This window comes from Gymnoscopelus braueri (assembly GCF_963280865.1).
Source record: "Gymnoscopelus braueri genome assembly, chromosome: 21".
Classification (NCBI taxonomy): domain Eukaryota; kingdom Metazoa; phylum Chordata; class Actinopteri; order Myctophiformes; family Myctophidae; genus Gymnoscopelus; species Gymnoscopelus braueri.
Genome location: NC_137623.1, coordinates 20,100,180 through 20,388,537, shown reverse-complemented (window position 1 = coordinate 20,388,537; position 288,358 = coordinate 20,100,180). Strand labels below are relative to the sequence as shown.

At 41.3% G+C, this 288,358-nt stretch overlaps 12 protein-coding genes across 28 annotated transcripts in view; 4 read left to right on the top strand and 8 right to left on the bottom strand.

Moving 5' to 3' along the window:
* The window catches only part of LOC308077544 (histo-blood group ABO system transferase 2-like), a gene marked incomplete at its 5' end in the record, with an annotated part of 1,277 nt that extends 25 nt beyond the window's left edge, over positions 1 to 1,252 (bottom strand). Inside the window, one exon of the mRNA XM_080418293.1 lies at positions 1 to 1,252. This exon is cut by the window's left edge and continues 25 nt beyond it. Coding sequence (XP_080274419.1) covers positions 140 to 1,252 — 1,113 coding nt within the window. The 3' untranslated portion in view covers positions 1 to 139.
* LOC308077664 (collectin-12-like) overlaps positions 1 to 41,060 on the bottom strand; it is a gene marked incomplete at its 5' end in the record, with an annotated part of 253,537 nt that extends 212,477 nt beyond the window's left edge. The window contains one exon of the mRNA XM_080418504.1: positions 41,051 to 41,060. The remainder of the gene's footprint in view (positions 1 to 41,050) is intronic.
* Positions 1 to 93,880, bottom strand: part of mettl4 (methyltransferase 4, N6-adenosine) — a 133,919-nt gene extending 40,039 nt beyond the window's left edge. The window contains exons 1-9 of one of the 2 annotated variants that reach the window (XM_080418505.1): positions 93,394 to 93,880; positions 92,158 to 92,223; positions 91,825 to 91,894; positions 90,519 to 90,812; positions 89,668 to 89,737; positions 89,197 to 89,371; positions 87,588 to 87,694; positions 87,346 to 87,437; positions 80,286 to 81,069 (exon numbers count right to left, since the gene is read on the bottom strand). In XM_080418505.1, coding sequence (XP_080274631.1) covers positions 80,696 to 81,069; positions 87,346 to 87,437; positions 87,588 to 87,694; positions 89,197 to 89,371; positions 89,668 to 89,737; positions 90,519 to 90,812; positions 91,825 to 91,894; positions 92,158 to 92,223; positions 93,394 to 93,645 — 1,500 coding nt within the window. In that variant the 5' untranslated portion in view covers positions 93,646 to 93,880 and the 3' untranslated portion in view covers positions 80,286 to 80,695. Of the gene's footprint in view, positions 1 to 80,285; positions 81,070 to 87,345; positions 87,438 to 87,587; positions 87,695 to 89,196; positions 89,372 to 89,667; positions 89,738 to 90,518; positions 90,813 to 91,824; positions 91,895 to 92,157; positions 92,224 to 93,393 lie in introns of those variants that run through there. The other variant, XM_080418506.1, reaches the window with a different exon arrangement.
* LOC308077248 (beta-1,3-galactosyltransferase 2-like) lies at positions 9,304 to 11,175 on the bottom strand. The gene is made up of 2 exons (XM_080417868.1): positions 9,606 to 11,175; positions 9,304 to 9,557 (listed from the first exon to the last, which is right to left on the bottom strand). The coding sequence occupies exon 1, from the start codon at positions 11,006 to 11,008 to the stop codon at positions 9,926 to 9,928; it is 1,083 nt and encodes a 360-aa protein (XP_080273994.1). The 5' UTR covers positions 11,009 to 11,175; the 3' UTR covers positions 9,304 to 9,557; positions 9,606 to 9,925.
* Positions 13,365 to 14,641, bottom strand: LOC308077543 (histo-blood group ABO system transferase 2-like; the record flags this gene model as incomplete). The annotated part of the gene is made up of 1 exon (XM_080418292.1): positions 13,365 to 14,641. One exon carries the CDS (start codon positions 14,639 to 14,641, stop codon positions 13,529 to 13,531), a length of 1,113 nt encoding a protein of 370 aa, XP_080274418.1. The 3' UTR covers positions 13,365 to 13,528.
* On the top strand, positions 92,153 to 152,867 carry smchd1 (structural maintenance of chromosomes flexible hinge domain containing 1). 3 transcript variants are annotated; one of them, XM_080418500.1, is made up of 49 exons: positions 92,153 to 92,241; positions 94,489 to 94,701; positions 97,201 to 97,276; positions 97,905 to 98,063; positions 99,426 to 99,508; positions 99,716 to 99,849; positions 100,959 to 101,073; positions 101,484 to 101,603; positions 112,711 to 112,877; positions 112,995 to 113,088; positions 114,438 to 114,651; positions 115,230 to 115,341; positions 116,263 to 116,446; positions 116,966 to 117,013; positions 118,162 to 118,359; positions 118,452 to 118,565; positions 118,699 to 118,808; positions 120,877 to 120,959; positions 121,668 to 121,787; positions 122,086 to 122,163; positions 122,262 to 122,381; positions 123,631 to 123,775; positions 125,119 to 125,218; positions 125,410 to 125,485; positions 127,426 to 127,565; positions 129,032 to 129,163; positions 130,213 to 130,440; positions 132,892 to 133,046; positions 133,157 to 133,245; positions 133,544 to 133,662; positions 134,397 to 134,558; positions 135,179 to 135,307; positions 136,441 to 136,520; positions 137,251 to 137,408; positions 138,481 to 138,602; positions 139,721 to 139,782; positions 139,941 to 140,028; positions 140,289 to 140,420; positions 140,582 to 140,737; positions 140,862 to 140,988; positions 141,221 to 141,340; positions 141,443 to 141,525; positions 142,370 to 142,492; positions 145,293 to 145,471; positions 147,332 to 147,441; positions 149,966 to 150,036; positions 150,394 to 150,568; positions 150,664 to 150,822; positions 151,707 to 152,867. In XM_080418500.1, exons 2-49 carry the CDS (start codon positions 94,519 to 94,521, stop codon positions 151,787 to 151,789), a joined length of 6,015 nt encoding a protein of 2,004 aa, XP_080274626.1. In that variant the 5' UTR covers positions 92,153 to 92,241; positions 94,489 to 94,518; the 3' UTR covers positions 151,790 to 152,867. The 3 variants fall into 3 exon arrangements, with proteins under 3 accessions (XP_080274626.1, XP_080274625.1, XP_080274627.1); XM_080418499.1 differs by lacking the exon at positions 92,153 to 92,241 and having other exon boundaries at positions 94,211 to 94,701; XM_080418501.1 differs by lacking the exons at positions 92,153 to 92,241; positions 116,966 to 117,013 and having other exon boundaries at positions 94,211 to 94,701.
* A 2,844-nt stretch (positions 152,868 to 155,711) lies between these two features.
* On the top strand, positions 155,712 to 174,733 carry emilin2b (elastin microfibril interfacer 2b). The gene is made up of 9 exons (XM_080417867.1): positions 155,712 to 156,010; positions 156,310 to 156,435; positions 159,041 to 159,219; positions 159,901 to 161,733; positions 171,557 to 171,787; positions 172,188 to 172,241; positions 172,332 to 172,382; positions 172,482 to 172,598; positions 173,637 to 174,733. Exons 1-9 carry the CDS (start codon positions 155,880 to 155,882, stop codon positions 173,960 to 173,962), a joined length of 3,048 nt encoding a protein of 1,015 aa, XP_080273993.1. The 5' UTR covers positions 155,712 to 155,879; the 3' UTR covers positions 173,963 to 174,733.
* A 2,943-nt stretch (positions 174,734 to 177,676) lies between these two features.
* LOC308076693 (phosphatidate phosphatase LPIN2-like) lies at positions 177,677 to 207,571 on the bottom strand. Of its 3 annotated transcripts, none has more exons than XM_080417105.1 (20): positions 207,458 to 207,571; positions 196,342 to 196,542; positions 194,353 to 194,448; positions 193,299 to 193,612; positions 191,667 to 191,789; positions 190,724 to 190,853; positions 189,827 to 190,382; positions 188,581 to 188,680; positions 187,383 to 187,570; positions 186,429 to 186,522; positions 186,209 to 186,278; positions 185,989 to 186,072; positions 185,257 to 185,333; positions 184,379 to 184,535; positions 183,322 to 183,470; positions 182,296 to 182,382; positions 181,594 to 181,746; positions 179,949 to 180,063; positions 179,609 to 179,712; positions 177,677 to 179,026 (listed from the first exon to the last, which is right to left on the bottom strand). In XM_080417105.1, exons 2-20 carry the CDS (start codon positions 196,531 to 196,533, stop codon positions 178,882 to 178,884), a joined length of 2,934 nt encoding a protein of 977 aa, XP_080273231.1. In that variant the 5' UTR covers positions 196,534 to 196,542; positions 207,458 to 207,571; the 3' UTR covers positions 177,677 to 178,881. The 3 variants fall into 3 exon arrangements, with proteins under 3 accessions (XP_080273231.1, XP_080273232.1, XP_080273230.1); XM_080417106.1 differs by lacking the exon at positions 207,458 to 207,571 and adding an exon at positions 206,933 to 207,031; XM_080417104.1 differs by lacking the exon at positions 207,458 to 207,571 and adding an exon at positions 203,537 to 203,793.
* Positions 207,572 to 209,122: 1,551 nt separating this feature from the next.
* myom1b (myomesin 1b) lies at positions 209,123 to 258,136 on the bottom strand. Of its 12 annotated transcripts, XM_080418422.1 has the most exons (43): positions 257,989 to 258,136; positions 257,223 to 257,470; positions 253,349 to 253,481; positions 252,833 to 253,009; positions 251,398 to 251,555; positions 251,089 to 251,181; positions 248,885 to 248,973; positions 247,544 to 247,585; positions 246,185 to 246,199; positions 245,197 to 245,358; positions 243,123 to 243,284; positions 240,922 to 241,063; positions 240,083 to 240,282; positions 239,507 to 239,560; positions 239,267 to 239,391; positions 238,338 to 238,521; positions 237,523 to 237,697; positions 236,586 to 236,707; positions 233,330 to 233,839; positions 230,957 to 231,153; positions 230,240 to 230,366; positions 229,372 to 229,556; positions 228,907 to 229,021; positions 228,058 to 228,214; positions 226,559 to 226,665; positions 225,651 to 225,695; positions 225,094 to 225,230; positions 224,452 to 224,596; positions 223,607 to 223,666; positions 223,436 to 223,503; positions 223,054 to 223,167; positions 222,088 to 222,150; positions 221,726 to 221,813; positions 221,587 to 221,625; positions 221,379 to 221,484; positions 220,030 to 220,193; positions 219,398 to 219,434; positions 219,204 to 219,226; positions 218,458 to 218,513; positions 217,710 to 217,925; positions 213,247 to 213,388; positions 212,812 to 213,003; positions 209,123 to 210,876 (listed from the first exon to the last, which is right to left on the bottom strand). In XM_080418422.1, the coding sequence occupies exons 2-43, from the start codon at positions 257,378 to 257,380 to the stop codon at positions 210,857 to 210,859; spliced, it is 5,304 nt and encodes a 1,767-aa protein (XP_080274548.1). In that variant the 5' UTR covers positions 257,381 to 257,470; positions 257,989 to 258,136; the 3' UTR covers positions 209,123 to 210,856. The 12 variants fall into 12 exon arrangements, with proteins under 12 accessions (XP_080274548.1, XP_080274541.1, XP_080274545.1 ...); XM_080418415.1 differs by lacking the exon at positions 209,123 to 210,876 and having other exon boundaries at positions 212,590 to 213,003; XM_080418419.1 differs by lacking the exon at positions 209,123 to 210,876 and having other exon boundaries at positions 212,590 to 213,003; positions 257,223 to 257,467; positions 257,989 to 258,119.
* An 8,413-nt stretch (positions 258,137 to 266,549) lies between these two features.
* myl12.1 (myosin, light chain 12-1) lies at positions 266,550 to 271,633 on the top strand. The gene is made up of 4 exons (XM_080417963.1): positions 266,550 to 266,646; positions 269,080 to 269,280; positions 269,931 to 270,092; positions 271,106 to 271,633. The coding sequence occupies exons 2-4, from the start codon at positions 269,097 to 269,099 to the stop codon at positions 271,276 to 271,278; spliced, it is 519 nt and encodes a 172-aa protein (XP_080274089.1). The 5' UTR covers positions 266,550 to 266,646; positions 269,080 to 269,096; the 3' UTR covers positions 271,279 to 271,633.
* A 1,863-nt stretch (positions 271,634 to 273,496) lies between these two features.
* Positions 273,497 to 280,073, top strand: fastkd3 (FAST kinase domains 3). The gene is made up of 7 exons (XM_080417823.1): positions 273,497 to 273,548; positions 274,570 to 276,050; positions 276,655 to 276,740; positions 276,947 to 277,121; positions 277,394 to 277,463; positions 278,754 to 278,868; positions 279,799 to 280,073. The coding sequence occupies exons 2-7, from the start codon at positions 274,607 to 274,609 to the stop codon at positions 279,895 to 279,897; spliced, it is 1,989 nt and encodes a 662-aa protein (XP_080273949.1). The 5' UTR covers positions 273,497 to 273,548; positions 274,570 to 274,606; the 3' UTR covers positions 279,898 to 280,073.
* Positions 280,074 to 280,080: 7 nt separating this feature from the next.
* chmp5b (charged multivesicular body protein 5b) lies at positions 280,081 to 285,338 on the bottom strand. Its single transcript, XM_080417824.1, has 8 exons — positions 285,175 to 285,338; positions 283,460 to 283,564; positions 282,799 to 282,845; positions 282,318 to 282,411; positions 282,144 to 282,215; positions 281,482 to 281,590; positions 281,278 to 281,393; positions 280,081 to 280,484 (listed from the first exon to the last, which is right to left on the bottom strand). The coding sequence occupies exons 1-8, from the start codon at positions 285,241 to 285,243 to the stop codon at positions 280,434 to 280,436; spliced, it is 663 nt and encodes a 220-aa protein (XP_080273950.1). The 5' UTR covers positions 285,244 to 285,338; the 3' UTR covers positions 280,081 to 280,433.
* Between the last annotated feature and the right edge of the window lie 3,020 nt (positions 285,339 to 288,358).

The window sequence follows — 288,358 nt, the reverse complement described above, 5'->3', positions numbered from 1 at the left end:
GAACGTTTTTTCAACGTCTAGGCTAAGCTTAGACGTGGTTTCAACGTCATTTGAACGGCTATATATTTATATCTAGCCGTTCAAATGACGTTGAATAGCCTGGGATTTTTTATTTTTTTCATCAGTGATGACTCTCTTCCTACCAATCCGCGTTGCCGCTCCATCCTGGCCGTACCTTACGGTAGTCCTTGATGACTCCAGAGAACCTGATTATTTTGATCTGTGGCTTTTTGGCGTGGAAGTCATGCCACTGATACTCTGGAGACAGAATCTTGGTGGGTTTGTGGAGCCAAAGGTAGACGTTCATATGACTCTCTTCCTGCCACGCTGCCTCGATGCCCCGCTGGGCGTCCAGCTCAAAGTTGTCGCTGCACGTCGACAGCATGTGACGGACGGACTCCGGCTCCCCTCCGTACGCGCCCGCGGGGTAGTAGAAGTCGCCCTCGTCGGCGGACATGAACGCTTTAGACACCGGCCTGCGTTCGTAGATGAACTGGCTGCGCTCTTGGGCGAAGAAATTATGGTGCAACACGGCGACCAGCTTACCTAGAGCTTCAGTTCCCCAGCGGTCATGGAACTTCGAATCAACGTCAAAACAGTAGATGTAGTCGGTGCAATCGCGCAGATCCGTTTCGATAAAATTGGCAATGATTTTGAACCTGCCGGCTCCGATGTCCTGCCAGCGTTTTGAGTTTGCCGCCGGCCTGACAAACAACTCCCGTCCTGCAGCCATCGTAACGGAGGGGACTTGCTCTGGCCTATCCGTGAAGACGTAATAATGGACTTTAAATCCCACGAAGAAGTGGCTCTCTGCGGTTTCCAGGAAATCCTTGAGGAATTGGATGTATTCACCAACGGCAAAAACGGTGACTGCTACGGTGATGTTGTAGGGTTTGTAGATGGCGTCCAACAGCGTGGGTTCGAATGTGGATTGCCATACTATGGGAGCTAACCAGAGCGTCATCGCGACAACGTCGGTGCGTCCAGTCAAGGCATTGGGTTTGTCGTAGCGAAGATTTGTCCTAGCGAATTCTGGCACAATTGCTCCTCTCGGACACGGCCGGGCCAACGGGACTGTCGGAGCCGGAGGCGGGTCCTCATTCTTCGTAGACAGGTGGATTTGGTCCTCATTCCTCCAATTCGAAGACAGGTGGATTAGGATAACCGTGGCGGCCAACATTCCCGTGACTATTAGACAAAAGGCCGTTCTTTTGACTGTTGGCCGGAACCAGATAGTTTGAGCCATGACCATCCTGGATCTCTAGTCAAAGCTTGAGGGCGAATAGTCTTGAGAAGCCCTATTAGAGATAGTCGAAAAGTTAATTACTTACTAAATTATTAGAGTTGAATAATTCTGCTTCTCCGACGCGGCTCATATTGTGTTCACCATTTATATACAGTGGTAGCCAGTTGGTTTCTTCACCTTTTTTGGCCACACCCCCAGATTCTCAGACACGCCCCCCAGATTCTCAGACATGCCCCCTAGATGTATTGTATCTTATTTCAACATGTAGTGTGGCCATTCAGCCACAGGGTGGCGCGTTCACAGTGAGCAGCATCACAGTGACTGTATCTCCTTCCACATTTAGCTGATCTACAAACTCACTGTGAGCTTGTAGATCTGCTATTTTCAATCGGCTGAAATATATTTAGGGCTGAAGTGGTTTGTGTGTTTTGTAATTGTAATCAAAATCTACAAAGTAACTAGTAGTAACCAAAAGTTTTCATTTAATTGTAGTGGAGTAAAAGTACAATATTTTCCTCTGAGATGTAGTGGAGTAGAAGTAAAAGTATTAAATACTCCAGTAAAGTAAAAGTACCTCAAAATAACTATTGTACTTAAGCACAGTACTTGCGTAAATGTACAAGCTCACAATGCGTTGCGATGCGACACATAGTGAGCTTGTAGATCTGCTAGTTTCGGCCTACTTTCTACTTTTGGTACATTTTACAAGTACATTTTGATACCAATACTTTTGTACTTTAACTCAAGTATTTATTTTTATTTCCTGATTTTTACTTGTAACAGAGTATTTCTACTTTGCAAAAGCTAAAGAAGGCTAAATTACAATCGTTGTCTTACGCTGGAAAATCTAGCCTTCCCTGGAAAATAAAGTAAAAGACTGAAAAACAGGCAGTGAAAAAAATCTAAAGAGAATAGTGGCCGTCGGACGAGCGTCTGCTAAATGCCCAACTGGTAGATGCTTACAGTACATTGTAGAGAGATTAGGCAACAGGCTCCTATAATTAACATAACCTGTTTGGCTACGACACCCACCTCACAGTCAAACAGACTCAATATATCTTGTTCCAGGGACCCCCAAAAGCAAAGATTTGATTTTATAATGTGTATATAGATTAAAAGATTTGCATACATTCTTTTTCAAAAAGTCATAGTGTGGCACGCTATGAGCTTGTAGTTTGAGTTGCTATTTTTGAATAGCCAAAGAAATCTAAAATGACAGAGACATTAAATTGCACAAATGCTAAATTGCAAATGTTGCTTCATCCTGGAATCGAACTCGGATCTCAATATCAATGGCCTACAGCCTTAAAGGACAACTTTGGTTTTTTACAACCAAGGTTTATGTTTTAGATTGTAATTAAAGTAAATACAAGATGAGTGTTAAACATTTTAAATGTACTGCTTTCTATAGTTTTAGTAATTTTCGCGATATTTTTTTACAGTGGGCGGGGGCATTCTGTCCGGTGGCTAAATATGTATTTTTTTACACAATAACCCGGTGTTTTCTTTATTATTATTTACAGTAGCTCTTCTAGCCTCCAATAACTCACATCTGGCCATCAAAGACCACAGGACCTTTTTTATTGTGTAAAAAAGGCATATTTAGCCACTGGACAGAATGCCCCCGCCCACTGTAAAAAATATCGCGAAAATTGCAAAAACAGTAAGCAGTAAATGAAAATAATAATAACACTCATCTTTTATTTACTTTAATTACAAGCTAAAATATAAACCTTGGTTGTAAAAAAACAAAATTGTCTTTTAACCACCAGGCCACTGGCTGAATGGAAACGAACTGCAATTGAATGTAGTCAAAACAAAAATACAAGTGTGTGTGTGTGTGTGTGTGTGTGTGTGTGTGTGTGTGTGTGTGTGTGTGTGTGTGTGTGTGTGTGTGTGTGTGTGTGTGTGTGTGTGTGTGTGTGTGTATAGGGCTGAAGTGGTTAATGTATGTTTTGTGATAATAATCAAAATCTACAAACTAACTAGTAACCAAAGTTTTCAAATAATTGTAGTGGACTAAAAGTACAGTATTATTTTTATTTTTTGTAAACATGGAAAATAATGCTGAGTCCTTAGGATGAATTCAAAAGCAATTGTTTCTTTAAACATAACTGTGTTTCATGGAACATGGTGGAAGAAGTACTCAGACATTTTACTTAAGTAGCCTAAAAGTAGCAATACCACAATATAAAAACACTCTGTTACAACTAAAAGGCCTGTCTTCAAAATGTTACTTGAGTAAAAGTACAAAAGTATTGGCATCAAAATAAACTTAAAGTACCAAAAGTAAAAGTACAAAAATGTTTGAAAATAGCCAATCTACAAGCTCAAAACGCGTCACGATGTGACGTTGTGACGTGTGTGTGTGTGTGTGTGTGTGTGTGTGTGTGTGTGTGTGTGTGTGTGTGTGTGTTTGGGGGTGGGGTGGGGGGTCCATTGTGATGGCCTAAGTTTGTGTGAGACAAACAAAGCCCATGGCCAAGGTGCTAAAATTAATTTGCATGTCATTGTCTGAAACCTTGACTTTATTTAGAAGTTTGCAGACAAAAAGCACATGAAAGTACAGTTCAAATACAAGGTCGACTAAATAGGATTAAAAAACCCAAGCAAGCCATATGGCTTGTTTAAATTGGGGTCCTTAGTTAGTTACGTAGTACATTATAATCTCCTGTGTTCATTTAACTCTGTTTCACATTCCAAAACAATATAATTGTGCCGGAAAGTAGTTTATAATGCATTTTATTGAAATGTTACTTTTAGTTGACTAGTATCTCAGAAAGTAGCAGCTTTGGGAGCTGCCATTTTTTTTTACCTCTGACTTTCCAAGGAGTAGTAGGACCCCCCATCTCAATATATCTTGTTCCAGGGACCCCCAAAAGCAAAGATTTAATTTTATAATGTGTATATAGATTAAAAGATTTGCATACATTTTCAGATTCTTTTTCAAAAAGTCATAGTGTGGCACGCTATGACCTTGTAGTTTGAGTTTGAGCCAAAGAAATCTAAAATGACAGAGTCATTAAATTGCACTAATGCTAAATTTCAAATGCTGCTTCATCCTGGAATCGAACTCAGATCCCAATAACATTGGCCTACAGCCTTAACCACCAGGCCACTGACTGACTGCTAATTTGCCCCCCAGTGTTGGAAACTAACTATAAGTACATTTACTAAGTACTGTTCTTAAGTATAACTTTGAGGTACTTTTACTTTACTGGAGTATTTTCAATATTCAATACTTTTACTTCTACTCCACTACATCTCAGAGGAAAATATTGTACTTTTACTCCACTACAATGACATTTGGTTACTAGTTACTTTGTAGATCTTGATTACAATTACAGAACACACTGTTAGGGTCTAATAGGCGGTTGCTAGGGTCTAATAGGCGGTTGCTAGGGTGTAATAGGTGGTTGCTAGGGTAAAACAGGTGGTTGCTAGGGTCTAATAAGCGGTTGCTTGGGTCTAATAATCCGATATATCCTATAAGTAGGCCGAACGTTGTAGAGTTGGAACGGAGTTTGTAGCTAAAAGTATGAAGGACTAGATAGGGGCCAAAAAACGGGGGGAAGTATGGTATAGAATAAATAGTGGCAATAACATTAGTGTGATCGCTTTAGCGATCCCACAAATAGTGAAGATAACAACATTAGTGTGATCGCTTTAGCAATCCCACAAATAGTGAAGATAACATTAGTGTGATCGCTTTAGCGATCCCACAAATAGTGGCAATAACATTAGTGTGATCCTGTGATGGAGGAACAATCTTTACCTGTCCTTGACATGAAACGGGAACTTATAATCAAAAGAATCTATTCAGTCAGATGAAACATTTTTTTGGATTAAATAAAATTAAGGTAGCCTACATGAGAAATGTGACAAGTAGTATAGGCTAGCCTAAGTTTTACTGTGTCTGGTACCAATACAAAAAAAGAAACTTGTAGATCTGCTACTTTCGCATTAAAACGGCGATAACAAAGGAACGCAGGCTTGCACTGCATACAACGCTGCCTGGCCAGGAGTCGGTGCATTGCTTCCCGGCCTGCCTACGACCGACAGACCTCCGCCGCGGAGGCACAAGGGGGCTATTGCCTCCTCCCATGCCCACCAGGGTCCAGGGGAAGCTCCGCCCCGGGTAGTGGAGCCGGGCGGCCCCTGGTCCATGCCCGGGCGTAGGCGGGAACCACTTTGTGCATGTCAAAAGTTATATTCCGAATGAATGCTTTGGGTCATGTAAACGAGGAATACTTTTATTCAGGTTCCATGTAAACAGGTGAGTGGAACAGATTATGAATCTCTATTCGGAATGAGTTCATTCTGAATGAATACATGATGTCCATGTAACCGCAGCCATTGTAGATCAGCGCAAGTGAGTCCCTCACACGATTAAACATTTATAAAGTAAATAGCCAACTCTCACGCGTAATGAAGAGAATAAGAAGTTTGTTTACAGTTTAACCTCACGACCAAAGGCTAATAACACTTGGAATGGATATTATATTGTTACGTCCCCGTCTAGGGCCTCCATAAGATGAATCTGAGGGCGGAACACATTATTATATACATGCATATATGCATATATATATATATATATATATATATATATATATGCGTTTGTAGAGTATAAATATTTCTGGGCCTAAAACAATAACAGAATGTCTTTAATAAAATACATATTTAGGGCTTATTTTTCACAAATGACTATAACCACTTTAAACCCTCTAATCATGGTGAAACAGACCTGAGTTGCAACTGTTGGACCGCTTTTTCCATCTACACCAAATCTCTTTGCCAAAAATAGGAGATCTAAAACTCTGCCTTAAGATGGGTAACTGGTGACAGTTTTGGTACCCATCACTGTACACTTTATGGGAACGCTAGCTTATCCTCTCTCTCTGAGAGGCGTTATAAGCACTGGTATCTCTTAATTTTTAAAGCCATCTCAGGTATGCTCCCGCCTTATATTTGTGGTATGTTGGAGCAGAACCCTAGCTCCTACCAGACCCGCTCAAGTGATTTCCTAACGCTCAAGGTTCCATTTGCTCATACAGAGCTAGGCAAAGCAGCATTTTCTGTTAGTGCTATTATTATTTCTTGGAATGAGCTCCAGAAGTCCCTAAAAATTAGATCACTGCCTTCCTTGGGTCAATTTAGGGCAATGGTTTCCAACACTTTTATTCCAGACTGTAACTGCTTTAATTAATTTTTTAATGTATCGGTTTTAGTTCTTGAAAACATTTTGAGTATTCTTTGTCTTCTGATTATTTAATATATAATATTGAATTGTATGATGTCCTGGTGATGACGTCCTGGAAATGACGTAAAGATCATCCCCATATGGGCTGTGATCTGGCCTAGTCCTGAACGTCACCGGGGGACGTCATCATAACGTCATTATGACGTCATTGTGCTTGCTGGGTGGGTTTAGGCATAGTTTTACTGAGGTTACGTTTAGGAATACCAGGTGAATACCATCGGATTTGCCCCGGGGCGACTGTGTTTTGAGGCGAGCGTTTTGGTATTCCCCAGAAGTAGTCGAATCAGTTTGTTTTGGGAGGTCTGAAGCTTAGTTTTTAGTGACATTGAGATGTTGGAGAACCAAGAGGTGCAAACATAGTAAAAGTGGCATTGAATGAGGGCTCCGACAAAAGATAAATTCTGCTTGATCACTTTTATGCAATTATTGTCTCCGCCGAAGGTGGAGAATATGTTTTCGCTTTGTGTGAGCAAACATTGTTAGCCAAGCTAACATTGGGCAAGCTCCACGTGACACGTGTCAATTTGTTGACACCAATGCCTCTGATTGGCTAGAGGGACGCGTGACGAAATACAATTCTATAAATAGGTGTGTCACTTCAAAAAGCCCTTACTTTTTGAAGTGAGGTAAAACAGGATCAATCAGACTTGATTGGAACAGTACCTTCAGTAAGTCCAAGTCACCCGTCTGTGCGTGTGTGTTTCCCTCTGAGAACACCTAACATTGGTCAAGCAAAGGCGCAGAAGGCCAAAGCTAAGAAAGCATACTCATCTACAATTGTAACGTAGAAGAGGACTAGAGCTGAAATGATCCCACAACAAAGCCGAACTCTTAATACGTGTCAATATGTTGACATCAATGTCTCTGATTGGCTAGAGGGACGCATGACGAAATACAATCCTATAATAAAAAGGTGTGTCACTTCAAAAAGCCGTTTTGGTGGACACTCAATTACAATAATGAAACAACATTACAGACGACTGTTATTAAGATATTACCAGAAAACCATTCAGAAGATGCGTCATAGTATATATATATTTTTGTAATATAGTAATACATTTCTGACAATTAATATTATTGTCTGTTCTATTTTAAGGAATACGTAAATATTACGTAAATATATTAATCTTTTTTTAATCTCTTTTTTCATCTTATTTTATTTTTAACATTGGAAGACAAGTATTAGAACTTTTTGTTTAACTAAAAGATATATATTTTACCCTACTGTATCTCATTAGTTATTGCTATTATAATATAATTGATATATATCAGATGCGTCATAGTATATACATTTTTGTAAGAAATACATAAATAAATAATTTTTTGGATCTCTTTTTTTCATCCTATCTTTTTTTAAACATTTTTTTAAACATTTTTTTAAACATTTTTTTAAACATTTTTTTAAACATTTTTTTAAACATATTTTTAAACATTAGAAGACAAAATATGATTTTTAAATCATTTTTTTTTAAATAAATATTTCTTTAACATACACCTTTTTATTTAACTACAGTATATATATTTTACTCTACTGTATCTCATTAGTTATTGCTATGATAATATAATTGCTATAGTCTGCTGGCGGAGACTTGTGCTCCGAGGAGCACATTTTCTAGTTAATTGCGAACGCGTCCGACCAAGTGGAGCTTACTATGTAACCCTGCTTGGGTTGTGTCTCTGTGTGCATATCTCTCTGTGTCTCTGTGTGCAGTATGTGTGGTGCAGTATGTGTGGCTCCAATCCTCAGCCCTGTGTGCAGCCAAGTAAATGTCCAATATAGACGTACCATACATCAAATGAAAGGTCTTTGAAAACTGAACACACCTGTCAAGGTTGCGTTTAAGCCCGCCCCTTCCCCCGGAAGCCACGCCCCGGAGAAGGCTCCTAAAAACTCCCCATTGAAACCCCATGTTAAATGAAAAGTGCCCGAATCGCTCCCAAACTTTTTCTACCCCCCCTAAGTGGGGGTCTACGAACAAATACTTCGGCCTCGGATTTTGGCTCCGCCCCCCGGAAGTGGGTGAAACAGGCACTTCAAACACTTTGTTGAATTGTTCAAAAACATTCAAAGTTTTTTTTTTGTGAATTTGTATTTTTCTAAGATGCTCCTTTTAACGCAGAATTTTTTTCTATTTTTAATATATTTTTTTATTGGTTACTTTTTTTTAAATATTTTTTTTTCATTCTTTTTTTTCTTTTTTTGCGTTCGCTTACCGCGTTCGCGCGTCTTACTTGTGTTCTATTTACTTTTGATCCTATAAGTTTGTTGTCAAGAATAATGTCCAGCCCAAACAGGTAACCTCTTCTTTGCTTGAGATTACTATATTGTCAACTCTGACCTTGAAATCATTTGCATTTACATTACTAAGGGAATGTTTGGACCCAAAAATAATGGATTCTGTCTTACCAAGGTGTAATTGACAGTTTGTTATCAGAAAGCCAAGTACGGATCTGACTGGGTTCAGATCTGAGAGCTTCCACAACTTGTATTTTGTCCTCGCCCGAGACCAGGATTGCTGAGTCATTTTTAGATAGATAGATAGATAATTGTATTTCCGTGTCCTGCACACAATAAGACCATCTTGGGTTTATAAGACACCATTTTAAGCTTACAGCATGTTTACAATATATTCACATAATACATTCAATTACATCTCAGAATTACACAGAGTGTTTTGTCTTTTCTCCCAAGCTTGACAAATAAAATCTGACACAACAAAAGCTCCTTTAACAAAACATATAACACAGTCTTTCATTATCATCTAACTCAAGGAAATCACCACATAATACCTCTCTTATATCATCATATTTAGAGCAATAAAAAGTGAACCACATTTTCACAAAACAAACAGTTTCATCAGCAAACAAGAACTTGCAGGTACAGGCTGCTTTCATTCACTGCTTTAATATCACTAGGCCAGCCCTAGTGATATTAAAGCCTCACTGGGTACATTTTTTTTAATGAATACATTTTAATTTTGTCCAATCTGTATGGTTTAGTATGTTAATACAACATAACTTATATAATTGGGGTGGTTGTATTTTGTCTCCCTGCTCTTCTATTGAGACATTTAGATTGTGTCAAAGGTTATGTCTTACCTAAACACAAGATCTGACACGAATTTTGACCTGATGGTCAAGATTCAATGTATACCCTGAGCAAGCAGGCCGGCTCTTTTAGCTCAATCAATGGTAAAAAAAATCCAGCACTTGCGAATGAAACCAGTTGAAATCCAGGGTAGAAGAGGAAAGTTACACAGTGCTGCTTTAACTAAACAACTATTGTGTATATGGTGAGCTCACCATATCCGCTCCTGCAACTTACCAGCAAAAAATCATAATCTTAATCAAATCTAATTTTAATAATTGCGCCCACGGTACACATCATAACCGCGGTGAAGCAGTTATTGTCCCCAGTCCTAGGCGTTGATACAGATGTTGTTCTGCAGGTCGTGCCAGTACTTGAGCAGCTCACTGGGTTGAAACCCGTGGGACGTGATGAGGTTGCTGTATTTGCAGCTGGAGTATTGCACTCGCCGGCGGTTGAACAGGAACTCGTTGGGCGGCGGTGTGGGCTCGATCCGTAGCACGGCCAGGCAGATCCCCACATACACATCTTCCAAATGCAGGCGGCGAATGCTCAGAGAGGCTCGGTAGATTTTCGCCGCCATGTCTCCGGAGAACACGGAACCCGAACCGGAGCCGAAGGCGGGGTACTCATCACCCGGGTACAGCTCTGGGGAAATGTAATTCTTATCGTTTTTGTTTCGGATCGGTGAGTCGCCTCTCAAGATACATCCTGTGTAGTAGTTCTTAGGATTAGGATTCAGTTCGGGTCTGAGCAGCTTGTGGATGAGGTAATTGGTGTTGACAAACATGTCACCGTCAGTTTTCATTACAAATCTGGCCCGTGGACAATGCATGGCCACCCAGTTCATCCCCATCAGTGTCTTTATAGTCAGGTTGTAGTAGGTATCGAAGAACTCCTGCTGAATGATATCGTGGTGCCTCTGGCTCTCGGACTCCAAGTTCATCTGATGTAGGCGCCCCAGCTCGCCTTTCATCTTCCCCAGCAGGAACAGCCGGATGATTCCTAGGCCTGGAGCAAGGCTCTCATTGCCCCACGTCTGCCGTATGGCGTCCCGTGCCTCTACCTCAGAGACACGGGTGCTTATCAGCAACACCAGGAATGGTTGTGCTTTCCCCTCTGGACATTTGTTTGCCTCGTTAATGATGTAGGAGTACGGCCCGGGGGACAGCATGCCACTTGGGCCGCCCTCTTTACTTTGGATGGCTTTAGCTAACAGAGAGTTCTCCAGACCTGCCTCCCCCCAAGGAGAGGAGTCATCCGCATCTTGCCAGAATCCGATGTTATTATAATGTTCCACGGGAAGCTCTCTCCACCACGGCCGATGGATCAGAAAGACCATGACCCCCAGGAGCAAGAGGAGATACAGGAGTCCAGCGATATGCGGACGGCAGTGGGGTGTCCTCCACTGCATGCTGTCCAGCGGCTCTGTGGGACCTTTAATCCACTTGGACCTCAGTCACATTGGTCAGGGAAGTCGCAAGCAGCTTCTCACAGCTGCATAAAGCGTGGAGGTAATGTGACGGCAGTTCTCTAGTCTAGAGATCTATCTAATTCTGCTAGTTGTGAATGTACCCTCCTATGATAGGTATGGGTATGGGGAGGTGAGTTATACACGCTATACAAGAATTACATTCCTTTACGACTGTTGGCAGGGCGTTCCACATTTTTGAGAGTGGCTCTTTCACCACTCTATTCAGCCTGGGCTGATTGAGCTGATTGTAACACCAATCATGGCGCCGGCCCCGTCCTTCTCTACACCGGCAGCCAGAGCTTTCTTGCCCGCAGCTAGAGACGCACCGCTCGGTTCTTTGGAGGCGGACATGGTCTTGACGACAAGCTCAGCGCTGCTAGGGCTGGTCTTCTTAGGTCGTGCAGCTGCTGCCTTCTTCTTGGCGGCCTTGGCCTGCCGAGCCTGCTCCTCCTGCGTCCTCCTCAGAGACTCATTGTAAAAGTCAACGGGGTAACTTTGAGCATAGAACCACCTGTCCATTTCATTAATAAAAGCATCAAAACTCAGCATTTTAGCTTTGTACCATATTTGATGAGCATCTTTGGCTTCATCATAAACACTAAATAAAAGTCAATGTTCGTGTTCAAACAGTCAAACAAAGTCTTATCCAAACAAAACGCCTTAACGCGCAAAGTCTCTTTTAAGGTGTTTGTTACCAAATTAATTGGATTTTAGTTCAGTGTGCACACAATTACACGATGGTCATTGTTTGGGTCGGCGCCGCTGAAACATACCGCACCAGACCCTCCTAACCTACTAGAGGAGTGCCAGCACTGCAGAGGAGAGACAGGTGACCAACAATCAATTACACAGTTCACTTACAACAAACAAACATGATATATATATATATATATATATATATATATATATATATATATATATATATATACATATATATTATATTCAATGGTATTTGGGCTTTGTGCTCTAAAGAAATTGAGAAAAAAAAACACCATGAGAAACACCATGAGGCCAAGTGGCCTTGACCCTATAAAATGACGAAATTCCCCCCCCCCCACACACACACACACTGTATTGTATTGTTAAATATGTTATAAACCGCCCACATGTTACACCTGTACAAGCTACTATTATTATTTATAGAAAGGGGATTACCATCTTTGGCATTCCAATTTAAATCTGAAACCTGTTTACAGTCTAATCACAGTGGTTAAACATGGGTGTATGGAAAATGTGCTAAGTGCCCATTGAATGTGGATCAAAGGCCAATTTCAATAACGACCTGTTAGGGCGTAGGCTAATTCCTATAAATACATCCATCAATGCAGTGGTGGAAAAAGTACTAAAATGTTTTACTTAAGTAAAAGTATCAATACTGCAATGTAGAAATACTCAGCAAAAGTAAAAGTCCTGAATTCTAAATGTAATTGAGTAAAAGTACTGGTATCAAAATGTAATTAAATATAAAAATCTTTTGCTTGTAGATCGGCTATTTTCAAATTGCCAAAGTTTAAATAGGGCTGAAGTGGTCTTGTATAAATATAAAAATCTTTTGCTTGTAGATCGGCTATTTTCAAATTGCCAAAGTTTAAATAGAGCTGAAGTGGTCTTGTATAAATATAAAAATCTTTTGCTTGTAGATCGGCTATTTTCAAATTTCCAAAGTTTAAATAGGGCTGAAGTGGTCTTGTAATAATAATCAAAAATATACAAAGTAACAAGTAACTAGTTCTCAAATAATTGTAGTGGAGTAAAAGTATAATATCTGCCTCTGAAATGTAGTGGAGTAGTACTTAGTTACTTTCCACCACTGTATAAATGTATTTTTCAAAATGCATAGTACAGTAATTGATTACATGTACTTAGTTACTTTCCACCACTGTATAAATGTCTTTTTCGAAATGCATGTATCAGAATCAGAATCAGAATCAGAATCAGAATCAGAATCAGTTTTATTGTCACATCACAGGTTTACAAGGTAAAAAAGTGGGTGAAATTCGTTTTTGTACATCGTTCCCATCGCAACGTTAATTTCCATAAATATGTATTTTATTAAATACATTCTGTTATTGTTTTAGGCCCAGAAAAATGTATACTCTCTACATATATATATATATATATATATATATATATATATATATATATATATATATATATAATATATGCATATATACATATATATATATATATATTCTCAGATTTGACCACCAGGCTTGGCCGCTTCAATGTTCTAACATAGTTCTGGGGGCTTGGGTTTAAACCACTGAGCATTTTTCGGGTTAAAGAACGTGCTAAAACTGGTTTATGACAGGTCTAAAAATGAACGTTTTTTCAACGTCTAGGCTAAGCTTAGACGTGGTTTCAACGTCATTTGAACGGCTATATATTTATATCTAGCCGTTCAAATGACGTTGAATAGCCTGGGATTTTTTATTTTTTTCATCAGTGATGACTCTCTTCCTACCAATCCGCGTTGCCGCTCCATCCTGGCCGTACCTTACGGTAGTCCTTGATGACTCCAGAGAACCTGATTATTTTGATCTGTGGCTTTTTGGCGTGGAAGTCATGCCACTGATACTCTGGAGACAGAATCTTGGTGGGTTTGTGGAGCCAAAGGTAGACGTTCATATGACTCTCTTCCTGCCACGCTGCCTCGATGCCCCGCTGGGCGTCCAGCTCAAAGTTGTCGCTGCACGTCGACAGCATGTGACGGACGGACTCCGGCTCCCCTCCGTACGCGCCCGCGGGGTAGTAGAAGTCGCCCTCGTCGGCGGACATGAACGCTTTAGACACCGGCCTGCGTTCGTAGATGAACTGGCTGCGCTCTTGGGCGAAGAAATTATGGTGCAACACGGCGACCAGCTTACCTAGAGCTTCAGTTCCCCAGCGGTCATGGAACTTCGAATCAACGTCAAAACAGTAGATGTAGTCGGTGCAATCGCGCAGATCCGTTTCGATAAAATTGGCAATGATTTTGAACCTGCCGGCTCCGATGTCCTGCCAGCGTTTTGAGTTTGCCGCCGGCCTGACAAACAACTCCCGTCCTGCAGCCATCGTAACGGAGGGGACTTGCTCTGGCCTATCCGTGAAGACGTAATAATGGACTTTAAATCCCACGAAGAAGTGGCTCTCTGCGGTTTCCAGGAAATCCTTGAGGAATTGGATGTATTCACCAACGGCAAAAACGGTGACTGCTACGGTGATGTTGTAGGGTTTGTAGATGGCGTCCAACAGCGTGGGTTCGAACGTGGATTGCCATACTATGGGAGCTAACCAGGGCGTCATCGCGACAACGTCGGTGCGTCCAGTCAAGGCACTGGGTTTGTCGTAGCGAAGATTTGTCCTAGCGAATTCTGGCACAATTGCTCCTCTCGGACACGGCCGGGCCAACGGGACTGTCGGAGCCGGAGGCGGGTCCTCATTCTTCGTAGACAGGTGGATTTGGTCCTCATTCCTCCAATTCGAAGACAGGTGGATTAGGATAACCGTGGCGGCCAACATTCCCGTGACTATTAGACAAAAGGCCGTTCTTTTGACTGTTGGCCGGAACCAGATAGTTTGAGCCATGACCATCCTGGATCTCTAGTCAAAGCTTGAGGGCGAATAGTCTTGAGAAGCCCTATTAGAGATAGTCGAAAAGTTAATTACTTACTAAATTATTAGAGTTGAATAATTCTGCTTCTCCGACGCGGCTCATATTGTGTTCACCATTTATATACAGTGTAGTCCGGGAGTCATGGGGCTTAACGTGGTTTCGTCGGTTAAAGTTTTTTTCTCAACTGATTCTTGCTGCTGGGGGTCCCCTCTTAAGGATTCAAGAGGGTGCCCAGTGAAATCCCTTGAGCATTTTTTATTATTAACCCCTTAATGCCCAAAACACAAAAAATGCACCCAAAATAGACTTCTATGGTATTTCATGCAAAATACTTCATCTAATTGCTTAAAATTTGCTTTCTACAGTGTGTATCCATGTAAGTGGATGTGTACAGTGCATTAGATTTAATATTTGTAAACTTTTAAATATTAACCCCTTCATTCCCAGAACAACTTAATCTTTAAACTGTGATATTGTGAAATAGAACATGCACAGAAATCAAATCAAATGCATCAGATCTGCTTTCTACTAAGTCTAATAGTGGAACTGGTCATGTTTCCTTTTGGATGAATGCATATTAACCCTTTGAGGCCAACCATCTTTTAGTCATTAACCCTTAAATGCCCAAAACAAAAAACGTTTTTTATGGCATTTTATGCAAAAATATTGATTTAGCGCATCAAATTGGAATATGTGTTTGTATGGGCCACGGTCCGTGGCCCATCGCTGCCCCAGGAAGAGGCCTCTTCCTGGGCATGGTCCCTACCTACTAGATGGCACCAGTCGGCCCTTCTCCCTGGCTCTCCCCTTCACACAGGGCAAGGGCCAGGGAGCCCAGTGCCTCACGGCACAGTGCCGGGTGCACACTCGCCCGCTCTACCCGCCCCGGGAGCCACCGTCCCTGGGTAGGAGGTGGTCCATGGACCCCCGATGGGGACCAGGGACCGGGGACGGCGCCGCCTTGTGGACTCCGGCGGTATTGCGCCCCGCGGCCACCACAGGCCTATCCAGGCTTGTGGATCTGCTCTTTTTCGACCGCAGGACTTTGTCCTTTTTCCAGACCCACGGCTGGGGACCCCCAGGGAACCCCGGGGAGGCCTCGACCCGGCCCAGGGAGCCCCCAAGCTGGGTGCTCGCTCCAGTCCGGGGACCCCCGGGGGTCCCCGGCTCCAGAGGCTCGAGCCTGGCCACTCGGCCGGTCGGCTCGGGCCTCTCCGGCCAGGGACCCCCGGGGAGGCTTCGACCCGGCCCAGGGAGCCTCGAAGCTGGGTACTCGCTCCAGTCCGGGGGACCCACGCCTCCGGGGGACACCCGGCTCTCCAGGCGGTCCCGTGGACCCACTCTTAAGAACCCCTCGGCGGGCGTTAAGTGAAGTGGCAGGCCGCGGCCAAAGCACCGCGTGGACCTGGTGGTACAAACGGCGACGAGCGCCCATGGGACTATTATGGACTTAGCGCGTTGGACCCGGCACACCGGCCGGTCCCGCGGACCCACTCTTAAGCACCCCTCGGCGGGCGTTAAGTGGAGTGGCAGGCCGCGGCCAAAGCACCACGTGGACCTGGTGGTACAAACGGCCTGGCGCGCCCATGGGACTATCATGGACTTAGCGCCTTGGACGCTAAGTCGGGCGGGGAGAAGCCTCCGTCCCCGGGCCGGGGACAAGCCTGCTCCTCAACAGAGTCAAGCTCAACAGGGTGTTCTTTCCCCGCTGAATCTGCCCCGTTCCCGGGAGGCGCCGTCACCCCTGGGAGTGCGGCGCGCTCTGAAAAAGGTTGCTAGTTTAACGTCAGGTACGCCGGGGGGCCACGTGCCGGCCCCGGCGTCCCGGACAAAAGGTTGGATCGAGGGTTGACTCTCAATAGATCGCGGTCATACAGCCGCTCTGCTACTTACGAGACCCTGACCCAGAATCAGGTCGTTTACGAGTCATTTGGCGCCAAGTTGTTCACAAACATGAAGTGCGCGTCCGGAGGGGGGCCGCCATCTTTTGGCGACCCCCCGTAAAGCTCAGGCGCGCGAACAACCTGAGCCACCTTCGCCGCGAGCCCTTCCAGGCCGACCCAGAGCCGGTCGCGCCGCAGCGCCGCGGAGAAAGTGCGCCCGGCGAGGGCACGGCAGCGCCCGGGGCGGGGTCCCCCTGAAAGGGAGATCCCCGGCCGGGTTGAGTCCTCCGGGCAGACTGCGCGGACCCCACTAGTTTACCTCTTAACGGTTTCTCTTCAAAGTTCTTTTCAACTTTCCCTCACGGTACTTGTCCGCTATCGGTCTCATGCCGGTATTTAGCCTTAGATGGAGTTTACCACCAGCTTTGGGCTGCATTCGCAAACAACCCGACTCAGAGGAGACGTTGCCCCGGGGCGACGAGGGCCGCTACCAGCCTCACACCGTCCACAGGCTGAGCCTCTATCAGAAGAACTCAGGCCCCCGATCGACACCCGGGCGACAGCCGTCTCCTGTACGCCACATTTCACGCGCCCACCGCGGGCGGGGATTCGGCGCTGGGCTCTTCCCTCTTCGCTCGCCGCTACTGGGGGAATCCTTGTTAGTTTCTTTTCCTCCGCTTAGTAATATGCTTAAATTCAGCGGGTCGTCTCGTCTGATCTGAGGTCGTAAAGCAACGGGTTGCTGGTGGCGGCTCCCCCCGTGAGCGAGGAGGCTCCCCAGGAACCGCCTCGCCCCGGGCTTCGCGACGGCCAAGCTCCATAGGTGCGTTCTGGAACAAGTCGGCGCCTCGCCCGGGAGACTTTTTCACAGGAGGGAGGCAGGGACGAGCCATACGCCTCCCGGGCCACGGGGAGGGGACAGGGAGGTACGACGCGGAGATCCAGGAGGAGGGGGCCCGCGCCGCCACCCGAGACGGAGCCTCGCGCTGGGCATCGCGACGGCCAAGCTCCATAGGTACGGTCTGGAGCGAGTCGGCGTCTCGCCCGGGAGACTTTTTCAAAGGAGGGAGGCAGGCACGAGCCAGACGCCTCCTGGGCTACGGGCAGGTGACAGGGAGGTACGACGCGGAGATCCAGGACAAGGGACCACTCGCGGCGCCGACACTGCCCCAGGACCATGCCCCGGTTCCGGGCATGGTCCATAGCTACCCGCTGGCACTAGTGGCCACTTTCCCCCCACGCGAAATTTCACGCAGGGGAGAGGCCGTGAGCCCACAGCTTCCTGGGAGCTCTGGACTCTGAAGAAATCCTGGCTTTTTTCCGAATCCTCCAGGATTTGGGGCCTCTCGCGGCGCCGACACTGCCCCAGGACCATTCCCCGGTTCCGGGCATGGTCCATACCCGCTGGCACCAGTGGCCACTTTCCCCCCAAGCGAAATTTCATGCAGGGGAGAGGCCAGAGCCCCAGACACCCGGGGACCCGGGGGGGGCACCGACGCGTGCGCACCCCCGGCCCGGATCCAACGAGCCCTCCGCCGGCGCCGGGCGACCCAGGGAGAGGGAGGTACCGCCCGTTTTGGCCCGAAAAAGAGCAGATCGACAAGCCGAAAAAAAGTTGAGATTTTCGGCCGGAGGTCCGCCAGGGGGTCCCCGCGGACCTCTGGAGGCCATACAAACACTATGGGAAAGCTATGGGAAACACCAAATTGGGAATATGTTCTGTAGATATTTTTGTGCAGGATGCTCAAGATGGAAGGCCTGAAAGGGTTAATGTGCATTCATCCAAAAGGAAAAAAGTTCCACTAGTGTAGAAAGCAGATCTAATGTATTTGATTTAATTTGATTTCTGTGCATGTACAATATCACAGTTTAAAGATTATGTTGTTCTGGGCAGGAAGGGGTTAATATTAAAAAATGCATAAATATTAAATCTAATGCACTGTACACATCCACTTACATGGATACACACTGTAGAAACCAAATTTAAGCATTTAGATCAAGTATTTTGCATGAAATACCATAGAAGTCTATTTTGGGTGAATTATAGTGTTTTGGGCATTAAGGGGTTAATAATTAAAAATGCTCAAGGGATTTCACTGGGCACCCTCTTGAATCCTTAAGAGGGGACCCCCAGCAGCAAGAATCAGTTGAGAAAAAAACTTTAACCGACAAAACCACGTTCAGCCAAAAATCCCCCTTTGACTCCCGGACTAGTGGTAGCCAGTTGGTTTCTTCACCTTTTTTGGCCACACCCCCAGATTCTCAGACACGCCCCCCAGATTCTCAGACATGCCCCCTAGATGTATTGTATCTTATTTCAACATGTAGTGTGGCCATTCAGCCACAGGGTGGCGCGTTCACAGTGAGCAGCATCACAGTGACTGTATCTCCTTCCACATTTAGCTGATCTACAAACTCACTGTGAGCTTGTAGATCTGCTATTTTCAATCGGCTGAAATATATTTAGGGCTGAAGTGGTTTGTGTGTTTTGTAATTGTAATCAAAATCTACAAAGTAACTAGTAGTAACCAAAAGTTTTCATTTAATTGTAGTGGAGTAAAAGTACAATATTTTCCTCTGAGATGTAGTGGAGTAGAAGTAAAAGTATTAAATACTCCAGTAAAGTAAAAGTACCTCAAAATAACTATTGTACTTAAGCACAGTACTTGCGTAAATGTACAAGCTCACAATGCGTTGCGATGCGACACATAGTGAGCTTGTAGATCTGCTAGTTTCGGCCTACTTTCTACTTTTGGTACATTTTACAAGTACATTTTGATACCAATACTTTTGTACTTTAAGTATTTATTTTTATTTCCTGATTTTTACTTGTAACAGAGTATTTCTACTTTGCAAAAGCTAAAGAAGGCTAAATTACAATCGTTGTCTTACGCTGGAAAATCTAGCCTTCCCTGGAAAATAAAGTAAAAGACTGAAAAACAGGCAGTGAAAAAAATCAAAAGAGAATAGTGGCCGTCGGACGAGCGTCTGCTAAATGCCCAACTGGTAGATGCTTACAGTACATTGTAGAGAGATTAGGCAACAGGCTCCTATAATTAACATAACCTGTTTGGCTACGACACCCACCTCACAGTCAAACAGACTCAATATATCTTGTTCCAGGGACCCCCAAAAGCAAAGATTTGATTTTATAATGTGTATATAGATTAAAAGATTTGCATACATTCTTTTTCAAAAAGTCATAGTGTGGCACGCTATGAGCTTGTAGTTTGAGTTGCTGTTTTTGAATAGCCAAAGAAATCTAAAATGACAGAGACATTAAATTGCACAAATGCTAAATTGCAAATGTTGCTTCATCCTGGAATCGAACTCGGATCTCAATATCAATGGCCTACAGCCTTAAAGGACAACTTTGGTTTTTTACAACCAAGGTTTATGTTTTAGATTGTAATTAAAGTAAATACAAGATGAGTGTTAAACATTTTAAATGTACTGCTTTCTATAGTTTTAGTAATTTTCGCGATATTTTTTTACAGTGGGCGGGGGCATTCTGTCCGGTGGCTAAATATGTATTTTTTTACACAATAACCCGGTGTTTTCTTTATTATTATTTACAGTAGCTCTTCTAGCCTCCAATAACTCACATCTGGCCATCAAAGACCACAGGACCTTTTTTATTGTGTAAAAAAGGCATATTTAGCCACTGGACAGAATGCCCCCGCCCACTGTAAAAAATATCGCGAAAATTGCAAAAACAGTAAGCAGTAAATGAAAATAATAATAACACTCATCTTTTATTTACTTTAATTACAAGCTAAAATATAAACCTTGGTTGTAAAAAAACAAAATTGTCTTTTAACCACCAGGCCACTGGCTGAATGGAAACGAACTGCAATTGAATGTAGTCAAAACAAAAATACAAGTGTGTGTGTGTGTGTGTGTGTGTGTGTGTGTGTGTGTGTGTGTGTGTGTGTGTGTGTGTGTGTGTGTGTGTGTGTGTGTGTGTGTGTGTGTGTGTATAGGGCTGAAGTGGTTAATGTATGTTTTGTGATAATAATCAAAATCTACAAACTAACTAGTAACCAAAGTTTTCAAATAATTGTAGTGGACTAAAAGTACAGTATTATTTTTATTTTTTGTAAACATGGAAAATAATGCTGAGTCCTTAGGATGAATTCAAAAGCAATTGTTTCTTTAAACATAACTGTGTTTCATGGAACATGGTGGAAGAAGTACTCAGACATTTTACTTAAGTAGCCTAAAAGTAGCAATACCACAATATAAAAACACTCTGTTACAACTAAAAGGCCTGTCTTCAAAATGTTACTTGAGTAAAAGTACAAAAGTATTGGCATCAAAATAAACTTAAAGTACCAAAAGTAAAAGTACAAAAATGTTTGAAAATAGCCAATCTACAAGCTCAAAACGCGTCACGATGTGACGTACTTGTGTGTGTGTGTGTGTGTGTGTGTGTGTGTGTGTGTGTGTGTGTGTGTGTGTGTGTGTGTGTGTGTGTGTGTGTGTGTGTGTGTGTGTGTGTGTGTGTTTGGGGGTGGGGTGGGGGGTCCATTGTGATGGCCTAAGTTTGTGTGAGACAAACAAAGCCCATGGCCAAGGTGCTAAAATTAATTTGCATGTCATTGTCTGAAACCTTGACTTTATTTAGAAGTTTGCAGACAAAAAGCACATGAAAGTACAGTTCAAATACAAGGTCGACTAAATAGGATTAAAAAACCCAAGCAAGCCATATGGCTTGTTTAAATTGGGGTCCTTAGTTAGTTACGTAGTACATTATAATCTCCTGTGTTCATTTAACTCTGTTTCACATTCCAAAACAATATAATTGTGCCGGAAAGTAGTTTATAATGCATTTTATTGAAATGTTACTTTTAGTTGACTAGTATCTCAGAAAGTAGCAGCTTTGGGAGCTGCCATTTTTTTTACCTCTGACTTTCCAAGGAGTAGTAGGACCCCCCATCTCAATATATCTTGTTCCAGGGACCCCCAAAAGCAAAGATTTGATTTTATAATGTGTATATAGATTAAAAGATTTGCATACATTTTCAGATTCTTTTTCAAAAAGTCATAGTGTGGCACGCTATGAGCTTGTAGTTTGAGTTTGAGCCAAAGAAATCTAAAATGACAGAGTCATTAAATTGCACTAATGCTAAATTTCAAATGCTGCTTCATCCTGGAATCGAACTCAGATCCCAATAACATTGGCCTACAGCCTTAACCACCAGGCCACTGACTGACTGCTAATTTGCCCCCCAGTGTTGGAAACTAACTATAAGTACATTTACTAAGTACTGTTCTTAAGTATAACTTTGAGGTACTTTTACTTTACTGGAGTATTTTCAATATTCCATACTTTTACTTCTACTCCACTACATCTCAGAGGAAAATATTGTACTTTTACTCCACTACAATGACATTTGGTTACTAGTTACTTTGTAGATCTTGATTACAATTACAGAACACACTGTTAGGGTCTAATAGGCGGTTGCTAGGGTCTAATAGGCGGTTGCTAGGGTGTAATAGGTGGTTGCTAGGGTAAAACAGGTGGTTGCTAGGGTCTAATAAGCGGTTGCTTGGGTCTAATAATCCGATATATCCTATAAGTAGGCCGAACGTTGTAGAGTTGGAACGGAGTTTGTAGCTAAAAGTATGAAGGACTAGATAGGGGCCAAAAAACGGGGGGAAGTATGGTATAGAATAAATAGTGGCAATAACATTAGTGTGATCGCTTTAGCGATCCCACAAATAGTGAAGATAACAACATTAGTGTGATCGCTTTAGCAATCCCACAAATAGTGAAGATAACATTAGTGTGATCGCTTTAGCGATCCCACAAATAGTGGCAATAACATTAGTGTGATCCTGTGATGGAGGAACAATCTTTACCTGTCCTTGACATGAAACGGGAACTTATAATCAAAAGAATCTATTCAGTCAGATGAAACATTTTTTTGGATTAAATAAAATTAAGGTAGCCTACATGAGAAATGTGACAAGTAGTATAGGCTAGCCTAAGTTTTACTGTGTCTGGTACCAATACAAAAAAAGAAACTTGTAGATCTGCTACTTTCGCATTAAAACGGCGATAACAAAGGAACGCAGGCTTGCACTGCATACAACGCTGCCTGGCCAGGAGTCGGTGCATTGCTTCCCGGCCTGCCTACGACCGACAGACCTCCGCCGCGGAGGCACAAGGGGGCTATTGCCTCCTCCCATGCCCACCAGGGTCCAGGGGAAGCGGGTAGTGGAGCCGGGCGGCCCCTGGTCCATGCCCGGGCGTAGGCGGGAACCACTTTGTGCATGTCAAAAGTTATATTCCGAATGAATGCTTTGGGTCATGTAAACGAGGAATACTTTTATTCAGGTTCCATGTAAACAGGTGAGTGGAACAGATTATGAATCTCTATTCGGAATGAGTTCATTCTGAATGAATACATGATGTCCATGTAACCGCAGCCATTGTAGATCAGCGCAAGTGAGTCCCTCACACGATTAAACATTTATAAAGTAAATAGCCAACTCTCACGCGTAATGAAGAGAATAAGAAGTTTGTTTACAGTTTAACCTCACGACCAAAGGCTAATAACACTTGGAATGGATATTATATTGTTACGTCCCCGTCTAGGGCCTCCATAAGATGAATCTGAGGGCGGAACACATTATTATATACATGCATATATGCATATATATATATATATATATATATATATATATATATATATATATGCGTTTGTAGAGTATAAATATTTCTGGGCCTAAAACAATAACAGAATGTCTTTAATAAAATACATATTTAGGGCTTATTTTTCACAAATGACTATAACCACTTTAAACCCTCTAATCATGGTGAAACAGACCTGAGTTGCAACTGTTGGACCGCTTTTTCCATCTACACCAAATCTCTTTGCCAAAAATAGGAGATCTAAAACTCTGCCTTAAGATGGGTAACTGGTGACAGTTTTGGTACCCATCACTGTACACTTTATGGGAACGCTAGCTTATCCTCTCTCTCTGAGAGGCGTTATAAGCACTGGTATCTCTAAATTTTTAAAGCCATCTCAGGTATGCTCCCGCCTTATATTTGTGGTATGTTGGAGCAGAACCCTAGCTCCTACCAGACCCGCTCAAGTGATTTCCTAACGCTCAAGGTTCCATTTGCTCATACAGAGCTAGGCAAAGCAGCATTTTCTGTTAGTGCTATTATTATTTCTTGGAATGAGCTCCAGAAGTCCCTAAAAATTAGATCACTGCCTTCCTTGGGTCAATTTAGGGCAATGGTTTCCAACACTTTTATTCCAGACTGTAACTGCTTTAATTAATTTTTTAATGTATCGGTTTTAGTTCTTGAAAACATTTTGAGTATTCTTTGTCTTCTGATTATTTAATATATAATATTGAATTGTATATATGTATCTCTGTTGATATTATTGTTGTATCTCGGCTATATTGAAAATGAGGGCCTGTCCCTCAACTGTATTCCGAGTTGAAATAAGGTTATGATGAAAAACTCACAACACGTTGCATGTCGTGTGGGCTTATAGATCAAGGCATCCTTGACGTTTCCGTGAGAAGCATTTCACAATGCATAATAACAGTAATTATCATGTCTAATAAAAAATAAAAAATCAAGTGTAGCTTGTAGGGTGTGTTCTTTTTTCATTGTTACGTGTGCTTGCCTTGGACTTTCTCATCAACAGATAATACCTCACCTTAATGGAATCCACTAGCTAAAGTACCATGACAAACCAAATGGTTTAGCTGGTAGAACTTGATCTCCTTCTGTCCTCAAGTACTGTCTTTTGAAAAGCCAGCAATCTCTATATTAGCCATATGATGTATAATACGCACCCACTCACCTTTGCAACTAAGTGGCCCTTTTGAGGTTGAAGCACTGTCTGTACTTATGAGACTCAACTATTATTATCCAAAATAATTAGGATTTAATTTGTTGGTGGTTAAGTAGCTCAGTAGTTAATGCAGACATAGGCTACTATTGTTTTAAAATGTGCAGCACATTAGAATAGATCCTATGACACTGACACATTACGTCCATTAGTATACATTAGGGCTAGGCCAATGTGTTTTTGGTAAGATGATTATTTTGCATGTCCGTGGCAAAAATGAAATATTAATGAAAATGTCCGTCACAAGCTGCCATGGTGATGACCCCTGCTCCCACCTCATTATCCTTGCAGCTGCAAACAACTTGAGACCTTAACTGAGATGTGTTCATTTCATAAGCTTTTGTTAGCTTATTGTACAGAGTCGAGGTTAATTGTTTACCCGTATTTCCAAATATATGTGATAATTAAGTAAACTGGCTCCCCATGGCTGTAGCTGCAGAATTATTTCACCCTGATCTGCTACTGCTGAAGCATGCATGTTACTGCATTAGCTGTTTCTCACCTCAAATGTTTTCAGGTACATATTTTAGTATATTCTGATCTTCACCTGCCTTATCTGTTTTATTTGATCATTAGTATTGAAGAATGAAAATACTAATAATAATTGAGCATGTGGTTTGGCTATTTTCACAATATTGTGAAGTGTTTGTCAAGGTGGGGGGTTCCCAGTTCAATTATGATTATTTTGGGGGCTCCCCAGTTCAAATATGATTATTTTGGGGGCTCCCAAGTTCAAATATGATTATTCTGGGGGTCCCCAGTTCAATATGATTAATATAAGGGGTCACAGCCTGAAATATTTTAAAGTACTGAAGCAACAAGTGTAGAGGCTATCATGGGAAACAAGGAGGCACAGTAAGATGCTTTGATTTCATATCTGAGTGAGTAAGGCTTAATTCCCAACTGGTTTTAATTTTCTGTTTTGCTACTCAAAGGTATGCACACACACACACACACACACACACACACACACACACACACACACACACACACACACACACACACACACACACACACACACACACACACACACACACACACACACACACACACACACACACACACACACACACACACACACAGAGAGAGCAGCATCATCCATACATCGGCACTTGATTTGGGTTCATATCTTTGCACAGCTATTCCCCACACTCTCTTAGCAGCCTCTCCAATGTCCTCTCTTAAGACAGACCATCTAAAAAGGTGGTAATCCCACGTTTTGCATGTATGAGCACGTCCTCCTCAGCCAGGCAAGAGAGTGTCAGTGCTTTGCCAGATCTCATTGCAATTTCTCAAAAGCAATTTAGCGGCACTTCTCTCTTTCCAGTAGAGAGCGGTGTTTTCATCACTTGATAACATGATGAATGAAGTGGTTTATGAGAAATGAGAAGAAAAAAAGATTTGAGGGGAGTGCCGCCCGTGGAGATTCATAATGGAGTCTCAGTGCACATAGTAAGAATCAAAATAACAAATTACCGTGAGCCATGGAGTGCTTTTGTGATCATAATTTGTTTTGCAGTAATGAAATGAATTGCATTATAGTTTCCGTATTTCACTCAATTGTAGCTTCATAGTAAGTAAGTAGCCTTGGGAACCAATGGTCCCCGAGCCATGTGGCCCATAGGTCAGGAGCCTACAGTATCTCCTGTTTCTGTAGCGCGAGGCGGCCTTGATGTACATCATGTACATCCCCCCGCAATGGTGTGCAAGTACACCCCCTGGACATGACGCTATAGTATGTAGCTAGCCTGGCATGGCCAGGCTAATATCACTGCATAGATATTAGTCTGGAATCTCTTGTGTGGAACCTGCATTTCCAAGGGGGCGGATAAAAAAAATGGCTCTGGTGATAAACCCGAGGCATTTTTGCATACTGGGTCCTGATTGGTGCCCCACAACTTCGCTTTTTTTTTTTTTTTCACTGGCAGATTTGTCTGGTTTCCAAGCTAGTATGCCGGGGGACTTACCGCCTAACCCAGTGGTTCTCAACCTTTTCAGGCCACGACCCTCTCAAAAAATTATATTTGGACTGGGCCCCCCCACCCTGACAAGCACTTGGACTTATAGGGGTTGAGGCATTACATTTTGTTTGACTCTGTTCCACAGATATATGTTTTTTTTTTTTTTTTATAGCTTACTTAGATCTGCTATTTTCAAAAATGTTGCCTCTTTCTCTGGTAATATTTATAGAGAGATGACCCCTCAACCAGCTGGTTCTGGTGCTCTTTGCACAAACACAAGCTGAACCAGACAGAAACCGCACTGGACAAAGCCAAACAAACAGAAAGCTATCTGACACATTAGAAAGAATCAACCCAAAACCAGAACAAATTGGAATGCAATGTATTTGGCCCTAAACAGAGAATACACAGTGACAGAAACGCAGAATATCTGAACACTTTGGCTGATCTAAAACTAAGGATGTAAATTAGTGAGCACAGTCTGGCGATTGAGAAAGGCAGCCACAGGCAGACCTGGCTCCCAAGAGAAGACACACTGTGCACCCGCTGCACACAAAATGTGTTGGAAAATGAGCAACATTTTCTAACAATGTTTAACAGCAAACAAACCGTTTTTTCAGTTTAGTTTTTTTACATATTTAATTGTAAACTTTTATTCCAGACTTCCTTTGGTGACCTAAACATATGTTTCCCATGCCCCTTTTAATTGAATTGAATTGAATTGAATTGAATTGAATTGAATTGAATTGAATTGAATTGAATTGAATTGAACTCCAGATGCCAGGAAAAGAGTGGAGGGGCTTACATGCTGTGTAGGCTACATGGTGTGAACATGCAGATTACACCATTATCCATTCCCAATGCAGTCACGATTCACTAATTTTCCTGGGTTTAACAACATCTTTTGGGACATCTTCTTTCAAGATAATTCCAACACACACTTCATCTTTCTTCTCGCCTCGGTCAGCTATGTGCTTCATCCGCATCATTTGAGCATTCATAATCTTGTCATCAATTTTCCTTGTGTGAGCAACTAAATTCAGTGTTAATTAAACAAGTTCTCACTCCAGCTCCTACTGTTCCTGCAGTTTGATCTGTTTAGTCAAGTGTATCTAGCTTTGCCACCTCATGCTTCCTCTACTGTTTCCCAAACAGTGCATTTTTATGGGTCGCGAGTAAATTTCCTTTTTTGTTTCCTACATAAAAAATAAAAAAGATCTTTCAAAAGCTAAAACATAAATAAAGTTCAAACGAAAAAACAAATCACAACTTTTCATCAATTAAAAACAACATTTTTCAAAAGTATTTCAGAAATTAAATAGAAAAATCTAATAATTTATAGAATATAGCAGATCCACAAGCTCACAACGCGATGTGAGCTTGTAGATCTGCTATTTTCACTGTAGGAGATGATCAGCAGCTAACAGAACGTTTTTTTTAGCTTTGATTTAAAAGAGCTTTCTGTTCCAGATATGTGGTGCATAAAAACTGAATGCAAAATAAATTTGCTCACATACTTGGACCTTGACAGCATCTGTTTGTGATGGAGTTTAGGGCTCCTATACTCATGCCCCCCAGCCCCGTAACAACATGCTCTCCAATTGAAGCTAAATTACATTCATTTGAATTCAACAAGCAGTTTGTTTACTTTTCTTTTTTTCCCTTTTGCACCATGGCATGCTCAGGGTGTTTGATTAATGGTTGCTTAGCAACAGGGTATCATGGCCATCTGCTGTCTCGCCAGTCAGCAGTGGTGGTGGAAGAAGTACTCATATGTTTACTTAAGTAAAAGTAGCAACACCACAATATAAAAACACTCAGTTAGGGACAGGTCGATTTTTAAAGAATGGTACCCCTGGAGAAAATGTATGTGCCCTGATCTAAAATGGCATGACCCTCCCTTTGACAAAAAAAAAAATCAATGACCCTCCCCAAGTGATTAAAAAAAAAAGATGAACCCTCCCCGCCTAGGAGTGTCACGATATTTTGTCCCACGATATAGCCTATCATGGTTTTAAAATGTGACGATAGGTATTGTCATGATGTCATACTGTATCGTAATATTTTTTTTGTTATTAAAACACTTTCCTTTTTTTTTGCAGATGAAAGTTATAGGAGTACTGTATGGTGTATGATATGAAATGTAAAGCTTATCATAATCACAGTAATTATTAATCATGTCTTCCATCATATTCAAGGTATTTTGGAGAAACGGACTCCAGTCACTTTCAGTTTAAAGCACTGCAGAGAGGAGGTGTTGTGTGTCAGCTGATGCTTGTTGACGCTCGTTAATCAAAGCAATTATGCCTCTGCACTCTCAAGTAGGCCTACATCTAAGATGGTTTACATGGTATTATACTGTATCTGGTATTATAGATTTTTTTTGAGCTGTTAGAAATAACTAGGCTGCACTTGGTTGGTAAAGTCCAGATGACAAGAATATGAGGTTTGTGGAATTTATAGTCATGCAGTGTTATATTATATTATATTTGTTATATTAGTGTCTATCTGTCCTCTGAAACAATGGGTTTATAGTTAGTGAGAACTTCACTTCTCCCTTAAGCTTGCACAAATGTATTTATTTGTGTGTTAACAAAGCACTTTGTAATTGTTTTTTAAAGTGCTTTATAAAGTTAGTTTAAACTAAAGATGATGGCCAATGTTGATGATACATGAGAAAAGAACATTAAAGGAGCATTACACCCCTGGAAGAACTTGCAGTCACTCAATGTTAATCATATATATATTAATGATCTATTATAATATAGTAGATAACAGTAGCAAAATTTCAAATTTGCACCCTATGGCCAGAAAAATAAAGAAGTCTTGACTTTGACTGGATGACTGGGGTTTGGCTGCATTACTACAATGACCACAATGCTTTGGGGCACTGCACTTCCTTGTGGGGAGGAGGCTGCGTGGGGGCGTGGTCTACGTTGTAACTTTCCCCTCCCAGTTCTCACTACAACAACATCAACAAACACATACAGCACATTGCATTGGCCAGTGTTGCCATGTCTGCTTATTATAAGCGGCTGGTTTCTAAAATGTAGTTGATATTTGGGCTCGTTTCCAAATGTTTTGATTGTTGTTTAAACCAGTGGTTCTCAAACATGTTCATGTACTTTTCCACGGACCCTCATCTGTGCACTGCGCGCCAACACATTTGCCAGGGAGACCCTACCAAAAATGTGTTGTTAAAATGTTTAAAAAATATTCCACATTTTGCACTTTTTTCCCCTCAAGATTTTTTGGAAAATAGCAGATCTACAAGCTCACACTGCGTCACATCGTTACGCGTTGTGAGCTTGTAGATCGGCAATTTTCAAATAACCCATGTCTAGGTTTCAAGTGCTCTTGGCACAGGTATTTTCTTTTGGGCTTGTTTTCATATACCTGGTTGCTTATTTCTCTCACAAGATCTGGCAACACTGAATGTTACGTTCCAACTTTTCCGACTTTTTTGTCTACCTTTGGATCACAAAACACGACATCGAAGCCATGTTCTTTCTTGGATCACGTGAAATACCCATTGCAAGTTTGCTATATCTATACCAGGATGTCAGTCCCATCATCACTGTGTCTTTGTTGCGCCAGCAAGCCAAGGTGAAACTATTAGTCTTGGCTGCTGTTGTATTGTGTTCTGTATTGATTTGATTGTATCTTATAGTAAACTAAATATATCATGTATAAATTAGCATAGTAACACTAAACGTGTGTGTCTGTGTGCGCGCGCGCACGTGCATCAATTTTTTTTCTACATTCCATCCCACCATGTAGACAGTCCGGTGCTGGTGACGTGACGTCCATCTTCTACTTGGGAGTCGGGACATCCATGGAAATGCAGCATAGTAGTCAACAATATAATAATAAAACAAAACGTTTCATACTCATGTCATGTGTGACTCCTTATTTCTGAGAGCATAATGTTTCACTGTCATTTCCAGTTATATTCTTTGGACTAAACTTATAGAAAACATGGGCATTACTTTAGAATGACATGCTAATGTTCAAATACTCTTGTCATACACACAGCCTAATCGTTTTTTTCCTCTTTTTTCAAATGAGACCGTTTCATGCTTTCAATTGGTGTATATGGATAATATTAGGTTTTACTATAGCCTATTGTATCTAAGACCAGTAAAGTTGAATCCAATGCTGGGGTCCCCAGAAAAATTATGATTACATGTAGAAGTAAATACTAACAGAATGTACAAGAGTTTTTCACTATTATATCTGTAATGCAATTATGTACCATTCTGCCAAATGAAAGACCATCTCCTATCATGAAACAGTTCAAAAGAACCCTTATAGAATTGGGGTTCACATTTTGTCATTATGAATGCTTATACAATGTAGAATGTACCGTGATCAATGAGTAGAGCAAGCAGGGTGTAAATGTAATCGTTTTATTTAGAAAAAGAATATGGTTGTATCTCAAAAGGCGAGTCCCAGGGGTCTTCATCAGCCGAACGTTACTCCATTTCCGCAGGCAGGCGAAACAACATTCTGTCCTGTTGAAAAGAACACATTAGATTACACTTGTAGATTAAATAGATATCATCCCACGTGAAGCCTAATCTATACTAATATTGCATGCAAGCCGCAAATAGCAGACCTACAAGCTCACAAAGTGTCGAGTCTGACGCGTTGTGAGCTTGTAGATCTGCTATTTTCGGGACCCGGCGACGTAGCCCTGAAACATGACTGTCATGGGGGAACTTCAACCTGGTGTTTGCACTTTCTACATGTACAATCCGTACATCTACATAAACGTTCGGATTTCAAATAAAAAGTGCTTATCCCATGACCACGGATGTTACAATTTGAATCGGGTGGGTCTAAGTACCAGTATCTTCCGTATTGTTTAATAAAAAAGCATTTTAATCCGATCAGTGGCCATTTATTATGCAACCCTTATGCGATCGGTTGGGAGGTTTATGAGAAAATGACCACCGATCAGATTAAAATGCTTTTATTTAAACAATACGGAAGATACGGGTACTTGCACCCAGCCGATTCAAATTGTAACATCCGTGGCCATGGCATAAGCACTTTATATTTGAAATCTGACAAGAGACAAAGCATAAATTTGGCTTGTCACACAAGTGGTTTAGCTTTGCATTTGGCTAGCTATGGAACGACAATGTAAACAACACTGCTCTGCGTGCATGCGTCTATCAGAAGTCAACTACACATTGTATACTACTACCCTAACTTTATTAATCTCTAACATTAAAGCAATCAAGTACAATTACACTTGGATTATTATGTCAAATTGGCATAACGTTTACAGCAATCATTACTTACTCTATAAAGTAATTAATCCAAGCTGTGTCCAGCATGATTTCAGCATACAGCCTGTTGAATTCCTCTGCGGTGGAGCTGCTCTTCTGTGTTTTATGGTTCAAATAAATATCTGTTGTGTTAGTATTCCTCCCACGGAGTGTTTACCGACGCGAGCAGGGAGAAAGAAGGCTGATCCCACTCTTTGGGAGACACCCCTTGGGGTGTGTGTGGGGTTGGTCTCACTGAGACACCATGTAGTGCGGACATAGGTGAGAACCCGCGGAAAACGTCATTTGACGCTATGGGCAGCAAAATCGGCGAAGTTCCCCTTTAATAATGTATCATATCGATATCATATGCCCAACATCATGTATTGTATCGTGAAATCTTGACACCCCTAACCCTCCCCATCATCCCCGTCCGATGTTTTGCTTATTGGGTGTTATCTGAGTAGATAGAAAGGTGTTTAGAGAGAGAGAGAGAGAGAGAGAGAGAGAGAGAGAGAGAGAGAGAGAGAGAGAGAACCTCTGAAAGTCTTATTAAAGAAATGTAACTTAACGTGCTTTACGATGCCGTTGCATGTGCATTTTGCACGCATATTGACGTCATGTACTTTCTGTACCATGAAATTATAAACCGGTCTCTGCACATACCTAGGGATGTATGCTGCGCAGCAAAGTGCTTTATAAAGTTAGTTTAAACTAAAGATGATGGCCAATGTTGATGATACATGAGAAAAGAACATTAATAATGTATCATATCGATATCATATGCCCAACATCATGTATTGTATCGTGAAATTAGTGTATCTTGACACCCCTAACCCTCCCCATCATCCCCGTCCGATGTTTTGCTTTCCACATTGATTAGAACATTACTGTAGTCAGTCTTGCTAAATGCACAGTGTAGTATCTGTAGTAGTGGTAGCAGAATGGATAGTGTTCTCAACTTAGATGTGGGAAACTCATTGAATCCTGTTCAGATTGAAGAAAGTTGAGTATTTGGTAACCAGTAGTCAGAGCTGGCCCTGAGGAATTTGATGCCTATAGGCAGCATTTTACCTGGTGCCCCCCCCCCCCCCCCCCCATAGCCTATTATTTATTAATAAATATGGCTATTTCACAAACACAAATAACTAGGACACCGTGTAAATTACAAAAGCTAAATTACAATTCACAATTTTGGCATTTAGCAGATGTGATGAAGATAAACTCAGTAATCTAGGATCATAGATAAACCAATAACCTATCATCAGTCTAAACATTATAATAATATCAAAAAATAAATAAATAATGTACAAAATAAAATGCTATCTAAATTACATTTTAACGTTTGCATAAGACTGCATGGTCGTCAAGGCTCGAACATTTAAAACAAAACTATTATATATTAATATTAATGAATGTGTATTGGGTGTTATTGAGTAGATAGAAAGGTGTTTAGAGAGAGAGAGAGAGAGAGAGAGAGAGAGAGAGAGAACCTCTGAAAGTCTTATTAAAGAAATGTAACTTAACGTGCTTTACGACACGTCAATGCCATTCACGTGGCCGTTGCATGTGCATTTTGCACGCATATTCACGTCATGTACTTTCTGTACCATGAAATGATAAACCGGTCTCTGCACATACCTAGGGATGTATGCAGCACTCCTTAAATGATCTGGAATGAACTTCATCATGCAACACGTGTGTGTTCCGCCCTCAAATTCATCTTATGGAGGCCATCACCCCTGCCCGCACACACACGTTACAGTTTTTCACAATTGTTAACACACAAAAAGCGAAAATTCGGCACAATTTTCACAACCTTAACTTCATGTACTAATCGCTCGACCCAATTTGGCACTACTTCACACTCCCTTAGACTCTGACTTTCCTTCTTTACACTCATCACTATCATTACATTATCACCTTGTTGTCCAAACACTACACACAATGTTCAGTTGTTGCACACTCTTCTCACGTAAAATCTCAAAGCAACAATCTACAACACACCTTGTTGTCCAAACACTACACACAATGTTCAGCTGTTGCACACACTTCTCACGCAAAATCTCAAAGCATCAATCTATAACACCTAAATAGTCAAATCTCTAAACATTCAGGTCTGGTGAGCAATTTGCACCACCGGGCTGCTCCAGTGCGTGAGTGGTTCCAGGACCACCCACATTTTTCCGTTCTGTACCTTCGACCTTATTCTCCTTTCCTGAATCCCATTGAGGAGTTCTTTTGAGCTTGGAGGTGGAAGGTAAATGAACGGAACCCACAGAGCCAAGTCCCACTGCTCCAGGCCATGGAGGAGGCTTGTGGCGACGTCACTGTTAGGGTGTGAATCTTCTGCTATCTCACGATTCGATTCGATTCCGATTCTTGGGGTCACGATTCTGATTCTTTTCCGATTTTTTCAAAACAAACGATTCTCGATTAGTTCAAAATCGAAAAATGTCAATTTACAAAAATCGTAAAAATCGATTGCAGCCCTAGCCACTGTTGAGGTCTGTCAGGGCTTCATGCGCCACTCGAGGCGTTTCTTCCAACGCTGCTTGGACAGGGAGAACATTGCCTATGATGTGGATGAGGCCCTCTGGCCAGACATGAACCGGAGGCATGATGCCTAAATCATGTTGAGAAATAAAACATTTTTGGCTGCATATTTGTTTTGTTTTATGTTTGAAAAAAGTAGGCCTACACTGAGTCATTTTACAAAAGGAGAAATGGCTCATTCTCCAGTCATTGTCATTCATATGGTGTGTTCCATTTATATGATTGTGTTTTCAATTTTGCCCTGCAGTGTGCTGTAAATGTTTGGTAGTGTGCATCACATGCTTATTGTGTGTACTGTAATGAATGGTATGCGTGTGTCATTTGAAAATATGGCTGTGTGTACCAAATGAAAACACGAGTTCCATTTTGTGAACAGTTAAGAGATTTGATGGCAAAGAGTCATCTTGCAAAGGCAGTGTGGGGTTTAGCATTTTGTGTGTGAGGTTTTCAGTTTTGTGTGTGCAGTTTTGAGAAAGCCGTTATTGTTTTGAGAAACGTGTGTTAACAATTGTGAAAAACTGTAAAGTCTATTTAAGTTAATGTAAATATATATGAAGTTCTAAATAAAAATGGGTTTCACTCCCACTTTATGTTGCATCTTTTTTTCCCCGTAACAATATAATATCTATTCCAAGTTTTCTAAGCCTTTGGTCGTGAGGTTAAACTGTAAACAAAATTCTTATTCTCTTCATTACACGTGAGAGTCGGCTATTTACTTTATAAACGTTTAATCGTGTGAGGGACTCGCTTGCGCTGATCTTCAATTTGTAGATCAGCGCAAGGCTACTTTTACTTTTAGTACTTTTTTTTTTAAAAGCTTTGTCAGCTTGTAGATCTGTCCCTTTTGAAGAATGTTGATATATTCTGTCAGTTTCCGGTTACCTTTTATGGTCTTAAATGGGACATGGAGCAATGCAAATGATTCTCCACGTGAACACGCCTCTGACTGTCACACAAAAATGAGGCGATACACACATATAAGAGATTTACACACCGGTTGGCACGCACCGACGCACGTCCGTTTGTGCTTATCGAAAATACGCACCCCTTTAGTCACTTTATTCAGGCACTATTTTCGAACATCTCTATGAATTAGGCACAAATATGTATATTTTTCTATTATTAAAAAAAGAATTGACTGGGTCGTTCACACTCGCTGTGCGTTGATGGCTTGTTAACAACCGTCATTGATTCTAAATAGAGTAGACCAAGGTGTTACTTGATTTGAATCCTTTGTATCCTTTGAAATAGAGAGGGGTCATTGACCACTGTTCTGCTGTACTAAAAAGGTATATAAAAACGGACTATTTCATCAATTCAAAATTGCATGACCCTCCCTTGGATTTAAAGTAAAATTAGCTGACCCTCCCTTGGACTAAAATTAGAAAGGCATGACCCTCCCCTGTTTTCCTCCAGGGACCCCCTTCTATAAATTTCGACTGGTCCCTTACAAGTAAAAATCCTGTATATGAACGCTCGTCCCAAAATACGCTCGCCCCTGGGTCAAATCCGACGACCTCGGAACGGTCGCCACTACGTAACCTCAGTAAAACTATGCCTGAACCTAACCTTATTCCTAAACGTAACCTCAGTAAAACTATGCCTAAACCCAACCTTATTCCTAAACATAACCTCAGTAAAACTATGCCTAAACCTAACCTTATTCCTAAACATAATCTCAGTAAAACTATGCCTAAACCTAACCTTATTCCTAAACATAACCTCAGTAAAACTATGCCTATAACCCTAAACATAATCCTAAACGTAACCTCAGTAAAACTATGCCTATTTAACCCTAAACTTATTCCTAACCTTAACCTCAGTAAAACGAATACAAGAATACCAGAACCGCAAGGGGCGAGCGGTCCGAGAAAAATATGTATATTTGGGGCGAGCGTTCCGGTTACCGTGATAATTTGACTTCAGTAGAAAAGTATTGGCATCAAAATATACTTACAGTACCAACGTGAAAGTACCAAAAATTCAAAAATAGCTGATATACAATAAGCTCACAACGTGTCACAGCGCGTTGTGACATTTTTTTGATTGTGATGGGGGGCCACGGTCGAAAATGTATATTGGGGTCCTTGACATGAAAATGTTTGAGAACCACTGGTCTAAAGTGGCCTGTGCCAGTGTTAGTCCCACAGGCCGCCTCTGGCCCCAGAAAGTGGTTAAGATCAAGCTGCCTCAAGAGATTGATCACTATCATGTCTATGAAATAGATCTCACGTGGGCAAAAAATAAACATAAATATGTTTAGCTCTATAATGTCTGCCTGACAGATAGTGATGAGAAAAGGTTTAGGCAACATGAAGGAAGGAAAACCTTTAAATAGTAAAAAACAAAAGGAAGATTTAAAAAATAAAAAAAATAAAAAAATGATAATTTTGTTCCAGGACACTAGTTTCAAAGATGTTCTATTTTCATTCATGGACAAAACATGTTTTGTTTCCATTTGTTGATCTTGTTCCGTGAACCAGTAAGGCAAGATAGGGCAACACTGTCCATAGTATAAATACTGAACAATAAAAATTGACTGAAGGGGATAAATTCACTGACATGATCACTGGCATCATGACATTAACTGTCATACTATGACCATATGTTTTACTAATCCACTTAATGTATAGGATTCTCTCTGGATGTGTTGTATTATTCTCATTGATGTCTACACTCAAGTCTCAGCAGTATGTGAACTTACAGGGGTGAGAAATGTGCTTTATCATTATTTAATCCCCACTTCCTAGGCCTGTCTCAATTATTACATAATCGTCTAATCGCAATTATTTAAGATAATTGCAATTATTTTGCAGAATCGTTTCCATATTGAAAAACTTTCATACATTTTCAAACATTTTCCAAAAATTGTGGAAATAGTAGATCTACTAGCTTTCAACGTGTCACTTTGTGCACGTTGCGATATAAGCTTGTAGATCTGCTTTTTGTCAGTAATTTCTTTTTTATATTTGAGTCACTTCTCATATCTGACCTGTGCAATTTTTGATTACAAGGCGTAAAAGGCAAACAGAATTTTTATTTGTATTCATGTGTTCCAGTGATCAATGCCAAAAACACAATTGAATCGTTAATCGCCTCCGTACGCGCCCGCGGGGTAGTAGAAGTCGCCCTCGACGGCGACCAGCTTACCTAGAGCTTCCGTTCCCCAGCGGTCATGGAACCTCGAATCAACGTCAAAACAGTAGATGTAGTCGGTGCCATCGCGCAGATCCGTTTCGATAAAATTGGCAATGATTTTGAACCTGCCGGCTCCGATGTCCTGCCAGCGTTTTGAGTTTGCCACCGGCCTGCCAAACAACTCCCGTCCTGCAGCCATCGTAACGGAGGGGACTTGCTCTGGCCTATCCGTGAAGACGTAATAATGGACTTTAAATCCCACGAAGAAGTGTCTCTCTGCGGTTTCCAGGAAATCCTTGAGGAATTGGATGTATTCACAAACGGCAAAAACGGTGACTGCTACGGTGATGTTGTAGGGTTTGTAGATGGAGTCCAACAGCGTGGGTTCGAATGTGGATTGCCATACTATGGGAGCTAACCAGGGCGTCATCGCGACAACGTCGGTGCGTCCAGTCAAGGCACTGGGTTTGTCGTAGCAAAGATTTGTCCTAGCGAATTCTGGCACAATTGCTCCTCTCGGACACGGCCGGGCCAACGGGACTGTCGGAGCCGGAGGCGGGTCCTCATTCTTCGTAGACAGGTGGATTTGGTCCTCATTCCTCCAATTCGAAGACAGGTGGATTAGGATAACCGTGGCGGCCAACATTCCCGTGACTATTAGACAAAAGGCCGTTCTTTTGACTGGTGGCCGGAACCAGCTAGTTTGAGCCATGACCATCCTGGATCTTTAGTCAAAGCTTGAGGGCGAATAGTCTTGAGAAGTCCTATTAGAGATAGTCGAAAAGTTAATTACTTACTAAATTATTAGAGTTGAATAATTCTGCTTCTCCGACGCGGCTCATATTGTGTTCACCATTTATATAGTGCTTGGCTGGATGCTTGTGACATTTCACTGATGCCCTACCAAGAAGTTAATAAACCGGTTTCTGCACATACCGGTTTATTGTGGTAAAATTGTGGTAAACGCTGGCTTCGACTGGCGTCGACTGTTCGCCGCTCCAGTTTCACTGTTTCATCCAGCCCTGTGCATGAACTCTGCAGCCGCACTGAGGCCCCTGCTGGAAAGCATCCCAGCCCAAACATTAACGTAACTAAGAATTGGGCCGCGCAACCCAGAAATGACCGTAATAATCCTAAAACGGGAGCGAAAATATATTTAAAAAAAAAAAGGTTATCTCCTTCTCTAAAACCCCTATAACTCCGAACTTTTTGGCCCAGCGGCCCACCGGGCATTTGCCCGGTACGCCAAATGGCCAGTCCGCCGCTGCTCCCAATGTCCCCCACCTGTATGATTGAATGAACCATTGTAAAGCGCTTTGAGCACTTGGAAAAGCGCTATAAAAATGCCATTCAATTCATTATTATGTGTGTGTGTGTTCCGCCCTCAGATTCATCTTATGGAGGCCCTAGACAGGGACGTAACAATATAATATCCATTCCAAGTGTTATTAGCCTTTGGTCGTGAGGTTAAACTGTAAACAAACTTCTTATTCTCTTCATTACGCGTGAGAGTTGGCTATTTACTTTATAAATGTTTAATCGTGTGAGGGACTCACTTGCGCTGATCTACAATGGCTGCGGTTACATGGACATCATGTAATCATTCAGAATGAACTCATTCCGAATAGAGATTCATAATCTGTTCCACTCACCTGTTTACATGGAACCTGAATAAAAGTATTCCTCGTTTACATGACCCAAAGCATTCATTCGGAATATAACTTTTGACATGCACAAAGTGGTTCCCGCCTACGCCCGGGCATGGACCAGGGGCCGCCCGGCTCCACTACCCGGGGCGGAGCTTCCCCTGGACCCTGGTGGGCATGGGAGGAGGCAATAGCCCCCTTGTGCCTCCGCGGCGGAGTTCTGTCGGGGCCAAAAAATGGGGGGAAGTATAGTATAGAAATAGTGAAGATAACATTAGTGTGATCGCTTTAGCGATCCCACAATTATTTGTATGACAATTAATCGTCAACTTAAATTTGGTAATCGTGACACTTCCCTCTCCCAGGAGGTGGGAAGTTGGATAATATCTGTGCATGTTTTGGCAGCATCTGCTCCATTCCTGCCTGGTTTATTGGTTGAAGGACAAACAAGGAGACAGACAGCCTAGCTGTGCAATAGTGACAAATCTGCCAAGCCTTAAAGCCATTTTTTCTATCGATTAGTCACCCCATGGAGACTTGAATTCATGGATATTTATTTGTTTTTGTCGCATTCCTAAGCCAATGATTTGATGACCAGCGGACCGGTAGGCAGCGGTTCCAGTAGGAGACACAAAGGAGACGCTTTGTGTCTCCTACCGGAACCGCTGCCGGTCATCAAATTATTGGCTTAGGAATGCGACAAAACAAAAAAATGCCCATCAATTCAAGTCTCCATGGGGTGACTAATTGATCGAAAAAAAGTCATTTTGGGGGTGAACATCTCTTTAAGAAGCTTAATATCATAACCTGCACTAATCAGTAACTGTCTTTGGGATGGGACTGAAAGCTGTTTTTAAAGTTAATTACAGCACTCATGGGAAGCAATCACAAGGAGCCATCGTTTTGGAAATTAATTAAAATAGACTTAATTGGTGATGAGGTCAATTGACAGCATAGTTTAGGACCTGACAAAAAATAGAATACAAACAACACTACCTGCCATTAGTTTTTTGTGCCTTTGCTATATAATATAGGGTATGCTAGTTTACTGATTGTGTTTTTACTCAAGCCCATTTTACATGAGGGTTTACAACCTCTCAAACGTATTTGAGAAAAGGCGCTTATAAATATTTCATATCTTTACAGTGAAACCACAGATGCAAGTTTCAATATTATTGAAATACATATTTCAAAATGCAGGTTGGTGTTAAAACTACAAATTATATATATTTTTAAAAGGTTGCAAGAGATCAAGTTGATGTGAAATTGATTATGATGACTAGTACATAGCAACGCACCTCCCATAATAGCCTTAAAGTCTTTAGGCCGTCTGGTCAAGGCCCTTTTCGTTCAGTTTAGTTTCCATCAGGTGGATCTAAATAATCTCTGCTTCTTAAAAAAGATCTATTGGTAGTAAGTAAGAAACAAAAACACACACTTTTGCCATATGTCAAAATGACCGGCTTTATCGGGAATCGTGTGCGTGTATTTTGCTAAGAGAGAGAAGTTGTATAATTTAATTGATATTCATTTATTAGTGAATTCATTTTCCCCATTGACTTGCATGAGAAAATGTAAGGGCTACAGTTACAAGACTTGGAGGGGAGGTTAAGAGTCCAGTGCCAAATTATTTTAAAAATAAAGTTGACCTCATGATGGCGCTATAACAGCCCACTTTACGTTTCGGCCTATAACTCTTGAACCGTAGGTCGTAGAATTAAAAAACCTGGATTCCTTGGGTCATGACGCAACTCCCTATATAGGCCACGCCCATTTGCATCTGGATAGATTTTCAGATTTTTAGATCTTCAAAACACAGTTTTTGCACCTTCTCCTACAGATTTTGTCCAAATCTCACAAAAATTGGTACACATAATCGCTGAACCCATGCGATAAACATATCAAAGCGGAAACCATACCGTTCGTCCGTAATAGGCTTCCAAAGGGGAGGGGCTTGTTTTACAAATGATGCCAAAAATCATGAACAAAACTTCCAGTCAACCCCAAATTTGAATCACATGTCAACGGTGGTTTACTCAACAACTCCCCAAAAGCATTTTCACTTTGATACATGGGGTGCCACAAATGCGCAAAATGTAGCCGTTTGATGCAAAAACATGATTTTTCAATCCTCTCAAAATGAAATGTAAGTGATCTCAGGAGTGACGTGACAATATAATTGGCTTACAACATTTGTGGGAGGGGCCATTTTCTATAGTGGGAGAGGCCTACTTCTTAAAATCAAAACGCCATGTATCAGGAACGCATGATCCGATCTGCACCGAATTCGGATCGCACGTGTACGGCCTCCAATGGTATTCCTCCCGGCGTATTCCTCGTGTCCCAGCGACCGCAACCCGCGACTCGCGTCGGCGCAACCACATTTGCATTTTCCCAGAATTGCGAATATTCTAGTTTCAATAGGGGTGGTGCGGTTTTCGGTCACATGCATGTTGTCGGCCAATAGGATGGCCGCAAAAAATAAACGCTTCAACTCTGACCAAAACAAAGCAAAAATATTTTGTATAATTCTACCGGCGTTTTATTGACATTAATGTGAGAGGAAAACAGCAGAAGGATCAACTCCCTCAAGCAGAAACGTCAGCAGGTAAGCCACACACACACACACACACACACACACACACACACACACACACACACACACACACACACACACACACATATATATATATACTGTATATATATATATATATATATATATATATATATATATATATATATATATATATATATATATATATATATATATATATATATATATATATATATATATATAACACATATATATATATATATACTATATATATATAACACATATATATATATATATATATATATATATATATATATATATATATATATATATATATATATATATATATATATATGTGTTATATATATATAGTATATTATACAGGAAGTTCCAGCTAAACTAGTTTTTTGTTCGTCTACGTAGCTTCAATAGGTGTGGTTTCCATTAAAGTGAACAGGTACAGTAGACCTAATAAATGTTGATGAGAAAGCATGCCGATGGGACAAAGGAAAAAGACTTGAGTGTCAAAACAGATAATTATAGAGTAATTCATGAAGGGCACGGCATGATCTAAAGGAATGCAATGTCACAATAGTTTGATTCAATGGTGCCTAACTTTGATGAGAGTTGAGGAGGAGGTCTCATGGTGAGGCTGTGGATCAAGGGTTTCCATGGATTATGCTTGTTGAGTGTTATTATAATTGAGTTGTTATTGTTATTATTGGACACTTTGAAACACTTTCTCTCAAAAAAAAGAATTATAGAAAAAAAAGAAAAAGAAAAAAGTGCCACGGACATAGTTTCATACATGTCCTTCCTAGGTATTTTAGGAAAAAGGTTTGGTGATGCAGGGCTGCAAGACAAACTCATTGAGTCTGAAGTTGGTGCCCCAGAATCCATCAATGGTGTGATCAGTGTCATCCACAGGAGATGCAGTCTGCACTTTCATATTTTGTCATATTTGTATACTATTTTGCTGCTGTTGCACTGTCTGACAATGTCACACCAACATTTCTCTGTTCATACCTGTGAGTGACACAGAAGGCCTGATCTGGGGGGTGGGTGGGGGGTTGATGTACAAATGACACATGCTGTGACACACTGTGGTATTGTAATACACATTTTATACCATATTGTGTAATAATGTGCAGCTTTAGTGTATTTATTTTAGTCTAGTCTATTTTTGGCATTATTCCAATCTAGGGGGGCGTGGTAGCATTTTGATTGATTTTCAGCCATTTTGGGCCAAGGTGTGCTGCTTTTTTTTTCTACCTTTCATTACACAGTAGGTTGTGATTTTTTTTATGTATGAAACATAAGCTTTTAGCTAAATGTACTATGTGTATGTTTCATTGTGCTGGGTGCCAATCACTTCCGTAGAAGTGTTTTCTTTAACAAATTTGCTACATTTCATGATCTAAATTCAAATATGAGTATACTAAGGCACCAATACTTGTTTCAGATGTTAAGTATATGTATTTATGACATTTGAGAAAGATTTTGTTGCCAAAATCAATGTAACACATTTTATAAGCAAAAACAGTAGCACAAGATTTTCGTTTTTTTATTATTCACTTTTATATACATTTCTGGCTTGTGAAAAAATACTGCGCGATATTGTGCGGAGACCTTTTAACCCAAAGTACACAAGGGTATTGTCTATGCAAAAATGCATTGAAAAAGTAGATCCAAGACGTGGGAACGAAATTCATTTTCTAGGCACTTTTTGGTGGGTCACCACACGGCCTACTTATTTCTTCATCTCTAACATGTTCATCTTCTCACATTCCCTCTTAATAGTCAATAGAGCAGGGGCCGTACCACGCCAACAACGTTGTCCTGTTAATAACTCTTCATTAAAATGCAATCACTCTGTTTTGAAGTGATGTTTTTCTTTTCTTTCCTTTTCAGCGTCTAACAAACACAAGTTACAATGTAGTCAGAGAATCAGATGGCAACGACGTCTCCATGGACCTCTGAAGGGTTTTGGCCAAAAAATACTAATTAGTGTCAGTTTCCCATCACGGATTAATCCACTGTTCTCTAACAAGAGCTGCCTATGTCTGGGGGAGGAAAGAGGAGAGGGGAAACAGGTGACATCTCACTAATGATGTCCCCGGTGGACAACTCCTTTTCCCAGGTACCCCGGGCCTCTGACAGGTGGGTGGGTGGGTGGGAGACGGCCCAACACTGAAATGAATGACAACTTTAACCCAATGAGACCTGAGGCCCGATTCTACAAAATGTCTTTTAAATCCTAACGGTTTTCTGGAAGAAAAAAAAAATGTTTCTATGTCAGTGGTTCTCAAACATTTTCATGTCAAGGACTCCCAAAATGATATGTATTTTGCTGTGGACCTCCATCTCAAAATATTCTGTTCCATGGACCCCCAAAAGCAAAGAATGTTCGCTTTAAAAATATATATTCAAAGATTTTCACAAATTTACACGATTAAAAACAAATAGCAGATCTATAAGCTCATAGCGCAACACTTTGTGCCGCGCTATGAGCTTGTAGATCTGCTATTTTTGAATAGCCAAAGTATAAGATTATGGTTAAAGTGGTTAAATCTAAAATGACATCACAGATGCTTACCCGGTTCTAATGTGTTAATGAATCACTTCCTGAGTTAATCCATCAGGGATTGGGCACACAATATTTTTTCACTGCTAATTACGGGTACACAGTCCACCACGGTGTATACTGATCAGGTGGATATACTGCTCTTATCCCAGCCCTAATGCTGCTATTTCTGTCGGACTGGAACTGTGAGGAAGACGTGTGCGAAGGTTCCTTAATTTGTTTGTTTGCGGTCTCCGGCTACCTGTGCCTTATTGATTTATACTGAAAAGGCCAGGATGCCTTTCAAAGGGTGTTTGTTTTGACACAATCGGTCCATTGTTCCTTTGCTAACCTTAGCTCACCTTGCCCTGCCTCATGACTGTTCTGTTCTGCAGCAGTGGTCGATTGTAACTAAGTGCATACTCAAGTACTGCTAAGTAAAACATTTTGGTGCTTTTACTTTACTGTAGTATTTTTAATTTTCAATACTTTTACTTCTACTCCACTGCATCTCAGACGCAAATATTGTACTTTTACTCCACTACAATTAATAGTTACTAGTTACTTTGTAGATTTGAATTATTATTACAAAACATACATTAACCACTTCAGCCCTATTTAAACTTCTCTCCAAGCTCACAACGCGTCGCGATGAGCTTGTAGATCTGCTATTTTCAAAAGATTTTAATATATTGTATACATATGATACCTTGTGAAACATGACATTCTGCATAATGAGCACTTTTACTTTTGGTACTTTAAGTATATTTTGATGCCAATACTTTTGTACTTTTACTCTATTCAATTTTGATTACCGGACTTTAACTTGTAACAGAGTGTTTCCACTTTGCAGTATTGATACTTTTACTTAATTAAACAAATGTAGTACTTTTTCCACCACTGTTCTGCAGTGCAAAGGGACATGGTAGACTCTGCGTCATCTGCGGAGCGGATCCGCTGTACAGTACACCATGTCCTTTCCGACACTTCATGAATTATAATACCTCCATCTCCCATCCATTCCCTATCCGTCAACTCTCTCTCCTTGTTGAGTAAACAAACAGTGTCATCTCCAAACGGTCAGGGGAGCAGTGGGGAACCTTCATTGGCAGTGATTTGTGTGGAGGAAACGGGGCCCCATCTGTTCCCCCCGTCCCTTGGGAGCGTTGGGTTAGTCCAGCCGTCCTCCATCCACCTATACCAGCTCCACACTCCCTCCCTCTCCACTTCCCGTTAACACCCAGGGAGAGGATAATGAGTATAGGGATAGGGTGCCCCACACATCGCCAGGCATCTTGTGAGCCTGAGCTCCCATCTCTCTCGGCTCTCCCTCTCAACCACTGTTAGGTTAGGGAGTTCAGCTGGTTGTATGTGATCAAAGAAAACTATTCTTCAAAGCCAGAAAAAAGACAAAATATATATCATAAAGGTCCATTGGCTATATGCTGCTGGCCGCTATGGGTACGAACAAAGGACCCTTTGTCGGTCACAGCTGAAATCCCCATTATTCAATCACAGAGCAGCTGGGAGGTCAGTACATGAATCTGGGATAGCTTTCCATATACCTTGGTTGGTGCTATCTGCTTTCAAGCTCTCGCTGAAGTCCCATGCATACCTGCTCTGGTATCCCTGCCCTGAGAAATCAAAGATGGCCACAGTGGGGATTACAGCTTGAGAGCCGAGAGAAACAATTTTCAGTAACACTTTATATTAAGGTCTGGTCTATAATGCATTATAACCACATATATAATTCATTATGATATAATATATAATACTGGTTATAATTTTTTTAGATATGCATAACAACTTATAACAAGGTTTATGAAGTATTATAACTTAACATAATATAATTTACAAGTGCTGGTCATAATGCATTATAAACTCAGTGAAACAGCACATTATAACTACCAGGTAACACAACACTTAAAGGTCGGGTCTATAATGCATTATAATGCATTATAATGCACATAACACTATACATTTTTATAATTATACATAACAACTTATAACAAACACACTTTATAACTATAAGTTGTTGGTGTTATAATGTGCTGTTTCACTGAGCTTATAATGCATTATGACCAGCACTTTTTTTTTTTTTTTTTTTTTTAATTTTTATCCCGCGATTTTGTAACCCTATTTTTCACACCCAGTGCCAATTATCTATGTAATCCTGGGCACTACCTTCCCTCTGCCAACCTAGGGAGGCCAGGGCCGAGCTCATGCCTCCTTCAATGCATGAGAGCCAACTGACCTTCTTGTCACCTGACAGGGGAGAGTTTCCCTGGTTGGACGTAGCGCGTGGAAGGAACACGTTATTCCAACCAGTTCCCTTCCCCTCCATCAGGCGCCCCGGCTGGCCAGGGGGAGGCAGTATAGTGACCAGGATTACTGCATGTTTTTGTGAGGGTACCTACCCTAGGAGACACGGGGAGAACATGCAAACTCCACACAGAAAGGCCCTTTCACCAACCCCACCTAGGGTATGGGCACTGATGACGCGGAGGAGAGAACACGCCCCCAGCGCCCACAGCGTCCCCTGCGGGAATCGAACCCAGGACCTTCTAGCTGTGAGGCGACAGCACTACCGACTGTGCCACCGTGCCCATGACCAGCATTATGATACGTTATAAACATTGTTATAAGTTGTCACGCATGTTTATAAACATTTATAATAATGCATTATAAATATGATTATAATGCATTATAGACCCGAACTTTAAGTAAAGTGTTACCCAATTTTCCTTGCATATATGAGTGCACGCTTAACTGACGTGGATTCTGTTCTCCTTCCTTCAGCATTTAATGGTTTACCAGGCTGACCGGCCCGGGATGCAGCTTGAAATAACCCACATTTCCCAATTCATTATTTTCATCTCCATAGGGGCCAGATGCGGCCAGTGCATTATGGAGCATAATGTCAACTTCACTTCTCTGTAAAATGACATCTTTTGTATTTTTGCTCCGTAATAGAGAATCAATCAAAGGTTTCTCCTCTTGAGAACCACTTGGATCAAATGTCTGTGTAAACACTGTCTGGGGGATGACTAAGTCCCATCTGTGATTTGTGTCTGGTGCCCTTTGGATGACGTTTTCCATTACCTCTCTGCAGTAGTGGGCAAAGTACTCAACCCCAGCAGTACTTGAGTCATAGATACTCCCAGTGGTGGAAAAATAACTCAATTTCTTTTACTCAAGTAAGAGTATCAATACCGCAATATAATTTAAAAAAAATGTACAAGTAAAAGTCCGGTATAACATATGTACTTGAGTAAAAGTGAAAAAGTATTGGCATCAGAATATACTTAATGTACTAAAAGTAAAAGTACTCATTATGCAGAATGTCCCATTTCAGTTCAATATGTATAAAAAATCTTCAAATAACCAAAGTACTGTATATAGTGGGCTGGTTAATGCAGTTCTGCTTAATGTAAGTTCCCGCGCTATGAGCTTGTAGATCTGCATTTTTTATTTTTTTATCGTGAAAAATGTGTGCAAATCTTTGAATATATATATTTTTAATATACATTTTTAACGTTTTCGATGCTACTGCATCTTCCTCAGTGTCAACCAGTCTTGAAGGCTTTGCGCCTTCATAAAAGAGTGGTGGTCCGTCCATACAGGATAGTGTAAAATGAGCAGAGGTGTCACACATGACTGGCTGCACTACAGGCCACCAAATGTCACTCAATTCAACCAAAATGACCAGATGTTCCACTGAGCCAATCACTCTCACAGTCAAGTGGATGACTGACAGATCTGGCATCACACTCTCTGCTTGTGCGTGCGTGTGTGGCGTGCGTCTCTGCGCGCACTGTGGCACGCACACACGCACTCACACACACACACACACACACACACACACACAGACTCTGCCCTCTTACTGCACAAACATACTGTACCCCACATGGGGTGGCAAACAAAGAGCCAGTCTCTCTCTCTCTCTCTCTCTCTCTCTCTCTCTCTCTCTCTCTCTCTCTCGCTCTCTCTCTCTCTCTCTCTCTCTCGCTCTCTTCCTCTGTAAATGAGTTTTCCCCGCCCCGCCTGCTGAACACAATCTGTTGAGAATTTCACGTGTGAATGAATAATAACGTGTATTTCTGTCACCTCCTCCCCTCTGACACGCACGCACGGACGCACACACGCACTCACTCACACACACACACACACACACGCACACGCGCACACACACACACACACACACACACACACACACACACACACACACACACACACACACACACACACACACAATGAGATAAAAACAGGTTAAACTAGAAAAAGTGCTCCTCGGAGCACAGGTCTCCGCCAGGTCAGGTAGGTTATTGTGGCCTCCTGGTGGCGCTATAATAGGCCAATGTTTAAAGGGTACCATTTGTTCTTAGGCCTTGCACGGCAATCGGACACTGCATTCATGGTTTGAGGCATTTTGTGCAACATTTTTTTTTGCTAAATTAGACCTGCTGGTGGCGCTATAACAGGCCAATGTTAAAAGGGTGGCATTTGTTCCTCAACATAGTGTGAATGTACGTGCAAAGTTTGACCGCAATCGGACGGTGCGTTCATGATTTGCGGAATTTTGTTCAAAACAAGCCACTACTGCAAACTTTAGATGTCAATCTTAGCCAATGAGGATGGAATATGAAAAATCAAACACATCCGTCTTGATCACATGACTATGGAGATCATGTGTACCGATTTGCGTGAAATTTTGATACAATCGGAAGGAGTAATATAAAGAAATGTGTTTTACATAAGTCGGCCTCCTGGTGGCGCTATAAAAGGCAGATGGGAAAAATGCAGGGCAAAGGTTTTTCCTTGACCTCTAGGGAGTGCGCATACAAAGTTTTACACAGATCGGTGCAGTTATAGGTAAAAACATGAATCGGCCTGTTATAGCGCCACCATGAGGCTGATTTGAAAATTTTCAAGTGGTATTTCTTCCTCGGCATAGTGGAAATATGTGTGCAAAATTTCACCAAAATTGCATGCTGTGTTCATGATTTGAGGCATTTTGTTGAAAATGGAGCACTCCTGCAAACTTTGGAAGCCATTTTTAGCCAATCAGGATGGAATATGAAAAATCTGAAAGACTGGTTTTGTTTAATGACTATAGAGATACTGTGTACCGATTTGCGAGATTTTTGGACACAATCTGTAGGAGTACTGTCAAAAAATATGTTTTGCACAAATCGGCCTCCTGGTGGCGCTATAAAAGGCCCATGTGAAAAATTTGGGGTAGAAGTTCGGAATTGGCATCCAGGGAGTGTGTGTGCACAGTTTCGCTGCGATCAAGCCAACGGTGGCGGAGATTAGCTGGTGACAGACGGACACACGGACACACGGACACACGGACACACGGACGGACGGACGGAGGGTAAAACATACTCTCTCGCCATGCCTTTCGGCCTGGCGGAGACAATAAAAACAATATAGATCTATATATACATACTGTATGTACCGGTAACGTATGGATTAGCAGGTATATACATGATGTTTAGAACATTGGCATCATATGCAGGTGTGTACCGTACATGTTATCTATAGACATTGTCAACCAGCCAGAAGGTGTCCTATACCTGACACCAGGGTCTACATTTCTCAAAGGAGGAGTGGGGAGACCAACCTCTGCAGATGTGTTACTTATATTGTATTAACACTCTACCATACATCCCTAATGCCCTATTTTGGGCATGTCATTATAGGTGAAAATGTATCTTTTAAATACCTCAACAAAAAAAGATGCAAATACTGCATCAAAATTAATCAACAAACTATACTATAAAAACTGGTCAAACATTGGCCAAATTGTTGAATAATATAAGAAAGAGGCAAACATTTTTATCTGTAGAACCGAGTCAAACAAATGCTTATCAGGGTGGGTTTGACATTAATGTCTCAGCGATTTTGCCATTCCTGGCGACGTACACAGTGGACAAAGTGTGTGCCATCTCATTCTGTTAATTAATTGCCATCTGGTTGTGTTTGCAATCACTCAGACAGGGATTATAGAGCTTTGTTATTTCTTAACCTCCTCAGACAACCTTTCGTCAAAACTGTCCATGGTAAGCCTACATGCTATTTTGCGACAAATCAAGAGACGCAATCTTCGTGAGATTGTGAAGTTGATCAAGGTGTTCAAATTTACAGTTGGTCATTTAAGAGCAGCACATCCTCACCGCCCTACCTAACCTCAAGGAGTTGTTTTAGCACAAACGTGTCAAAACACTTCATACTGAGGTTAGGGCAACAGGTCATAGGTCATTTATCTTTTTGGGCACAGCAGGTACAATTAAAGACCCTTTCCACAGGTCAGGGATTGCCCATGCGTCCAGTGAATGCTTAAACAGCCTTTGGAAAGGAGCTACGAGTGAATCAGCGCATGACCGCAGGACCTCAGAGCGAATGCCATCTGTACTATGGGATTAGACACTGATAAGATGTAAAAACTTAACCTCATCCTAGGGGTGTGCCGATACACTAATTTCACCAAACGATACGATACGATATTTGGCTCACAACTTCGATACGATTTCGATACGATACGATACGCACTTTTTTTATTATGAAAAATATATGGGGGAGAAAAAAAGCAAATGCAAACAAATAATTCTGTTTTTGCATTATTCAGATATGCGAACTTGTAGCTTTTCAGCTACAATAGCCGTTTTGAATCCAAATAGGGCAATAGTGTGACACCTGACCCGAAAGAAAAACAACATGTTGTCACCCTTTTCACCTTTTTTTTAAACGATTTTTTTTCTTTCAAAACGATACATATCGTCACGAAAACGTATCGCGATATATCGCGGGACGATATATCGGCACACCCCTACGTCATCCAGGCTAATCCTGATATCACTAGTAAACTTGTGACTTTATCAACTGCCTCAGCTGGCTGTGATGCATAATGAACAGTGTCAAAGCTACAATAACAGTTTAAGTCATTGGTAAAGACAGAATCATTAGCAACATTCATTCATTTTAGGTTTATAACCGGTAATGATTTGTAGACCCTGCCAGGCTTTCTTAGCAATATGGGTATAAAAGAAAGACAGAGTTTTATCTCTATGGCAGCTTTGCACTGTTACTTTCTTCTTAATTCTATTCTGCACAGCTTTCTTTTCCTTTGTACTTCCCCCTGATTTAAATAACTTATTTTCTGGTTAAGCAGTTTTGGAGCTCAGTTCTGGGGTGACCCAATGTTTGTTATTTGGTTACAGTTCTATTGACATTTTGGGGATACTCCTCATAGAAACAAATGTATCCTGTTTTTCGCGTGTTCTGCATCATTAGTATCTTGAAACAAGTCCAATACGATTAAAAACAGTCACTCAAAGCAGCTGGTTCCTCACTACCGTAATAGAAAATTATACTTCCATTTTCCATGCCTTTTCCAGACGCAGCTGTGGCTGATATCCTCCTATAATTCTACAAACCTCTGGTGGTGGTGAGGCCAAAACTGTCTGTCCGGTTCTCCTCAGTGGCTGGAGCGATTGATCTGAATTTGCACACGGCCATTGACCATTACCATGCCCACGGAACTGCGAAGCCCGTCTTTCGATTTCACCAAACGTCAGCTGTTTATTAGCGTTTTTATGTAAAAGACTGTCGCCATGGTTACGGGTGCCCAGCTGTGGGATGGCCCCGCGAGCGATGGGATGAATGATCAAACTGCGCATGCGTCGAATCCATAAACCCACTGTCTGCCACAAGCACACACAGAGAGTGTGACACGACGGGGGGGGGGGGGGGCGGATGTGCGACGGGACGGGACGCGCAATAACCCCACGTTTGCAACTACTTTCGCCTGTGCACTTCACCGGGTATGGACTAGTATACTGTAAATGGCGCATTTACACACACACACACACACACACACACACACACACACACACACACACACACACAATCTGGCCAGCATTACCAATGTAGAGCCGTCCTGAAGATTTCTCTGTTCATTTTCTTTTTTCTTTTTTTTTCATTTACACTTTCATTTTTCACCTCCAATTATCTCTCTCTCACACACACCTACCCACACACACACACACACACACACACACACACACACACACACACACACACACACACACACACACACACACACACACACACACACACACACACACACACACACACACACACGCGTGTGTGTGTGTGTGTGTGTGTGTGTGTGTGTGTGTGTGTGTGTGTGTGTGTGTGTGTGTGTGTGTGTGTGTGTGTGTGTGCGTGTGCCGTAACTGAAGCCAGAGGTCATACAGGGCAGCAGAGACACAAACAAGACAATGGGGGTGTGTTCTGCATGCTTTGAGTCACTATACTCACCTCTAGCCTCTCTACCTGTTCCCGTCCCCCGCTGGCCCCTGGTTACCTGATGATGACGACACCTGGCTGTTTGATGTGTGTGACAGCGTGGTGCACCACACAGAACACCACAGAAAACACCACACCCTGCAGCTCTTTGCTGCTCAAATCACAGACCCACTGATACGCTCTCCCACTGACCCACATCCTGTCTCATCCTGTCACCTGTGGGGTGGGGAGGGGGGGGGGTCAACCCGGCAGTGCTGTAAAGTAATTAAGTACATTTACGCAAGTACTGTACTTAAGTACAATTTACTAATACTTTTTCCACCGCTGCAACCCGGTAATACAACCCTGTAAACTCTAAAAGTAGAGTTTAACCAGAACCAGCTAGGATGCAGTCATCATTAGAGCAGTGATCAAACGCATTCATGATATGCACGCCAGTGGTTCTCAAAGTGGGGTCCAGGGACCCCCAGTGGTCATTGAGAGTGTTCCAGAGGGTCTCTAGTAGAGTACGTTAATAAGATAACAATAATAACAAATAACTTTAACCGCTTTGAGCTTATTTTATACTTCGGCTACTCGAGAATAGACAAACTACAAGCTCACAATGTGTCACGTTGTGACGCATTGGCAAGCCACGTTTTATGCTTGTCTACCACAATATAGTATTTGAGGTTGTGGCGGGCAGCCGGATTATGCCCAAATACGGAAAATCAGACATAATGGAAATCCCTGAAGTAGCATAAAATGTGCCCAAAATATGGACATTTACGTCGACATTGACATAGGCGTTAGGCACCGGTCTGGAGACTGGAGAGACAGACAGACAGAGAGAGAAGGATGGGAGAAAGGGGGAGGGAGGGAGAGTGAAAGTGAAAGGGAGGGAGAGAGGGAGGAACGGGAGAAGGGGAGAAGGGGAGAGAGAGAGAGAGAGACTATTTCACCCATGCAATCACCCTGCCAATGAGATATTTTGGTCTAATACCCAATATCTCAGAGGAGGCAGGTGTGAACTCACCTCATTGACTAGAAGAATAGGAAACCTTGTCACAGGCATCGTGGGCCACATGGTGGTGGTGGTGGTGGGTGAGGTGACACTCCTAGATAGCTGACACTAGGTGAGATGGGTTCACAGTAATCTGAGTTCCCAGAAGTTCTCGACAGCTCAAACGTGAGGGGCGAGAAACAGGTTCACAGTGGCCAACTGGCCAATGCCATCTTTTTGCAGATCAACACATCAAATAGCAAGATAAGTTCAATTCACAGTGGGCCTCTCAGGATGGAGCAGGTTTCAGGGTGGAAGACACAGAAGCACCACAAAACCTCTAATGCATCTGGACTCGCAGGTCAGATGGGTAGAGGTAGGCTACGGTATGTATTCTCATATATATGTAGTGATTTAGACCCGAGCTGGGATTGAACCCCAGTCTCCCACTCGGCAAACCGACGCACAACCTACCGTGCCACTAGAGCTGGGCACGATTGAGCCGTTATGGCCGGGTTTTGTCTGGGGCACTGCATCTACCCCCTCAGTTTTTGGGAGGGCGTCCTCGCGCTTCACACTTCACGCCGCTCACAAAGTGCACAACGATGCACGTCGCGTCCTTCATGTCCCTCACCCGAGAACCTCCTCCATGTCCTGCCGACTACGCCAGATGTAGCGATTTAGACCCGAGCTGGGATTGAACCCCAGTCTCCCACTTGACAAACCAAAACACCCATGGGACTGTTGGACTGATCGGCGTGAAACTTTGAACGGAGACCTGTGCTCCAAGGAGCGCACTTTTTTAGTTGTAATAGGCTCTATTCACAGCAGCCATATTGGAAAGCAATTGGGACTTCACAGTTGTTACCAATGGTACTAATGAAGGCTCTGTTCCATTTAGTGTAGCAGCACAATGGTTCTCAAACCTTTTTTATTTATTTCAAGGATCCCCGGAACTCTGAGTGTACAAATGTACACTCTCAGAGTTACACACCCGTAACCGTAAGGGGCCAATTAGAACCCCCCCAAGGATTCATGAGGGTACCTGGACCACACTTTGAGACCCACTGGTGTAGCAGTGTTTTCAGTGAGCCAACATGCACAATATCAGCACCCTGACTCTGTTTGACCAGAATGGAACAGAGCCTTCATTAGCGTAATTGGTAAGATTGGTAAATAAGGAAGAGGCCCAATTTTCTGCCAATATGGCTGCTGTGTATAGAGACTATTGCGACCAGTTCAGTTCCCCACTCAAACCTTTGAGCTCTCTTTAAGAAGCTCTCTTTCACAGTTACTGATTACCATCCTAAAGGCGGTTACACACCGGCGAATATGCGAATATACGCAAAATTCGGACTTGTTCCGAATAATTAAAAGACGCTTTTTTCGCTCCGCGAAACTGGTGTGGAAGCTTGCATTGACTTTATAAGGTTTAAAAAAAAAACGTATTATTCGCATGAAAAAAATCGTCCCGGTGTGTAAGGACCTTTATGCTTAATTTATACTGTCATAGAAATGTATATACAGGGGTGCACATAACTGGTGCGCAGGTGCGCATGCGCACCCAAAATAAATAATGCGCGGCACATCAGACGACGCGAGGCGCTTTTGCGTACCAACAGCTGGGACAGGAATTTCCAAGCTTTTATTTTTTAGCAAAACTAAAAAATAAAAGCCTGGAGATCGAGGCTAGGAATTTACTTCCTGAAGCCACTCGCATCTCAGCCACTCGTGTCTCGCATCGCCTCGCATTGCCTCGCTGCGTGCACGCAGCCAGCAGCGGCTTTTAGAGGCACTCGTCACCGATGATGAACGCACCGTAATGGTGCAAAAATATGCCGTGAACGTCGCAATCTGACGGATAAAAACAGCGCAGCACAGGGCACCAACCTTGGGGGCTTCACCAAACGGCGTGAGAGAAAAAGAAAACGGCGAAAATCGGTGAAAACGGCGAAAATCTCCCCCCACCCCCCCCCCCGTTGACAAAACTGTCCGGTGGGCAGCGTGCTGAATTCCCCACCCCCGACAAAATGGTACGGGACCATTTATTTTGTGCGCACCAAGTCACATCTCCAGGTGCTCTTCTGAGTACTAGACCTAAAAAGTTATGTGCACCCCTGTGTATAAAGTAAACATTCTAAGAACAAACCAATGTATAATTGTACTGCTTTCTAAATTTCCCGCAGTCTGTGTGACCCCACCCTGCTTCTATGAGACAAGCTGGCACCTATGCAATATTTAAATTATTTTGTTTTGTCATCATGCTTGTTGACTAAATTAACATCATATGTGAAAAACTGTCTGTGTTTGGTGTTGAGGGGGTGTGTCTGAAACAGGCCTATTTAACCAGAGGTAGAACATGACCTCAGTGAGCCAAACTGGATGTTCCATTGCATGATGTTGTGGTGTAAGTTTGCTCCTTTTACTCGAGTAAAATCTCTCATACTTGGAATTCTGAATTGTTGTCTTTGCCTCATTATGTAATTATGTTTTTGAGCACCCAGTACAGATTCCCCTTTGACAATACTCTGTCATAAGATGGTGCCAAAACAATACATTTATACAGACTCAACCTACAAGGTCAAAATGTGTCGCATCCGAATTGTGAATTTGTAGAGTTGCTATGTTCGGCGCACAACACCGTTGGCACAACAAAATATAAATCAGAGTGAGTCAACAAGTCTCATGGAAAGAGTTCACACCTGTTAAAGGCTTTGTTTAAGAATGGAAACAAGTAATTAAATTGTATTTAAATGAATCAACTTGTCACTTCACTGTCACGGTCATAAAATGCGGTCTAATGATCTGATGTCCTTTTTATTGGCATCGTAACAGACAGGCTTATTGTCTCTCCACTGTGACACTCATCACGGCAACGAGGCAACGCCTATCAAGATGCAATTAAATTGTCAAAAGGTTATTGGTCTGTCAGGGCTCTCTGGGGATTTAATAAAGATGTGATCGTTTGATGAGACCGCGTGTTGGCGGTGAGCCGGTGATAAGCCAGCTTTTATTGACTGCCTCCTTTTACATATTGCCTGCTCACCTTTCAGGACTTTCAGTAAATTGATACCAGTATTGAGAATGCTTGGGAGACGGATAACCTTTCCTGCCTTGTTGCCTCTTCCTCCTGAACTCAGGAAGGAAGAGGGTGTTCACTCCATCCTCTCTATCACTTATACTCACACAGTGGTGTAAAGTAACTAAGTACATTTACTCAAGTACAATTTTTAGGTACTTTTACTTTACTGGAGTATTTCCAATTTTCAATACATCTCAGAGGCAAATATTGTACTTTTTACTCCACTACAATTATTTGGAAACTTTAGTTACTAGTTACATTAACCTCTTCAGCCGTATTTAAACTTTGACTATTTGAAAATAGCCGATCGACAAGCTCACAACGCATCGCGATGCGTTGTGAGCTTGTAGATCTGCTATTTTCAAAAGATTTCTATGAATTTTAGACATAATGACAACTTGTGAAACGGGACATTCTACATAATGAGTACTTTCTACTTTTGATACTTTAATTATATTTTTATACCAATACTTTTGTACTTTTACTCAAGTGAATTTTGATTTCCGGACTTTTACTTGTAACAGAGTATTTCTACATTGCAGTATTGATACTATTAATTAAGTAAAGAAATGTGAGTACTTTTTCCACTCACGTTTGGATGAGGGAGGTGGGTGGTGGCCCCCTACTCACAACTAGGTCCAACACACACACCCTGGTGTGTGTACGCTATCTCTGTCAGAGTGATGTTCTGCCATAACATCCATTTCAATTCAATTAAAAGGAGCTTTATGGGCATGAGAAAACATACGTTTACATTGCCAAAGCAAGTGTCAAAATATAATAAAAACAGTTTAATAAAATGGGGAAAGTATATACAGTTGGAGGGGATACAGCATTGTGTTAAACAGAGCTATGTCACATTGTGTCGTTATATACATGTTATATATACACGGTATGAAGCTTTTTTGAAACAAATAGCAGCAATCTTTTGCAGTCACTTTGGTACAATTAGCAGCATTTTTTTCTCAAAACTATTTAAATTGTATACAAAAAAGCCTCAGATTTAAAATGTGTTTAAAGGCAGCAGCTCTGTTTATATGTGCAGTAGGTCTAGAGGTCTACTCGGTACAGATAGTGTTTATATGTGCAGTAGGTCTAGAGGTCTACTCGGTACAGATAGTGTTTATAGGTCTAGAAGTCTACTCGGTACAGATAGTGTTTATAGGTCTAGAAGTCTACTCGGTACAGATAGTGTTTATATGTGCAGTAGGTCTATGTCAGAGGTCCACTCGGTACAGATAGTGTTTATATGTGCAGTAGGTCTAGAGGTCTACTCGGTACAGATAGTGTTTATATGTGCAGTAGCTAGAGGTCTACTCGGTACAGATAGTGTCTATATGTGCAGTAGGTCTAGAGGTCTACTCGGTACAGATAGTGTTTATATGTGCAGTAGCTAGAGGTCTACTCGGTACAGATAGTGTTTATATGTGCAGTAGCTAGAGGTCTACTCGGTACAGATAGTGTGGGACACTCAATAGTTAGTAGTCCTTAGGGTGGTTGTATTCCATTGGCTAACCTTCTTTTATCGCAACAGTTCACAAATCTTGCTGCTGTGTTCGCACATTGTTTTATTTCTCCCAGTAGGTATGGGAGTTTTTTTTTGTCGTTGGTGATGTTTTCAAACTCACTTTGGGTGTATGTAATCTGTGGGAAGTATGTGTCTCTGATGTCTTGGTATAGTGGGCAGGTGGTTTGAAAGTGACATCCACCGCTCCATCAAAGCAATGCATCTGGACCCTCCTGCGGTGCTATAGTCAAATGTCAGTAATAACCCCCTGCCAAGCCCTGTCACCCCGATGTTGTGTTATACACTTACAGTGAAGTGTCTCTGAGAGAGTCCGTTGGTTTATAGCTGCATACACGGTAAAATCCACAGTAAAACGTTTGTTTAAAGGTAGGGCATAAACTCTATAGTATAGAGTGTATGCTCAGCAACAGAGGTCCCCCGTCTCTCCACCTCTTTAATAAACAGAAAATAGATTTTCAGGGGAGTTGCAATTTTTCAGCCAATCAACAGAGATTACCCATTTATCAGCTTACAGTTTATAGTGTTCCATTTCCATTTTGTCTGCTCATTTCTTTGTGTCGTCACTTCCAATTTTGAAAATGTTCAAAAAGATGTTAAAATAAAAAAATAGATCTGCTATATATTCCAAAATAATTGTAAAAATGTCAATGATCTTTGAAGACACACAGGCCTCAGACTCACATTATTGCATATATCAGTTTGGACTTTTTCTTTTAACCCATTAAAACTGGGAAAGCATCTTCTGGGTCATTTTAGATTTTAGTGTTGGCTATTCAAAAATAGCAGATATACAAGCTGCCAGCGCGTCACTTCGTGCCACGCTGCAATCTTGTACATCTGCTATTTTAGAAACCTGTTAAAAAATCTCGAATCGACATCTTTGAATAATTTAGATATTTTTTTGAACACAAATCTTCTCTTCTGGGGGTCCCTGACACAAAACATTTTCAGTTGGCGGTCCGCGGCCAAATACATATCAATTTGGGGGTCTTTGACATGAAAATGTTTGAGAACCACTGCTTTGAAGAGAATCCATCCATTCTACAGTTTACCCTTGGCAGCTAATTAGCAGTAGGATGCTGGAAGCACGTCATGTCTAATGATTCCAATGGCTTTCAGATTGGCTTTTGCAGAACACCATCATCTTTACTTCCTCAGTAATGTACTATCCTCTGCCTCCACCACTATCACCACCTCACCCATCTTTGGCAAAAAATAACATTATGTTACCAGAGATTCTCTATCGTTGCTGTCAGGCAGAAACCTCTTATGTCCATATTTATGTTTTTTCATAAATGAATGCCCTAGTTGATCATACTGTATACTACAGCGTCACACAAAAGTATCAAAAGTAGCAGATCCACAAGCTTAAAACGCGGTGCGAAGCGACGCGTTTTGAGCTTGTGGATCTGCTACTTTTGCTGCTTTTGAATTTGAATCCTGAAAAGAAACAGTTTGGAGATATGAGGTTTCCACCCGACAGAGACGCGATGCAGAATGTGGAATTTCTGGCTAGCACTCATTTAAGATGGACATGTTTACCCCCTGATGATGATACAGCTTTTAGAGGCATCCTTGCCCGTCAAAGGGATACCCTCGACATATATAAATAAGCCGTCTATAAATAAATGCTTATAACTGCATCCAGGCACAAACATCACCCCACGTCAGGTCCCGCAAGAGCAGCTATTCTGAGAAGATTCTCTTTCCACTCGCCCCCCCCCTCTGAGTGTCCCACAATAGTGTTGTGCATTTAACATCAAATCTATCCTATACTCCAGGAGGCTGATGGAAGATGGGGGTTGTGTGTGTGTGTGTGTGTGTGTGTGTGTGTGTGTGTGTGTGTGTGTGTGTGTGTGTGTGTGTGTGTGTGTGTGTGTGTGTGTGTGTGTGTGTGTGGTGTGTGTGTGTGTGAGAGAGAGAGGGTTTTGGGTGCGGGCAAGGGGGCTGTGGTTCAGTGTTGCCAGATTTTGCGTGAGAAATAAACAACCAGGTGAAAACAAGCCCAAAATAGTTCCTTGACATGAAAATGTTTGAGAACCACTGGTTTAAACAACATTAAGAAGCAAGCCCCAAAATAAACTACACTTTAGAAACAAGCCCCAAAAAATAACAACCCGCAACAACCAATATTCAAAAGCTACTTTACAGAAAAACAAGCCCAAGGTCGCCTATAATAAGCAGACCTGGCAACACTGCTCTGGTCCAGTGCAGCTTATTTCCCCACATGTGAAGAAGAAATGGCCTATTTTTGAGAGCTTCTCGCCACGACGGACGCGTGTTTCAAAAGAGTACAAGGTAAATCAGGCCTCAGGATAAAAATACACACCCAGCCCTTTGAACCCCCCCCCGCCCTCCATGTTTCATTCACCCTTGCACACTTTTTCTTTGTTTTGTTGCATTGCACCGTACTGGCAGAGGCTTGATTGAGTAGTTCTCAGAATGGCCCTGACACGATAAGTAGGGCACAAGACACAGCTTCTCTCCACAGGCCTCTCAGCCATGCTGCTAACACACATTACTGCATACATCCGTTTGAAGACTTCTTTCTTTAACCCGTCTAGACCCGGAAAGCCTACACGTTGTTATACCTTTCAATCCGGGAAAGCATCTGTGTAATTTTCAGTTGTTACTATATGTCGTCACTGTCGGGCAGAAACCTTGTATCTCCAAGTTTCAAATGTGTATGTTTTTTTGTAATTTAAAGCTCTACTTCATCATACAAGAGTGTCGCACAAAAGTAGTGAAAATAGCAGATCTACAAGCACACGCGCTTGTAGGTCGGCTATTTTTACAATTTTAAATAGTTTCTAGAATAATAATAATCAAAAAGAACGGTTTTGGACATACAAGGTTTCCACCAGACAACAACAATATAAAGCAACATGATAAAAAGAAAAAAAGTTTAATTTTTTTTTTGAAAAATTGAAGTTTTTCCAAAACTTTGGGTTAGAAGGAATTTGTAGAATCGGCCTCAGGTCTAAATGAGTTAAAGGCCGATAAGTCATGTTGTCATGGGGAATTCATACCTACCTGGTGGCATCTCATTGACATTAAGGGTCATGCTGAACATTTGGGTTCGACACTGGCCTTCGTGAATGACTTTTTGGGGCAAAGCTGTTCTCTGATCAGATTAAATGCGACACATTCTACTGAATGCCACATTTGAGATTTATTATGTTTTTGACTCCATTTTATTAAATCCCACGCATGGCCACAATGTTTTCCTCTCTAGGCTCTCTAATAATTTGATGATGTAGGGTAGCCCTAGCCTGGGACCAGACGAATCTGCCAGTGCAAAAAAAGAAAAATGCCCTCGGCGCGAGGCTAGGGTAGCCCTTGCCTTGTTTGGACATCTATTGGATAAGAGGAAATGCAATTTTGAGGGGAAACAAACCGATATGAAAATGAAGTGTTTTGGAATGCTTCTGTCTGCTCAATTTTAACATTATCATCAAAGAGTTCCTGCAGCCAGAGGCATAAAACTTCTATTGGCCACATTCATTCCAATCTAATTATAAGGCACCAAATATTTATATTTAAAACTAACATTTGGAAACTGGTTTCATCAGAGTTAATGTTTTCTTTTCATACTCTCCAGGCAGTGGCGGAACAACTGAAAGCCGGGCCGGGAGGCACAGCACAGTGATCCCCCCCTGCGCACCCACGCACGCGCGCGCACATCCCGCGCGCGTGCGCGAAGCGATTTTTTTTGCGGGTTTTCGCCGGATTCGGTCACTTTTTGGGGGGCTTTTTGTCACTTTATTTCGGTTCTAGGGTTAGGGTAGGGTTAGGTTAGGATTATGTTGTTTAATTCTTATTTTTGCCTGATTTTACCGATTTATTATCTGACGGCACGGGCCCGCAAGGGTCGCGGGCCGGGAGGCGGCCGCCTCCCTGGCCTCCCCGGACGCTCCGCCACTGTCTCCAGGACTAAGCTATAGTCCCGAGTAGCCATACGGTCAGAGATCTCCACCTACTGATAGGCTTGGTGAAATCTAAATTCAATGAATGGGCTAAAACAATCGTTAATCCTCAGAGACAAAGAAAACATAGATGCCTTCTTGTGTGCTATTAACGTTTTTTGGATTTATAATGATTTGACTACAGATTTCTGCTTTCATTAGCCTCCAGGAATGAATACTGCTGTGCATAGATTTTAACTACTTTAACCATTATTTTATACTTTGGCTATTCAACAATAGCAGATCTACAAGCTCATAGTATGTCGCTTTGTGCTATGAGCTTGTAGATCTGCTATTTTTGAAAACAATTTATCATTTGTGCAAATCTTTGAATATATATATATTTTTAAAGCGAACATTTTTAACTCAAATCTTTGCTTCTGGGGGTCCCTGGAACAAAACCTTTTTAGATGGGGGTCTAGATTATATAAGATATGATTATATTATTCACATGTTTTTGTCAAGATGTCAGCTGCAAAGACCCAGCTGTGGCAAACGTGTGGTAATGATGACCAGCCTTGGGGTCACAGGCAAAAAGCAGAAAGCCACTGATGGATGGACCAATTAGGTAGGCATTAATGCATGGCCACTGCACCCAGTGTAGGAAGAAGGACATTTCAGGACAGTAACTGGTAACCAGTGGTGGGAAAAGTACTCACATTTTTTACTTAAGTAAAAGTATCAACGCTGCAATTTTACGAAATACTCTGTTGCAAGTAAAAGTCCGGTAATCAAAATGTACTTGAGTAAAAGTACAAAAGTATTGGTATGAAAAGTGGAAAGTACTCATTATACATAATGTCCCATTTCACAAGTTTTCAAATGTATAAAAATATTTTGAAAATAGCAGATCTACAAGCTTGTAGATCAGTTATTTTCAAATGGCCGAAATGTATATAGGGCTGAAGTGGTTACTGTATGTTTTGTGATAATGATCAAAATCTACAAAGTAACTAAAAACGAAGGTTTTAAAATAATTGTAGTGTAGTAAAAAGTACAATATTTGCCTCTGAGATATAACGGAGTAAAAGCAAAAGTACTGAAAACTGGAAATACTCCAGTAAAGTAAAGATTCCTCAAATTTGTACTTAAGTACAGTACTTGAGTAAATGTACTTAGTTACTTTGCACCGCTGCTGGTAACTCTGGGGCATGAGGGGTTTAGGCCTTATTGTCTGCAGCTCTGGAGTATAAAGAGATGACAAGTCTGAAAATATGAAAAGAAAAGAAAGGAAGTTGGACCTTTCATGACAAGATTAAGGTGTTGGCGTGTCTGGCACATGGCCCCCTCCCAATTAAGCCATCCACTGGGCTGTGATTAGGTAATAGTGTTCATTTAATTATATACCAGCATCAGTATGACATCCCCCTACCCTTTCCTTAGTGATGGGGCAGGTCTGTAGTCATTAAGGAACACTTACGGATGAGTCCCTTGGGTATTCCTCTACGTTAAGCTCAGCATTGACTGAATTTGTTAAAACAGAAAGAAAGGGGAGGAGACCACAGCATGTGTGATGAGGAATATCAAAGCTTTTTAGCCCAAAGCAGCATGCCTCCCTCTGACAAACGTTTACAACATTGGCCTTCAGTCCCATGTCATTCCTGTCATTTTCTTTCCCGCGCTAATTGAAATACCTGAGGACAGAAAAGGTTAGCACGCAGGATTGAGGGGGGGGGGGGGGGGGTAATTGCAAAAGGACAGTTTGCAAATCTGATCTGGGATCACAGTTTACCTCCAAGCTGCACTTACAACAATGGGTAACACTTGCTCATAAGGTGCCAATTAATACATCCTTCATAATTAAAAAAATTACTTAAAAACAAGATGATAGATAATTATTAAAAAAACATAAAAGGAATGTGCCTTCTGTATGATAACTTGATTATTATAGCATATACATATATGTATATGGGTTAGGGTTAGTATATATGTGTATATATAGTACATGTATATATGTACATATGTATATATATATATATATATATATATATATACACTTATACTGTATATTAATTACAGTACGCTTACTGACTTAATGAAGACATGTTGCAGAGCAAAACGTTGGACCCTGTGTGATATGTATTACATTGCACGTGTTGACTATACTCTCAGGCCAGAAAGATTAAAGTTATCAAAGGATACTGAACAAGAAAGAAAAGTGTCAACCATTGTATTTACTCTGTTTGTATATGAAGATATTGTAATGAAAAAACAACAAAAAACATAATGATAGTGACACAAGGTATTCCTCGTGCTTCTGGAAACGCTGGTGGCAGTGTTTATGTTTTTAACTGATCTGGGCTATCTCTGTGTTGTTAATGTCTGTTTTGTATCTCTTTATATGGACCTATTGTGTCTGAATACTCTGAAATAAAGTGTATCTATCCATCTAATGTGATTAATTTGTATATCCAGGCATCTGTCATAGAGTGTCTCCCTTGGGCACACGTGCACTTATTCCTATGGGCATACACGTACGTACAGTATGTGTGCATAGGGGTGTGCCGATACACTAATTTCACCAAACGATACGATACGATATTTGGCTCACAACTTCGATACGATTTCGATACGATACGATACGCACTTTTTTTATTATGAAAAATATATGGGGGAGAAAAAAAGCAAATGCAAACAAATAATTCTGTTTTTGCATTATTCAGATATGCGAACTTGTAGCTTTTCAGCTACAATAGCCGTTTTGAATCCAAATAGGGCAATAGTGTGACACCTGACCCGAAAAAAACAACATGTTGTCACCCTTTTCACCTCGGGGCTGTTTGCATGCCTGATTATTATTATTGTAAAAAAAAATAAAATAAAAGAAAATTAAAACTATATTTTTTCTTCTTCAAAACGATACATATCGTCACGAAAACGTATCGCGATATATCGCGGGACGATATATCGGCACACCCCTAAATGTGTACTCCTATGTATTCCGCACTGTAGGTAGCCTGGCTCCACCCCTGAATCGTTTGCCTCGCATTCAGGGTCTGGTGACGCTGTCGAAGGCTTGTGTTTCTTGGTTGAAAATATGTACGACGAATCGGGATCGGGATAATCCAGTATGAACCAATCGCCAAAGAGTCTTTGAAAAAAAAACTTTGGCCACGCCCCCATCTCAGAAATCGGCTGCATTGACAGGGCTTTCAGACTGAATAATGGAGTGAAACGAAATGAAATTTCAGGCTGAGTGTCAGGCTACACTGTAGGTGCATGCAGATTGAGCCAAACATTATATTCTCCATTCACCTGTATGCCAATCTTCATTGGCACCCTGGGAGTTTCTATTGCGTAGCAGAGGTGCAATTTCTTTGTAAAGACTAATGAGTTTCACCTTTAAAAGTATAGACCAATTATCTGTAAATAAACAATGCGGCAGCGCGCGCTCCAGGGCTGCGGGAAGACCGGCGGCAGTAATTCACTCACAATAGAGTTGGACCGAGTTGGACTGCGTTTTACACTCGGTTTGGGAAGAATTGATATCAGTTGAACATGGAAATGTTGGAGAGCGACGCTGCTCGGGTGGTGCAGTGTACCTGTCCCCCACCGTGGAGTCTAGGGGTTCGAATCCACTGCGGCGCATCCGGCTTTGTCGGGCATCTGTCCATACGAACACAACTGACCCTGTGTTCTGGGGAGGGAAGCCGGGCGGGGAGGGTGATATTCAAAATTTGTCACCACACATAACTCCCCCTACGGGCTGGTTTTTCTGCAGATTATCCTGCCACATTGAAGCTTAACAGCTCACTTTCTCAAAAACAAGCCCTAAGGCATGCAAAGTGGAAGTCTTACATTTCCCCAGACTAAATCATTAGATCAGCAACACAAATTGCAGCCACAGCCTCCTCCTTTTATTAACACACATATTACACTTAAGACACTTTTTTTTTTGTTGCTTTCCTCCCACCGAACAGTAAAATCCTAAGTGTTAATTTGACTCTGAGAGTGTACAAATGTACCCGTAAGGGAATTTAGCTGTTTACCATTGGTGGCTGTGTACCCTGTGGCTGCTGTCATGGCACATAAAGCTTTTTCTTTGTTTGGTCAGACTTATATTTCTCGGTCTATATCACCCACCCCATCCACCCCCTCCCCTCTCTTTGCTCCTGACAGCTCGCAAATCTGGCACTAACCGCGTCTAGAAGGGAATCTTTTCCTTTAGCGATACAACATAGTATTTCAGGCAGTTGAAGCAAATCCGTTTCTCACACATCTGTAATTACTCTGCCCTTGGGCACAGGCCAGAGGATTTGGCCTATAAACCAAACCAACCACTGGCCTAAATCACTCCTGTCTGCCAGTATACGTGAACCATAAAGATTATACCTTTTTGTTGAAGTTCCAGGCTGAGAGATTGACTTTTTTAGTTTTTTTCTTTTAACATCAATTTATGACTGATGTCACATGCCGTAATGTTAAATAAGAGATTCTGAAGAACTACCTTTGCGTGATGATAAAGTGTGAGTTATTGTAATGGCATGAAAAAAGAAGAAAATATAGGGTTATACTCAGAGATGTGTCTGTCTGGCACAACGGTTCACGGGGTGAAATAGGAATTCTGAAGTCGGGTGTTAATGACACACCAGGGGGGTGGGTGAGATATCGTCTCTGTCGGGTGGAAACCTCATATGTCCAAAACTGTTACTTTTCAAGGATTCAAACAACAAAAACAGCAAAAGTAGCAGATCGACAAGCTCAAAACGCGTCGCTTCGCACCGCATTTTGAGCTTGCGCATCAGCTACTTTTGATGCCTTTGTGTAAGGGCGCTAATTTACGAAAAAAAAACACAAAAAGTTAGAATATGGAGATAAGAGGTTTCTGCGCGACAGCAGCGATATGCCTGCTGCCAAGAAGCCCATGAAGCCAGAGAGAGAGTGACAGCCCAGTGACAGGCTGGGACACAGGGACACACAGGGCTCAGTGAGTCATACGGGACAGTGTTGACATGCCATCATTTCAGCTATAGTCTCTGAGGACTCTGGGGGGCTCTTAGTTTAGAGAGAGTTCACTCATAAAGACACTGACTGACTGACTGCTGCAGAAGACTGGGTCTGAGCAACAGTGGGATACAGGAAAGTACACAGTGAAATCCTCCTGAGTGCAACTTTTAAAGTTTAAAAAGTAACCCCTTAGGATTTGACTGAGACTGAGTGAATACTTAGTCAACAGCCAGTGATGCCCAACCTGTGGGCTGGGTCACACTGGTGGGCTGTGAGGTTATTGCAAGTGGGCCCCCAAATATAAATATATGGCCATGCCCATACATGGGAATAACGGTCTCCATAATATGACTATGGCGGGCATATCGGTCGGATCCGCGGTTCTGGACAACCGCCTATCCAAACGACTCGCCACCGGGCATAAATGTCCCTCGGGTCGTCGGCGACGCACGCGTCGAGTTTGAAGGCGGTCGGTCGGACGGTTCTGACCGTGCATCTATTAGTTGGGGTGAGTTTTAGGTCAGTATAGACAGAAGACTCACAGAGAGTCTGAGTGGTCTGCTGGCACGCTGGAACACCACTGACCTTTTGCTTGCCATGAGAGAATGGAAGATTGTTATTCTACAACCCACCCCAGGGAACTTCTGAAGGTGTCACTACTGACAGTGATTCACATTTCAAGAAGGTATGAAGATTTCTCTCCAACCAAACTCTGGCCCATTGTTGTGCAAGGCCACTGCACGGTGCACCTGACACATTTTAAAGCACACTACGGCATGAGCAGCTTGTGTGCTTTTGTGTTTCCGTGGATAAAGCCCGCCACACTCCAGTGTGAAAACCTATTCATAAATATAAATGAGGAGGAAGTGTTATAGGACAATGATGACACATTAAATCTACAAATTGAGTCATGGTGAAATGACAAGCAATAGTTTTGCGAAAGATTCATATTTCAGTTGAGAGCAAATCCTATTTCGTTGAGTAATAAAATTATTCCTTAATGTGCTTAATGTGTTAGTACCTCAGCCTGTGAAAAAGGAGGACACACACACTGAAGCTTGACCTTTTCATTCGAACATTTAATTGGAGAACAGAAGAAGAAAAAGAAGGAGAGAGAGCGAGGGAGAGAGATTCATCTACCTGAAAGCGTCCACCTTAAAGGTTTAATGACATTCACTTTTACACCACATTCAAAGTCTTTGTCCTGGTCCTTCAAAAGTGTACAAAAAGTTTTAAGTGAAAATTCCATTCCAGTGATCCATGGCAGGTGTTTTTCTCTCACATTTCTAAAGCCTTTTCAACTGCAATGAAAAAAGAAATCTTTGCCTGCGGGTGTCGCTGGTGAGGGATTTTGCCTGTCAATCATCGCCTCTGCTCCGCCCCCCCCAAAGGAAAGGATAGGGGAGGGGAGGGGCGAGGAGGAGAGTGGGCGGGATTAATCGACTGTGACCTCACTGTCGAAGGGCCAAGCTCAGATTACTTTTCAGCCTAATTATTCAGAAAACCCCAGACCACAGAAAATCCACTGAATGTTCTAAGTTCAGGTTTTTTGGGTGTAATTGAGGTCATAAAACCCCAAATAAAACATTGAAAATAAAAAAAGTGAAAATGAATGTCATGATACCTTTAAGAAAAGTACCATTTTACATCTCAATCACATCATGCCAATACGTGTGTGGCTCTGCTCTGTGGAACGATTTATTTGTGATAATCAAACTTGAATGAAGTTTAATCATCTCATCTTAACCAAAGGTCATAGATATCACTTCACAATGGGATTCTTGAAAGCCATCTTTATTAAACAGGAGTCCTTGGCTTTTATATATTATGCATGGATTAATTTTCCTCCCACGGACAAAAAAAAGAAGAACCTTGCGAGATTTCATTTATTCCTCTCACAGTGGAATAATACCCATCAACAACAGCGCATCAATTGTGGTGCAATATGACCCAACGCTGATGTGGAATTAATTTCAAATACTTCATGAGCAAAATAATGATGTGCTGCCAGTGCTTACGCATGCCAAGCGTCAGTAAACACAAACACAACGTTTTGCGCGTGTGTGTGTGTGTGTGTGTGTGTGTGTGTGTGTGTGTACACGGCTTTGCCTTGTTCGTTTACCGAGGTGCGAAACAAACAATGGATCTGTTGATGTCTTTGCCACACTCTGCCACATGGAGTCACACAACTTTTCATCTGCTGCCAATTCAGAGAAAGCTTTTAGAGGAATAACAGGCACCTTGTTGTTCTACTCTCCAAAAACAACAGCGAAGGAGTTGATGAGAGAGAGAGAGCGAGATGCCATGAATCTGTCCATTTCAACAAAGATAATCCTTTGGCAAATCCAACCCAGAGGCATTTCCTGCCCACTGCCGCAACCTGGACACACCTGTCAGTGGGTCTGACACCTTAGCACTGGAATTGCCTCTTTCTACAGCTATTTTGGGCCTCATTTTCAGACATTCCAAACAGCGCGCATTTTCCCTCCTTCCTGACGCACTCTCATTGACATGATACATGCTGCTCACTCACAGATCTGTAAATCTGAGAAACATAAGGCTGTCCGGCAGATGAATATGGAAATTGCCTCAATAGCCCTCCATCAGACCATTAAGGCTCCCATAACAGCTAGGGTGCTGACAGCGCTCCGCAAATACATTGAACTGAATCTCAATATAACCCTGACGTGAATATGGATCAAGCATCCGGCATTGTCCAGGGTGGAAACGCTTGTCATTCTCAAGGAATTATTTCAACCCTTCCCCCTAAAAAAAATATGCATTCATTCACCTAACGCTTAAAGTCGAGAGCTGGGGAAAATGTGTGTGGATTTTTGAATGAGAAATTTCCCATAAAGCCCATGGCCTCGATTTGGCGCCTGCTTACCAATATGTCTGCCTTTACTGCTCTGTAATCTGGGGAGCAAATATCAGCATCCTCCTCTGTCAGACCTACGGAGCGTGACTGTCAGAGCCAACAGATGATGGTGAAGACTGCTGGTGCACATGGTGTGTTCTGGTCGTGTTTGTGTGCACATTGGAGAGAGACAGAGAGAGACAGACAGAGAGAGAGAGAGACAGAGAGAGACAGAGAGACAGAGACAGACAGAGTGAGTGAGATAGAAAGTGAGAAAGACTGACAGAATATCTTGAACAGGCACAAATTTACACTTAAGTTTCCATTAATAAAATGGCAATATGGATTTGATATAAAATGTATATCTCTGACCCCATCAATTACTTTCTATCTGCATTAATAGAGACTTCATTAAAACATATTGGTTATTATAAGCTTACGTTATACTGTGTATCCATGTTTCTTTAAAACAATGTGATATTTCCCTCCAAGGTCCCTACAAGAGTAAAGAGTTGGTCCGTTGCTACACCACTACGATGGAATCTGCATCAACTCCTGCCTTTGAGGTTCCACTATTGGCCAGACCCTCCGTTCCAGCACCTTAGTGTAGTAGTTCTCAAACTTTTTCATGTCAAGGACCACCAAAATGATACATATTAGCCTACGGACCCCCCAGATTGAAAAGATAAGCCAGGGATTCCCAAAAGAGACGATTTTTGTATCTAGTAGTGATTTTCAACCATTTTAATTTGAAAGAACCCAATTTGATATGCATTAGGCCATGGATCCCGATTTGATGGCATTTGTATCTCTGTAAAATCATCAACGTCAATCTAACTGTGAGAGTATACAAATGGAACCAAATGGACCCTTACAGGTCAATTGGTTCCATTGTACACTCTTAGAGTTACAGACCCATAAGGGTCCATTTGGTTCTATTTGTACACTCAAGAGTTACAGACCTGTAAGGGTCCATTTGGTTCCTGTTCCTGACTATCAATCATTTGACTGGGGACCCCCTGGACCCTCCAAGTACCCCTGGGCGTCCCGAGACCCCACTTTGAGAACCACTGTCTTAGCGTACTTCCCCAGTAAAGCTGAGTATTGTGATGCCTCTATAACTGGCAAACACTCTCTCGGCTCTCGGACCCCTTTTTGAAAAGACCCCGGTCTTCCACTCCTTTGGTAGTGAGTGTTCCAGACTTCCCACACAATGCTGAAGAGACGTGTCAACATCCACAACAGCCTCTCGACAACCCAAAGCCTTCAGTATTTCTGGATGGATCTCCTCAATCCCTGCAGGCTTTTCTCTGAGGAGCTGTTTGACTACCTCAGTAACTTCTTCCAGGGTAAATGATGTTGATCCCCCATCATCCCTCTGGCTCAGCTATACTGCCTCTATCCCAGAGGAAAGAGGCAGTATAGCTGAGTTCAGGAGTTCCTCAAAGTGCTCCTTTCATTGGAAATAGTCTCCAGACTGTCAAAAATTAAAGAACAATCTCACAAAATAAATGTAAGAGCTTTTACTCCCAGGTCATTTTAACCTTGTAATAACTGTGTTAGCTATTTTACACCCTCATACTGGTAAAAACTTAAAAATAAAAGTAATCTTTGTATTTTAAAATGTCCTTGTGGTATTTGTTATGTTGGCGAAACTAAGACTCGAGAGAACTAAAGATCACAATCTCTGAACATAAAAGCAGCATTAGAAATCACGATTAAAGGTTCCCTGTAGCCAGGCATTTCAAGATGTAGATTGCAGGATATTGAACTAGTGAATCCTTTAAAGGAGGTGGTGATGATAGAGACCATCTACTCTTACAGAGAGTAGTATATAGGTCTCAGCTCTATTGGCAAGGTAGAAGGTGCGTTGGTTTACCGAGTCCGAGACTGGGGTTCGATCCCAGCTCGGCACGAATCACTACATATACAGTAGTTACAGGAGTTGATATGGTGTGTGATGTGAAATACATTTCAAACTAGAAAATGTGCTCCTCGGAGCACAAGTCTCCGCCAGCGGACCCGTGCTATTTTAATCAAATGAAATCACCTACCTTATCTCTAACCATAGTTCTTTAGGAATGTTCTAATTTACGTAAAATAGAACATGTTACTATATTATAGCAATTATATCATCATAACAATAAGTAATGAGATACAATAAGTAATGAGATACAACCTCCGTCAGGGGAACAGACAATAATACTAATTTACTCGGAGGAAGAGGAAGAGGAGGAGGAAGAGGAGGATTCCTCCTCCTCGTCTTCATCCACCTCATCAGTAGTGGAGAACTTACGGGAGGACACGGGACGGACAGAGCGCTGCTTGGGACGACAGCTTGGACAGAACCAGTCTCCTTCCAAGACAGACAATGCTCTGTTTACATTGAAGCAATCTATCATATGGGAGTCGTCATAATTGACTGGTTTGTTCAAATACTTGTCTGTCTTCTTCATCTTCATTGTCTTGAACAGTTTCAGCAGTTGATTGGTGTGTTTGATCAGCTTTGGCCTTCTGCGCCTTTGTTTGACCAATGTTAGGTGTTCTCAGAGGGACACACACACGCACGGACGGGTGATTTGGACTAGAAGATACTGTTCCAATCAAGACTGATTGATCCCGTCTTACCTCGCTTCAAAAACGTAAACGGTTTTTTGAAGTGACACACCTATTTATAGAATTGTATTTCGTCATGCATTCCTCTAGCCAATCAAAGGCATTGGTGTCAACATATTAATACGTATTAAGATTTCGGTCTTGTTGTGGGATCAATTCAACTCTAGTCCTCTTCTGTGTTACTGTTGTAGATGAGTATGCTTTCTTAGCTTTGGCCTTCTGCGCCTTTTCTTGACCAATGTCAGGTGTTCTCAAAGGGACACACACACGCACGGACGGGTGATTTGGACTAGAAGATACTGTTCCAATCAAGACTGATTGATCCTGTCTTACCTCGCTTCAAAAACGTAAACGGCTTTTTGAAGTGACACACCTTTTTATTATAGGATTGTATTTCGTCATGCGTCCCTCTAGCCAATCAGAGACATTGATGTCAACATATTGACACGTATTAAGAGTTCGGCTTTGTTGTGGGATCATTTCAACTCTAGTCCTCTTCTACGTTACAATTGTAGATGAGTATGCTTTCTTAGCTTTGGCCTTCTGCACCTTTGCTTGACCAATGTTAGGTGTTCTCAGAGGGAAACACACACGCACAGACGGGTGACTTGGACTTACTGAAGGTACTGTTCCAATCAAGTCTGATTGATCCTGTTTTACCTCACTTCAAAAAGTAAAAGCTTTTTGAAGTGACACACCTATTTATAGAATTGTATTTCGTCACGCGTCCCTCTAGCCAATCAGAGGCATTGGTGTCAACAAATTGACACGTGTCACGTGGAGCTTGCCCAATGTTAGCTTGGCTAACAATGTTTGCTCACACAAAGCGAAAACATATTCTCCACCTTCGAAGTGACACACCTTTTTATTATAGGATTGTATTTCGTCATGCGTCCCTCTAGCCAATCAGAGACATTGATGTCAACATATTGACACGTATTAAGAGTTCGGCTTTGTTGTGGGATCATTTCAACTCTAGTCCTCTTCTACGTTACAATTGTAGATGAGTATGCTTTCTTAGCTTTGGCCTTCTGCGCCTTTGCTTGACCAATGTTAGGTGTTCTCAGAGGGAAACACACACGCACAGACGGGTGACTTGGACTTACTGAAGGTACTGTTCCAATCAAGTCTGATTGATCCTGTTTCACCTCACTTCAAAAAGTAAGGGCTTTTTGAAGTGACACACCTATTTATAGAATTTTATTTCGTCACGCGTCCCTCTAGCCAATCAGAGGCATTGGTGTCAACAAATTGACACGTGTCACGTGGAGCTTGCCCAATGTTAGCTTGGCTAACAATGTTTGCTCACACAAAGCGAAAACATATTCTCCACCTTCGGCGGAGACAATAAAGTGTATTATATGTATCATTAACTCAGATTCCACCACAGCAAACTGAAGATGATGGGCAATGTTGATGATAAAGAAAAAAGTAAAATATCGTATCGTATTGTATTTGTGAGCCCAATATCGTGTATCATATCGTGAATATTGATGACATTGTATCCATTATGCTCTGTGAGCTTTACGACAAGATCAAGTACATCTGTCTGCTACTTAAATGCAATAGTTGTCTTTAGTAGTTATACAGAATGGTTTCATACTGTATGATTTTATGTCACCACATTTTGGCGATGACTTGGTAGAACCAAATGTGACATGACATCCTACAGTATCCTTCATGCCCTAAGTTTAAGGGTCAATTATCTTAGAAGAACAAGAAAAAGTACAAACTACATACTAAGAATGTAATGACATTGTGTAATGTTAAGAGCATAACCCACTTCATCAGGAATGAAAAGGATACTGCCAAAAACACCACAGGGGCATAATTTAAGCATATAGCACATTTAATATGTTCTCTGTTGATGCCAAGCAGTAGAGCTAAGGGATCTCTAAGCATAGTGATAGAAACAGGGTCTTGGGAACTAGAAAGAGACAGAAATAATTACCCTCTCATCCTCAAGCAAAACCCTCTGGGAAATCATACTCTGCTGTCTGTCTGTCTGACAGTCTGTCTCCAAACCAAAGACGGCGTGGCTCCTAGAGTGCCGTGAGCCGTCTAGAAAGAGCATTTGTGTGTCTGTCCGTCCCTTCGTCCGTCCCTCCGTCCATCCGTCCGTCCATCCGTGGGTAATCTTGCAAACCACCATTTTTGGGCAAGACTGACATCATCAACATGATGTCATCAACAGTGATGGAAGAAGTAGTCACATTTTTTTTCGGTACTTGAGTAAAAGTACAAAAGTATTGGCATCAAAATGTATTTAAGGTGCCAAAAGTAAAAGAAGCAGAATGTCCCATTTCACAAGTTTCCAAATGTATAAAAATCCTTTGAAAATAGCAGATCTACAAGCTCACAACGGGTCACTTTGCGACGCGTTGTGAGCTTGTAGATCGGCTATTTTCAAATTACCAAAGTATATATATATATGTCTGAGGTGGTTTTATTTCAAAAGTAACTAGTAACTAAAGCTTGTTTCACTAGATTAGTCCCAAAAAATATTATTATTACTATTGGCAGTGTTTTACTTCCAAGTTAATCGTGTCTCGTCTGTCATTGGTTCTGAGAAATCACCCATTACAGAGTGCTGCCTAGCCATCTATAAGAGGGTCAGGTCTGTGTGTCTGTGTGTTCGGAGCTTTGGAAACAAACCACTGGACCGATCAGCACTAATCATGTCGTGCACGTGGCCAGTAGACTAACTTTATAACTCTAAAACAACACACTAAAGCCCCATTTATATTTGTTACAAAGGATATGACATCTAGCATGCATGAGATCACCACCTAATCTGGCACAACGGCAGCGTGGCGTCACATCTTTATTTACAGAATACTGTACATACTGAACAGATAGAACTAGTCTCACACAGCCAGACAACTATTCCACAATCTCCGAATGCTATATAGTCTGGAACTACATCTCCCGAAATCCGAGCTGTCATCTGTTCGTCATTTCCGTTCACGAAAATATGTTTTAAATTGTCTTTACATTTAATTTTTAAATTTCCATTTATGCTAAGCAGCAAGCTATATAATGCTTCGACGATTGTGATTTATATTAGGATACATTTGCGCGACTGTAAAGACGCAACAGAAGTGGGGAGGAGGCTTCAGCTTCACCTCCGCTTTATCGCTTGATCATTTTCAGAGCTTCCGTTGCTCCAGACTGTATGACGGAAGCATTTGAAAATTGTGGGAGGTAACAGTCTGGCTCACGAGACTAGTAAGAACTAGATACAACCAGAGAAATAGCTTGAGTAGCTATAAGATTATCCTCTTATATCACAGAGAAGCTCCTCAGACCACTGGGATACTGACATTTAGCACAGTCAGTCATATCTCCACTGCTAGAGGACAACGTCCTACTATTCACGGAATCTTATACTTCTATCATTATTTAGAATATTCTGCATGCAATCTTTTGTTAACCGTCTGACATTGAGGATTTAAGTGACAATTCACAACCCCAAACCAGTGCCTAAGTGCATCCTTCATTACACTTGTGTTGTGAGCTTGTAATGTAGATCTGCCATTTCTGGCATGTAACACTGTCGTACGCACGATGGAGCATAAATTAAGCGTAAAGGTGGTTACACACCGGCGAATATGCGAATATACGCAAAATTCGGACTCGTTCGGAATAATTAAAAGACGCTTTTTTCGCTCCTCGAAACTGGTGTGGAAGCTTGCATTGACTTTATAAGGTTTAAAAATACGTAATATTCGCATGAAAGAAATCGCCCCGGTGTGTAAGGACCTTTACCGTTGTTTTATACTTTTTCCCCCCTATTTTAGAGCATCAGTGTTAATTTAAAATAGAATATTTTAGGCATCTTTAAAACGGCCTAATTTTTTTCCATTTGACTGATGCACTCTAATAAAGGCAGGAGGATTATAGGTCCTAGGGTCGAGGAACTTCATCTTGAATGGGACAGGACACTTCCTGATCGCCTCATCTGGCGCCTGGAGAAAGGGGCCTTAATGACCTTACGGTGACATCATAGCACAGTGTGGATTGAATGCTTTAGAGCTGCGGCGTAGATGGAAGTGTGAGACCCTACGGTGGAGACTATGGGGCATGAAATGCAGTGATGATCGGGAGGTTAAAGTGAAGGCATGGGGGGGGGGGGGGCAGAGCAGGAAAGTGTGAAGAGGAAGAGATAGCAGGTAATCAAGAGTGCGAAGGAGAAGACGCTCTCGGTAAGTTAGCCGTCAAGCGGAGACAATCAGGAATCAAGAGGAGGGCAGGATGGAGCCTCTTATTCTTATTACTCAGTGATGGAAGAAGTACTCATATTTTTTACTTAAGTAAAAGTATCAATGTAGAAATAGTCTGTTACAAGCACAAGGTCGGTATTCAAAATCTACTTGCGCGACGCATTGTGAGCTTGTAGATCTGCTATTCTCAAATTGCCAGTGTATATATATATAAGTCTGAAGTGGTTTTGTAATAATAATCAAAATCTACAAAGTAACTAAAGTTTTCAGATAATTATAGTGGAGTAAAAGTACAATATTTGCCTTAGAGATGTAGTGGAGTAGAAGTAAAAGTATTGCAAATTGGAAGTACTAAAAATCACGTGGCTTGTTGTGTGTATAATGGGAGCTGAGCAGGGCAGAGACGTTTAAAAGAAAAGCAATGTAATGACCTCACTAAAATGCTGTTTAATTGAGGCTTTATGAGACCCGCAAGGACACCTACACAACCAACCAACAGCTCATTCATTCATTTTTACAAAATGGAAGATTTCTGAGCCAAGGATGAGTGCAGGATCGTTTCTCTGGTTTGCTAACCTTTTCCGTGGGAGGGCAAACAATACGCTAACCTTGGTCACTCTCGAGTCAGCCTTTGTGTCGAGACTGTCTTTGTTGTGAGTTAGCATCGTAATTCCATGTGCTACTTTAATACCAATCAATGTTTCATAATGACAAAACCAATCCGTGTTGCTGAAGCTGTGCTGGAAAAAAAGTTTATTCCAGTGATGTCACTGGAATAAAAGCCATGAATGGGGAAAACTACAACTGTTACACACAGTTTTTTAGCACTATCCTTGGTGGCTGTGTCCTTGTTCACTGACTTTATGGCAAAATTGATATTTAGACTTCAGAAACCATGAGTCGTCAGGTTGATGTAATGGCAGCCATAGACCATATGGGCGTGCCAGGCAGATGCTACCCACACAATGCAGTAAATGCAGCAAATGACGGTTCCACAGAAAGAAAGGGAGCTACCACTGCAAAAGGCTTGTTTACCTTTAGTATTGAGTCTAGTTTTTTTGGACAGTCAGAAGGACTTGGTTCAAATGCATACTTGAGGTCTCACATTGTCAAGGGGATGCAGTAATTCAGATATGTAATGTGGGGCCAGCCTGTATAGTATTTTATAGGTGATTGATTATAGAGTACCGAAGTCCTGACGTCACTGCCTCTACCCCTGGGTCAGGGCGTTATTTATTGTATTGGAAATCCCAAAGGCAAATCGTGTCATTCATTCATTTTATGAATTACACATTCATTGGGTAACCCGTGTCGAGTCTGGCGGACACATTTTGGACTAACAGGAGGTGAGACGGAGGAGCGACTCAGAGCGGTAGTAGTGCATTGCAGTAATCAAGACGGGATGAAACAAAAAAAACATGAAGAACTAGAAACGTCCCGCCAGGCCAGGTTGCCTACCCAGGGCAAGCACAGTTTGGAAGGCAGTGATAGCCCATTGGAATGGAACCTGTGAACTCTGACTGATACATCTTTATCACAAGGCTCCACAGATAATACTGTATGTACCCAACATAAGTGTCAATGGCCATGCAGTCCCCAAGGTCAGGGGAGCAGCTAGAGCAAGGTCAGTCAGGAAACTCTGTGCAGTCGCTTGCGGCTGGCCTCAGCTCCACGCTTCTATTGTCAACAATACACATTTAAATAATAGAGCACTCCATTTAAATGGGGAAGTTTGCATAGCTCATTTGCTGCTCGTCACTAGGTCCCGAGAACATCTCTGAAAACGTATACGGTGTATTGGTCCCTTAGCAGCTCATTTAAAACTAGCCTAAAAAAACCTGGATGGGACCTTCTTTGACCAACACCAAATTTGAAATGCCCTCCTAGAAACTGCTGCTCAACCTTCACCACCCCCGTTACCACCTGTTGTATTGGATCTGCTTTAATGTAGCCTACTAGCGGGGAATAGAAGTCTGCTATTTGGTGAGGGGAGATGTTGTGTGCTCCCCTTGAGTACCTAAAAGCAGATGCATCATCGCCGCCAAACCTTGCTCATTTTATATTCATAAAACAATATTTGAATTCAATTAATGAGTTGTCCCGACTGAAATGTTCAACCGGGCATTTGCCTTTGCACCAAGTTGGTTACTGAGGAGCTATGATGGATGCCCAGGCAATAATGAGTTTAACACATACCGTACCTACAGCCTTATTTATTCACAAAGAGGAGAACTTTTTTTTTCTCTCTTCTTGATCAATGCAGCCACTTATATACCTTCCTCTGCAAGGTCGCTAACAGTGACAGCTCAGTGAGTGGTGCAATTAACCCATTTAAACCGGGAAAGCATCCGTTTCATTTTAGATTTTAGCTATATACAGTAGCAACATACTGTACGTTTTTCAAAAAAACATTTAGAACAGTGTTTTAGAACAGTGGTTCCCAAAAAAATAGACAAGCTCACCGCGCATCACTTCCTGCCAGGCTGCAAGCTTGTACATCCGTCGTTGAACATTTGTTTTATCGGCCTCAGGTCTTAATGGCTTAAAACATAATAAACATTGGCAAGTGAAGGGTCACAAGATCAAGGATTTTTCATTCCTCCATAATGCCTTTAGAAAAAGGAAACAAACACTTCGGCTATCCAGCCTTCGTCAGTGCAATTAGAGGGAAATGAAATCCAAGGCTTATTTTGTTTTCCTGTACAGGTTAAAAACACAGTGAGCAACACAGCAGCAACTAATAAACCTTATGAGATTTAGGTGTGCCAGAGACATGGGTGTGCTAATGTGCAAGCGTAAATAAGTAAGCACACCTAAATCTATAACACACCCATTATTTTTATTATCTGCATCTGTGTTGCTTACATCACAGTGTAGTACTCCTATAAAGTCAGCCTTATGCAGCCTGCTGTGTTTTTATCCTGTCGTTTTATTTTTATCTGAACCGGAACAAATACTATGAAATCAGTCTAGGGTTTTATGCCCATTTTAGCTTGTGCTGGTTGGTCAGCTACTACTGCCCTATAGTACTCCTTCCTTCCACCCAGGGGAAATGTGACGTAAACGTATGCCTGATTTATACTGGGCTGCACATGGCGTCATCACACACAAAACGTAGCTGATCTACAGGCTCACACCGTGTCCCAGCTTGACGCAATGTGAGCTTATAGATCGTCTGTTTTTGGGTGCGTGACACGGCATGCAACCACGTATGACTCTGGCCTTATTATTTCACTGAAATATCCACAATTTACCACTGTGTGGGTCAACTCTCATAGTCACACCGTGCTGGCGATTGGAACGCTCACGATGTGCCAGTGGTCATCATTACCAGCAGTTACCAGTGTTGCCAGATTTTGCGAAAGAAATAAGCAACCAGGTCTATGAAAACAAGCCCATAAGTAGCGACTATAGGCTACATGAGCACTTTAAAGTGGTTAGTACGATGGAATAAAACCATAGTAAATTAGTATAGTCTAGTTCTACAAATAACTGGGCATTGTAAACTGCTCAAAGACAGGTTAAAGCAGAACACAATGGACACTTTGATTAAAGACATGACATTGTACAATACAGTATACACACTTGTAAAGAGTTTCAAATATGTAGAAAACGGTAATCATTAGACGGTGCAATCATGATGGAAAGATATTCTCTACTCCTTTTAATAGTCCACATTCTAAAATACATTTAAAAAAAGCATTTAAAACGTGTAAAAACAGCAATATTTGGACCATCTAAATAGATGGTAAAATATGTTTTTTTTCCCCTCACATAGTTGGAAAAACAAAAATAGTGTTCAACTTATGAGTTGAAACTGTGGCACTTAGTTAAAAACCCAAAAAACCTTGATCTGTACTTCAGAGAGACACGCACTTTCATCTTCAGCCCTGGGATTCACCACCTCCAATGCACCACCAAGAACCTCCAAATGAATGAAAAGTACAGATCAAAGGGCACAGAGGGGAAAGCTATTTCAGGGGCATCGTGATCTTTACAAAAACAAATTAATACGGTGACGTGACAAGTTCTTGGAGAGGAGCCGCCACGTAGCGGTCATTAGCTCACGGGGGGAGGAGGGGAAGGTGCGAGGGAAGAAACGAGGGAAGAATTGACTTGTAATTCTGTGGACACGTTTGTGGAGTTTGCTGGCATTTCCGTGGGTCTGTCGTCGGAATTTACAGGTTCTTCTACGGGCTTGTTGTCTGAGGACTTCACTGGCGTGTTTGTGGTGGGCGCGTCTGTATGTCTGTCTCTTTTACTTTCTTCCGTCTGTCTGGCCGTGACGTCGTCCACCATGGGTGTCACGGTGAAATAACTGGTGTGCTGGAACTTGATCACTTCGTTACCCCAGCTGGTCCACCCGGGGTGAAGGCTTCGGGCAAACAGCTCCAGACACTGGGCTTCGGCACCTACATATGGTCTCAGTACCTCTATTAAATGATGTATAGGAGACCAGAAAGGTATAAGAGGATGAAAGATAGCAAACTCAGAATGTAAAAAAAAATATATATATATATATCTTCAAAGATCTCTGCAATCATTTCTCTACAGCAGGGGTCTTCAACAGGTGGTCCGGGACCCCTAGGGGGTCCTTAGAGTTACTACAGGGAAAGCCAAAGACCAAATGTGTGATAGAACTTTTTTTTTTACATCAACCACTTGAACCCTAGAATTCCTTTTCTGAGGGGAACATTAGCCGGAAATAGCAGATATACACGCTCACAATGCCTCGGCTATTTTCGGCAAAGAGGTTTGGTGCAGGGGAAAAAAGAGAAGATCAAGTACAAGTTTTCAAAGTATTGAGGGTTTAAGTGGTTAACTGTCTGAAAATACACATTAACATGAATCCAACACTGATGATAGTTCTGTCAAACAAGTCTATATGAAATCTATGAAAAAGGTTTAATCTGCAACATAATGTTATACAATATGTAGTGGGGGGTCCCTGCTTCATCTCTCGCTCAGCTAAGGGGGTCCTTGGCCTGAAAAACGTTGAAGACCCCTGCTCTAGCTAGGAAGCACTGTGTTTGTTGGTCTACACTAGACTGTGCACTGGGAGGGTTTGTGAAGGTGGAGGCTGGCGCTGACCTTGAATATGTGAATAATGCTGTTCCAGGCGCTGCACACATTTGACAGATACGTTTCACTTCCCCACCGCCTCCTCTGTGTGCTGGTCTGTCTGTTCAGTGTTCACATGCACACATGTGCCACCACCATCACGCTCAAACTTGGCCAACACTCAGGAAGGTAATGAGCTCAAAAGCCCCAGAGTCACAGCCTCTCTCCACATCGAGCCTACATCTAAGTCTCTACCATCCCATTCTCCCTCCCTCCCTATGTCTCTCTCTTCACGTCAGAGAGACAAACGTCAGGGAAAGGTAAAGGCCAAACCTGCACCTCTCGACTCGACAGGCTCAACCGGTGACTCAGCTCTCAAAGTTGGAGAGGGAATAAGAGCTCTAATTACCCTATTAAGCCTCTGAGAGGGGACAGTGCATCAGACTGAAAGAAATTGCTGAAGAAAAATAGTTATATTACTTTCACACTTACAGCCATCTTTCGGGCGACGCATGGTGCCTGACATTTTCCTGAAATTCACATTAAACTGATCTTGCAGTGATCAGGTGAGAAATCCGATTATGCTGTGGAGGGCTCTATTCATACAGTTATAACAATCACTTACAGTAATTACACTGAGTACCTTCATTAAAGCAGCATTATGTTAACTTTCCTCTTCTACCCCGGATTTGAACCTGGTTTCTGAAATTTTTACCATTGAGCCAATAGAGCCAGACTGCTTGCTCGGAGGATAAATTGAATCTTGACCATCAGCTCAAAATTCGTGTCAGATGTGTCTAGGTGAGACATGACCTTGCTTTGACACAATCTAAATGTTTCAATAGAAGAGCAGGGAGACTAAATACAACCACCCCAATTGTATAAGTTATATTGTATTAACAAAATTACATGTTATGAATTAATAAAAAGTTACATAGTGAGGCTTTAACTACCCAGTTAGCTCCCATACTTATGGCCACAGGTAAAACACAAGGAAACAAGGAAGTTCAACATGCACACACCAATTAAAATGAATTGTATACTAATGACTCACTTCAACAGTCCGTGGCAGATGCACAAGGCAGTCAAAAGGCAGGCACAGCCAATAAAGTACTCAACTTGGTTTTATTGTAACAAAGGGTAATGTTACTTCTAGGGATATGCATGGCAGGCTAAAGTTTTCAGATATTCTACTGCTCTTAGGGACGAATATTGAAACACAAAGCGTATTAAACATAAATATACACCAGAAAATCCAGAAAATTTGATCGGCTCAGCTGATAAATTAGCCTCGATCTCCAGGCTTTTATTGTTTAGTTTTGCTAAAAAATAAAAGCCTAGCCCAGCGCGTCGGTGTACTCGGTATGAGGAAGTGTTTCACTTCCCAACCAACCAGAGTACAGTGGGCGTCGCTCGTAATGTTGTGTTAACCGGGCGGGCAGATCGGTGAACCAATGGGATCAGGCGCAATCTCTTGCCGGCTCTATACACCCGCCCCTCTATACACGAAATCAGGAGCGTTGGGGCAGTCTACTGATAAATCAAAAGACAATAAATCAAAATCACACCATTCACCCATAGCCGCATTGCTTTGGCCTAGCAACTGGTTTTCATAATCAACAGAAACAAAAACGGTATATGTTTAAGACTCACATGAAAATCGAATGCGGAGACTGGCATGATTATTCAAATATTTGAACTCATCCCTAGTTACTTCAACCTTCACAAATATGAAAATGTTAAGGAACCCCTAATTAACAAAACAAAATTCAGATCATTCACATTCAAAGTGTAAACAGCATTCCCCCTCCACCAAATGTAATATGGAGAGATCAGGAACGCGCATCCACGTTTATTAACATGGAGGCATGTTCCCCATCGCGTTGAGCCGTCTGCTCCAGAAAGAATCATTTCAAGGTATGTTGTTGTTGAGACATGACTCCTATATCTACAACTTATCATATGAAGCAAAAAAGTTATGCAAAAAGTTACTAATATAATGCAATAACTAGCAAAGTAACACCGTTACTTTTTAGAGCAGTAACTAGTAAAGTAACCAATTTAGGGTGAGTACACACTGTAGGATATTTGGTCCGATTATTATTATGCTCGCCGACAAAACCTCCCGACTTATTTTAAAGGCCTACAGAGAGACACTGGGTCAGGGGCCCGACTGTGAGTGCTACAGAGAGACACTGGGTCAGAGACTCCATGAGCCCTTGGCTCCCTGGTTATGGCGTATTGGCCACTGAGGTCACAGCTTAAGTCTGAAGTCAGTATATTCATCATTTATCACTTCATCATTTACAATTACAAGTGAGATTACAGGAAGAAGACTTTTCATGTTATCGATTTTACTTCCTTGAAGTCATTTTATTTTATCTGTGTCTTACAGTAGCAGTGGCAGTACATCTTTTGCACTTCCATATTGCTTGCAGTTTGCAACTTTGCACACAGGTTTATTAACAAATCAGTCTGATTGCATACTTAATTTCTGTACGCTATACTGCAAACAGGGTATTTGTGCGTTTCTAAGTATACTTACTGTCTGTTCTTGAGTGTACTCCCAGTACAGTGAATCTCCTAACTATCTTGCTTGACATTTTGATATTATTATTGATATTATATTGAGTCTTGACAATTGAACATCCATTTTGCAGCTCTTTGAGGTACAATAAAAAGGCATCACAAGTGATCGCCTCAGATTTATTTTCATTTGTTTTTCATACTTCTAGTGCTCATTTTCCCGCTTAGATAGAAACACATCTAACTAATAGCAGAGTATAGTAAGTATTATGTAGAACAGTGGTTCTCAAAGTGGGGCCCAGGGACCCTCAGGGGTTCCTTGAGTGGGTTCCAAATGGACCATTACAGGTCTCTATAACTCTGAGAGTGTGCAAATGGAACCAAACAGTTCCATTTCCCTTACAGGTCCATTTGGTCCTATTTGTGCACTGTCAAGAGTTGTGGGGGTCATTGAAATGAAAAAAGGTTTGAGAACCACTGATGTAGAGCAGTGGTTCTCAACCTTTTGAGGCCTCGTCCCCCAAAATAATCATATTTGAACTGGGGACCCCCCACCCTGACAAGCACTTGGAAATGTAGGAGTTGAGAGGCATTACATATACTGTAGTTTGACTCGGTTCGGTTCTACAGATACATATTGTGAAAATAACCAATCTTCAAGGCAAGCTGTGGATTCAAACACTCAGGCAGACTTCGTCATAATCATTGTGACACACACACGCGTCAGTGTCAGTAAACAATAACCTGCTATTTTCACAAAGAAAGTATTGTCTATTTCTATGGAGCTAAAAGGACACTGAGCAACACCTTGCTGTTCTGTTTTGCCCTCCATAGACAGCACAATAAATCGCTTTCCCCTGAGGGAGGGAAATGACGTCAAGGCTCTCTTATTCATAGGCTCCCTACATATTCATTGTCAAGGTCTCACATTGCTGTCTTCACAGCACACAACTTACTGAAGACAAGGGGGGCGGGGTTGCATATCTAAGCGACAAAAGTTTTATAGTCAGTCAGTTTGGATCTGCCATATCAGTTATTGTAAATTAATAGTGCATAATAGCGCCTAATATCATAAGCATAATATCCAGGCGCTTTACAATGTGCATTCACCCATTCACACACCGACGGCGGAAGAAACCATGCAAGGCACCAACCTGCTCATCGGGAGCAATTAGGGGTTCAGTGTTTTGCTCAAGGACACTTCGTCACTAACTCTGGGGGAGCCCGGGATCGAACTGGGAACCTTCTGTTTCCCAAGCGGCCGCTCGTACCTCCTGAGCTATTGCCGCCATAAACACATTTCTCAATGTAACAATCGTTTAAAACTGCAAACATAACTGATGTGAGAAGTACTCCGAAATGCTTTTACCCTCCGTGAAAAAAACACTATGATGGAACCAGTGTTGTGCAGTAACGAATTAAAAATAATATATTACTGTAATATTATTACTTTTCCCAGTAACGAGTAAAGTAAGGTATTATTCTGCCAGAACAGTAATATAATACCATATTACTCGGTCAAAAAAGGGCTCGCTACTCGTTACTGATGACGAGCGTCTTTTTTTTTTGCTCATTCATTCATTTAATATGTACTCTCTCTCCGTCTCTCGTAGAGGCAAGTTCTCGCATCGTGCAAAAATAGAGCAGATCTACAAGCTATCAACCTACGTCAACAGAGATGCTTTTTAGCTTGCAGATCAGTTCTTTTTTAGCACGCAGCCTGCGCACAGTTATGACGTAGTGCATGACCCGTATGCGACTTCTGCGTCGTGTATTTCTCCGACGTTTTATAACTTCAAAAAGCTCTCAAACTTCTATTTTGAGGCACGGAATTTACTTAAAAGATATCGTTCGGATAGAATGTAGTTGTTTAACTTCATATATGTGGTCAATTAATCATGACAGAGCCCATTTAAAAAAAATTCAGAGAACCGGCAGGGGCGGACAGTGACACGCATTGTATCCGAATAAAGTAACCTATTTTCGGCATGGCCCTTTCAGAAGTCCCCCTGCGTCACTTGTCTGGTGGTCGGGGAAACGAACTGCTGATGAGGAGAGGAAACGGTGTTCCTCTCCTCTCCTCTATATCATTGGTTCTCAAAGTGGGGTCCGGGGACCCCCAGGGGTCCTTGAGGGAGTTCCAGGGGGTCCCCAGCTAAATGATAGATTAGGCACCAAATGGACCCTTATGGGTCTCTAACTCTGAGAGTGTACAAATGGAACCAAATGGACCCTAACAACGGGTCCATTTGGTTCCATTTGTACACTCTCAGAGTTAAATTGACATAGATTTTACAATTTAAATTGCGGTCCAAGTGATAGAAATGCCATTAAATGGGGGTCTGTACGTAGCCCTAATGCATGTCAAACTGGGGGTCCTTGAAATTAAAATGGTTGAGAATCACTGCTAGAGCCGTAACAAATCTTCTCTTATGGGGGTCCCTGGCATATCTTTTGAAATGGGGGTCCGGGGGCTAATAAGTGTCAATTTGGGGGTCCTTGACATGAAAAAGTTTGAGAACCACTGCTCTATATCTCCTCTCCTCTCTCCTCCCCCCTTGCACTTTGGCTAATTAATATTGACTGGTGTAAGTTATGTTGAAAAGGTTAAGAAATGTTCAGGCAGTCAGCCAGTGTGTGCAGTTCAGATTGATGTTGTTCCTGTAAGGATAATTATTGTTCCAATTCCAAATATGGAATTTGCAGCAGCAAAATACTTAAAAGGATAAAGACTGTTGACTGTTTTCTATTGTTCCATTAAATTGGATTCAGTTCTAAAAGGCTAAAAACTGTACACGTCTTTTCTTTTGCGAGGGGGCGCGGGGAAAGTAATATAAAGTAATATGTAATATATTACCCTTGATTCCAAGTAATAAGTAATATAATATTATTACTTTTCAAAGGAGTAATAAGTAATAAGTAACATATTACTCTCCTAAGTAATATAAACCAACACTGGATGGAACTCTTTCTTCATATTTGGATCATGTCACAGGACAGTGCCCAGCAGGATCGCAATCATACATGCTGTAGCATTGCCCTCTAGTGGTTATATTTTACTAGTACATCAGCCAATAGTGACACCCAGTAGTAGTAACCAGACAAATGGTGGGAATATTTACCAGAAAGTGAGGGCTTCTGGGAGTGAAGAGCTGATGGGACACTGACGATCAGACGCTGGTCCTCCACAGGGACTTCTGACTTCATTGAGGAGCTGAAAAAAGACAAGTAGGTCAGGGAAACAAAGATTACTACACTTTATTACATTCATAGAATTACAGTAAAAAAATTTATAAAGGATGAAAGATTAAAAACAATTTAGCTCATTTGCATAGAATAACACTTATAAAGCCTATATTCAGACCTTGGGGAGATCTTTCCAGCCTCACGGTATCGTCCGAGCACCAACACTTCATAAGGCTTCTTGTGCTGTGAGTCCAGTGGAAAGACAAACTCACCGGACCTGGTGACCTGAGGGAAAATAGCACACCCTCAATGCATCTTAAAAAAGCCAAACAAGGCATGATTAATTGTCAAACAAATAATTGCGATTAACCATTTAATTGTGTTTTTGGCATTGAACATTGAAACATACGTACACATATAATTTATATTTCTGGTTGCATATTTGCCAAAATAAAAAAAATGCACAGGGCAGATATGACAAATACCTTAAGTATAAAATACAAAGAAATGACTGACAATGGCCGGTGCCAATAATCAAAATAAATAAAAACTTTGTCCAAAATAGGACAAAGTTATACTTAATAAAAACCGATAACTAAACTTTTTGTTATCACCGACTCCTCTGGTGCATTGTCCTCTTAAAACATTTGGTAAGAGAGAATGGTCGCACGAGTGACAAGAGCCTTCCCACACTGACAAAGGCTGGATAGCCGAAACGTTTGTTTTCCTGCAAGGCATAATGGAGAAATAAAGAACTGACTTATCTTGTCAGTGTGTCACTCTTGAGTCTCGTCTCTCTTACCAAATGTTCATACTTTAAAAAAAAACACACACATCTAAATAGTGGAAATAGTCTATCTTTTTTTTTTGTATGAACATTTTTGAACAGATGAATTTATAATGACTGGAAACGATTCTGAATAGTACGCAAAATAATTGCCATTATGGGGCACGGTGGCGCAGTCGGTAGCGCTGTCGCCTCACAGCTAGAAGGTCCTGGGTTCGAATCCCGCCGGGGACGCTGTGGGCGCTGGGGGGCGTGTCTTCTCCTCCACGTCATCAGCGCCCATACCCTAGGTGGGGTTGGCGAAAGGGCCTACTCTGTGTGGAGTTTGCATGTTCTCCCCGTGTAGGTGGGGTTGGCGAAAGGGCCTACTCTGTGTGGAGTTTGCATGTTCTCCCCGTGTCTCCTAGGGTAGTTAATACCCTCACAAAAACATGTAGTAATCCTGGTCGCTATACCGCCTCCCCCATGACAGCCGGGGCGCCTGATGGAGGGGAAGGGAACTGGTTGGAATAACGTGTTCCTTCCACGCGCTACGTCCAACCAGGGAAACTCTCCCCTATCAGGTGACAAGAAGGTCAGTTGGCTCTCATGCATTGAAGGAAGCATGAGCTCGGCCCTGGCCTCCCTGGCTGTGGGGGACTGGTGTAGCGCTGGTGTAGGGCTGGTGTAGCGCCCAGGATCACTTAGGAAATTGGCACCGGGTGAAAAAAATGGGTTACAAAAATCGCGGGATAAAAAACATTTAAAAAAAAGAAAAATAAATTGCCATTATCTGGAGTAATTGCGATCAGGCGATTATGTGCTAATAGTGACAGGCCTAACAAGGCGATAGCCACGCTCCAGTGCTTCAGCAGCCCAAGGCCAGGGACTCCTTACCTTGACCCAGAACTATTCCGCCAGTACTTCTACGTTTCTACGCCCCAGTGTGGGTACCGCTCTTACCTTGACCCAGAACCATTCAGCCAGTACTTCTACGCTCCAGTGTGGGTACAGCTCTTACCTTGACCCAGAACCATTCAGCCAGTACTTCTACGCCCCAGTGTGGGTACAGCTCTTCACGGACATATCGCAGGTGGCTGGGCCTGTTCGTAACCCAGGTGACCACTAAGCAGCCCGGGGAGGCCAACAGTTGAATGGGGAGAAACTTCAGCTTGGATGCGGGCAGAAATCTGTACCTGCATGAATATAAATACAGCTTTTCTGTTATTGATTGAAAATTGCATATTCATAAAACGACAATAATGCTTAAAGAGCTTATTCCACTGTGGTCCTTTGAGTGTAAGTGCACGTGTGTGTGTGTGTGTGTGTGTGTGTGTGTGTGTGTGTGTGTGTGTGTGTGTGTGTGTGTGTGTCACGTGTAAGGGGGTTTAGGGCACAGATATTTAGTACAGAAGAATAAAATCAAGAATACATTATTAAACAGTTTAGTTGGATGAATGTCACCAATATGATGTTGTGTTTAACTGCATACCTGCCACTCCTTTTCAGGGACTTGTTCTCCCATGGTGGATCCATAACTATTAGGTCAAATCTCCTTCCGTCTGTATCGGAAAACAAACAGCAACCGTTAGGCTCAAAATGCATGTGAATATTAACAAGAAATTAAATCAGGACGGACTGTGACTTTCTAGTTGGAGTTAGCTGATATTACCTCAAACCAGTGTTAATTTCGTCAACTAAAACTATGCCAACGACTACCTTTTTTCACAGAAGAAAACTAAATAAAAACGAAAATAAAAATTAAGCTATGATGACTAAATATATTGACAATTTCATAAACAAACAAAAACTAGACTAAAATGTTAAGGAGGGACTACTGGGGAAGAGATCCAGTAGAACTGAGAGAAGTCATTTTATGCTGGCTGCGCATGGGTGGCACGCTCCGAAAATTGCCAATCTACAAGCTCACAACGCGTCGCAGATTCGCTGTGAGGCTGTGAGCTTGTAGATTGGCTATATTTGGCACACACCCAAGTATAAATCAGGCATTACGACGCCATCAAGGCCTGCCAAAAATACATTTTAGTTTAGTGTACAAAATCAACTGTAGATTAAGTTGACTGAAACTAGACTAAAACTAAAACCTTTCAAATGACTAAAATGTGACAAAAACTAAATGGAATAAAACTAAATTAACACAAACCAGAAATTATGACAGTTTAGAAAAATGGTCCCAAATGTATACTCCATTTGGTTCAATTCCTGACCCCGTAAAGGTACATTTTTACACCTTCAGAGTCCGAACACTGAGGATGTTAGTGTGTGTACCATTCTCACTCAACACATTGTACCATTACAGCAGGCTGATACATCTCCACTCACAATCGACTAGCGGTTGCATGGCCGAGAAGTCAGAGAGCAAGAAGGTTGTCTGTGGAGGTATTACATATTTCTCGCCCATCAGTGTAACCTCCACAGCCCAGTCCGAGCTGTTCTTCGTTATTCGAGAAAACAAATCAAGGTTTGTCGCACAGCCGTCCTCCGTGGCAATAAACTGAACGAGGTTGTTGTCCTGGTCACCAGCATCCACTAGAGGGAGCTCTTTGGCCATGTCACAAAGGGCTGCTAGGTTACAGTCCTGGTTGGGAAGGGGCTCTTCCATGGAAGCTGAAACACCTGTAAGGTCATATTGGTTAACTTGGTCTTTCATCCATATCTTTGGAGATAAGAGGTCTTTCACCTCTTATCTCCATATTTTAACTTTTATTTATTTTTTGGTAAATGAATGCAAAAGTAGTCGATCTACAAGCTCGAAAAGCGGTGCAAAATGATGTGTTTTGAGCTTGTCGATCTGCTATTTTTTTATTTGAATCCTGAAAAGTTACAGTTTTGGGCATCAGGTTTCCACCCGACAGATGATGAGTAATATGAATGTTGACAATTTTCAGAAGTATAAAATAAGGCTTAAGTTATTAAAACCAGTCAAAACAACACTTATGTCTTATCATTAACAATATGCAAAATCCGAGACTAGCCTTATATCACGATAACGATATAATATTGATACACTGCCCAGAACTAATTGCTGCAAACATACACCTGATTTCCCTTATTATCCCCTTATTACATGGAAAAATAGTGCCAAAATGATTTGTATGTTTGTGGGTCTACAATCATGTTTTGTGTTGCACAGTAAATGCCGTAGTTGTGAAAAACAGGTAAATAATATTGGCACAAATTCACTCAATAGAGGGCGAGGACCATTTTGTTGATATAAGGTTGATGTAGTCGTCAAATGGTAATTAATAAGGATGTAAAAAAACAAACTGTGCAGTAGAGGAGGAGGAAGCAATGGGATTATTTGTTAATGAGTGTGCATTTGTAGTACATCTATGTGAGTGGAATACAAGAACGCTCGCCCCAAAACACGCTTGCCCCAGGTCAAATCCAGCGACCTCGGAACAGTTGCCACCAGGTATTCCTAAACGTAACCTCAGTAAACTGTGCCTGCTCTACACCTAACCTTATTCAGAAACGTAACCTCAGTAAAACTATGCCTAAAATGGGGGGCGAGTGTGTTTTAGGATGAGTGTTCCGGTTACCTGTGAGTGTGCATGTGTACAGTATGTCTATGTGAGTGTGCCTGACTGCCTGCCAGTCACACTGTTGATAAAGTCATTACACACACCATCCAGATATCCATGAGATTTTGCACCATTCACCAAGGATTTAGTTCCTTCCAGAATGACAGCCCTGATCTGTATCAGTATCAGAATAAATTGTATTAGCCAAATACATTTGCACTTTGGTTGTCTGCCACAGACACAATACAGTACGAAAAATAATTAAGAAAGACAGATCTAGAATACAAATGCAAACATAAAAATACAACAAAAAAAAAACACATCTTGACACATTGTGGAAATCATTGGCGAAATGCCAGTTGCCAAACCAGACTGGATAGCAATTAATGTGATGATAATTTAAGACTAGGAGGTAAGTAAATGAAAGTACAACTTACCTTGTCATGGTAGACTTGAGAATCAATTTCCCCTTGGTTTAGATCACTGTGTCTCCGTTTCCTTTTCTGGTGATAGAAATATGAGTATAATAACCAAAAGGGAAATATGAATAACAGCAGTGGTGGAAGAAGTACTAAATTGTTTTACTTTAGAAAAAGTATCAATACCACAATGTAGAGATACTGTACTCCGTTACAAATAAAGGTCTGGTATTCAGAATTAAAGTACTAAAGTATTGGCATCAGAATATACTTAGTACCAAAAGTAAAAGTACTCATTATGCAGAATGCCCCATTTCAACTTTTCAAAAATGTATGCAAATCTTTAGAAAATAGCCATTTCATGTCTGTGTCCTGTCATGTCCAGTGAAATGTCCATATCACAGGATTCATGCCAGGATTAGAGCACACATACCTTATGCACAAACCTAGAAGACAGTGTGCACGTGCATACACACTGGGTATATGTCAGCCCAAATCTCTGGGCTTGGGGCTTTTTGCTGGTGCTCTTTGTCTGGAGCTGTACCATGAAAAGTCCTATTGGTGTAACTATGTAATCCCCTTCTTTCCTTAATAAATTAACTAAGGCGAAGGAATGCCTGGACTCTCATTCCTTTATCAATAGGGGCAAAATAGTCCCACAGATGTGCACTTTACTACACGAGTAAACGAGTGGTGGAAAGTAACTAAGTACATTTATTTAAGGACTGTACTTAAGTACAATTTTTAGGTATATGTACTTTACTTTAGTATTTCCAATACTTTTACTTCTACTCCACTAAATGGCAGAGGCAAATATTGTACTTTTACTCCACAACATTTATTTGAAAACTTTAGTTAGTTACTTTGTTTGTAGATTTAGATTATTATAAAACATACATTAACCACTTCAGTCCTATATACATACATTTCAGCCATTTGAAAATAGCCAAGCTACAAGTTCACAATGCTTGTAGATCTGCTATTTTCAAAGATCTGTATACAATTTAAAACTTGTGAAACGGCACACTCTGCTTAATGAGTACTTTCTTTATAAAGTACATTTTGATACCAATACGTTTGTACTTTTACTCAAGTAAATTTTTTGAATTCTGGACTTTTACTTGATTCAGAGTATTTCTACATTGTAGTATTGAAAATCAATCAAACTTTTATTAATAAGGGCACACATGGCCATAGAAAATACTTTTACTAAAGTAAAATGAGTTCTTCTTCCACCACTGCCAGTAAACTTACTTTTGCTGGTTTAGTCGTGTGGATTTGCTCTGGGTTTTCTCTATCCACAACACCAGTAACGTTAACGATACTTGTTGAAGTGACTGTAGTAAAACGACTGTGTAAAATGTCAAAACACTGCCTTTTGAAGCGACATCTGAAGTGCTGCTTGTGGCCTGATCCTCTCCATCGAACGCATCGTGAGTGTCCCTGATCAATGAGTGAACAGGCGTCCACAACCTGTCCGCTCACATTCTGATACTCCACAGACATTATTTTTGAATGAAGCCGTCGTGAAGCAAGCAGAGACTGTCAGTCAGTCCAAAAATAATCACATCATCACACACGCTGCCATGTTTTGGTCAAACGCACGTGAGTGATTGCTGGCGCACAGGGATTATGTCACTTTGTAGTCCTTGAGGCTAACCCGGAAGTAAGTAGTAAAACAGGATCGAATACTACTGTTTCCCAAACAGTGGGTCAGTGGGACATTTTTATGGGTCACGAGTAAATAATATCCCTTTATTTTTTGTTCCCTACATTTGATTTTGATAATCATTTCAAAAGATTTTTTTTAAATCCCCCAAAATGCCCCTCCCCTAAAAAGATCATTAAAAACAAATTCAATGATTTAAAAAAATAAAATCATGAACAAAATAAAATCATGAAAAAAATATAAAATAAAAAAATCCATAAATTAGAAAACAAATGTTTAAGAAGAAGTGATAGTTAGATAGATAGATAGTTTTATACACTATTTAGGACTACAAACTGTAGCGCTCTACTGCGCAGGCTCGCTCAGCAACAGCAAAGCTCCAAATCATGTGAACCGAAACGTCGCAGGCGTTTCAACGTATGATTGATGACTCATGAGGGTTTGGAAATCACTGGAAAGTCCCAGAAGGAAAGTCCCTGGGTGGGAGGGAGCGTATTGGCGCATGCGCAGGTCACACACCACCACTGCCCAAATTAAGTTACTTTTCCCCGCAGCTGCGTAGATGAGGGAAAACTCCAAGTGAGGAAGAACAACAAACAAAATGTGGTCACAGATGCGAGCTAATTAAAAAAGTAACAAGTAAAGTCGGTTGCCGTTACGTTAGCTTACTCGTTTTGAAGTAAAGTTTAGAAGACGACACACGGGGCAGGATGTCGGGGCAGTTGGACGCCGTGGAGCGTCTCTCCGCGTCCTTCCACGGCATCGACCCGGGAGCTCGTAAAAGAATTGTCGTGTTCGACTGCCGCTTCGAACGCAAAGAGGCCACGGGGGAGATGGTCGAGATGGAGGTGACCACCCTGGACTTCAACGACTTCCTTCAAGAAGTGAAGAAGGTAAAGTTACAGCTCCTGTGTGGAATACAAGAACGCTCGCCCCAAAACACGCTTGCCCCGAGTCAAATCCGGTGAACGGTCGTCAGTTACGCCACCAGGTGTTCCTAAATGTAGCCTCAGTAAAACTGTCTAAACCGATGCAGAACATAATAAAAAACAGTTTAGAAATACGAAAAACAAAAAAAATGTACAGTATACAGTCGGGGGGGGGGGGGGGGCAGGCTTTGTAAAACTATGCCTTTACCAAACCTTATTCCTAAACTTATCCTCAGTAAAACTATGCCTAAACCTAACTTCATAACTAAACGTCACCTCAGTCAAATTAGGCCTGTGCTTAAGGGGGATTTCACATTGACACACTGGGTTCGGTGTAACGACTTGGGCTTTTGTGTGCAGTTTTTAAGTTGCATCATGATACTATATTCAGACATGATATTCATTTATCAGACATGCCCCCCCCCTCTTCACGCCCACTCCACCTAAAACTACACATTAACTCATTGAAAACAGCTGCCCCTGCTTCTGGTGACACCTGTAATGCGTGAGGTGACCTAAAACTCCTCATTAACTCATTGAAGACACACTGCCCCTGCTTCTGGTAAATGACACCTGTAATGCGTGAGGTGACTGAAATTTTTCAATTTTTATTTCTTAAGTGGTGTCTGGTTGCTACACAAAGCTGCAACTAATTACACAAATTTAACACCAATCTGGGAACCCATTCCATAAAAAAAATAAACATTGTTTTTGCCTCTGGGGGCAAGACCTCATTTTTCCTTGCCATTTATTTGAACAATGAAGGTTTGGCTCCGCCCCTTTTCAGTCCTCTCCATCCTTCTACACGTCATTTTTGCTACACTGCCTGTCTTGTATGGCATAATAGCACACTGAAGTATAAGAGCCATACTATAGACCAATTATTTGTTTACCAACATTGAGACTGGACGCACAGGTGATTGTTTCACGCAATCAATTCTCAACCTGTTGGAAGCTAGTCCTCAGTGTTGCCAGATTCTGTGAGAGAAACCAGCAACCAGCTCCATGTCGTTCTGCAGCTCATAAGGGACATTCAGTGCATGTTTGAGTGTCAGGACACTGCATAATGAAAAAAACGAACTTTGGAGCTGCTAAAATAGGCGATTTTTGTTTATACACATTACTCCATTATGCCAGTGGAAGGGGTCTCCACAATGGACAACAGGGGCTTCTATGAAAAAAGTCAACTGCCCCTGGTATGTTGGTGAGTGATTAGTGACACATCAAAGCAAACACCTAAAATGACTGGATTTCTCGGGAACCCTGCAAACAGGACCACTGTGCCACATACAAAGAAAAGGCAGTATGGAGTCCGTAATAAGGCTAAATAAGGCTGTAGGGAGTCGGCAGTAAGTGAGCATAAAGCAGTAGGGAGTTAGTAATAGGGAGCCTAAAGCAGTAGAGAGTCAATAATGGGGAGGTAACCGGAACACTCGCCCCAAAATACACTCTCCCCCATTTCTTTCGGTGGAGTGCTTGCCCCCAGCGGTTCTTGTATTCGTTTTACTGAGGTTAGGAATAGGGTTAGGCATTTTTGTACATTTTTGCTGAGGTTTTGTTTAGGAATACCTGGTGGCGACCATTCCGAATTTCCGAGGTCACCGGATTTGACCCTGGGCAAGTGTTCTTGAATTCATAAGGGAGCATAAGGCAGTAGGTAGTCAGTAATAAGGGAGCATAAGGCATTAGGTAGGCAGTAGGGAGCATAAGGCAGTAGGGAGTCAGTAATAAGGCAGTAGCGAGTAGGGATGGGAAGACATGAAAATGACATGTCACGATTGTTGTGGCAGAAATTATTGAGATTAACAATACCTCGATAATCTAAATATGCGTAAAACTTAAAATGCCACTTTTGTTTACCACCTTAACCCCCAGCATCCCTATTCTGTGTGCCAAAAATAGCCGATCTACAAGCTCACAACGTTTTGCAACGCGTTGTCAGCTTGTAGATCTGCTATTTTTGGCAATTTGATTTGTGTAGAGTGAAATAAGAGCGCTCTTTACAAAATAAAGTGCACTTTTTACAGGTCTGTTTTACCAAGTATTATAGATGGTTTAAGTGGTACTGAAATTGCAGCTCAACAAAAGCCAATTCATCCTAGTGTATGATGGAGGACAATTTCACGATAATTTGAAATCTCAGCGATAACTATTATTTTGAGCGTTATTTTTTATCCCGATAAACGATAACGATTATCGTCCCGTTCCTAGTAGGGAGTCAGTAATAATGGAGCTTAAGGCAGTAGAGAGTCAGTAATAAGGGAACTGCCTAATGACTGCCTATTTGTGCCTAATGACTTGTTGATTGTCTCTAAAGCCTAATTTGTGTCACTTTTCTATTGTACAGTAGTGGAAATGATCGTACAATGAATACATTAGGCTTAATTGTGTTGTTGTTTTTTCCCAAGTGTCACACAAAGTTACAGGCCAAGACTGACATGTTTTCATGTTTATTTTCTGCAGGCATTTTCTATACATGAAAATGAAACATTTGTCTTGACCACGACCGACAGAGCAGTATTGGATTTTGACAGATTTGGTGAGTGAGCAACACTGTTGCCAGATAAAACACAAAAAAGGAGATGATACTACAAAGAAACATCTCACAATTGAAATGTCAAAACGATTTTTTTTTTTACATCTTTACATTTTACAGGTTAATCAGATGAACAAGTTTGTTAGATATTTGCAGATTATGGCAACAGTAGTCCTTACTACCTTGAATTGTCAGGAATTATGTCTCTTTTTAGATAATTGCAATTATTTTGTAAAATTGTCTTAATCCCCATGTTGAAACATTTTAATTAAAAAATAAAAATAGTGGAATTAGCCGACCTACAAGTTTAAAACGCACAGCGACGCGTTGTAAGCTTTAGAACGGCTATATCCACAATTTTTTTTAAACATTTGAAAGCATAATGTTATTAAATGTGAGTCTTTTTCTTTCGTATATTAAAGTTATTTGTCATAACTGCTCTCTAAAAGGTTTGTTTACAAAGCCTAAAAGCCAAACAGAAAAGTAATTTTTACATATGTTTTGATGTTTAATGCCACAATCACAATTAAATGGTTAATTGCAATTATTTGTGTGACAATTAATCGTCAAGTAAAATGTCACGATCGTGATGACAGCCCTACTTATTGTTTGTTTTCACATGTCATTGCAGACGCGCTTCAAGATGGCAACACAGTGCATGTATTGCAGAAGGAGGACCAAGTCCTAGGTGTGGCAACAAAAGAAGTGGTTACTTTTGTCCCTCATTTCTTTACTCTGGTCCGAAGTGGCAGGTATGAGTACTATGCCAGTGCGGGACAAAAGGCTTTACGTAAGTACTTAAGTTTCTTAATTATTCAGTCAAAAAGGTGCAATGTCATGCTGCTATATTTGAGATTGAATTATATCTTGGGCAATTAGAAACTTCCAATCCAACTTTATTAAATGCTTGATTCCCCCCTATGCTTAAAGGTATCATGACATTCATTTTCACTTTTTTTATTTTCAATGTTTTATTTGGGGTTTTATGACCTCAATTGCACCCAAAAAAACTGAACTTAAAACATTCAGTGGATTTTCTGTGGTCTGGGGTTTTCTGAATAATTAGGCTGAAAAGTAATCTGAGCTTGGCCCTTCGACAGTGAGGTCACTGTCGAATAATCCCGCCCACTCTCCTCCTTGCCCCTCCCCTCCCCTATCCTTTCCTTTGGGGGGGGAGGAGCAGAGGCGATGATTGACAGGCAAAATCCCTCACCAGCGACACCCGCAGGCAAAGATTTCTTTTTTCATTGCAGTTGAAAAGGCTTTAGAAATGTGAGAGAAAAACACCTGCCATTGATCACTGGAATGGAATTTTCACTTAAAACTTTTTGTACACTTTTGAAGGACCAGGACAAAGACTTTGAATGTGGTGTAAAAGTGAATGTCATTAAACCTTTAAGGGGATAGTTCACCCAAAAATAATCTATTAGTCACCCCATGGAGACTTGAATTCATGGTTACCTGAGCTAGCAACGCTCTGGGTCATCATTGTGGCCAAATCCAATATGGCCACCACCTGAAAAAGGTTTTGGCTAAAACTTTTGAACCAGATGAGCTATAAATGCAAACTTGGTGTCTAAATCATGTTTTTTGACAATTAGAAACATGTTGGAATGCTTATCTTTATGACTGGGTGTGGCTGGACCTCTATTTTACATATTTCAAATAAATATTAGTTTTGAAAATGTATTTTACTTACCTTAATCTTTTTCATTAGTAGTGCACCGGTTATGGTCATTTTATTGGTTCATTTTCGGGTATTTCGTCCCGGATAGAGAATTAGTCACAGTTCCTAAGTTGTTCCCTGGGGTCATACTAGCCAAGAACAGTTGAGATATTCTCTCCTAAATGAAGTGCATACATATCTTAGCCAGGTCCTCTACTAGTTCAAGACACTTACCCCCCATATTATGTTCCCTCGTGTGCTCACTTATTTAATCTAGAGAAATGATTTCTCCATGGGGATCACTACAAATTGTGAAAATCTGCAAATGTCACTTGTTTTGTTAAATGTGCATTGTTCAATATTTCATTGTCAGTTGTCACATACGATTGGAAAAATCTTAAAATATGTCCAGGTGATTAGTCAGAGGAAGGATGTCTGTGATGCTATGGCATAATTGACTAATAACATGTTTTACATTTTCCTCAGCCTATGCCCTTGCGGAACTGATTGACAACTCACTGTCAGCAACGTCACAAAACACTGGCTCCCGGACAATAGAGATCAGACTGGTTAGTCGTGGATTTGTTGTACCTTTTTATTATGAATGTTTATTGTATTTAATATTCTCTCTTTATTTATATTTGTTTATGACTGAAGCGTTTTAAAGTGAACTTTAAAGTATTGAAGTCAGAAGATTGAGCGTTTTAGTGATGAATAAAAGCTATAGTTGAATGGTCGCTAACTGTCAGCTGCATGTGTGCCCTTTCACGGTCTAGTTATTTGATGAGACTTTGGGGAAGCCTGCAGTGGTTGTCTTGGACAATGGACAAGGCATGTCGTCGAAGCAGCTCAGTAACTGGGCAGTGTACAGGCTGTCTAAGTTCAACAGAAAAAAAGGCCTACATGAAAGGTTGGTTCATCCTCCAACTACACAAAGTACTTGATGTAAAGGCATAGCGTCACGTACTCTTAAAGGGATAGTTCACCCAAAACAATCTTATCGATTAGTCACCCCATGGAGACTTGAATTCATGGATATTATTTAGTTTTTGTTGCATTCCTAAGCCACTAATTTGATGACCAAAGGACCGGTAGGCAGCGGTTCCGGTAGGAGACTCTTTGTGTCGCCTACCGGAACTGCTGCTAGTCATCAAATTATTAGCTTAGGAATGCGACTAAAACAAAAATATTCATGAATTCAACTATCCATGGGGTGACTAATCGATAGGAAAAAAAGTCATTTTGGGGTGAATTATCCCCTTAAAGGGCAAGACCACTTTGGTAGAGGTCTGGGTTGTGTAGTTACCTTGCCATGATGTAACTCCAAAGGTGGGCAAGAAATAAAAAATAATTGCTCCATTGATTAGAAATTGATAATTCAAAATATGCTCCTCATTGACTTACATTGTATGGTAAAACAGCTCTCAAAGTCACTATTTTAGCACGTAAACGAACGCAAACAAAGTTGATTCAGACAATATAGAACATCACCAAACCCAGTACTGTTTGTTTTTTTAATAAAAATGTCAACTTCCTGTTGATTTTGCCATTTTTAATAAGTAGAAAACCTGGACTGGATCCGCGGATCCGGATCCAGATCTTCAAATAGCAAAATCAACAGGAAGTTGACATTTTTATTAAAAAAACAAACAGTACTGGGTTTGGTGATGCTCTATATTGTCTGAATCAGCTTTGTTTGTGTTCATTTATGTGCTAAAAGAGTGACTTTGAGAGCTGTTTTACCGTACAATGTAAGTCAATGAGGAGCATATTTTTGAATTATCAATTTCTAATCAATGGAGCAATTATTTTTGATTTCTTGCCCACCTTTGGAGTTACATCATGGCAAGGTAACTACACAACCCAGACCTCTCCCAAAGTGGTCTTACCCTTTAACCCTTGAAGGGCATGATTATATAAGTATTATAGAAGCTATGCAATTGTGTATTTTGTTCACATTTTAGAAGTAGAAACTGTCATTAAGTTCTGTCTGTGACCTAAAGTCATTCTCTTCTACAGTGATAATCAAGGATATACCCGTCCTGATCCGGTCTATCGCAGTATTAACAGTGATATATCCTACTTTGGTGTGGGAGGAAAACAAGCTGTGTTCTACATTGGAGACTCTACTAGGGTAAATGCTGGAAATGTATATTGATATAGGATGAAAAGTGGTTTCATACTGAATGTTTTCGATAGAAAATATAAAATGTAGTAGTTCACCTAATAAATTACTTTCTATCAATTACACAGTAGGCTGCCCAGATGTCCATGAGCTGATTATCTCCAAAGAGCAGTTTGAGAAAATTGATAGAAAGTAATTTATTAGGTGAACTCCATCCATTGAAGATGGATGGAGTTCACCTAATAAATTACTTTCTATCAATTGCACACCCCATGAAGCCTTGAATTCATGGAGATTGTTTTTTTGTCTCATTCCTGAGCCAATAATTCGATGACCGGGTGGCTGGTCAGTAGGAGACTTAAACGATCATGCGACAAATTATTGGCTCAGGAATGCAACAATGTGTTTTGTCTTTGTAGATGATTACCAGACCAGTAGGCTGCCCAGATGTCCATGAGCTGATTATCTCCAAAGAGCAGTTTGAGAAAAAAGAGAAGAACAATGAGGACATCTACAGTGGTGTTATCAGAAACCGGAAGGTGAGTGTCTCACTTTAAACAGCCCTGTTCAAATAAATAAAAAGTGATGGATGAGGGGAGTCTGCATGGCATGTACTGTACCAGTGGTTCTTCAAACTGTTTCATGTCAAGGAACCCCAAATTAAATTTATTTGGCCGCGGACCCAGCCACATCTGAAAATATTTTGTGCCAGGGCAGGAACCCCCATACAAGATTTGTGTGGTTAAAATGTTCACAATGTTGTGAGCTGTTGTCTTCTAATGCAATTACAAAGATTTAATGGGAGGTCTGTTAGACCTTCCAGATTCCTAAGATTGAAAGATAAGGGTAGGGTTGTTATTCCCATTAATCCTTTTGATTGCATTTGAACATTCTTTCAGTATGTTGGGGCCCTCGTTTTGTCTTTTCCTACACTGTCGCCTTTCTAGTAGAGGACCTGGCTAAGATATGTATGCACTTAATTTAGGAGACCCCAGGGAACAACTTTTGAACTGTGACTAATGGACCCTTCGCTAAGCCCCACCCACTCCACTCAGTGACTGGTGGTGCAAGTTAGTCACACCCAGGCCTGGCAAACTTTGCTTCTCACCCATTGACTTGCATGTTAAATGATGTCTTTTCCCCTTAAAAATAATCGATCATTTCAGCAGCAAGAGCTTCAAAATCTCTTCTAAATCTAGTCAACAAGGCCTGCAGTATAGGCTATGCACTGGAAAAATGTGCATGACATTATCTCAATAAACTAAAAACATGGGAAATGTTAGAAGGAGTAATAGCCATGGATACATGACGGTCGTCTGTCTCGACCGTCATGGATGAACTTCAACCTGGTGTTTGCACTTTCTCCATTTACGGCCCGTACATCTACAGAAACGTTCATATTTCAAATATAAAGTGCTTATCGCATGGCCACGGCTGTTACATTTATGTACGGCCTCTCAAAAGTACCCGTATCATCTGTATTGTTCAATAAAAAGCATTTTAATTTGATCGGTGGTCATTTTCTCCATGCTTTCAACTAAGCGACCCTATTGGTTGGTGCACTCTGATACATTATAACTCTATGAGAAAATGGCCACCGATCGGATTAAAATGCTTTTTATTGAACAATACAGAATATACGGGTACTTTTGATAGTCCCGTGCATAATTTTAACATCCGATGTACGAACCGTAAATGGAGAAAGTTTGCAAACACCAGGTTGAAGTTGATCCATGACTGTAACAGGAGTTTTCATGTACCGCAGGGTAAGACTACAGTAGCAGTTAATAAATAGGCGAACAAATGAATGAATATACTTTAACGTGCGGAATCCGAAACAGGCGGTGCTGTGATTCTGTATTTTGTTACGATTACGGTGATTACTATTATTGACACCACCTGGGCAAGTGAGTCGTGGTGTAACTTTCCCGACGTTAAGCTGTGTTTTGTTGCATTGCTTCTCTCGTTGTTCACTATGGGAAACAGCGCCCTCCGGCGATGATACAGAAGCTTCACATTCACTCCCTCAGGGCCGAAACCCTTTTTGGCCCGATGGGCCTTTCGTCGCTTCCCAGCATCCTCCTCGCCCGAGGGCATATGAGGAGCAGGAACGCGGAAGTCATCCTCTTTGTTCCTTCTGCCAAGCGTGTGAAGGAGCTCCACACTCTAAGAATCGAGGTTGCGGGTTTCTACAAGCTCAATAGCGACGGGTTGGATCCCAGTCCACTGAGTTCCCCAACCTTTCTTCTCCCTCTAACTACTATTTTCCCGGCGTGGAAAACTCCGCTAACATTGTTAGCTCTTCAATCTCCATGGATCGACGGGACCGCCAGCCGTCGCCGATCGCCGACAGCTGGAGACCAGCATGGACCTTCCCCCGCGGCGTTGCGGCTCCCGTTCTTGCTCCCAGCCTCTCGAGGAATGGGACCAGCATGACCACTGCGTTAGCTGCCTGGGGCTCGCACACGCTGAGGACGCCGTCTACGGCGACCCGAGATGCTACGAGTGTGCAGGCTTGCACACCTCCGAGCTTAGGGAAAGGTTCAACAGGGCCCAGAGGCTCTTCCTACCACCACGAGCCATGTTCGAGAGCTGCGAGGACGAGTACGACGGAGACCGCCGCTACTATTCCTCTCGACGATCGGCGGACCGCGGGCCAGCTAGCCTAGCCTCCGTATGGGAAGAACGTCGGCGGCCCGAGCGTCAGCAGCAGCCGGCTCTGCACGAGCTCTGGAACCTCCGAGGTCTACTCTGCACCCCCGCTCACGCTCTCCTACATCCAGGGCACCCTACGAGGGCAGCGAGCCCCACGTGGATCCCCCTCTCTCCCCACATGATGGCCGCTGCAGCAGCGCAGAGCATCGAGCGGCTCTCCGCTACTACTCCCCGCCGGTGAGTGTTGATGGCGATGCCGATAACGGGGCCATCACCTCTTACCATGACGATATTGACGAATTCCAAGTCGTCGATGAAGTCCAGGGGGACGGGGAGGTCGTCCTCCACGACGCTGACGCCACGGATGACCGTGGCCCCCCAGTTCTCGGCCCACCTGAAGCGAGGACCCTTCTCCCTGTTACGATGCCTGCGGTGGCGGCTGCGGCTCAGCCTGGCAGCATTCTCCCACCAGCCGAAAAAGGTGAGACCACTTTACTGGAGCTCTACAAAACAGCTACCATTAGATGCGGTCTTAAATGGCCGGCTGACGACACCGAGGAGCCCCCCGCCAACCCGTCGGAGTTTCAGGGTCTCGACTCGGTGGAAGAAAAGGTTGCCAAGAAATCAAAGCTTCCCCTGGCTATGGGTTTCAACGCAGCTCTCTCATCGTCGTGGGATTCCCCTTTAACCCCCGACTCTGATCCTAAAAGGCTACGTTTTAACATCGATTGTGCGGGTGCGAGCGAGCTCGGTCTCCTGGCCCTTCCCCCCATGGATCGCACCCTAGCCCTCTCACTCGCCCTTAGCATACCGAAAAACCAGAAGCTCCCCTTCTCCACGGTTAAGGATCCTCCGCTTCTGACCAACGAGAAGGACGTGTCTGGCTCTGCAGCCACCAGAGTTCTCCACAAAGCTTTTACCTCCGGAGCTAGAGCCCTCAACGCCACAGCGCTGCTGCAGGGGTCCCTGAAAGTACTCCTGAGCGAGGCAGGAGACACCGCCACACCTCAGCAGCTAGCAGAGATGAGGCGCATCACACAGGAGCTTATCCTGCTTAACAAATACTCCACAGAGTGGACTGGCAGGGGAATCGGACTGTGTGTTACTCATGAGAGAGCGCGGTGGCTCGACCACGTCAACTTCAAGGGTCCTGAGGACAAAAAGAATCTCCAGAACCTAAAAGTAACTCCAGGTAATCTTTTCAAGGGGGGCATGAGCTACCTGCAGGACAGCGCCGCAGTGCGTAAAGCTCAAGACGAGGCTGCCTTGTCCTGCATCCAGGTTCCGACCAGGTCTCTTCCCCCCAAACCCCAGAACCGTCCTCCGCGGCCGGAGAGAGGCAGACCACCGACCCGACAGGACGCTCCGTCTCGCCAGACCCATTCCTTCTCCGCCCCGCCCGCCGCCAGAAGCGAACAGCGGGACCGGAGAGAGGACGACCGTCCTCGCCCTCCACCCAGCAAGCCTAACCAGAGAGGCGGTTACAGAGGTCGCACGTCCAAGCGTGGGGGGTCAACTAGGTGACACCATCACTCCCTGCCAGACGTGCAGGGAGGCTCTCTCCCCCGGTTCCCTCTCCCCTCAGAAGGGGGATCTGCATCGGGTTCTAATGGCCGCGGGCCTCAGTACCAGGACGACGAGGAAGAGGAGGAGACCTTCATCGGAGTCAGTGGCGACAGTGAACTGCGCTACGAGCCCCGAGTTCAGAGACACACACACACATGTCACAGTAGCAAATTACGTGAATGTGCATGCACAATTGAATACACATGTTGTCCTAGAGAATTACTTAAATGTGTATGCGCCGTTAAATGTGAATGTGTCCCGTGCTTTTGTTGCAAATGTTTCTTACTTGACGAAAAATGCTGTAATAAACAACCAAAAACTTCTGCAAACAAAGGTACCCAAAATGAGCCAACGACCACTACGGACCCCCCCGCGGGGGTCCATGGTGGTCGTTGGACAGAGAAAAGGCGTTATGGCGGGCCAAAACCGTCATTTCCTACAAGGGTCACGCCAAAATTTTCCTTGGTCCATGAAAGAAAGTCACAAGGTAAATATAAGCCAAATTGCTGTAAGGAAGGTGGGTGTAGCCAAAATGGCCGCCCCCACTGCACAACACGTGTTGCCAATAAAGATGGCCGCTGCTGCTCGCAGACACGTGTTGCCGGCAACAATGGCGGCGCCCACGTGCGTGGCCAGTATTTCCAAAATGGCCGCGTACATGGGCCCGGAAGTAACACCAAGCACGGTTGTCAGGACAACGAGTGGCGCCAAGATGGCGGCTCATGTACGCTCGAATACAATAACAACCCCCCCAAATCCGTTGTCATTGCACATCGAGCAATGGAAAAAATGCAACCCCAACCCCTGGGTGCTTCGTACGATAGCAAAGGGTTACAGACTGCAATTTTCCACCAAACCACCCATGTCCAACAAAGTACTGTTGTCACAAGCGAGTGGTCAAGCGGCGGTGACGTTACGAGAGGAGATCTCCTCTCTATTACGCAAGAATGCCGTAAGGGAAGTGCTACCAGGAGAAAGCCGTCTCGGTTTCTACTCGAGATACTTCCTGGTCAAGAAGAAAGGGGGTGGATTACGTCCCATAATGGATCTCAGAGCTCTCAACAGGTATTTGAAAACTTTTCAATTCAAAATGTTGACGGCAGCAGCGTTACTACGCTCAGTCCGCCAGGGCGACTGGTGGAGCTCAATAGATCTCAAGGACGCATATTTCCACATCCCTATTTACCCACCGCACAGAAAATTCCTGCGGTTCGAATTCGAGGGTCGGGTGTACGAGTACCTGGTCCTCCCGTTCGGGATGTCCCTGAGTCCCAGGGTGTTCGTGAAATGCACTCAGGCAGCGATAGCCCCTCTGAGGCAGAGTGGCGTTCGCATAGCGAGTTACATAGACGATTGGCTTCTGACGGCGGATTCGCGTCAGGAAGCATGTCATCACACCAGTCTGGTGGTGTCGCACCTGACCTCCCTGGGGTTCACGCTAAACTTCGAGAAGTGCGTGCTCACACCGTCCCGTTGCGCTACTTTTATAGGTATAGCACTGGACTCGGTCGCTCTCAGGGCGCGTTTGTCTCAGGAGAGGATAGATTCCTTCCTGAAGTGTCTGGCATTGTTTCAACTGGGACGCAGGGTCCAGTACAAAATCTGCATGAGGGCAGCGGGACTCATGGCCTCGGCCATTTCCTTAGTGCGTCTGGGCAGACTACACATGCGGCCGTTTCAGAGATGGGTGGGCTCCCTCAGGATCCCGGCCACTCAGGGTTTTCGTCACGTGACAGTGTCCGCGGCGTGCATGCAATCCCTTCAACAGTGGAAAGTAGCTTCTTTCCTGTCGGAGGGCGTCCCGATGGGGAGGATCATCTCGAGGAAGATGATCACCACAGATGCCAGCCTGACAGGCTGGGGCGCAACATTCGAGGGCCGGATGGCCAGGGGTCTATGGGACCGCAGTATGAGGAAAGCACACATCAACTACTTGGAGCTGATGGCAGTCTTTCTGGCAGTAAAACATTTCAGGTCCCACATCGGTGGTTGTCACGTTCTGGTCAGGACAGACAATACCACGACCATGGCCTACATCAACAAGCAGGGAGGTCTGAAGTCTCCTACCTTAGATGGTCTGGCTCGGAGGCTGATACTGTGGTGCAACTTACACCTGAAATCAATCAGCGCCTCTCATGTGCCTGGACTTCTGAACAGGGGAGCCGATCTTCTGTCCAGAGGCAGGACTCATTATTCGGACTGGTCTCTGCACCCCGGGGTCGCGGTCCAGATTTGGACCAGGTTCGGTCGGCCCCAGGTGGACCTCTTTGCCTCGGAGGAGAACGCGAAGTGCTCGCTGTTTTTCTCAATAAAAGGACAGGCTCCGCTGGGTTTGGACGCCCTGGCACACGAGTGGCCGGGGGGGCTACTTTATGCGTTCCCTCCGCTGGAGCTGATCCACCCCACTCTGGAACGGATCAGGCTCCGGGACCTGACGGTGCTGCTGGTGGCCCCAGCATGGGGCACGTGGAGGTCGGAGATAGCTCCCCTCCTATACGAGCGGCCTTGGCCCCTCCCGTTGCGAGAGGACCTGCTGCAGCAGGCGGGGGGCAAACTTCATCATCCCAGACCCGCAGACCTAGCTCTGTGGGTCTGGCCCGTGAGAGGGCGAACTTGACTGCGACTGGACTTCCACCTAGGGTGGTAGCTACTATTCAGGCCGCTAGGGCACACTCCACTAGGTCTCTCTATGGAGCTAAGTGGGGCGTGTTCGAAGAGTGGTGTATGGAACAGTCCCCGGTTGTGGTCCCGTTCCAGGCGTCGGCCGCAGATATCATGACCTTCCTACAGGATAGGTTGGATCTTGGGAACGCTTTCTCCACGGTTAAAGTGTACTTGGCGGCCATTTCGGCCAACCATGTTGGTTTCCCCGATGGAAAAACCGCGGGGAAACAACCACTTGTGGGTCAGTTCATGAAGGGCGCGTTGCGTGAACGCCCTGTCTCAAGGTCTTTGTTTCCCACGTGGGACTTGGTCCTGGTGCTAGACTCACTCTCTCGTCCTCCTTTTGAACCTTTTGAGACGGTGGAACTGAAGTTCCTCGCGCTCAAGACAGTACTCTTGGTTGCGCTGACAACAGCGAAACGGGTGAGCGATATACATGCCCTCTCGGTGGTTCCGGAGTGCATGAGGTTTGCGGGTGATGGTAGTAGGGTTGTTCTAAAACCTAACCCGGCGTTCATCCCCAAGAACCACCTGACGGTGGTTGCGCCAACCGAGTTGGTGGCTTTTCACCCGCCTCCGTTTGCCTCAGAGGAGGATCGGAGGCTGCACTGTCTTTGTCCAGTGAGAGCCTTGCGGCTGTATGTCCAGAGGACTGCGGCCCAGGGCCGGCCTAGCCAGTTGTTTGTCTCCTTGGGCCCCGGGCCTGGGGGAAAGGCGGTGACTAAGTCTACGCTTTCCCGTTGGATTGTGGAGGCTATTCGCCTGGCATACACCAGTAGGGGAGCCCCAGTGCCTGAGGGCCTGAGGGCGCACTCTACTAGGGGAGCGTCCTGGGCCCTCTGCAGAGGGGTGTCTATTCAGGACGTTTGTACTGCAGCGAGTTGGGCGTCGCCGTCGACTTTCGCTGCTTTCTACAGCCTGGACGTGGCGGCGTCTTCATTGGCGCACGCAGTCCTGGGTGTGGCTTCCACCTGAGGGTGGGTGGGTGCATGGAACCGCGGTAGTTTCTGTTCATGCCCCTGTGCCTTAGTGTAGGATAGGCCGATGTCTGGGCCTTAGATTTATAAGGCGGACTTCGGTCTGTCAGGGCCCTCCCCCCACTAGAATAGACAGGCTGTGCCTGCTTTTTAGTTTATAAGGCAGACCTTGGTCTGTCAGGGCCCCACTTTTCTCCTGTTCCGTGCCTTAGACCCGGTGGGTCTGTTGGCGCCTGGGTGGCAAGGGTCACGCCCCTCGGGGCGTGGCCCTGGCGCCCAGGGGAGGGCTGGGACAGCAGGTTGTGGTATCTCGATTCGTAGATACATTCCGGGGGTTTATATCTCCCATAGTGAACAACGAGAGAAGCAATGCAACAAAACTATGGGTTACTTGCGTAACCCCGGTTTTGTAAATTGCGAACGAGTTGTTCACTAAAACACCCTTCTTTTTTGCTTGGCAGAAGGAAGCTGGTGTGTTAAGAGGATGACTTCCGCGTTCCTGCTCCTCATATGCCCTCGGGCGAGGAGGCTGCTGGGAAGCGACGAAAGGCCCATCGGGCCAAAAAGGGTTTCGGCCCTGAGGGAGTGAATGTGAAGCTTCTGTATCATCGCCGGAGGGCGCTGTTTCCCATAGTGAACAACTCGTTCGCAATTTACAAAACCGGGGTTACGCAAGTAACCCATAGTTTGTGTTCATAGTCAGGGGATATTAGCAGAAAGATTTCCAATCTTGGAATAAATTCCTTACCAAAAAAAATCTTCACCAATGTGTTTGTAAAGGTGTCTAGTAACACATCTCACAAAGACTGAAATTCAGTTTCCCTAGGAGAATTTTTGACAGCTGCTGAAAGTTGGGGTACCCACCATTTCCCTGCATTTCCATGCAGGGCAAAAAAAACAAATTTTAATTCTGTTTCAAGTAGCATGTGAGGGGTCAAACTAGGGTGTTTTTATGGTTCTGAATCCATTGCAAGCATTTGTTTTGCACCAAAACCACTCCTTGGGCTAAAAACGGCCATAGCCATCCTTGTCCAGGTATACTTTTTGTGTAAAAAGCCCATTGAGATTGGGCTGTTTTTAGCCCAAGGAGTGGTATTGGTGCAAAACAAATGCTTGCAATGGATTCAGAATCATAAAAACACCCTAGTTTGACCCCTCACATGCTACTTAAAACAGAATTAAAATTTGGTTTTTTTTGCCCTGCATGGAAATGCAGGGAAATGGTGGGTACCCCAACTTTCAGCAGCTGTCAAAAATTCTCCTAGGGAAACTGCATTTCAGTCTTTGTGAGATGTGTTACTAGACACCTTTACAAACACATTGGTGAAGATTTTTTTTGGTAAGGAATTTATTCCAAGATTGGAAATCCTTCTGCTAATATCCCCTGACTATCAACAACACAGCCGTTTAAGCGCAGATTTCAGCTTGGGAAAAGAACCCTCCAACGGTTTTGGGTACGTGGAATCTGTTGCTGGTTCATAGTCACCATTGCGTTATCGTGGTATTCCTGTTCTTGCTATTATGTTGCAAATGATTGTGTGTGTTCGGGCGAAATAACATTGACAGCTATGGCAGGTGACGAAAGCTTGCCAGACTTATGCCAGGCTAACAACGGTTGCTAAGCTGGCATTGGACAATCGCTTTTGGGGTGGGGTTTAGCGAAGGGTCCATTCTCTATCCGGGACGAAATACCCGAAAATGACCACACCCTTTTTTTAAATTACCATACCCGGTGCACTACTTCCAACATGTCTATCTGCTAAACTGTTGGAGCTAAAGATTTACTGAGGTGCTCAAAATGTTCAGAATACTTATGTTTAGGGAAACAAAATATTTCTTATTTTATACAGAACAGCAAAAAAATGCCAACACATTACAGTCCAGGGGCTATAGGAATAATTTTGTGTGAATCAGTCTAAAAGCACCTAAATTGATGTAACCCAGGGCATGCTCTAATGATTTGGCAAGGGTACCTGAGCCAGCAACGCTCTGGGTCATCATTGTTGCCAAATCCAATATGGCCACCACCTGAAAAAGGTTTTGGCTAAAACTTTTGAACCAGGTGAGCTTTAAATGCAAACTTGGTGTCCAAATCAAGTTTTTTGACAATTAGAAACATGTTGGAATGCTTATCTTTATGATTTAATCTATCTAGAGGACACTAATTTGATTATCACAAATATGGCCACTATGTTATGAAACAACCAATGTCTCTTACAATGTAATTTTTAGAGATGCACGATATTGTTTTTTGGATACCGATACCGATACCGATTATTTGCTGGGTCATATCTGCCGATACCGATCCGATACCGATATATTATATATCATATTTATATTGAGCTCATTGCTGAATTTTTTTATTTTAATTTGTTTTACTGGTGAAAGTTGATGGTAAACCCTCCTCTCCACTAACCCTACTGTGATGAAAAATATTTATGGAATAAATACATTAATTATAATTATATATAAGTAACAAACTTAACTATGACATAATTTTTGTATGCTATAAGCCATCACAGAATTATTTGAATCTTTGTATAACACAAAACCGTTATGTGGCCTATGGAACTAAGATCATTGAATCTAGTTTGTTATTAGTGTTATTCATATTGTCTGTTGCCTAAATTAATTAGCCTCTGGCCCTCTGCTCTAAACAATAAAGCCCCCCTTAGCTCTCCCAATCACAACTCCCTGGAACTACCACTGTGTGTGTGTGTGTGTGTGTGTGTGTGTGTGTGTGTGTGTGTGTGTGCGAAAGAAAGAGACAGTGAGTTTAGGACAGGGACAGCTTGCTTCGTACACTACACTACAGATTGTAGGACAACAGGATGTCAAAGACAGAAACATTACCAGCTGAGAGTTAATTTGTGCTCATTCTCTGTGGTTAAATACACAAGCAGCTTGCTTGTTCAAAAGCAGCCGCTGGTTGCACTCGAGTCGAGTAACGACTAACGAGTGTTTGTTACGTCGATGTTAAATAACGAGGCAAAATATATCCTCCGCAGTATCCCTACTCTAATCTAATTTAAGATGTACAAGAAACCCTCTGACTGTTCTGGGTATGAACTATGGACGTGAAGAGTTTGTTTGCTGTTAGTTCCACTCTCTGTGCAGCCTAGCCTGCTCCGCTGCGTAGTGCAGCAATGCACTGTCTGAGAGACATTGCATGTAGAGCGTGTGGAGGGGGGAGGAGCTACAGCTGTGCTCTCTTAAAGAGACAGAGACAGGCAGACAGACTGCTCTCGCCTCTCGGTCATTTTATTATACAATATCGGTGAATTTAATCGGGTTTATTTTTAGATCGGTTCGGTACAGATATGGCCGATATGGGCCGATATCGGCCGATTCCGATACGTTACCGATTATATCGTGCATCTCTAGTAATTTTATTGAAAAAATAGAATTATTTAACAGTAGAACGCATTCCTAATGGTACAGCCACAGCTAATACAGTATGTTCAACAATGCTCAGCATAAAATGTAATACTATATAGTATTCCTATTCTATACACCATTGGCTAGTATGATATCATACTAGTCAAAGGTGTATAGAATTGTGCTTGAAGAATAAGGTATTCTAATAACAGCCATGCATGGATTTTGCCATGTATGAGTGTGCCTCAGAGCAGACGTGAGTTTGAGAACCTAACGAACAAATTCAGATAAAAATAGTAATGGTGAATCGGACCATGCTCCTGAAAACACTCGTTTTGTGAATGACTGAGAGACTGAAGCTCTACACGGTCACTCCTTTGTGCTATTTTGCATCCTACCCCTGCAGGTCGGTGACTCGTCACACGTGAAGCAAGATGAGGAGGGTTTTCTCCGTGATCTCATTGCTGAGGAGTTTGATAAGGAGAGCTTCACAGCAGTGGTCATCACAGGAGTGCAGCCAGACCACATCACCTTGCTTAAACAGGACTTTGAAGTCTGTATGAGAGAACTAGCGTGAGTCTATTCGCCTGCACCCTCTCACACAGCATATATATGTCGGCATGATTGTTTATCCACCTTGACTGATTGCTTGCTACATAATGCATTATTATTATTTTATTCTATCTTTAGCCACGTGTATCACTATTACATTCATGGCTCAAATGGGAATGTCAGGGGCCTGTCCGCTCCAGTTGAAGATTCCCAACCCAACATTGACATCCAGGTAAATTGTTCCACTGTTGCTCACAATTATTTATTGATACAGATTAATTTTCAGAAATTAATTTGTGCAGGTTCCCCAAAAACCTTGTATATGCTCGGAATTGAATGTGTTCTCATGAGAGAATGCCTGTTTTTGAATCCAAATATTTAAAAGGCTTGGATTTTGTTTTGTAGAGTGTAAATAACTGTTATAATCATGGCGACATGTTCTTGCAAAACGTGGCGCCACCCATTTTGGGCGGGAACCTATACTGTAACTATGCCTTTCAAGACGGGAACCCCTTTTGGGGGTTCCTGTTGCTATGCACAGTATATAGTATAATATATATATTTTTTGTAATTTTTGAAAGGATTTAGAAGGCGTTTTTAGCCGTGAACGTATAAAAGTGTATTTTTCACCCGTTTTCACGCGTCAAACGCTGGTATCCGCGGGTATCCGGCCCGTTGCAGGACTCTGATGCCAAGTTGAAAGTGGTCTGTAGGTTTTATAAAATATTTAACCGATGAAATGTCTCAGCAAGAGGTTGTAACTAAATAACGACATTGGATCCATTGGAACACATCTTATTTTTTCCATTTCTGGAAAAGTAAGTGTTTTGGACAGCCTAATGCAATAGGACAGGAATATGTGCTTGGAAAAACCTTGAGTACTGTATGCTAGACATGTGCTTGAACTTGACTTTTGAAAGCCTGTACACAATCCCTCATGTACATCTGGCTGTGCATCTAATGATTGGTTTGAATCAGTGATGTAAAGTAACTTAAGACATTTACTTAAGTACTGTACTCAAGTACAATTCAGTACCTTTACTTGACTGGAGTATTTCATTTTTCAATACTCTTACTTCTATATAAATATTGTGCTTTTACTCCACTACAATTATTTGAATACTTTAGTTACTAGTGATGTACTAGTTTTTATATTATTACAAAACATTAACACCTCCATATATATATATATATATATATATATATATATATATATATATATATATATATATATATATATATATATATATATATATATAATATAATATAATTATTCTTTTTAAATAGCTGATCTACAAGCTCACAGCGTGTCGCTCTGCAACGCATTGTGAGCTTGTAGATCTGCTATTTTCAAAAGATTTCTATACACTTTGAAAACTTGAAATGGGACATTTCTGCTTGAGTACTTTTACTTTTGATACTTTAAATACATATTGATGCCAATACTTTTGTACTTTTACTCAAGTAAATTTTGAATATCGTACTTTTTCTTTCTTATACTTTTTCTTATAACGGAGTAAACAAATTTGAGTACTTATTCCATCACTGGTTTGAATGTTGAATTTAATGTCTTTTCATCAGATCACCTTGCGGGAAAAACCTACCAAGTGTCCAAGTGTGATGAACCTCCGGCAGCTTGACGACGATATGCAGACTCTGTACATAAATACTACCGCTGACACATTTGAGTTCAAGGCCGAAGTAGAGGGTGGAGGCAAAGTGGAGGGAGTCCTGAGGTACCATCCCTTCATGTATGATAGGGAAACCTACCCCGAAGACCCCCATGCCATGATAGGTAATTAATGCTCCTTTCAAAGCCGTCCACGGATTACAAGGCATAGTGCAGAAAACAAGAAAAAGCTCGGTAAAACACCACCGTATGGAGAAGTATTCTCTCTGTCTCAGGGCAGTGCGAGATGCTGCTAAACTGTAAGCCAGTGTTTTGAGACATATTGTCTTGTATTTCTACAAAATAAATGGTAAAAATGCATTCTACATGCATAAATACAAAAATAATAAAAAAAATAAAAAAGATCGGACCACCTATTTATAACCAGTAACATTGACTCAATTACTATGTTCCACAGTATTTTAGTGTTTTAGAATGGTATAACAATTAATTGTATCTATTTCATTATGGAATTTACTTGAATATTAAAACGTAATCTATTTTCGCTTGATAACTGGTAATTTCAGGATTTTTTTTAATGCCCGCGGAATATTAACGATAAGTTTTTCTTTCAATCTGTTCCGTTTTCTACACATAGTTTTTTTTCAATCAATATTGTGCTTCTAATTTAAAATAAACTGAACTAAACTAAAAAGGAAAAAAACTTGAACTAAATTAGTATACTTTGTTTCTGCTTATGTCAGCACCCATTGAAGATGATGACGAGACTGATGGCCTGAATGAAGCCCGTGGAAAGAGGCCCATATTTGAGTGTTTCTGGAATGGACGACTGATTCCCTACACCACAGTATCAGAGTAAAGATTTATATACTATATATTTGAAAGTGTTCATATATTTATTATTTTTTTGCATTTTATTTCAAATACTTTTCCAGAATAATTTATTGCGGAAGAAGATGGCAAATGGACCCTTTATTTTTACACCATAAAAAAATTGTCATCTATGACTTAATTGGTCTTCAACGTTTTTCAGGTCAAGGACCCCTTAGCTGAGACAGAGATGAAGCAGGGATCCCCACTACATTTTGTATAACATTGTGTTTGCAGATAAAACTTTTTCATAGATTTCATATACTTGTTTGACACCACTGTGATGTGTAAATAAATGTTTTTATTTATTTTACTATTCTTTTCGATTATGTTTGGATTCATGTAGATTTTTTCAGACATTTAGCCATTTAAACACACATTCCCTGCCAGAGGGTTTTTTTTATTTTACTTCCCCCAGTGCCAGTGTTTAATTTTTTTTTACACAGGAGCCGAGATACAGGATTTTAAAGTAATAAGTTAACCAAGGAGTGAATGGAGCTAGAAATCTTTGGATCGTGATATCTCTGGTTCTGTGTGGATAAATTGAAAAACGGTTATACTCGTGGATGGCAGTAAACGAGTGTATTTTTCATCAACGGTTATACTCGTGATTGGCAGGTAAAGTGTTAATACTTACTAGTAAACTTGACCTTTGGCTCTGTACTTGGTCTGCTTTTTTTCCCTTCTACACCAAACCTCTTCGCCAAAAATAGCCGATCTGCGAGGCGTTGAGAGCTTGTAGATCAGCTATTTTCGGCTAATGTTCCCCTCAGAATAGGGATGCTATAGGGTTCAAGTGGTTAATGTAAAAAGAAGTATCCTATCACAAAGATTTGGCGACTACCCTGTAGTAACTCTAAGGACCCCCCTGACTTAAATCCTTTTATTGCTGTGCATTTGTTATAGGTTTGACTGGTGCGCCAAGCCCAGTAAAGGACTGTCTCTGCCTGCAGAATGTTACAGTCGGTTCTCAGGGGCACTTTTCACTGACGATGCATTCCAGGTCAGCACAAACAAGCTGACCTTCACTGACCTGGAGGTGCAGCTGAGGAGCAAGGGCACCATATTCACCCGTATTGTCAATGGACAGGCAAGTTTGTTTTCTAAAACGGATAGGGGCTGTCACTATTAAAACATTTAACTTGGCGATTAATTGCCATACAAATAATTGTGATTGTGGCATGCCTTCTAGGCTTTGTAATCAAAAGTTGCACGGGTCAAATAGCTAAAATATACAAAGAACAACAACTGATATATTAATTAATATTTTTTTTTAAATATAGCCAATGTACAACTGACTTGCAACGTGTCAAGTGATGCTTGTATATCTGCTATTTCTGCTACTTTTGGAAAATGTTTGACAACGTTTTTCAACATGGAAACAATTATGACGACTATGCAAAATAATTGTGACGTGGTGATTATGTAATAATTGTGACAGGCCTAAAAACGGATAGTTGAGAGAAATGAATGCAAAGCAGGAGGCCCACAACACTCCAGATTAAATAAGTCTTACGGTGCACAGCTCAACAATGTCATGAAAGTGAGGAAATAGCCAGCACACAATAAATGTACTTTTCACATGGTTTTATTTACCTCTCACGGACAGAAACAACGGACGAGTTTCAGCCAAACAGGTCGTCCTCGTCGTTGTGAGGTATGAATAGTATATGATGCAATAGAGTAACGAAGTCCTGACGTCACTCGTTCATCCCCTGGGTCACGGAAGTATATTCTCTATGAAAAATAACATGGGTCATCTTAGAATCGTCTCATACAAGAATTGTGGTCCAAAAATAAACAAACTGTCCCGGCGACATTGTCAGGGAGGTGGCTCTGCATTGTTTACGAATTCGGCGGCGGTCTCGCCGTCAGTTGATGCTTCATATCCATATGAGTGAAATCGCCGTGCTCATTTGTTTATTTCTGGAACACAGTTCTTATATGCTGCGATATTAAACGTGTCTATGGGAATTCAGGGGTAATAGGGGGGGGGACGTGACCCAGGTAGGATGCATAAATTATGTCAGACTTCGGTGCTCTATAAAGACCAAATGAATACAGGTGCCAACTGTCATCAACTTGAAAGCCAACAATGAAGACTCAATATTATTCATAGGGTACCAGGAAAGGACAGATGCTATGTGAAATACTAATGCAATTACATATGCAATTCATAAGACCACACAGAGCCAACTCTATATACATAATACAGGCCACTACAGGGCCTGAAAGGTTAGTCAACCTAACAAACAAGTGACTCGACAGTACATATGACAGATACAAAAATGACAAAAATACAAAATTACCCTGAAAATATATACAAAATTACACTGAAAATATACAAAATTACACTGAAAATATATACAAAATTACACTGAAAATATAGTAGAGAGGCCATTGGAGACGCTACAACGCTGTTAACCCACGCCCCTATGGACGTGTTTGAAATGTTTCAGTTCTCTGGACATCTTAGAAAATTCAAAATTGATTGTGCCAATTTATAAACGCCAATGTGGCTGACTGAATATCTGACACTTTACAAAAAGCTGCTCAATAGAAGCTCCTCATTGAGACCCATTGTGTGTTCTGTCTGTAGTGTGTGTATCCAGTAGGCCTCCCTCTGGAGTAATGCTTTGTCCCAAGTGCAGGGTCATGACCCGCAGCATTGAAATGTCTGGCCACGGATAGAAGTTGGTTCCCGACAGTCCCAATCCTTGATTCTGTCCGGAAGATGACGTGTGATTAGTTGACGCAACTTAAAGCATATATCTTTCTAATCTTAATCTTGAATAACATCCACAGGAACAACGTGTTAAAATCCAGAAGGAGTTCACCCAGTGGCTTGCTAGCTGCCATGAGAGGTTGGACAAGCAAGTGAAGTTTGAAAACATGAAGGATGTCATATCAAGACCAGACGTGGCCTCCAAGAAGAAGCAGTACCCCTGGACTACTTTCACCTCCATCGAATGGGATGGCAAACGATATAAAGAAGGCCAATTAGTGAGAATTTTCCCGTCATTTAATGACTACACGCTCTTTCAGAAGTTAATTTGTGGCGCTATCAATATAATCTTTACACTTCCCGTATATAGGTCAAGTCCCAGAAAACGCAACCCATCCTCATCGGCACTGTAGTGCATTTTTTGCTCTATGGTAGCTATGAAAGCGAGGTCTATGCCACGGCAGGATACGTCCAACTAGCTCTGGTGAGGAACCAAATAATCTTTGTAATCACTGTTATCAAATAATTGTAAAAAATAAAATAATAATAATTGCTTTCCACTTGTATGGATGTACATTAATGTCCTACACTTCTTAACTTTCTCTTGGTTTTCTCAGCAACCAAAAGCACTTCACGATGAACCGTGCCGGACCATAGCTATTAGTAAGATGGACAGGACTGCCACCCAAGCTTCCATCAAGAAAATCATTGATGGTGAACTAGCCAAGTGAGTACAAAGAGGATTGAGTGCCAATTCACCTGTTGGTTTGATTCTAATAACGGTATGGCCTACTTGTCCAATCGTTAGCTGTACGTATGTATGCAGTTTGTGAACGACACCTCCCAAATCACATCGCAGCATTCATTGCAGATCCATAATAAATCATCCATGAATCGATTTTTTTTCCCCCACCTCTAATGTGTACTACTGAAACTACTGGTTTGCCTTGAGAATGCAGACGCACCAACATCCGGTGCTTTACGTAGTGTAAACGGAAGACGTGCAACATCACCTTGATGTTACAAGTGGGAGTTAACTATCTTCACCATGATGTTACACATGGTGTTAGCTATCTTAACCATGCTGTTACACGTGGGATTTGGCTATCGTAGCCATGATGTTAAACGTGGGAGTTTGCTATCTTAACCATTATGTTACACGTGGGAGTAGGCTATCTTCACCATGATGTTACACGTGGGAGTAGGCTATTTTAACCTTGATGTTACACGTGGGAGTAGGCTATCTTCATCATTATGTTACATGTGGGAGTTGACTATCTTCACCATGATGTTACACGTGGGAGTTAGATGCTAAAGTTCAAGGATAATAGATTCTGTATGAAAATTTGTAATGACATAACTTTGACAACATACAGACAGAAAGGGATGAAAGCAAGGTATGATTTTGTTTAGTATGTTTAAGATTCAGACTAAGGCCTCACTCTCCCCTGTGATTTTGTGAGTGTTAACCACAGCGGCCCCTGCTGGTTGTTAGGCAACATGTCCCTTATACTTTTTTTAGCAATAACATGGCACAGCAACATGCATGTTACAAATGTGGACACATTCTCACACACACACACACACACACACAATATGAATATATCGCTCAGATAAAAATATATACCTATTCTTAAACAAATAAGTCCATATTTCATATTTTTCCTCACACTGGAAGTGCCCGCTCACTAATGTGAACTAACATCAGATTTTTTGTTTGAACATCTTGTGTAAACAGTCTACCTTTGTTTATGGTTCCTACGTGACTTTTGCCATGAGTACTGATTGCATTTTGTGACATGCATTCCTAAGGTACAGAGTTAAGAACTGAGAACTCTGCATGAGGAGACACCCATTACTAATGTGTTAGTTAGGACCTAAAGCCAGGAGGGCTATCCATGACAAGGGTCATGACCTGTTGTTGTGACCAACCATGTCGTCAGAATTGTATTCCTCATTTAGTTATTCAGATACAGCTATTTCACTAAGCATGTGAAGTTTGAGCATCAAATACATGCTAAGAGGGGGTTTTATCAGACATATTCCCCACTTCCATTGGGATTTATGGGGTGAAGTGAACAAGTGTGTCAACAAGAGTATTGGTTTGGAACAAAGTATTTGGTTACACACACTTATTACACAGCCCTGTACCTGAATTCTCCTTATTATTAACATGCTCTAAACCAGTGGTTCTCAACCTGTGGGTCGGGATTCCCAGGGGGGTTTCCACATGATTTTTTTTGGGGGGGTGGGGGGTCCCCAGATGACAATGAAGTGACAATTTAAGGACTTTTAAGAACTTTTTAATAACAAATAAAAAAGAAAGGAATAGAAAAAGACCATTACTGCATCAAAAGTTATCAACAAACTGTACTGTAAAAACTGGTCAAACATTGGCCAAATTGTCAAATAATGCAAGAAAGAGGCAAATATTTTGAAAATAGCCGATCTGCAAGCTCACAACTCCTCGCAACAGCTTGTAGAGCAGCTATTTTCACTATTTATCTGTGGAACCGAGTCAAAACCAAATTGAATGTCTCAACTCCTACATTCCAAGTGCTTATCAGGGTGGGGGGTCCTCAGTTCAAATATGATTATTTTGGGGGGTCTCGGCCTGAAAAGGTTGAGAACCACTTCTTTAAACAGCCATTGCCACATTCAAGACTGCTGCCTCAGTATTAAAGTAAAGTCGTGCCACATGGTATTTCTCTCAGCCATATATATCTCTTCTGTCTCGAATGGTGATGAGTATTTAGTGTGGGAGGAGTTTGTGATGTGTGTTTCATTGTTTCCAGGCTGCCAGAGAAGCTGCATGTGACATGGCCCGAAAAAAACGACTGGCCAGAAAATGCTGTATTTCCCGCAGGGACTCAACTAGGTACATTGTACAACGTAGCACAAGTAGGGATGGGACGATAATCGGGATTATCGTTTATCGCGATAAAAAAAACATGCAATAATCGTATCGTGGAGATTTTAATTGATCCTGTACTGTGTCATATACTATGAATTATTTTTTGTTGAGCTGCAAACCCTCTGTACTTGATGAAATGGACATGTAAAAAGCGCATTTGGTACGCTCTTATTTCACTCTACACAAATCGATTTGCCAAAAATAGCAGGTCTACAAGCTCACAACGTGTTGCAACACGTTGTGAACTTGTACTGTAGATCGGCTATTTTTGGCAAACGTTCCCCCAGAATTGGGATGCTGGGGGTTCAAGTGGTTAACAAAAGTTGCTTTTTTAGGTTTCAAGCATATTTTTATTATCGCGATGATATCGTTAATCGCAATAATGTTTGCCACAATAATCGTGACATGTCATTTTCATATCGTCCCATCCCTCCCTACCCACAATCGTTGATGTCAGGCAGAAATCTCCATATTCAAACTTTTTGTGTTTTGCAGATCCGCATACTCGAAATGCGGCGGAAACCGACGCGTTTTGAGCTTGTTGATTTGCAGCTTTTGATCATTTTGAATTTGAATCCTGAGAAGTAAAAGTATTGGACATAGGTATACATGTTGATGGTGTTCCTATTAATGACACTTGTGTTTTTTTTGTTTGTTCCAATGTTTTTTCAGGGCCGCTCCGCGTAGATATTACGAACAAGAAAGGGGAGGTGATATCCAGATTTCCAACACACAACAACCACCATGCAATAAAGAAACTGGAGATTGAGCTCAAAATAGTATGGCATGATGGTACGATAATCTATGTTATTGCATGGCCCCAGTACTCTACTGTCTTGAAGTTGTTGAGTGTTGAATGGAGGTTTGAATCTGGTGAACTTGTAGATCTGCTATTTTTTAATAGCCAACCCTAAAATCGAAAATGACACGGATGCTTTCCCGGTTTTAATGGGTTAATAATAATTGCTCTTATCACTAAAAAACACATACATACTTTTGAGATGTAGTTAAAATGAGTGACGTTTTTCTAGACATTAGATTTTATGTATTTTATTAATTTTCCATGATTTTTCTTATCCTTCATATGCAGGTCCTGATGGTGATCAGGAGATAACTTTGCTGCAAGCGAAGCATGCAACAACGTGGTCGTACTGGTTTAAAGCCATGGGTACTATTCTACTCTATCGTCCTTTTACTTTTTGACTTTAATGTCCCGTTTACGATATGGTCTTCAAAACATTACACCATGTCACCATTTTTGTGCAGAGAATCTGGACAAGCTCGGAAAGCATACTCTCTTCCTCAAAACTGTGCTCAGTGACAGCAACTCCGCTACCTTTGGTGGAAAACGACTTCCCAGCTACTCACTTCCGTTCACTATCAAAGGTAACGACAACATGAATAACTGCTGAACAGACCCAATGTTGTTCTTTATGTCACTGGTTCTTAAACGTTTTCGTGTCAAGGACCCCCAAAATTATATGTATTTGGCCGCCATCTGAAAATGTTTTGTGCCAGGGACCCTGGCACAAAAATGCAAGATTATTAAAACTTGTCCAAACATATTTGAGATTTTTCCCAAAAAATTTAAAAGCTTGTAGATCTGCTATTTTTGAATATCCAACGTATATATATGGATGAAGTGGTTAAAAACATTGTGATGCTGTATTAATACATTTAGCTGGGGACCCCCTGGAATGGTGGCCAATATACACTGCTCAAAAAAATAAAGGGAACACACTTTGATCCCTTAATTCTTTTGAGCAGTTTTTGTTAGCAGTATGTACACAGTTCATGAAAACTCAAAAGAATTAAGGGATCAAAGTGTTCCCTTTTTTAATTTTTTTGAGCAGTGTAGTTGATTCTTACCTTTTTCCGCACATATCCAGAAGTCTCCAATGTCTCGCCAGCTCTTTGAAAAGGCATTTTCAGGATGGAGAACTCAGACAGGATACAGATTAAACAAGTGAAATTAGAAGTGATGACACAAAGAAATGAGCAGACAAAATTTGAGCACTATTAAAATTTAGCTGATGTGTACTCTCCTGATTGGCTGAAATTGTGTCATCTACCTGAAAATGTGTTTTCTGTTTATTAAAGAGCTGGAGAGACAGGGAGACCCCTGTGACTGAACACTATAGCAATGATTACTATCAGAATATAGAGCTTTTTGTTATAACTAAAAAATATCACTTACCCTACCCTTTAAATTAGGGGCAGATTACAGGATAAACTGGTTTATTGAGAGCCCGATTTGTCCCTCTCCACAAATTGAGATGTTCCCAACTTGAGGCTGGTCTGAACCGATAATGTGACCAATATGTTTTATCTTGAAGCGTGCGTTTTTTAAACTGACATAATCTTAACCCTCTTGTGTCAGAAGTTCAGACTACATATTGGCTGGGAGTGTGAGAGTTCAGTCAGTACAGTACAAGGAGTAAATGATAAACCTAGAAATGTTCTCTTTTGAGATAATTCAACTGTATTGTATTATGACTTTGTCATCCTGTAAAACTAAACCGAGCTAACAGTTTATAGGGTTATATTATAGATTATGTCTGTCCCAAATGAGCTAATCACGATACATTCCCTAACCACACGTTTTTGCCACCTTTTCTTCTGTTCTTCCCATAAGAGGCAAGTGCTGACAGTTTTGTGATGAGTGCAGTGACCGCCCCTCTCCACGTAGGGGTGCCTTTTGACCTCCCCCTGGAGATCATTGATAAGTTTGGCAACCCAACACTGCCCCCTCCTGGTCTCAAACCTCTGCTGGAATGCAGGTGGGTTTTACACTTTTCCTTGCTTTTGGCGGAGGTAACGGCTTGTTCAGCAGATAACGGGGGCGCAGCCATGGGTGGGCCCACATAGAAGGCATTTTTTTATAATTAATGTTTTGATAAAAAACACGGTAAAATCCGGCAAAAATGAGAATTAAATAACATAACCCTAACCTAACCCTAACACAGAAATAAAGTAACAAAAAAAACGCCCCAAAACGCCCAAAATCGCGGCGCACAGGTCGGGCACGCATGCATGCACGCATGCATGTATGCATGCGTGCCCACCCGCTCCTGCCTAGGCCCAGCCTATACTAGCGTTCTGGCCAAGCCACTGGCAGATAATCCTACACTAGCTAAAATCTTAACTTTGGGGATACCGAGACATTCCCAGGCAAGCGTGAAGAGGCGCTCTCTCCCCAACCCCCCCTCTCCCCCCCCCTCTCTCTCTCTCCCTCCCTGAGCTCTGGTCTGACACCCAACCTCACCTCTGCCACGGCCGCCTCCCCCTCCCTCTAACTCTCTCCCTCCATCCCTCTCTCCCTATCCCTATGTCCCTCTCTCCTCTTGTCTCTTTTTCTTGCTGATCAAGCTTTGGTCTCACAACAGAAACGGTTGTCCATATTTGGAATCCGGGCACACAGACAAACGAGCACAGCCACAGTCAAATTGAACTTTTTATAGAAGACGTATTCCATTCAGTAGAGGCTCGCTTTTATTCAGAGCACTTTATAAGTACTATACAGTAGATAACATGGATATTGGTGGTCCTGGTGGAACATACACCCATTATAGTGCCATACTCTACCCATGGGACTAATGGAGTACCAAAGCCCTGACGTCACTCCCACTACCCCTGGGTCACGGAGTAAGTTTTGTTTTGGAAATCCCATAGAAAAATCGTAAATCGCGTCATATAAGAACTGTGTTCCAAAATAAACAAATCAGCCTAGTGATTTTTCAGGTATGTGACTCGTTTATGATATTGAGTTTTAAAATATTGATTTGATAACATCAATATTATTTTTTTTAAATCACTGTCAGTTGAGTTCATATCCATATGAGTAAAATCGCCAGGGTGATTTGTTTATTTTTGCAACACAGTTCTTATATGACACTATCTAAGATATGCCTATGGGATTCCCAATACATAAAATAACTGCGTGACCCAGGCGGATAGTGGCCACTAGTGGCAGTGATGTCAGACTTCGGTGCTCTTTACCTGGAGCAGAGGGCTTCGACAGCGTATGCAAGCAGTTGTTAAAGAGTATTTGTCAGATGTTCATTTGCCAGATGTGATGTGTGTGCACCCACAGCAAAAAAAAAATGTGTCTACTTTGTTTCAGTGGCGACGTGGATATCAGATACCAGGGAACGAATACCAGTGAGACCACTTTCACCATCATGGGCGTCAAAGCAAAGGGCAAAGTGCACTACCATTGTGAGGTCAGAGAGTAAAACTAGAGTAAACACTAGGGGCCCTATCTTGCACACCGCCTTACCTTTGTATGCCTAAACTTTTTTGGAAGAACCACTGTTTCAAAGGATAGCTTCCTTTTTCTTCAAACTGTCATAACTTTAATGCCCCAATTGTCTTCACAAATCTATTAAAAAGCCATTGCCCTATTATTTTGCAGGCACAACTTGACCTGAAAGTGACCTTGCCTGGCCTCACTGTGGACTCTCAGACAGTCAAGATCAGTCTGCTTCCTGGTGAGATTGCATCCGCATTCATTTGTAACAATAAATCTGCTCCCAAGCACTCGTATAACACCACAATGACAGATGTAGTGACAGCACCGTTACAATTTACAGCAGGGGGTCATCAAGGTTTTTCAGGCCAATCGCCCCCTAGCTGAGAGAGAGATGAAGCTGGGACCCCCACTACATATTGTATAACATTGTGTTGCATGTTAAACTTTTTCATAGATTTCATTGATGGCGTTTGACTGCTCTATCATCAGTGTTCATGTTTTTTTGTTTGTTTGCTTACACATTATCTTTTCTATTAATATGTTGGATTCATGTTAATGTGTATTTTCGGACATTTAACCACTTAAACCCTCAATACTAAGTAAACTTGACCATTGGCTCTGTACTTGGGCTGCTCTTTCTTCCCCTCTACACCAAACCTCTTCGCCGAAAATAGCAGATCTGCTATTTTCGGCTAACGTTCCCCTCAATGTTGTACTTTTTATTCCACTACAATTATTTAAAAACTTTACTTAAGTAGAAGTAGATGTTATTACAATAGATACGTTAACCAGTTAAGCCCTATTTTATACTTTGGTTATTCAAAATAGCAGATCTACAAGCATACTGTAGCTCACAACGCAGTAGATAACATGGATATTGGTGGTCCTGGTGGAACATACACCCATTATAGTGCCATACTCTACCCATGGGACTAATAGAGTACCAAAGTCCTGACGTCCCAATGCATTGTGCACTGCTATTTTTTAAAGATTTTTTGCAAATTTGGACAAAATTGTAAAATAAAAATGGTAAATGGTGTACGTCAAAAATGTGTACGTCAAAAATGCAGGGGAAAACTCAAGTTACAGCCGTTTCCCCACATACGCTAACCAGGAAGCAGATGGCGCTGTAGATCTTGTGATCACGTGATCTCCTAGATCTCTCTGTGACTGAGCTTGAAATGGTGGCTCATAGGTTGCGGAACAGCGCCATCTAGTGGTAAACATTAACACGGTTTGTACGTCTACACGTCTTTGGCACTCTGGGCACTGTCAATGGCACTGAATGAGTGAAAGAATATTTTACAAACAAAAAATATCCGTGACTGAAAGACATCACCGGGTAAGTAAATGATAGAAGTAAAGTAATTTATTGGGTGACCTTCCTTTAAGTATATTTTGATGCCAATACTTTTGTACTTTTGCAGAATACTCAACAAGCGGGTTGCTAAATTGGGGTTTTGCTACTTTTTGAGTGGGTGTGCTTCTTCCACTGCTGCTTGTGAAATAATAAATGGGCCACTGAATATGAACTATTCAGTCATAATAAACACTGACTACTGAATGCTCATGGTAATCTGGGGGTCAGTGTTGAGAAGAAACATCCTTTTGTGCTTGTCGAGGGGTGAAATAAGGGGCCTTTAGAGAGGTTGTAGTCATGGCGACAAAGCGCCAGATGTCGTCCAGCTGTGGTTGTGGCGATAGGTCAGGGTCAAACATAACATAAAATGGGGTTAATGTCTCTCACTGTCATCTTTTTGTCCTATATCGTCTGTCGGGTGGAAACCTCATCTGTCCAAAACTGTTACTTTTCAGGATTCAAAAGTAGCAGATCTACAAGCTCATAATGTGTCGCATCGCGCCACGTTTGGAGCTTGTGGATCTGCTACTTTTGATGCTTTTGTGTGATGCTGTAGTATGATCAAGTAGGGCGTTCATTTACGAAAAAAAAACTTTCATTTACATTTGGGCAAAAATAGCAGATCTACAACACGTTGCGTTTTGATTAGCCATTTCCACTGAAGATATTTGGTGTAAAGGGGGAAAAAAGGAGGGGACAGGTATATAGACCCTTGGGGGGGACCCAGGTCAACAAAGTATATAAGTGTTTAATGTCCCCAACAAACCCAGTCAGTCTGTATCACTAGTTCCTAAGCTGTCTCTGTTTATGTGTTGCAGGTAATCCACATTCTATCTACGTGAAAGGAGAGGACGAACTAATCGCAGTGGAGAATGGAAGCCCTCTCATCTTTGATGTTGAGATCCACGACGTAGCTGGAAACATCACAGCTCACCCCAAGCTGCTTGTTCGTTGCGAGGCATGTACAGTTTGTAATGTTATCACTGAATGTTGCCCTCCTTGTAGTTTCTGTGGTTGTCATGGAGGATCAAAATCAATCATGAATGCATTCCTCAATTCTAAGCGAAATTATTTTGGTGGCCCTCAAACCTTTTTAATTTCAAGGACGCCCCCTTAACTCTTGACAAGTGTCCGATTTGTACACTCTCAGAGTTCAGATCTGTAAGGGTCCAATTGGAAACCCCTCAAGGGTCCTAGAGGATCCCTGGACCGAACGATGAGAACCACTGGTTTTACTTTAATTAGCTACCATTGCGATCGTGCTGACGAAGCACTTAAAGCTGCCGTCATCCTTGGATTTGCTGCGCGAGCGATCTCTGTGGGCATCTTACATCCAGCATGTTAACTAATGAAAAACATAATATCTAGCTCAGCAGACAACATCCCACTCAAAAAGTAATAAAGAAGGAGAGGGGTTGTCGGTTCTCAGTATTTAACCCGTTAAGACCGGGAAAGCGTATACGTTGTTATATCTTTTTAAAACCGGGAAGGCATCCGTGTCATTTTAGATGTTGATACATATGTATATAGCAACAGGATTTTATTTTCTTCCCAAAATATGTATTTGGCTGCGGACCCCCATCTAAAAATATTTTGTGTCAGGGACCCCCAGAAAAGTTAGATTTTTTTTAACCCATTATAACCATCTGAGTCATTTTAGATTCTTGCATTGGCTATTCAAAAATAGCAGATGTACAAGCTCACAGCGCGTCACTTCATGCCGGGCTGCGAGCTTATACATCTGCTATTTTTTTACATTTTCAGAAGGATCTTGAAAGTGTGGTAACTACTTATTTAGAAGGCCTTTGTAGAATCGACCACAGGTCTTAACACATTGACTGCCAGAATTATTTCATATTTTTTTAGCCAGTGCCAGAGTTTTTCATTGGAAAAAAAAAAGTACTCAGGAGCCGAAATACAGCATTTTTAAGTTTTAAGTTAACAAGGAAGTGGATAGGAGTCTAGATCTTCAACTAATCATATCTCCTTGGTCTTTGGGTGAAATTGGAAAAAAAAACATTTTTCACTTCACGTAGATCTACGCGATTGGCACGTGGCGGCTTTTAAGCGGTTCGCGTAGATCTACGTGATTGGCAGTCAATGTGTTAATGTGTTAAACACTGGGTCAAACACTTTCATGAATGTTCAAAAACAGCAGATATACAAGCTCACAGCGCGTCACTTCGTGCTGGGCTGCGAGCTTGTATATCTGCAGTTTTTGAGATTGTTGTGAGACGATGTGTTTTTGTGTTTTAATAGCTAAAATCTAAAATTACACCGATGCTTTCCCGGTTTAAATGGTTTAAACTTTAATTATGTCGCTCTGTTGGGAGGATGACGTGCCCCCTGACAGCCTACAGTGTGCTCTGTACTGTACTGTGTGTCAGACGATTTATTTACTTGTTTTCCCCTGTGGTGTTCCAGGTGCAGCTGCAGCAGCTCCTAAGGGTGGCCGTTGACTGCAGCAGTACGGGAGCCGGTCACATATCTACACAGCCAATAAAGCTGAAAAACATGAAAAAAGAACAGAATATAAAGGCCATATTTGACGTGCCTGTAAGATATACAGTATAATATGTTTTTCTTTTGATCTGCCTTTTTTCAGTTTCCCATGGCTAAAACCTTTAATGAATGAATGGTTTATTTTCGGTCTTTGTTTACAAACTAAAACACACTTCTGTGCACTTACAACAAGAAAATCAGGTACATATCCAACCAACTCTCACACACAATCCAAATGTAATGACCAAAAAAAGAAAAGGCTGTAACACTGCTTATTCAGGCTTTTTAAAATCTCCCCTGAGAGCTACACAATTTCAACTCAACACCAAGGCTATTCCATAGTTCAACTCACAAAACTGAAACGCTTTTACATTAGTTCTTGCTTTACCTGTTTTAAAATACATAACCCTCTTAAGTTATACTTTCCTTCTCTTGATTTAAAAAGACGTTGAATACAAACTGGAAGGCTTCTACTCTTAACACCTTTACCGCCGGGCCCGTAGTTCTACGGGCCGTTAAATCCAACGGTTAAGCGCCGAGCCCGTAGTCCTACGGGCTGCGGTCTTTTCGCGCATGCGCGGTCCGGGTGCACTTTCGGAATTTTTTTGATCCACTTCCGTTTCCGGTTTGATGACAGGAAATAGAATTATTTGGGATCCGGTTTCGACGATCACGCCCGCTCCCATTCTACAGACGAAACTGAAACTCAATTCTCTTCCTGTAGTTTTTTCTCCTCGCATTTCACTGTTTAACGTAATCCGCTCTAACTACAGTCATGGAAGTCCGTTTGACATGCGGTCTTCACTGGGAGATACAGGGAGATCTCGCAGATGTAAACAGACCGTTCACGGCTCAATCTTAAGGATTTTAACAAGATCTATGGCGACATGAAAAAAACAAAAAAACAACAAAAACACCTTGGCACTGGTGAGTACATTATGAGATTAACCTCTGGCGGTGGATGTGTTAACACGAAAAAATATTTTTAATGTTTTTAAGGAAACCATATCTACACATTTTTATGTGCAGGACTTTATGAATAGCTCTTGGACATGATCTCTGTCACTGTATTCCTTTCCTCTTTTCCTTTTTGGGCTGTTCAGAGTCAGAAGCGCATGGCAGCTGTCACGAGGGAGATAACGGTCGTCCCCAGCACCCAGGTGTCCCAGGTGGAGATCTACAATCAGGAGGGCGAGGATGTCGCGGTGCTGAAGAACAAGGAGAAGATAGAATGGGTGGCAGGCGATGCACTTGAAAACCTGTTCTACAGACTTATGGATGAGGGTGGCAAAGAGGTGCCTCTCTCCGAGGAGCATGCTGCACAGATCAAGGTGTGTCTGTGTGTCATGGTGATATTCACTGGTCACTTCAATCAGCGGTGGAAAAAGTACTACATTTTTTAACTTAACTCTCTTACTGCCAAGAACGACTTATCACAAGACATCGTCATAACGCCCTGGCTGCCAAGAACGACTTATAACGACTTTTTGAAAAAAAAAATATATATATCAGAACCCAAGATATCGTGATCCGAAGATTTGCTGCTCCATTCACTTCTTGTTTAACTTTATTACTTAAAAAGGCTGTATCTCGGCTCCTGTGTATATTTTTATTTTTGGCCCAGACATGCTATTTTCAAAGGCAGACAATTAAAGGAGAAATCCGGACATTTTAAGTGTTATCTTTGATGTGTAGTTACTCACTCACCGAGTTATGAAGTGGCGTTGAGTTTTTCCAGCGATCCCCCTGTCTGTGAGTCTGGTCGACCCCCACCATAGGCATAGTAGGAGGCGCGTGTCTTCTCGGCTCACTGCACTAGTGTCTCCTCGGCTCACTGCACTCCTCGGGAAATCTCGCGAGACGCGAGATTTCACGCGAGAGGAAAACATTCACGTCGCTGACCATGAACGCCAGCTCGTGAGTGATAAACAGTGCATGTGAAAGTATCAGGAGACACCATGAGGAGGATTTGTGGGAAAAAAAAGAAGTTTGGAGCTGTGGAATTAGGCGGTTTTCACTAAGACACGCGCCTCCCACTATGCCTATGGTGGGGGTCGACCAGACTCACAGACAGGGGGATCGCTGGAAAAACTCAACGCCACTTCATAACTCGGTGAGTGAGTAACTACACATCAAAGATAACACTTAAAATGTCCGGATTTCTCCTTTAATGTCAACGAGGTCGCGATGACCTCGTTGACATTTGTGAAACCACACAGTATAACCTTCAGTGATTAGCAACCATCAGGGGATCGATCATAATGGAGATAAATATTCTGTGACTACTTGAAAAAGGTAAGAAAATCAAAAAATCGCTGGCAGTGGGCAAACGTGGCCAGAAATAAGTCTGGCAGTGAGAGAGTTAAGTAAAAGTATCAATACTGCAATGCAGAAATACTCAGTTACAAGTAAAAGTCCGGTAATCAAAATTACTTGAGTTAAAGTACAAAAGTATTGGCTTCAAAATATACTAAATATACTAATATAAGTACCAAAAGTAAAAGTCCTCGTCCTGCTTCATATGTCTAAAATGTATAAAAATCCTTTGAAAATAGAAGATGCGCGCTCGGGTGGCGCAGTGGTAAAGTCACTGCCCACCACCACGGAGGAGGTGGGTTCAAATCCACCGTGGTGCATCCGGCTTTGTCGAGCGTCTACACGAACACAATTGGCCCGTGTTCGGGGTAGGGAAGCCGGGCGGGGAGGGTGATATCGGTCATTGCACGTCCTCCTACGAGCTGGGGCGGCACCTGTCAGCGGAGAGTTTTGGCGGGAGGAGTAGGGCGAAGGCTCTACGTCCTCCTGGTGGGGGCTCCTCACTGGCAGGTGAGTCAGAAGAGTACGACAGCAGTGGCAACACAGAAATGTGTGTTGGGAGATAGGGGTAAAGAGATAAGGGGTAAAAAAAATATTGGCTACTCTAAATTTTAAAATAAATAAATAGTTGGGACTAGGGGGTGGTGGTAAAAAAATTTTAATACGAATCGCGATTCTCATGTTACAACGATTCGTTTTGAATCGGAATGAAAATCGTTTTTGAATCGGGGGGGGGGGGGGGAAAAGTTTTTGAATCGAGAATCGTTTGTTTTGAATAAAACGGAAAAAATCGGAATCGTGACCCCCGGAATCGAATCGTGAGATAGCAGAAGATTCACAGCCCTAGTTGTGACCTGGTTGATCGGCTATTTCCAAATGGCCAAAGTTTAAATAGGGCTGAAGTGGTTAATGTATGTTTTGTAATTATAATCAAAATCTACAAGCTATATAAAGTTTTCAAATAATTGTAGTGGAGTAAAAGTACAATATTTGCCTCTGAGATGTAGTGGAGTAGAAGTAAAAGTATAGAGTAATGGAAATACTCCAGTAAAGTAAAAATTCCTCAAAGTACTTGAGTACAAGTACTTAGTTACTTTCCACCACTGACTTCAATGAATGATTGGATGTGGCACAGGGTGTTATGGACATCTAGTGGTTGTTAAGCATGACAAAGCCCCTTCCCATATCAGTTTATTAAATGCCTAGAAATAATGTGTGTTAAATAATGCCAGAGCGTCTTGATTTGCTTTGAAACATAATCCAATGGCTCAGATGTGTGGTGGCAAAAAAATAACTACCGTAGGATGTGTGAACGCAAGTACACCACCATAACCACGACATTGAATCTGCGTGTACATGCGTCATCCCAGCCAATCAAACAATTGGGGACTCGGCGCATCACATATCAAAGAGATCAGTGTCATTGTCATCTTTCCTTATCATCATTTGCTATGATTTGCAATCAGGTTAACTGGTGTGATGACGCAAGCCTGGAGGACCTGGCTCTGGGAAAGCTGCCCGTTGTCCAGGTGCCAACGCTAGTGAAGGACCAGCGCTTTTGCCTGGTCCAATACCAAGGTGGCGGTGGATCTGACTCTGCAAACACCTCCTTCACTGTAGTGTAAGCAGAACTCCATAATGGAACTTATTAATCAGTATTTGAAATCCGTTCCACCCAAATTCCATCTGCTGATGAAATTCACATTTTATGCACTGCTTCTGTTTTCTTAGCCCTCGTCCAGATACACCAACCAAGCTGAAAGCCATTCTAGGCTACGTTTATACTGTGAGGATTGGTGACACCCTACCTGGATATATCTGTGAGTTTGAACACAGTCATCATCAGAACAACAGAATAATGCTAAGAATTTCATGGCCGATTCTACAAATGCGTTCTAAATCAGTAGTAAACTTTTTCGTGCCAAAGACCCCCAAAATGTATTTGGCTGCGGACCCCCATCTGAAAATGTTTGTCGCACTGCGAGCTTGTATATATGCTATTTTTGAGAACCACTGTTCTAAACCAATGTTCTAAGTCCTAAGAGTTTTCTGAAAAACTTATGTCTATATATATATATATATATATATATATATAAATGATTTTGTTTGTTTTTTCAGTCTTAGAACTCTACGACAAGTACGAAAATGTAACGGACACACTGACCCACACCTGCATGCAACAGCTCAAAGTGGAGGCTGAGGGGTTGGATACATCAAACTTTGACCTCACATGGCAGGTATGAAAGTGTTAAGTAGCCCCATTATGTTACCTTTTTCTTGGAAAACTGCAGAATGTGACTTACCGTTATGATCTTTTTCAAAATTGTTCAGGTCCATTTGGCATAGCTCTTCTTATTCTATGGCTTTTATTTCAGAAAAAGTTTTGCATAGTAGTTTTCTTTTTTTTTTACATGTGTTGTTTGGGACCAAAATGTTGGACTGACTAAAATAGCCAGCCATCCTCAGGATAATTTTACAAATCAACATAATTGAATTCTAGAGTGCCAGCCAGGGACCCCCCCTGGCTTAAACTGTGCTTAATAGTTTGACTCTAATGCTGCGTTCACGCCGGCATATACAAAGATGCAAAGCTACTCAGCATATCTGTCGCTTTGTTGCTTTGTATCTGAGGTTCAAGACAGTTTATTTGTAGCCGTTGTAGCTTTTGTAGCAGCTACACATGTCGGATGTATCTTTGCATCTTCATGTCGCTGGCTTCCATCGAAAATGAACGGTTGACTGTATCTTTGTAGCTGGCAGTGTGAATGCAGCATCAATCTTAAATAGGTTTTCTACTTAGAATGTTGTATAATGGAAGATATTAGACCCCTAAGAGAAAGTTGAAGATTTATCCTGGACCCAGTTTCTAATCTGAAATATAATCTATGAATAATATTGTAGTGCTGCAGGATGATGGAGCAATACAGGAGTTGAAAGGCCAATGTTTTGTGTGTATCTGTGTTGTAACCAGGAGAACAGCCATCGCATTGCGGTGTCAGGCATACGGTTTCAGTCCGGAACCCCTGGCGTCAGGGAGCTGAGCTTCACCTTGAAAAACTTTGTGGAGCTTCTTCGGATCACAGTGACCCCCGGAGCACCTGCACAGCTTAAACTGGTCAGCGGACCGGAGCAAGTAAGAAAACTTCCCTTCCCCTGTTGACGTTAATGTTCTTATTTTTTTTCCCCCCCTGTCTGCATGGATTAAAGTTCTCAGTCGCCACCACTGATTTCAGTCATTTGGATTGTACAGAACGACTTTTATGGAATCATGTCGTGGACTGAAAATAGCCGATCTACAAGCTCACAACACGTCTGCGACACGTTGTGAGCTTGTAGATCGGCTATTTCCTGTTATCAGTTGTTTTAAGATGAAAAACTGAAAGAGTAATAGAAGTGGTCAAACTAGCAATAGATTATATTAGTGTTTCAATTGGTCAAACTAGCTATAGAATGCATGTTCATAAGCATCTTCCATAAAACCCTAATGGTCTCAGATATTTCATAAAAGCAGAAGTTAAATCCTCTGTCTTCCTCCTCTGACATTCCAGTTGCGATTTCTTCAACTGGAATGTAGAACATAGGTTTAGACAAATATGAACAAAACATAGTTCTACATATTGTGCTAATTGTTTATAGGAAACACTCAGTTTCACAAATCACAGATTAGGACTTGGCCTAAACAAAAGTTATTTTGCTTTAAACCATGTGTCTGCCATTTTAAATCTCATTAACTATTTTCCCCATTTACTCTAGCCCTTACAGGTGTTGAATGATTATGCCATCCCCACACCCTTCCTCATCCAGCTTTGTGATGAGTGGGGAAACCCCTCCCCTGACCAGAGAGTTGTCGTAGTGCTAAAGTCCTCGTCCTCTGCATTAAAGGTTAGTGTGGCAAAGAATTTGGGCGACTCCGAAATGAATTGGTCAATTGGATTTGGGATTATTACAATGAAGATATGACTTGTTCGTTTTATTTAAAGGTCTATAGGACTTCCTGGCAAAATAATACATTCGAAACTGTTAAGAGATGTACAGATACCATTTTTTTCCATTCCGATATCCTATCCTTTGATACCAAGCTCCGATACCAGTGTGTAATTTAAACAAATCTAGGACAGTGGTTCTCAAAGCGGGGTCCTTGGAGGGGGTTCCAAATGGACCCAGGTCTGTAACCCTAAAGGTCCTTACACACCGGGGCGATTTTTTCGTGCGAATAATACGTTTTTTTTTAAAACCTTATAAAGTCAATGCAAGCGTACATGGCGCGGAAAAGCGGAAAAGCGAAGCGAAAAAGCGTCTTTTAATTATTCGGAACGAGTCCGAATTTTGCGTATATTCGCCACATTCGCCGGTGTGTAAGGACCTTTAGAGTGTACAAATGGAACCAAATGAACGGGTCCATTTGGTTCCATTTGGTTCCATTTGTACACTCTCAGAGTAATGGGGATCCACTGATCTAGGAATAAATCAAAATTCCAAACAGCCGTCCAACATCAACTGAAGCATTCAAAATATGACTGTAAATGTAATATCCTCATGTGATACGTGGTATTGGAATGGCATAGACTGGCATACTCGCCAATATTGATACCAGCATTTTAAGCAGTATCGGCAGTTTTTCCGATACTGGTATCGGTATCGGAACAACTCTAGAAACTGTGTCAGTGCTGATTTAGACCACGTTAACATGGTAAAGGTGGTCACATCCCTAGGAGTGGACTAGTACTATAAGAAACTTGTAATGTGATTAGTGGTTTTATTTTTAAGTCTACTTACTGGAATTCCAGTTTCATTAATATGACGTTATTGGGAAGGAAGCTTAACTATTAATTGAAACGAAAATATAAAAGTAATCATTTGTATTTGTTCTTCAAAGTATGTTTTGGGGGAGGTTTTGGGATGGTGGTGAAAAAGTTTATTTCTGACTGAACAAATGACAAACAAAGACTTTGGAATTTTTTTATTGTCATGATCAGGATTTGTACAACCTGACATATAATTTAATTATATTTCAGGTGAAAGCAAATGCCATGTCACAGCCAGTAGACGCGGAGGGGAGAGCCACTTTCACTGTAGGAAGCGTGCATGGATCAAAGTGAGTGTACCCTTTTTTATTTCCTACCAGTTTACTCTCCTTCATCTGCTGAACGATGCGTTATCGAGCATGACGAGAATTTAAAACATACTAGCGAATCCATCAGATCGAATCCATGTATTTGCAGCTAAACTTAATTAATTATAATTTGCCGAAATGAACTGTTTTTTAACAGAAATGTACAGGTGAAAATCTGAGGCCAATTGGCCTGCAACACAAAGTATAAATTAGGCTTTAAGGTAGCTCTCCACCAAACAGACTACTACAGACTGGCAGTCGAATGAAGTCGGGACATCAGTCGGTTGGAAGGTGTGAAAAAAACGTATGCACCTGAGAGCCGACACCGACAGACGGAGCTATCTGTCGGTTTCAACAACAAGCCGCTTCTATCCGACGGTCGAAAGCGGCTTTCGACGCTTCCCTACAACTTGCGACCCGGCACGACAGTGTACCCACTGCCCATTCAACAGACACTTTCCATCACTTAAGGCCGCCGACGTCGGTGCGGTGGAGAGCTACCTTAACCCATTAAAACCGGGAAAGCATGTGTCATTTTAGAGGGTTGAAACCTTATATGACCAAAACTGTTACTTTTCAGGATTCAAATTTAATTAAAGAATTGCAAAAATAGCAGACCGACAATTCGAAAAGTTTTTCAGAAAAGGCATTTGTAGAATTGGCCTCTAACTTTGCTGTTGCATTGTTGTTCATATCCCATTGCCGATTCAAGGGGGGAATACGAGCTGCTGTTCAGCGGGTCCTTTAACAGGAAACCCATGTCTGGCCCTTCTGTGAAACTCACGGTCGTCCCCAACCCCGACTTACCTGTCAGATTCCAGGTGGAATACGACGACAAAGCTGCGTGTCCTGCAGGGGGGACCCTCCCAGGTCTGTACCTATGTCTTTCTCAGTCTCTGTTGGTGGGCTTCAAGCCATATTTATTGCATTTGTGTTGAGATGAATGTATGTAACACCAATACTAGTCTTACCTACATGCACCTCTAACCTACCCCTTTGATAACACTCACTCTGTGTTTTTCCTTTCTTAAAAAAAGAAGTTTAATTTATTTCAAGTGAAAGAACCCTACTAGGGATGGGACGATAATCGTTATTTATCGTGATTAAAAAACGCTCACAATCGTATTGCGTATTTCATAAAAGCAAAGGTTCTTCACATGTTTGGTGGCAGTATGTAGAACAGCAGGAACTAGAAAAAATGCTCCTCGGAGCACAGGTCTCCGCCAGGTCAGGTAGGTTATTGTGGCCTCCTTGTGGTGCTATAATAGGCCAATTTGAAAAAGGTGGCATTTCTTCTTCGGCCTTTCACAGAAATTGGACACTGCGTTCATGATTTGAGGCATTTTGTTGAAATGGTTTTGCAAAAATCGGCCTGCTGGTGGCTCTATAACAGGCCAATGTGAAAAGGGTGGCATTTCTTCCTCGGCCTAGTGGGAATGTGTGTGCAAAGTTTCACAGCAATCGTACGCTGCGTTCATGATTTGAGGCATTTTGTTCAAAACGAGCTACTCCTCCAAACTTTAGATGGCAATCGTAGCCAATCAGGATGGAATATGAAAATTTGGACAGATCCGTCTTGATCACTTGACTATAGTGTTACCGTGTACCGATTTGCATGATGTTTGGACAAAGTCTGTAGTAGTAATATAAAAAATGTGGGGCAGAGGTTCTGCTCTGGCATCCAGGGAGTGTGTGTGCACAGTTTCGCTTAGATCGGGCCAACGGTGCCGGAGATTAGCTGTTCACAGACGGACGGACACACACACACAAACATCTGTGTGTGTCGGACAGGGTGCAAAACATATATTGTGTTAATTGTTTAGGAAATGGCGCTAGTGTGGGGGGGGATTCTTTCACACCGTTTCGGAAATCACATAATAAGACTTGACGATCTTTTCAGTGGTGAGATTTTATTTTCACTTGTCTTTGTTTGTGTCTTCAGTTTTCTCAGTGGTTGTGGCTTCAGAAGAGGGTGTTCCTGTCAGGCATACAAACCCTGCCACCGTGTCCATGTTCCTGTGGAAGGCAGCAGCTGGTGCACCACCAGCTATGCCACCAGGAGGGGTGAGTTACCGACGGGCAAAGGAACAAGTCACATTTTCACATCCTTTGTCCATTATTGCAGTGGTTCTCAACCTGTGAGTCAGGTCCCCACATGATTTTGGCCGAGTCCCCAGATGACTGTGAAGTGACAATTTAAGGACTTTTAAGAAGAAGACTTAAAGGAGAGATCCGGACATTTTAAGTGTTATCTTTGATGTGTCGCTAATCACTCACCATCATTGAAATGGACGTTGAGTTATTCCAGAGAGTCCCTTGTCGTGCAGTCTGGCGACCCCCTCCGTGGCATAATGGGAGCCCGTGTAAGAGTGAAATTCGTCTATTATAACCGATGCAAAGTTAGTTTTTTCTCTACTACTGCTCATTGTGGAGTCTCATGATACTCAAACATGCACTGAAAGTCGCGCACAAGTTATCGTTCGTGCAGAACTAGACGACGCTGGTTGCTTGTTTCTTCCACCAAGCAACCAGCGTGTTCTGCACGAACGATAGCTCGTGCGCGACTTTCAGTGCATGTTTGAGTATCATGAGACTCCACAATGAGCAGTAGTAGAGAAAAAACTAACTTTGCATCGGTTATAATAGACGAATTTCACTCTTACACAGGCTCCCATTATGCCACGGAGGGGGTCGCCAGACTGCACGACACGGGACTCTCTGGAATAACTCAACGTCCATTTCAATGATGGTGAGTGATTAGCGACACATCAAAGATAACACTTAAAATGTCCGGATCTCTCCTTTAAAAAAGAAGACCATTACTGCATCAAAAGTAATCAACAAACTATACTATAAAAACTGGTCAAACATTGACCAAATTCTCAAATAATATAAGAAAGATTATAGATCGTCTATAAAATAGACGATCTATAAGCTCACAACGCCTCGCATGGTGAGGCGTTATAGATCTATTTTCAGAATATTTATCTGTGGAAGCGAGTTAAACTAAATTGAATGCCTCAACTCCTACATTCCAAGTGCTTATCAGGGTGGGGGGGTCCCCAGTTCAAATATGATTATTTTGGGGGGTCATGGCCTGAAAAGGTTGAGAACCACTGCATTACTGTAGCAGTTATGTGCTTTGTTATTACTACTGAATACTGCTCACTTCTTTCCTCAAGGCCACTCTACTGAAGTGCAGTCGACCTATGGAAAATGAAAAGGAAGACTGTCTTTACTTCAGGTATAATAATACATTTGTATTTGCATAGAACTTAAGAAAGATATGCTGTATAAATTGATTTGAAATGGTTTCATATACCATCTAATTATTCTGAGTTTAGGCTTGACGTCAAGGAATATTTAAGGCGTGTAACCTTGTTTTTCCATGTTGCATTTCAGAAATAAGCAAATCCCAGAACATATTGGGAGGTACATCACCCAGTTTGTCTTGGATGTAGACAAAAAACCCTACATGTACAGTAAGCAGGTGGGTTAAACCTGAATTAGCCCAAAGCAGACCTCACTATACTGTACCTTGTTAAGGCATTTCCAATCCAGACACCCGATTCTTGCCCAGCAAATAAACTACGGTATATGCATATGGAGATGATCTCTAACTTGGTTTCTTTGATATCTGGGTTAAAGGAAGGGGAAAGCCTTCTTTCATGTCAAGCAGTTACAGGGCTGTGGATCATTACTGGGAGAAATGACTTAACCCCAGTGTTACTTTTCCCCCCTTTCTTTTAGTTTGCAATAAAAGTGGTGGCCAATACGCCTGTCAAGCTGGCCCCCGACAGCGAGCCAGCCACCCCAGTGGTTTCCAACAGTGACGACATTACTTACCGAACCCTGGTGAACGACATGACCCTGAGGATAGTGGTGAGTCACCCAACACTGAACATTACAACATTCTCTTAACCACTTGAAGCCCTATATACTTCATTGTATGACAAATCTTGAGAAATGTGCAAAATAGGGATGCCTAGGTTAAGTTGAAAACTCTCGTCGCCCATGAGATAATCCGTAATGATTTATTCCAGGATGTGTATTCTAACCCAGTGTCACTGGACGTGGATGGGAAGGTGATGGTCTCCATCAAAAGCCTGAGTGAAGCTGGTGGGAAAGACGTCCCGCTGTTTGAGGGGAAAGTCAGCACCCTCAAAGTCAACATTCTGAGGGGAAAGGCATACATACAGGCACGAGAAACCACTCAAAGAAAGCTGTATAGTGTTGTTGGCTATAGTCTCTTAATCTATAATCTCTTGTCTTGTTTTGCTTTTTAAATTCACCATGTTCATTGTTCATGTGTGGTCTGTGCAGTGTCTGAGCATTATGCAAGACAGTCCCGGTGAAGATGGCAAGGAGTATGTTGTGCACTTCCAACCGGAAATCAAAGGCTTTCCCTTGCCGCTGGCCGCTTATGACCTCAAGTTCAGATTTTGCAACGGTAAGACGACACCTTTTTGGAATATCTCTCTGAATTGTTTTGTGCTGAAATGTTTACGTATTTGAGCTGTAGTTTTCATGGTTTAACCCGGGGGGGGGGGGGAGGGGGATTGTCAAACATTTCAGCATGATGTTTAGGGTTAGGGTTAAGTACTGCTACTTAAAATCTAGTGTTGGAATTGCCACTAATTAACTTAAGTAAAATAAGCTGCACATGTGTTTGTCTTCTCCAGACGCAGACAACCAAAGGCAGACGGCAGAATTGTCCAAAAAAAGGGATGAGCTAGTTAAAGCTATCTCTGTTTACAAAAACGCATTCAGTACCTATACTGAACTCACCAAATTACTCACCTGTAAGTTTACTTTATTTAATTGTTTTATGTTTTGTTCTCAGTTAAATTGTGGGTGTTTGATTACTAGAGAAACATGATTGACTGCTTCATACTTTTATTCAGCCCACCTCCAAGATGCAGTCAATAAGGAGGCTTGTCTGAAAACGGCGCTCCAGAAAGAAGTGGATGTGACACGACTAACAACCGTAAGCTTTTAATGAGACCATCCCCATATCATTCTACATCTATAGTAAATAAGTTGTTTATACACTGTTATGTAATATATCGAGTGATCACACTATTCATAATTCATTGCACATGGTGTTGAAACAGGTGGAGAATAACCTTGGATGAATTTGTTGAATGTTCTTTTTTTTAGACCAGTTATTTGAATTTATTTACACTATTTACCATCAACATGAGATGCGCTCACAAAGCAAGTCAAATTTGATTTATTTGATTTGCTCAACAATTTTTGTATACTGGTCATGTTAGTTCTTTCCCAGCCGGGGGGTGTGTGTGTGTGTGTGTGTGAAAATACATATGATACTCATGGCATTGTAATATACTAGGCAATACTGTGATGTCAGTACCCGTTGTAGCTACCCGTCATTCAAGGGTGACACATGTCTTTCTTGTCACATCATTCGCGGGCCACACCTTCATGTCTTTCACGACAGCCGTCATTTTTATTTCATTGACTTTGCATATAATCATGGCACCGAACACCCTATCCGACCGACTTCATATTCAATACTGCACTCCTTTCGGGCGTCAGTCATACACACGCTGAATATGAAGGTGACTATGAAGGTGACTGGTCCTTTGCGAATCTCGGGATACGCAAAGGACAGGCATAAACACACTCACAGTGTTTTAATGCAGTGAAAGATCAATAAGAAAGCCATAACTCTCTCAATATCCATCTTTAAATTCCACAAATCTCTGCATGAGTGTGTATGTCTGAGGGTCATGGAAACACTCTTGAACACACTTCACATATCATGCAACAGTTTGACTTTTGGGAACTTGTACAACCCCTTACTCTAGGTTCCAGATGTAGAGCGTTGCATCCAGCAGAAGATGGCTGACGCTGAGCATATTTTCAATATGCCCAGAAGAGTCTGCCGCATCGCTGATCCTTTTCTCCGCAACGGTGATGTATTGGGAAAGGTAAAGTCATAGTCTGCCAGTGCACAGAACATAATTTCTGCTCCTTGTGAGTGCTTGCTCAGGGTGGGACAATGTTGGGTCTCTGCTCTATATATAAAGTGTCTTGAGCCAACTTTCATAAAATTGAATTGAGTAGCAAGTACCCGAGTTTGATCCGATGTCTGTCCTATCTCTGCCTTTGATTTCCTGTCTCTCTGTACTCTCCTATCTTAAATAAAGTATCCCCCCCCCGCCCTTCTCTACACTCTCGCGCTCTCCCCCTCTTTCTCTCTCTCCCCCTCTTTCTCGCCCTCTCTCCCTCACTCTTCACCCCCCCCAACATGGTCAAGGCAGATGGCCACCCAACCTAAAGCCTGGTTCTGCCTGAGGTTTCTTCCAGTTAAGGGGTAGTTATTCATTGCCACCTTTGCAAAAAGGCTTGCTCAGGGTGTCTCTGCTCTATAGTGCTCTAGTGCTCTTGAAACAACTTGGGATTTGGCACTATAATATTTAATTGCAGACATGCAAAAGTGTCACTTTTCAGCTACAGTCACCTTTTTGAACCCAAATAGGGCAATTGTGTGACACCTGACCCGAAAGAAAACATGTTGTCACCTTTTTCACCTCGGGCTGTTTGCATGCCTGTAAATTGAAATGCCACATTAATGAAAAGGAAAGCGCAAACATTTTGGGCATAGCCTTTGTGTTTTAGCTAGAGCTGCTTAATTAATAGCAATAGCTGTGCTTCATTATCCTACTGCTATTTACAAATCTCAAGCAAGATGCTACAGATGGCATCCTAAAGGTTGCTCTCCACCAAACAGACTACTGCTGTACAGATTATTACAGACTGGCAGTTGAATGAAGTGTAAAAAAATTGCCTATGACTTGATGTCTTTTTCAACATCAAGCCCGCTGCTACCCTACAACTTGTGCGACAGTGTACCCACCGTCCATACAGCAGATTTTTGGCAGCAGACGCTTTCCAACACTTACCGCCGCTGATGTCGGTGCGGTGGAGAGCTACCTTTATATGTAAAGGACCCCAAATTGATATGTTAAGACTGTGGACCCACATTTGAAAAGATTTGCCAAGGGAGGACCACCATCAGAGAAGATTTAAAATGATAACCTACTTAAAAGGTAAAATGTCTAGCTAGAATATAATTTTTTATAGATAGAAATGCTCTTTAGCTAAATTGGCAGAGGCACTTGTTAACACATTCACTACATGGGTTTTCTCAAACAGGCTGTAGCTTCTGCCAGCATTTTTAAGCATTCTGAAAAGAACCACAGAATATTTATCTCCAGTATGATCGATCCCTTGATGGTTGCTAATCACGGAGGGTTTCACTGTGTTTCCAAGAAGAAGAAAAAATGGCATTGCGACCTCCCGTTCGCTTGTTATACACCGTTGAAAATGGCATGTCTCGCCAAAAATACATGGTAAAACAGGAGCCGAGATACAGAATATTTCCCAAATACTTTCACCAGGAAGTGAATGGAGCAGTAAATCTTTGGATCACGTTATCTCCTGGTTCTGTGTGGGGGGGAAAAAAATAATAATAAAAAAAATATATATATAAATGTTTTGGCAGTGAACGGGTGGATTTGAAATGACGGGGATCTCCGTCAATGGCAGGGAATGTATTAAATGTTATTTTGATTACGCCTGCACATCCTGGTACACTGGCATCCCTTAGGTTGAGCCTTAAACTCCATTCCAGAACACATCATCTTCGTGCTCTCCAGAACACATCATCTTCATGCTCTCATTTGACTAACTTCCAGTGAAATATGTTAAATTAAACTGTTCCTCATGTTGCTGGGGACCACAATGGAAATGAGCTCTTCAGATTTTTTGGTGTTATTAATTAAGTACATAGATATATATTAGGTTCATGTAACTGCATTTTTTTTTAATCAATGACACCAATCAAAACAATCAGTCTCACCCAAAGAACCCCTGGAGGTCTACTTTGAGAACCACTGGTCTACAAGTTACATGTCAGACAAAAGGGAAACGTTCACCATACTTTACAACGTTGTGAGCTTGTAGATCTGTTATTTTCTGTGTTTTTATTGTTTTTTTTTGTGGTTTTTGTTTTTTTTTACCAAAATGGACATGCCAGGTATAATGTGGTTAAATTGAAATTAGATGAAAGATCCTTAACATGATTTGTTTTTGTTTTGTTCTGTGCAGTCATTGTTGTGCGAACCCCAGCTTTTTCTTTACCTCATTGTTTCTCAATGTGTGGTCCAGGGACCCCAGGCCATCTTTGGGGGGAGTTCCAGGGGGTCCCCAGCAAAATAAGAAAACATTTTAACACTTAAAGGGGAAATCCACCCATTTTCAATATTTAACTATGTCATTAATATAGCATAAAGGAGTTGTGTGGAAATAAGAAAAAAATTTAAAAAAAATTAACATTGCAAAAAAATTTAACATTGCAAAAAAATTAACATTGCAAATTACACCATGATGAGTCATCACAGTGTAATTTGCAATGTTAATTTTTTTGCAATGTTAAGTTTTTTTGCAATGTTATTTTTTTTTTTAATTTTTTCTTATTTCCACACAACTCCTTTATGCTATATTAATGACATAGTTAAATATTGAAAATGGGTGGATTTCCCCTTTAACCCTTTTTTTTTGCTATTAAAAAAAATAGCGTGTTGACCTAATAGGTCTTCATCAGGGTCTGACAAGCTTGTTAGGTTTCAAATGTTTTCGTAGCCAAATACATATCAATTTTGGGGTTTCCTTGACGAGAAAATGTAAGAGAACCACTGCTTTTAACTGGTTGTTTTGGTTTTGCAGGTTGGCCATCTGGCTCTGGTGGAGGATGAGGCTGCTGGCGGCGTTATCTCCTGGCAACTCTCAGGTGACATTGATTGTGTCGTCACCAAGACGACGAAGGCCGCACAAAAGATCTATGCTGACACCCAGGGCAGGCAGGAGGTAATGCCCCTGGACGGTGTGTATGTTCACCCCGGCAGGTAAACGGCTTTGAGCTTCTTAACTCTTTCATTGCCATGGACAAAAATTCCCGTCCGATTTTGCAATGGCCCACACTGCCAATGACGGAAATAAACTAAAATGAATTAAAAATATATATAATACAAAAAATATATATATATCAAATAGTTCAAATAGCCAATCTACAAGCTCAAAGTGTCGATGTAGATTGGCTAGTAGTTGAACTATTTAAAAATTGTAAAAAATGGCAAAGAAGTTTAGGGATAATGGGTAAGGCACCGGTGAAAATATGGCCCTAGAGCTCTTCACACGTATCATTTAATGGGAACTAGATTCTGCCAAGCCCCACTTGAGGTTCGGGTTAGAGGTGTAGTTTTTGTGAGGTTAAGGTTAGGTTTAGGCATAATTTTGCCACTTTAGGTATAATTTCGCCACTTATTGCATAGTTCCAAGTCTCAGAAGGCACACCTGCCAATCAAAGTGAGTACTAACCAATCACAGTGCTTCCTTTCCGGGACTTGTCAGAAACTATTTGCATAACAATATAACGCGCTCTTCGCGGGTCAAAAATGACAGACCCGAACCCTAATGGACTCGTTAATTTTGTTAAGAGACCGACTGGTTCCGAGAATTTTTTCAAATGCTGGACCCGGATGGACCTGTGAGTTTTGTTCCGAGATCCGATTTGTTCCGAGATATTACAGACCCGACCTATTATTTTATGGACCCGGCATACGTTTTGCACCCTGTCCGTGTGTGTATGTGTGTGTCCGTCGGTGAACAGCTAATCTCCGGCACCATTGGCTTGATCGAAGCAAAACTGTGCACACACACTCCCTCTGCAGAACCTCTGCCCCAATTTTCTGACATGGGCCACAAAGGAGGCCGTTTTTAGCACAATTTTTTTTTTGACAAGACAGTATTCCTACAGATTTTGTCCAAACATCACGCAAATCGGTACGCAGTATCTCTAGTCGTTAAACCAAACAGATTCAGATTTTTCATGATTGGCTAAGATTGACATCTAAAGTTTGCAGGAGTGGACAGTTTTGAACAAAATGCCGCAAATCATGAACGCAGCGTCCGATTGCAGTGAAATGCCACCCTTTTAACATTGCCCTTTTATGGCACCACCAAGAGGACGATTTTTGCGAAACATTTTTACTTTATTACTATGACTACAAATTTTGCCCAAACATCGCGCAAATTGGTACACATTATCTCTATAGTCAAGTGATCAAGACGGATCAGTCATATTTTTCATATTCCATCCTGATTGGCGAATTCCAAACATCGCTGGCCCACAATAACCTACCTGACCTGGCTCAGAGGAGCACTTTTTCTAGTTAATCATGTTATACTTGAAATAGTCCTCTGCAAGCTCACGTGTCGCTTCGCAGTGTGTTGTGAGCTTGTAGATCTGCCATTTCCATTAAAGCAAAAAAAACGGTATATAACTTTTATTTTATGAATGAAATGTAATTTTGTCCAATCTGTATGGTAAAGTATGTTCATACAATATAACTTATACAATTGGGTTGGTTGTATTGTGTCTCCCAGCTCTTCTATTGAGACATTTTGACCTGAAGGTCGAGATACATTTTATCCCCTGAGCAAGCAGGCCAATGCTAAAAATGTCAGCACGTGGCGCAGGAAACCGGGTTCAAATCCGGGGTAGAAGAGGAAAGTTACATAGTGCAGCTTTAATTTTGAAAACGTATTGGTGTTATAACAGATTAATGTATACAGATGAATGGAAACTATTCTGATTATTATGCAAAATAATTGTCATTATCTGAAGTAATTGCCATCAGGCGATTATGTAATAATTGTGACAGGCCTATGCATGTACTATGATTATTTTTTTCCCTTTTTTGCAGACCTTTGCCACACATAAGAAACGGACGCAATTTATTTAATCCCTGTGGAAACCCTGTGTTTGTCAAGGACCTCCTGATATACCCCGAGCATAAGGAGGACTGTGATAAGCGTGAGTAATATTAACATATCGTTGCTGTGTGTTTTTTCGTAAATTAACGGCCTACCTTACCACAGCGTCACACAAAAGCATCAGAAGTTGCAGATCCGAGTCCTGGACCGCTGGCGTAGGCACCTAGGCTCCAAAGTAGCCTGACAGCGTGTTGCGGGTTCGGGTCCCGATCCCGACGGCCTTTGCTGCATGTCACTCCCCATCTCTATCCCCATTTCCTGTCAGACTACTATCCTATCAATAAAGGCCAAAAAATACATCATTAACTCTCTCAGTGCCAGGTCCCGAGTTATCCCGAGTTTTATCTGAATACCCTCAGTGCCAGAACGAGAAATCCCGAGTTTAAAAAAAAATGTTCAGAACCCAAGATATCATTATCTGAAGATTTGCAGCTCCATCCACTCTTTGTTTAACCTATAACTGAAAAAGGCTGTATCTCGCTTCCTAAGCACTTTTTTTTTACTTTGAAAAAAAAAAAATGCTGGCACAGTTCGCAATATTTTTTTTATTTCATTGGCACTGAAAGAGTTAATGACATGTCCAAAAAGGGGACGCCAAGTTGAAAGTCATTAAATATTAGCAGGTACAGTATAGTAAGAGGAGAATGAGAACTATCGTCTCTGTCAGGGTGGAAACCTCATGTCAAAAACGTACTTTAAAGTAAAGTAGCAAGTCTACAAGCTACTCGCGCCGCGTTTCGAGCTTGCGGATCTGCTGCTACTTTATTATTTAAAAGCGGAGATGTTCAAAAATAGCGGGAAAATAGCAGATGTACATTGTAAGCTTGTAGATGGGCTGTTTTCGCTGCACAACACAGTCGTGCAATGAAGTATAAAATGGGGCATACGTGGTTAAAGGTAGGGTAATTGTAAAAAAAATTGTTAAAGGGTTAAAGCAATATATTGTGATGGTAATCATTGCAATAGAGTGTTTGTTCAGTAACAGGGGTCTCGTGTCTCTCCAGCTCTTTAATAAACAGAAACTACATTTTCAGGTGGGTGGCAAATCTTCAGCCAATCAGGAGAAAGTACCCGTTTATCAGCTTCAATTTGATAGTGTTCCAGTTCCAATTGTGTCTGCCGATTTTATTTGTGTCATAACTTCCAAATTCACTTCTTCTTCTGTCCTGTGTGAGTTATCTCTCCTGATTGGATAAAATTGGTATCCCGACCCGAACATGCATTCTCTGTTTAATCAAGAGCTGGAGGGACGGGGAGACCCCTGTTACTGACCAAACACTCTGTGCCAATGAGTGATATCAGAATATAAAGCAATTTAACACTTAGTTTAGCAACAACAACAAAACACTTACCCTACCTTTTAATGTCATTGGGACAGTTCCAGAGGCTTTCCAGGTCTCTGTTGTGTCCGTTGTTGTCGGGGTAAGTTGCTCTCGCCCCTCCCATCTACCCCTTTAGTAGGGCTGTGGATACTCCCCTGCCCCCTCTCCCATCTACCCCTTCAGTAGGGCCGTGGATACTCCCCTGCCCCCTCTCCCATCTACCCCTTCAGTAGGGCCGTGGATAAATGGTTCCAGACTCAACCCTGGGTTCCTACCTCACGGGGGAGGGGGGCAGTTGCAGTTACCTCCTTGGGGACTCTGCTACCGGAGTGGAAATTGGACCTGTGCCAGCAGTGGAACTCTAAAATATATTTAGATCTAATAGTCTTGTTTGTGCAGTTGGGAAGTATTACATACAGTATTTTTGGTTGTTGTTGTATTTCTTAGTGCATGAAAAGTAGGTCTCTGCTATTTCATTATTTAGGCTGATGTCATAGTTTCCTCTCACAAGTTTAAATTCATCCTCTCCCTTTGTTCTGCCTGGCATACTGTACTCCAGGGGGTCCTTGGGGGTTCCATGGGGTACCCAGCAAAATGTGTTAACATAGCATCAAAGTCTGTTTGACCCCTTCAACCCGATATACATAGGCTATTTGAAAATAGCCGATCTATCTTTGAATATTTTAACAACACAAATTAAATGTTGTATGGGGTCCCTCGTGGCACACTAAATATTTTCAGATGGGCGTCTGCTGCCAAATTCATTTCCATGTGGGGGTCCTTGACATGAAAATATTTGAGAATGACTGATACTGATTGAATACTTCATTAGTTAGAAATGTTAACAGCACTAGACATTTAGGCTAAAAGGAGAATTTTTTTCCATTGTCCATGTATTCAATTCATCGACATAGCATGAAAAGAACACAAATACATATCAACAACAAATACAAAACAGTATACGTACAGAGGAGAAAAAGAAGAAATGTTTGGCAGTTAATCACACCTTTCTATGGGAAAAATGTGTTTACCTCCCCTTGTATGTATATATACCGGTACAGTATGTATAGCTGTTTTAGATCAACAGTTAACTCAACTAATACCTTTTTAAGCTCTTTTTAGTGTATAACACCACAGTGATCTATCTAGTCCGGGTTGGGATTAGTCCAAAATGACATGCTGTGAATATTAACTGTATTAGTGTGCCTTTCAGCAGTTTTCTCTTGTGTACTTCATCCTCAGTGTTCAAAAGCCTGCTGGGAGAAACCATTCTGATAGATGACTTGAATTCTGCCAACGAGTACAGAAGGGCGGTGAGTAGTGAAGTAGTTGTATGCCAAAAATAGCCAATCTACAAGCGTATAAATTAGGCACGAGGCTTGCAACTTCTTGTTGTTGAGTTTATTTTTACAGTGGTAGAACATAATTAGAAACAAATGAATAAAAGAAAAATAATGTTAACAAACATAAAATCATAAAATAGATGATAATGGAAAATAAAATAACGGAACTGAAAGATTTACCAGCTCTTATCAGCTTTCTTTTGTGCTTGACTTTTTTTTTAAATCCTGATTTTAACCTATGATCATATAATCTATATATCTAATAATATGTTGTAACTTTGAGCATTCTGAGATTCCCTGTGAATGAAAAATGCATGTTGCTTCCAGGTGGCACAGAATCGTTTACCTTGTCCAACCATCCTGACCAGGCAAGGTGAGAGGATCAGTGCCAGGGGCAAGTTTGGGGGTGGCAAGAACCAAGCGCCTCCCATAGAGAGATTAGGTGACCGTGTGTTTGGGGCGCCCAGCCCACGGCAATACCATGTCATCGAGGGGCAATTAGGTAGGACAGTTATACCATATTATTTTTCAAATTGGCTCTAAATGTAGCTCTAAAGGTTTTGTTTGTATTCTTAATATTGTTGTTTTTCTTCCTAGATGTTCTGAAACAGTTCCTAGCTGCCATGAAGAAGAGGGAAGAGGCGGAAAGTGATCACACCGATCACCTCAGAGCCCAGAGAGCCCCTAAAATGCAGCATAAGAAGGCAGAGATGGAAGAGAAGATGGAGCAGCTGCAGGAGGTTGATAAAATGCTTGGTATGTGTGTAGCACTATTCCTCTTCCTTTCCAGAATGATCCTTATCCTTTCTTCTATTATCAATGAAAGAAGGAGACTGTGCTGAAGAACTGGTGATTTAATAACGAAAGTAGATCCAATAAATCCATGTGAACAGCCAGGGTTCTAACTTCTGTATCACCCGTAGTAACAACAAATATCACTTCAACTCTTTTTAGCGCGACCGCTTTCCCTCTACACCAGAACAGAAAGTAAACAAGGGAACAATCCCATCACTCTTTGCCGGCGCGCTCAGCCCACCAACAACTTGAGAAACATGCCACCTGTGTTATACAGCATAGGTTTACCGCACTTGGGAGCATGAAAACAGTTCCCAACCTTTTCTGGATCAGGGTTCACTTGGGGAAATCTTTAAAGGTTTTAAAGAAAAAAGATACCATGACACGTTTTTTACATTGTTTTAAATATTGTTATTATTATCATTAGAAAATCTAAAAGTTAATATTATTATTAGATTATTTGGGCCCACCTGCAAATTTTCAGCTAATTGATGTGTACTGATACTGATGCACATTTAATGTGTTTAGGACTTCCATTCGGACTTATAAGCAACCTGATATTGACATGCACCATATTGAATGCACTACATGTGATTTAAGACCTCTTTTAAATTACAAGATACAGATTTTAACATGCTGTTTTTTCAGGCTTTTTGTGCTCATCTTGTTTCCCATTTTTTGCTTCTAATTCTTTTCTTTTACTCCGTTGAGCTGCAAACATGGAAGCCTGCATAAACAAGAGTTTCACCTCACTGTTACCTGTAATTGTGACAATGAAGTAGATTGATTAATCGATTGATTGATTGAAAATGTGCTTGGCTAATTGCTCTGTGCTCTCCTTTCAGCCAGTACCCCTCGAACGTCTGTGAAGCGGGGTGCCATTGAGGCACCAGGCAACCCTGCAAAGAGACTCAAACAAAAGACATGAGCAGCAGTGGAACGCTACCTACCATGACGTTTCCCTTTTGAAATGGTCCTCACTAATGCTCATGATAATTTGGTACGTTTTTCTTCTACTCGGTCTGTGGACAGTTCAGGAACCCGCCTGCCAGTGACATCGTTAGGCAGGGGCGTTTTTCTCAAACAATATTTCACATTTTTTATTTTGTTTTTTTATTAACCATTTTATTTATTAATTACATTATAGCATGCTAGCTTTCCAAGAATAGAAAGCCTGCTGTTTCTTATTAGCTTGGATTCCCCATCGATGATGTCACTGGTAGGCGGGTTTCTGAACTCTCCACACTCCTCCTCTGAGACATAGAGTAGACAAACATTTTACCATACTGTATTATCATGTGCATTAGTGAGGAGGACCAATTACATGAAGATAGGTTGAAATGGGTGAAGTCGTCCTTTAAAGAAGTAGTTCACCCAAAGAATGACTTATTTTCAATCAATAAATTACACACCCCATGAAGCCTTGAATCCATGGAGATTTTTTTGTTTTTGTCGCATTCCTGAGCCAATAATTCGATGACTGGTCAGTAGGAGACTCAATTGAGTCTCCTACTGGTCCTACTGACCACTCAATTGAGTTTCCTACCGGAGACTCCGCTGGTCATCAAATTATTGGCTCAGGTATGCGACAAGAACAAAAACATCTCCATGAATTCAAGGCTTCATGGGGTGTGTAATTGTTAGAAAATAAGTAATTTTTTGGGTGAACTACTCCTTTAAGCCTTATTCATTAGTCCCATGATGGTGCCATGTGACAAAAATGGCCAACTTACAAGCTCACAACGCGCCCCATGCATGTAGGTTGGCTATTTATTTTCGACTCAGGGACGGAGAATAATTTAGGATTTATTCTGACTACTTTTTTTTGTTTGTTTAAAAAAAAAGAAGCTATGTTAATATTCAGCTTTTTCCTTGTTTGTTAAAAAAAAGCTTTGTTGATATTAAGCAATTGTTATCCCTGTCATCCATGTGTATCCATGTCATTTTATCTTTTTATTTTAATGTTAAACAATTTTTCATATGGTGAATAAAACAATTATTCAGTCTTTGTTAGAGTTTTAATATTCGTTATGTGATGTGGTCGACCAAACAAATAGAATAAAGCATACCCCCCTGTAATCAATGAACAGCAAGAGGCATTAGTATACATTTCTCAACTTGTGTTTTTGTTTGAATACTTAATTAGTCAGAAATGTAAACAGCACAGTCAGACATTAAGGCTAAAAGGATGGCACAAAAAAGTCCTGTGTATTCAATTCATTAACATGGCATTCAAAAATTAACACGTCATCAACAAATACAAACACTATGTACCAGTGGTGTGTTCTAGGTTTTTTTCAGAGGGTATACGATAATTATTTATTCCATGCACGACATACGTGATACGCTATCGTGTTTTCAATGGATGAAATGGTTATTCGACTATACACTTTTTTCCTTTTTCTCCTTTGTACATAGTATGTCCAAAGGAGAAAAAGGAAAAATGACAGCAGTGAATGACACCTCCTTTCTATGGGAAATTATGTTTACCTCCCCTTGAGGACCCCAAATTGGGGGTTGGGACCCCAGGGGGGTCCCCAAATAATTTTGGGAGATTCTCAGATGATAAGCTTAATGTACAACATTGTTTTCTCACTCAACAGTAAACAAACCAACATACAGTATAAGTGTATCGGGGTGTCTGCACATTTAGTTACAATTTAATGACCTTTAAGAGTTAAGACCCTAATACCAAATTGGCCAAATTATCATATATTACGTAAGAAAGAGGCAAACATTGTGAAAATAGCCGATCTACAAGCTCTCAACGCCTTGGAGTGTGAGGCGTTGTTAGCTGCTTGTTAGGCTACATGTAATTCCTACAATTCCAAGTCAGGTTGGGGGGTCCCCAGTATTTATTACTTAGGGGGGGTCGCGGCACCGAAAGTTTGAGAACCCTTTTTAATTTAATGGATGGTGTGAGGGCAGTCCAGAGACCACCAGGTGTCCAAATGGACTCTACCCTCGTAGGGTCTTCGTGTTTTAGTCACACCCAGGGCCTTCGGGTCACTTTGACCCGAAGGCCCTGTGTGAAAATTTTCATTTTCATGAAAATGAAAATTTTCATTTTCATGAAAATGAAAATTTTCATTTTCATGAAAATGAAAATTTTCATTTTCATATCACATGTTTAGTACAGTAAATAAGGCAAATAGAAGAAGTTTCATAGAGAACAAAAAATGTTTACATACGTTTAATTCATGTTGAAAATGTTAAACCGGGTCAAAAGGACCCGAGGACCCTACGAGGGTTAAATTCCATTTGTACACTCTGAAAGTTAAATAAGCACTGAGCTGTTTTAAAGTGTACCTTGAGTCCCATAGGATTAAAAAAAAAGTTTTTTTTGGTTAAAGGTTTTTTGTGAAGAAGTTAAAGCTATGTTCTGATAGTGATCATTGCCATTGTTAAGGAACAGGGGTCTCTCCAGCTCTTAAAGTGATAGTTCACCCCAAAAATTTATTGATTAGTCACCCCATGGAGACTTGAATTCGTGGATATGTTTTTGTTTTGGTCGCATTCATTCCTAAGCCAATAATTTGATGACCGGCAGCGGTTCCAGTAAGAGACACAGAGTCTTCTTTGTGTATCCTAGTCCTACCGGAACCGTTGCCGGTTCACACACAAAGGAGACTCTTTGTGGGTTGCCAATTTCAAGTTGCCAATTTCAAGTGGATTGCCAATTTCAGCCAATCAGGGGAGAGAGTACCCATGTATCAGCTTCAATTTCAAAGTGTTCCTGCTTAGCTCATTTGTGTCATCTCTTCCAATTTTACTTGTGTATGAGTTCTCTCTTCTGATTGGATAAAATGTGTATCCTGACCTGAACATATTATGTCTGTTTTCTAAAAGAGCTGGAGAGAAAGGGGGACTCCTGTTACTGAATAAACCCTACACTTTTTAGCAATGGATCTGCTATTTTCCAACGAAAGCCTTCCCCACAAAAACAGAAAACAGAAAAGATAGAGCCTGAGCCCTGAGGGACTCCACTCAACCATAGGGGGTTTAAATGGTTAATTAATACTGCACCTTTTTAATCGTGCATATTAAGCTGGGGCCGTTGAAATTAAAAGGGTTTGAGATTAACACTTCTAGTTCTACGTGAAGAATTACGCACGGCGTGTTCTCCAAATATCCGGGGGCTATACCGTTAACCTGGCCATGGATACATGGCTAGGCTGTCACCACCGTCATGGATGAGCTTCAACCTGGTTTTTGCACTTTTTCCATTTACGGCCCGTACATCTACATAAACGTTCAGATTTCAAATATAAAGTGCTCACCCCATGGCCACGGATGCTAAAATTCAGTTCGATTCCTCATAAGTACCCGTATGTTCCGTATTGTTCAATAAAAAGCATTTCTAATCCGATTGGTGGCCATTTTCTCATAGAGTTATTATGTATCACAGTGCAGTACACCCCCCAACCGATAGGATCGCTTAGTTGAAAGTATGGAGGAAATACGGGAAAAATGGCCACCGATTGGATTAAAATGCTTTTTTATTGAACAATACGGAATATAAGGGTAATTTTGAGGTTTCGTACAGAATTGTACTATCCGTGGCCATAAGGTAAGCACTTTATATTTGAAATATGAACGTTTATGTAGATGTACGGACCGTAAATGGAGAAAGTGCAAACACCAGGGTGAAGTTCATCCATGACTGTCATGATATGACAGTCATGTTTCAGGGCTACCGTTAACCACAACCATGGGGGAGATTAACGCCCCTGATGGTGCGGTTTTTGGATGCGAGAACAGACCATGGGGGCTGGGCTTCAGTGTGTATGATTCCCACAGTTGTAACATGCCGTGGAGGTTCTATTATAACGTCATCCAAGCCCAGGACGTTGAATGAAACTTGCCAGACCTGTGCGTTGATCAGAGAGAGGGGACCAAACCAAACAGACGCACGTAAAAACCTCTGCTGGAGCCTGGAGAGAACCGGTCTTCTTCATGTAGCTACTGTTTAGTTTTTTTTAGTCTGAAACAACATTGTAGTTTTGATTAAAGCAACAATGAAGAGCGAGTTTACGGGATCGCTTATTCACTTCTTACTAACTTTTCCACTGATCAATGGAACTCCGTTCCAGTTTAACATGTTTCAGGGAAATGCGTATGCTCGCACTGAGCCAGGGCAGAGAAACAAGTGAGTGAATATGAAACTTTTTATTGGTATTTTTTTTATTGATTTATGCAACATGTTCTATACTCGTTATAGTGTCAACAAATTAACATACACGAAATAGACAAGTTCTATTTTTAAACTGTTCCGGTGATTAATTGTATGAATTTTAGGAATAACTAGTTTTCATAAATGGAAACTTAAAATCTTGCATCCTTAATTAAAATTTTAATTAGCCTATTTCATTTATTTGGTCCTATTCATTCATTTGGGCCTATTTCATTTTTGTATTTAATTAATCTGTCTTTCATCTTTACATCCAGAAACTGGTGCGCTTACGTAGTGCACAAGAACGTGAGCTGTGCCGTGGTGGGAAGCTCGGAGAGCTTCGTGCAGCCAGAGTTCATGCCGTGTCCACTGCAGCAGCCAAACTGTGCGCAAAAAGTGATGTAAGTATTGGTATTCCAAAACGCTCGCCCCAAAACACAGTCGCCCCAGTCGTGCCTACAACTAGTGGTGTGTTCTACCATGTTACGCTAGCCTGATTATCAGACTGAAGCTGCTCACTCAGAGAGTGGGCGGGGTCTATGGTCTGGAACCAGGCTAATGTTACGCTATATAAGTAGTGTGACCTGCAGAAAAAAATCGTAGCCAAGCATAGCCCTCTACAACCATTTCATCCATTGAAAACGCCCTAGCGTATCTCCACGACCACGCACATGTCGTGCAGGGAATGATTATCATATCCCTCCGAAAAAACCTAGAACATATCACTGCCTAAAACCCGTGTTCTAGGTTTTTTCGGAGGGCATAGATAATCATTCCCTGCGCGTGGTCTTGGTTACGCTTGCGCGCGTCAATGGATGAAATGGTTAGTAGAGGGCTACGCTTTTTTCCAAAAAAATCTTGTCATAAAAAATCACGTCATATACTACGTGTTAACGGTAGAACACACCACTGCAAACCTAACCTTATTCCTAAACCCAGAGCCGTCTGGGAGAAATGCGGGGCCCTGTGCGAAGTCGCGTGCGCGTGCGCGCCCCTCCTCGCGCGGTTTTGTGCGGATATTTCCGAGATTTTGGTGGTTTTTGGTGATTTGCGGTTATTTCTTTTTATAACTCTTAATAAATGTAATTCTGTTCACTTAAAAAAAAAATATATATATATATTTTTATTTATTTTTTGCGGGGCTCCCCCAAGTGCGGGGCCCTGTGCGGCCACACCGCTCGCACTACCCTTCCTGCGGCCCTGCCTAAACCTAACCTCAGTAAAACGGTGCCAAAACCTAACCTTATTCCTAAACTTAACCACAGTAAAACTATGCCTAACCCTAAACTTAATTCTAACCTTATCCTCAGTAAAACAAATACAAGAACCACTAGGTGCAAGGGGTCCGCGAAGAAAATGGGGGCGACTGTGTTTTTGGGTTACCAAGTAAAGTAGGCTACTCATGAGTCCTAATTGGGTGGAGGGAGGATATTTTTATTAGACCCCTGTGCAACAACACACTCTAGTTGAGTTTGTAACAATACTTTTTGCACACTAGTTCACAATGTACCTAATAACCGCAGTGGTGGAAAGTAAGTAACTAAGTACATTTACTCAAGTACTGTACTGAATCACAATTTTGAGGTATTTTTTACTTTACTGAGTACTTCCAATTTTCTAAAATTTTACTTCTACTCCACTTCATGTCAGAGGCAAATATTGAACTTTTACTCCACTACAATTATTTGACTAGTTACTTTTTAGATTTTAATTATTGTTACAAAACCACTTCAGACCTGCATATACTTTGGCGATTTGAAAAAAGCCGATCTACAAGCTCACAACACTTCGCAAGATCTGCTATTTTCAAAGGATTTTTATACATAAAAAAATTCTGAAATGGGACCTTCTGCATAATGAGTACTTTTACTTTTGGTACTTTAAGTATATTTTGATGCCAATACCTTTGTACTTTTACTCAAGTACATTTTGAATACCGAACTAGTACTTGTAACAGACTATTTCTACAATAGGGTATTGATACTTTTACTTAAGTAAAACATTTGAGTACTTCTTCCATCACTGAATAACCAAGGGCAGGCAGGCTATATCACTCACCTCAGAGGAGCTGTAGCGCGCCGTCACCATTCATTTTATGACACTGTAAATTGGCCTAGATAGAGCATGTACCTTATGGAATATAGGAATATTATATAGGCTATTGTGTTTGCCAGATGTTATTTGTTTACGTAGGCCTAACAGGTGAGAGCTGAGGTAAAACAATTGTTTCATGAAGTTTGACTTCAGAGAGCAATGAAAATTAGTAGAGAACGAGTCTTGTTATGCCCAGATGTGAATAAGCATCTGCTTTGAATTGACATGGCACATTCTTTGCTGAGCAGGGTAATCGGACATTCTCTTACTTTACTTTCAATTGAATAACATAACATAGCCTAACCATGGTACAATAAATAAATAAATAAATCCTAAATACATTTTTGATATAAATATATGGGTCACGGACAGATGGCCAAAACCTTGTTTTGTGTTTGTGCGTTTAAATTATGCACATCATTAGTTGCTTGCTGCTTGATTAATTCGAATTGTGGCAGCCTTGTGCCCACAGCCCATCTGGAGTTTGTTGTCAATAAACAGATCTTTATTGCTGGGATTCCAGCGTTTACGCTGTTCTCCTCAGAGGGGATCAAATGCACAAGCATGGTCTGGCAAAGCAAAGCCTTCCTAGGATTTCACAAAAGGACCATTGACTGTAGAAGGAGCCCTCGAGAATAACATTGTGTTTTTTTTGTTGTAATTGCATGAGAGTAGGGCTTGTTTGAATGACGAGAGGTTCAGATCTGTGAGCATTGTTCCAGATGTGATTCATCATGGACTCTTCCCTTAGTATCCAAGTGAAACGTGAGCAGCATCATTTATTTCCATCCCGTGTCATTATATAGACTATGGGAGATAAACCATGTAATTATGTGTGTGTATATCAACAAATATGACATTGTCTGTCTGTAATAATTATCTCTTCCCTTCCCATGCCATATGTTCTCCCAGACACCGTACACACTTTAGGCCTGTGTACAAGATTGCTTACAAGACTGTGACTGAGCTGGCGTGGAGGTGCTGCCCGGGGTACCAGGGTCACGACTGCAACGAGCTGAAAGGACCGCCACAACGTCAAAGAGAGCACGGACATCATCTGTCCCACACTGCTTATCCTACTCCATCAAATGGTGAACATGGTTATTCCTTTTTTTTTATTTAGTTAAAGTGACTTATTTTCTATCATTACCCATGAAGCCTTGAAATCGTGGAGATTTTTTTGTTTCTGTCGCATTCCTAAGTCAACGATTTGATGACGGTCATCAAATTATTGGCGTAGGAATGCGACAAAAACAAAACAATCTCCATGAATTCAAGGCTTCATGGGGTGTGTAATTGATAGCAAATAAGTATTTTTTGGGGTGAACTACTCTACTCTACTTTAACTAATAGTGTGATTAAACACACAAAAACATTTATAGAAAACAATACGAATAGAACAATGTCTGCAAAAAAAAATACAAAAGCCAAATGTTTTATTATGATTTGTTTTAATGAATTATCCAATATTGTGCATTTGGCCATTTGTTTTGTTGATGTTGACAGAAACTTGACACATAAAACCTCTCATATGATTCATTCTATTAAAATGTTATTCTGCCTGGCTGGTTATATTCAAACCAAGATGTTTCTGAAAAATACAAAGTTAACTACCTAAATTGAAATCAAAATGAAAAAAAGTGATGCTTTTCAAGACACTGATTTAAACACTGGCAAAAGATCTTCTATTCTAAACGTACCCCTGACCTCCCCAAATGACATGTGATAAACATTTCCATGTCCTCACCCTCTCCGTCATTCCTCCCCTGTAGGTCTGGAACAGCAGCAGACGGGTCATAGAAACCATCCGTGGGGGGGGGCACCATCCGGACGCCAGGGAGGAGGTGGGGATCCCGGCAGGGGGGTCGTTGAGGGTCACGGAGGGTCTCACACCGTGCAACACCAACACCTGGAGGAGGAGGTGCAACGTCTGTCCCAGATGGTCCTGGACATGCAGGTGAGAATGACGGACATGTCGTCCAACCTCAGGGTGGACCTGCAGGAGGACGCCAGCAAGATGCTGGCCACTTTTCTCACCGATCTCAAGCAAGCACCACCCGCCAGCGCCCGCGGCGGCGAGACCCACACCGTCTCGCTACAGGACCTCTCCATAGAGCACGGGTACGACACGCACATGGACGAGGTCATGAACAAGATCAACCAGGTCACTGACACCCTGGAGTCCAAGAGCAACGCTCTCGACGACCTCCTGGGCCGCGTCAGTCAACATGACGGACAGCTGCGTCTGCTAATGGAGGCCGCCCAGAGCCCCCCGGTCACGCCCTCTGCTCCTGCCTCCCCCCCGGTGGCCAGTGATGTGGACCTGCGCGCCTATGTGGACGCTAAGGTTCACGCTCTCCGGGAAGAGCTGATGGAGGGCATGGAGATCAAGTTGGCCGATTTGAAGAATGCGTGTGATTATAAAATAATGTCCGTTCAGGAGCAGTGCGAGGGAACGGAGACCAACTATCTCAGCCTGGCTGAGCTCATGGAGTCCAAGGAATCTGACCTCCGCAAAGAGATCCTGGATCTGAAGGTCAAAGTGATTGATTCAGTGAAGAGAGACAGTGTTGTACCCACAAACTCCCAAACACCCGACCCACTTCTGGCCCGCGTGGAAGACCTGGAGACCCGTCTGAACTCGTCTGAGAAGAATGTGGAGGTGCAGTGCCTCTCTCTTGAGGAGAAGATGAGGAAGGCAGGAGCAGAGGGAGTGACGGACCTGAAAAACGTTCTGGAGGACAGGCTGACCGCCATGGAGAACAGAGTCCACAATCTGGTAGATTTAACCACCAATTTAGTAGTCCAGACTGGAGATGTGGATGCCCTTCACAGGGATGTTAACTCTCATAACAACACTATTCAGGGTTTGGAAGAAAGACTCAATGCCTTAGACCAGTGCTGCTCAGAGGAAGGCAGGTTTAATTCGACTGATTTGGAGAAGATGCAAGAAGATTTCCAGAGCTGTACAGTTGCTATTGTTTCTATGCAGAGTAGTCTAAACGGCCTGGGAGCCATGGAGGAGCAACTCCTCAACCACAGCTCCAGCATGGAGGATGTGCACCGTGAGTTGGGCTTCCTCAAGGGCCACGTGGGAGCACTGGAGGACTCTTCATCAGACATGAGACGCTCTCTTAGCCAGCAGTCTGTGGAGTTGGAGAGTCTCAACTCCACCTGTGGTCAGGTCGGGTCAGCAGTGGGCCAGGAGGCCAAAGAACTTCTGGAGCTTCACGCGGCACAGCAGCAGGAGCTGAGGAGCCGGCTGGGGGAACTCAGCGGAGAGGTGAAGGCAGAGGGTGAACTTTGCAGGGAGAAGGCGGAAGACGTGGGGAAGGAGGTCGCCGCCGTGGCCAGTCGCGTCGCTGGCGTCGAGGGCGTGTGCGGGAAGCTGGAGCCCATCGCGGGTAGTCTGCAGCGGATCAAAGAGGGGCTGAACAAACACATCAGCGGGCTGTGGACTTGTGTCAGTCAGCTGAATGGCACTGTGAGAGCCCACGGCCGAGACATCGGCGGGCTGAAGGGGACCTGCCAGACCCTCCAGAGCCACATTTCTGGTCTTGCCAGAGACATACAGGAAAAGACCGGCAGTACCGCTGCTAAGTCAGGTAAGCTATAGGATAAACATGAAAGGATCCCTGGTACAGTACGTCCATTTAATGTGAATGCCTCCTTCTATTCGTCCCTCATATAATCTATTTTCCAGATATTGTTAAACGCAAAAACTGTAACTCCCTCTTCGATCTTTATTAAATCTCATTTATCATCCACAGGACCTTCAGTAGCAGGCGTTTGATCTTGAGACACTTAAAGCAAGCTTTAAGTGTTATAATGTAGTGTTAAATAAGGTTTTGCCCCCAGCCTCATCTGGACCCTATTTGGTCGTTGCAGGTTGCGTTTCCTTAAATTGGTCCATGGTAGGTTGTGCGTAGTTAATGGTGGAACCTGCAATAAGGGTTTCATTTTGAGTGTGAGAGGAAGTTGGATCTCCATTTAACTGTGTTCTTCTGACTCAGAGGAAGGCAGGGCTTGATTGAACACACATGCTCATTTTAATAGACCCTGCTTGTGTTGAGCAATTCCTTGGCCTTAAAAATATGGCTCAGTAATGCCTGCAGTGTGCACTTGTGTGCATCTATTTTCATGCACGAGTATGCATGATGTTTTTATCTGAGTGTACTGTCAGTGTGTGTTGTGTTTGAGCGAAGTGTAGGACAGCGATCCTATTTGTACCATATTATGACTATTATTATTATCATCATTATCATTATCATAGCATATTTATAGAGCAGGGGTCTTCAGCAGGGGGTCCGGGACCCCTTGGGGGTCTTCAGAGATACTGCAGGGGGGCTGCAAAATCCTTGTGTGATAGGGACTTTATTCTTGTATTTTTACATTAACCACTTGAACCCTCACATCCCTATTCTGGGGGGAACATTAGCCGAAAATAGCCAATATACAAGCTCACAACGTGTCACAGACGCGTTGTGAGCTTGTAGATCGGTGTTCAGGGAAAGAATAACAGACCAAAGGTCAAGTTTACAAAGTATTGAGTGTTTAAGTCGTTAAATGTCTGAAAACACACCGTTAACATGAATCCAATATGTACTGTAGTTCATCTCTCTCTCAGCTAAGGGGTCCTTGGCCTGAAAGACCACTGTTTATAGACTGTAGATACCCTTGAATATTGTATGTACTATTGTGGGTAAAAGACCTGCACTTTAACATGCTCAAGTGGCTAATATTGACTCACCCCCACCCACAGTAGGGAATACGTGAACGAGCATCACGCCCATAATGTTTATGAGCCGCGTCTGTTCTTGTGCGTACAGCTAGTTTTGCCTCATCGGTTTATGGCGCCAACATGGTCTACGTGGTCCACTCCGGTCTGACATCCATTGGAAGGAATACAAGAACGCTCGCCCCAAAACACGCTCGCCCCAGGTCAAATCCGACGACCTCGAAATGGTCGCCACCAGGTGTTCCTAAACGTAACCTCAGTAAAACTATGCCTAAACCTAACCTGATTCCTAAACGTAATCTCAGTAAAACTATGCCTAAACCTAGCCTTATTCCTAAACCTAACCTCAATAAAACTATGCCTAACCTTAAATGTATTCCTAACCTTATCCTCAGTAAAACAAACACAAGAACCGCTCGGCACAAGTGGTCCGCTAAAGAAATGGGGGCGAGTGTGTTTTGGGGCAAGCCTTCCGGTTACCATTGGAAGGGGTCAGAATAAAATTATCTCTGCTTCTGGTTCTGTTCCCATGAGTTCGGGACACATATGGGGGAACACAGGGAAGAGAAATCAAACATTTGCAGGGTTGCATTGCTCATAGGATGGCCTTGCACGCCGTGCAGGAACCTGGAGCCTGGACCAGGAGCACGCGCAGGCACATGCATAGATTTAAAACAACTTTAAATTCACACTCAACAAAGTTTACAAAAGCTCCCAAGTCACACCAGGTGAATTAACATAAGAATGAGCCTAGATGCATATCAATTGGCCATTGTGTGACCTGTAGTGTAGGTGTTAAGCTACGTGCGCCTCATGTCATTAAAATAGAGTGCAACCACGTTCCAATTCAGCAATGCAACACTGAACACTTGCCACCGTCACTTCCTTGTGCCATTTGTTGGGTGTATAGTTCCGAAAGTCACGGACAGCCTTCAATATTAATCTCTATAAGCTGGCACTTTTTGTCTGATGTGGCCAAATGTGTCTCATGGAGATTCTGGGAAATGTATGTCATTATCCCACCCATCGTTTGTTGTCTTAAGTAGAACTGACGTTTAAATTGTTGTACAGTCATTGGGAATTTATGGGTAAGAGCCCCATGAGGGAGGGGGCATTAATCATGTGTTCCTCTCTGACATGGTGAAGTCCTACCAAGGGTTGGTCTGCAGCGGTGGAAAAAGTATTACATTTATTTTTACTAAAGTAAAAGTGTCAATACGGCGACGTAGAAACACTTTCAAAATGTACTTGAGTAAAAGTACAAAAGTATTGGCATCAAGATGTACTTAAAGTACCAAAAGAAGAAAGTACTCATTATGCAGAATGTCCCATTTCACAAGTTATCAAATGAGCAGATCTATTGTGAGCTTGTAGATCGGCTATTTTAAAATGGCCGAAATGTATATAGGACTGAAGTGGTTAATGCATGTTTGTAATGATAATCCAAATCTAAAAAAGTACGATATTTGATTCTGAGATGTAGTGGAGTAGAAGTAAAAGTACTGAAAATTGGAAATACTCCAGTAAAGTAAAAAAATACCTCAAAATTGTACTTAAAGCTTTCCTCTTCTACCCCGGATTTGAACCTGGTTTCCTGTGCAAGTGCTGACATTTTTACCATTGAGCTAACAGAGCCTGCCTGCTTGCTCAGGGCATAAATTGAATCTTGACCATCAGGTCAAAATGTGTGTCATATCCTGTCTAGGTGAGACATGACCTTTTACACGATCTAAATGTCTCAATAGAAGAGCAGGGAACAAAATACAACCACCCCAACTGTATAAGTTATATTGTATTAACATACTCTACCATACAGATTGGACAAAATTTAAATGTATTCATAAAAAGAAGTGCTACATAGTGCTGCTTTAATACAGTACTTGAGTAAATGTGCTTAGTTACTTTACACCACTTTTGGTCTGTGTACAACTCCTTGCCTCCCAGTTGCTCCTGGCAGTATAGCCTCACCCTTTTTGTCTTTCTTATTTATCTGAACTGGACTGGAAAATACAGCCTCAAGCGCTCCATACTGGGACATCTACAAGCAGCTTATCAGTGTCGCTAGTGGGCGTTCTTTATTCCAGAGCCCAGGGGTCTCGACGGGTTTAGATTAGGAGGGCTACTGCATTGAACTGGATGTTCATACTGTTTTCCCTCAAAGTAGCTTTCTGTCTCTAAAGTTTTCTCGTTTTCTTTTCCACAAGCTCTGTGAAATTCTCATTTTGTAAAGCCTTTCTGACACGCTTTTACCCCCAGCTCAGTGCCTTCACTCAGTGGTGGAAAAAGTACAATTTCTCTGTTGCAAGTAAAAGTCCGGTATAAAAAAGTACTTGAGTAAAAGTGCAAAAGTAGTGGCATGAAAGTATACTTAAAGTACCAAAAGTAAAAGTACTCATTGTGCAGAATGTCCCATTTCACAAGTTTTCAGATGTATAAAGATCTTTTGAAAATAGCAGATCTACAAGCTCAGTGTGTCGCTTTGCGACACGTTGTGAGCTTGTAGATCGGCTATTTTCAAATAGCCTAAGTATACGTACATAGGGCCTAAGTGATTAATGCATGTTTTGTAACAATATCAAAATCTACAAAGTAACTAGTAACTGAAGTTTTCAAATAACCGTAGAGGAGTAAAAGTATAATATTTGCCTCTGAAATGTAGTGCAGAAGAATAAAGTATTGAGAATTGGATTTTTTTACCAAGTAAAAACACCTCAAACATTTTCCTAAGTACAGCACTTGAGTTGATTAGATACTTAGTTGCTTTCCGCCACTGCCTTCGCTCTTTCCAAATACAACGGCAAAATCCAGAGTGTTGATTTAACTCTGAGAGTGTCAAATGAACATACAGTATGGGTCAATTCTTAACACTTTGAGAGTTAATAAATGAACGCCCAGGATTTTACTGTGCAACACACTCTGAACTGTCCCCCTGTGCTGCACGTGGGGGTCTGTGTGCCATGATGTCAGATTTACAATGGACAATTTACAATGGTAAGGGGAGCTGGCCTTTCCCCTCATGACTTCAGTTAACTTGATTTAAGACTGTCTTGATATTGTGCTGATATTGATATCACCATGTCATCATCATCATTTATTTATTTATTTAAAACCTCGGAAAACACCTTGAGGGCAAGCCAAGGTGCCGAGGTACAGTACAATACAAGCAATGCAGACACAAAAGGCACAAAAATAGACTGCTGTATCTAATTTTAGACTGTTAATGACAATGCATAATAAAAAATAAAATAAATGTAAAAGGTCAAATACATTTAAAAGGTAAATCAAATCAAATCAAATCAATAATTAAAAATGAAAAATAATGGAAATCTGTCAAATCAACAGAATCTGCAATTAATTTGATATAATCCAGTTCCCTGACATGACACCTGACCCTGTCATTCCGAGCTTAGGCAGAGCCCCGCCTGACTTCATGCCCCTTAACTGCTGCGAGCTGTGGCCAGTAGCACATTGTCGTAGAGTAGACTATACTGAACGTAGTGCATATTCCGGACATGGCTCTCCATCAGAGCTTAGGAGAAAGAACCTTTTATTCAGTCGACAAAGTTGCAGGCTAAGTGGAGTAATTTCCCAAACCATTAGCTATCGTATAGCAAATAACGAGCTTCCGTCTTTGACCTAGGGGGAACTTTCAAACATCGCTATAGCGCGCGCGCGTGTGTGTGTGTGTGTGTGCGTGTGTGTGTGTGTGTGTGTGTGTGTGTGTGTGTGTGTGTGTGTGTGTGTGTGTGTGTGTGTGTGTGTGTGTGTGTGTGTGTGTGTGTGTGTGTGTGTGTGTGTGTGTGTGTGTGTACACATGCATGGGTTTTTATGTGCATGCTCTTGTGTTTTCCCTTTTTGATGTGTGGCATATGTTTTCATTACATATGTCTCTACTCTTGTGTTCTCTCTTCGCGCATCATTATGAGAACATTCTTCTGCAGATGCTATCTCCTGGGAGTTTGGCACAACCATACATAGTCAAATCCAGAGTGTTCATGTAACTTGTATGGGTAAATATTTGTTTTAACTCTGTCAGTGTTGAATTAGCGTTCCGGATTTTACTGTGTGCAGCAGCACTAAGCACCACTTCCCCCAGTTCCCCCAGTTTGTGTAAATGTGCATTTGTGACATGCATTACGTCCTTTCTCTGCGTTAAAGCACATCCTTCCCATTGTGTTTGGCAAGGCAGTTAGCTACTAAAACGCCTGTGGCAGACAACACTTTTAGGAGCTCTATTATGGGCGCGTTTGTGAGATAACAAAGCATGCCTTCCTGCTTCAGACATGACTCAGGGGTCCAGCTGCTGAAGGTCAATGACCCTAAGACAGAGATAAGGCAGCTCACGTGCGTACACACACACACACACTCTTGCCCGTGGTCAAGTATGATAGCCCCCAGGAAGAGAGACGCTCCCACGGGAGTTGATTGTCCAACAACAAGTTCGGACCTGACAGGCATCCTTGGATGAAGCACAGGTCCCCAGGACCAATAACACTCACTGATGATAACACACTTAAATGGTTAAAGCTCTATATTCTGATAACAATCATTGCTATATAGAGCGTTTGTTCAGTAATAGGGGTCTCCTAATCAGGAGAGAGAACCCATACAGGATACAGGATAAGCAAGTGAAATTTGAAGTGATGAACCAAAATAAATTGGAACTCTGAGACTATGAAATTTAAGCTGATACATCATCTTTGTTGTGGAGTTCTCGCTCCTGATTGGATAAAATTGGTATCCCGACCGGAAAAAGTATTTTCTGTTTATAAAAAAAACAGTTTCTTACACCCCCATTAACAAGTCATGTTAGTATGCTACGTAGCACTTAGTATGCTAAGTGCTGTAATGCCACTGTTGATTTGTATACTGTTTCCTGCTGTCGCCATAGAGGAGGAGAAACATTTACTGTGAAAGGTTTAAGGCATTCTCCTTTTATTTGTCTCCTGGGTTCCAAAATGTGGGGACGGATTTATGAATTCCTAAATCGTCTTTGGGGCCGGGGCCATTTTGGCACACAGTGACTCATAAAGTCAACACGTGCTGTTAAATGGCTGTGCAGTCATTATGATGTGGGATTGTAATGTAATGAGGGAGGGAGGGGCGAAGGGGGGGGGGGGGGGGCTGTGGTGTCTCAGAAAGAATGGAGGGACACCTGTGACTAAGGAAGGGGTTTCCCATCAGTGTTGCCAGATTTTGCGAGAGAAATAAGCAACCAGGTCTATGAAAACAAGCCCAAAAGAAGCGACTATAATAGGCCACATGAGCACTTTAAGCTATTTGAAAATAGCCGATCAACAAGCTCACAACGCGTTGTGAGCTTTTAGATCTGCTATTTAAAAAAAAATCTTGAAATTAAATATGGAATATTTAGAAGATCTTTGCAACATTCCAACAACTACAAATCTGGTACGGGGCTCTCTGGCACAAAACATTTTCAGATGGGAGTTAGGGGCAAATACATATTAATTTGGGGGTCCGTGACATGAAAATGTTTGAGAACCAATGGTATAAAAAAAAAGAAATTGGAAGCTCAAGCGCAAAATAAGCAACTACACTTAAGAAACAAGCCCAATATTTACAAGCAACTTTACAGAAAAATATGCCCAAAGTCGCTTATAATAAGCAGACATGGCAACACTGTTTCCCACGTCTGCTCCGGATGTACCCCAACTCTCAGTTTCTGGGACCACGGGAACCTCAGCTGCAATAGTTTACAGCTCACCCCTTTAATCACAGACACACACACACACACACACACACACACACACACACACACACACACACACACACACACACACACACACACACACACACACACACACACACACACACAGAGCTTTTACCTCCTCATCTGCCTAGGGACTGGGACTTGGAATCAATTTAGAATCCCACGCTTTGATGAGTGGGGGAAAAAAAATACTGTGGGTCGGGACCCCCAGGGGGGTCCCCACATGATTTTGGGGGGGTCCCCAGATGACAGTGAAGTAACAATCTTCTTCGAAGACCTATAATAATAATACCAAAAAAAGAAAAAGACCATTACTGCATCCAAAGTACAAACTACACTATAAAAACTGGTCCGACATTGGCCAAATTGTCAAATAATATATACAAAAATACAGAACTTTTGAAAATAGCTGATCTACAAGCTTGATCTGTGATCTGTGAGCTTGTATATCACACTTATCTGTGAAACCGAGTCAAACTAAATTGAATGCCTCAACTCCTACATTCCAAGTGCTTATCAGGGTGGGGGGGGGGGTCCGTCCCCTATTCAAATATGATTATTTTGGGGGAGTCGTGGTCTGAAAAGGTTGAGAACCACTGGTGTAGTGCATACATACAGTACCTTTGCATGCAAGGCTGCAAGCTAACAGACACAGGCTATTAAACACACGCACATGTGCAGCACCCCAGAGGAGCGCACATGTAGACTAGACTTATCCCCCCCCCCACCCCCCCTCTGTGATTTATTTTATTTTATTATTTTTACGGTCACCAACTGGTCCCCCTCTCCACACATATATTTAACAGGCAGACTACTTTCTGCTTTTATAGGGAAGGGCCCTTTCCCTTAGGGGTGAGGGACAGTCCGTCTGGTGGACGAATATATGGATATGCCTTGGAATGCTGGTATGCCTTTCATGTGCTCTCCGTCCTTTGGTCCTTTCCTTTTGGGAGGACAGCAGACTCAGCGCTGGGCCCTGCTCTGCTGTCTCGTTCTCAGTGGTGGAAGAAGTACTCACATTTATTACTTATAACTAAAAGTATTAATACCATAATTAATAAATACTCTGTTACAAGTAAACGTCCTGTATTCAAAATGTACTTGAGTAAAAGTACAAAAGTATTGGCATAAAAATATACTAAAGGTTTTTATATAAGTGAAAGTACTCCTTATGCAGAATGTCCTATTTCACAAGTTCAATATGTATAAAAAATATTTTGAAAATAGCAAAAGCAATACCAAAGTACATAAAAATCAACAAAGTAACTAGTAACTACAATTTTCAAATAATTGTAGTGGAGTAAAAAGGACAATATTTGCCTCTGAGATGTAGAGGAGTAGAAGTAAAAGATTTGAGAATTGGAAACACTCAAGTTCAGTAAATAAATACCTCAACATTGTACTTAAGTACAGTACTTGAGTAAATGTACTTTCCACCACTGGAACTCTCTCTCTGTGTCCTCAGCCAAGAGCATTGCTTTGTTGATAAAGACCTGCTGGTGCTGTGTGCTATAAGTCTTCTCAGCTGCGGTTGTCAGGAACGCAGCAATAGTTTAGAGTCGACCGCATCATGATGTGTGATGTTGCAGGGGTCTGTCATTTCCTTTGTTTATGTCCATAATGACAGGCTGGAGTGATTACTTTACTAGTGGTGTGTATCCCTCAACATGTTTATTTTATTTTATAGGTTATTTACTTGCGTAATAATAAAAGATTAAAAAAAACTCTGTGACAAAGAGAATTTTACTTAACCGCCTTATATACGTCGACAAATAATGAAAATATAAATCATATGCAATCATAAAAAAAAGAAAAGAAAAAATAAATTTCTCCAAAATAGGGATGCCAGGATTAATGTTGTTAAAAAGCCTCCTCGTCCCAAAATAAAAGGGAAAAAATAATCTAACAAATCTACACAGTGAGCCCTATGACAGCGCAATGTATTGAACAGAATATTTTTTACTTTAAATGACCGTACACAAGTTTTATGAGTGACCACTATAGCAATATGTTTCAGGATCACCTTAATGAAAGTACTTCTCATTTTCAATATGACATTAAGACAATTTAATTTAAACCAAAACATATTTTTATCTCTAGGGTCTCTAGGACAGAATGTTACTCAACTTTCCAAGTCAATTTGACATGTGACATGAAAAGTTACATAATGACCATTAAAATAAAGGGGAGCCAATTAAGACGTCAGTAAAAGGCTATTCTATACCATTTTGTGGCGTTTCTGTAAAACTACTTCAAACCGTGACACAGTAAATCTTTTCCGAGGAGATTTACAGCTTCAACAAGTGAAAACATTCCCCCCAGGATAAGAAAACGCTGACCTGGACTGTCAGTGAGCAGCTCTCTTTTAACCCATTGAGACCTGAATGTCTTCTGAATGTCAAAATGTCTTCTGAATCCTAACAGTTTTCTGAAAAAGTGTTGCTATATCAGTGGTGCTTAAACTTGTCCATGTGAAATTATAAATATTTGGCCGCCGAGCCCCATCTCAAAATATTTTGTTCCAGGGACCCCCAGAAGCAAAGATTTTAGTTAAAAATGTATATATATTTGTCACAAATGTTCAGGATTTTTCAAAAATAGCAGATCTACAAGCTCCAGAGTGAGCTTGTATATCTGCTATTTTTGAATATCCAACCATATATATATATATATACAGCTAAAATCTAAAATGACACCGATGCTTTCCCGATTTTAATGGGATAATGGCTCACATTTGACCAAAGGGATGTTTCCTCAACAACACCTACTTTGCTGATAATTTAGTGGTTTTAGAAATTGAAACAGAGTAATTGAGGGGCCAGTTTTAAGGAGTCACTATGAAAACAGATGGCTTGTACCACATCTGACCTCAGGACATCTGGCCCGACGTTGGAACTTTCCCACTGACCTGATTCACTCACCCAGACCTCCCATACATTCATCAATCCTCCGTTTTCAGGTGTTCACGTGGCCGCGGGGGACTCGGGGGGTCGGCCCCCGGCGGTGACCACCAAGTTCAAGCCTCAGGAGCCGGCCCCGCCCAAGGTCAACGTCATGGAGGGCCCCCTCCCCGAGCCTGAAGTGATGGAGGTCGGCGAGGCCGGACCCCCAGGGACCATGATTTCATCCAAGCTGCCCAAAGGGACGGATGGCAGCATGGTGCCCGTTCTGGGCTTCGCTGGAGCCCCAGGTGAGAGAGGAAAAAGAGGATATCTGGAGGGTATTCACACACACACACACACACACACACACACACACACACACACACACACACACACACACACACAAAGCAGTTAAAGCAGTAGCGGAGTGGGTCGGTAAGAACAAATTAGTATACTGAACATTGCTAAAGCTAAATGCATGGTGTTTGGATCTAGACATGTTGGACAGTGATCCTCAATTCACTTGCCGGGAAGCCAATGGAACAGGTGAAAGAGGCTAATCTACTTGGAATTGTATTAGGACCCCAGGAGGATTAGATTTTGTCATGGCAAAAGCTAATGGGGATCCTAAAAAGCAAGAAAACAACAAAACACACACACACATGCATCAAAGTCTCATTTAATTTCTCATGTTTTGTCATCCTTCAGCTACTGCACCCAAATCTACGGTCTCCATAAAGCTCAATATGCCAGTGTCTTCAGGTAGATCCACCTTGGACTGTTTCCGATCCCATAAAAAAAAGAAACTGTTCCACTTTAAAGTTAATTAAATTGTTGTTTCTTCCTCAACAGACTTGCACACAACCCAGAAACCATCACCGCAGAAACCTGTCCTGACTTCAGGTTGGAATAAATGTTTTGATTAATCTTTGCAGTTCCCATTTCTATGAATTTTGTATTGATTCCACTGAGCATAATAATTGTTTTCGCTGTGTGGTCAAGGTGACAGGGTGGCGTTCTCAGCCGGTCTCAATCTTCTGCCGTTCCCTGGAGAGGTTGGAATCATTCGCTTCAACAAGGTGCTAGTCAACGATGGAGGACATTATGACTCCCATACAGGTAACCTGTCACCATCCTGTACCAGCAACAAAGTGCGCTGTAAAATCCAGTGTTAAAGGTTCTATGACATTCATTTTCACTTTTTTATTTTTTTATGTTTTTTTCTGGGTTTTATGACCTCAATTACACCCAAAAAATCTGAACTTTGAACATTCAGTGGATTTTCTGTGGTCTGGGGTTTTCTGAATAATTAGGCTGAAAAGTAATCTGAGCTTGGCCCTTCGACAGTGAGGTCACAGCCGATTAATCCCGCCCACTCTCCTCCTCGCCCCTCCCCTCCCCTATCCTTTCCTTTGGGGGGGGGCGGAGCAGAGGTGATGATTGACAGGCAAAATCCCTCACCAGCGACACCCGCAGGCAAAGATTTCTTTTTTCATTGCAGTTGAAAAGGCTTTAGAAATGTGAGCGAAAAACACCTGCCATGGATCATTGGAGTGGAATTTTTTGTTAAAACTTTCTATACACGTTTGAAGGACCATGACAAAGACTTTTAATGTGTGGTAAAACTGAACGTCATGAAACCTTTAATATACATTTAAAGGTATAGGGTTAGTGATTGTATTTGGTTAGAATAAGTGTTAAACAGCTCTATATTCTGATAGTACTCATTGCTATAGTCTCCATGTCTCTCCAGCTCTTTATTAACCAGAAAATGCATTTTCAGGTCAGGATACCAATTTTATCCAATCAGGATAGAGAACTCAGACAGGATACATATTAAACAAGTGAAATTGGAAGTGATGACACAACGAAATGAGCAGACAAAATTGGAACTGGAACACTAAAAATTAAGCTGATAAATGGGTACTCTCTCCTGATTGGCTGAAATGTTGTCACCTTTTCTGTTTATTAAAGATATGGAGAGACAGGGAGACCCATGTTACTGAACAAACACTTTATAGCAATGATTAGCCAGAATATAGTGCTTTAACCTTTTAACAAAAACCTTTTGTTTTAACTTTACCCTCAGTGTGATACTTGACCTTCTAGACTGTTGTATCATAGCATCCACACAGGTGTTTTTTTGTATTTTCTTAGGCGTCTTCACAGCTCCCATGGACGGCCGCTACCTGGTGAGTGCGGTCCTGACAGCCCAGCGTGGTGAGAGGCTGGAGGCGGTTCTCTCGGTGTCCAATCGCAGCGTCCAGAAGTTGGACACGGCGGGATTCTTGTCCGGGTCGGCGCAGAACACGCAGCAGTGCAACTGCGGAGGCTCCACTTCTGTGAGCCTGGTGCTGAAGCTGAGTCGAGGGGACAAGGCGGGACTGGTCATGACTGCGGGGAAACTGGCCATCTCAGATTCCACTGAAGTCCTCTCTACCTTCAGCGTTGTGCTCCTTTACACCAACCCATCAAAGAGATAACCCCACCAGCAACAGACCTCCATGCCCAGCTCCTCAAAACAGTCTCTAGTTCAGTAGTTCTCAAACGTTTTTGTGCCAAGGACCCCTAAATTGATATACTGTATATATATAGCCGCGGACCCCCATCTGAAAATGTTTGAAGAGAAAATGTGTATACAAATATTTTTCTAAAATATAACATTTTCTAATGCTTCAAACATTTTCGATATTTTCTATAAAAATGCAAAAATAGCATATGTACAAGCTTGTGCCGCGTTATGAGCTTGTAGATCTGCTGACCCCCTGGAAACCTCCCCCCGAGGACCCCACTTTGAGAACCACTGATCTAGTTCACAGTTATATAAGTGAAGTATGGAATGCTTCAATTAACTGAAGCAAAAGAGTAATGTTACTGTGTTGCAGAAAAGACATGAAAGGAATACTGTACATTCTTGAGGCAAACTCTTAACCCCGAAGAGATGTATACGTGTGAATGAAAGTGAAAGAAATGACAAATAACAGACTTTATCAAATGGAATAATTCAAGTTCCTTCCATAATGAGTATTAATATATTTAGTAATCATTTACTTGCTACAGTGTATTTTTGTTATTTGTTTAAAAGTTCTCAGTGTATAGTTTTATTTTATATTATAATTTGTTTACCTCTAGATTTTACAAGTGTTAGATTTAGCTATTGACGACATTCTCTGATACAGATGTCATGGTGCTGGTGTTTTGATTGATTGATTGATGTCTTTTATTGATCATGAAATAAAATCATATGTCACATACATACATCTGTAACAAACATCTGACCAACCATAATCAACAGGATAACGCAAAAAAAAGCTTACAGCTTGATAGTTCAAACCTTAAATAAATAAAAGTATAGATAGGTCAGATAGTTTTCTATTTGTCTTGGAGATCTGATGATGCCCGTTACCATGGACACATTACATATCGTTGCGGTCGCGTGGAAACCTTGTCCAAAACTGTTACTTTTCAGGTTTCAAATTCAATAACGGCAAAAGTAGCAGACGCGTTTCGAGCTTGTAGATCTGCTACTTTTGATGTTTCCGTGTGACGCTGTAGTATGGTCAAGTAGGGTGTTAAAAAACACGAAAAAACACAAAAAGATATTGGTTTCTGCCCGACAGCGACGATATTGAACAAAGCCTGTGGCTTGATAACTTACTTCCACTTCTATGTATGACAAGGAAGCTCAGTGTTCCTATACTGTAAATAGGCATGTTCATTCTTCATATTTATATGGTCCTGACTGAAGCCTAATTTTTATATTTAATTCATACTTAATTGTACGTCCCTGTTGAAGATAATTGATTTTCAGTAATCGTACGATGAACATACCTGCCAACCTCAGACCGTCCGATAACAGGAGATGTTTTTCCAGTATTCTGGTGGACTTTGGGAGTTTGACCCTTTTATCAGGCTTTACTTACATAGGATCCATTAAAAAGTTAAAAGTAGCAATAAAAGAGCCATATTTAATAATAACCGCTAATTACTTAAAAATGAGAGAGAGAGAGAGAGAGAGAGATACCACTCACACCTTGCCCACTCACGCCTTCCAACAAAAAGAACAATCAAATACTGCCATTGTGATTTGCATATCCAAAACTCAAGGAACTAGCAAATTAGCATGAATGGCCGTGGCTGCATATCAGTGAGGGGGCACACAAAAAGGGTGGAATCCCCCAAAACAGGATAAGAACAGGAGAAATGGAAGAACAGGAGACGTCCAGGAGATGGGGTCTCCTGGTGAGAACAGAAGGGTTGGCAGGTCTGACAATGAAGTATAAATTGGCCATAAGAATTCTTGGGGAGACTTTTGTATTTTGTTGTCCATTCTATTGAATGGGTTTGAGAGCGTGATCAATAGGTTTTGATTGCTCTTGAATTGTTTTTGTTTTTTTAATGCTGTTTTTTAATGCTGTTTGTAATAAATGTGTCAGACAAATAACATTTTACGGTTTGGATTGTTTATTATGTATTTATAATCAACATTTCTAATTTACATATCTATAATACATATACTGACCAAAAGGACTTTATGAAGTTTCACATGCATCAGAAATAGGGATTATTATGAAAACTCTTTAATGGGTGATGCAAATAAACAAAATGCAATCAAACAATACAACTGGTGGTATTTTTAGAAACTGTATTGATTCTCCAAGTCATCTTCCAAAACATACTTCATGTAAATATAACATCCATTTTTACATCACAATTATGTACATAATATATTAATCTTTTTAAGCAGCACAAAAAGGCATTTTAAGATTGAAATGTGATAGATGATGACAAAGCGTTTATGAGCAGGAAAACGACCACAAAATACTACCGAGATTGGAAATGTGTGGTCTCTTCACACAAAGTGTATCACTTTCATAGAAAGAACGTGATTGAAGGAACAGATTCTGAAAATGACAGACCCACTCTGTCTCATAACCAGTGAAGAAAAAAATAAAAAAATAATCTTAGAGAAAGCAATTGTGCTTTCCATTGCATCTATGTGACAGAACAGCAGAGTAATCTATTCCAAGGGTTCCCAAACTTTTCAGGCCGCGATCTCTGGGGACCCCCCACACTGACAATCACTTGGAATTGTAGGGATTACGTTTAGTTTGACTCGGTTCCACAGATAAATATTGTGAAAATAGACAAACTACAAGCTCACAACGCCTCGCACATTGAAGAGTTGTGAGCTTGTAGATCAACTATTTTCACAATGTTTGCCTCTTTCTTACCTAATATTTGACAATTTGGTATTAAAAAGGTCTTAAAAGTCATTCAATATAAATGTGCAGATACCCTGTATGGGTATACACTTATACTGTATGATGGTTTGTTTACTGTTGAGCGAGAAAACAATGTTGCACATTAAGCCAATCATCTGCGGACCCCCCAAAATAATTTGGGGGTCCCGACCCCCAGTTTGGGAACCACTGATCTATTTTATAAAGTGCTTTCCTTTTTCAGATTTCAAATTGCAGCCATGCTATTTATTTACTAATGAGCCAGCTCATATCGTTTCACTCTTAACTACACTTCATTCAGTGTTTTATTTCCAATGAGATTATAATAGAACAAATCCTACAACTATGAAGCAAACATTCAAAACTTCAATACATAAATGATCATTTTTGTATACTCTTTATATTCGTAATAAAATGAAATGTCTCAATGCCGTCCTAGTACGACACGTTGTGAGCTTGTAGATCTGCTATTTTCAAAAGATTCTTATACATTTGAAACCTGTGAAATGGGACCTTCTGCATAATGAGTACTTTCTACTTTTGGTACTTTAAGTATATTTTGATGCCAACACTTTTGTACTTTTGCTCAAGTACATTTTGAATACCGGACGTTTACTTATAACAGAGTATTTCTACATTGCGATATTGATACTTTTACTAAAGTAAAACATTTGAATACTTTTCCCACCACTGCAAACAAGGGCCGCTCGAGTCAATATGCTTGCATACAATAGAAAGGCTGGAGCACACGTATGTCTACTTTTAGACCATGCCTAAATAGAGACCTATAATGTCTACTACAACAGACTGTGCAATGCAGATGGAGCAATATTGTCTGGGGAGTTACCAGATGCCTACTTTTATATATCGATATTGGAGCTAGGCCAATACTATTGGACGATACTGGCCTATCACAGGCCAAGCACACATATGTCATATTAGTATATCGTGTTGATCGATATGAAAGCTTCTTTTTTTTTTACAGAACATAAAGAAGAAAACAATTCTTGCCTCCATTACATACTCACACACATGCATCAGTCAATGTTGCATTAGTCATGAACAAGAAAAGACAACTGATGCCATTTCAACAGTTCTCTATTGAGTTGAGACTATATGAGTCTCAACTTCACCATTAGTCAGAATGTAGTCTTGCGTAGCCAGACAAATATTCCACTATCTCTGAATGCTATATAGTCTGGAACTACACATCACGAAAGCCGAGAACGGAAGCTGTCACTTGTCAGTCATTTCCATTCACAAAAATATATTTTAAAATAAGTGTACATTTTTATTTTAGAATTTCCATTTCTGCTAAGCAGTAAGCTATAGCTGCTTTGATTATTTTTGTGACAAATTTGTGCGAAACGGAAGCGGGGAGAAGGCGTCACATCCGCTTTATCCTCTGGTCAATGTCAGAGCTTCCGTTGCTTCAGACTGTATGACGGAAGCATTTGAAAAATTGTGGGAGGCAACAGTCTGGCTCACGAGACTAGTCAGAATGTGGCAGTGGTCTCTCTGGGTGCAGCATGTGTATCACAATTCACAACGACAAAATACTGTATTAGGTCAAGTCAAGTGTTGAGGCACAAGCAGTGGGGCTACCGGGCCACCTTTTGCAGAAGCTTCATAAAAGAGCTGATTTCATGTGTGCGTATATCATGGAACAGACTGTATGGTTACAGTGCAATAATCCAAGAAGCTATAGCTAGGGTGACCTCTCAGTTCAAGACTCTCCTCTCGGATAAGGAGGTAATATGAGGATTTCCATCGATAAGACATTACCACCACTATAATGGAATATATGTCTAAAATAATAATATCACACTATACTTAAGGCCTTATACATCTGACTTTGATTAAACAAAACAAAAGAAACGTAGGCAATGTGAAATATTAAGGCAGTGCAAACATTCATCAAGGACAATAACATAAAACAATGTTATACAAAAACTATTACTGCAGACTTTCAAGTGTTGATACAAGATGATACTGGTGTGGTACCAATACCAAATGAGCGGAATCATAGTCGTTGACTACAGGACTAACTACAGTACCACTGACCATAATTACACAGCGGTCATTCTGCTCTTATATGTCATCCTTGTATGACATGTGAATGTGGTCAAATAGCTTACACCTGATAACACCATATATGTTCAGAGTAGCTCCTCCAGACACACCTCAGCTATTGGCTGTCTCCAGAAGCAGAAAGAGCTGAACTCTGGACAACTGAAGGTGGCGCTCTGTTCCTTACTTCGTAAAGGAAATACGTGCTCCACCAGCTCACTCAGCCGACTGTACCTGCAGAGTAAACGCATATATTTCATCTTCATTTAATATTTTTTCAGTAGTAGCATTATGTCTTTGGTTTATCCAAGAAAGAAAAAAATATGTATTTTCTGCTCAGCATGTACTTTTTTGTTGTCTTATTTTACTTTTACTTTATCATCTGTTTATATTGCTTTTTCGATATTTTGTTTTGTTTTTAATATTAATAAATTCGAATTGTATGTGCTGTAATGTAAACGGTGAGGTTCTTGTATAAGCCCCCCTAGGGTTTCTTACCTCACTGGCACAATAGCTATATGTCACCTTTACCATGAAAATATTATGCATATGTGTATACATTCTGTTGTGCAAATCAAATAAATCATATATGGTAATGGCAGGGACGACACAATTTTAACTTGCGAGAAGTAACTCACAAAGACAGGTCATGACAGCATGGCCTGTCTTCATCAGGTCATGACCTGATGAAGCTGTATTGACATCGAAAACGTTGTTACGTTATTTGCCTGCACCCTATTATTAAAAAGGCTTTAATTGTCCGAGTGCCTTCCTTCTTCACAGTAGCTGCATGTATGTTGTCTGGACAATACTTACGATGTCTTATTGCCTTTGGTTTGCTCGAGGATGAGCTCTCCTTTGGGGTTCACTGTGAATATGCGACACACAGGCAAACCCACTTGCTTGTAGGCAAACACATCCTTAGAAACAAACAAAAAGATCCAGAATTATTTCAGTGTACTTTCTGTGGGTATTACATTTAACTAGCCAGAGAATCGGAGCAGTGGGAGCGGTGTTGCGCTTCGGTGCAGCCTGCTGACCGTTCCCACCGAGGTCCATGAATATCAGCCCATCCGCTCTCAAGTTATTTTGTTATTTTAAGATACCCTGCCGTGCATCGCTGCAGGCCGGGGTAATAATCATAAATCGTACTCACGTTCTCTCTATTCCCGAAGGCTGCATAGAACGGATGCGTGTTTGGGTGGAAGAGGTTCCTGATGTCTGTGAGACATTCGATCTTGAACTTCTCAGGCTTTTTTTCAATGACCTCCCTAAGCAGAGAAACACAAGGATTGGAGACTTGGTTGACATCTGAACTCTGATCTGTCCTGCTTATTTCTTCGACGCTTGTCCTCACTTCAACCGGAATTAGCAACTGAGTTCACCTGCACTCTCAGCTTGTGTTAATTTCGACGACTAAAACTATGACGAAATATATTGTCAATTTTTGTCAACAAATAAAAACTAGACAAAAATGTTAGGGAGGGAGTAGTGGAGAAGAGATCCAGTAGAATTAAGGTTGCGCACAGGTGTTGCGCACAGGTGTTGCGCTATTTTCAGTAGAAGGTGTACAAATCAGGCATTTCGACGCCATCAAGGCCTGCCAAAATACATTTTAGTCGACTAAATCAAATGTAGATTTAGTTGACTACAATCTTGTGATATTTAGTCAACTAAAACTAAAAAATGTCAGATGATTAAAATATGACTAAAACTCAATCAGAATTTGCTGTCAAAATCAACACTGCTCCCAGCTGAATCCTTGCACTTAGAGCTAATGATTCCCACCACACTTTTGTAAAATAATAAATGTGCATTTGTTAATATGCATTTGCTGATATCTAACAATTTCTCTAGGTCTAGTATTCTAGACTGCATAACATTTCATCTTGTTTTGTTTTTGTTGCTATTGATTTGCTCTGCTTTTCTTTTTTTTTGTACATTTTTGTACAGGGTGGGGGTGCAGCATAATAATTCTACGACTACAAATTCGCACTAGAGCTCAAAGGGCAACGTTGACGATTTTGCACCCAAACCCTATTTTAATGAAGTTGAGGAAATAACAAACATAATGTTGGAGTGAGTGTTTTGACATTTTGAACATGATTTTGGTGACTGTGACATCATCATACAGAATTTCAGTTCTTCCTGGACTCAAACCATGTTTCCTGTGGTTCCAGTCAGACCGTCTCCTCCAGAATTTACAAATACATTTGATTGAAAGAAAACCAACCAAAGTATTGCTGGTTGCTACTGTACTCAGTAAAAACAGAGAGCATTAACTACAGCCATTGAGTGAGAAGTGGCCTGGTATGCTTCTAACACCATAATGAATACAGTACATGTCATGCATCCCTGAACACATGTCTTGGATGAGTAAGGTATCGATCCTTAACTCATTCAGTGCCAGAATTATATCTGGTTGTGTTGTCCCAGTGCCAGAGCCAAAAATACATTGTAAAAAAAAAGTGTTTAGGAAGCGAGATACAGCCTTTTTCAGTAAGATGTTAAACAAGAAGTGAATGGAGCAGCAAATCTTCAAATCATGATATCTTGGGTTCTGAAAAAAAAAGAAAAAAAAAAGACGTCTTTCATGACGTCATTGGCACTCTGGGCTTATGAAAAATGTGACGTTGGCGACGTCATTGGCACTGAATGAGTTAAAAGTGGTTCTCAAGCTTTTCAGGCGGCGACCCACCAAAATAATCATATTTTGAACTGGGGTTCCTTGGTTGGGGAACTTTGGTTGAGAACCACTGACTTAAGCACGGTCGCGCAACAAAGTATAAATTAGGCTTTACCTGTGAAAGGCAGAGAAAAGGCTGCTAGGGGACAACATGAGTGGTCCTTGTGGCAGGAGTGTTCCTCGGTCATTCACCCAGTGAAGGTAGCCTCTGGTCATGTCAGCCATGCCAATGGCTCGGGCTGAACAGTAGAGGAATTTGTAACCGTTCCTGCAGTTGTCAAGAGATTCAGCGGTAAATCAAAATGTACACTTAAATAAGAGTACCGATGTCCTGACGTCACTGCCGCTAGAGGGCACTATATCCCCCTGGGTCACAGATTATTTTCCCATAGAAATTCCCCATATAGAGAAATCTTCGTGTCATATAAGAACTGTGTTCCAAAAATAAACAAGTCAGCAAATCAGGTATGTGACTCTGTTTTGTTTATGATATTGGGGATATTGGAGAAAATGTTTTAAAATATTCTTACTCTTCATATCCATATGAGTCAAATCGCTGGGGTGATTTGTTTATTTTTGGAACACAGTTCTTATGTGACGCAATCGAAGATTTCTCTATGGGGAATTTCTATGGGGGAAATAATCTGTGACCCAGGGGGATAGCACCCTCTAGTGGCAGTGATGTCAGACTTCGGTGCTCTATTGCTAAGACTCAATTTGTTTTTTTCCCCTCGTGATTATGACATCAAACCATGACGTTGATGGACGCAGTTACGCCGAAAAACTAAATTGCCGTTTATTTTACAATGAGACTTACTCGTGCACCGAGTGGTAGAGTTTAGCAATGCCTTGATGAGTCCAGTCCTTCCCGAGCTGCGGAAGAATCTGACCAAACACATCAGACCTTTGGGAGAGGAAAAAAAGGAGCAATGATAGATTTGCAATTGCAAGTTAGTGCCACTGTCCATGATGCTTAAATTAGCCAAAGAAAGAAAAGATTAATTATGAAGAACAGCTTCAGCTGTCTCTAATTAGCTGACTCAGACCTCCTTCAGTACTTCAAACAGCAGATGTCGGATTAAAGCCCAAATTTATAAATGTATTTCATTTTTGTGAGCGGGTTGGGTGGGAGGGTTTATTTGTTGTGTTTGTCTGTTTTTGGGGGTTTTTTTAACTAGAAGAACTTTTTATGACTGGTTATCTTATCCTATAATAAGCTGTGACAATCCTTCAAAAAAACTTAATAGAAAGCCCAAATGTATGCCTCTGCGGAAAAAGTGTCATGCAACTCGTCGCACGACACGTTTTTCGCCGAAGCATGAAAGCATAATTCTGGGCTTTGTAGTGGTTGAGAGACTAGAGATGGGACGATATGCAAATTATGATTACGATTATTGTGGCAAAAATAATTGCAATTAACGATATTATCGCGATAACCAAAATATGCTTAAAACTTGAAATACCACTTGAACCCCCAGCATCCCTATTCTGGGGGGAACGTTTGCCAAAAATAAAGTTGTGAGCTTGTAGATCTACTATTTTTGGCGAATCGATTTGTGTAGAGTGAAATAAGAGCGTACCAAGTGCACTCTTTACGGGTCTGTTTTATCAAGCATGGATGGTTTAAGTGGTACTGATTTTGCAGCTCAACAAAAGCTAATTCATCCTAGTGTATGACGGAGGGCAATTTCACAATAAATTCAAATCTCTGCGATATGATTATTGTGAGCGTTTTTTTATCACGATAAACGACAATAACGATTATCCCATCCCATCCCTAGTTGATACAACAGAGATCCTAGAATAGAACATTAAAAGAGGCACTGATGGGACTCCTCCGTACTTGGTAATGGTGCCGTCAATATCGGAGATGATGACTTTGTCGTCCCAGTTCCACAGGTAGATGGTGCCCTCACATCGACACGTCCCTTGGTACTGTGTAGTGATGCTGAAGCTGACGCTGTTAGGCCCCTCCCTGAGCTTTAGGCTCGACTGAGACAAAGAGGAGAGATGCAGATAGCATTTAGCTGGCAATGCTAATCCACACAGTAGTTTAGAATAAGTGCAGCAGTGGACAAAACAAGCCATGTTCCCTGGAATAATGTTTTACAGACAAGTGGTAGATAAGAAGACAAAAGCTGAGGGGTAAATATGGTAGCCTGGGATCAAGACTGCTCCGCTACGGCGGGTTTCTTTTTCACACTCGCGAGTAAGAAACAAAAATCAGCCGAACGTAGTGAATCAGGCTGGATCCCAGGCTATAAATATTGAGCATTAAGCTCATATTAGAGCAAGGAGAAGAGCAAATTATGGCAGAGACTCAGGGACACTTAAAGAGATAAGTTTGTGGGTTACAGATGAAAAGGGGGAAGAGTCACATTAGCAGGGACACAAGACAGTAGTATTTAGCTAGTAGCTCATTCTGGTACAGTGCATCTTTTCTCTTTGCTTGAGATGAACCCATTCAATCCGGGAACGCATCTACAAATGTATTCTAAATCCTAACGGTTTTCTGAAAAACGTATCTTACTATATCAGTGGTGCTCAAACTTTTTCATGTCAAGGCCCCCAAAATTATATGTGTTTGGCCACAGACCCACATCTCAAAATATTTTGTTCCAGGGACCCCTCAGAAGCAAAGATTTGAGTTACAAATGTTGCTTTAAAAAATATATATATATTCAAAGATTTGCACAAATGTTCACGATTAAATAAAAATAGCAGATCTGCAAGCTCATAGCGCGGCACTCTGTGCCTATGAGCTTGAGCTTGTATATCAGCTTTTTTTGAATAGCCCAAAGAAATCTTAAATGACACAGATGCATTCCCGGTCTTAATGGCTTCATGTATTTTTGTTCCAATAAATGACATGAAATGTCACTGAACCGGGACTCTCTTACGATCTGGTCAGACGAGAGGCGGAGGGACTTCCTGTAGGAAGGACAGGGCAACGGCCCTGGGCCTGCTGTCTGCACACGCTCAGTATGTGGCACAATGGGTGGCATGTCGTTCAGTTCTTTAGACTCATCATCGCTGGAGGACTCCTCTGTTTTATGTCTGGAAGACACACACATATACGCACTGAAATACTGCATGTGTGTCACCTGAATATAATGATTGAATGATAATTAATCACATTCACTGAAGTTGGGTGTAGTAGGGTAACAAATGTGCACATTTATAGCCACAAGAGGGCAGTAGAGCAGGGGTCTTCAACGTTTTTTAGGCCAAGGACCCCTTAGCTGAGAGATGAAGCAGGGACCCCCACATATTGTTTAAAATTATGTTGCAAATTAAACTTTTTCATAGATTTCATAGATAGCTTCAGACTTTCTTCATCCATCAGTGTTGGATTCATGTATTTTAAGACATAACATAGCTCTTTTCCCCTCTCTACACCAAACCTCTTCGCAAAAAATTGACGACCTACAAGCTCACAATGCATTGTGAACTTGTAGATAGATTTTTCTAATTTCTTTTTTTTTGTTTCTATCACACAAACATTTGGCGGTCCCCCTGTAGTAACTCTGAGGACCCCCTAGTATATCATTACATCTGCTTGCTAATTTACACAAGTGAAGACAGATTGCTTTGGTTACAGATATTAACTTATTTTTTATTTTTAAAGCAAATGAATACATGCACAGACTATAAATACAGTTTTACCCCATTTGGGAATTTCGAGTTTGTACAGAGATTTTATGTCATATGGTGGGATGACATCACTGCTAGCTGACTAATAATGCTGGTGTGACAAAGTGTTGTGTTGCTGACTCACTGTGTAGCTGCAGCCACTGGGAGGGGAGAGCTCTCACTGCTCAGAGACTGCTGTCTCTCTAGCTTGGTCTCTGAGGACTGACAAAGAGAGACTGAGTCATTGACAGGCGGCATCTATGACCTTATATTTCTAGTATTAAAAGTCTGTATAATACGGAATGGAAAACTCCTTTCAGTGCTACAAAAACTCGATGGTAAGACATTATATTAAGGTTGGGTCTATAATGCATTTTAATCACATTTATAGTGAATTATAATGCATCATAATGCACTTATAATGATTCATAACACTTATAATGTTATACATGTTTATAATTATGCATAACAACTTACACTTTATAACTAGCTAAGTTAAGGCAGCTATAATGTGCTGTTCCACTGAGCTTCTAATGCATTATTTATGACCAGCACTTATAATACATTATAAACGTTGTTATAAGTTGTCATAGATGTTGTATAATAATACAACATATAATAATACATGTTATAATGCCTTATAAGCACATTATAATGCATTATAAATGTGATTATAATGCATTATAGAGCCGACCTTTAAGTAAAGTGTTCCCGACTCGATCAATAATATATGTCTTTGAGGCTATTTCTCATTTCCATAGACTGATTTACAATGCAAACCTACACAAATAGCATGGGACTCCAATGGACTTTCCATATTATGTACATTGTGAGAAACAGTGAGGGTGCCAAAGAGAATAACCACTGTAAGCAATACCTGCTTCGCACTGCTCTTTCTCCAGAACCACCAACGCCCAGACTTCTTAGGCATTCTCTCTTTCACCCAGGCCTCTTCTGTAGCCTATTCAAATAATACAGGTCATTTGAAAAAACATCTATGTTTACAGAAATGTGTTAAAAAGAAATACACGATTTGAGGGAATGAACAGCATCATAGCCAGATTTAGCATTGTACAGATATATAAAAAAAAGTGTACCTTTGGCAAGTTCTTCTGAAATGCCAGCATGCAGAGTATCAATGGGGCTGCCAACGTCCAGTTGTAATACCTGTGAAAGAAATTGTTCTGTTATTCGTTGATGGTAATAATCAGTGATATTTCTCTCTGAGAATGAGTGTTTTGTCATAGTGCATTGAGGGGAACCATAAGCCTGATGATGATGATGATGATGATGATGATGATGATGATGATGACTAACCGGTTTGCAATTCGAACCACCAAGTTGGGATTGTCGATCATCGCTGGATTGTCGGCAAATTCCTGATATGTGATGATGTGCTCCATGAATTTCTCTGGAACAGATATTACAAAAACTGTTTAATTATCATGCCATCCGTTTCTTCCATTTTCCTCATTGTTAGATGTTTAGCATTATGACTTAAAGGGGAATTCTGGACTACGGTTTTCTTACATTTTCTATGATGTTATGATATCTTAGGATGAATGGTACAGTAGAACTCCATCCCGGGTCCGCCACAGCTTAAAACGTATTTTAATAGCTTTTTTTCAGTTTTTGTTTGGTGAGATCTGACGTTCATAGTGACAGAACACTGTCAAAAAAACAAAACAAACAGAAGTCTCGCTAGACAAGATCGAAATCTCAAGATTTCAATCTCGTCTAGCGAGACTTCAGTTTTTTTTTGTGTTGCATAGTCTCAATCTCACCAAAAAACAAACAAAAAAAAGCTATTAAAATACGCGATCTAGCGCAAGGCCTATTGGCGCACGCTTTAAGCAGTGGCGGACCCGGGATGGAGTTATGACATTTTTCTACTGTACCATTCATCCTAAGATATCATAACGTCATAGAAAAGGTAAGAAAACCTTAGTCCAAAATTCCCCTTTAAGAGCAATGAAGGACAGAGAGAGAGGGGATATTCAAAAATAGGTCATCCTAATTGTTTTCCATATGCCAGACTATCAAACCGTGGCCATAGTAACATCTAACATCTATCAGGAGACCACAAGGGGAGGTAAATGCATATTCCCATAGAAAGGAGGTGTCATTCACACCTTTTCCTCCTTTGTACATATAGTGTTTTGTATTTGTTGATGACATTTTTTTGTGTTATCCTTTTAGCCCTAATGTCTGACTGTACCTCGTGCTGTTTACATGTCTGACTAATAAAGTATTCAATCAATAAAAAAGTACCTTTGGAGATCTCCGAGTTCTCTCCAACGCCCCCACAGAGTGACAGCGTGACGTCGGGCAGGTCACCGGCAGAGTCCGACAGACACTCTGTGCCGCTGTCGGCGGCCGCGCTCCCTACAGACTGGGGGGACTGGGAACCAGAGCGCCTCCCCACCTCCACCCAGTGCTTAGGTACCTGACCTGACTCACTGAAACACACACACACAGGCCAATAGTCATATGCCATCATCCATAAGTGTATATGGTCACATCACAAGATATTTTATTTATTTTTAACCACAAGTGATAGTTTTCGTTAAAATAAGTGTTAAATAACTCTACATTCTGAAAGTAATCATTGCTATTAAGTGTTTGTTCAGTAACAGTGGTCTCCCCTTATCTCCAGCTGTTCAGTAAACAGAAAATTTATATCTGACCTGAAAATGCAATAATGCAATTTTCTCTGTGTCTTGAAATTCGCAGTGCAATTCACAATTCGCAGTGCAACGAAACCGTTGCAATACATTGCAGAGAAGAATTGCAGCGTTCTGCATTTCCACATTGAAGGTCACCGCAGTTTCTGTTGCAAGTTGCAACTAGTTGCATTGCGAATCATTGGTGTGGACTGGGCTTTAAAGGAGTACTGTAGTTCACCCAAAAAATTACTTATTTTCTATCATTTACACATGCCATGAAGCCTTGAATTCATGGAGATTTTTTTGTTTTTGTTGAATTCCTAAGCCAATAATTTGATGACGGCAGAGTCTCTGGTAGGTGAGCAGCCACCCGATCATCAAATTACTGTCTTAGGAATGCGACAGAAACTAAAACATCTATTCAATTCAAGGCTTCATGGGGTGTGTAATTGATAGAAAATAAGTCAATTGTTGGGTGAACTACTCCTTTAAGCCTTAAACTTAGTCAAACAATCATTTCACGTTGCAAAAATAGCTGACAATAAAAATACAAACGCTTTAAATCTTTGAAAAATGTGAAAGATTCTTAAAAATCATTGGGATTGTAGACTTTTAGCCCATAATGACAAAATAGGGATGCCAGTGTGGAAGTGGTTAACTCTGTAGGTTTTGAGAGAGAGAGAAAGACAAAATGAGAAAAAACACAGACTAGGTTGTGAAGATCCTTGGCCAGAAAGGGGCTCACAGGTTATCCAAAGACATGGATTCATAACCACTACACAATCACGTTGCATATTTTGTACCTTTTAGGAAAGTAGCGAGCCACAACATCAGGTTCAAGTACATTCAAATCGTCCAGGTAAATGTCCTCTGGTCCCTGATGTTGGCTCCTCTTTCTTACACCTTCAAGTCAAAGGAAATCAAGTCATTACTATTTCCAAACAGCTGACTATACCTTCTCACTTCCCTTTCCTTTAACTGTCGCGTGTGATTGAACGGCCTCAGACTCTAAACATGAACGCGAAAGGAAGCCACATCCTTCCTGTTAACATAAGCAGACAAACAGGCTGGGTGTGGATTATCATCACATACACTGTACATGTTTCCTGTTTAGGGCATTCTGGAGATATCTGTTTTGTAAAAAGAAAAAGAAAGAAAGAAAGAAGCAAATCTTCATTGGCATTTATCTACAATACCGATTAATTCAAGCCACCAAATAATAGTGCAGAGCCCTTGTAGGTTTATTTGTCAACAACACACACACTAGCAATTCGCTGCTTGTATGAGTAGTGAGTAGTGACAAATAAACCTTCTTGATTCTTGCTTCTTGAGAGATAACTTGTAGAGGTCCCCACCCCCATACCACACAAATAGTTTTTGGTGTTATCCTTAACGTCTGACTGTACCACGTGCTGTTTACATGTCTGACTAATAAAGTATTCAATCAATCAATAAAAAAAGGACTGTCTAAAGTCTTTATGTAGGATGAATGCACATGTGGATTTCTACGATGGATAACATTTTATGACACGCATTGTCCTTAACCCAGTCAATCCGGGAACACATCTCTGTCATTTTAGACTTTTTTGGCTATTCAAAAATCAGATATTACAAGCTTATAGCGCGGCATGAGCTTGTAGATCTGCTATTTTATTTGTGAAAATCTTTGAATATATATATACATTTTCAACTCAAATCTTTGCTTCTGGGGGTGCCTGGAACAAAATATTTTGAGAGGGAGGGGTCCTTGACATGAAAAAGGTTTGACGCTCTGAGCTTGTGTATCTGCTATTTTTGAATAGCCAAAAGTATACAATAATGGTTATAGCTAAAAACTAAAATGGCGCAGTATGCGCTCCCGGATTGAATGGCTTAAATAAGGAAGTGAAGAATCAAACACTAAAGCTCCTTACACACCGGGGGCGATTTTTTCATGCGAATAATGCCTTTTTTTTAAAAACCTTATAAAGTCAATGCAAGCTTCCACGGAGCGAAAAGGCGCAGAATTTTGCGTATATTCGCATAATCGCCGGTGTGTAATGACCTTACCTTTGCTGTCGGAGGGTGAGTCAGTGGCTTTGGTGCTGGATCTTCTATGAGGACTTGCAGACGCCTCCGAGTCTTCAGCCATGTGGCTGGTGGCCCCAGAGACCAGAGGGGCGCTGTCGCTGCGGCCGGGCGGCGAGGACGTCCACCTGGCCTTACGGGCGCGTTTGGAAGGGCCGGCGAGGTCAGGTTTAGGCTCAGATAATACCGGGCGGTCAGATAATACCGGGCAGTCAGATAATACCGGGCGGTCAGATAATACCGGGCAGTCAGATAATACCGGGCGGTCAGATAATACCGGCGGCGGCGCCGAGGGACTTGGCTCAGGCTGAGGAACACTGTGAGGGACGAGGCACGCGTCGTGCACAGAGGCTTCCGATAGGTCGGGTTTGGCGGGCCGAGGCATTGGTTTGACGATGGTGCACACGGGGTCGGCGGATCTCTCCTGCTCCCTCGACTCCGCCTCCATGGCTTCCGAGCTGAGGATGACCCTGAAATGTGTACTCTCCGATGGAGTGATGGTCAACGTCTTTGGCTCTGATCTGTCCTTCTTGCAGACCTGGGTTTAAAGCAAAAAGCAAAAAAAAAAAAAGTCTTTATCCCATTAAGATCAGTGATTTGGTGAGCTTGTAGATCTGCTATTTTTGAATAGCCAAAGCTAAAATCTAAAATGACAGAGGCTTTCCCTGTTTCAATGGGTTAAGAGTTGCACTTGTTTGTAAATAAGAACTTGAATGTCATAGTCACATGGTTGGCATGTTGTTCTTAGTTTATACTCAGGTTTTTTTTTCTTTTTTTCTTTTCTTTTTTCTGCCACCAGACAAAAGCAAATCATATTATATTCTATTCTACTCTGGTAAAGATTATCACCCTTCCAAACAAATTCCCAAACGGCCTTACCCTGGTGGATTCTGGGAACTCTCCCCAGGTCCACTGCATGTGGGAGTCTGCCCTGAGGAGACTCTTTGTTGGATGGATCATCAGCTCTGAGTCGCTCTTCGGAGTCGGAGACATGGGTGCTGACAGTTCCCTGTAAGAAAACAGCACCACATTGGAACATTAGTGGCTATAGAGACAGCTAGAGTCTAACCACACTGATGTGCACAGAATTCATTTTAACCCAATAAAACCGGGAAAGCAAATGTGTATTTCTTTGTCACTTCTTTCCTATTATTTTAATGTTGTATAAAGCTTTTGCTTTTCTTTTTTTTGCTTTATTGCTAAATTATTTGTACTTTTTCTGTAAAGCACTTATGCTTTATTCTTGCTCTGTAAAGCACTTTGAGCTGCATTTCATGTCATGAAAGGTGCTATACAAGTAAAGTTTATTATTATTTTTGATTTTAGATATATAGCAACAGAAGTTTTTCTGAAAACTCTTAGGATTTAGATCAGTGATTTAGAACAGTGGTTCTCAAAAATAGCGCATATACAAGCTCACAGCGCGGCACAAACAAGCTTCTACATCTGCTATTTTTGAACATTTTTTAAAAATCTTGAAAGTGTTTGAAAAAAAAAAGAATTCCTGTAGCACAAATCTTCTCTTCTGGGGGTTCCTGGCACAACACATTTTCATCAGTTGGGAAGGGGGGGGTCTGTGGCTAAATTCATATCATTTTGGGAGGGTCCTTGGCACGGAAAAGTTTGAGAACTACAGATCTAGAAGGCATTTGTAGAATCGGCCTCAAGTCTTAATGGGTTAATTCATTTTGGCAGCACTATATTTTACAGCATTTTTCCACTGTTTGTTTTAGTTAAGAGACAGACATTAAATCTTAATGGCCTGGAATGATGGAAACATTTGGATGGACCGTTAAGTGGCACAATGAGTGGAACAACATACCTAGTGGAGGCAGGGGGCCATTCTCCATCGGAGAAAGGGTAGCTGTCCCACGACAGGCCACCGACAGGAGCGGAATGCTTGGTTTCCATAGTGTTGTCCTTCACGGTAGAGACTGAGGACACCCTGGGGAAGGGAACGTCATCAAATCAACAATGAGCTTGCAGAAACTGATCAAAACAAAGGCAACCAAGTCAACCAACAACAAATAACTGGGACCAGGCTAAATATCGCCTACACGTGCAAACGGTTATGTCACACATGACGTGAGTATAATTAGACTAAAGAAGTGAAGGTTCATTAACCCATTCAATCCGGGAACGCATCTCTGTCACTTTAGATTTGTTTGGCTATTCAAAAATAGCAGATATACAAGCTCATAGTATTAGCGCGGCGCCGAGTGCCGCAATATGAACTTGTAGATCTGCATTTTTTTTTTTACATCGTGAACATTTTTGCAAAAATATATATATTTTTATAGCAAACATTTGTAACTCAAATCTGTGCCTCTGGGGATTCTACAAATGTCTTCTAAATCCTAACAGTTTTTTTGAAAAAACTTATGTTGCTATAATCAGTGATTCTCAAACTTTTTAATGTCAAGGACCCCCAAAATGACCCCCATCTCAAAATATGTTGTTCCAGGGACCCCCAAGAAGATTTGAGTTAAAAATGTTTGTTTTAAAAATATATATATATTCAAAGATTTTCAAAAATAGCTATTTTTGAATAGCCAAAGTATAAAAATAATGGTTAAAGTGGTTACACAGATGCGTTCCCGGTTTGAATGGGTTAACCAAATGATACTATCAAGTCTTACCATCATGTGCAGGATTAGTCTGGATGTTTTCAGGCTTTGGAAAAAAGATTACTTCCCCTTTTGGGAACGCCTTTTTGTGTGTGTGTCTTTCCATCTGCCCAATATTAACATCATAAATATTTCATGATCTAGTGTGTGGAGTGATAAACTTGATTGCTGATTGAGACCATGTTAAAGATAATTATATCAAGCCCATATCCGAAACTCATCAGCCCGATGTTTGGACCAGCCCTATAATTATGTAACATGAAGTCACATAGATTTCAAACAATGTTCCCATAATCAGACCATCATTACTATGTCACATACTGTAAGCCTGCTTTGTATCGCACCTTTCTGTGAAATGTAATCAAATGTAATAGAAGACAACGGCCCGGACCGCTGGCGTAGCGGTCCGGGCACCTAGGCTACAAAGTAGCCTGACAGCGTGCCGTGGGTTCGAGTCCCGATCCCAGCGGCCTTTGCTGTGTCACTCCCCATCTCTCTCTCCCCATTTCCTGTCAGCCTACTGTCCTATCAATAATAAAGGCATAAAAAGCCCCAAAATATATATATATGTTTTTTTTAAATGAAGAAAACAGGATTTATCGTCTCTGGAAACCTGTCCAAAACCGTTACTTTTCAGGATTGAAATTCAAAAGTAGCAGATCGACAAGCTCAAAAGTTTAGAACTTGCAGATCTGCTATTTTGTGAGAAACTGTAGTATGATCAAGTAGGGCCGATAATTTACGGGGGGAAAAAACACAAAAACTTAAAATATGGAGATAAGAGGTTTCTGCCCACGACAGCAACGTTATAGTGAATGAGTTTTTACCTTCCATTCTGGCTGTTGTTGTTGTTGTGCTCCTCGTCTGAGCTGTGCTCACAGAGCTCCAGCTCACTGACCACGGGGTTGTTCTGCTCGTCCCTGCGAGGGTCCGCCTTGTGCTTCCTCCTGCGTCTCTTCTTCTTCTTGACCAAGGGCTGGTGGGCGCTACCTGAGGCGCCCGCTTCTTCAGGACCGTGCGGAGGAGGAGGTCCGCTCTTCGTTGCTGCTGCTGACCCGTCAGCTGCTCTGGGCTCTCGGCTCCAGATCAAAGACTCTTCTGTGGGGATCGGTGAGGTGACCAGGTGGGCTGGGACAATCTCCTGTGCAGAGATGTACCGATATGACTTTTTTCCTTCCCGACACCGATTCCGATAACTTGCGTATCGGTCGATACCGAGTACCGATCCGATACCAGTGTGTAATTTAATTAAATCTAGGGACAGTGGTTCTCAAAGTGGGGTCCAGGGACCATCTGGGTTCCTTGAAGGGGTTCTAAATGGACCCTTACAGGTCTGTAACTCTGAAAGTGTACAGATGGAACCAAATGGACCCGTAAGGGGGTCCTTGAAATTAAAAGGTTTGAGAACCACTGATCTAGGAATAAATACAAATTCCATTAATAATTGCTAAAGTGCAGCAACAAGTTAGTAAAATAATAATGTAAATAGTACAGTAAGAGTATAAAACAGTTGTGCAACATCAACTGAAACATTCACAATGTTACTGTAAATGAAATATCATCATGTGGTAAATTACGTGGTATCGGAATGGCATAGACTGGCATACTCTGCGATAACGAAACCAGCATTTTGGGCAGTATCGGCAGCTTTTCCGATACTGGTATCGTTATCGGAACAACTCTACTCCTGTGTTTGGTTAAAACTAATCAATATGTTTTCCTAGTCACAGCTCTGAGTCTGTTATCACAGCGGCAAAGATAAGACATGACCTCGTTTTAAACTGTAGTGGAAGATAAGGTCACAGCCTTTCGTGGAAATATTGATACTGATATTTCAGTTCCTCTTCTTGTCTCAGATCATGTGACAAGTCAGATACTCACATTGTTCTGCTCTGTTTCCTGAACAAAGAAGGCCTCTCCATTGTCTCCGAGCTTCATGTGTAGCTCTACTGGTTCCCCATTGATCTCGATGTCAATCTGCAGTCAAACAACACAAATGTATCTAATTAGTATTATGCATTGCACAGTAGTAAACAAACAAAAACAAAAGCCTCACACCAAGGCATTTCAACATAAAGGCCATCATCAGATTCCACCCAGGTGCTTATTAACAAAGGGGAACAGCTGATGTATTTGCATAACATGAGTCATGGATTAAGAATCCATGACTGCAGTATTAGAGATTAGACCAGAACTGAGCAACACAAGGAAGGCTGCTGCTATTGTTTTGTGACTCCTACATAATACACATTCTGGTGGCAGTATTTAACAAGTTGGCTTTAACAAGTTTAACAAGTTTTCAACACATTGAAAACTTGTAGAAGGCAGGCAACGCTGTCAGATGCAGGCTTGAGCTCTGTGAGGCCCTCTCTGAGCAAGGCAATAGCCGACCAAGTGTCCACGCCAAACGAATGCCTGCGGCAAGTGAATGACCGTGCCAAGCGAATGCCCGTGCTGAGCGGTGCGAAGCTTGCATCTATCGTTTCATCGCCGTTCGAGTCAGAGAATGGTAAATGGTCATTCCCTCTGCGTCAATGTGATTTACGCGAAAGGGCGCCCTCAATGTCGGCATCGGACGCAAAAGGTAAGGAGCCAAGCGGCGAAATATGACCCCTTGGGAGTGACGATGGCCTGGTATAGATTTTCAGTTATAATCCACCTTTCACACTCCGGTATTTCTTCTGTTTTATGATGTCATGGACATACTGTAGCATGAGCTGTGATTGAATTGTTTCGGAGGGGACATAAATTCATAGACACCTAATTACAGTACATACAAACCCTGTTTGATTTATGTACACATAAACAAGCCTCCTTTCATCTCGACATTAACCAAGGGTTTGGTCTTTTTATCTGCACCTCTATCTCAACGCTGAAAGATATCCTTACATTACTCACAAAATCACTGTGTCACCTAAGGCCGTCTGGTATGCCTGAGAAAGATTAACAACAACCCTGGTTGTTGACGGGGACCAAGCTGCTCAAGCTGGAGAGGGCAGGCTAAATTTAGCCACTGAGTATGCTGCTCCACCTTGGTCTTCAGCGACAGACTATACTGAAGCTATTAATAGAGAGAAAGGACAATCCGTTCTTCTGACAAAATGATAATGTGTGCTGAAGTGGAGTCAAAGAGTGGGCTACTGCAGTGGTTCTTAACCTTTTCAGGCCGTGACCCCCCAAAATAATCATCTTTGAACTGGGGACCCCCAAAAATAATAATATTTATTTGAACTAGAGACCCCCCAAAATAATCAAATTTTAACTGGGGACCCTGACAAGCACTTGGAATGTAAGAGTTGAGGCATTCAAATTTGTTAAACTGAATATAGCAGAAAATAGCCGATCTGCAAGCTCACACACAAGGCGTTGTGAGTTTGTAGATCGGCTAATTTTTAATAAAATCCCTCTTTCTTATATTATTTGACAATTTGGCCAATGTTTGACCAGTTTTTATAGTATAGCTTGTTGATTACTTCTGATGCAGTAATGGTCTGTTTCTTTTTTGAGGTATTGAAAAGGTCTTAAAAGTCTTTAAATTGTCACTTTACTGTCCCCGACCCACAGGTTGAGAACCACTTGCCTACAGGACAATACTACAGCAGAAGACAGGAGATGTATTGTCTGGCTGGTTTATCATTGCATGTCGTAATTATTCATCAACATCCCATTGAGTTACCTCACATTAATTTGCTCCAAGTCTCAACACCGGAATCTCTTTGTTTAGTCAAGTGTCGGTGGAGAAATGTATTAGAATCTGCTCTAAGCGAGCTCTGTTTTTCCAGTTTTCTGTTGGATTGGTGATATACATGTGGCACATGGACATTGTCACGTATGGCCCCGTATATCAAACATTGCGTCTCGCCCACTCACCACTTTCTCCTTGGAGCGCAGCACGCCCAGTTTTCCGAAGCGCACGTGGAAAGGAGAGCACTGGAAGGTTCCGTCGGGCTGTCGGACCACGATCACGTCGATGCAGCCCGATAGAGTAGCCTGGTTGATGCCTTTATAGAGCTCCTTCACTGTGACCAGCACCTGGCCAGCCAGCTGCCCCACGTAGTTCATAGTGTCTACCTGTGGACACAACACAGGCAAAAAGAACTACCATCAACATATATATATAGAAGCATTACATTATCCATCAATGTACGAGGACGTTTTATTAGTCTCTTCTTGAAGACTGTGTTTATCACTTAAAAAGGAGTAGTTCCCGCCAAAAAGTACTTATTTTCTATCAATTACACACACCATGAAGCCTTGAATTCATGGAGATTTTTTTTGTTTATCTCCACAAATTCAAGGCTTCATGAGGTGTGTAATTGATAGAAAATAAGTCATACTACTTTAAAGAAAATTACTTTCTGGAACAAATAATGGACATTCAAACACAGAAAACAAAACAGAATTGGTCTCCCTTGGATTATTCCCAGCATAAGGCCACACTGTGGTTTTCACGTGTTACTAGGGCACCTGTCCCCATGCCTCACACACTCACACACACACACACACACACACACACACACACACACACAAAAAGCACTCCTGTTGTTCAGAAAAGTCTGCAACGGAAAATGCAAGCTGGTCCCTAAACACAGGGGCTCTGCTCTGTCCCATTTTCCTGAAGAGTTCCAGGCAGATCGAGTCTAATTAAGGACTCTATTACAGGCTACTGCTGCAGAGCAGAGCAGAGCGGAACAGAGCGGAAGAGAGGGGAGCAGAACACTGTGGTTGTGGTGCTTGTCCTCTTTTCCTGTCTGAGTCCCTATAAGATACAGTCACTAGAAAGTGCAGAGTGCAGACTCCACTCTGTAAGTCCATGCGGTGCTGATCTCTGTCTGTAATTCAGATGACAGGGCATGATACCACAAGGGAGGCAGGGGGATAAGGATGGTACCTGGAAGACTCCACCATGACAAAGCTGTTTATATGTACACATAAGAATTCGGACAGTGGTGGAAAAGTACTAAAATAAATGTTACTTAAGTAAAAGTATCAATACTGGCAATGTAGAAACACTCTGTTACAGTTACAAGTAAAAGTCTGGAAATAAAAAATTAAAGCAACAAAATGTACTTTAAAGTACCAAAAGTAGAAAGTACTCATTATGCAGAATGTTTCACAAGTTTTCGAATGTAAAAAAATATTTTATACATTTAAATATCTACAAGCAGATCTACAAGCTCACAATGCGTCGCATAACGACGCATGGTGAGCTTGTAGATCGGCTATTTTCAAATGGCCGAAATATATACAGGGCTGAAGTGGGTAATGTATGTTTCGTAATAATAATAAAAATCTACAAAGTAACTAAAGTTGTCAAATAATTGTCGTGGATTAAAAAGTACAATATTTGCCTCTGAGATGTAGTGGAGTAGAAGTAAAAATATTGAAAATTGGAAATACTCCAGTAACGTAAAACATTATTCAAAAGTGTACAGTACTTTAGTACATGTACTTAGTTACTTTCCACCACTGGTAATCAGGTAAGTACCGTGTTCTGCACATGGCAGTCTCTGGAATGCATCAATCAATTATGATTAACTCAAGGTAGAATCTGAATACATGGACATGTGAACAGTTATGTCAACACCGGAATCTCTTTGTTTAGTCAAGTGTCGGTGGAGAAATGCATTAGAATCTGCTCTAAGCGAGCTCTGTTTTTCCAGTTTTCTGTTGGATTGGTGATATACATGTCATTGTGGCACATGGACATTGTCACGTATGGCCCCATATATCAAACATTGCGTAATCAGGTAAGTACCGTGTTCTGCACATGGCAGTCTCTGGAATGCATCAATCAATTATGATTAACTCAAGGTAGAATCTGAATACACGGGCATGTGAACAGTTACAAAAGGTAGACATTTTATAAAAATCACACCCTGTGTGAAGTGGGCGGTGTCTTGCTAGCTAATCACAATACTGAATGGAGTCAACCAATCATGTACAAAAAATAAATACATTTATTGAAACACTCTTTATGATGGACGAAACCATAACTTAAAAAAAACAAATTTATGTTTTTTTTTAAGTTATGGTTTCTTATATAGGGCTATGCACATGTGTCATGTGACACTGGCCAATCACAGTCCTGAATAGACTGTGATTGGCCAATCACGGTGCAGGGTTAGGCGGGGTACTTTTTGGCCAATCACAGCGCAGGATAATTGTACAAATATCCAAACCTCACTTATAGGGGCGGTTTCACCGCCCAAAAATACAATAGTAAGTCCATAATTGAGGCTTGCCATACATGAAAAACAATGCAGTCAGCATTTTACAAAATAAATGCATGCACATAAGTCATAATCAGTGCAAAAAGTAGTGTGATAGTTTGGCAACAATAAAGATCTGATAAGGAATGATGAAAGGACTGTAGTATATTAATGACTAACCAACAATAGTGTGATAGTTTGGCACAACAAAGACCCGATAAGGAATGCTGAAGTACTGTAGTATATTACAGACTAACCAACAATCATCCTTGTATATAAAAACTGGGACATTCAAAAGATTACCTTACCTTAATCCCCTCTTAACCTAATAAATGGCCACAAAAGCAGCTTCTTAAAAGCAGGAATTAGACAGTACAATGATCCATGCAAGTATACAAGAACTCTGCTGTAGTTAGTCTACTCTGCAATTTATTCCATTTCGATTTGGGTCACACAAAGTAAGCAAACTCGTTATGTATGTCAATCTTTGCAACAGTGTTTACATATTAGCTTATAATAATCAGCAACAAAGTAATAACAAGTAAATAGGTTATCAGGACACAGTAAATGTTAGGCCATCTTGAGAGAGCAGTTTATCAACAATTTGTACAGTATGTAGCAGTGGTTCCCAAACATTTTAGCTCAAGACCCAAAAGAGAAATTAGATGTTTGCCTTGGACCCAAACTATTGAAAATAGTAGATCTACAAGCTCACTATGCTACGCTTCACACCGCGATGTATGCTTGTAGATCTTCTATTTTCACCACTTCTTAAACGTTTTTAAATTTTTCATTTATGAAAAATATTGGAATTCGTTTTTAATTGATGAAACATTTTGATTTGTTTTGTTTAAAGTCTTTTTAAATAATACATTTTTTTAAATGTAGGAAACAAAAAAAGGGGATATTTACTCACGACCCATAAAAATTGCTCCGCTACCCAAACATGGGTCCCGACCCAGTGTTTGGGAAACAGTGGTACAGTATATACAGTACTAAACAGTGGAACAGACTGGAGCTAAGCAACGTAGCGGCCATTAAGTGAAAGAGGCCAGCCTAAACAGCATGAAAAAAGATAGCTATCATAGGCTATCTTGCCTTGTAAATAATAGATGACATGCTCAGAAGGCTGGATAAACTTTTTGTTACCACAGTGCTCTGACTCCTCTGGTGCGCTATCCTCTTAGAACAATGACATTTAAACAAGTGACGGGTCGCACTCAGAGTGACAAGAGTGAGTTCGTTTTTAAGGTTTCAGCTATCCAGCCTTCGTCACACTGACGAAGGCTGGATAGCTGAGACCGAAACCTTTGTCCTTTCTTGTGAAGACATGGAGAAATAAAAGAAACTCACTTCTGTCACTCCGAGTGCGACCCGTAGACAGGGTTAATTTAGGAGACTACTCGGCGCAAATGGCACATTTGGCACTTCACAGCAAGAGGATTTGATTTCAGCTACAACATCTAGAATTACTGTGATTTGACTGCAGTGGCACAATTTCATAGAAAAAAAACACTTTTTGGAATGGTAATGTGACGGCACACAATACAAATTGAGGGCCGCAAGAAGCCTGGAGCCTTTGCCTCTGTGAATCTCAAGTGATTTTTTTATTAGAAAATGAATTTCCTATATCATCTACTTTTCCACTCTTCGTTCTTAGTGGAACATTTGTCATTTATTACAAGTTGTAAAGTACCTCCAAGTGAAAATAAATAAATAAATCAAATGTTTCATTTGATTTATAAAGCACCTTTCAAAACAAAGTTACAAGGTACTGTACAATGTACTCATGCATGATTGCGGTAATACACACTCACTGTGCAATTTGGAGTCACATACAGTAACTTGCTGCAATGGTGGTGACACTACTATCCTGACTTGACTTCACTTCCATATTTCAATAAGCAAAATATTGTACTGGTTCATCAGGAATAAAAACTAGGACAAAGGCAAATCGATCAAATTTACATTTCACATTTACTGCACTTAAATGACGCTTCACTTAGAAGTTACAACACGCTTTCACAATCAGAGTCAGAGCAACGGACAGAAACATATAGACAGACAGACAGACAGACAGACAGACAGACAGACAGACAGACAGACAGACAGATTGTTGGGTACTGTAGTGTAAATCAGGTCAAGTTGTGCACAGACAAGATCAAGAGCACAAAGGATAGAAGAACCACAACGCGCAGATGAATTGAGATGATTGCTTTGTTGTCTCAAGATCTGCTTACCACCAGCTCATTTCCTTTTTATGTGTACAATTGCAACGAATCAACACCAGCAACAACTAGCCTATCAAGATCATGGAGGAACTTTTCTTGATAAAACAGAAAAATGTTCCTCCATTACAGTATCGTACATCAGTGGTTCTCAAAGTGGGGTCTGGGGACCCCCAGGGGTCCGGGGACCCCCAGGGGTCCTCAGGGGGGGGGGGGGTTCAAGGGGGTCTCCAGCTAAATTTGGTATTAAAGCATCACAATCATTTTAACCACTTTATCCATTTATACGTTGGCTATTCAAAAATAGCAGATGCACAAGCTCACAGCGCGACACACTGCAAGCTTGTACATCTGCTATTTTTGAAAAATGTTTGAAAGATTTTGAATTATATGTGCATTTTTTTTAACACAAATCGTCTCCTCTGGGGGTGCCAGGCACAAAACATTTACACATGGGGGTCCGCAGCCAGATACATATCAATTGGGGGGTGAGAACACAAGTTAGTATAAGTACTGCATCACCTTGTCTTCTTGTGTTCTTTTTATTATTGGAGCACCTTGCTGGCAATAACCTAATGAAGCTGCCGAGTACTTTGTCATTTTAACAAAGGCTTTAATAATCACATGCTGCTAGTGGTTAACAATGGCCCCAGCAGATATCTAGTTTCATGGGCTGCCTCATACAGTATGGACACAAAGGGCTTAGCAGCACACTTGTGTCTGCTATTCACATGTTACTGCTACAATGCAGGGCTTGTTGGGCTTGTTACCGTATCAGAAACTGTACTATTGAGGTCAGGTCACGTATGTACAGTATACTGTGGTATTTAGATTTGTTGTCCTGAACTTAATACTTTTCAGGCCTTTCCAGTTGGCTTACTGTTACAACATAGACTGATGTTTCTCCACAAACAGTTATGATGAATTATAGGATATAGGCAAGTCAAAATAAAGCTTAGGTTAACCTAAAACGACTCAAGCATTTAGCTCTTAGACACAGACACTGTGCGACGCAGGAGTTGGCCTACTTTCACTTTCACATTGCACTTTTATTTTGGTCATCAGTTCAACAATGAAAACAATACATTCCATGTTGTTCATAGAACTTAGCAGTACTAAAACAAAACAACAACAATAATACAATATATTACATGGTTATGACCAAAAAAGGTATAGGCTGAAGCTAATAAGCTTATTCTGCCTAGTGCCTACCCTTTCCACATACTGTACAATGGCAACGCATTTTCTCCTGCCTACTGACCAAGTGCCTTGGTCCAGGACAAGACAAGTTTTAGCTACCGGTATGCTGGACTCAAATCTGTGACATGCATGTCATAGTGCAGGGGTCTTAAAGGTTTTTCAGTCCAAAGACCACTTAGGTGAGAGAGAGATGAAGCAGGGACCCCCACTACATATTGTATAAAATTATGTTGCAGATGATTAAACTGAGGCATTGTGAGCTTGTAAATCGGCTATTTTCGGCTAACCTTTCCCTCAGAATAGGGATGCTAGGGTTCAAGTGGTTAATGTACCAAAAAAAGTTCCTAACACACAAAGATTTGGTGGCCCCCCTGTAGTAACTCTAAGGACCCCCTAGGGGTCCCGTACCCCCTGTTGAAGACCCATTTCCAAGTGCTTATTGGACATTCTGTCTGACTCTGACCACAAGTTCACCTAGCCAGGGAACGATTCCTCATGTTCATTGTAGTGTAGATAGAATAGTTCAGAATTGTTCCATTCCCAATGCAATTTTCTCTTCCAGAGCACAGGGTCACTTGCTAATCTCTATCAGCAGCAGTCTTCATCTTTAATCTCCTATCTCCGTTGTACATGCCCTTTCAAGGTAAGAGACTGTTTTGCCATTGTGAAGAACTAGGTATGTGGCCATTGTGAAGAACTAGGTATGTGGACACACACACACACACACACACACACACACACACACACACACACACACACACACACACACACACACACACACACACACACACACACACACACACACACACACACACACACACACACACACACACACACACACACACACACACACACACACACACACACACAAGCAGTACTAGGCCAGAAAAGTCAAATAGAATCGCTCCTCTACTTCTAGTATACAGTAACTGTACATTAAGAATGCATTAAGCACCTTAGAAAGGCTTGGACAACTCCTTTTCATTCGCTGAACTGCATACCAATTGGCTGGACTTTAACCCCTCAAGCCCACTCAATCTCCAAGACTGAGATCAAATAACAGTAGCTAAATGCATAATATTCTGCAAACAAAGCACACAATATTCTATCCTGTAAACATATCAATTATTTAACAGCTGGGTATATAAATAAATGTTGGGGGGGGGGGTTGATAACAATAAAATAAACCCTTAATAACTTTTATGAGCTCAGGATAATCAAAATGTTAACCCACTAAGACCTGAGGCCGATTCTACAAATGCCTTCTAAAACTACAAGATTTTTCAAAAAAGGTTAAAAAAATAGCAGATGTACAGTACGAGCTCGCAGCGCGGCAAAAAGTGACGCGCTGTGAGCTTGTATATCTGCTATTTTTGAATAGCCAATTGAAAAAAGGGGTTTTAAAAGGGTTGAATCCCAACTTACCAGAGTCCAGGAGGACTTCAGGTGTGAGTGCTGCTTTCCCCCCTGCTCTACAATAGCTCTGGCCTGAGGATGGTCATGGTTCCCTGAAACCTCCATGTCATCCAGGGAACCCAGCCTGTGAACACCTGCTACTGCTGGGTCTCACTGGGTCTGCAATCTCAGCCTGGTTGCTGCTGCGTTGGCCCTTTCTTTCTCCCCAAATCCATCTCCTCCTCCTGGTCTGTACCATGCACCATATAGCTGCTGCTATGGCCTCTAGTCTGCCCCGCCATCCATCCGATCCAAGTGAACACAAAACACTAGAAGCCCCTGACCCCGACCTACCGCCTTATACACTGTTACATCACCCACCTCAGAGCCTTTCCTGCACCCCCCACCTGACCTCCACTTCCTCCCCCTCGGTCCCTCAGCCTGAGGAATGGGTAGATTCAAACTTAAGTAACGTAATTATTATGTAGTGCAGGTTGCAGGCAATCAGGCCACAGGGTATATATTGGTGTATCTAATTTAGTACTGTAAACATCATCAAGTATTCTTCCCGGCAACAACAAATGCCTTTTTTGTGATGATGTTAAAAAACAGGCAAGGTAGCCTTTAAATGTCTGGTGGTGGTTACTTGTTATTGTGGTTAAATGTCTGCAAGTTCCAGACAGTGTGCAAAGATGCCTTTAAAAAAGTGAAAGTGAAATTGAATACAAAATGCATATGTTTTTTAGAAATTGAACTTAATCATATAATTTAAGTGTAACTACATGATAATGCCCCCCCCCCCTGAATGTGTCGTCGTAGGCTACTGTAAGCCATAGTACACAGTAACTGGTTTTATGAACAAAGCAGAAGTTTCCAGTCAGATGAAAGGGCATCAGCCACGATAAAACAGCCTTGTACAACTGATCTCTCTTTAGTGAGAGGATTCAGCTGACTACACACTGCTGTGTGCTCTGGGCTGCAGACCATGCACTGCACTGTGCACATCACACCAAATTTGGTTTTAAAAAAAAACCACATACAAGATCTAAGTAGGCCTGTCACAATTATTACATAATCGCCTCGTCGCAATTGTTTTTACATAATAGCAGTTATTTTTGCATAATTGGCATGATCGTCATAATAGTTTTTTTCCAGGTTGAAAAATGTTTCATACATTTACAAATATTCTCAGAAAATAGCCGATAATTTTCCCTAACTTGGCGTGGAAATATGTAAAAAACATTCAATCACTAGTTTCTTTCAAAACGACCCTGAAAACCTATTATTTTTTGTGTTATCCTTTTAGCCTTAATGTCTGACTGTACCTCGCGCTGTTTACATTTCTGACTAACAAAGTATTCAATCAATCAATCAAAGTACTATATGATAGTAGGCTAGGCCTATATGTTCTCCCATTGTAGGAAAATAAAGGGACATCATTGTCTGGTTTCAAAATAATGTTTTTTTTTATGCTGATAGAGGCAAAGGGGATTTAGAATGTGTATTCATTCAACTCATAATGTTACGCTGTACTATACAGCGTAACATTATAGGGCTGTGAATCGTCTGCTATCTCACGATTCGATTCGATTCCGATTCTTGGGGTCACGATTCCGATTTTTAAAAATGTTTTCAAAACAAACAATTCTCGATTCAAAAGCGTTTTTTTTCCGATTCAAGCGATTCTCGATTCAAAACGATTCTCGATTCAAAGCGATTCTTGATTCAAAACATAGGATTTCAGGATCTACTCCAATCTGCTGGCATGAGAACAAGAGAGTCGATTCTGAATCGTCCAACAGTAGAATCGCGATTCGTATTCGAATCGATTTTTTCCAACACCCCTATAACATTATGAGTGTGAAGTGTGAAGTGTGACATTTACAACCAGCAAGTTTCACTTTCCTTTTTGAACAAGTGGTGCCTCTGGGGACAGTTGAAATCATTACAAGTTTTCCAAACATGTCCCTGCAGGCAATATTCATATTCAAGTTTAAGTGTACTATTTTGATCTTGTACTGTTAGGTCTGTCAGTCACTACTAATTACATTTACTCTGTAGTACTGTAAAATGTTGAGGTACTTTTACTTTACTTGAGTATTTCCAATGTTCAATACTTTCACTTCTACTCCACTACATCTCAGAGGCAAATATTGTACTTTTTATTCCACTGCAATTATTTGAAAACTTTAGTTACTAGTGACTTTGTAGATTTGAATTAATTATAACCAAACATAACCACTTCAGTCCTATTTAAACTTTGGCTATTTGAAAATAGCTGATCTACAAGCTCATGCATTGTGAGCTTGTAGATCCACTATTTTCAAAAGATTGTAATATATTTTATACATATGATACCTTGTGAAACGGGGCATTCTGCACGATGAGTACTTTTACTTTTAGTACTTTAAGTATATTTTGATGCAGCCAACACACAGCCAACAGCCAACACTTTCGTACTTTTACTTGCACATTTTGAATACCAGACTTTTACTTGTAACAGAGTATTTCTACCTTGTGTTAGATTAATAAATGTGAGTACTTCTTCCAACACTGCCTCAGACCAGCAATCAACAACACTGATGTGTCAGGTATAGTAGTGTAAATGTTACACAGCATAACCAGTTATCAACCATGACTCTCTCCCTTGGAGGAGACTATAGAGCACCTTGAGAGAGAGCGGTGATAATCCTGTTTACAAGCTTAAGACAGATCTGGTTGTACCTGGCACATGTCCAGTGTGATACTATGACCCTGGTTTCTACCTGGCTGCATGGCACCGTGTCCAGTGTGATACTATGAACCCTGGGTTCTATACCTGGTTGCATGGCACCAGAGTGCTACTCTATGACCTCTTGTTTATCAACCAGGCTGTGTTCAGCTTTGATAACATAATAGAATCTCTCAACTGTCTACAGCTGCTGCTGCACTGAATGTTTGGGGAAAACAAGACATTACATCACAATCACACAGCCTACAGTACACACTACAGTACAAAAAAAAAACTACAGTACACCTGTACTGTACAGGCTATAATATATATGTGCGACATTACTGTGTAAAATAGTCATGAATGTTGTCCTATAATGACAACGCTCTGCAGTGGCCACTCGAAACCAGCACTGATACTGTCGGTGTTCCGAGGATGATGTTGAGTGAGTGCCAAGTTTAAACGGCAACTCAATGGCTCCTCCAAATAAAGCTTTAATATGATGCCATAGGCTACATGATGCGATGCTCTTCGCATATTCAAATATTATATGGGATTAGCCTTGGATCAAGACTATCTATCATAGATGTATGTATTTAATCGATTTTGACATTTTTATATCTGCGATAGTCTTGGGTTGCACAACCCGAGCGTCCAGGACTTTCACCAATAAATCCCATATACAAATGTACAAATGCAAAATATATGGTACTTACCCAGTTGCTACAAATGTTAACTCGGCATTCGGAATCTTTGTGCAATGTATTAGTCCATAGTTTTCAATAGATGTGTTTTAATCCCGTCGTGGCCGAACGCCATTTGCCCCCTCGTTTACTTCCTGTTTACATTGAGTGTAATGCCGACTTTCACCGGATGCGCCCCATCACAATCGCCCATTAAGGAATACAGTGAATTTCCGACAGAATCCGACACAGTCGGGATTAAAACACATATCTATTGGAAAATACGGACTAATACAGTGAACACAGGTTCCGAATGCCGAGTTAACATCCGTGGCTACAGGGTCAGCACTTTATGTGATTTTTGTGTACATGTACGGAAAGGTACGGGCTTTCCGCGCGGATGTTCAGTGACTATTAGAGGGTAGAGACCAAGGCTATCATAGATACGAAAGTAAAAGTCAGCCTCGATAAAATACATCCTATGATAGTCTTGATCCAAGGCTATCCCTCTGCCATTTCAGGGGAGTTATTGTACATTTAAATCGGGTGAGAACGTACCTTTTAGTTGCAGACAGACATTTACCGGTCCTCTCCCTGAGGTAGGCAGACTGTTGTGTTGACGCCTTCAGTCCACTTTGCGTTTCATCGATAGTAGTTTAGACCATGTGACCCTGAACAGCAGCTCTGCTCTCTGACACTATCTGCACGTGATTGCAATCTAGTCAGCATAACATCCGCAGCAAAAAGACAATGATGATGGTGCTGCTGCTGCTTGGTTGGGTTCCTCTGGGACAGTGGTTCTCAACCTGCCTGTGGGTTGGGTCCCCACATGATTTGGGGGGTGGGGGTTGGGGAGGGGGGGGGGGGCGGTCCCCAGATGACAGTAAAGTGACAATTTAAGGACTCTTAACTTCTTAAGACCTTTATAATATGAAATGAAAAAATACTATTACTGCATCAAAAGTAATCAAACAAACTGGTCAAACATTGGCCAGTTGTCAAATAATGTAAGAAAGAGGCAAAAATTTTGAACATAGTCGATCTAAGCTCACAACGCCTCGCAACACGATTATGATTGATACTAATGTATACACTAAATGTACTATTTATCTGTGGAACCAAGTCACACAAATTGTAATGCCTCAACTCCTACAATTCCAAGTGCTTGTCAGGGTGGGGGGTCCCTAGCCTGGTAAACCCTCCCTCCGGAAATCTCAATTCCATTTCATTTCAGGAATCAAATAGAAATTAGATTTCCGGAGGGAGGGTTTACCAGGCTAGGGGGTCCCCAGTTCAAATATGAAACACTGTTCTTCTATGACAGTGGATGGGGGTCCTTGAGATGAACTGAATTGATTGATTGATTGATTGATTGAAACCTTTATTTCAGGGAAATCCATTGAGACCAGGGTCTCTTTTACAATGGCACCCTGTGTACAAAATTACACTTAACAATGATTTTACAGACATGACATAGACAACATGGTACAACAAGGTACACATTAAATATAATACAATAAAAAGGTTTAAAACATATTAAAACCAAATATTACACCAAGCAGGTGCATATGCCTTCTTCCAATGTAAGGTCAGCTAAGAAATATTTTAAAAATAGCAAAAGAAACTAGGACATCTAACTTTTCTTGACATTTGTTCCAGCCTACATATGGAGCATACACACTGAATCTCCCAGCTTATGGGCACCTTCAGCATAACCTTATCTTGAGATCTGGTACCATGAATTGATGTATTGAGTTCTAATAGTTCTGTCAAATACAGAGGTAGTTTGCCAAGTAATGTCTTGTACGTAAACAGGGTGACATGTTGCTTCCTTCTAAGAGTCAGGGAAGCCATCTTACTGAGGTGCAAGTATATTGCATTGCACTTCATAATGGACATAAAATGCATACAGAGAGGAATCTTTTTGTATAACCTATTGTTATAGCCAAAATTAAGATGACCAAACATTTGAATGAGCTGTATGCCTCTCAACTGTTAATCCTAGCTGTGCATTAATTCAGCCCTGCTTCATCTCAAGAATGTCTCATGTTTATGCTCAACGTACTGTAGCAACTTCAAAGTCCTTAGTTCCTTTGCAACTTCTGTGTCTGTAAGTGAACTTCCCAATAGCTACTGAGTTATAATGACGCAAGTCAAAGGGTATGTGAACAGCATTTTATTCAAGCACAAGGTTACAGCAAAACATTAAAACTTAAAAGCAAACAGTAGAAGATCGCTATAGGCTTGCTTGTATTATTAACAGACAGAAAACAAAATGTGATGTACATATTTTTGTGTCATGCACCAAAGGTGCCCAGCCCACATGGACTTATAGGACACAACATATAAATCATTGCATAAGTGTACAATATAGAAAATAATAAATACCTATCCTAAAACATAACTCAAGTATTTCATAATCATCTAGCCAAACTAAAAAATATATATCTTAATTCCTCATATAATGGACAGTAAAACAAAAAAATTAATGATGTAAGATTATTATTCCACTCTCTGTGCCATAAGTACACATGTTAGATATTGTCATCACATCATATTATGATAAATGAAGTGGACAATGCAAGTTCAGGGGTTAAGACCACCCTCTTGACACCCATTCGCAATCACCACTGCACGAATATACCTGTGTGTGATTGCATGACTCGGCAGGATTTTCTGCTTCACAACCTCCTTTCTCCCCACTCTCCTCATTTCTTCTCAATCCCTCTCTCTCTCTACCCCTCCACTCTCGCCAGAAACCCACGAGGGCGGAGGACAATAGCTCCAGAGCAGAGCCACGATCAGTGGTGGAAAGTAACTAAGTACATTAACTCAACTCAACTTAAGTACAATTTTGAGGTATTTTTACAATTTTGGAGTATTTCCAATTTTCAATACTTATACTTCTACTCCACTAAATCTCAGAGGAAATTGTACTTTTACTCCACTACAGTTATTTGGAAACTTTAGTTACTAGTTACTTTGTAGATACAAAACATAAGCTACATTAACCTCTTCAGCCATCTTTAAAATTTGAAAATGTATTTATTGAAAATAGCCGATCTACAAGCTCACAAAGCGTCGCTATGCGACGCGCTGTGAGCTTGTAAATCTGCTATTTTCAAAGAATTTTTTTATCCATTTGGAAACTTGTGAAATGGGACATTCTGCATAATGAGTACTTTTACTTTTTGTACTTTAAGTATGTTTTAATGCCAATACTTTTGTACTTTTACTCAAGTACATTTTGAATACCAGACTTTTACTTGTAACAGAGTATTTCTACAAAGTGGTATTGATACTACCCTGAGTCTTGTCTCTTCCTCGGGTCCCTCACCTCACCTGCACTTACACATTCCATTCATGTGTTAATAAATAATTTCGTATTCAGCAGAGATGTGGTCTCTTACTAGTGAAACTAAACAACTAAACAACTATTCTCAGCCCAAGCTAAATGATTTCAAAACCAAAACACATCAATCTCACACAAACACAGCTGGTATAATTGCTTGGATTGGAATCATGGCACTGCCAAGATCACTCTTTTGGGGAAACTCTCCATTTTCGTTCTTGCCCATTTCTAAAGGCTAATTTATACTTCATACTGTAGTAGAGCGAGTGTCACAGTCAACATGATAAAGTATTGTAGTGTCCCCAGCTGAGACAGGGTTTCCCAGCCATATATCATGCCTGTGTCCATCATTGTTCTGTTATTGTGTTATTATTTGCCACAAGGAATGCGTTGGGGTGATTTATTTGTTATTGTGATTAATGTTGTTAATTGATGTTCATGTAGCCATTTCCTTTGTGTGTGCATTGGGGAAACAATAACTGGTTTTGGTGATTTGTGTGTTGTTTGCCACAACTAAAAGAGCATTCCTATTAAAGTTGTTGTGTTATTGAATCCACAGTTCCATTACGTTGGTGCCGGAAGTGGGATGTCAAACCTCGAAGAAATCACTGGTGTCCTCCAGCATCTTGGCCAGCATGTCAGTAAAGAGGCAGGGAGAGAGAGAGCAAGTTGGAAATATAGTATTTGCTGCTGTGCCTGTGATGGTCCTGGATCAGTCCACTGAGGTTGCCAGCCTCTCCTACTGGCCAGAAGGCACCAGAGCAACTTGTAACCCAAGAGTACCAGCAAGAGCAGCCGACAGGCAGTGATGACCAGTGGTGGAAAGTAACTAAGTACACATGTACTCAAGTACTCTACTTCAGTAACATTTTGAGGTACTTTTACTTTACTGGAGAATTTCCCATTTTCAATACTTTTACTTCTCCTCCACTACATCTCAGAGGTAAATATTGTACTTTTACTCCACTATAATTATTTGCAAACTTTACATTAACCACTACAGCTCAGCCCTATGTGCTTTGGCTATTTGAAAATAGCCGATCTACAAGCTCACAACGTGTCGTGACGCGATGCATTGTGAGCTTGTAGATGTGCTATTTTAAAGGATTTTCATACATTTAAAAAACTTGTGAAATGGGACATTCTGCACAATGAGTACTTTTACTTTTGGTACTTTAAGCACATTTTGATGCCAACACCTTTGTACTTTTACTCAAGCAAATTTTGAATAGAGGACTTTTACTTGTGTTTCTACATTGTGGTATTGATACTTTTACTTAAGTAAAGAATGTGAAAATGTGAATGAGTAGGCTACTTCTTCCACCACTGGCGATGACTCCTCGTTGGGAATCACGCTGCTGACTTCCTGGCTCATTTTTTTCTTTTCTTTTCTTTTTTCCCCCTTTCTACTTTTTACCAATTGTCCAATATCGTATCGCAAATGTGTATCGATATGTTCCTACAGATGTCCAGTAAAACGAGTAGAAGCAGACCTGTGTGGCCACTGTATGAATGACAGCTGGACGCAAGCTCAAACAGCAGCCATCTCCAAGCTACAGTCGAGTTCAACTGCAACCACATACTATATTAGGCTCCAGCTGGTTCAGCTCACTGGTGCTTGCACAGCATGGATACTGTCAGGTCGAGCTACCCCCTGAGAGGTTTGGGCCCACAAATGGATTGGACCTCGTACTGTGTTATCCAAACTGTTGTTGGGCCATAAGGTGGTCATACGGTTGACATCTTTCTGGCCCCTAAGTTGTCATACAGAAGAGGACCGGGTGGAGGGCAGGCAGAGAGCATCACCAGAGCTGGGACTTTGTTAGGGTTACTGGGACAGTGAAAGCCCTTAAGCGGGGCATGCCTCGGGGTGCATGTGTGTCCATTATGTGTTATTATTATGCCATGGGGAAAGTGTTGGGGGATTTATGTGTTATTGTGTTTATTGTTGTTAGTTTATCGTTGCTATCGGGCAGAAACCTGCTATCCCCATATTTAAATTGTTTGTGTGTTTTCGTAAATTAATGTATTACACTAAAACATCAAAAGTAGCACACACAAAAGTATGTGTGTGTGTGTGTGTGTGTGTGTGTGTGTGTGTGTGTGTGTGTGTGTGTGTGTGTGTGTGTGTGTGTGTGTGTGTGTGTGTGTGTGTGTGTGTGTGTGTGTGTGTGTGTGTGTGTGTGTGTGTGTGTGTGTGTGTGTGTGTGTGTGTGTGTGTGCGTGCGCGCGCGTGTGTGTGTGCGTGCGTGCGTGTGCGTGTGTGTGCGTAAGTGCGTGTGTGTGTTTTGGGGAACACTGTGATCAATAGAGGAATTTGTATGGGGCACCCGTGTTTGGTGTGCTGGTGTATGGTGCCGTTTGCTACGAGTATTTCTATTGAACCCACGGTTCAATAGAGTATGAATTAGCCTTAAGTCTGTGTTCCCTGTTTATGCCTGTGTCTCAGTTGTCTCCTCAGCATCTAGTAGGAGCATCTCTGTGGTCTCCTGCATCACGCCAGAAACAACTAATATGTCCTCCTCCCCAACTTCCGAGGTGTTGGGTGCAGCAGCTTCACCTTCAGCTTCATGTATCACATATTCCTGATCCTTTTTCTCGCCAACTTTCGAGGCGTTGGGTACAGCTTCATCTTCAGCCTCATGTGTCACATCATCTTGCGGGTCCTTTTTCTCTACTTGCTCCTTGTTGCCCTTTCTTTCTGCTTTGTCCTCCACTTTCGCCATGGGAGGAATCGCCAGAATGACGGATCCTACAGTACAGTGCAACACAATGGTTTGAAAGTGACTCTATAACATCTTAATCAAAAAGTTAACATCTGTAGTAGAATTATTCATCATGTAGACAGGAAGGAGACAATTCCATGTATATTATCATACACAATTATATGTTTGATATGTAAACACACGCATGCACACGTGCACACAAGCAAGCACGCACGCACGCACGCACGCACGCACGCACGATGCTTGAGCTCTATCATCTCATCACTCACCCTTCCGTTTCTGCACTTTCTTTCCTGTAACTGGGGTTCTCTTCTTTTCTATTGGGGTATTTGGGCCATAGTGTACATTCCCATCGTCATCAGTCAAATATGAAGTCACTCCCAAGTCATCTGAGCCCTCTGTAACGATCAGCTGACAAGGAACAATTAGATTTTTAGATGTGATCACATAATGCAGGGGACTTCAAATGTAATGTGAATGATACATAACATACCTCATTTCTTCAGATCTCTCTGTTGTAATAATAATGATATCCATTAATAGATATATTATGTAGCCTCTCTAAATTCCTGTCTCTCTATACTGTAGTGTATACTGTACTGTATATCTCTTGACACATCTTGACGTTATACACGCTTCATATGTTTGAGACACTGCTTAACGTCCCTTATTGCAATCACAACCATCGGTCAGACGATCTTTATATAATACATCACATATCGCAAACATGTTTGAGTGATCTATTTAGTACTGTGACTTTCTAATAATGTAAGTGAAATAATGTAATTATCTATATGAATTCATCTAAAACAATGGTGTTCATTTCCTGTGATTTCTATTATGAATGCTCCCCAACGACAATGAACTTTGGTAATGTGACTTGAAATTTGAAACTTCATTAGTTTGGTAAACCACCTGTCTATTATTGAAACTCGTCGCATCGTGAATCATTGGTGTGAGCTTGGCTTTAATCCCTACTTGGACCATAGGAAGGCGATCTTTTAAATTCCTCCAATACATTGTATAACTACGTATCTGACACCATTCTGCATTATTGCAGATTGAGCTATTGATAGACTGTGAGTGTACAAGATCTGTCAGACACAATCCTGTCCTCTGTGTCATACTTTTCAATTAGTTGCTGCTGACTTAATCCTTTGTTTGCTTTAATACCATTCTAACCACATTCATACACACCCATTAACCTTTCTGGTCAATGACTCTGAAAAGAAATGGGGTCACAAACATAACTGCTGCCTGCTCAAGTGAGTTCAGCTCAGCATTCCTCACCTAGAAGTTTTGATGTATAGATACTAATAGTCGTGCAAAATCCAGTGCTGTACCGTTTCCATAAGAGTGTCAACATTAGACACATGAAAATACTTCAGTCTCCATTGTGAGTCCTGTGGTGCCATCTGATGAGGTTGAACTGAGCAGGTTTATACCTGACTTTGTATGCTTTGACCACTCTGCGTAAGCGTGATAAGCGGGTAGGGCTTATCATAAATGACTGGGAGCTATTGAGTGTCATTTAACGTTGGTGTTCAGACAAGACCAGAGATGAAATAAGATTAGTTTTCTTTCAGTTATTTCATTAGGTGAGCTACATTTAGTTTGCTCTATTTGCAAAGGACAGGAAGCTAACTGTGGAGTCTTGGGGTTGACTTTCACTTTTGTTTCTTTCTTTTTTCTTATTTTCTGTGTGAAACATAATAAATCAAGTACACCTTCAGTAATTGCAAGCAAACAAATGTAATTTCAAGCAGGGTGCACAGCTACTGTACATCTGGAGTTACAATTTAATTCTGAGAGTGTAATAATGGATCCACACTCTCAGAGTTAAATGAACGCTGTGTGTTGGCCATCGATGTCAACAGAAATTGCAACACATCAGGGGAATACCACTCATTTTCAACAATCAATTCTCCAGTTCCAGGGAACACAGAAGGGGAGGACCTTTGTCTTTGTCTAGAGTGTAATAATGGATCCACACTCTCAGAGTTAAATGAACGCTGTGTGTTGGCCATCGATGTCAACAGAAATTGCAACACATCAGGGGAATACCACTCATTTTCAACAATCAATTCTGCAACACATCAGGGGAAATGATTAAATGAATTAAATGAAGAGTTAAATGAACGCTGTGTGTTGGCCATCGATGTCAACAGAAATTCCAACACATCAGGGGAATACCACTCATTTTCAACAATCAATTCTCCAGTTCCAGGGAACACAGAAGGGGAGGACCTTTGTCTTTGTCTAGAGTGTAATAATGGATCCACACTCTCAGAGTTAAATGAACGCTGTGTGTTGGCCATCGATGTCAACAGAAATTGCAACACATCAGGGGAATACCACTCATTTTCAACAATCAATTCTCCAGTTCCAGGGAACACAGAAGGGGAGGACCTTTGTCTTATTTCCACACAACAGCTCTAAGGTATATAAATGACATAGTTGAATGTTGAAAATGAGTGGTAATTCCTCTTTAGTGAATATGGAGAAGTTGATTGCAGCTATGAGGACTTGGGTCTGCAACTGGAACCACAGATCCCAGTGACAAAAATGCTAATAAACAGCTTACATTTCAGACACGCAACTGTGGGTTGTTGTTGCCAGACACCAAGACTATTTTGGAATTAAGGCTTCCCCATTGTCGTCGTCCCCCCCCCCCCCCCCACACACACACACACACACACACACACACACCTAACTAGTAGCTAAAAGGGACAGCTTTAGCTACTAGTTAGCCTACTTTGTAGATTTGAATTATTATTGCAAAACATTAATTAACCACTTCAGCCCTATTTAAACTTTGGCTATTTGAAAATAGCCAATCTTCAAGCTCACAACGTGTCGCGTTGTGAGCTTGTAGATCTGCTATTTTCAAATGATTTTAATACATTTTATTTTATACCTGTGATAGGCCTTCCTTGTGAAACGGGACATTGTGCATAATGAGTACTTTTACTTGTGGTACTCTAAGTACATTTTGAATTCCAGACTTTTACTTGTAACAGTATTTACATTTCTACATTGCAGTATTGATAATTTTTACTTGAGTAAATAAATGTACTTTTTCACCACTGAAGCTAAGTGTAGCCCAGCATGGCTGGATGTGCTGCCTGATATCCAAACAGGAGAGCACAATTAGACTATTGGAAACACTGGCCAATCAATTAACCCTGGCACTGCTTACAATCCCATGATTCAACCCCCCCCCCCTCCCCGTCAGAGTTCACAGAACAACTGAAATTGCACAAAAGTGAAGAATCTGTTTCCTCACTAGACCCTTCATATACCATTGGTCCATGCCCATGTGCAAGTTCAGATCGATTCAACCCACTGAGAAGAAAAACTCATAAGGACAGACAGACAGAAGGAAGGAAGGAAGGACAGACAGACAGACAGACAGACAGACAGACAGACAGACAGACAGACAGACAGACAGACAGACAGACAGACAGACAGACAGACAGACAGACAGACAGACAGACAGACAGACAGACAGACAGACAGACAGACAGACAGACAGACAGACAGAGGTTTCCTAATTTAATAGTAAAGATAGTAGAATGACAGTTATATGGGTACTAGAGGGTTCAAAACACAGTGAAAGAACTCGAGAGGAGGTGGTGAGGGAATACATGCTCTTTTATTAGTGTTTTCCAGAGACAGGGGGCAAATGAAGTGATAGCAGTGAACAGTGATGTCCAATTGCTAAATAAATCACAGAGGAAGAGGCATCATAATCACTTTAAATGAGAGGGAAGGTGACAAAGCAGCAGAATCATGAACACAAATATATGTGAAGCCAGGTGATGTCACGAACCAAACAGTGATAGTGAACAACATAGTCACTAAATGAGAGTGGGGAGGGAGGGTGTAGGGTGGTGATCACAACAGACAGAAACAGTGCAGGTGATATCACAATCGTCCGTGGTCATTGTGAAGGAAATGGGACACACAAGAAACACTGGTAGAATCCATTCAAAAATTGCACATTACAGGAGTCCTCAGTTTACACTTGGTTCATTATCTTTCTTATGACCCCCAGTACTACTGTATCAGTACGTTCTTTGGGCAGTTTAACCTCTCGCTTCGCATATTGCAGCAAATTAATACAAACATTCACATCTCGGCCTGCCCCTTTGAAACTTCACACAAACAACAACATTGTAACAATCACATTTTTTGGTGGGCATAATGTTACAAAGTGCCATTGCTTTAAAGCAGACAGTGAATTTGACACTAATGGACAAATAAATAGTGTACACAAAGGCTACATTCTGTTTGAATAGTCTAATCTTGGCCACTCTTTGGATGCCTCTCTGAACTCTTTGGACATTTCATTTAATTTCAGTTCAGATTCGAAATGTACATCGCCCCCAGAGTTACTGCACCCTTACGGGTAAATCTTTTACACTTACAGAGTTAAATTGACAGTCAGGACTTTGCAGTGTACACAAACAAAATGGTGTTTCTTAAGTTGTTCTTTGGGGTGGTTGAGCTACTAATAGGTTTCCCTATGATTATGAGCCAAATAACCACTTTTGGTGCTATTTAGCACCATTTTAGCTTAGCGTGTACACTATCCAAACACCTCTTATCAAATCCTCAAGTTTCCTTTTCTTCTTCTTGATTTTATACATATTTACGTCAACGATTTTTGGACCGCCTTTTATTTTTTCTTGGCGGGGGCCTGCTCTCCTTAGGTGGAGAAGACACTTACGGTGAATTCACTGCTCTCTGTGCCGTACTTGTTCTTCACCAGGATGCTGTACTTGCCAGAGTCTCCCTGGTTCACCTTGGTGATGGTGTAGCTGGCGAACTTGCCTGACTCAAACTTCAAGAGGTAGTGGTCGTCGGACACCATCTCCCTGTCGTTCTTCAGCCAGGTGACCTCTGGCACGGGCTCACCCGAAATGTTACAAGTGAGGTTCAGGGCCTGAGGAGATAGAAACCGCATGATAATACCCCGTAATATTTTTATAGTAACGATGGCTATGTTTCCATGTTGTTGGGCATTTCCCTGTAGACTAACAGTGAGACAAGGATTGATTATGGGTACAATTGCATGCAGGGAGCAAATCTGTGAACTTCAGGTCACAAGATCGACTGCCCTGCTACCTCCATTTATAAACAAAAACTGAAGTTAACCACTTAAACCGTCTAGACTAATACTTCAGACCGGTAACTCAAATGTGATTTCCTAATCAAACCAAAACACGCTCGCCCCGGGTCAAATCCGGCGACCTCGGAATGGTCGCCACCAGGGTATTCCTAAAAGTAACCTCAGTAAAACTATGCCTTATTCCTAAACGTAACCTCAGTAAAATATGCCTAAACCTAACTCGGTGCTCGCGCTATAAGCTTGTATATCTGCTATTTTTGAATAGCCAAAGAAATCTTAAAATGACACAGATGCGTTCCCGGTCTTAATGGGTTAAGTGATGTTTCTCTCAGCTGAAGCAGCATACCTTGCCCTCCTGTATGGTGACCACATCAGGCAGGCCTCCAGCAACTCGAGCACGATCTGAAAGAAACAGCAGACAGTAACTCAACACAAATCTAGAGTAGAAATGCAATGAACAATAAATTAAGCTCAAGAAGGAGGGCTTTTTTTCCCTGTGATTTAATATATAGTCGCTGTCGGGCAGAAACCTTGTATCTCCATATTTAAACTTTATTTTTCCGTAACTTTATGCCCTATTTTGACATAGGAGTGTCACACAAAAGTAGCAAAAATAGCCGATCTACGAGCTCACAACACATCGCATGTATTTTTTGTTTTCTTGTTTGTTTGTTTAGTCAAAGTGAAAGTGCTTCATTCCTTCTATAGATTTTATAACTACATTGGATCCATTGGAACACAGGTTATTTCTTTCCATTTTCTGAAAAGTTTTGGACATACATACATACAACTATATTGTTGCTGTCGGGCAGAAACCTCCTATCTCCATATTCTGACTTTTTGTGTTTTTTCGTGAATTAACGTCCTACTTGATCACACTACAGCGTCACACAAAAGCTTCAAAAGTAGCAGATCTACAAGCTTGAAACACATTTTGAGCTTGTAGATCTGCTACTTTCGCTACTTTTTAATTTGAATCGTGAAAGGTAACAGTTTCCACCCGACAGAGACGATATACACACAGAGCTGGAAAGGAGACCATAGTGTTAGACACAAATCTGAGCTCAGAGAGTTAAATGCAGAAGTACTTACTTCTCTCTGCCATAGCAGCAGCTCTGATGATGGGGGGAAAAGACAGACAGAACAAGAAATACAGTTAAGAGTCAGGATTTGCATTCCTACTTCTCTGTATACTTCCTCAAGGGCAATACAATAATAACACTCATAGAGAACGACGGTGATAAAGTAACAACACCATAACTCCACTAAAATGATGGACAACTCACTTGAGTCTTTGGAATTCTGCGAACGCGTCATCATACGCTGCAACGCAAAAACAGAACATTGAGTGATTATCGGTTCGAAAATGGCATCATGGTTACCCTTGGTTCAAGAGTTCAAGGTGTTCCTTCTTGTTACATCTTGTGTACACGTACATAAGAGTAATATTATTGTTCTGGTACCAGTGGTTCTCAAAGTGGGGTCCGGGGACCCCCAGGTGTCGATGGGGTCGGTTCCAGGGGGTCCCCAGCAAAACTAGTTAACACATCATCACAATAATTTTAACCACTTGGCATGTTGGCGATTTAAAAATTGCAGATGTACAAGCTCACGGCGCGTCACTTTGTGCAAGAAATACAGTCTTGTGAGCTTGTACATCTGCTATTTTTGAAAGATTTTGATTAATTTTTTACACAAATCTTCTCTTCTGAAGGTCCCTGAAACAAAACCTTTTCAGATGAGGGTCCACGGACAAATACATATCAATTTGGTGGTCCTTGATACAAAAAAGTTTGAGAACCACTGCTGTATTATACAACAAGAGGAAAAGGGGGGTGGGTAATGAATAAAGTTTGTAGAAGTCCACCATGATGCCTTGTGCATCCATCCGTGCAGCAGACTAATGGAGATGTCTCACCTTGGCCTGACAACTCAACTGTCCTCTTCAAACCACCCTTTCCATCATGGAACTCGATGGCATATTTGCCCGTGTCTTTCTCTGTGGGCTCTGTGATCTGCAGCCACAGCTGCTCTCCCACCACGCCACTCTTGATGCGATCGGAGAAAGCTATGGCGGAGTCCCTGCAACAATGCAAACAATACAGACATATTATGTGATGTGGCAAACACATTATGACAAGCACACAAACAAATCGTCTCTGTCGGGTGGAAACCTCATAAAAAATAGCAAAAGTAGCAGATCGTGCCACGTTTCGAGCTTGTAGATCTGCTACTTTTGATACTTTTGTGTGACGCAGTAGTATGATTAAGTAGGGCGTTCATTTAAAAACAAAAAAACACAAAAAGTTAGAATATGGAGATAGGAGGTTTCTGCCCGACAAATAGCATACAGCCATACACTCTAAAGTCCTGACTGCTCTGGGATGAACATTCGGCAAAAACAATGCACATCTACAAGCTTGAAGGAGAAAGAAACATTAAATGCTCTCACACTTTCATTTTTCTTTCTTCTTTTGTTTCATCATTAAGATGGTTATGGTCAGGGTGTCACATTGGCACTTTCAATGTGAAGTAACTGTTACTCAGTGTATTCAACAGTGGTGGAAAAAGTACTCAAATTCTCTACTTAAGTAAAAGTACCAATACTGCAATATAAAAATACTCTGCTACAAGTAAAAGTCCAGAATTCAAAATGTACTTGAGTAAAAGTACAAAAGTATTGGCATCAAAATGTACTTAAAGTACCAAAAGTAAAAGTACTAAATATTTGAAAATAGCAGATCTACAAGCTCACAACGCGTCGCGATGCGACGCGTTGTGAGCTTGTAGATCGGCTATTTTCAAATAGCCTATGTATAAAATAGGGTTAAAGTGGTTAATGTATGTTTTATTATATCATAATTTATATCTGAAAAGTAACTAGTAACTAAAGTTGTCAAGTAAATGTAGTGGAGTAAAAGTACAATATTTGCCTCTGAGATGTAGTGGAGTAGAAGTAAAAGTATTGGAAATTGGAAATACTCAAGTAAAGTACAAATACCTCAAACTTTTACTTAAGTACAGTACTTAAGTAAATGTACTTAGTTACTTTCCACCACTGGTATTCAAGTTCAAAATAGTGACTTTCTTTAGTACTATTACTTAATAATATTTAAGTAAAGTAACAGTAATTCTACTTGAGTAGGATATTCTATAGTGCTCTTCTATAGGCTAATTTCGGCAAAGAGATTTTGGTGTAGTAGACAGAAAAAAAGTGATTCAAGTACAGAGACAACTCAGTCTATTGGGTTTAATTGGTTAACATACTTGGATTGCCAGGTCACTTGGAGTAAATCATTATAGTAGCTGACAAAGGTGTAGAGTCGAATGCCATGTTCTGTACTTGTGATCTTCAGTGGGGTGGAGGAATTGGCTGGAAAAACACGTAGGGAATTACAGTTTTGTTATGGATTAGAGAAACATCACGCTGTAATGAACAAACGGTGTTGTAGTAATGGATATTTGTCATTCTTACCGATGACACTGAAAACTTCGTTCATCAAGTCTTTGAAGCCTTGAAAAGAACAACATTTTTGATCATTATTAATAATACATGCGCTATATTAATGTAAATACTGACTTGTACTAGTGCAATATATGGTTGACATGGTTACCTTGATCTGTCAAATTCAACGTGGATTTGTCCGTTCCTCTGTCGTCCTTCAAAATAACCTCGTATACACCAGCATCTTTCTTGGTAATCTGGAAACAATAGCAACATAGTGAACATACAGTAGAGAGTCAACCAACCAACACTAAACCTAGTCTCGAAAATATTATTTGAATTCTACAGAAAAGACAAAGCTTTTCTATCCTGCTATGAGTGCTGCAGGACGACACATATATAGGACTCAAAAGGCAAAAAAGCTTGACAGACAAAACAAACAAAACTAAAAGCACTCTCAGGCAAAACCAACAAATGGCCACATGGCCAAACACTTATGGTAACAAAAAGATTGATAGAACGGATCCCAACTTTAATTATTCTCCGGTTTATGGCGTCGTCGTCGTCTGTGGCAGTGGCTGCGGCAGAGCCACGCTGTGAAATGGAACAAGATTATGTGATGTTATGTTATGTTCACAGGAACAAATAGGCTGGAAGGCTAGAATGTCATATCACTGCCGACGTTGACAGACATTTGGTGACACTGGCACACTGAGATGACGATGAGTTTTGAGGGACAGGATAGGAACAGAAATACAACGACACTAAAAAAAAGGACAGATTAGACAGAAAAGATAGAGCATTGACATATAGATGTTGACACTGTGTTTTAAATCAGTTGGGTTGGTTTGATTTAGATGTAGCTTAGGACATTCTTAGGTCCTATAAAAAAATGATAAAATTAATATTAAATATAGTTAATTAATAAAAAAATAAAACACTGTCACTATGTATTCAAAAGAGCCTTTCTTGTGATTCCTTAATAGTGTAATGTAAATTTGAACACAAGATCATTTTCCTCTTTAACTTACACCAGCAAGGTCACTTATGGACTAGAGGGGCAGGGTGGAGTATAGAATCCGTAGTGATAACAACACTACGATTTTACTGTGTGGATGGATGCCCATGATATGTGAAGAACATGACACAAACACGTGTGAAAAGAAGATGGCACAGTTCACACTTATCCCATTTAGACCTGGAACCCCATTACATAACTATACCTTTCAAGCCGGGAACCCCTTTTGGGGTTCTTGTTGCTATGTACAGTACTGTATATAGCAACATAATTTTTTTTTGGTGTAATTTTTGAATAAATATTTGATGTTTTTCAGAAAACTTGCGTTTCAGAAAACTTGCGTTTTTAAAATCGGCCTCAGGTCTAAATGGGTTATATAAGCAAATGAATTCACATCTTTGTACGGTTGTACAAAACAGATATATATACAGGTATATACACAGTTTCACACAAAACCTTCTTCTCCTCATGTCCCTTACCTGAGCAATCTCCAGTTTCAGCACGCCCTCTGTGAAACCAAGTGTCTCATCTGCCTTGATCTCACGGCCATCTTTGTACCACAGGGCAACGGTCTCCTTCTTGATGTTGCCAACCTTTAAGAAAGGCAGTAATGTCACTTAAACTTAAACATTATTATTATTATCTGGGTCTTGTGACCATGTCTAATGTCTATGTTCTTGTTTATGTATGTTTAATGTGTTTTAGAGTTCTTATTATCTACTGTAGCATAAATTGCCCTGTTTGGGACATATTAATAAACTTTACCTTGACCTAAGGTGTATGACAGAATAATAGTATACTATTTATAAATGATATATTGATTTTAAAGTATTATACAGCCCAAAACATTTAGCTTCTCACCTTGCATTTCAGAATTACACAGCATTCTGCGGTCACCTCGTAACTCAAGTACTCGACAAAGTGTGGCCCTGTGACGCGAAAGGCAGTCATTACCACCCGAAACTGACAATCAAAAGTGGTTGTACACTTAATTCTATGGCACATACATAAATGCCATTGTGATTGTCATACCTTGCTTCCTGTGCCATTCTTTCCTCTGGAAGTCTGATTCCTTCTGCAGTTGCTTGAACACTGGAAGTCAAAAAAACAGTTGATGATGTTTGGTGCTTGTGATGAATTGTAACTCATTTGTAGTGTGGCCATTTGGCTAATATTTGTAATGGAATCCTAGGGGGACAGTTGTACTGTTTACACAGAGTGCTTTTACTGCCCTCTAGTGCTGAACTGTAAGTTCACCGCAACAGTCAGTTGTGTTGAGGTCTGTTTTACTAAATACTGTATACATTACGGTACTAAACTTAACAAACTTAAAAGTGCATGGAAAAAAACTATTAACACAAACATTACACTTCAAAGTGTAGTAAGGTTATATACTCCAAGTCACATGGTGTCCTGATAGACTATTCAGGAGGTTTTTAAGGGCAAGGACCCCTTATTTGAGATGAAGATTATAAAGATGAAGCAAGGACCCCATGACTCATTGACTATTATTTAGTTTATTTCAGACTTTTAACCATTTACTGTAAACCCTCAATACTTAGTAAACTTGACCGTTGGCTCTGTACATGGTCTGCTCCTTTTCCCCTCTACACCAAACCTCTTTGCCGAAAATAGCCGATCTACAGTATGACCCGATCTACATCTCGTAGATCTGCTATTTCGGCTAATGTTCCCCTCAGAATAGGGATACTAGGGTTCAAGCTATTAATGTAAAAAAGATATATATAGTTCAAATCACACAAAGATTTGGCGCCTGTTGAAGACCCCTGGATTATATACCACACATAGACAGCAGAATAAATGGTCAACTAGCAGCATGGTGAGTTGGAGTGTGAGATTGTGACAGATGAACTTACCATCTCCAATCAGCACCAAGCTGGACTGGTTGGTGGCTTTCCCGTCCTGCATCTGGAAGGTGAAGGTTCCCTCGTCTGCTGCGGTCAGAGTCTCCATGATCAACTCAATCACACCTGTGTTTTTGTCAAAGTTCATCTTGTATTTCTGCAAAAAACAACAACATCAACAAACACGTTTACAGATTTCACTCTCATATTATCTGCAATACTTAGATCAGGAGTCTTCAACGTTTTTCAGGCCAAGGACCCCTTAGCTGAGAGAGATTACATATTGTGTAAAATTGTGTCAGCTTTCGTAGATAGTTCATAGACTTGTTTGACAGCACTGTCATCAGTGTTGGATTCATGTTAATGTGAATTTTCAGACCACTTAAGACCCTCAATTACTTAGTAAACTTGACCTTTTGCTCTGTACTTGGTCTGCTCTTGTTTCCCTCTACACACCAAACCTCTTCCCCGAAAATAGGCGATCTACAAGCTCACAACGCCTCACAGCTATTTTCGGGTAATGTTCCCCTCAGAATAGGGGATGCCTAGGGTTCCTGGACCCCCTGTTGAAGACCCCTGGCTTAGATATTGAATGCAGTAGGTTATGGATTGATAGGATCATTTTTTCATAATATTCCTTTGATGCTCTCGGACCTCTCCCTGGGAGATAAGGTTGTCGTTGAACACGTAGTCAACTTTGCCGTTGGCCGATATCTTCTCTGCCTGGAGCCAGAAACGAACTCTGCCCTTCTCCTGTAGTTCCACCGCCAGCTCTGTCTTCAAGGGAATAACTGGAAAGAAGATGGAGGAGAGGGGATTGGAGACCAAACAATGAAGAAAAGTTAGACCCGGGACTAGGGATTGGACGTTAATCGTTATTATCGTTTATCGTGATAAAAAAACACTCACAATAATCGTATCGCAGAGATTTAAAAGAGTGTATTTACAAGCTCACAACGCATCACGTTGCAACACGCTGTGAGCCTGTAGACTACTATTAGGCTATTTTTGGTGATCGTTCCCCCCCAGAATAGGGATGCTGGGGGTTCAAGTGGTTAATGAAAGTGGCATTTTAAGTTTTAAAATCGATAATATAGACAATTGCAATTATTTTTGCCACAATAATTGTGACATGTAATTTTCATAATGTCCCATCCCTACCCGGGACACATTCTAGGAAAGGAGAAGCTGATGGAACTCATCATACTCACTGGGGAATTTGTGGTCATGACTGATCTCCAGCAACTTTTTCAACTCTGTAAAAGATGGTAAAATATGAAAAAATAAGGGTGTGGAAATCATCAGGTCAAGAATACAAGTACAAGAATGTTTAAGTAGAACGTGTTACCTGATAATTACCTAATTTCTCAATATTTAACAAGAATAAGTGCTGTAAGTTAAAGACTTGATGCTGCAGATAAAATATGCATGTAATGTATTACTTGTGTCACATTTTGTGAAGTGCAGATAATTGTGCTTTGTACCATAACACCCCAGTAACTACTAGCTGTACTACCTGATTTGGTTGGTGGTGGGTGGCAAGTTTCAATACCACATTAGTACTAACACTAGTGTACATACCCTCATCTGACAAGAGTATCAATACCACATTACCCTAGTCGTTAACACTTACTTACTTAAAGATCAGGTCTATAATGCATTATAATCATATTTATAATGCATTATAAGGCATTATAACAATTTTTTTATAATCATGTATGACAACTTATAACAAGGTTTATGAAGTATTATAAGTGCTGGTCATAATGCATTATAAGCTCAGTGGAACAGCACATTATAACTACATTAACTTAGTCAGTTATAAAGTGTCTTGTTATAATGCATTATAGACCTGACCTTTAAGTAAAGTGTTATTTGGTAATTATAACTCAGTTTACAATGCATTATGACCAGCACTTACCAGCACAGTAAATTATATTATTCTAGGTTATAATACTTCATAAACCTTGTTATAAGTTGTTATGCATAATTATAAACATTCGTGACAAGTGTGATAATCCTTATAAGTGCAATATAATGCATGTAACGCATTATAGAACCGACCTTAATATAAAGTCTTACCGACTAAGTCCTACTAACACTACAGTACAGTACATACCCTCATCTGACAGAGAGTAGCTGGCGGAAGAACCATCGGTGTGAGTAACGAAACACGCGTAAATTCCAATGTCCTCTACATCAGGAGACGTAAAAGCCAGTTTGGACCTATGGGGGTAATAACCACGTTAGTTTGAACCTATGAGAATAATAATATCACAGTGATTAACCACGTTAGTTTGAACCTATGAGAATAATAATATCACAGTGATTAACCACGTTAGTTTGGACCTATGGGGATAATAACATCACAGTGATTAACCACGTTAGTTTGGACCTATGAGTATAATAGTATCACAGTGATTAACCACGTTAGTTTGGACCTATGGGGTAATAATATCACAGTGATTAACCACGTTAGTTTGAACCTATGAGTATAATAATATCACAGTTATTAACCACGTTAGTTTGAACCTATGAGAATAATAATATCACAGTGATTAACCACGTTAGTTTGGACCTATGGGGGTAATAAAATATCACAGTGATTAACCACGTTAGTTTGAACCTATGGGGATAATAATAATATCACAGTGATTAACCACGTTAGTTTGGACCTATGGGGATAATAATATCACAGTGATTAACCACGTTAGTTTGGACCTATGGGGATAATAATATCACAGTGATTAACCACGTTAGTTTGGACCTATGGGGGTAATAATATCACAGTGATTAACCATGTTAGTTTGAACCTATGAAAATAATAATATCACAGTGATTAACCACGTTAGTTTGGACCTATGAGAATAATAATATCACAGTGATTAACCATGTTAGTTTGAACCTGTGAGAATAATAATATCACAGTGATTAAACACGTTAGTTTGGACCTATGGGGATAATAATATCACAGTGATTAACCACGTTAACCCTATTTTGGGCATGACATTATAGGTAAATATTTTCAGTAACAATAGTTTTTTCCCCCCTAAAATAGCAGATCTACTGTACAAGCTGCACAGTTTGTAGATTTGCTACTTTCGCTATTTGTATGACAAAGTAGGCTATATTGTTGCAGAAACCTCTTATCCCCATATTTTTAAATGGCACATTTACAAGCTCACAATCAGCTATTTCCAAATAATAGCTGATGTATATGGTGGTTCAACTGATTTTGCTGGGGACCCTTAGGGGTCCCTGAACCCCACTTTTAGAGCCACTGTTCTCTGATGCAGTGGTTCCCAAACGTTTTAGCTCGAGACCCAAAAGAGAAATGTGATGTCTCAGTTTTTTTGTGTTTTTTTCACGCAAATTAACGCCCTAATTGATCATACTACAGCGTCACACAAAAGCATCAAAAGTAGCAGATCTGCAAGCTCGAAACGCGGCGCAAAGCGACACGTTGCGAGCTTGCAGATCTGCTACTTTTGCTGTTTTTGAGTAACAGTTTTGGACATATGAGGTTTCCACCCAACAGAGACGATATGAGGTCCAATGCTGAGCAAAGGACTGATTGAAGAGTCTCCATGAATACTACCAAGTAGTAAATAAACTCACGTGTTTCCCTTGGTCGTGACAGCGACTCTGGTTGATTCTGTGATATCCACATACTCTTTAGACCACACAAATGCAGAGTCTGGGGTGATCGCGCCGCACTCAAAGTTCAGAGATATCACGCCGTCGTCATCGACTACCACAACGATCTCCTTGGTGCCTGAAAATGCCAAGAAAGTGATGTTGACTCTAGAAATAAAGTCACTGACAAAGTTGTAAATACATACTGTATACATGTCCATATATTTAATAATAGCTTAATAGAATTTAGCTGTATAGCATTACATCTATTCCTGCAATTAATACCAGTACTACTGCTACCACAATGAAACGGTAACCGGAACGCTCGCCCCAAAACACACTCGCCCACATTTATTTCCCGCGGACTGCTCCCCCCCATCGCCCTTGTATTTGTTCTATTGTGGTTAAGGTTAGGAATACGTTTAGGGTTAGGCATAGTTTTACTGAGGTTACGTTTAGCAATAAGGTTAGGTTTAGGCATAGTTTTACTGAGGTTACGTTTAGCAATAAGGTTAGGTTTAGGCATAGTTTTACTGAGGTTACGTTTAGCAATAAGGTTAGGTTTAGGCATAGTTTTACTGAGGTTACGTTTAGCAATAAGGTTAGGTTTAGGCATAGTTTTACTGACGTTAAGTTTAGGAATACTTGGTGTCGACCGTTCCCAGGTCGCCGGATTTGACCCGGGGTGAGCGTGTTTTGGGACGAGCGTTCTCGTATTCAATACTACTACTACTACTACTGCTGCTACTACTACCATGTATAATAATAATAATAATAATAGTAATAATAATAGTGACTTGTCACACATTTTCTGAGCCAGTCTCTTCATACCTGGTTTGGTCTGGGCCAGGACTGCCTCTGTGGCTTCAGAGGTCTTTCCTACACCAGCCTTATTCTGAGCACGCACACGGAACACATACGATACTCCCTCCTTCAGATTCTTAACCTGTGGATGAAAGATAACACAGTTTAGATCAGTGGTTCTCAAAGAGGGTTCAGGTGACCCCCAGGGGGTCCTTGAGGGGGGTTCCAGCTCCATATTTTAGTATAGGTAAATGATTGATAGTTATTAGGAACCAAATAAGGGGTCCATTTCCTGTCACTGAGGATTTTACAGAGCAGATTAGGGTCCCAGTCTCAGAGATAGAATTCGTATCAAATGGGGGTCTGTGGCCCTAATGAATATCAAACTGGGGGTCCTTATAATGAAAAGGTTTGAGAACCACTGGTTTAGATGACACATGCTGTTGTTGCTGTAGAGGACAATGGATGTTAGAGTTGGAGGTGGACAGTGACCTTCAGGAAGCTCTTCTCTGTAGCCTTGTCGTTGACTCCTCTCCAGGACTCAAACGGTGCCTCCGCCTCCTTGATGTCAATGTAGAACCCGTTGACGGGGTCGCGACCCTGGTACACAGGGGGTTTCCACAGCAACGCCACGGAGTCTCCGCGCACCTCCCTGACCTGCAGATCATGAGGAGGTCCTGTGTGTGTTCCAATCACAGAGACAGAGCAGAACGCATGGTGTTGAGATAAATGCTAACATTGCAGATCATTCATATACTGTATATTATATATCTTCTCGTCTCTGTCGGGTTCAAAACTGTTACTTTTTAGGATTCAAATTCAAAAACAGCAAAAGTAGCAGATCTACAAGCTAGAAACAGGTCGCTTCGCGCCATGTTTCCAGCTTGTAGATCTGCTACTTTTGAACACATTTGTGTAACCACTTTAACCATTATACATTTTTTAAAAATTACTCAAATCTTTGCTTCTGGGGGTCCTTGGAACAAAATGTTTTGAGATGGGGGTCCGCGGCCAAATACATATCATTCTGGGTGGCCCTTGACATGAAAAAGTTTGAGAACCACTGATATTACAGCAACTTAAGTTTTTTCAGAAAACTGTTTAGAATTTAGAATTTATAGAATCCCCAGAAGCAAAGATTTGAGTTACAAATGTCCGCTTTAAAATATATATTTCAAAGATTTGCACAAATAAGAAAATAACAGATCTACAAGCTCATAGCTCTATGAGCTTGTATATCTGCTATTTATTAATAGCCAAAGTATAAGATAATGGTTAAAGTGGTTAAAATCTAAAATGACAGATGCTTTCCTGGTCTTAATGGGATAAACCAAAGACAACTGCCACTGGTACTACCCACCTGGCACAGCGATGGTCCACTCCTCACAGAGGAAGGTGTCACTGGGCATAGACGGGATGCCCACACCTGCCATGTTGGCGGCTCTCACTTGGAACTGATACTTGCGGTTCTCCTTCAGGTCAGACACCTGGCCGGACGGACAGACGCAGGCGTCAGAACATCAAAGTATCATTTTTTATTTTCTCTCTGACTTCCAACCTTCTGAATGGATCAGCGTGACGCTGACACACATCAGAGGGTACATCAGGACAGTCCTCAAAGTCAGTCACCATGTCGTCGCTGTCGGGCAGAAACCTCCATAATCTCCTTATTTTAACTTTTTGTGTTTTTTCGTACGGTATGGTACTTGATCATACTACAGCGTCACACAAAAGCATCAAAAGCAGCAGATCCACAACCTCGAAACGTGGCACGAAGTGACGCGCTTCGAGCTTGTAGATCTACAACTTTTGCTACTTTTGAATTTGACAGTCTTGGACAAATGAAGGTTCTACCCAACAGAGACGATATACATCAGCTATTTTGAAAATAGCTGATTGTGAGCTTGTAAATCTGCTATCTCAAAGAAATCTAGAAAATAATTGAATTTGTTTTAAAATATTTTTGTATGGGTTTTGTATGGGTGTCCCCCTGACACAAAATATTTTCTCCAGCTAAATACATATTAATTTGGAGGGTCCTCCTTGGTATGAAAACGCATTAGAACGCGTGACTCACTCTGTAGGCTCTGTCGCTGACGGACTTGATGTTGGCCTCGTGCCACTTCCCTGTCACCCCGTCGATGACCTCGCGGTAATCCACAAAGTACCCGGTGATGTCGGCGCCACCGATGAACTGCGGCTGCTTCCACGCCAGCACCATGGAGTCCCTCACACACTCCAGCACACTGATGCCGTAGGGAGGTGTAGGAGTGGCTGGAGTATACAGTGGAGAGGACTCACGTTAACACCACGATGATACAATTATGACATCAGTATTGAACGTAATGGGAGACGGAAGCTTTAATCATAGTTTTAATACTGTAATAATGCATTTCATGAGTAGCGCTGGGCGTTATGGACTAAATCATATCACATGTTTGTTTTTTAATACCTTCATATCGATATTGTGACAATATATTGTGGGGATGACTGTTGGTGGTGCTTTCACAAACTATTTTCATAATGACATTTTATTAAATAAATAATCATCAGTAATAAAACACTCAGAATGCAACCTTTAAAACCAGGAAAAGACAATATTTATGCCATATCATGATATTATAACAATATCCAACATCTGGTGACTGATGAGCTTCAGTGTTCCATTAACTTTCCCATTTCACTGTAACTCTTGCATCTAGTATGACCACGGTCACAGTATTTCTCATATGTATTATGAATTTTAAAGACAGTAATACATAGGCAATACTTGCTGTAACCTGCTATAATCAAACCACATAATTGAACTGCTTCGTATAAACCTTTGACCTTTTTTATTCCACTGTAATTCATAGTAAAGCAGCACTATGTAACAATTATTTTATGAATAAAATATAATTTTGTCCAATCTGTATGGTATGTAGAGTATGTTAATACAATATAACTTCATAATACAATTGGGGTGGTTGTATTGTGTCTCCCTGCTCTTCTATTGAGACATCGTGTCAAAGGTCATGTCTGACCTAGACACAGGATCTGACAAAGATTCAATTTATTTCCTGAGCAAGCAGTCCGGCTCCATTAGCTCAATGGTAAAAATGTCAACACTTGCACAGGAAACCGAGTTCAGAAAGTTACATAGTGCAGCTTAATGCTATGCTAATATCGTAATGATTGAAGTGATGATAATTATTATAAGTAATCAAAATGTTTTCTGACTGGTGCAAAATGATCTCTGCATGGGGACTGGACTGAAGGTGTGAATTGGAGGGAGAGTTCTTTCAGCAGGACGTATAGTGTTACATGGTGATAATAAATTTGCCTGTCGGGTGCGAACAGAACAGTCACGTGTCGCTGATATTCGCCCCTATTTAGGGAAAGGGGCGTGGCCTAAGGTTCCACGAGGAAGGGCGGGGAGGAAATAGAGTAGCCTACATCACCAAAAAGGTTCAGGTCTCACGTCCTCAGTTCATGTTGTGGTTGGATGACCCACTTTTCAAGGGCAGGGTTGTGATTGGCTGGCTCCTGCAGCGTGTCATAGCTCTACATGTGTATTAATGTGCTCTGACGTGGTCGTGGGCTCTAAAGGAGCCAGCCTTAAGTTAAGGGATAGTTGATTGATTGATTGATTGAATACTTTATTAACAGTTTGCAAATAGTACAGGTACGATTTTACAATGATTGTTAAAAGGATAACACAAAAAGCCCTATAGGCCTAGGGGCTTGTTTCTATTGTGGTCCTGTGTATTCAATTCATCAAGAAAGTTAATAAAAAGTCTTCAACAGTGAGGTTGTGCAGCAAATGCATCCCCCTGGTGTGTGTGTTTTTGTGTGTGTGCCAGCACTGTGATGGTGGCCAGCGATATTATCTAAAGGATGTGACTGTTGAGTTAATCTTAACTGGTGTTTTAGAGTTACTTACCTTTGAACAACAGGCCTACAGTACCAGTGCTTAATTACATTATATTTTAGGCAGTGGATATTAAGCTGTCGGACGGCATTGGTGAAGCAAACATTATGAGTTGTTGGGCGCTCTCCCGAGAGATCCTATTCCTCACATTGACATCACCAAACCCATGTCTACACATAACCATATAATTAATTGATCAGTTAAACCACACCAAATCCAAGACTCAACTTAACTAAATTATTTTAGACTGGTCCAACTGCAAGTGTGATTGCCTAAGAAACCAGGACAATCAATTGGTGTAATTTGCAGAGGGTCCAATGGCTGAATATCCACTACCTATATTTTATGCAACTTCCTTGTGAATATGAAAGTCGGACTTCCCAAATTGGTACAAGATCTCTTAGAAGAAAAAAAGATGAAGGAAAAAACATGTGAAGAAAGATTTCTCACAAGTAGGGAAATACAGAGCAATTACATTTGAAGTAGTATTTTTGTTTTCTCAGATTTGATGAAGGGGGTTGACGTCTGACCAGTGCTCACCTTCAGAGACTTCGGGGTCTCTCCCGGGCCTCTCTTTCCCCCGTTTAGCAGAACCGTCTACAGGCAACTTACGTGCTTGGCCGCCGCCGGTCAGCGGCTCTGCAGCCTGATCCTTAACCTGGGCTAAGGGTGCTTTGTCCCTGACAGTGCGGCTAAGCGGGTCAGAAATAGAGCCTGACATGGAGTCTGTGACCGAGTCATTCACCACCACCACCAGGTCGGGGGCGAAGGTCACACTGCCTCTCTTGGCCCCCTTGCTTTTACCCTCCACCGCGGTCACAGACTCTGAGAGGCCTGGACCACCAGAAGCCCCAGCCTGGGCCTTCGTGGGCCTGGCCCCTGCCCATGTCACAGTGTCAGTATGAGCGTTGGGCTTGTTGCGCATAGTGTCAGGGGGGTACTGGACGGTCGCATGCTTGCCCGTCCAGCAGTGTGGCCTGTGCTCGGTTAGTCCACCCACGTAAACCCCCGGCCCCATCTCCGGCAACACACCGTGACGAATACCGCCCCCTACAGGAGTTATAGCGGAGAAAAAAGCAAAAAGAGGCTATTTTAGACAGGCACTGGATCCGTTCACCAAGACAGCTTCATTTGTCAATCACACACCATTCAAGAGCTACATTAGGAAAGAGAACAAGCAGAAAGAAGTAAGAAAATATTATCCTTCATAGCAATACATCGTTGGTGTCGGGCAGAAACCTCATATCTCCATATTTTATAGTTTTTTTCGTAGATTAATGTCCTACTTCATCGTACATAAGTGTCACACAAAAGTAGTGAAAATAGCAGATCTACAAGCTCACAACGCCTCGCGACGTGAGGCGGTGTGAGCTTGTAGATCGGCTATTTTAAGTCGTTTGCAAAAATAATAACAACAAAGGAATGCTTTTGGACATATGAGGTTTCCACCCGACAGTGACGATATCAAATACAATACAATGTCTTCATCTGATGAAGTGGGACATGAAGACAAGATGATCAACAAGTGACATTTGTGGGAGGATGTCGCTTGGCACCATCCATAGACTACACGGCAGCCATTTGTCTCTTACATCATGCTCAGTGGATTTACCCCCTCCACTTTATGAGATGAGGGTTTTCCACCCTTCCAGTATAACGTAAGAGCAAAATGGCTGCCATGTGACTATGGACAATTAGGGTTTATGACACGGCAAGGGCATATGAAGCAGGAAAGTTAGTTAATGTGTGTGTGCGTGCGTGCGTGCGTGCGTGCGTGCGTGCGTGTGTGCGTGCGTGCGTGCGTGCGTAAAAAGCTAACCATAGCCTAGTTTAGGAATCATAGATTTCATTACATCTGAGGGTTAAACTAAAAAAATGAACCTATTACATATTAGTGTAATAGTCCAAAAAGATGCTTAATAGTTAACATATCAGCATTTGCTAAAAACAAGTTAAAATCTGTTACTATTTTGACGGAGTTGTGTGAAGAAAATAGCCAATCTGCAAACAATCTACAACGCGCCGCATTGTGAGCTTGTAGATTGGCATGCGACTAGTATAAGTTAAGCATTAGCTGTTTTAGTCACAGTGCAGAGAGACAAAATGGAGCAACTGGGAAGCAGGGATCAGTTGGAATGCAGACGTAAGAGAGCATGCAGGCCAGAGACATACTAACAGTAACATTGCTCTGTTTCATGCAGTATCTATCTATGTCTATTATCACTGACTACTGTCTGGAGGATTGATTACCCATTATAAATACTGTTGTATGATATAAAAATGCATAAATGCACAATCTTCTATATAAAATTCTAATAGTCTTGTCTGTCTGTGAGTCTGTCATATAGTGCCAATGCCTGATGCATAGCCCATATATGGCCATGCCTGACGTCACAGTATACTGACGTATGTGTGTCAAATATGGACATGCCTGACGTACGCAAATCTCCGTTTGTTGGCAATGGTTTCTGTTGTGTGTGACGTCAACACAGAGCTCGATCAGTGCAAGAGAGAGTGCGAGAGAGAGAGACAAGTACAGAGAGAGAGACAAGTACAGAGAGAGAGAGAGAGAGAGAGAGAGAGAGAGAGAGAGAGAGAGAGAGAGAGAGAGAGAGAGAGAGAGAGAGAGAGGGAGAGAAAGGAAGAGAAAAGGGAGAAAGATAGCCTATTTTATCCACTTCATATCCCAGCCAATGGTGTGCACTGAAACCTGAACACACTGATTTGTGACTTGTTGTCAGTGTAATAACTGCGAGAATTTTCTGCTTGTGATTAATACATTTGAGTGGTTTCATTTAAACACAGTTCTGTGAATGAAAGTTTCAACAGAGCAATACTACTTGGTTAGTGTTCCCAGGTGAACATAGAAAACAAACAATGCAAAATCCAAGGCACTATAGGGGGATTGGTGTAAGACTATCTGTGGGTGGGGGGGGTACCTTTAACACCAGCTGAGGGTTGCCGACACGGCTCGTGTCCAGGATAGGAGAGGGAAATGGGGTGTGTGGGTGGGTGGTGCACGTGACAGGGGAACGGACGCAAGGTAGGGTTGGTTGGTTTGCAACAACCACTGAGTTGGATCGCACTGACCCAAATTAGAGGAAGTCTACAAGTCCTGACCCTGATCCCACCTCAGGTTGTGCAGGGAGGAGGGGGGATAGAGGTGGCTGCGAGGGTGGGTGGGTGGGGTCGGCGGGTGGGGCACATGACAGGTGCACAATAACGTGACGTGACGAGGTAGCGTAGTGGACACCATGTGAAACAACAACATATAAAAGTGTAGATGGTACAAAGAGTTGAAGACATACTGTATCTCAATGGCCATTAAAAGACATTGGCAGCCCACGTAAAGACATACTGTACAATATGGAGTATGGAAACATCTGCAGAGTTCCAGGTCTGTTTCCAGAAATCAAACTTTCCTTAAGCAATATAGCAAAACATAAAACATAATTGGCATAAATATAGGTGTATACTATTACTACTAGCCTTATTCCAATGTATGAAACTCTGGATTCAACTATTGTAAATAATGTAACAATTGATTTTTTTTTAACAAAAAACAAGAAAAGAATAAGAATAATTATTCTATTTTGTATTACATATTATATATTATGTATTTAAACAATTACTATTGTGTATTTACAGCACTTGTTCTGGTCAACAACACACTGGCCAGAGGTCATTTTTGAGTGCTGCTGAAAGTGGATTATGGGTCTCATTATCTCTGCATATCTGATCCTATCACCTCTTACCCTCTTGTCTGAAGCTGTCCAGACCTTTTCACTTTACTCACCGATAGCAGCCTTGACCTCAACAGGCTCAGACTCCGGGGAACAACCACTGATCCCGGCGGCATTCAGCGCTCTCACCCTGAACACATAGGTCTGTCCCGTCACCAGACCATGGCAGATAAATCTGAACACAAGGGAACACAAGTTGACACGGAGAGCAAACATTCTGTTCAATCACTTTTTTTTTAAAGACACTTTTTGAAGGTCTTATTGTAGTTTCCAAGAAGTCATTCAAGGACACATCAAATCAGACTGAAAGTGAAAACATATTTCATGAGTCCAATAATTGCAAATTTAAAAATGCTGTTTTGTATTTATTTCCCCCACATGAAAGGCAACACGTTATTGTGATGTCTTGAGAGACTAGACAAATGTTCACAGATACTCTAAAGGCTGTAATGCTATCATCGTACTTCATTTTCCTTCGGCTTTGAGGCATTGGTATCTCGGGCGCCATTTTCGCGTAGGCAAGCTGTAGGCAAGCTTCCGCGTGTGTCACAGAAGGGGGCGTTCGGTAGGCCAATCAGAGGCAGGTGGGGGCGGGACAACTAGATTCTGACAAGTCTTAGAAAAGACGCACAGTGATTGGCCAGTAGTCAACGCGCTGTGAGCGCTGTGATTGGCCAGTAGTCACTTTGAGTGTCCGTTTGCCTACGCGAAAATGGCGGCCGCGATACGAGTTGCTCCAACGAACTGCAGAGGCCAATGAGGTATCTAAATTTCTATATCTATGGACCAAAACCCCGGTTTCCTTGCGTGCGTGTGCTACGTCGACTTCCTCCCAGAGCCAAGTGAGATAGTAAAAAACAGCAGAGGGCGCTGTTTTTCCTTTTCATTTGGCGATGGGTTCCCAGATTGGTGATTTCTTAATGGAATTTAACCCTAACCCTAACCCTCTGGATATGGTTTTGGGTACATTTTTACAATGTATCCATTTACCTGGTGCTCTTAACAGGTTTGTTGTTGCAGGGCTCCCAGGCGTCACTGCCCACGATGCTGCACTCAATGTAGTATCCAACCAGCTCCTGGGCATCTTGGGACTTCTCCCAGGAAACGACCACTGATGTGTCTGTGTTTCTGGTTGGAACCACGCGGCCCGGTGCAGATGGGATATCTGTGGACGGGAAGAAGACGGGTGTGCGAAAGAAAAACCAGAGTGAACCGTGTGCAACGTGCCTCGGAGCGAGATCATTCCATCCATGCTCTGATTACCAGTGGTGGGAAAAGTACTCCAATTATTTACTTAAGTAAAAGTATCAATAGCCCAATGTAGACGTACTCTGTTACAAGTAAAAGTACTGTATTAAAAATGTACTTGAGTACCAAAAGTAATACTACTGATTATGCAGAATGTACCATTTCACAAGTTTTCATATGTATAAAAATGTTTGAAAATAGCAGATCTACAAGCGCACAACGCACCGCATTGCAACGCGTTGTGAGCTTGTAGATCGGCTATTTTCAAATAGCCAAATGATACATATGGCTGAAGTGGTTAAAGTATGGTTTGTAATAATAATCAAAATCTACAAAGTAACTAAAGTTTTCAAATAATTGTAGTGGAGTAAAAAGTACAACATTTGCCTCTGAGATATAGTGGAGTAGAAGTAAATGTATTGAAAATTGGAAATACTCCAGTAAAGTAACAGTACTTGAGTAAATGTACTTAGTTACTTTCCACCACTGCTCTGATTACATGGATGGTTCACCGTTTACGTCTTAAACAAATGATGCAAATGATGACTCCTCCTCACCAAGTTTGTCACCAACGGTGGTGGGCTCGGTGGGAGCCGAGGGCTCCCCGACACCGGCAGAGTTACAGCAGCGCACCCGGAAGCTGTAGGACTTGCCCTCTGCGAGGTCGAACAGAGCGAAGCGAGGAGATTTAACCGGCAGCTCTGTGTTCACTCTCTGCCAGGTGTCTGTGCCAGCGACACACTGAAAGAACACAGGATCGAAGCGTCAACCATCATGTACATTCACATATATAATCGTTTTGATCAGGTCCACACTGTATAGGTAATTTCTGTAATTTCTGTAAGTTGATGTTAAAACTCTTTGACTGCCAGAGTATTTTCATAAAGTACTCCCCCAGTGCCAGCGATTTTCGTGTTTTTTTGTTTTGTTATTTTGTTATTTAATTTTCATATAGATTGTCTAGCTGGGCTTTTCAACTCATACGATCGTTCCACCACTAGAGAGCAGCAAATAGCCAGCTTGATCAGCTCGCTGACTCACTCGCCCCCCCCCACACCCAGTCAAACAGTCAAATACGTCAAACCGGATGTGACGTGGTCTCAGATTCTCTGATCGGCGAAAATTACCGTGATACACGACGGCGATGACTGTTCGTCACCCAGACCATAGATTATAGAAGGGGAGGTCTCCGTTCGTTTTTTATACCGTGTGAAAAACCGTGTGTTTCCCTATTCTGGCCGAAAATGACCGTGGAAAAAAAAAGAAAACCGGAAACGGAATTTGCGTCATAAAACCGGATGCAGTGGTGGGTGAAGTAAGTGGAACCTGAAATCTAGAGTGAAACATTGCAGAATAGCGTGATCAGAGATTAAACAATGAACGCGCGTCCAACGCGTCTAACGCGTCGACGGCCAACTGGACAAAGTAGCAATTGACGCGTTATCGCGTCGTCCGCAGTCAAAGAGTTAACTAGGCATATTTTTACCTTTTCCACATAGTACATGATGCCCTCGTTGCCTTTCTCACCCGGTGGCTTCCAGCTCAGCACCACATAGTTTTTGGTGGCCTCTGTCACCTGCAGCTCGTGTGGCTTGCTAGGAACCACGCCCTCTGACAGGGACAAGAGAGACACATCAAGAATTAGGGTACCTTATTTTTTAGCTTTAATAGAAACAAGGATAGAAATATATCACAGAAATCATTCAAAAGTCTTTGGGGTTCCTACCTGCAGGCTCCTCCTCTGTGACAATGATCTGACCAGTCCAAGGAGCAGACGTACCTTCAGGGCAAGACACAGTGTAAGAAGATGCCTAATATATTATCATAATATCGTGCAAAAAACATGAAAGATTGAGACATTTACGTATATAAAATAATAGAATGACTACAATAGATAATGGGGTCACTTAAAATGGATTTATCATGTTTAACCTTTACTTAATCAGATTTACTGCTTTGGGATTGAGAATAACATTTTCAGGGGCGACATACAGCAGGCTAGTCAGCCAAGCGAGCGTCGTCCAAACAAAATATAAAACTTGGAGACAAACAACATGCAGAAACAACTGGACATTATTAGGCAGTGTGGGTGGTTCAACACTACACTACACATCGTCTCTGTCGGGTGGAAATCTGTCCAAAACTGTTACCTTCAAATTCAAAAACAGCAAAAGTAGCAGATCTACAAGCTCAAAACGTGTCGCGTTTTGATCAAGTAGGGTAGGGGCATTAATTTAAAAAACAAAACACAAATAGTTAGAATATGGAGCTACGACATAAAGATAAGGCCTGCCACCGGTACCTTTCATGCGGGCCTTGTCAGCAGGGTCCATGGCTGCCACTGGCTCAGAGGCTCTGGAGGGCCGGCTCATGCCGCTGCTGTTGACAGCGCGCACGCGGAACATATACGAGCGTCCTTCCACCAGGCTCGTCACCGGGAAACGGGCAAATTTGATCGGGGTGTCATTGCACTGGATCCAGTGGTTGGTGCCAACCTCACATCTGAGCACAAAGAGGGAAAAAAAGATTGCACACATTCAACAGACGTTAAGCATAGTATGTTCCTACATTCTCAGTCGAGGGGATTAGAGTAGGGCAGGCAAAGGATTCTGTCCAGTTGTATTAGCCTTGGACTTTCCCCATTGTCTGAGTATAATAGTTGTCTCAGTAGGCATCTCTTTTGTATAGTGTTTGTATTTGTTGTTGTTATTGTCAATCAATCAATCAATCAATCAATCAATCAATCAATCAATCAATCAATCAATCAATCAATCAATCAATCAATCAATCAATCAATCAATCAATCAATCAATCAATCAAACAAACAAACAATCAAAGGCATACTGTATGTTTCAGGCATTTTAGTGAGTGAGCAGGTAGTAACATCAGTGCCTCAAGACTAAGAGATAGGTACACTTCAACAAAACACTCCTGTGGAGGGGTTCCTAACAGAGAAGGACCAACGGGATTGACGGCGTTATGGTCCTTTAACTCTTTGACCAACATGCTATCCCGACCGTTCCTCAACTCAATGAGGGCTCTCATTTCTCAGAGGATCGGAGGGGAGAGGGGCGGGACTATTATGGTAGTGTTAGAAACCAGAGTGCAGGCAGTGACATACAGTAATGAGTAGTGACTGACCTGTCCACAAAGTAGCCCAGGATGGAGTTGCCGCGGTCAATCGCTGGCTGCTTCCAGCTCACAATGATGTAGTCCTTATTGCCCTCCAGACAGCGCACATCCAGAGGGGCGCCTGGGGCCCCTTCCACCTCAGCCTCAGAATCTGATGGATACAGAAGCAAACACATTAGTGTTGTTTTGACTTTATTTATTGTTATTCCTTGTCTTTATTCAGGGCTCTAACAGCTTCAGAGGGAAAAAAACTATTCTTGAGTCTTGAGCTCTGCATACTATGCATAGTATTTTTTGGCCCTGTATTTTGGTCTTTGACACTTTCTTGGTCTTTTTTCTTTCACCTGTAAATTATAGTAGTAGACAATGTAAATAGTTCACATTTATAAATGTATAAATATTTATATTTCTTAAAAACCCAGAACATATTTGTCACCACTAAGTACTTAATGTGCACATACATTTGTATTTGACTGTATGGCTCTTCAACCCACAGTATAAGAACTGTTTTGTACTGTGTCAGATAAGACCCATCTGGTCTTATCAACTTATGTTTGCTATGCTATTCAATGTACAGGTAGTGTGATTTTCTATATTCATATTGTAAACCCTGATTGCAAACAAGATGACCCCCTATTTGAAACAATACAATTTGAATCAACTTAAAGCCCAAATGCACGGCTTTCACGTGAAGGTGTATCGATAGTGCTTTAATTCCAGCTGGGTTGTTTTAAAGTGTGCTTGGCCCTTCCCGAACCCATAGGGGGCTCAAAGGGCTCGGTGCCAGGAATGTCACTGGTCTTAAGCACAAGCCCAGAGCAAAGAGAGAGTGGCAGCAGGGACAGAATTAGCAGCAGCCAGACCCTGAGTGAAAGGGGATAAGAGCGGAGCACATGCTAGCACATACTAGCAATAAAGTGTGTTGGAGTTCTGAGTTTTTTCCTGTTGGTTTGGAGTGTGATGAGGTTATCCATCACCCATTTAATTCCCAGTTTTGTTTGCACTACATACAGTAAAGTAACATTTGACTATAAAATTCAAAGTTGAGAAGGAAAACTTGCTTACAGAAAAAGAAGCTGGCTGAAATGACAGACAGACAGACAGACAGACAGACAGACAGACAGACAGGTGAGGGAGACGCACAGAGATTCTATTACATATAAGGAAGCCAAGTAGCCTATTGTCTCTCCTTGAGGCAGATATACACATCCGTATGGTGTTCACAGCCAAAACTCTTCCCATAGCTGAGCTCTCTGTGAATAACCCCCTACCGTAGGTCTGGCTAAACTGGGCCCAGATAGGTCAGCAACATTAAGGAAACAGTTGACTAATACCTGGCCTCTGTTTTATTGGGTGACCCTGAAGCGTGCCAGATGGAGCAGGTGTCTATTCTTCTCGCCAACATGTGAAGGTCACCTCATCATTCTGTACGAGCCACAATAATTTAGATAAGCTCCACTGCTCAGCTTTTCCATGTTAGTTATTCATACCGATGCCAGGTAGCTGCCACTCTGTGGTCTTTATTACCAGCAGTCTATAGAAACAGTCCGCACTCACAAGGTGAATTTTCTTTGAACACGTTTCGGCTACTCAGGCCTTCATCAGTATATAAAAATAAAAAAACGCTGATGAAGGCCTTAGTAGCCGAAACGTGTCCGTTTGTCATGACTGCTCCTGCGGTAAATTAGAAAGGTAAAAGAAAATTAACCTTGTGAGTGCGGACTGTTTCTATAGAGTCTGCACCCATCTGTCCTTCTCTTAATCAATTGACAGTAGAGCAGGCTCAGCTCGGGATGTCTATCCCTATAGTATTTTGATACTTGATTACCTGCATCCATGTAAGACCACATGCACCCACATCTAAACTCTGAGAGTATTCATTGTTATCTTGTGTTAGAGGAAGTGACGGGGTGACAGGTGACCTTGATCAGCCACCAGGCCAACGGAAACATTGCGGCAGGCCATAAACAAGAGGCTGTGTCTATTATAACTATACTACCTATGAATAATATGAAAATGGTGACATATTGGTAACTCCCTTCATATTTGTATCTATAATCACAGCTAAGATCACTGTTTTCTTATCCCTCCCAACTGATGACGAACTGAAAAGATTGTGACTTCAATAACAGCATATAAGCAAATAAATCATATAATTTAGTATATACAGACAGCAAGGAAGGCAAAGTTATAATGGACAACGCCCCCACCTGTCACGAAGACATACGCAGAGTAGGTCTCGTATCCAGATTTGGTGATGACACGCAGGGTGTAGAGCCCTTCGTCCTCCTTGTTGAGGTGTGTGAGGGTCAGCGTGGCCTTGTCTCCACTGAAGTGCATGTGGGTCCACTTACTCGAACTGAGCAGAACGTCTGGAAGATAGGACAGATACCACTTAAACATTTCCACTGTATGTGTAGAGAAGTTCTGTGTGATCTCATTCCCCCCAGATTCGGCACAAACATGGGGATGAATTCATTCTACTATTATGCCACCAAAATGTGGAATGCCCTACCACCAGCCATCAAAAAGTGCGACTCCCTACCCTCCTTCCAAAACGAAAAAAAAAGAGCACCCAATTTGTAACTGGACCTAGACAAGTCTTCTATAGCTTGCCAAAATAAATAACCCCCCACTGTTTTTCGGTAAATATACTTTTACTGCTCCTAATATTGATGATTTCTTGTATAGTACTGTATTGCAGGTCTTTATATGCCTTGATGAATTGAATACATAGGGACCACAATGTATTCAAAAAGCCCTCAGAGCTGTTTTGCGTTATCCTTTTAGCATTATTGTATAACTGTACCTCTGTACTTTTAGCAAACTGTTAATAAAGCATTCACCAATCAATCAGGTTTTAATGTTGTTTTTGCTTTTGCTCTCCTTTTTGCGTTATTGTTAAAGTATTTTGCTTTTCTGTAAAGCACTTCTGCTTTAGTTTTTTGCTCTGTAAAGCACTTTGAGCTGCATTCATGCTATATAAATAAAGTGTATTATTATAAGTATTATTATTAATGCCCAGAAGCCTTCCTTGGCCAGGGGGTAGGGGGTGAGGGGGAGATAATCCCCTTTAGCTGTGTGCGGGACATGCTGGTTTCCCATGCAGCAGACCACTGTACAGTATGTGCAGCAGAGTAGCTCTGTCTGAAGCCAAGCAGCCTATAATGTCTTTCTTGGCCAAGAGAGGATTTCTCTTTGTAAGAGCAGTGGTTGTAAACACATAAGATTAATATAGATTGTATAATAGGAAAATCATAGTTAATTCATAAATAATTACACTCATTTAATGGGATTTAATTATTGTTTGTCCTTTGCAAACTTGGCACAAACAAGATTAAATGTACAGTATATGATATCATTATGGAATGATATAGGTCACATATTCCACACTCCTCTGTGTAATGAGATTATATTTCAATGTGCTGTGTCTGTCAGCGGTGAGTGAAACTCGGGTGTACAGTAGAGCGAGCCAGATTTAATACAGATCACAAGCCTCGACAGGTGAGCCAAGAAGGCTTCTAGTGATCTGCCAGTCTTCCTATTCTGGTCACCAGACAAACCAATGGTAGACCAGAGAGGTTAGAGAAGTCAGGCTTGTGACCGGAAGGTCACTACATTGGACCCCTGGACCGGTGCAGGGAAATCTGAAGGGAGAATATAGGAATGAGAAACCTCCTCAACTCCCTAAGGTGCCCTAAGGGCTCGGCCTCGGAGATCATTTGTCCCCACAAGCACAGGACTTCTGAACAAACAGGCCCTATCTCAGTTCTGCCCATACAATGTGTAATGTGATATGTGATGCCTCTCGAACTATGACTGGTAGTCTAATCAATTTTTCTCTCTGTATTAAGAGAGGAGCTGTGTAGTATTGTCAATTTATTGTGTGATCTGTCCATGTATTGTGTATTCATGTTTCGCGATTTTTGTGTCCTGATGGCTGCTTGGCGTAAAATGAATTTCCCCAATGACAAATAAAGCATCTATCTATCTATCTATCTATCTATCTATCTATCTATCTAGCGATGTATACTGTATACTGTATTTTGATTATTTGAACTGTTCCTTTCTTGTGTCCTGTTTTCTCATTGATCTTCCTCTATCTCTAGCCTCCCTTTCCTGAAAACTACAAATGATGGAGCTTGCACAAAAGAAACAAATTTCATACACTGATTCTGGTTTCAATTCTCTCCATACTTTTTCCTTGATTAATAAAAAAAAAAAAAAAAAAAAAAAATTATATATATATATATATATATATATATATGTGAGCATTTTACTTACCATCTCTGTACCACTGGATCTCTGGTTGGTAGCGTTGTAGGACAGGATAGACGATGACCGTGCATCCCAGACTCATGGTCTCCCCTTCCCTTCCGAACGACACGCCGAACGTGTCCACGATGTGAGTTTGGAAGGTGATGCCATACTCAGAAACCAGTCCCTCTATAAGACAGTACACCAGAGTCAGAGCATGGACTGGTGTCGTGCTAAACATCATGCAATATATTTGCATGGGACGAATGGGATGAATTATGATCAAGGGTGTTGGACTGTAAGACAAGTGACAGAGAGATTGAACAGAAAGACGTTGACAGAATATCAACCCCCTTGCTTCACAGGAGAGAGATGCAGTGCTATTCAGGCAGACAGGGATGAAGAGGATATAAGAACATTAATATAAAGAGAATGTGTAAAGTCAGAGGAGGACAACAGAGATAATACACCATACAGACCAAAAGAGTGATCACAAACATATCTTTGACGGTGAAGATGGCCAGCACACTTTATAGTCATGCACTTATATTAAGAGTGATATACACACGTGATTACACACATGTTCAAGACTTGAGGATTAAAATCAATTTAATCCCACATCTTCAGTGGTATTAGTTGCATTGCATATTAATATCAATGTGTCATAAGGGTCCAAATGGCTCTTTTCAGCAATAATCACCATAATTGCCATTTTGAAAACCTTTGTCAACTAGGCCTACAAGTGCATGTAAAAACAACAAAAATATTCTTTGAGTAATCAAAGACTATTTTGTGAAATGGAAAATCTACTTGTCTTTGAAACACTATACAACATGATAGCATCTTTTTTCACAGCATCCCGCTCTAAAAGCCTCGTCATGAAAGGTTCCAGGAAAGTATTCCAAAACACTAGATTTGCAAACAAGTGCACAAGAGTGATCATGCACAGACACATAGTGGATACACCCAAAGGAACAACGGCATGGTCAAACCAGACTCCAGCGGCCCCTGTTACCTGCAGAACTTGGCCCTGCATCGCATCATTAAAGGAACAGAAAAGCTGTCAGTAGTGCAGTAGTGTTTTCCCACCCACACCCCCTTCCCTTCCCTTCCCTCCCCAGCTGTCTATTTCCATCCCTATCCCACTCAGCCTGCCTCCCTTCCCCATTCCATTTAGGCATTTAGCAGACGCTCTTAGTCCAGAGTGATTTACAGTAAGCAAGGAAAACACGAGGTAATACATCAAATGCATAGAAATAGTCATCTAGGATCATGCAGTAGGTAAACCAAGAACCTATCATCAGTCTAAACAGTATAATATCAAAAAAATCTATAATCTGTACAATTGAAACTATACACACTATAGGATGCCAGGTCTACAAACTAACCTGGCATCTGTCTACATAACATGCTATCTAAATGACATTTTAACCTTTGCATTAGTCTGCAAGGTCGTCAAGGCTAGGGGCAAGTGCTACGGGCTGAGGTGGAATCTGAAGAGGTGAGTCTTCAGATTACGGCGGAAGATTGGGAGTGAGTCTATTCGCAAGTGGGCCCCCAAATAATTGTCAAAACACAAAGATTTAACCCTTTAAGACCTGAGGCGATTCTTAAAAAAAATCTAAATCCTAACAGTTTTTTGAAAAAAATATTTTAAAAAAATGTTCACGTTTTTTCAAAAATAGCAGATCTACAAGCTCGTAGCGCGGCACTCGGTGCCGCGCTATGAGCTTGTATATCTGCTATTTTTGAATAGCCAAGGAAACCTAAAGTGACACAGATGCGTTCCAGGTCTTATAACAACAGTAAAATTCTAAAGAAATTATGTAGAAACAAGTGTTGTGATATTAAAATTAAACACGTCAAAAACACATCAAATCATCCATGTGCCAGGCAGCATGGGTAATGTTAATAAGATATTATATTATATAGCAATATATCGTTGCTGTCGGGCAGAAACCTCTTATCTCCATATTTTAACTGTTTGTGTTTTTTCGTAAATTAACCCCTACTTGATCATATAAAAAATTGCAGATCGACAAGCTCAAAACGCGTTGCTTCGCGTTTTGAGCTTGTCGATCTGCTATTTTTGATACTTTTGAATTTGAATCCTGAAAAGTAACCGTTTTGGACTTTTCAGGAGGTTTCCACCTGACATGACGTAGACGATATATGATTAATTCTGACAATACCAGATACATGAACAAGTTAATATATAAAATAGGGGATTTTTTATTATTATTTATTATATTATTATATCAATTATATTATTTATTATATTCACAATAAATGATATTATTTATTATAGTCATAATATTATTTATTCATAATAAATAATACAAAATTACAAGTGACAAATGAAACTCAAACCTACGTCTGGGTGCAGGCAGTGACTCATCGACTTCACCCCTGAATCCTGAGAGGAAGAAGAACATATTTTCGTTACTATATATTTCTGGAATATAAAACGTTGTACCACCTGGGGATATAAAGCCCATAATGGATTGAGTACAGCCTCTGAGAAACATGCATGCTTAAACGACTGTATATTGTGTAAATGTATGTACAGTATGTAGGCCATATGTGCTTGTCTGATTCTTACTCAAAGAGTAACAATACTGTAAGACATCATCCTTAATGAGTGTCACATTGTTGTGTTTTAAAGAAGTAGTTCACACAAAAAAATGACTTATCAATTACACACCCCATGAAGCATTGAATTCATGGAGATTTTTTAGTTTTTGTCACATTCTTGAGCCAATAATTTGGTGACCGTCTAGGCCTACTACCAATTGAGTCTCCTAGTACTGACCAGTCATCCAGTCATCAAATTATTGGCTCAGGAATGCGACAAAAACTAAAAAAATCTCCATGAATTCAAGGCTTCATGGGGTGTGTAATTGATAGAAAATAAGATTTTTTGGGGGTGAACTACTCCTTTAAACACAATTAACTCTTTTGAGACAGTCTAATAAGGGTGTGGCCTCTGTATGCGTGCAGTTTGTGAAAATAGCCACACAAATCACAATGCAATGTTCAGGGGTGAATTAGCATTACACAGACAACTACTTGTACAGTGACTATAATAAGTATATAAGTGCTTCACAAGAACAAACAAATCCTGTTTAGTGAAAACAGGCCACATGAACCTATAGAGATGCATAACACCCATATCTACAAGTGTTTCCCCGACCCCTTGGTGCAATGAGAGTACAGTACAGTAAACAATCAAATCTGGAAAGTTGATCGTGAATTCTTCTGTGTAGTGATGATGATAGTAGGGATGGGACAATATGAAAATTACACGTCACAATTATTGTGGCAAAAAGTATTGCGATTAACGATAGTATTGCGATAGTCAACATATGCTTAAAACTTAAAATGCCACTGTTGTTAATCACTTGAACCCCCAGCATCCCTATTCTGCGGGGAACGTAGCCATTTTAGCTCTTTTTGGTGAATCGATTTGTGTAGAGTGAAATAAGATCACCAAATGCACCCTTTACAGGTGCATTTTTATTTAAGTAGAGGGTGGTTCAAGTGGTACTGAATTTGCAGCTCAACAAAAGCTAATTCATCCTAGTGTATGACGGAGGACAATTTCCCGATAAATTTAAATCTCTGCGATACGATTATTGTGAGCGTTTTTTTATCACGACAAACGATAATAACGATTATCGTCCCATCCCTAGATGATAGACTTATCAAAACATACTCTTGACGACGACGGAGGCATATGCGTCCAGCTCTCCCTGGGCGTTCATGGCGGAGACGCGATACTGTGCCGTGTCATCAAAATCACATCTGAAAGAAGAGAGCCTGATGTTATAGCAATGTCCCATGGGCTCACGTGGCCATGGCACCACAACCCTCTCAAACATGTAAATAATATATCAACGATGTGAGCCCCCTACTGTAAAGAGTCTCATAACCTCATGCCAAGGATACATAAATAGATTGATGATGTCATACGTATCAGATACTGTCCCAACTCAATATGAAAGTTACTCGTGTTTGTAAGCCACCGTGAAACCAGCAGTGGAACGCTTCTCAAACTTTTCCGTACCAAGGACCCCCAAATTGATATGAATTTGGCTGCGGAGCCCCTTCTGAAAAGGTTTTGTGCCAGGGACCCCCAGAAGAGAAGATTTGCGTAAAAAATTATCACTTTTAAAAATAAAATAAAAAAAGTGGTTAAAATGTGTGACACTATATTAACTAATTTGGCTGGGGACCCCCTGGTACTGTTGTCATGGATGTAGACTGAGCACCTGGATCAAATAGAGCATCTGGATCATCTCAATCAATTTGACAGGACTTAACTTGCATAATCTAACACACTATTACACACTATCTAACACGCTTAAATCACGCTTAAATCAATATAATATATTTTTGTGGTTATATCTTGTGTACAGTTATTGATCATTTCAGGGTGATTCAAGACCCCGCTGTAGGGTTTATTTAAGCAAACCAAGCAAACAAAGAATTCCATAGTTCCCAATAAAAAACATACTAAAGACAAAACAAACCTCCCTCACTATATATTTAAAACATTATAGTTTTATCGCTTCCTTCCTTCTTGAGGCACTTGAGTACTGACTCTTTATTGACACGGTCAAAAAATAAACCATGAGATGAGCCCATATTTCGAGACTATTTTTAGATGACCATGTTGTTATCAATGGCAAGCTCAGAAATGACTGGAGTCTTCTTGTCTAACTCATAACTCATGGTGGGCCTCTGGAATGTCTTTCTTTGTTTGACAGATCATAAAGAGTCAAGGACAGACGCATATTGGTCTTAAACACCAATTACCCTCTCACCCAAAATACAAATGCTAATTATTATAACTATGACAAAGATCATGAGACATGACATGACATGATCTGCTCATGATGAGCAGAGCCACCTGCCAATTCTCTGAGCTCCAAGGTTTCAAAGGTTTCCTCCTCAGAGTAAGATTGTATTACAAAACAAAAGCTGTTAAGATGATCCAGTAAGACTATGTTGAATGACAGATGATGACAGTGGCTCGCTGGTAAGGAGTTGCAACAATAACCGGCCCAGTCAATGTAGTTGAAGAACTCTCCCAACAAAAGAGTATTATACAACTATTATTTGTTTATTGTAAATGCGAACGGCCAGTGACTGGGGTTTAATTTTCAGAAATATAAAAGTGATGCCATATGAAATAATACTATACTGTCCACTTATGTATAAACAGTGCTGTAAAGTAACTAAGTACATTTACTCAAATACTGTACATTTTGAGGTATTTTTACTTTACTGGAGTATTTCCAATTTTCAGTACTTTTACTTCTAAACTTTAGTTACTATTTAGGCTACTTTGTAGATTTTGATTAGTATTACAAAACATACATTAACCACTTCAGCCCTATATACATTTCGGCCATTTGAAAATAGCCGATCTACAAGCTCACAATGTGTCGCAATGCAACGCATTGTGAGCTTTTTTATTACAATTTATACATTTGAAAAAGAGTACTTTTTTGGTACTTTAAGTACATTTTGATTGATGACTCAAGTACGTTTTGAATTCCGGACTTTTACTTTAAGGTACTTAAGTATTTCTACATTGCAGTATTGATACTTTTACTGAAGTAAGAGTAAGAGTACTTTTTCCACCACAGTGTAATAATGATGATTGGGCAAGTCATAAACTTTTAGGTCGTTTTTTTCTCTTTTCTCAGTTTCAGCGCTAAACCAGTGACTGCACCGTGGCAGTGCTGCTGTGGTGGTGCAGAGCGCTCAGGCCTACCTGCAGGCATGCAAACAGCCCGAGGTGAAAAAGGTGACAACATGTTGTTTTTTTTCGGGTCAGGTGTCACACAATTGCCCTATTTGGATTCAAAACGGCTATTGTAGCTAAAAAGCTACAAGTTTGCATGTCTGTACCTGTTAATCTCCAGTGAGTGCACATTGTAGCTGCTGTCCAGTTTGTACTTGCCCGGGTAGGCGAGGGGGTCAATTGTCACATTGTTTTTGTACCTAGTTGTGGGAAGCAGAACAGGGGGATGGAGGGGTGGGGGGTGGGTGTTGGTTAGACCAGATAGGCGCAGAAAGTACTTTCAAAATATTATATTAAACAGAGACAGAGATTAAACATAGCAAAGATATATTGTCAAAATGTATTGCCAAATGAAGAATGACAGAGTGTGTGTGCGTGCGTGTGTGCATGTGCGTGTGCGTGTGTGTGACACTTACCAGACCACCCGTGGGTCAGGCCAACCAGAGACGGTGCAGTGCAGCCGTACACACTGCTTCTCCCACACAGTGTGGGAGCGTGGCTTAATCACAAACTCCGGGGGGTGCATCAGGCTATCCTCGTTCATGCGCTTGAAGTGCGCCTCGTGGTCATAGATCTAGGGATGTTGCAATCATTCGGCATTATATGAAAATGTCAACAATAATTTACCCACAAAGTGTAAGCAAAAACATTAAAAATGTATCCCCCGCTGACAAATAATTCACAATGCAATTCACAATGCAAGACCAAAAAGTATTTTTATTCATGCAAACTACATGCGCCTTCTGCATGTGTGTGTGCGTGCGGGGCACGTGGCACGGTAAGGCTACATGTACGTAGCCTATTTCTGAATGCTGATTACCGGTATGTCCTATAAATAGCTGGGAAGCTACTGTAACTAGCGAAGTTGTGCATTCAGTAGCCTAACCCGCAACCACCCTCGATTCATAATGTGACAACACCGTCCACGTGGACACTGCCTCCCTGTGTCTCCAGAAACAGGATAGCCTGATGAATGTTTCACCCAGGGCTATTTGCCAGAGTGGGGACAGGTTAAATACAGTGTAAAGGGGTCACTGTGGCTTTTATGATCCTTAATGAATGGGCAGGGTGGTATTTGGTGACATAATCACCAAGGAACATAAATAAACTCCTTGGAGAAGTGAGTGGCAACTTTCCATCTAGGACTACTTATTAACCACTGTTGGAAAGACGTATAACTCACGCCCATAGCTGAATTACACCTCTCCATTAAGTAACATAAGTCTGTTGAGACACTACTACTACATATAACTAGTAAACAGACCAATCTGCGATGTCATAACGAGGAATAATCTAATTTTGATGTCATCAAAGTTTATTTTCTTGCCACAGTTAATACCTTTCGCAGTAAGAAAATTGGAATGTGTCTATCAGTGGTTCTCAGCCTTTTCAGGCAGTGACCCCCCCAAAATAATCATTTGATATTTGAACTGGGGAGTGGGGACCTCCAAAATAATCATATTTGAACTGGGGACCCCCCAACCTGACAAGCACTTGGAATTGTAGGAGTTGAGGCATTACCCTCATAAATATTGTGAAAATAGCTGATCTACAAGCGTTGCAAGGCGTTATGAGCTTGTAGATCATTTGAGGTATTAAAAAGGTCTTAAAAGTCCTTAAATTGGCACTTAACTGTCATCTGGGGACCCCCCCAAAATCATGGGTGTCCCGACCCACAGGTTAAGAACCACTGAGTACATAGTTGACCCTGGTGTCACAAAGGCGAATACCTTCATCCGTGTTGTAAAAATAGAACACATAACTCATCATGTCAAACACTCATCCATGTTGTCACTGAATAGAATGCCTTCCCGTCTACAATCTCCAAAAGGCCAGGAATCCACCACTAACCCTTTTGCTCAGAGAGATGCGCTGGGCTGACTCGCGCATGGCCAGCTTCCTGGAGGTTTGCTCTGACATTTCCGTCTCCAGCCCACTGGTGAACAGATTTCTTTGGGCCATGTATGAAGAAGACTCCTTTAACCTCGCCTCCTCTGTATTGGACAATCCCGTGGCAAACTCTTGACTATAGGAGTTAACAATAAGAGCCGGCATAGGGAGTAGTAAGGTAAAGCATTAAAAGTTACAGAACTTCTATTTTCTGGACGTCTCATGTTCATATGGTTAAGAACAGTGGTGGATAGTAAGTACATGTACTCAAGTATTGTACAATAAGTACAATTTCGAGGATTTTTTGTGAACACTTGTGAAATGGGACATTCTGCATAATGAGTACTTTCATTTTAAAATTTGAATACCAGACTTTTACTTGTAACCGAGTATTTCTGCATTGCAGTATTGATACTTTCACTTAAGTAAGACATTTGAGTACTTTTTCCACCACTGGTTAAGAATTTACCTCAAACTGCCCCTGAAGATAGGCACAACATAGCCGATGATCTGGTTCGATCTGTCCACAGCCAAATAAGTTGGCTTGGACCTCTTGGGCAGAGGGCTCACTCTGCTGTCCTCCAGCCCAGAGTATGAAGATGCTCTAAGTCTGAAGATATGCAGTACAACATACTGTCAGCCAGCTGGTACAGTAGCCCAAAAAAAAAAAACATGACACCAAGGATATGGGGATGAAGCCATGGGTCAGGGGTAGATGAGATGTATTAATGTTCAGTGGGATGGTCAATGGTTTAATTTGGATGACATGCTCTTTTATACATGTCTAAAGTAATGACCTCTTCAAAACAAACAATACCCCATCATCACTACGAGTAAAACTGAAAGCTATAATAGGCATCAGAAGGAAACTGAATCTTCTCAAATAAACCAGGTCTACAAATCAACATCGGACGACACACACAGTCAAAAAAGCCACAAGCATCACAGTACAGATCTAAATGAACACTATTCGAATAAAATAAATCAAATAGCAGGAGGTTTATAATATAGATCATGTGAATAATGTCTCACAGTCCCTGAGATGACAGTCCTCCCTCATATAGGCCTAAACAACATAAACAAAATGAGACGATAATATCCATTGGAAGACTAATGCCTGATGTATACTTGGTTGCACTCGGGTATCGTGCACCGAAAGTATCGATGCAAAGTGTTGTGTCAGCTTATAGATCGGCTATTAAGTATAAATCAGGCTTCGTATTCTGCCCGTTTTACCTTGAGCCTGTCAGCTCTCCACAGATCTGTCCACTATAGCATTCAGGCTAGACTCTGTAATGGAAGGTCAATACTCTCATCTTGTTTCTCTGGAATCAATACGTCTGTTTCTATAAAGCCTATAGGAGTAGTGGCCTCGGTGGCAACAGTGGAAAAGAATAGCTTGGTAACAAGAATGGAACAGAACAGAATGTGTCTTAGTGACTGTCTCTCTTCGCTGACCTTTGAACTTGAAGGCCTCTCTGGGACTGGGAATGCCCATTGCCATTATGAAGAGGACCTCAATTCCACCGTGGAAACGTGGTAAAGATGGATGATGGATGGATGGTAAATTAATGTGTGTTCTTAAAGAGGATGCATCCCTCTCAACACATCTGTTTGGTTTGGCACAACATATACTGTTCCCTTCAGCACCACATATGTTGACAACATTTGGCGTGTTGATATACATTGCCATTAGTATATTGAGTGATGACATCCTCTTGCTCTCTATCTCTATACTCTGTTACACACTCTCAGTTAGTAAAACTGAGAGGCTTCCCGCCTAGGCTTCTGCTAGGCACTATGGAACAACCAGGAAATGCCTTTATCAGCCTTATCAATCAGCCTTTACAAAATGTTCTGATGCGCATGGAGTTAAAATGATTATCAACGCATTCACACTCCCAGGACGGCAAACGGGTGACTTTTTGGGGCGGACGTCCCAAGAAGTCAAACGTTTGACTGGAAAGGGGGGTTGAAACGGCACATGTTGACTAAGGGAGGTATGAGTTACGAATCTGTCCCTATCGAGACATTAACTCGAACGGCTGAAGCGGACTTCACAACACTAGGCACAGCGACTCGCTCGGTGGTGCCTCTCGTGGCTCAAGTCCGGTTTAGACGGTGCGCCTCCGTCTTTTTAACAGTTTTTTAGCAGCTCCCTTTTAGGTCTTGGGTTTGAGAATGGCACTGAAGTGAGAGTGTGTTGTCTTTATATATATTTTTGCTTTATTGTGTTTTTTTTTGTGTTGTGTTTTAATGATCTCCACCAGGCCGGAACAGCGGCCTGGTGGATGTTTCTAACAAGAAACAAACACTATTATGTACGCAACAACCAATCATCCCCAAATCGGAATCGCGAGTTGAGGGTCTTCTAATAGAGCCCACCTCCAAAAGAGCGTTCAATTCTGCCCATAGGGGGCGCCACAAACGTGACCAGTTGCATCAGTGGTGTGTTCTGTGTTACGCTACATAGTAGCATACAGCCCAAGATTATATATTTTTTTATCGTATACCATCTACCAACCATTTCATTCGGTGACCACGAGCGAGCGTATATACGCGTGCATGTCGTGCGTGTGGGAGGGAATAATATGGTATACCCTCCAAAAAAAACTGGAACACCCCACTGAGTTGCACCATCTGTTGTACAAACTCTGCTGATAGCAGAATCTGTCAGCATTGCCCCACGACTGACACAGCCCTGGATAGGCAGCCAGGCCTGGCGGAGATCTGTGCTCCGAGGAACACACTCTTCTTATTGTCAAATAATTTGCTCATTCTTCACATGCCAGGGAATCTAACATTCCAAAAACTAGACTATGGCTGTAGATAATGCAAATGTAATATGAGAGCACAGCAGTTTGTACCATGGCTGTGGCTGCCATTTACTACAGCTCCCTTGACATCAGTACAATAAGAGTGAACATGTTGCTCAGATCTAAAGCCCGGTATAGGTTGCTTGTCTTTTAGAATGAGGCCGTTCAATACAGAGATTCCATACAGAAAGGATATTGCACAAATCTGAAATGTCTCGCAGCCCAGATCAACATTGTCAAATATTTGTCACACAAAATACAAACTAGGCCCATTGGAAACCATCATCAAATTCACTGCTTTTCCAGAATAAAGAATTCAGATCAGCAATAACTGAGTGGCTGTGAGGGGGCTTGGACATGCACTGAGAAGTGTTTACAAGAAGTCTTTGAGCTTGATTAACTGAAATGTACCATCACACCATCATTGAAAACAGCATACTACACACATAATCCATTACAATCAAATAAGGATTCAGCGAGGACCAAACAAACTTTAGACTATCAAAAGTGATTAACAATAATAATACAGTGTCTAGGTGAGACATGACCTTTGACACAATCTAAATGTCTCAATAGAAGAGCAGGGAGACAAAATACAACCACCCCAATTGTATAAGTTATATTGTATTTACATACTCTACCATACAGATTGGACAAAATTAAAATGTATTAATAAAAAAAAAGTTACATAGTGAGGCTTTAACTGTGGAGGACAGCTATCTAATTAGATTATAACCAGTTACCAGGTACACTCTCTTAATGAAAGCTCCCACAGACATATGACCACACGACTATGGAGCACGTCACTGACGGAGCAGAGAAAGTGTAACACGACTCCTCATATTTACCATCAACACGCTGGCCACTATGCTATTTCAGTCTATGTCCATGGCATTATACAGCCAATTCCTTGACAGCATACTTAATATCCATAAAGCCAAGGAATCAAAACTGGACCCACAATCTCCAAATATTGCAACAGGTCTGGTTTTATATTTTGTTAGATGTGGGTAGAGTTGTGTTAAAGCCAAGGTAGAATAAATAAGTAAAGTGCATCAGCATATACTGTATCAACACAAGCAGGGCGTCGCATCATGATGCATCTGCATGCTGAGGAAGGAGATGCATGGAAATTCATGCAGGATTCATGACTATATTAAAAGGAATTAAAAGACAGACTCCAGAGTGATGGAGAATAGGCTACTCAGCAGGTACTGTACGTGGGCTATGCAGATGGGTCAGAGAGAATGGATGGATGGTTAAGTGTGGCCTGCTAAATGACGACAGGGCAGGTAAAGTGATTCCAAAGCAGTGAAGGGGGGTGGGGGGGCGGGGGGGTAATCCAGCATGGGGTGATGGAAGGAGTGTAAACTTGAGCAAAGCCTGGTGGTTCAGACTGGCGAAGGGGAGGGGGGGTGTAGTAGGTGATGGGGTTAAGGGGGCAGCAGGGATTTCCACTGACAAAGGGATGGACTGATGGAGGGGTGAGCTACTACAGTCCTAAAGGACATCACCACCTTCCTCCTCCGCCTTACCCCCTGCTGGCGAAGCCGGCGCTGCTGGAGCTGCTGCGTGCAGCGTAGTTGCTGCTGGCAGATTGGTAGCGGCTAAGGGTGGACTCCGTCTCCCTGCTGCGGTAACCACGGTCGTAGTGGCGATGCTGCTTCTGGTAGAACGGTATAGATCCCGACATCCTGGACAGACAATGCTTCTCCTGGCTGGCACGAGCCCTGAGTGGCCAAGTCTCTTCCTGTCTAACTGTCTGTCTCTGTGCTTTAAGCTACTGTTCAAAAGCAGTTGGATTGAATGTTAGCATTATGCTGAATGTTGGATAGAATGACAGGCCTATAACAGTGAGCCAGCCATGAGTAAAACGATCCGTCATGGACACTGAATGATTTAATTTGACCGGTCAGGACACATGGCTGTGTACTGTAGCTACAGTACATGGGGGCCCTAGATTCTAATTAGATTGTTCTTTTCTTAGTTTCAACAATAAGCCAACGGTTGTTCTTTTTAGTTAATGAGATAGAAGATTTGTTGTGAAAGATTAGTGAATCAAGTTTAGCCTATACAATTTCCATTTAATGTACTTAACATGTACAGTATATATATTTCAGCTAAGAAATATAGTTCCAAGTCCTGACATAAGGAAGCCAAATTTTCTGGCATGACATGACACATAAGATTCAGGCAATCAGGCAGCTTATCAACAACATGCATGTCCAGACAGAAATAATGCAACAATAAATCTACAGTCACTCTCACATTGTCCCTGCAGGAACAGTTAAGACCACTTACCCTGGCCAAACAGCCACAAAATCCAAAACTTCAAAGGAAAAGAGGGTCCAACTCCACACTTAAAGCAACAACGCTTGATATCCCGGTTAAGCAACAGGTAGGTGCACTAGCAGAGGACAGGGCTGCAGGCTACACACAACAAAAATAATGTTGGCACTGACCGGAATGTCACAGCAGCAGTCGCGTCCTTTTATGGTGAGGGTGCAGATAAATATAGCTCGGAGTCGGAGCAGTGCAACAGACCTGGCCAGTGGACCTCAAGCATGGATGCATTGAGGCCTCAAGCTCCTTTTAGTGTACTACGACTATGTCACATGCGTAGCTTTTTCAGTTGAAAATCTGTTATTTAGGGGCAAATGCTGCCAAATGGAGACTTCTTTTGTATTCATAGTTTCAGGGATGGGCTGTGTGAGAACAGGAGTTATATAGCTATAACTACAGAAACATATGTCAGAGGGCCTATCCACTCAAGTCAGTGTGACAACACTAACCTACTCCTTTGATTTCCCTAATGCCAAATGGGCACCATATTTCAAAAGTTATACTTTATTTAAATAACCTGATTGTCTCCGCCAGGCGAAAGGCATGGCGAGAGAGTATGTTTTACCCCCTGTCCGTCCGTGTGTCCGTGTGTCCGTCCGTCCGTCTGTCCGTCCGTCCGTCCATCTGTCTGTGAGCAGCTAATCTCCAGCACCGCTGGCCCGGCCGCTGCGAAACTGTGCACACACACTGCCTGGATGCCAATTCAGAACACATGGGCCTGTTATAGCGCCACCAGGAGGCCGATTTGTGCAAAACCCATTTTTTAATATTACTTTTATCCAAACGTCATGCAAATCGGTACACAGTATCTCTATAGTAATGTGATCAACCCGGATCTGTCCGATGTCCCAGATTCCATCCTGATTGGCTAAGGTTGGCTTCCAAAGTTTGTAAGTTTGGTCCGTTTTGAACAAAATGCCTCAAATCATGAACGCAGCTTGCGATTTCCGTGAAATTTCACACGCGCATTCCCACTAGGCCGAGGAAGAAATGCCACCCTTTTTGCATTGGCCTGTTATAGCGCCACCAGCAGGTCTAATTTAGAAAAACACAGAGGAGCACTTTTTCTAGTTTAATTTAAATTCTATTTAGGTTAAAGTATGCTCGAAAAGCTTTTAGCATTTGTCAAATAAAGCATGCTAATTACAAAAAAAGAGAACAAACTTTGAGTGCCACTGCCTGTCACCTCCAGTCAAGTCAAATTATATTATACCCCAAAATCACAATTCATGTCTCATATGCTGCACTTAAAAACAAAACAACAATATAAGTACCAAAAAACTAAAACCAAAGGAGTGCAATGTATAGTACAGATACACACACGTGCATAATAAGTAACAAAAACTACGGTAAAAACAAAGGAGTGCAATGTACACGTGTGATGCTCTGTAATTAGACAACAATTAAAATAAATGGAAATTGTGCCTCTCGCACACACACACACACACACACACACACACACACACACACACACACACACACACACACACACACACACACACACACACACACACACACACACACACACACACACACACACACACACACACACACACACACCCACACACACCCACACACACCCACACACACACACACACACACACACACACACACACACACACACACACACACACAAATAATAAACTGGATAACTGTAATAATGTAGTACATGCTGGATATTTCCCATATTAAGCTCTTTAGAGGTGAAGATCCTTGTTATCCTATTGTTGAATATACAATACCTCTAAAGGTTGTCTTGGCAGTTTATATTCTCAGCTGTGACTGTTGCTAACTTTAGCCATGCTATTGTTACTTCACATACATCAAATGCCTGTTAGGAGTCTCGAGACCCCACCCCACCCCCACTCTCTCTTTCTCTGTATGTATGGCAGTGCAGATGGGTGATTGAGACAGTTGGAGAGACACCTTTAGATAGTCTCTTCTCATCACGGAAAATAGCAAATCAGCGATGTCACTCTAGCCAAGAATGGCTTTGCTTTATGCTGATGAGTGAAAGAGATATTTATAATAATTAGAACAGCATTCATGGCCATTTAGCAGATACTGTGTAGGCTACACGTCATCAAATCAAATATGTCATAATATGATATGCTCCATATCATGCAAGCAAACCCTAATACAACATTTGATTTCCTGAGGCTACTATCCTGTTGAATTATTTCCCGTTATTTTACTTCATCATGGAGTAAAACAACAAATAGCACATTGGGTGAATTAAAGGGATATTTCACATAAAATAAATTGGGTCATTTTATCGCCTACTCAGGCTTTTGTGAGCCCCGTAGACAGTTTTTATGTTGCTTGATTCAGTATTTAGATATCAGTATTTAGACAACCCCATTATAACTTCAAACTCCATTTTTAACATGTTAGATTCATCAAAAACACCCGTCCTTGGTTCTGGTGACTCACCCTACCCTCCTAATACGTGAGGGGGCCGTGTTTTTTCGATTACTTTTTTTCATTTATTTTATTAATTGAGTAGATGATAAAATTACCAATTTTATTTTAAAAGTGAAATATCCCATTAAGTACAGTAGTATATTTCAGGTCAGAATGTCCAGACTTTAATGCCCTGTCCAACACCTACTACAGACTGACTGTAGCCCAAAGGATCATCGAGCATGACGGAACATCAAACTTCATTAAGCTGCCTGTCTTTCAGTAGCTTTGAGTGAGAATATCCTGAGCTTTACTCTAACTACCAGAGTAGAATACTCAGAGCACCAGTTACACAATAAACAGCTCAGCTGTCAATCAGAGTTCATATTATAAAGAATAATTTCCTTTAAACTACACATGAAATCCTGCTACTTTTAACTCTGATAATGTACAAATTGACTTGAGTGTATAAATGATAAGATAAAATAAGATAAGGTACACTTCTTATTCATCAGCACAGAACATGCAGTTAATAAAGATAAAAAAGCCAATAGTTCCATTTGTATGCTCTTGGATTTGACTGTGTACTTAATAATGACTCATCTCATCACATCCTGTGGTATTTCAAAGGCGAGGATTCCTTGCTGTCACATACTGTATTCTATTTTAGCAATGGGGGTCTTCCATTGCCAATGGGGTCTTTAGTATATAGCTCTTGGGGCCTGTTATTTTGGCCATTGTGAGGAGGCACTGCACATCAAACATGCACACGTTATAATGTCAACTAATCATACTACAAACACATGTTGGCAGCGGAATAGTATGTTATACACCAAATTGGACAAATTGTCAAATATTACGTACGAAAGGGGAAAACATTGTGAAAATAGCCAATCTACCACACACACACACACACGCGCACGCACGCACGCACGCGCACACGCGCACACACACACACACACACACACACACACACACACACACACACAGCTTACCTTTGAGGTTGCTCTGAATCAGTGTCACATTCCGTTTGCGGAACACTCCGGATCCCTTCACAACTTCCACCTGAAAAATGCAGCAGATCTAAATATACAATTATTTAACCAACTTAGTTTGTATTATGGCCTATATGCAAAGTGGGCCTGGGGTAGAAGTGGGCCTACTAAGAACTAGGCCCTGTGCAAATACTGTATATCTATCTTTGTCTTATTCGTTTCACTATTTTATGTATGCTTAATCTATCACTATGTCTTACGAAAGTATTAAGTTTAATTATTTAGTGATCTGAGTTTATCCTTTGATCAACCACTGGGTGCTATGTATTAGTGACTGCTATCTTATACTGAAAGATTGTACATTATACTTATGCTTATATTTATTAATAGAACACATTATGCTAACCCAGTCAGGCTAGGGTCAGTCTTTAAGATTCTATCTTAAAGACTTCTATAGAAGTCTATTCTTTTTATGTTGTCATTTTAATCTAATTCATGTCTTTCTACTACTACCTGTACCTATTATGCTAACTGCTGTTGCTGCTGTGACACCTGAATTTCCCCACAGTAATCAATAATTAAATGCATCAAAATGTCCATCTATCTGTTTGTCTGTCTGTCTGTCTGTCTGTGTGTGTGACTGGCGATTGTCGATTATAAGCTATATGCTGCCCTGCAGTGGTGAAAAAAGTACTCGAATGTTTTACTTGAGTAAAATAAGTATCAATGACAAATTAAAATGATAGATTTTTCCTAGGGGTGCCTGGTTGCTCATGCAGCCATGTAGACAGTACTACACATACTGCATTACTTACTTACTTAGCCTATAGCAACACTTGGGCATAGGCCACGAACAAGTGCTCTCCAGGCATCCCAGCTGTCCTGGGCCAGCTCAGCTGTCCCCATGTGTGGCCAGATGTCTTCACATCTGCACTACAATACATAGACCACATTATACTCCTAGTGAGTGATCGCAATTCGCAAGGGCCTGGGTTGTGGTTCGAATTCGAACCTCTCTCTGCTCTTGAGTTTCCTGTCTCCTGGAGTAGACGCTACTATAGATGTTTTCCTTTGCTAATAGCACACTCTAGTGGTTCAATGACAATACAATAATATTTGGGTTCCATACACTTCCATGTGCCAAATGAATGAATGAATCATGAATGATAAATAAATACATGAATGAATAAATAAATAAATAAATGTTTCAAGACAATTAGGAAAGTGGTGTATTGACACATACAAGGAAGGATTTTCATTTAGATGCTTGTGGGTAGGGATGCTGCTGTTGATGAAGGTCTATTCAAGTTTATCTGTAAGCTTAATTTGATAAATCAAAATACAGAACCTCATCAATATAATTTGAGCAAATTGACTAAATTAAAATGTCCCTCGCATATTTCATGTTATCATTCATCAAATGCAGTAAAGTCTTTGAGTTTTGCTCAGACTGGCATTTTGATCACACAGTACTAAATTACAGTGGCAGTGACAGTTGTCATTCATTTAACCTTTTTTATTGTTGATGCAATGGAACATCTTCTTACCGTTAAATGTCTGCCGTTATTCATTGTGTATATTTATTGAGTGTTGTAGCTTTGTCTGTGATGGCAAATCAGTTTCCCCTTTTGGGATGATTTAAGTTAATCCAATTCAGTGTGGAAAAGAGATCTAATTCTTTACAATTCCTAGAGATGGATATAGCCTACTCCTGTTGGACCTTTTTGAGAGTTCAGGAGGCATGTTCATTTTTTGTTTCCATTACACCCTGGAACACACCCTATTAACAACAACTGTTATCATCAGTCATGGACATACAATCCAATCATGACAGATGATACATCCGGTTTAAGCCATGCAGCTCTCTAGGGCAAACAGTGAGGGAGTGGGCTGTAGATGGATAGTTATTTTTCACCAATTAGCAAGGATGGGTAAATGCAGAAGACAGATTCCAGGTTAGACCTATATTGGCAAATACCCCAACAACAACTAAAAGGGGAAACAATAATAATAATAAGTATTATTAGTAGCCTAGCCTAGTAGTAGTAGTAGTAGTAGTAGTAGTAGTAGTAGTAGTAGTAGTAGTAGTAGTAGTAGTAGTAGTAGTAGTAGTAGTAGTAGTAGTAGTACTAGTAGTAGTGGTAGTAGTAGTAGTAGTAGTAGTAGTAGTAGTAGTAGTAGTAGTGGTAGTAGTAGTAGTGGTGGTGGTGGTGGTAGTGGTGGTAGTAGTTGCAATGGTAGTAGTAGTAGTAGTAGTAGTATAGTAGTAGTATTTATCCATTATCCAACATAGAACTACAATAACATTTTTCAAACATCTTCCATTTTATGTTTTTTGAGTTTATAGGGCTCAAGGTGCAAAATTAAGTAGGCTATATGAATAGGCCTAGTTTACAGGACCACAACGGGAACAAGCGCCCAGGGATTTTTGTGTTATCCTTTTAGCAATCTTTGTAAACCGTACCTGTACAATCTGCAAACTGTTAATAAAGTATTCGATCAATCAATCAAAAGTTTGAATACATGTAAAGGGAATATGTTACAAAAATGGTCCTGTTGCTTATCTGCACTGTTTTGTTGTCAACTCCCAGCATTGTAATCACCCAGCAGTGACACTGTGTCACCTAGTGACTAGACTATTGATGTGGCTCATTTCAGTGACATGAGTCATGTCTCCCCTGCTTTTACCCTAAAGCCCCAGTGCTAAGCCTCTTCTGTAGTGATGATAGGGTACCAACTGTTCATTGACCCAGATGGGGAACTGGGGACCTAGATATCATGCTCGCTCTCAGCATCTATATTTATCCATACAGTCAACATTATTATGTTCAATGTAGGCTATTAGGGGTCGTGATGAACTATTATAGCCTATTATTATTAAGTAAAATCCATATAAATAAATAATAATAATAATAAATATAATATTCAATAATTACAATGCTATAATTGTTTATTTGGCATTTTCTCTGAAGAAATGCAATTAAATAAACGACCATGTTATGTGGGGGGTATGATGATATAGCTCAATGGTATCTGTATGCATGGTAATGTTCAGGTAATGTTGATTACACACCACCAGATACATTCCTCTTCTGCCCTTAAAAGGGCATATATCCATGAATTTGGACTCAGGCAAGGGAGTGTTTTGTGAAAACTACATTTCCCCTCAGTAGGGGAGATGCCATTGCGTTCTTACTCCCATTATCAAATAACACAATGCACTCCAACATTATCTTGAAAACAGGTTAATTAAAATCGTAAATAATCCCAGACTTAATCATACTTGGATATATAAAGTGTTAATTTGCAACTAACAATAGTTTATGTATTCCGTGACACCCCTCTCTTTGTGTCAGTTGGTTTCTTCTAGGGTTTCCTGTCCGGAACAAACAGCATAAACATTAGTGTTGCCATGTCTGCTTACTATAAGCGACTTTGGGCTTGTTTTTCTGTAAAGTTGATTGTAAATTGTGTTTTTTTGGGCTTGTTTCTTAACCCTATTTTGTACAATATTTTGTGCCAGGGACCCTCCATATTGATTGATTGATTTGTGATTACTTTAGCTGCCATGTTTTCACTGGAAAGATTTGCCTATAAAATACAACCCAGGTAGCAGGCAATTTCCTCTTTTCTTTCTCACATTGTCACCTACTTTTACTGTGAAGCCATCGGCCTTGCAGGGGTTTATTTTGGACACAAAGAGAATGGATTCCATTTTGCCCAGGTGTAATGATAGTTTGTTATCAGCGAGCCAGGTGCAGATTTTACAGAGTTCAGAGCTAAGGGTTTTTTCGACCAGCTATTTGTCCTGGTTAGAGACCAGTAGAGCCGAGGCATCCGCGAACAGTGTTGGAAAGTAACTAAAGTATGTAACTTAAAGTAATATTATTACTTTTTCCCAGTAACTAGTAACGTAACTAATTACTTTCACGTTTTGAGTAATATTATTACCTTTACTTTTTTTCAAAAAGTAATTTATTACTTTTTGAAAGTTTGAAAGAAGTTGTTCAAAGATTGTGTCTCATGATGAGTCATTATCTGTTTGAGCCCAGGTGTTTGAATTTGAATATTTTTTTAGGCAAAAAATACATGAAATACATTTAAAATACTTCCAAAAAAGTCCTTGCGGTCTTGTTTCCATTGAGGTTCTTAGTATTCAATTCATAGTCAAATGGTTTTCATTTAGTCTGTAAGTTATGAATTCATACACAGTAAAAGTCTTAGTGTTAATATAATTGAAATGAGTGTACAAATAGAACCAAATGGACCCGTCATGTGTACAGAACACTTTTCAGAGTTAAATCAACAATGAGGATTTTACAATGTAGGCTGCAGAAAAGAGAAAAAAAACAACTGCTAATGTTGAAAATGCAAAGTCAGACTTTTGGGGAGAAAGGATGCAATTACTGGGGGCGAGAAAAAAAAAAGTAACTAAGTAATAAGTAACTAGTTACTTTTGGCAGGGAGTAATAAGTAAAGTAACTACATTACTTTTTAAACAAGTAATATGTAATAAGTAACATATTACTATGTTGTAGTAACTATTCCAACACTGTCCGCGAATAAGAAGAAATTGTAGTCAAAAGCTGATGTTGTGTTGTTTACATTAGGAACAGTAAAGGCCCTAGTAGGCCTTTCACAGCTTCACCTCCACCACCTGTTCTCAATGCCATGTCAAATGCCTTTTGGAGGTCCACCTGATGTTTGATGTGGCCTTTCAAATAGAGTAGGGCAGGCATGTGTCAGTGGAATGGGATGTTCTGAAGCCAGATTGGAATGCCTACATTAGTTTTTTTTTCCAGCAAGATCATTTTCAACTTGTTCATAAACATTTTTTTCCATAACCTTCGAGATAGAACTAAGAATAGAAATAGCGCTGTAGTTGCCGGGGTCTAATTTGCTTCCTTTTTTTGTAAAGAGGGGTTACTCTCGCTAGTTTGAAATCTTGGTGGACCCATACCAGATTTCTGTTGTTAAAATGTTTCAAAAAAATATTCAAAATGTTTCACTCTCGGTGCGACGAGTCGTGAGCTTGTAGATCTGCTATTTTCAAATATCAAATGCATTCATACATAGGCTTGTTTTCATAGACCTGGTTGCTTATTTCTCTCGCAATGTCTGGCAACGCTGGGTATAACCAGGAAGTCAGGGAGTGGTTGAAGAACAGTAGCATCAGGGTACAACAGCTGTCTGTCTGTTTTTTTATTCGTCTTGTCAGGTAAGAAGACCATCGTTTTATATTACTATATATTATCTTGTGTTTCCATAGTTGTATTGTCGTGTGTGTTAAAGTCACTCGAACACGCATGTGTTGGGATTTCCCAAATAATGTTAAAGTATAAGATACTACGTTGGAATGTTTAAACGCGTTTATCACTGCTAACAGTTAGCCAGCCAGCCAGCTAATGAGATATTTTGGCTAAACCTCTCGTTCTAATACTATTTTTAGTTCTAGTCGGCCATTTTATAAATATGAATTCTTCGTGTGTAACTGAGTGAAGGCGAGTTTGACAGACTCATCTAGACTTGAGGTTGAATACATTGGATATTAATATTATTAGTTACTGGCTAACTGATCTACGCAGTCTAAACCAGGCCTCCATCACCCAACATTTGATTCAAAGGCCTTTTTTTTACTTCAAAACCTATCCTGACCTCTTAGTGCCTGGACCTGAATTTATTATTAATATCATCTTTTTTAAACGCCGATTTACTTTTGATCGTAACTTTCCGTTTTCTTTAGAATATTATTCCCTTCCATCATGAGGCACTGGTGCTGTTGGTTTGAGGGATACCATCAGTCTGTAACTTTACTGTACTCCTTGTTTGCTAAACGGGTTCTGTGAGAAACCCATTAACATCAAATAAATCAAGCTTACCCTAGACTGAGCATAAAGTTCTTGTGTGTGTGTGTGTGTGTGTGTGTGTGTGTGTGTGTGTGTGTGTGTGTGTGTGTGTGTGTGTGTGTGTGTGTGTGTGTGTGTGTGTGTGTGTGTGTGTGTGTGTGTGTGTGTGTGTGTGTGTGTTTACCAAATGGTGAAGAGACACATCTGTTCGGTTCTCAACCTGTGGGTCGGGACCCCCGGGGGTTCCCCATATGATTTTCTTTTTTTGGGGTGGGAGGGAGGGAAGGTCCTCAGATGACAGTGAAGTGACAATTTAAGGACTTTTAAGACAATTTTTTTTTAATTCCTCAACGAAAATAAAAAGTCAATTACTGCATCAGAAGGAATCAACAAACTATACTATATAAAAAAAAACATTGGTCAAATTGTCAATTAATATAAGAAAGAGGAAAACATTGTGAAAATAGTTGCGAGGCGTTGTGAGCTTGTAGATGGGCTATTTTCACTATTTATCTGTGGAACCGAGTCAGACAAATTGTAATGCCTCAACTCCTAGTCCATGTGGCTATCAGGGTGGGGGGTCCCCAGTTCAAATATGATTATTTTCAGGGGTCGCAGCCTGAAAAGGTTAAAGAACCACTGTTCTACAGCACTGAGCCAGCCAACCTCTGCTGTCAGGTAGGGAAGGAAACGAGGATGGGTACCAGACCTAGTCGCCTGATAAGGGCATTTGTCCTCACATCAGTAATTCTCCTTCGACCCAACTAGAGAGAGCTGTACACTTCCATTTATAGCACCGTGAATGAAGGACACCACACAAGGGAATCGCAGCCTCACAGTTATTAGACTCCCCCGCCTTAACCACAGACATGTGCATGACTGACCAAACCTTATTTTGTCTGGATGCATTACTCTATGTTGACTTATGTCCTCGTTAACTCTGTCTCTTCAGATTCTTATGTCGTATTGATGACTTTATTAGGTCAGGCCTGAGTGGGGGAGGATGAGAGCCTTCATCATGGCTAAGGACGATGTTATCTAGTACTAAATAATATGATGTCATGACTTAGGACATCCACACTCTTATGGTCTTATCTTATGCAGACTTCTCTTCAAGACTTCACTTTATATAAGCTTGCCTTTCTACAATAAAATAACAGAACAATAACATTTAAACAGGGTCCAAAATAGCAGAATAAAAACCATAACGACGATATTATAGCACCACAAAAAAGACTGCAATATAAACCTGCACAAGACTCAAGACAGCAATATTATTATGACATATAAGTGGCGGACACTGGACAGCCATCAGTGGTTGGTTAGAGAAGGCAGTTTAAGACATTATTTAAAAAACGGACTGTGCCTGAACTAATATTACATGGATTACTGTTCCAAAACTACCAAATCTACATACACAGGACAAACATTCCCTCAAAATTCTACCCATTGGTAGTTTTGCCAGGGACACTCTAAAAGCTGTAGTGTGTTATTGCAGAAAATGGATTTTGTCTTTGCATTCTGAGCCTTTTTTTTACACTTTTTTCCTCCCCACACACTTTTCTGTACTTGTCACTGCTGTTGTATCCTACTGACTGGCCTGGGAGGATGTCCTACTCCTCCTGCCCAACACTTCCTGCTGACCGGTGCCGCGCCCAGCCCGTAGGAATACATGCAGTGACAATTATCACCCTCCCCTCCTAGCTTCCCTCCCCTGAACCACGGGTCAATTGTGTTTGTGTGTAGACACTCAACAAAGCCGGATGCACCATGTTGATTTGTTCATGTGTTATTTACTCATACAGGTACAAAAACTATCAACATGTCTAGCAAAAGGGCGAAGGGAAAGACCACCAAGAAGCGCCCCCAGCGCGCCACCTCCAATGTCTTCGCCATGTTTGACCAGTCTCAGATCCAGGAGTTCAAGGAGGCCTTCAACATGATTGACCAGAACCGGGATGGCTTTGTTGACAAAGAGGACCTTCATGACATGCTTGCCTCATTGGGTGAGTGGGCGCTTGTATTGGGGCTGGGCAATTTACCGAAAATATATCGGACAACGGCTATTTTGGAACCAATTGCCTTAAGCTTGCTCATGGCAAATCGGACCGCCCTAGCTTATATACACTGTCTCTGAAACCATCTGAGATGAATTGGCTCTTTTTGTTTTGTTTGATAATATCAAAGATCGATTAATTTGATCATATCAAAATGACCGGTTTTCAACGTTGGTGTCATTTTCATCTTATGAAGATTAACTTTAATTGGGTTCCTGCTTAATGCGTTTTCTTTTGTGCATGTTTTAACCTCTTAGGCGTTCCTATTTTGGCCATGTAATAAGGTGAAAATTACATGTAAAATAGGGCTTAAGTGGTTACTTGTCTCCAGTTTTATTTTGGTGGTGTAACACTTATTTTGGTGTAACACTTGGAGGCTCTATTACTATAAACAGGTTTTGTTAAGATCGGATCCTTAACAAAACCCGGATCCTTGTTTGGTTTAGAACAAATCCTCCTTGGCTCCTATTTGGCTATTGCTATAAGAATGTTTGCTATTTCCTTTAATCATTGTTATTTATGTGTCTTTCTGTGTAATCAGACTTTCCTCAAGGATTTTATTGCATTACAGTGCTAACACTGTCCTCTTTTTTTCACAGGGAAAAATCCAAGTGATGATTACCTGGAGGCCATGATGACCGAAGCTCCCGGGCCCATCAACTTTACCATGTTCCTCACCATGTTTGGAGAGAAACTCAATGGCACAGACCCTGAGGATGTGATTAGAAATGCATTTGCTTGCTTCGATGAAGAGGGAACAGGTACGTCTTTTTCCATAGTCATACTATTACGTCTACCTGCAAAGGTTGATCGATATGAATTCTAGTTGGTGACGGTGTAGTACATTTGTATGTTCACTTGGACTTCCATCACAATATCTAACATGACCTTTTGCAGTCATTTATTTTAAAGATTAGGGTAGGGAACAACTGTTAGTCATGAGACCCACAAGGCAAATATTTAGCTTTTACACAAACCTGTTTCACAGGGAAAGGGTGTTAATGGACTGGCTGTATTTTTATTTTTATTTTCTTGCCATCATCCTACTGGTCTTGTGGATACTGCATGGATTAAAGTACTCAGTCCCCATGACTGATTTCAGTCATTTGGATGTCATAGAAGCAGGCATGCAATGCTCATTTGGTATGTTCTTGCACTCTATTTCAATGACGTGACGCGCACGTCGCTTAACACCTACACTGCAAGTCACACAATGGACAATTGATATCTATTGCATCTAGGCTTATTCCTATGTTAATTCGATAGGTGTGAGTCGGGAGCCTTTGAAAACTTTGAGGTGCGAATTTAAAGTAGTTTTAAATCTATGCGTGTGCCTGCGTATGCTCCTGGTCAAATAGGTTCCGGCACGGCGTGCAAGGCCGTCCAGTGAGCATTGCACCCCTGCATAGAAGTCTTCTATGGAATCATGTCGCATACCAAAAATAGCCGTTCTACAAGCTCACAACGTGTCGCAGCGCAACGTTGTGAGCTTGCATATAGGCTATTTTCGGTTATTCGTTATTTTAAGATTACAGAGTATTTGAAGTGGTCAATCTAGCAGTAGACTGCATGTTCAGAAGCATCTTCCATAAAACCCTAATGGTCTCAGATATGTAATTTCTACAAGTGGTTGGCTGTAGAACAGCAAGAACATAGGTTTAGAATGATATGATAATAGCTAAACACAATTCTACTTATTGTGTTTAGGAAACAGAGCTCTAAACTAGTGCATTCTTGAAATCCTTATCTTATTTTGGTCCGTCTTCTGCCTCAGGTGCCATCCAGGAGGATTACCTCAGGGAGCTGCTCACAACAATGGGCGACCGGTTTACAGATGAAGACGTGGACGAGCTGTTCAGGGAGGCTCCCATCGACAAGAAGGCCAACTTCAACTATGTGGAGTTCACACGCATCCTAAAGCACGGTGCCAAGGACAAGGACGATTAAAAAAGCCATACCAGACATAGTAGTTTCTACCCTGCCCTTCACCCAGATCATTTTTGCTGCATTTCTCAACTCTTATATAAACCCAATTATTAAACCAGCCAAATCCAGTAACTATTATGAACCATATCTGTAGTGAAATTCCAGCATTGCCTGGTTTGCACATCTGTAATGGAGACATTTCTAAGGGTTGTTAGTTTGCTTATCAGTCTACTGTTTTGTCATGCAAAGATGTAAACACTGGAGGCACAACTCTGAGAGATAAAAGCATTTTCGCTATTCAAATGATCTGGTTTAGCTGAGTTTTTACATTTTATAATATAAACTTTTTGAAAAAATAAAGCCCTATAATAAAGTTGTACTTTGCAAATCTTCTCTGTCCTGCATAAATGACCATTGAAATCATTACATCATCCTGTCATTTGGTTTTATGAAGCTGAAAAAGCTGATGGTATCTTTATCCCCTCTAGTCATAATAGTCTTGTCTTTGCAAATTCCTTCTCCACCAATGCCTCATTATACTCTGCATGCCCTGACTTGAACAAAGTGAGCAACAGCCACGTCATTTTTGTCTAGGGAGAAAAGGTAGATGTGAATGGGTAAATTGTTTTAAGGGATTACTGACAAACCTTACACATTAAATTGGATCTTGGTAAATGTACAGTACTGCAAGTACATAAAGTAAAGACCATTTGAATTAGGTACTTTTTTTTCTGGCAAAGTAAGTTCAGTTGCATATGGCGAACATTAAAATTGTATCACCTAGTCCCTAGAAAGATAAGATTATACACATGTCTTGTGCTATGTGAGTACACATTTCTTGATCCCAGGGGGACATATTGGCTGCAATGTGTCTTGAGTGTACAGTCTCTCCCCCCACACAGTAGACTATCAATAGTGAATATATCAATATACTGTATGCACTGTTGGTAGACTACATACTTGTTGGTAAATTGAACATCAGCAACACAACAGGGTGTAGTCTACCAACAATGCATATATTGTACATGTATATGTAGTCTACAGTTGTCAAGAGTGAATATATGAATTCATGTATCTACAATCTTATCAATGAATGAATGTATCTACAGTTTATGAACACCAATATAATATCAACAGTTATGCACAACATTCCTGTCCTTTTGGGAGTGGTATTTACAGGATGACAACGCCACATAATTTTGAGTATTGATGCGCATGACTATTTCTTTTACAGTCTACAGGGTTCCAACACAAGTATGGAAATAAGAAAAAAGTATAGAAAAATAAGATTATTGACATATATGTTAATAGTCTGGACTAACTTGACCAAATACACACATCTACCACCAAATTATTTTAAAGAAAATGCGGTAATATCTCTGAATTGCATATATAGCAAATCACAAATAACTATGTAATTGTGACAAAAGCTTGTCTAAACATTTATGCAGTGATGAAGGAAACCATAATTTAATGGCTGCACTCATCGTCATGTCCATGGACACAGTGAATAAATGAGGCTGCACAGACGGTGCGAACATATATTTATTGGCCCATTTTCCGTTCTTATTTATAAAATTGATTACATTCATAGGGAGAACAATATTATTTTATCTATCTATTAAGGTGAAATAATGAGTATAGGTAGGACTGTTTCAGTTTAGTTGACTTATTTTTGGTAAACAGTGCTGACAACAACTACAAGTTATGTTTTATAAACAGTCAATGAAGCAAAGTCAGTGGACTTTAGTTCTATTTTGTACTTGTACTCAGATGTCAAATATGGTGTGACAAATCGATTAAGAATTCTGTAAATTTGTCTGGAAAGGTATGGAATTAAAAAAATGGAAAAAATGGAAAATGTGTAGGAACCCTGAGTTTATGATCACAATTGGAACCATTAAAGTTTCCTATAATGATTTATGCTATTTAAACTGGAACAGTCTGTCTGTTCTTTGAATTTTGGAGGGAAAGTAACAACTGATGAAGATTACAACACTGAGGTTGACAAATGCAGTTGACTATACTGTATAATATAAGCAGGGAATTATTAAAGGTGCCTTTACATGAGAGATGTCGCCATCTAGCGGTCGAGGATTGTGGAGCGAGGTTAGTCAAGGATAAACCCTTTCCTGTTCGCGGCCCTGCTATTGGCGCAGCCTGGCATCACATCAACCAATCGTAGGTCATTATTCCACATTACGTTACGGAACCACGTTGGTTTTGTAATCAAAGATGGTGGCATCTCTGTTATGAGCGTCGCTGTGACCGTCAATCCTACAGAAGACCGGGTATGTTGTTAATTTATATCCATTAAGCAGACATTTCAGTGGTCTTGTCTTTGTAACGTTTTGTGATCAATCAAAAGGCAGCTTGTTTTCGTGGAACTAGCAGCACTGACTTGTTTGCCAGCTAGAACGCCAACTGTTCTACGTTTTAGGCAAGGGCAAAAATATAAAGCAGTATGAGTTACTAAATCGTTTCAGTGTTCTACTTATTACAATGTGCTACATGTGGTGTAGTATACTTAACTAAAAGACAAGAGTGTTGGTTGGCAACATCCTGAAAGGGTGGTCTGTCAGTTCAGTTACTTAGTGCTAGCCCTGAAACATACATAACTGACAGTCATTGCGCTACTTGTTCCTGTTTTTTGAAAGATTTACATTTACAACCAGTACATCTGCATAAATGTTAAGATTTCAAATATAAAGTGCTTACCCCATGGCCACGGATGTTACAAGTTAAAGCGCCCGGGTCTAAGTACCCGAATCTTCCGTATTGTTCAATAAAAAGCTTTTTTATCCGATCGGTGTTCATTTTCTCCGAAGTTTCTCCATATGCTTGCAAGTACGCGCCCCTATTGGTTGGGCGGTGTATTGCACTCTGATACATTATAAAAAATATAATGGCCGCCGATTGGATTAAAATGCTTTTCATTGAAGAATACGGAAGATACGGATACTTAGACCCGGGCGCTTTAACTTGTTAGATCCGTGGCTTTTGGGTAAGCACTTTACATTTGAAATCTGAACGTTTATGTAGATGTACTGGTTGTAAATGTAAAATCTTCAAAAACCAGGAGCAAGTAGCGCCATGACGCTTGTGACAGACGAGCGTCATGTGAACCATGGCTAATAAAGTGCAAGAGTCTACTCGAGTCATCATCAACATGTATCTGTCATGTATCTGACATGTATCTGTCTCCTACACACCTTCATATTTAGTATTTGAGGATTGAAAGAAATGCTTTGGGAAGTTATTTGCAAACCTGTCTAGATTATTTTGTGTATTACATTTTTTTTTTATACGTAGGTCTGCTGGTGGGTATGCCGAGTTCTGGACCCGAGCCATGGCTTTAAAGTTGTCCCAGAGACTCCAGCTGCTCGGGCAGGCTGGTGCTGCTCATGTTTATCTTGCCTTTGGACTGAGGTGCATTTCAGGACGCCGGAGTGCCAGAAAAAGTGTTGAACAGAAGTGCCTTTGGACTATCCAGAGACATGGCTGCCTCAAGCTCCAGCCTAACTGTGGGATTATGGGACTGTCCACCATCGTTAGGGAACCGTCCTTCCTCACCACCGGTTCTGTCGGACTCCACCGGGATCCTGCACTTCGGTTCCGTTTGACCTTGCTCCATCGGCCGACGGACACGGAAGAGCTGGCGTTTCGGGAACGACTGGGTAACTGCTCTTCTTCCCGACAGGTTCTCAGGCTGATGCGCACGGTGGAGATCCTGTCTGATACCATGGGAGCCGCGGCGCTGCATCGTGTGGCTGACCTGGAGCAGGCTAGCAGTTCACTGAAGAACCCCACGGTGCTTGAGCATGACACCATCAGGACCCTGTGCTTCCAGCTGGAGCAGGACTCTGGGCGCCTGACGGACGAAGGGGTGGTGTCGGCCCTGTTGGCGTGCACACGTCTCTACCTGGATCCCTGGAGCACCCTGATGGTGCGGCTGGTGTCCGAGAGCCAGGAAAGACTGGACAAGAGGCAGATGAGTGTGGGGCAGCTATGCACTTTGGGGCAGGCTATGCTGGCTCTGGAGGGCCCTGGCTGTGGGATGCTGGTGCAGGTGATGGAGCAGGTACAGAAACGGAAGCCTGCGGAGTGGAGCCTGGCCGACCTCGTCGCAGTCTACAGATTGCTGCAGGGCGGGTTGGGTGAATGTGGACACTATCAGAACCTTCTCAATGCCATGAACGCCCACGCTCTGTTGGTCACCTCCAGTATGGACCCTGCTGCTGTTAGCGGGCTGCTCGACGCTCTGGTGGTCTTGGACCAGACTCAGGCTATGCCCTTGGTGATTAATCTGTGCAAGCAGGCCGTAAGACACGTGCCCCACTTCAGTGACGAGGAGCTGACGGTAGTGCTCGGGGCGCTGATGCACTTTGGTCATAGTGATTCTTACTTCGTAGCAGCTATGGAGAGGCACGTACCCAAGATGGCATTCACTTCTCACCCCGAGACTGTCACCAAGGTGATGCAATACTTTGGGCAGAGGAACATCCTGTCTGTGCCCGTGTTCGACGCCGTGGCCGAGAGCTTTGTGTATCGAGCGGACGACTACACCACCAGCCAGCTGGCCAGGCAGATCATACCGTTTGGGAAGCTGGGCTACCTGCCCCCCAACGCTGGCCAGGTGTTCGGGAAGGTCGAGGCCAATCTGCGCACACGCTTCTCTCACTTCCAACCCCGGACGCTGCTCAATCTGCTCCACTCCTGCATCTTGGTGGAGAGATTCCCAGTCAATTTTGTTTCCAAGGTTTTCAGTGGTTACTTCCTTCAACAGCTGCAAGGTAAAGCTTGTCAATAGTAAGACCTGAGGCCGATTCTACAAATCATTAGTTCGCACACTTTGAAGATTTTTCAAAAATAGCAGATATGTACAAGCTTAAGCTTTTTATTTTAATTTTGTATAGCCAACACTAAAATCTAAAATGACACAGATGCTTTCCCAGTTTTAATGGGTTAACAAATGCCTGATTGGCTCCTGAATTGGTACCCGATTTCTACAAGCTCAGAATTCGGGAGTTTGAGGTCATGCAATCTCATTTGCTAACAGCCCCACCCAGATCCTTACCCTGACCTTAATCATACCTAGACTTAACTATCTATAACTTAATGCCTAAACACCAACCATTTTAAACGTTATGGTTGACTCCGTTCTGTTTGCACAATTCACCTACATCGTGAATATGAACTCTCCCCCTGCCCCACCCCTCTTCTTCTTCCCTTTCTCTTTTTATGGAAATAACAAAAATGATGGCGCTTGCACAAAAACAAATTTCACCCATTATTTTACACCTGTAAATCTGTGATGTGACAATAAAGTTGATTCTGATGAAGTTGAATAACAAAACCAAAGTCTGAAATGTTTCTCTTTCTGTCTTTTGGTTCTAGAACAGGGTACAGGAATTGACCGCATCAACCTGGCTCAGCTGACCCAACTCTACATGACTGTGAAACTGGAGTGTCCCTTCTATGATGTAATAATACCACAAGAAATTAATACATTACAAATGATATCACATCTTTAAGTTATTCTCCAGCATTACATATTTCATTGTACTGTGGGAAAAAAAAAGATTTGTAATGTTATAAAATACAAAATTTAAATTATTTTGTGAAATCTGAGATGGTCAGTAGTGAAACATGACGCAGATGTACTCCTGTGACATCCAATTCCCTACAGGGTCCTAGACTCCTTCCTAAGTACCGGGTCAAGTCTTTTCTCCTGCTCGGGCGCTCGCTGGAGACTCCAGTGGACGTACATTTGTACCACCGTGTGAAAAATGGACTGGTACACCTGCTGGGGGCCCGGTCATACTTTGCATCTAAAGTTCTCACCCCATACTGCTACACAATAGGTAACAAACTAAATAATCAATTTAAGCACTTTAACCATGGTGTCCTGATTTTAGGCATGTCTTTATAGGTGAAGATAAAAAAAAAGGAGGAAAAAGAAAACCCAAGTACTATGTAACTTTCCTCTTTACCCTGGATTTGAACCCGGTTTCCTGCGCAATGCTTAAAATTTTATATTTAGTCATAAAAAAAGTACAGAGTGCGGCTTAGTGCTACTTAAGTCCCCTTTTTGTTACTTTGCCTAACTATTCTTTTTTTGTTTTGTTTGTTTCAGATGTGGAAATAAAGCTTGATGAAGAAGGATTTGTCCAGCCCGCCAGTTATGGTGAAGAGGTCTACAAGAGGTGTGAATCATTGTTACTTGACAGGGTTTTTTTAATATACAGCTGTGAAATTAGTATGGATGATTCTTTTTGTGCTGTCAAAGTGAATATCAATACAAAGTCGCTTATTTAGAATTGGAGAATCAATTTGAGTTGAAATGCAGCAATAAAAGAAAAAAAACTAAACATTGGATTTAAAAGCAAGGAGTTAAGGAAATCAAATAGACTAGACTGTGTGGGTAGTAGTGATGAGCGGGCCGACCCGTAACTCGCGGGTCAACCCGCGGCGCGGGTGGTCGAGTCAGGATTTCAGAGGCAATTATGCGGGCTGCGGGTGAGCGGGTCAGCCGCTCTCACACAAAAAAAAAAAATACTATTTTGAACAACATGCTTGTTTATTTAGCCCAGGACAATGTTGTGCTACTGTAGACATTTAAAGCGACTTTGGGTACTTAAAAGAGCGCTATATAAATCTGAGCTATTATGATGATGATTATATTTTTTTCCCCACCGCGGAGCGGGTTGAGCCATAGATATATATATGGGTTCGCGGGTTGGGTTCCGGGGCGGGTCATGAAAAAACCTGACCCGCACATCACTAGTGGGTAGTAAAAAACTACCCACACAGGCGTCACAATGTAGCACTGATGGTCTTAAGATATCTTTATTGAAAATCTTGTGTTGCACGCTTGTAGATCTGCTATTTTTGCCCAATGTTCCCCCAGGATATGAATGCTGGGGTGCAAGTTGTTAAACAAAAGTGTAATTTTAAGAGTTTTAAGCATACTTTTGATTATCGCGCTTAATATCTTTAACTCTCAGTGAGTGCCAAAAACAAGTTATCCCAAGTTTTTTCTGAATGCCATCAGTGCCAAGAACGAGTTTTTGGAAAAGAATGTTCAGAACCCAAGATATCGTGATCCGAAGATTTGCTGCTCCATTCACTTCTTGTTTAACTTAATACTGAAAAAGGCTGTATCTCGGCTCTTGAGCACTTTTTTCTTTTACTTTAAAAAAATTGCTGACGGTATGAACATTTTGCATGCAGTAGGAGGCACGGGGACTCCCACTTTCTTTGGTGTTTCACCTTGATTGCGTCTAAACCTTAACTAACCTCACAGAAATTATGCCAAAACCTAACCTCAAAACCCTGTCAGCCTGGGCGAAACACCAAAGAGACTCTCCTAGGAGGCACGGCTTCCACTCAAATTATGGCGGCTGCGATGACGCATCGCTCCAATGAACGGCGGCAGCCAATGAGGTATCTTTGTTTATATATCTATGGTTTAATCATTTGGTTCATCATTGCAGGATAGCAGTTTGCATTGATGGACAAAGGAGGTTCACTACCAACACAAGGCAGCTGCTGGGAAAAGAGGCCATCAAGCAACGACATCTAAGACTTCTGGGATATGAAGTTGTTCAGGTGACAGGCTAATGAGTCCCTTTCACTGCATTTGTGTTATACATAGCTTACAGTTATTCTCCATTTTATTTGAAGCTACATTGTGATGTATTTTGATAGTCACAAGGCCTAAAAGATAATGTGCTGTATGGTTTCATCAATGCTAATGACCAATATGCACACATTTGTCACGTTTTCCCCAACACGCATCGTCAAAATCAAGCCCGACTCTAAATTACTAAAATTTCAGGCTCCCCTCACTGAGCTGCTCACATTTTGTTGAAGCACCGTCATCACTTTAAATGGACCCAGACCCCTCCAGTTACATGACAAATGGAGATGGACAAATGGAGATGGACAAAAGCAAAGTGTTGCAATAATTCAGTGTAGAGGTCTAGGCAAAACAGACCTGCCTCTGTTTACCTGTTTGAAACGTCAGCTATTTGCTTCTGATTCAGAGCCTCTGCTGCTGAGAATGACCATTTAAAAATGGAGTGCCTAGTTAATAGCTCGCCTGGGAGCCCTGAAATGAATGCACTTATTACTCCACCAGAGGCGTGAGCACTCGAGAGTGGGACCAGAATCCATTCCTGGCATTAGTGGCCCCTATACGTCTACCAGCTCAAAGAAAAATCTGCTCACCCCTCCCATACTTGGACAATATTGTGGATTATCCAGCACAAGAGCTGGGTTGTTTACACACAAAAGCATACCAACCCTTGTTTATCATTTTGGACACAATTGTTTTTTTCTGACAGGCTATTCTGTGATATATGCAAAATAGCCAATCAGGGAAAATACTGTTTAGTGTTATATAAAAGTCTTATATACCTTACTATACATTTTGCTCTTAGGTGTCTGACTATAATAACTGTTTTGTATATTTAGTTTTATGGCTGGCAGCATACATTCCTAACTGACATTAAAATGATTGATTCCTTTTTCTTTTAGATACCCTTCTTTGAATTTGAGAAACTACAAAGCAAGACGGACATCGTAGAATATCTGCATAAAAAGATCTTTCCACACAGTTACAGGCTGAGCTGGTGACAACGTGCATAACAAGAATTATGCAGCCGTTATTTCTGTATCTTTCTTTTGCAAAACTGTACTTTATAATCTATACAGTATTTATTTTTTCTGCTAATTATCATTATCTAAGGATTGTGATAGTTTGATTACACACTTGTACACAGTACTGTGTAATAAATGATTTTATATACATATCATGACTTGATTTCAGAAAATATAATTTATTGTGCTGGGAACACCATGCTGCAGTAGAAAGTCGTTAGTCACTCCAAATTCCAAGAATCACCTCAAGAGAGGAAAGGCATTTATTCATAGAAAAGACTATCCTTAACCATTATATATACTATGGAGTGTGCTCCATGCCATGCTTTACCATTAACTAACCTGAAGCTGCTTTGATAAGACATTTCAATGCTGTCACCACCTGACGCTGGGGAGTGTCCGTTGCATAAATACAAAAAAAGCCTATGATACATATAAAACAGCAGTGTGTAACCACTGGCTGTAACTCTTAGGTTGCAGTAAAACATCAGCGTTGCCACTTGCTGTAAGTCTTAGGTTGCAGGAATCTGTGGCAGGCCGAATTCATCCACCAGAACGCCATCCTGAAACATACAATAAACCAATGTTCAGAATGAGAACTGTGTAAAATGATATAAAAATCAAAAAATAAGAAAAAAAAGTATAGACCAATTATTTGTTTACCAACATTGAGACTGAACACACAGGTGATTGTTTCATGCAATCAATTCCCAACATAGGGTGCGTTCGGAATTACAGCAATGAGCGCACTGGTCAATACAAACTAATAGGCGAGTGTGCTCCGGTGCACAATTTCCGAACGCACCCTCAGTGCCAGACCTGTGCGCGCAATACTGGTTCTTATCGCTTGCAACCAGTGTGACGTCATCTGTTAAGGGGTCTATAAGCTAAGATCATAAATGTAATTGACTCAGGGGGAATAGGTCACTGCAGTAGGTTTGGGATCCGGACCCAACTTTGAGTGACCATAATCGGTTCCCGGAACTAGTTTTATCACACTGTCAGAGCTGGTATGTGGACTTCAAGTCTGCTATACAATTTGAATACCGCTACCGGTGGTTCTCAAACTATTTAAATTTCAAGGACCACCATTACTCTAAGAGTGTACAAATGGAACCAAACAGACCCGTAAGGATCCATTTGGTTCCATTTGAACAGAGTTACAGACCTGTAAGGGTCCATTTGGAACCACCTATAGCAATCGTTAAAAGGACCCATTAAGGAATCGGACCGTAAAGGGGCCTGAAAAATACAGTATGTGATTAAAACAAAAGCGTTACTCTGACGTGTGCTATCCAGGTTAGACTAATATGGTCTTGGAGCCAATTTGTCTGGCAAAACTAAAGTTAGTCTTACCCTGTTGGTAGTCTTGTCACTGGGCAGGCCCTCTGGGATGGAGGGAGCTGAAGAGGCCTCATCCAGGTAGGAGCTGTCCTCATCCAGCAGCAGTTCATCTCCCAAGGCATCAAGCTCTGTGGACACAAGCAAACATCTACTGAGTTCTGAAACTATCCATTTTCAGTGCAATAAACAAACAAATAATATGTGTAAGTTACTGACCCGCTTCCAGGTCATCTTCATCGATCTCAGGCGTGCCGTAGCTTCTGCTCATCGCCTCCTGCACCTCGTTTGCATCTTCCATCATGTCCTCCAGCTGGTCCTGAAGATCCTGAATATTCAAACAAAAAAAGAAACACTTTGATACCATGTTTGTTTCAGGGGATCCGTTTGTCTTGTGAGAAGGTCACTGGCAGTGGACATTGAAATGTGGCCATTAAAATTTTCTGATTTTTAAGAAAATAAACTATGGAAATAGTTGAGGCTGAATCGTGTTTTGAAGGTTTGGAGTGTGAATGTTTGTTGTGTTCATTCATATAAATTCATATAAAGTATCACAACATGATTACTAAGATATGTTGATGGCCAGATATCAGTGCAATAGAAAGAAATCTGTAGGCTAATAATAATGTAACGATATGGTCCATTCCCTCGGCGTATATATAAAAAAAAAAAGTGGAATCTGTTCTCTGCATTTACCCAGCTTAACTATTAGGAGCAGTGGGCACTATTAATACAGCGGCCAGGGAGCACTTAAGGGTTACCGGTCTTGCTCAGGGGCACTTCGACAGATAGATCCGGGACCTTCTGTTTCCCAAACGGTCTCTCTACCCATTCAACTATGGCTACCCCTAGTAGAATAATATCGTTAATTAGAATAATACCTCGATCTGGTCAATCTTCACGTTCTTGTAGGCTTTCTTCATTTCTTTGGCACCAATCTTCATGGCGTCAACCTAAAAGAAAAGCACACTTAACTTAAGAAACCAAACGTTTTGCTAGCGTCCCAGACAAAGTATTCATACTGTAGTTGCAGAATGTCACATCATGTCCCTTACTGTGGTTTTAGTGTCTTTGAGAGTCTGGATAGTGTAGTTTTGTTGTTCCATGTTAAAGGACTGCTGCATGAGGTTATCTCTCTGGCCCTCATACCTGGGAGGGAGACGAGATCGATATACAGTTAAGTTTATTCTTAATCACATTAACCCTGGTCTCTCCATTTTGGGCACATTTTTAAAATGTTTCAATTTGATTCCTAAAGTTTACAATTTCAGTACAGTTTAGGATTTAGAGGGAATAACATTCCCTGCTTAGAGGGTTAATGTATAGTTTACCATTAACATTCACTGTATGTCAAATGGCAGCCTGATGACTTCTGCCGTTCTGCACCAAGTTTAAAACAACCTACATTTAGAGTTGTTCCGATACCGATACCAATATCGGAAAAGCTGCCGACATTGCCTAAAATGCTGGTATCGAGCGGTACACAAGTTGAAGGTATCAGAAAGGGAAAAATGGTATCGGTACACCTCTACTTACGCTCTCTTCTGCTTCAGAACTCGCATCGCCTTCTGCTTGACCATGTTCTAATAGAAAACAAAAACGGATTGAATACACGGCACCACATTTCCAGTGATGGAAGAAGTACTCACATGTTTTACTTAAGTAAAAGTATCAAAACAGCAATGTAGATTTACTCTGTTACAAGTAAACGTCCTGTATTAAAAATGTACTTGAATCAAAGTACAAAAGTATTGGCATCAAAATATACTTAAAATACCAAAGTATACGTACTGATTATGCAGAAATGACCCATTTCAAGTTTTCAAAATGTATAAAGGTCTTTTGAAAATAGCAGATCTACAAGCTCACAATGTCTTCGCGACACATTGTGAGCTTGTAGATCGGCTATTTTCAAATAGCCTGAATATATATACAGTACACAGTATAGGATTGAAGTGGTTAATATGCGTTTTGAAATAATAATCAAAATCTACAAAATAACTAGTTACTTGTAGTGGAGTAGAAGTAAAAGTATTGAACATTGTAAATACTCAAGTAAAGCAAAAATACCTCAACATTTTACTTAAGTACAGTACTTGAGTAAATGTACTTAGTTACTTTCCACCACTGGTGTTGTGTAACTAATGTTCTTAATGCAAAACTATATGTCACAATAATGGAACATGAAAAAGCTCACCTTTGAAGGTCCATCTCTCATCTTCTTCATCTGATCCTTATACTTCACCAGTTCAACATCTAGTCTGGCAATCTTCTTGTCAACGGACTCAGCTCGAGAGTCCACCTTGAAACAGAATAAGATATATATTATGTCTTTGTTATATAAATTAGGTCTTTAGCATCAACATCATGTGCCCCAAAATTACCAAACAGTATGTTTATAACTAGTTGCGCCGTGGCAGGATTTACATTTTGGTTGGTTAAAACAAGTGATGGGTGGGCGGAAATGTCCCCCCCCATTTAACCTGTTAAAAACCGGAAAAGATTTTAGATTTTTGCTATATACTGTAATAGCAATATATGTTTTTCAGAAAACTTAGGATTTAGAAGTGGTTTTGAGAACAGTGGTTCTCAAAAATAGCAGATCTAGTGCCATGCTGTGAGCTTGTACATCTGCTATTTTTGAAAAATCTTGGAAGTGTTTGAAATGTTTTTTAACACATGTCATGTCCTCTTCTGTCTAAGAGCCAGATAGGACAGCAGTTGGTGGTTTGAGTTTCCAGTCATTTTAATAGTGAAGGCACACAGCTGCTGTTTGATAATAAATAATCCTACGCCTCTTACAGTTCGGTCAGTAAAAAATACAATAAAAAATACCATATAGAAAAATGTGAGCAACAAATCATAACCACTAAACCACCAGGGATGAGTCATCACGGCCATGAAAAATGTGCTGATAATTTTTTTTGTCAAGGTTCAAGCTACTGTAGTTACTCCCTTCAAACCTGTCAAACTGGTTATTACGAGAACATGGACTGCATGGATACAAGACACATTATACTGTCAGAGGCTGAGCTGTGTTTGAGTTCATAAACCGATTTTCTTCAATTCATCAAGTATTCTCTTCATTGTTGGATTCTTCATTCACTGTGAAGGAAGGTGACCAACACAAACTCTCCCTTCCATCTCAGCCAAATCTACGTAAAAAGCTAAAATTCCTACTTTAGTTCATCTCTTTCCAAAAACTATATAATTCTGCTGAATCATGCCCTGGGCCAGTGGTGGAAACTCACAATGTGTTTTACTTCAGTAAAAAAAAAAAGCATCAATGTATAATGTATGTTTTGTTTTGTAATGATAATCAAAATCTACAAAGTAATTAACTACCGGTAATAACTGAAGTTGTCAAATAATTGTAGTGGAGTAAAAAGTACAATATTTTCCCCTGATATCTATGGAGTAGGCCTATCGAAAATTGGAAATACTCCAGTAAAGTAAAAGTACCTCATAATTGTACTCAGTACAGCACTTGAGTAAATGTACTTGGTTACTTTACACCACTGCCAAAAACGACATAATGCTGCTGAACCATGCCCTGGCCTGGGCAGACAAAGTGACTAAACATTTCATATTTGACACACAGTCAGAGTCATCTCTTGTTCACTTAATAACGCCAATTACGTAACTAAACAAGACTTCAGGGAGAAAGAGTATCTAGCTAACGTCGTCCTTTTGCATTCTAACTGGCCTAATAGCATAGCTAATAGTATAGCAACCTCATCTGACCATGACACATCAATTAAAACATTAAATTAAACGTTATCAGTCTGGTTTGTGCGTCTTGTCGTGTCAGCTATGTCGTGTAGCTCTCTCTCTAGCATCGACCCACAAACAATGACCAGAAAGAGCTCTTTGTTTACCTTCTTCATGTGGACAAAAAGAAGAACCACTTACACTTCCTATGCAGTCAGTGAGGTTGGGCGGTGGAGCCTTAGGCGTCCCTCGACCAAAGATACGGTTCATTTCTTTAAGAAAGTTGTTTATTTATGGAAAAAACGAATCCTGTAGCTACTTAGCTCTGTGTCAAGTGAAACCACCTAGAATAATACACCCGGAAGAGCAACTTTGGACTGACGTCATCGCGGCAGTCACATGACGCTCTGCGCCTCCACTTGTTCATTTGGACCTTTATGGCTGGTTGGCATCCATAATCGTTGCATTAGCGCCATCTACCGGAGTGGTATCCTCACAGTGGCAAAAGTGCGCTTCTCTGAGCGCAGATCTCCGCCAGACCAGGTTGCCTACCCACTTTTTTGATTGATTGATTGATTGAATACTTTATTTAGAAGTTTGCAGAAAAAAAGCACATGGAAGTACAGTTCAAAATACAAGGTAAATAGGATTGAAAAGCCACTGGCTTGTTTCAATTGGGGTCCGACACTCACGACTCCTCACGTATTCAATTCATGGAGACACTAAATGACTAGCCTCGGAAACCCATGCCTTTTTTTTTTTACTAAATGACAGACAGAGACAGATATACACTACCCAGGGCTGTGTCCATGTGTTGCATTGGTGATTTTATCTTTGGTGGTACACTATGTTAATGACGTCACACTCACGTCGCTGAACAATGAACACACTACAGGATTTAGCAGGTCACACAATGGACCGATATGCATCCAGGCTCATTCCTATGTTAATTCACGCTGTGTGACACTCGGCAGTCGGCAGCTTTTGTAAACTTTGTTGCGGTGTGAACATAAGGGTTGTTTTTGATCAATGCGCATGCGTGCACGTGCTCCTGAAAAATCTTTGGGCGGAAGCCATGGTACTGGTATCGCGTGCAATGAGCAATGCAGCACATGGCTGTGTCTCTTTCAGCTAAAGGGTCCTTGGTCTGAAAATTTTGAAGACCCCTGTTCTAGTTGGAAGAAGAGAGTATCATGCATCCCCCGGAAATCAGGATGGGAGAGTTTCACACCATTTGCAATCTACTTTCCATTCTAGGGAAATGATGTCAAGATGTAGGGATGAGGCCGGACCTCTATGTGGAGTCTTGTGTTATTGTGGAAGGGTCAGTAGCTGATGTGATAGAAGGCAGAAAGTACATTGCAGCAGCACATGCTTGTCTATAAATCATTGATGAGGCTTGCCTGGAAAGGCTTCCTCCTCTGGCTAAAGGGCAAACATACAACATAGGTTCACCTCCTGGAAGAAGCCCTGAGGACCAACCCAATCAGAATAAAATAAATATGTTTTCCAGGGAAGGCGCTTTCCTGTTTTTGAATGACAGCAGTGCATCACTTTAAGAGGTGAAAACACTAACAAGCTACCAGTCAGCAAGGTCGATCATATAAAAACATAATGCAGGGAATGTAAAGGAATAAAAAAAATCACAACCATAATTTGCCCACCCAGATGGTACAGAGTTGTTAAATTTGGGATCTTGGCCCATGGAATTAGCAGCAAGTAGCCTACATGTGGTTAGACATAAGGTTAGACATGGGTTTTATATTAATGTCACTAAATCTACTGCCGCTTCCTAAAAACATGGCTCTTAATGCGAATGGTGAAAAACTGCATAGGCCTATCTCTTTGAATTCCCACCCTAACAGCTTGTGTCCTCTCTCCCAGACACGTCTATTGGCTTCCCCATTGAGCTATATGCTTTCCCCCATACAGATCATTCTTCCGGACTCCAGTACCGTTTCATTTCCTCTGGAGGGCTCCCCTGACACACAGTCTTTCTGCAATATCCAGAAAGTGCAAAAGGCTCTTCTACAGTGATGGAAGAAGTACTCACATTTTTTACTTAAGTAAAAGTATCAATAACCTATTGTAGAAATACTCTGTTTAAGTACAAGTTCGTTATTCAAAATTTACTTGAGTAAAAGTGCAAAAGTATTGGCATCAAAATATACTTAAAGTACCAAAAGTAATAGTACTCATTAGGCAGAATGTCCCATTTCACAAGTTTTGTATAAAATGTATAAAAATAGCAGCTCTACAAGCTGAGCTTCAAATGGTCAAAGTATAAATATACCATAGGTCTGAAGTGGTTTTGTAATAATAATCAAAATCTACAAAGTAAATAGTAACTAAAGTTTTCAAATAATTATAGTGGAGTAAACGTACAATATTTGCCTTTGAGATGTATTGTGGCGTAGAAGTACAATTATTGAAAATGGGAAGTACTCCCCTAAAGTAAAAATCCCTCATACTTGAGTAAATGTACTTAGTTACTTTCCGCCACTGCTTCTATATGGACTTGCATTCTGAGTCAGCCACTGTGACATGGTGTTGACTTCAAATGAAATATACAGAGTTTATGGGGCAAAACAAACATAGGATGACTACATTCCTTGCTATTCTGCTCACTTGTAGAGTTCCATTTGAAGACACAGCGGCTCCAAATATAGCTGTCTATACTGCAGATTGGACAGACATAAAGAAGATATTTTAAGTACAAGAGAAGAGAGCCTGTATGAATTTCATTACCATACTTTACTATCAACCACCGGACATATTAGGTATGTCTGTTATCTATTGACCTGGCTGTCATTTTGCAGGAAAAACAAATGTGGAAAAATAACAGGGTTATAAAACGGCAAGCACAGACATGAACTAATAAGGACACGCTCATAGCAAAGTTCCTCTGAATAATGTCACTGTCCATGCTCTGAGAGCAGAATTTCCATCCCCAGCTGTCAGAGAAGACCTTAACCTTTAAACATTAAGTTAAATCATTTTAATTCATGTTTATTTGCTTGTGTAATTACTATTACTTTAAAAAAAAAGTACTACTAATGAAATTCCAAAGTAATATATTTATTACACACTACACCCATGATGGCTGGTCATATGTACATACAGTAATACAGAGTCAGAGTCAGTATGCTGTACAATACATTCAAAACAGCACAGACATCAAGCACTGACAACATTACATATATTTATCAAAGATAAATATAGGCTTGCTTGATAGCTGTACACAAAATGGTATACAAGCACTGTGTGTGTGTGTGTGTGTGTGTGTGTGTGTGTGTGTGTGTGTGTGTGTGTGTGTGTGTGTGTGTGTGTGTGTGTGTGTGTGTGTGTGTGTGTGTGTGTGTGTGTGTGTGCGCGTGTGCGTGTG

Bases quoted from the DNA above. Each gene is read 5' to 3' on its own strand.
- chmp5b (XM_080417824.1), bottom strand. From the start codon at position 285,243: ATGAACCGTATCTTTGGTCGAGGGACGCCTAAGGCTCCACCGCCCAAC. The intron at 283,565-285,174 runs GTAAGTGGTTCT...TTCTGTTTCAAG, and splicing joins TCACTGACTGCATAGGAAGT to GTGGACTCTCGAGCTGAGTC. The intron at 281,394-281,481 runs GTCAGTAACTTA...TTGTGTCCACAG, and splicing joins TGAAGATGACCTGGAAGCGG to AGCTTGATGCCTTGGGAGAT.
- fastkd3 (XM_080417823.1), top strand. From the start codon at position 274,607: ATGGCTTTAAAGTTGTCCCAGAGACTCCAGCTGCTCGGGCAGGCTGGT. The intron at 277,122-277,393 runs GTAACAAACTAA...TGTTTGTTTCAG, and splicing joins CCCATACTGCTACACAATAG to ATGTGGAAATAAAGCTTGAT. The intron at 278,869-279,798 runs GTGACAGGCTAA...TTTTTCTTTTAG, and splicing joins TGGGATATGAAGTTGTTCAG to ATACCCTTCTTTGAATTTGA.
- emilin2b (XM_080417867.1), top strand. From the start codon at position 155,880: ATGAAGAGCGAGTTTACGGGATCGCTTATTCACTTCTTACTAACTTTT. The intron at 156,011-156,309 runs GTGAGTGAATAT...CTTTACATCCAG, and splicing joins GAGCCAGGGCAGAGAAACAA to AAACTGGTGCGCTTACGTAG. The intron at 172,242-172,331 runs GTAGATCCACCT...CTTCCTCAACAG, and splicing joins CAATATGCCAGTGTCTTCAG to ACTTGCACACAACCCAGAAA.
- LOC308077248 (XM_080417868.1), bottom strand. From the start codon at position 11,008: ATGCAGTGGAGGACACCCCACTGCCGTCCGCATATCGCTGGACTCCTG.
- smchd1 (XM_080418500.1), top strand. From the start codon at position 94,519: ATGTCGGGGCAGTTGGACGCCGTGGAGCGTCTCTCCGCGTCCTTCCAC. The intron at 98,064-99,425 runs GTAAGTACTTAA...CATTTTCCTCAG, and splicing joins TGCGGGACAAAAGGCTTTAC to CCTATGCCCTTGCGGAACTG. The intron at 130,441-132,891 runs GTGTGTCTGTGT...ATTTGCAATCAG, and splicing joins AGCATGCTGCACAGATCAAG to GTTAACTGGTGTGATGACGC.
- myom1b (XM_080418415.1), bottom strand. From the start codon at position 257,380: ATGTCGGGATCTATACCGTTCTACCAGAAGCAGCATCGCCACTACGAC. The intron at 230,367-230,956 runs GTGAGTCACGCG...CCGTCCGGCCAG, and splicing joins TCAGCGACAGAGCCTACAGA to GTGTCTGACCTGAAGGAGAA. The intron at 223,667-224,451 runs GTAAGTTCATCT...TTTGACTTCCAG, and splicing joins CTTGGTGCTGATTGGAGATG to TGTTCAAGCAACTGCAGAAG.
- LOC308076693 (XM_080417104.1), bottom strand. From the start codon at position 203,632: ATGGAGGTTTCAGGGAACCATGACCATCCTCAGGCCAGAGCTATTGTA. The intron at 194,449-196,341 runs GTGAGTGGGCGA...GTTTGACTGCAG, and splicing joins TGCGCTCCAAGGAGAAAGTG to ATTGACATCGAGATCAATGG. The intron at 180,064-181,593 runs GTAAAGCCTAAT...TTCTCTGCTTAG, and splicing joins CTTTTCTCTGCCTTTCACAG to GGAGGTCATTGAAAAAAAGC.
- myl12.1 (XM_080417963.1), top strand. From the start codon at position 269,097: ATGTCTAGCAAAAGGGCGAAGGGAAAGACCACCAAGAAGCGCCCCCAG. The intron at 269,281-269,930 runs GTGAGTGGGCGC...TTTTTTTCACAG, and splicing joins TGACATGCTTGCCTCATTGG to GGAAAAATCCAAGTGATGAT. The intron at 270,093-271,105 runs GTACGTCTTTTT...CTTCTGCCTCAG, and splicing joins CTTCGATGAAGAGGGAACAG to GTGCCATCCAGGAGGATTAC.